We start from the raw sequence: 288358 nt of genomic DNA, 5'->3' as shown, positions 1-288358 counted from the left end.
AGGAGGCTAAGCAGGTAACCCAGGAAAGATTCATCAAAATTATGAATAGAAGGATATCTAGAGTTGATAATCCTGGATAACAAATATACCACTAGAATATTGTATTGTGCATTGAGATCTTTTACTAAATTTTTTAATTAAATCAATTAAAGTCCCTTTTGCTAAAAGCAAAAATAAGGAGACTGGGTTGTTTAATTTCATTTCTTATTACCCACAGGGACAATCCAGAAAGCCAGGAAAAGGAAATAAAAAGGACTCTTCTACATCTTACTTTATTTTTTAAAACTGATGGTTCATGTACCTTTAATTGAGCAGGTAGGGATAAACTGACAAGCTAAGTAACCTTCAATTAATTCTAAAATTAAAAAATAAAGGAGTGTGACTGGGCACAATGGCTCATGCCTGTAATCCTAGCACTTTGGAAGTCCAAGGCAGTGAATTGCTTGAGGCCAGGAGTTTGAGACCAGCCTGAGCAAGAGAGAGATCCCTGTCTCTACAAAAAATAGAAAAATTAGCCGGGCTTGGTGGTGCATGCCTGTAGTCCCAGCTACTTGGGAGGCTGAGGCAGGAGGATCACTTGAGCCCTGGAGTTTGAGGTTGCTGTGAGCTATGATGATGCCACTGCACTCTAGCCAGGGTGCCAGAGACAGACTCTGTCTCAAAAAAATAAAAATAAAAATAAAAATAAAGATAAAGGAGTGATCAAAAAGCATTCTGACTCTGAAGCTTTACATCTACATTTATGCTTGCTCCTTTTACTAGTACTTTCTCCCTCCTAACATGATCGACTTTACTATGTATAAGAGCAGCAAGATTAGGATACTTATGGATTGAAAATTATGTTACTCAAGTTCAATTCTGTATTAGTTTGCAAGAGCTACCATAATATTAATTAATAAGATATAGTTGGCTGGGTGTGGTGGCTCATGCCTGTAATCCTAGCACTCTGGGAGGCCAAGGACGGTGAATCGTTTGAGCTCAGGAGTTCAAGACCAGCCTGAGCAAGAGCGAGACCCCATCTCTACTAAAAATAGAAAGAAATTAGCTGGATAACTAAAAATATATAGAAAAAATTAGCCGGGCATGGTGGCACATGCCTGTAGTCCCAGCTACTCGGGAGGCTGAGGCAGGAAGATTGCTTGAGCCCAGGAGTTTGAGGTTGCTGTGAGCTAGGCTGATGCCATGGCACTCTAGCATGGGTAACAGAGTGAGATTCTGCCTAAAAAAAAAAAAGAAAAAAAATTAATAGTCCCAAATGAAAACTTTCTATCCCAAAATAGTTAATTGCATTTAGGATAAAGATTCATCTCTTGTTCTTGTGTTCCATTTATTTTATTTATTCATTTCAATTAATTCAACTCAGTGTCCTATATGTTCTTTTGCAAATTAATGAAATGTAGCATCTGGTTATTGGAAGTTGATGAAGATGGAAATGATAGAGTGCTAAGACAATGCGTCAGACAACAGTGTCTAGAAGGAAAAAAGTAAGAAAATCATTCATTAAGATTGAAGGGATACCACATAGCTCATTTTTATTTTATTTTTCTTTTAATAAAAACATTTTTGGAGTATCTACTCTGAGTTAAACAGTAGGTAGGCAACTGTGTTATAAAGACTAGTAAAAAAGGGAATCTACACTAAAATGACCCAAAGTCGGGGAAACAGGCAGATGTTTATAAAACAGTGTGGTAAGAGTTTTTATATAGGTGAGCACAGAGCATTCTGGGAACACATAGCCCACTCTGGGGGAAGCATGAAGGTTTCTCAAAGGAGATGACTGGGATGAACCTTACAAGATAATTAAGGGTTAGCTGAATCAAAGTCCTTTTGGTGCAGGGATTTTTTTATTCTAAACAAAAAGTTCACAATGTATATGAACATTTGAATTGAGCATAAGCCAAATAGTTACTATTCCGAACATCAGTATGGCTGGAACATTGTAGGAAAGTGGGAAAAGATAAAGCCAGAGAGGTAAGAAAGATCAGGTAGTAAGGAACATTGAACAGCATGCTAGTGTTTGTTTTTTTCTTTGTTCTGAAGACTATGAAAGCCAATGAAGAATTTTCAGTAGGAGATAAAACATGACTAGATTTACCTTTAGGAAGTATGAATAGCAAAAGAATATTTTGATTTTGAATTGTTTCCAGATATTAAAGAATTTCATTAAAATAGATTAGGCAAACGATGTAATGAATTTTCACTGAGAGTAAATCTCTTTCAAAGTAACATTGTGATTCTGAAATAACCCATCATTGTTATTTTAATTTTGTGCTATATTAATTCCTTTTTGGTATTTTTATTAAAATAGTTGTACAACTGGTTTAAGGAGTTATTTATGAAATTTTTTAAAAATGTAATCACTCCATTAATGGATTCTATATAAAACTTAAGTGCCAATCAATCTATAGCCTCAATTAATAACTGGCATTATCTCAGTGGTATTTGTTGAATAATGTTGTACCTAAAAAAAAAAAAATAGCATTGGAAAAAAATGGCTGCTCTAACACAAATCAGTATTTTCAGAGGAACTTCAGCCTTTATTACTTTGACTGCAACCTGGGATCCCTGGGCTGCAAGATGCTTGATGCCAGCCAGATAAGAGGCAGACATTTGCAAGAAAGAAGTTTACAAATTTACTTGCGTGCAATAAACAAGCTTATATGGGGAATAGTCAAAGAGGATGGAGAGAGATATTTATATCTTGGGCTTGGAATTTGGAGCAACTGTAGGGAATCTTTTCTACTAGATTAATGAATCAAAGAAGATTTCATCTACTTAATTCGAGAAGAAATCTATAACAGAATAATGTCAGAATTCCTGTCTATTTAATATAAATCTCTGTCCGTGGATTTTGGGAAATTTTCAGATGAATCATATATTTGAACAACAAATTTATCATTTTTCTAATGTAGAATACATTGATATACATTTAGGAAAACAAACAAATAAAAAGAGACTTGAGTCTATGCCCCTTAGAAAGTTATAATTTTTAATTTTTGTTTTTGTTTTGGCATGTTATCAAAAGAAATACAGGAATTTTCAGAAATAATTCTTCATTTATCTTCAATCCATTTTGGTTAGTTTAATTCATAGAGAAAATATGTACAATTGATTGAGTTAATTGCTTCCATTCGAAAACCAAGACAGGATGTCTCAACCAGATGCCAAATCAGGTACAGTGTTACTGACGGAAGAGCTAAAAGCTTTACTAGTCTAGTGAAAGAATACCTTTTAAAATGTACAATAGATGACATTTGCTGCAGTTTAACTGATTTCATTATGAACATTTAAATCTGCTTTTAACAGATTCATAGCTCCAAATGGGAATTGATCTGCAAGAGGAGGAGAAAAGCCAGGAAAAAGGAGGAAGTAGGCCAAAATTTTAGAAGGTCCAAAGAAACTGGTTGTTAATATGTGAATAAAGCTCAGTAAATTTAGTACTATTTCCATCGTTTTTGAAGCAATGCATTTCATTATCTCAACATTGACAAGTAGACAAAAAATACATTTCAAGAAATAGGCTTTTTTCTTTCAACGCTTTATCAGGATAATATTATTTTGTAAATAAATAGGGCATTACTGACTTGTGGGCATTAGCTTGGCCAGATGCAAAATAATAATTGAAGAGCTCTTCTAATACCTACATATGAGCATATTTCTTTACTTTAGCTAATTCAAATGTGCAGATCTTGTTTAATTATAAAAAACAAAACATAAAATTTCTTCAGTCTTTTTTAGGCATACATTGCTGTATTCAAACAGACCTCAATATAAAAGAGTTACAACTCAGCCATAAAAAAAAAAAGTGAACTAATACCTCTTGTATTAACCTGGATGGGACAGAGACCATTCTTCTAAGTGAAGTATCACAAGAATGGAAAAATAAACACTACGTGCACTCACCATTAAATTGGAGCTAATCGATCAACACCTATGTGCACATACAGAAATAACATTCAAAATCAAGCAGGTGGAAAGGAGGAGGAAGGGATGGATAATATCACACCTAGTGGGTACAATGCACACTATCTGGGGGATGGGCACAGTACAAGAGCAATCTATATAACCAAATCATTTGGACCCCCTCCCATGATATTCTGAAGGTGATCTGTCCCTAAGGAGAGGATAGTACTCAATTCTAAATTTAGAAGCAATCATGGAAAATAATGAATAAGGAATAATGGACAACATTCAAGAAGGCCCAGCCAGGAACCACAGAATATATGGACAAGAAAGTCTATCCCAGTGAGCAGATTCAGGAATTAATCACAAAAGTTCTCCTGAAGTTAGGAAAGAGAGATCTGGCAATGTACCCCACTAGGATTTCAACATTGCTAGAAATTGGCATTGGCTGTTTGTTTTCTAATTTTCTTTTTTCAAATGGGAGTATTTATTGTGATATTCTACTCCTATATACTGTAGATATGTGCATGAGGTAGAGTGTGGGATAGGGAACAGCAAAAAACTTGTTTTTTAAGTTCATGCGTAACTAGATCAAGTGAAGCCACATCTGCACTTCACACAAGGACAGCACATGACCCAGACATCCCTGCACTTTGAACTTGGAATTTTGTTGACTCCCTTGGGGAGAAGATGTGGTAATTTTGTATTATGGCAGTTTAGCAAACCACAAAATTCTGAGAATTCCTTCCCTGCAAAGTTTTAGGTTAGCTTGTGCCACAAGAGGCATTTAATGTGAGATTTGGAAGGGAACAGGAAGCAATAGCCTTATTCTTTCCGTGCTCGGAAGGTTCACTCAGGGTATCGAGGCACCGCTGCAGCTCACACGCATTCACCTTATAGATGTGGGGCAGCAGCCGACAGCTTCTTCAACTCCCAACAGATCGCGTCCTTCAGCTTCTTCTATTCCTGGGGCAAGTGTGTGTGTAGCTTCATGACAAAGGTCTGCAGCTTCTGCTACACGTCACACACAATATCAAAATTCGTGGTTTGGTGGGCATGAGAGACTGATGCAAGGTCCAGTTTGTCCTGGTGGGTTCGGGTTTGGTCTTGCTCTCCCCACTTTATGTCCACATTTCTTTCTCTGCTGTTTGCCCTGCTGACTTCAGGTCCGGCTTCAGATGCCAAAGTCATAGCTATATATAAGCTATTTAACATATAAAGTGAATTGCCTATAACAAATCCCATATTTTATCACACTCACTGTGGTTCTGCTACTCTGATTAAACCCTGACTAATACAGAAGGTTAGTGTGTTCTGTGCATGAGAACAGTAGGGCATCTTTGGTGACCAAAACAGCAGACTGCCAGATTCCAGATAAATCCCCCTAGAGCTCACAGGGAGGACATGTGGTCTAGCAGGAAAGGAGAAGAACATGGCTTATATGCACATTGAACTGACAGAAGAAAAGTTCTATTTTACCCTTTAGATACCAGACATAATTATTTGCTAAGGTTGGAGGATGGAAGAAGGAAAGTGGGAGTTTTGAGAATAAAGAATATGTAATAGTTACTGCAGATTGATTAGTTGACTATAAAATAATATCAAACATTTACAGGAGAAATATTCCAGGCATTATATAGACACTTTCTACATATTAACACATTCTATCCTCTCAAAACGCTTAAGGGTGTGCTATTGTTATTTTAATTTTATAGATGGAGAAACTGAGGCAGAGAGAGGATAAGTACCTAGCTCCAAGTAATATTTTCAACAAACTAGCCAATATTGCTGAAAATTCCTTATGCTAGAAAACTGTGATTCTTAGTACATAAATTTCCTATGGAATATTCGTTAGATACTATTTTTATTCCCATTTTCTAGATGGGAATAATGAAGCCCAAGGAAGTTAATTAATGTGTCCAGGTTACATACCTAATGAGTACTAAATTATGATTTGGTGTAAATTATAATAACAACAGTTACCAGTAGCCTAAAGATTTATAATTTTAGACTCTACATAATATATAATGAATAATTTATTTATGTATAGTATATGCATATACATACATATGTATATATAAAACCTGACCTGTATTACACATCAGAAATCTGAGGCTAAGAGTGTATAAAGTGACATCTAAAGCAAACTTTTAAGTTGAGGGATGTGATTGTTAATTTTGTGTGTCAACATGACTAGGCTAAGGGGTGACAGGTGGCTGATGAAACATTATTTCTGGATGTGCCTGCAAGGGTGTTTCTGGAAGAGATTGGCATTGAATGTGCAGGCTGGGTAAAGAAGATCACCCTCACCAATTTAGGGCCACCATTCACTCCTTTAAGGGCCAGAAAGGAACAAAAAGTTGAAGGAAGGGTGAATTTGGTGTCCTTGTTTGAACTGGGACATCCATCTCCTCCTGTCCTCAGACACCTGGGCTCCTAGTTCCTAGGCTTTTAGACTCAGACTGGATAATACCACCAGCTTTCCTGGTTCTTCAGCTCACAGACAGCAGATTGTGGGACTTTGCCTCCATAATCATGTGAGCCATTCATATTATAAAGCATCTATGTCGCATAGATGGTTCTATATTCATGATCACATTTAATGTACAACAATGATTTGAGGTGGGTACCGTTATTGTTCCCATTTATAAATGGGGAAAGAAGCATTCACAGTCATACAAGAAGTATGTATTTAATAAAATAGTCAGGAGCTGAAAACAGATAATCCCACTCCAGAACTCAATTCTTTGTCTCTGCAATAGTATGATTGTGCAGCAGCAATTTAGAGTACAAGATCAGGATTGGTGAGCCCAAATTTTTTGTGTTTCAGTTTTAAATAAATAAAATTTTCTCCTACAGTTTTTGGCTGGCTGGGTGTAGACATAGGGAATGAATGCAATTGGATGAATCCAGGATTGGTGTTTTGCCAGGGAAGAACTTTTTTGGATTTATTTTTATTCTGTTTCACTCTCCAGACTGTCAGTTTTCTCACCAGTACTACGCTGTTTTAATAAGTATGGATTTTTAAGGATTTTAAATTTTTTTATTGAAGTTTAATATACATACAAAAAGGTCACATTTCTGGTATAACCAGATGAATCTTTGCAAACTGAACACACCCATGGACTTATACTTATACTAAGAATCAGGTAATCAGCAGCCCTCCTTTTACCCCCTTCCAAACGCAGTTCACCCTCAGAGAAATCACTTTCCTCACATCCAAAACCACTGATTAGTTTTGCCATTAATACAAATTATAGTTATAGTTTATTAAGTATACTTGTATAAATGGAATCATGCAGTATTTAGTATATGTTCTTAATTTACATGGAATCAAAAAGTATGTACACTTATATCTAGCTTCTTTTCTCCAACATTGTGTTTGTGGATTAATTGATAATTTTTGTATCTAATTATTGATTCTAAGTAGTGATTAGTATTTTTTAATCTGAATGTATCACAATTTATTTACTCATTCTACCTCTAGGCAGTTTGCGTTTCAGAATACTATGAATAGAACTGATATGTAGTATATGTATTTGGTAAATGCATGTGCTATTTCTTTTGGGCATGCATTCTGCTATGGTAAATACTACCAAATAATTTTCCAAATAATTGACAAATTTACGCAACCACCAAAGTGTATGAGAGTTTCAATTGCTAAATACTATCATCAGTACCTGGTGTTTTCTATCTCTTTCATTTTAGTCAATCCAGCTGGTATGTAATCGTAATCCATTTTGGTTTCCATTTAGATTTCTCTGATGACTGATAACCTTGAGAACCTTTGGATAGCCTCCATTAGGAAGTATCTTTTTCCCATTCTTCTGTTGGATTGTTAATCTTTTCTTAATGAGTTGTAGAGTCCACTGTCAGAGACATGTTACAAGTATCTTCTACCACTCTGTGCTTTGCCTTTCAACTCACTTAAAGGTATTGTTTAATGATTAGAAGTACTTAAATCCATATGGTTCATGTTTTAAATTTCCTTCCATTATGATCAGTACTTCCTAAGTCCTATTTAAGAAACTTTGCCTGCTCCAAGGACAAGAAAATGGTCTCCTATGTTTTCCTCTAATATATTTTTTGATTTATTCTTGACCTTTTGATCTGAAATCACCTGAAATTTGTTTTTCTGTATGGCTGAGGTAGGTGACAAAATACTTTCTCCCAGCAGAGTAGCCAATTGAGCCAGGATCATTCATTGAAATTGTCATCCTTTGCAACACTGCAGTGTCACCCTTATCGTTCGTGTAGGCTGGGTTCCATTGGCAGAATTTAGCATGCCAAATGTTTATTGGGGAATGCTCCTGGGTTCAACATCTGTGAAAGAGAAGGAAAAGAAGTGGGATTGGGCAGAGGGATAAGTATCATGACGGTATCGGCAACTTCACGGTGAGCTCTGGAGCTGAGATGGCTGCTCAGAGTTGTCTAGACTTAGGATAACTTTGAATTCCTATGTTGATCAGTCATTGGATGCAGGCTGTTCCTAAAAGGTAGCATAACCTGTCCACGGAATTTTTCTTCAGCTGAGGCAACCCCTAAAGAGGAATGACTACTAAGAGCCATTTTCCAAAAATTCTTCCCTCAGATGAGGGAGAACAAGTCCTTTATTTCTGAAGGGTGACATTAACATTAGTACATTTCTTTACCACTCAGATCTACTTCATAAAGGTTCTGGAGGTAGCTCCTCCAGGATTCTAATGAGAAACTTAGAAGAGGAATCCCAATGAGGCAAGCAACAGTCCTAGAACCTGCAGATAGCCTCAGTTCTGCAGCTGATATTTATTGTTGCATTGTTTTCCTCCTCTCGTAACTATTGTACAGTCTGTTCAACCCCAGGGATCCTGTGATCATCAGCCCACAGCCACATCTCCTCTGCTGCAAAGTAGGGTCATTTGGTCTAACATAATGTTATAAAGGATCCCATGCTGGTGGACCAAGTGCTTTGTAAACCCTGGTATTGGCTGAGGTCCTATGTGCAGAAAAAGCAAACACTTATTCAAAATATGTACCTTTCTCTGTCAAGATTAATCACAGCCCTTTCCAGTGTAGAAGGAGCCCTGTGGAACTTTTCATCTTTAAAGAAAGACATAGATCTCTTTAAAGAAAGACATAGAGGGATGAGTGTTGGTTTTTGTTCTAACAGACTGGAAATTTGGTAGTAAAAGTAGACAGTTCAGCCTTGGTAAGTGGGAGCCCATACTCTTGGGCCCCTTCATATTCCCTATCTCGGCCCCCAGGACTATTTCATTCATCCATCCATGTGTCAGCACTGGGTTGGCCGATGACAGGGCTGGCTGAGGTCAGCTGGCTAAGTAATTTTATCTACCTTGATTAGTGACTCTTTCTTGATGGGTGCTCTCTACTGGTCATTAAAGTGTGATACAGAGATTTTCACACATTGTATCCACTCCCACATAACCATCCAAATGCTTCTGTTCAAGAATTCCTTATACCAAGTTTCAAATCTCACCTCTCCCAACTTTCGGGTAGCTAGACAAGCCATTTGCCACTGCCCATGAGCCCATATATTTCCCATTTACAGCCATTTCTCTTTTTACATGAAGTTCATGACCAGGAATACTTACCAAAAGTATACCAGCTCTGCCCATTAGAAAGATTTTCTCTCTCATACTGGGCTGACCCATCCTAGAATGAAGCTTTCCTTTTTCTCCTCTCTTGGTTGGTGATAATGGATCTCCCACTTGGCATCAGTGTGGGCTGAGAGAGAGGCACCATGCAGCCGTGGATCACATAGGGATCTGAGCTGCATGCCCAGTAAATAGATTGTACCTTCAGTCCTGCTCATGCTGGGACCCCATGACACACCATTACCCTCTTACAGTGGATTATTAGTAGTCTCATATGATATCACTACATGGTAGATCTGACAGAATCAGCCTATGATGAGCAGTTCTGGCCACATGGTCACTGCTATGATCATGTGCTCCATTTTTACTAAAGCACAATAACACACCAGAGGCTTATTTTCAAAAGGCATTTAATTATCCACTGAAAATGACACGGCCTTGCTACAAAACCCTAAGGGTCTGTGTGAATGGTTTTTCCCATTGGAACTTTCCATTTAATCCTCACCGCATCTTTTACTACTGATACATTAAACGTCATCAGTTCTGTCAGGATGAATATTACAGAGTTTGCCTGGAGACCACAGGATTTGCTGCAGAGCCCTTTTCTGCTCTGGTTCCCACCCAAATTTGAAAGACTCCTGTGTTACCTGTAAAATCAGAGCAGTATTTCCAGATGTGGTGCATGATGCTTCCTTAACACAAATGGGCCTACCTAGTACGGTCATTCTTTCTTTGTGAGAGGAGATACAGAATGCAATAATGTATCTTTTGTTTTGAAGAATAGAGGACCACTAGATCCTTAAAAATTTCACTGATGTAATGGCTCCCTGAATGTTTGTGGGTTTTATTTCCCTCTATTTGGAACACACAGATCTTGTCAATATCTTCAATTCACTAGCCACTTCTTGCTCATCCAGTTCAATTAAGATAATAGCATCAATATAGGGGACCAGTGTGATCTGTGGGATATCCAGAGGGTATAGACTACCTTAGACTATATCATGACACAGTGCAAGAGAGTTGACATACTCCTGGAACAAAACTGTAAGTGCCCATAAATGTCCTGTCTATTCCAAGTAAATGTAAACTGTTTATGGCCCTCTTTTCTGATAAGAATGGAAAAGAACACATTCATCAATGCAATGGCCATATACCATGCACCTGCTATTCTACTCTAGCAAAGATAATCACGTCTGACCCAGGAGCAGCAACTGACACTACTACCTGGTTGACTTTGTAGAAGTCTGCTGTCATCCTCTCACCAAGCAGCACATGGTCTGGCTCTCAAATCACATTTTAGCATCTGCTTTTTTGAACACTTTTGGCAATAACTGCTGCAATTTGGCTTCCATATGAAGCAGGCTCTGAGAGGAAGATTAGCTTGCCAGACATTTATTAAAGTGTGCTCCTGGGATTCCACAACTATAGAAGAGATAGAAAGGAAACAGGATTGCAGAGAGAGAAGTTGAGCTGGAATGCTGTCCCGATAAAAGCTTCTGTGGACTCGGTGGAGAGATCTTGACCTGAGTTGAGGAGAGGGGACTGTGTCAGATGCAGGCTAACCCTAGCAATAGGTCTGATCCTGAGCAATCCAGTTTTCCTCAGCCAAGACAATCCCCTCAGAGAACTGGCAGTTGAAAACCATCTTCCAGCAGCTGATAGAAGGGAATTATGGACGGCACAGATCTCAGAGAATCAGCCACAATCAGATGACAATATGTGGGGGCTAATTCTAGGCTTTCTGTGCTGTTCCAGTGTTGAACTTGTCTATCCTTGCACAAATATCATATTGTTTTAATTACTGTAACTTTATAATAGGTCTTGATATTTGATAGGGTCTAGCATTGTTTTTCTTCTTCAATATTGCCTTAACAATATTAGTCTTTCTATATACATTTTAGAATAAGCTTATCAATTTTGATTTAAAAAATAAAACATGCTGGAATTTGGTTATGATTGCATTGAATCTACACATACTCTGGAGAAAATGGACACCTTTATAGTACACCTTCCAATAAACATAAATTATCCCTCCATTTCTTGAGTCTTCCTTAACCTTGATAAGAATTTTAGTTTCTAGTGTAAAGGCTTTGAACATTTTAATTTATTCCTAGATTATTTGACATTTGTTGATACTAATGTAATGATAGCTTTTTTTTAAATTTTACTTTTTGCTGTTCTTGTTTTGCTGCTGGAATGTAATTTCCGTAAACTGAACATATGTCTAATAACTTTGCTAAATTACTTATCAATTCTAATTGTAAGATCTTTATATTTTCTAGGCACACAGTGATTATGTCTGTGAATAATGATAGTTTTATTTCTTTCTTTCTAATTATTACATCTTTTCTTCTTGCCTTATTTTACTGGCTAGATTTCCAGTACAATGTCAAATGCAATGTTGATATGAACATCTTAGTCTAATTCTTAATTTCAAGAGAATTTTTTTCAATATTTCACTATTGTGTAAAATTTTTGCTCTAGGTTTTTTATAGATATTTTTATAGATTACTTACAGATTAATGTGTTTTCCTTCTATTCCTTTTTCTTGCAGTTTTTATCATGTGTAAGTACTGAATTTTGTCAAATGATTTTTCTAAATTTATCAAAATAATCATGCAATTTTTCTCCTCTTTTTTCTTCAGTGTGGTAAATTACACGATTTTTCAATGTTAAACTAACTGTGCATATGGGAAAAATCACATCTGGTATTTTGTATATGTATATATAAACATACACTGAATTCAAAATACTAATATTTTATTAAGGATGCTTGCATCTATGTTTGTGATTGGTCTGTAATTTTCTTTTCTTGGATGTTAACCTTATAAACTGAACTAGAAACTATTCCATGTTTTCCTATTTTCTGAAAGAATTTATGTCTGATTGGTTATTTCTTATTTACATTTCTTCTTTAAATGTTTGGAAAGATACATCATTGACACTATCTAGGCCTGTGATTTTTATCATTATGAGATGGTATTTAAATAATGAGTTCAACTTTAACATTTAGACTATTAAAGATTGACATTCAATCCCTAAATATTCATTGAATGTCTATGTACCAAGTGATGTATTGGATGCAGGTTATGTCAAAGATACAAAGGTGAGATGCATGGGCCTGCTCTTGTGGCATGTATATTCCAGAGAGGGAGACAGACCTGTCAACAATACAGCAAGAATTACAAAATTTCAATTTTGACAAATTCTAAGCAGAAGATCGTGGCACCATGAGAGCTGAAAATGGGATTATTTCATCTCATTTACACATATTAGGAATGAGTCTCAGGAGGAAATGATATTTGTAAATAAATAAATGTTTTCAACTTATCTTAACACTTTTAATTATTCTATTCCTTTCATCTTTAAAACGTTATCTTAATATAGCTGTTCCTCTACATAGCTACTCTTCCAACTTGGGATGAAAATGCAATCATATCTCTCTTACAGTCTCAAATATCCATATTGGAAGGAAAGCCCAATTCTTTGTGGGCTTCCACTTGTCCCTCCTCTAGTGGGGAAGCTTGGTTTCTCACCATTCTCTGCTGCCATTGCTTCTCCCTACCACATGGTGTCTCTGTTGACAACTGGTCCTCCAAAGTCAGCTATGTGATTTGAGTCCATGGGTCTCCCAAGAAGAATTCTATTCTCTGAGAATGAATATGGAAGAAGGATATCCCCTGCTCAGATTCACATAATCCAGCCACTTGTGCTTATCTCTCTGAACCATATTCAGCCATCTCTGGGAGTACTCTTTCAGAATTTTAACAATAATTGTCTTTGCTTCTCTGAACCGGTATCTACATGCCTAGAGGTTTAGCTGTCTTCCCTTCATAACTTTCAACACTCGAAGGGCCCTATCTGTCCCTTCTTTGAAATTCACTTACCTACCATCATAAAGGTTGTTTGACTGAATGACCTGGGCCTTCACCATCCCAAACATAGAACATACTTATATATCCCCTTTCCTAGACCAAAGAAGCCACTCTGTGCAGAAAGAGCGAGGGATCTATGTTCAGATCACAAGAGAAATTTATCTTCCTAAGCATTACTGAGGTTGCCTTCTAGCACTTCTGTCACTGGATCAAAGAAAGGGAATAACAAACACAAGCTTAATTTGGGGGATATAGATACAATAAAATGTTCTTTAATTAAACTCCTTTTTGTTCTAGGTAACACTGGCATAGAGAAAAAATATTAGTCATGATTTTATGAAAATACTTCATGTACTTAATAACAGCAATCATATTGTTCTATGGGCTTTTTTTCTCTGTGATAACACAATTTTTTAAACTTTTCCTTGGGTCGCTATTTTCTAATCCTTTATTCATTTGTCTCATTCTTCCCTGATCTTTTCCATTTTGTCTACATCTTTTAAAAAGTGTAGTGACCAAAAGTAGCCACAGTATCCTAATAAATAGCTCATGAATGCATAATATAGTAGAAAGATTACTTCCAAATGCTCCATGAATTATTCCTTTTAATAAATTCCAGAATCACAGTGGCTTGGGGTCAGCATCAAGACTCCAGGTTTTTCTTTTCCATGTTGGTCTAGTAAATCTTTTCTGTTTTTTTATTCTTCTTCTAATTTGTATCCTGTTTCAAAAACCAAGATTTTTTTTAATGTCACTCTGATTCTTATTTTAACATTTCAGAATAATGGCAAGGTTTCCAAATGTTAAATTATTGCACACCTCAACCTTTTTATGTAAGCTAGACTGATTATTCAGTAGTTTTAATTTATCAAGTTTTAAAATAACTATATACTTTCTATTTCCCTTCCATATGATAACATTTATGAAGAAAAGCACAATTAAGACAATAATTCATAATGTCCTTCTGATTCTGGGCAAATTTAATTGCATCTCCTTCCACATTAGCAATAATGCAACAATTTTGTACAAAACAAAACCTGGTTCTATTACAACTGAGCACATTTTTCAACAAAGTGCTATTACGAAAGAGGATCTTTTCTTTTAGTTATATATACCAACGCAGCTATATATGTGGAAGAAAATAGGTTGATCAAATAATTTCTTCATGTGTTTTTGGCACCATTATTTATGTTAAGGTAATGTATATACATTACATAGCATATCACACTGTTCAGAAAATAACAAAATGTATTGGATGGCTCTCTTAAAATTCACTGAATAAAATACCCTCCAATCCATGAATCTTTTGAAATGGCATTAGAAATCATCAAATAAAGCTCCACAATAAAGAATATGAGATTCAGATGATATTTAAAAGTTTTGTCTGAAATCAATTAGTTATCAGAACTGAAAACTAGTTATTCAGGTGCAAAATCTACAATTCTTTCTTTTACACAACACCATCTCCTGAATTTTCCATTTCAAGAAATTTTAATAAAATGTAGAGTTGAATGTATATAATACATAGAAGTTTTAAGTCTATGAGTTTAAGTACCAAAGAGTTGTAGCTTTATAGCAGAAAAATGTTCTGTTAGTATTGAATAGATTGATGTTAATATTATTTGTAATGAGATCTAAATGAACTTTGGTGTGCATATTCAAATAATGGAATAAGGAAGCATTGCCAATGACTGCTTTATAGTTGTGCTGGATTTTTATCCTTGTCCCTCAGGTCCCAATCTATCCTACAGTGTTCTCTGTACAGCTGGAACTGGAACTCTGCAGACTGTATTTCACTGAGTGCTTTACAGCATCTTCGCTTTAGGTTCTGCCCATAGGAGGAACTAAGGGAGAGTAGGAGACAGGAGGAAGGAAGGAGAGACTTCTTCACCCCATTTGCTTGCGGTGCCTGTCACCAGCACCCCAGCAATGGCAGTTGGTTTTAGCATTCAGTCTTTTCCACTTCTCTGCTCCTGCTCAGAGACATCAGCTGCAGTCAGGCAGTGCCCTCTACTCAGAAGTTTGCTCTTGCGTTCCGGTTACCCTAACCCTTCCCCTTCATTCCCCAGAACTAGTGGTGGTAGCTGTTTCTTGCTCTTACTCCATGTGGTTTGCTTTACTGCTTCCCTTTGCTCCTAAACCCTCCAACACCTGGTTAGCAAATTTCGTATATTAAATCCCCCATATTGGAAAGCATTTGCTCCCTGACAGATAGGAGTACCCAAATCAAGAAGAAGACTTGATATTTTCTTTCTCTTTATTATTCACAATGTTGTACTATTAAATTCAGAATTCTCTACTATTTGAGAGAGAGAGACAGAAAATTGGAAGACTTATTTTCTAATTACCTTCCTTGGAATAAAGCTCTCTAAAAATAATCAGACATAAGAAATAACATATCTTACACCAAAAGTAGATTCCAAAGTCACCATGCAAAATAGACATAGGGTCCCATCAAATTATCAAACTATCCCATCAAATTATCACTTACTAGTTCATTCATGTAGTACATGTAGTTTTGAGTAAAATACTGTATTAAAATATTTATACAAAATATATATAAAATGAACAATATATTTTTAATGGTGCCTATGTAGAATATAATTTAAATGATCATATTTAAAAGAGTTCTCCTTTGCCATTTTGGAAAATTTATAGATGATATTTTATAGTTTAAATTTAAAAGTAGATTTATGCAATTCACTAAATTGTGCAACTAAGTCAGATATTTGTAGAGCTGTGTGAGAATATAGAAATTCAAATACTATTTGTTCCTTAGGATATAGTTTTGGAATCCAAGAAACAGAATGTGGGCTAGCCAAATTTTAGTTGTCTAGAAATAGAAGACCTTTAAAAATGCTGATATAAACATATAAGTACTATGCTAATTAGAAATGATTTAATGTACTTCCAGAGTATCTCTATTTTATAAGGATTCCTGGGAGAAGTTAATAACTAGAGTGAATTTGAGAATAAAATAAATGCTCATAATTTTCTATTAATTCCCAAACAATATATTCTATTACTCTGGAAATACTTTAAAATCTTTCTATTTTTAAAGCTGTCTCATTAACTTTTTATGAAAGACAGTTCTCATATTAATATATTATAAAGATACAGAAAAATAGTTGGATTTTTTTAAAATTCAAGATTTTATAGACAGAAGTTTTTCTATATAATCTTAAATTAATTTTTTGCAGTTAATTTTTACCCAGGTGAATCCTTATAATTCCTGCAAATGTCTCCTTACTAGTAATTTATTTTATTGTCAATGTTTTCTTTTCTCCTAGAATTTATAATCACTCTCAGTTCAGCTTTCCATATGTTTATTCAATTATGTTATTCTCTATGCATTTACCCTATCTATGATTTTAGAAATAGAAATAGGGTCCCATCAAATTATCAAATTATCATTTAATAGTTCATTCATATAACACATGTAAAATCTCTAAAATAGATTTTAGAAAATCTATTTTCCTTATCCAGTAGTATAAACAATTATGACAAGCGATTAACTTTTTTAATTATATAAGGTAATTTAGAAAATTATAAATAAGTAAATTATAATCCAACTATTACCTGGGCCATGAGCCGTGTGACAGGGAGGTAGATATTGAGGAAATTATAATATAAACAGATAATTCAGACCAAAAAGTATTTTCTCACAGACATCAAAAACAGAAAAATATGGCATGGTTACTTAAATTATCTTCATTGGTATATGGAAAGTCTTTGTTGCTTTGTGTGCTTTTCTTGGTACAACTTTTGAATTAAAACATCCTCTGCTTGGTTAATAAGCTTAGTCCTTAAAATTCACTAAGCTTTAGACTTTAAATACAGAGTTTATGTTTGAATTGGGAAGCCCTAGTACAACTAATAGTCCTGAGCAAAAGGGGACATAGATGAAATTTGAGTCTGTTCTCTTATTTTCTCTCTCTATTAAATTTTCTCTATTACAGCTAGGGTATCTTGGAGGTCCAGGCAGCTCAGACAGTCCTCTTAGCAGCTGGCCAAGTCTGTTATCCATAGGTAGTGCTCTGGGCTCTCACGTTATCCTCTCCTGTTTATTCCCAGCGACATTCCTCAAAACATATGCAACCTGTCACAGCTGAAGGACAAAGTTCATTATTTTGCAACATCTAAGCTTTGGAGATGTCTTGAAATGACAATGTATGATAAAAAGTAGAACTAGTGAATAGCCATTTTGTGAGTATTTTTGTTATAATTGATTGAAAAGATGCATCTTGGACATGGAATTGTCAGACCACCTCTGAGCAGTGTGTATCAGGACTTGTTCATTAGGTTGGTAGCAGAGGGGCAGAAGGAAGTATGAAAGGAGAGAAGTATGCAGATGTGTTCATCTTTACATTTTGATGATAGCCATTGATGTATGTGCATCCCTTTTGGCTACACTATAAGAATATATTAAGTAATTAAATAGAAACATATCTTCTTGCTAATACTTTAATGGTATAGATCTGATAAGGAACTTGGCTTAGAAACATTACACTTAGTGTGCTCTGTTGCTTTGTGTTTGACTTTAAATTGAGCATTAAGGAAATTCAGTATTTTAATCGAACTCTGCCAGTACTTTTATCTAGAGGCCTGTTGCCATTTTTGTCTTCTATGAAATTTTCGTCCCAAGAAAGGCAGGATTACATTTTTTCCTAACAGATTGAGTTGGTGTAGTGTATTCTTGGTTATCAACATACTCACATAGCTTTGGGATTTTCGATTGGTGTGTGAAAAAGCATGATGCATACTGTTCTATCTCAATCCCATAAAATTGGATGTTGTGTATGTGTCAGGATCTAGAAGGACACATCCAACTGTAAACTGCTTGTGATTGTGGATGACTTTGTTCTTTGCTTCTTGTGTTTTTCAGTTTCCTATATTGCATATACTAACTTTAAAAAAATACAGGTTATTTTAAAAACTTGAAAAAAAAAAAGAATTCATACAGTAGAATGTATATGAAAATCACCCTATGACTTCACACTTAAGAATTGATATTTGTAGATGATATGATTTGTGATATAGTAGTACGTTCCCAGTGGTAAAATGTTAGTGCAGTAGACCTTTGGGAACCAAATGAGGAGTTTGTGTTCTCACCGCATGTGTTTTTTAATATCCTGCCTTTCAGCTTTGAAAAGTAGTATCAAATATAGCAATAGGGTAAAGATCTCTGTGAAGGTGAGTGAGTGAGGGGAAAGATCTTTATGAGGGTCTATGAACTTAGAAGTTTGGAAAAACTTTATTTCATTGTGAACAATTTCTTCAATAATTAGGTTTATAAATTATAATGCTTGAACTGAATGAGCTGAACCAGAGGGAAAATAAAATTAATCTCACTTCAGAGAAAGACACAGACCATAGTCTTTATCATAAAAATAATGTGATTACTTTCGGTTTGGTCACCACAAAGTATATTGTTTTATTTTGTTTTGTTAAATAGCTAAAGATGGAATTTTGGCATGATTTTATAAAACCTGAACCAGATTATCTTATTTTATTTGGATCTCTGGTTTATCTCAAGAGTTAGAATTAAGGGCTAGCCCATTTATGAAACTTTCTAATTATCTTTAGAGCCTGAACTAAGCTCTATACATCTTTATAATAACTGCTTATCTTGGAATCAAAATGAGTATTTATCTTCAAGAAAAAACACATCAAATATGATTATAGTCAAATGATCTACCTAAGAAGACTCAGAGTGTTAATGCTGACATTTGACATGTTAATAATTTTCATTGTCATAAAAGCAATTTACTATTAATGGAATAAGTCATGAGATATCATACAATCTATGAGAAGCAAGATTTTCTTAGTTTCAAAGCTTTTCACAATGAGTGGCTTTCCAACTTTGGGAACTGAATTGTTTTTCATAATTTTATAATAATATTAAATATCTTTAGGTTAGTATACATAATGATGTGGGTACAGATTATTTATTATCTTTGCTTTTAAAATTGGGTTGCCCTGTTACATTTTGTTAGATATATGGATCTCTCATTCAACTCATCCAAAAAACTGCCTCTGTGAGGCGTTGACCTCTTCATGTTGAGCAAAATATTTTCATGATTCAAAAAGGTGGTACCTCATGACAAACAGCATTTTGCTCATGATTTTCTTTGGATACATTCCTTTTTTCTGAGGATCCCAAGGAGATAAGCATGGTTTCAGAGTTTACGAGAGGTCTGCATTCAAACAATAATAGCAAATGATTAACTTGTTTAATTACAGAAGATAACTTGGAAAATTATAAATATAGAGCAATTATTGTTATCATTAAAACGAATTTATAAGGAATTAATTGTTCTTCTGGCATTGAATAAAAAAGAAAAAGTGAGATAAAGTATTGATGTCTAAGAGTTTACATCTCAAAAATTAGACACATTTTAACATTGTGCAACTGCAAGGAAGTTAATACTTAAAGATAGACTCAAAACAATCGCTTCTCGGCCTTTTGGCTAAGATCAAACATAAAGATAGACTCAAAACTGACCTCTTTACGGAGCTGATATATAAAGATCCAGTTATCTTGTGAGAAGTGCAGATCATGATTCAGTAGGTCCGGGATGAAGTCCATGAGTCAATTTCTCTAACAAGCTTCTGTATGATGCTTATACTGCTGGTCTATAGAACACACTTTGAGTAGCAAGGCTTTAGAATAGTACTATACAACAGAACTTTCTGCAATAATGAAAATGTGCAATAGCTGTGTTTTCCAGTAGGATAGACAGACATAGATGGCTGTTGAGCCTAGAAATGTGGCCAGTGGAAATAATTTTTAATTTTAGCTAATTTAAATTAAGTTGAATACAAGTTGCCATATATGTCTAGTGACTATATGAGTGCACACTGCTGCTCAAGACTGCCTGACAGTGAATACAATATGCCCAGACAACTAAATTAAAGTTGGAGGACTAAAAGAAGCTACCTCTACACGTACACACACACACACACACACACACACACACGATGTCTCTGTATAATCAGCTTTTTCTAATAAGAGCCATATCTTCTAAACTAGGGAAACCAATTGATACTTTTAGGTAAACATAAAGAATTTAGTACATATTTAGCCCAAAATAGTGCTTCCAGCGAAAGGCATGCATTCTCAAAAGAGAGTATATTTCTACCAATAAGATAAAAATTAATTCTTGGAGATGGAGGGGAATAATATTTAGATATTACAAGGCTTTGTGGCCTTCCAAAGCCCAACCTTACTTAATATTGAAAAAATATTATTCCCTAGAATTTAGTTTATCTCATTAGGAAGAATTTATATTTAATTTAATTTTTCTCTTTAGATGGGTCATGATGTAAAAAAAAAAAGATTAAAAAACACTGGTCTAAGGATCATGGTAAAGTGTTGCTGAATTTGAATCAATTAATTTATTTGACATTCCCCTGAATCACTCAAAAGAATATAATTTCACTCTTTAACTGTCAGAAAGTATCATAAACGTGACAGTTTTAGGGGGCAACCTTTTCTGACTGAGACTTGATTTCTTTAAGAAATGTTGTAAGGAGTTTCTCACTTGGCCTTTGAGGAAACAAGAAGGTAAGGAGGAAAGGAAAGAGATTCAATTAATGTGGGCTTACAAAAAATGTCACAAGATACATTAGCCATAAAATTAAAAGTCAGTTGTAATTTTCCAACCATTAAATGTACTTGAGAAGCACTCAGATCATTACCAACTCATCAAGATGCTTACCTCCTTGCTTGAGACTTAGACTTCACAAAATTAGCTTAGGAAGTCCATATGTCCTGCCTGTGCAAGCTAAAGCACTCCTAATGATAAGATCCCTATGCAGCAGAAACCTCAAAGTGAAATAACAGTGAACTAGAATTTGAGGTTAGTGCAGCGCTCAGGCAAGGAGCAAAATGTCTCATTCATCATGGAGGGAGATGTTGAAATCTCCATTCCCTCATTGTTATTGGTTTGCTTGTTAAATGATAACATTTTCCTAACTGTGACTTTAAGAAATAATAATTTCTAGTATCAGAGGAGCTGTGATTTATTTTATACAGATGACTGTCATCATATTCTATGCAACATCTGATAGAAACATGACTTACAGTTAGTTGTGTGCTAGTAAATGTTTAACAACCAGCTCTTTGGAGATATAAAATCCATGATTTATAGCATTTGCCAATTTCCATAAAATGCTCCATGTCATGTCTGACATGACATCCCTGAATACAGAATTGGGAAGAGATGGATCACTAAATTCTATAGTATTTCTACTGTGCTGATACCATAGACATAAAGAAATTCAAAACAATAGTAAGAATGGTATCAGGAGGAGGCAGAACAAAATAACCAAATGGAACCCTCCAATGATTCTCCCTCAGCAGGAACACTAAATTGTACAACTTTCCACACAAGAAATCACCTTCACAAGAATTATTAATAAAAAATCAGATAAGTGGTCATATTACCCAGTTTTAACGTCATATCAAGGAAAGAAGCATGAAGAGGATAGAAAAGACCATCTTGCATTGCCTAAGCCAGTGGTCCCCAACGTTTTTGGCACCAGGGACGGGTTTCATAGAAAATAATTTTTCCACAGATGGAGATGGGAGGTCATGGGGGTGGAGTGCAGAGCTCAGGTGGAGATGCACGGCCTGGTCCCTAACAGGTCATGAACCAGTACCGGGCCATGGCCCCAGGGGTTGTGAACCACAGGCCTAAGCCATTCCTCCCCTAACCCCTGGAAGCACCTCACCAACACTGGGTGGAAAAAGAATCTGTGTGCTTGGAGGGGGAAGGCTAAGTGATTGTGAGACTTTGTATTGGAATTCAGGGCCATCTGGTCACAGGGGAACACAACACAGGGCAGATTCTACTGGCACCCACAGAAAAAGCATTTAGACCTGCCACGGCCAGAGAGGAATTCTCCACCCCAGTGGTAGGAACCTGAGTTCCTGCTAGCTCTGACACCAGCTGACTAAGGTGGCCAAGGGCCCAGAATAAATTTGAAAGGCAGTCAGGCCATGAGAACTGAAATCCCAGGGCCAGTCCTGGTGTTGTACTGGGTTTGGAGCTAGTAGATTTGGGGTGCACATGACCCAGTAAGACACTAGATGTGGCAGCCAAGGGAGTGCCTGTGTCACCCCTCCCCCTACTCCAGACAGTGTAGCTCAGGGAGAGGCTCCCTCTGCTTGGGAAAAGGAAAGGAAGAGTACAGAGGACGTTGTCTTGCAAAAAATCCCTCAGTTGTAGGCCTCAGCCCCTGGATGGTATTTCTAGCCACCCTGGGCTGCAAGGAAATCTATTGCCATGAAGGAAAGGACCCTGTCCTAGCAGGGTTCACAACCTGCTGACTAAAGAGCCCTTGGGCCTTGAATAAGCATCAGCCATAGCTAGACAGTAGTTGCCACCAGCTTTGGGCAAGACTGTGCTGGCTTCAGGTGTGACCTAGCGCAGTTCCAGCTATGGTGGCTACAAGGGAGGGCTCACATCACCCCTACCCTAAGCCCAAGCACCCCAAAAATAAGAGAGACCCCTTCTGTTTGGGGGAGAGTGAGGGAAGAGAGTGAGACACTTTACCTGGTCCTCCAGGGATTCTCCCATATTTTACCCAAGCCCACCATGGCTATACCATCAGAAGTTTGCAAGAGTCACAGTCACTGAGCTTGGGGCACTGCCAAGTGCTGGTACAGCTGCAGTGACCAAAGACTTAGATCATAACACTCAATTCCCTTTAAATATTTAGAAAGCCTTCCCAAGAAGGATGGGTACAAACAAGCCGAGATACGAAGATTAGATTAAATACCAAGCTCTTCAATGCTTAGGCATTAACAAACATCCACAAGCATCAGGAACACCCAGGAAAACATGATCTCATCAAACAAACTAGATAGGGCACCAGTCACCAATTCCAGAGTGATAAAGGTGCAGAAGCTTTCAGACAGAGAATTCAAAATAACTGATTTTAGAAACAAAATTTAAGACAACACAAAGAAGGAATTCAGAATCTTATCACAGAAATTTAACAAAGAGATTGAAATTTAAAAAATCAAACAAATTCTGGAGCAGAAAAATTCAATTGACAAATTGAAAAATGCTTCAGAGTCTCTCAAAAACCGAATTGATCAAGCAGAAGAAAGAATTAATGAGCTCGAAGATAGGCTACAGAACAATACATAGTCAGAAGAGAAAACAAAAAAAATAAAATAAAAAGGAATAAAGCATGCCTACAACATCTAAAAAATAGCCTCAGGGGGCAAATCTAAGACTTATTGGCATTTAAGAGGAGGTAGAGAGAAAGACTGGGGTAGTGGGGAGGGAATAAGGTGAGGATAGTTAACGGGGGCAAAAACATAGTTAGAAAGAACAAGATCTAATAGTTGAGAGCACAACAGGGTGACTATAGTCAACAATAAGTTACTGTATACGTTAAAATAACTAAAAGAGTGGAATTGAAATGTTCCTAACACAAAGAAATGATAAATGGCTCAGGTGATAGATACCCCAATTATTCTGATTTTATTATTACACATTATATGCCTATATCAAAACATCACACATACCCCATAAATATATACAACTATTATGTGCCTATAATAATTAAACATAAAAATTTGTTTAAAAAGAATAATGAAATGTAGTAAAATAATTAAAAGTGATAAATTACCTTTAATTTTGATGTAATCTATTTAATTATAAGTTTATATAAGTTAATTTTTGCTAATAGCTCTGTTTAACAAGTGTTTCAAAGAATATCCAACAAGATTTATTTATTTATTGGTTTGTTTGTTTATTTCTTTATTTAGAGACAGGGCCTCACTATGTTGCCCAGGCTGGAGCGCAGTGGCTTCACAGGGGTAATCACAGCACACTACAGCCTTGAACTCCTGGGCTCAGCGATCCCGCTGCCTCAGCTGCCCAGGGTCTTGCCACCGCACCTGGCTAGAATATCTAACAAGATCTAACAATCATCTCTCATGAGCAGGTAGCAGTGGGCTCCCTCACACCACTGCCTGTGACAACAACGAGAGGCAGTGAGTCGAAGATAGATTTACGCTGCGATATCTGTAGGATCTACGTGCCTCTAGGACTTTGTTTTTTCATGTAAAAGACCACTTATGAGACGCATAGATTGGTGGCTTTATTGATGACTAAATTTGTTAGGTTGACTTATAAACATGACCCAGTTCCCTTAATATTTTATTTATTCCAGCAGAAAAAAAATGTGTTGTTAAATTTTGTTTATCATATATTTTAGCTTATTTATATTCTATATGTGTTTCTCTTGGCCTCAAAATTATTTTATAGACAATGGCTCCAAATCTTCTCTGTATAAACGAATCTATTATTAGTGATAATTATATCCAGAGTGAAAGATTTGGTTTGCATGGCACATAGAAAGAAGACATGAAGTCATAGTAATACATGAGGTTTATGTGACATTTACAATTTATAATGTGTCTAACTCACTGATATGTGGTAGAATTTCACTCAGATAAATTTTAATTTAAACACTAATTTTTTATCCAGTCTTTCTGGTTTTGTCTCACAGTGTGAAATTCATTTCAGTGCATATTTATTCAATGTTTACCATGTATAAGAAAATGTGTCATGTTAAATTAAAAATGAGGAACATGAACTGTTTTGTCATTTTAATCATATAGGAAAACAGGGAAATTATTATAATAATTTGATCTACTTTTTAAGAATCTTGAGGGCTAGATATTTTAGGCTAGGAAGTTTTTACTTGTATATAAAGGCAAAAAAGACAATAAGCAGATAGTCTGCCTTTCTGCTCCCCCAGCTCCAACAACTGCTGTTATTGTTATCCAGTAATGAAGATTTTTATTTGTACCTTTGATTGCTGGAGCAAGATGGAGATTGAAAAAAAAAACTATAGAAAGAATTATTTCTATTCACACAAAAAAGAGATTGCTAAGGAATAAAAACAGCATCGAATGGCAAGAGAAAAGTTTAGAATTTGCAGCATTGGAAAGGAGTATTGGAGGGGCAGCCATCACTTTTGAGGACTCTGCCAAGATAGAAAGATAAGAAAGATTGAATAAGTTTAGGAAGTTTCCCTAAATCTTAGGTATTTTTCAATAAAACTCATTGTTGCTTTAATTTTTTTTGGCGGGGAGAACTGAATTTGGTTTTCTTTTGGGTGTGTCACCTCCCACTCATGCTTTGATGGAAAAGCCGGTTAGGCAGATAGCTACAGCACAAGCATATTACCTGGTTCCTCCCCACTTCTCTGTCATTCATATCCATCAAACTTTAGAAGTCTCCATGTGGTTATCTGCAATCTGTGAAAATTTTGGTTTAATAATTATCATTAAAAAGGGTAAGAGCTTTTTTACTTTGAGTTATAAAATACATTAAAATATTTCAACTCTTATGAAACTTGCATTCTTAACATTTTTTTAACCTTCAAATAGCCCAATATTCTGTCTTCCCTCCTTTTATTCCCCATATAGAAATGGATTCAAAGTCGGCTGGGAAAACAGTGGCTAAGCTGCTGACCAAATCACACTACATTTAAAAGCATACTTCAGCAGTTTTATTTTGTCTTTTGACCTAGACATCTCTTTATAGCTTTCTGTCCTGATAATCTATTCCAAATTTCCTGCCTACCTGCAAGAGATTCCTGCAACATATTTTGCAGCCTTTTCCATTCATTTGATGAGCTCACAAAAATCCCTGCTTAAAATATGACATTGGTGAAAGCTATGAAGAAAACAGCTATTGTTCAGACTGGAAATGTCTGTGGCCAAGAATAGCAATGATTTCTCTGGTGCCATTTCTATCATCAGTGTTCTTATTCCTGGCAATTCAACATTAGCATTTGGGGATTGTATTGAACAAAGGAAAATAGAATTAATGAGCCAACAAAAATGATCAACATCAAAGACTGGATGTAGTTGGAAAAAAGCAAAAGAATTAATGTGTTCAATGATGTTAGTGCGTTGCATGACTATTGTGAAGGACGTCACCTATCAACCTCTTGAATAAACAAAACACAGGGTAAGAGTCGGTACTACAATTCTCTCTTCTGAGGATAGATTTGGACGTGATCCCAGTAAATATATCCTTGAGGTATAATGGAGGATGCTGCTCCCTAATCTGCAACACTTTAAACCCAAAGCCATTCAATTGAATTTTCAGAGCCTTCTAATACCTGTTTAATTCATAGTTGTTATGACTATGCATACAAAATGCACAATCGTTCTAACTAGCATCAGCCGAAAGGATGTTGAAAAATATATATTTATAAATTTATGTTAGTCTACATGCTTGGACTATGACTCTCATGCTGATTATGGTCTGTAGTGAGGTAAGGAACTAAAAACATGAGGATTTCCCAAGATTCTAGCAATAAGATAAGTAGGACTCAATACCAGGAAACTAGGATCACCTGCCGGGGCAAACAGTAAAGCCAGAGAGAGACCTGTTAGAAAGTTCTGACTTACTGCAATGCACACTCTACCAAAAATGAGTATATCAAACTACATTCTTGAGTCTTTAGTCTGTCCTGTAGTTGAGTTGAGATACTCCAAAATGTGGTTCTGGGTGGCTATTCATATACTCCTGTAATTTTATAGCTGGGTTAGTCATCATAGCTAAATTAAATAGAGCATTGAGACACTTTGTGGTTATAGCCTAAATGTCTCTGATAAATACTTGGCCCAATTTCTCTATCCCACTGTGTAAGCTTGACATAAAATAATGGTTTTGCAGGAAAGGAAAGCTTTAAAGATCTAAATATCATTAAATTAAATGGTGTACACACTAAAATTTCAGGAGCATTGAATTCTAATCCTAATCTAAGGGCTCCTTTTATTTGAAAGCATATGAAATGATTTACATGCGATGCAGTTTTCTTCACTGTTGCCTGAGGAGAATGTTATCACCCTAAGCTTAGCATATGAAACTATGCATTTAAAATATACAGATAAACCCTGAAATTTTGAATGTATCAAATATGATGCAAAGCACTCAAAGAGATGAATTTCTCTATTTTCATTTTGAGAGTAAAGTTTTCCTTAAGAAGGATGTTTTTACTCTTAAATTTCCACTCCTGTGCCTCAGAATCACCCAGAGAATGAATATTAATAATGAAAATCCCTAGGCTTCACTCTCTGGAGATGGTGACTTAGTAGATCTGTGATGTGTATCCTGGGTGGCTCAGTTGCAAGCGGTCCACAGACCACTCTGCCAAAACATTACACATTGACCTGCCATGTCATAGAATACATGCCACTCATTTTCAGCGTAGCTGTTGCCCTCCCTAATGTCAGGAATCAACCTGTAATGGGTGCATGGGTTAAATGAATCAAATTGGGTATTTAATTTAATCTGATCTCATATTTGATAAGTATATGAAGCATTATAAGAAAAATTTTGTCATACGGGTCTCATCATTGAAGTCATTATTTTTATCCCCGTTATCAAGTACCATCCCTACTGCATGAAAAAAGGAGATAAGTCTAATAGATAGTGAAGTATTTTTCATTTACAATGTTTGTCTGCTCAAAACATTTTCTTTTATGTCTTCCAGATAATTCTAGAAAAACAGATAAAAATTGTATATTTTAATATCAACATCTGATAATGTCTTCCTGTCATGACCAGACGTGTGTGTATGTGTGTGTGCATGTGTGTGTGTGAGAAAGTGTGTGTGTGAGAAATTGTGTGTGTGTTTGTGTGAGAGAGAGAGAGAGAGAGAGAAACAGAGGGGGTTGGGGGAACAGAGTATTCTTGGTGACAATATCTGAAGATACAGGGAATCATGTTGGAAGGCATAGAACTTCTACCGGAGGACCACATCCCAAAATAAAGCCAGATCACCAGCAAATGCTGAATGTCACAAAGTGTGACTAATGTCTATGACACAAGGAAGCTCTAACGATCAGTAATGGTAGTCCACCACCTAAAGTGCACTCGTGAGTTACTCAAGTTGTTCTTCAAAAAGGACACTGATATTATAATACAATGTTATGAGACTTGGTGCTGGAAGATGGTGCCATGGATGTGGAAGAAGAGGTATTAATAAGGTAATTTAGAGGGAGAAGAACCCTATCATTATTAAAAATTTCTATGTCTTTGTATATGGTCAACTTTTTGGCTAGGTGGAATTGTTCCATTCTATTTGTTATTCAACTTTATCTAACTGTATTGAGAATCTGGATTTTTTTCTGGAAATGAAAAAGACAGAAACTGATAACTAGACGATATCCCCATCAGGGGCCATTTCCTAGATCTTGCTTTTAAAAGATAATTGTACAATATTAATTTTATAAAACTTCTATGATGATATAAATAAAAAATGTACATTTTATCTATTTAAAGTTTTGTATATTATGTACTTTTCTGAATTAGTAGGTGTTAAATTTATGATACTTTTCTTTTAGAATTTTAGAATCTAGGAGACATTATGGCACTCTTTCCTAAATCACTGCATTTACCATTTTACTAAGCTTCTATCAGACATATAGAAGAACGTTATCTGCAAAAAGCATTTTAAAAATATGAATGAGCCATACACCAGAAGACCTTGCCTGCAGGCCTTTCTGAAAATACCAGAGACTTATTCTTATTTATTTATTTATTTTTTATTACAGGGGTACAGATGTTTTGGTTACATGGATTGCTTTTGTACTGCTTGAGTTGAAGTTATAAGTGTGCCCATCACCCAGTGTACCCGTTAAGTATGATTTCACCCATCCCCCCCTCAACTGCATGATTTCTGTTGAGTTTTACTTCTATCTGTGCACGTGAGTGCTGATCGATTAGTTCCAATTTAATAGTAAGTACATGTGGTGTTTGTTTTTCCATTCTTTAGATACTTTTCTTAGGAGGATGGCCTCCAGTTCTATCCAGATTGTTGCAAAATGTATTAATTAATTTTTTATGGCTGAGTAGTACTCCATGGTATATACATACTGCATTTTATTAATCCACTCATTAATTGATGGGCACTTGGGTTGATTCCCCATCTTTGCGATTGTGAATTGTGCTAAAATAAACATTCTAGTGCAAGTGTCTTTTTGATAAAATGACTTTTTTTCCTTTGGGTAAATTCCAAGTAGTAGGATTGCTGGATCAAATGGTAGGTCTACTTTTAGTTCTTTGAGGAATCTCTATGCTATTTTCCACAGAGGTTGTACGAATTTGCAGTCCCACCAACAGTGTATGAGTGTTCCTTTCTCTCTGCATCCACACCAGCATCTGTTGTTTTGGGACTTTTTGATAAAAGCCATTCTCACTGGGCTTAGGTGATATTTCATTGTGGTTTTGATTTGCATTTCTCTGATGATTAGTGATGTTGAGCATTTTTCATTTGTTTATTGGCCATTGGTCTATCTTCTTTTGAAATGCTTCTGTTCATATCTTTTGCCCACTTTTTTTAATGGGGTTGTTTGATTATTTTCTTGCTGATTTGCCTGAGTTCTTTGTAGATTCTGGTTATTAGCCCTTTATCAGATGTATAGCGTGTAAATATTTTCTCCCATTTTGTAGGTTGTCTATTTACACTGTTGATTGTTTCCTTGGCTATGCAGAAGCTTTTTAATTTAATCCAGTCCCATTTGTTAATTTTTGTTGCTGCTGTGATTGCCTTTGGGGTCTTCTTCATAAATTCTTTGACTAGGCCTATGTCTATAAGTTTTCCCCAAATTTTCTTTTCTTTTTTTTTCTTTTTCATTTTTTTTTTGAGGCAGAGTCTCGCTCTGTTGCCTGGGCTAGAGTGCTGTGGCATCAGCCTAGCTCACAGCAACCTCAAACTCCCGGGCTTAAGCAATCCTTCTGCCTCAGCCTCCCAAGTATCTGGGACTACAGGTATGTGCCACCATGCTCGGCTAATTTTTTTTTCTATGTATATTTTTAGCTATCCAGATCATTTCTTTCTACTTTTTTTTTTTTTTTTTTTTTTTTTTTTTTTAGTAGAGACTGGGTCTCGCTCTTGCTCAGGCTGGTCTCGAACTCCTGACCTCGAGCGATCCTCCCGCCTCGGCCTCCCAGAGTGCTAGGATTACAGGCGTGAGCCACCTCACCCGGCCTATCCCCACATTTTCTTCTAGAATTCTTATGGTTTCATGTCTTAGATTTAAGTCTGTTATCCATCTTGAATTAATTTTTGTGAATGGTAAGAGATATGGATACTGTTTCAATCTTCTGCAGAGAATTATTCTTGTATATTTCCCTTTTACCATTAGAATTCTTTCACTTACATATGCCCACATGCCACAGAGCATCTTGTGTTAGCTTCACAGACATAACAAATGACAACAAACTTCAAATACCAAATACATTAAGTACATGCTTAGTCTCTCAAGTATTCAAAAGTATTTAAAGGCATTTAAAATTTTAACCAAATATTTTCTTATTACATAACATAGGTTGTCATCTTTCCAGATTCCTGTATATTTTCTTACCATACACCAACCAGCCCCAAGCTAGTACTAGAACATTCCATTTCTTTGTTGTTATTGTGAAAAACACTTTACTTCTAGGTATCAATATCTCTATTTGTCAGATTTAGGTAGATTATTCTCCGTAATAAAAAAAAAATCTCAAAGTCTCAATGGCTTATATTACAAATATTTATACTTACATCTTCTTTGCATTGTTACTGGCTACCATAGCTGTGTGCTGCCACGGTGCTCAGGCCGTGAGCTGGACTCACGTGTGCTCCACAAATCGCTGGGAACTGCTAATGTCTTCTGCCTTTTGAAGTCAAGAATTGTCAAAGAGCCATGTCTATCTACATTCCATTGTCCAAAACAAGTCATATGATGAAGCTCAACATTGATGGGATAGGAAAGAACATTTATTTCAATAGTAGGAGAAGAGAAGATTGAATACTTATTGAAGGAAGGATAATACAATTTGCCACAGTTGCTCAACTTTTATTGGTCTTACTATGATGTGAATCAATGAAAGGAAAGGATGACAGATAAGTATCTACATTATGTCACTAATGATTAGGTGCTAATAAATCTGTTTCTGGTGTTTAAAAAATAGTTATATAATAGCTTCATAAACTAGTATTTAATAGAAATAGTTTTAATAATAGTTTAATAACTAATTATTATTTTGAAATAATGCTGAAACCTATCTACTCCTTGCTTTCTATAAACATATTTATTAAAATACTGTGCTGATTTTCCTACCGTTAGCACATGACCTGAAGTAAAGGAGCATGCAGTAATGACATTTAGGTATGGTACCACACAAGTTATGTGTAACTTATGATTAGAATAGCAGTGAGAAGGGATAATAGTTTCTTTATAATACTAAAACATATAAAAGCAAATTTTTCACCCCTTTGGACAAACTTCAACCTTTTTCAATCACCATAATGCTACACTGTAGTATATTTAGCAAATAAGTTGCCTTTTAGTACTGCCATAATATTGTCAGTCTGTTTGTCAGCCAGGTTTACCTTGGCTTTCCATTTGAAAAATAAGTTTTTCTGGAACATGCTCCAGGTATAAATTAAAACTTCTGCTACAACCCTCCCTACCATCCTCCCAGCATCCTTAGTGGGGAGTTTGAAATTCTTTTGAATTATATAAGCTTTTAGCTTTTATCCTTTAGATAATATTTACATACAACAGTCAGAGTTAGAGCAGTGGTCCTGAAGCCTGCTGCTAAAAGGGAGGTGTGAACAAAGGCAGAATGTGCTTCTCTGATGGGGAATTTAGCTTATCCATTCTCAGCACCTTTAAAGATGTTACTCAGCACCTGATAATCATTTCAGAATGTTAACAGATCTCTGGCACTCTGCAATAAGCAATTATGTCAGTGCCATCAGCTTTGTACACGGGTCCTATCATTCAGCCATTCTGCGACTATTATGTTATCTTTCTGTCAGATTTCATAACTGTCAGGATAAGGGTAAAAAACTCAGTGCTTCTAAAGGAATTTTATACCAGCTGCTCATGTCAGTTTTCCACCTGTTCATTCTATAACAAGCTTAAATTCATAAGCAGGGGTATAACTACTTTCAAGTCAAGACTGGGGCCATCAGTTCCAGGGTTGGGACTGTCTGTCATTTCTTCAGGGGCACAATGTCATTTTACTCACTTATGGGCAGTTCCACCTGCTCTGGGATGTCAGCCAGAAAATGCTGGAGTCAGTGAAGGATGAAGCATATTGCACAAAATTCTGATTCTTAGAGGCACGTTCTTCACCTAAAATCTCCTCTTGATGCATAAATCAAAGTTGAGTCTAAGACCCAAAGATGATCTAAGACTAAAGTACATTAATCCTGGATTCCCAGATGTAAACCCCACTTCTCTATTATTTTCTTCCACTTTTCATATGTAATAAGGAAGACTTTTGCCTGAAAACAAATGATAAAATAAAATGCCATAAAACAATAATTTAAGAAAAACCACTATACACTTTAACACTGGAATGGCTAAAATCCAGGTACCGACAACACCAAAAGCTGGGTAGCATGTGGAGCAACAGGAACTCTCATTCATTGCTGGTGGGAACTTAAAATGGTACAGCCACTTTTGACAACAGTTGGGCAGTTTCTTGTAAAACTAAACATATTCATGCTATATGATCCAACAATTGCACTCCTTGGTATTTACCCAAATGAACTGATAAATATGCAAAATCCATCACATAATATTTATAGAAGTTTTATTCATAACTGATAACACATGGAAGCAACCAAAATGTCCTACACATAGGTGAATGGATAAATAAATGGTGATATATCCATTCAATGGAATATCATTCAAAAATAAAAAGAAATGAGCTATTAAGCCATGAAAAAGACCTGAAAGAACTTTAAATGCATATTTCTAAATGAAAGAAACCAATCTGAAAAGGCTACATACTGTATAATTCCAATTATAGGACATGATGGAGAAGGCGAAACTATGGAGACAGTGGTTGCCAAAGCTGCAGGGAGAGGGAAGGAGGAATAAACAGGCAGAGCAGGGGGGACTTTTAGGGCAGTGATGCTAATCTGTATAATACTGTTATGATGGAAACATATCCTTAGACACTTACAACACAACACACGGTACAACACAAAGAGTAAACCTTAACATACACTATGAACTTTAGCAATAATGTATCCATAATGGTTCACCAGTTATAACAAATATACCAGACTAATGGAAGATATTAATAAGAGAGGAAACTATGGGGAATGGGGATGTACATGTGAATTTTCTGTACTTTCTGTTTAAAAGTAAACTGTTAAGTATACTTTCTATAAATTTAAAATTGCTCAAAAAATTAAAGTATGTTAATGTAAGAACAAGAATTTTTAAAGATAGAGAGCTCTGAAGAGAATTAACTTTAACTTAGTTACAACATACGACATCGTAAGTTAAATTTTTTTTTTTTTTTTTGACAAAGGGTCTTGCTTTGTTGCCCAGGCTGGAGTGCAGTGGTGTAATCATAGCTCACAGCAACCTCAGATTCCTGGGCTCCAAGCGATCCTCTGCCTTAGCCTCTTGAGTAGCTGGAACTACAGGTGTGCACGTCACCATGCCTGGCTAATTTTTCTATTTTTTGTAGAGACAAGGTCTCTCTCTTGCTCAGGCTGGTCTCAAACTTCTGACCTCAAGTGATCTATCTACATTGACCTCCCAGAGTTCTAGGATTACAGGTGTGAGCCACTGTACCCAGCCATAAGTTAAAATTAATTAAACTAAAAAATATATAAAAAATTAAATTAATTAAACTGATTCCACAAGTTATGCATGCAAATAAATTTAATCACATATTACTTTTTATTTCATAAAAATCCCAGATATATTCACTAAAAAGCTAAAAAATTATGTGAATATTGACACAATATCTACTATGTATTTAAAAGCTTTGTATTTTAAAAATATAGTTTGTGCTCAAAAATATTATTTTAAATATTATATTTTAAGTAAATATTTTTAAAAGTATGCTATAATTTTAAATATTTTAAAAAGTAAAATTCTCTTTTAAAATAATTTTAAAATTGAAAACATCTTTAAATAGTTACACTTATACTTCCTTCTGCCATTGCCTAAGTTAAAAGTGCCTATTATCTTGTCCAAAGTACTTATTCATTCATTTGTTCAACAGACATTGAGTACCTAATATATGCTAGGCATTGTCCCAGATAGTACAGTAGGAAAAGAGATAAATAAACAATACTCCTGATCTCAAGGAGCGAGCACTTGGAATCTAGTGAAACAGAGTGATAGACTCTCAACTTTTCCAAATCATTCCTCCTTTTGATAAACATAAAACTTATTTCTAATATACTGACTTGAGAGAGGAATGATATGACTCCTGGTTGATAATCTACATTCTTGCTATACATCCACTGGATGAGAGTATACCCTGATCCCTGGCATTCATTAGGATATGTTTCTTTCCCTTTGCTTTCCTTCCATCCTAACTTCCTTTCCCAACCTCCCCTATTCAAGAGTCTGAGTTATAACATTACCTGATATTTTCTGCAAAAAAACCCACAAACAAAAACCGGGATAAAATCTACACAGTGAAGTTTAGATAGCTCTTCGTCCTTTTATCCATTATTCTGTGATATCCTGTGATAAATGCTAACAAAAGATCAAGTGATTGATTTAAAAGGAAGAATCAATAAATAGTATTTGTTTTTAATTTCAAATATTTTTTAGCAAGGTTCCAGCAACATAAATGAATAAAACCTTTTTTTTTTTTTGGTCCTGAAAAAAAAAAGCGATTTTAAGTCTGTAGCAATGTCAAAATCTCACCAGCTTAACAAAATAAAGGTTAATCTCCAATTTATATCACAGTCTGATGCAGATGGATGTGTATGTGGTAAGGGTGGGAGGTGTTGAGGGGAAGAATGCTCCATGCAGTGACTCAAAAATTCAGGCTCTTTCTATCCAGTGGCTCTAACTTCAACATGTGGTCTTTAAAAAAAAAAAAAAAGGATAAAAAGGAGATAAAATGTGGAACACTGTATACAGGCTTTTACTTGCAGGTACAAACCTAGTAGCTGCGTACATCCCATGTCCCTGACCTAACCATAAAGGTGGGCAGAAGATAGAATCTTTCTGTCTCCAGGAGGAAATGAAATGGGTGAGTAAAGAACACAGTGTTTCTTTGTCACAGAGATATGAGGAAATATTTCCAATATAACGTGATAAATGATAGAACATATTTATGTATAAGCAGTCTTTTTTGTATTCAAGGAGGGACTTTCCAAAGACTTTTATATTAAAATCTACATAATTCAACTAATTTTCCCATAAAGATAAATGTAAGTTATAGGAGGTGTGTTCTTGGATGATACAACTCTCCACCTATTTTAGCACCTTTTTATTTAAACGTTCCTTTTCATTTTCTCAACCTATGTCTAATATTTTAAAGTTTTCTTTTCTAATGAATTATCCAAGTACGTTATGCAGCGTTTGGACTTCTTGGCATTTCCTCACATCTAACTTCCATTTCAAAATCTAAGGTAGATTTTTCAGTAACTGCAGACCTCCAGATGATACTGTTAAAGGATATAAAAATATCCTAAATTATAATAATATTATAGGATGAACTACAGTCTAACATCCCCAAATCACCCATAGACAGTCTGAGACCCATAAACAAATTCATACAATACTGACTCAACATGGATGGAAGCCATGTGTGTTTACTGGCCAAACTGGTGCCACCATGTGACAATAAAGCCAACACAGTTTACAATTTCCTCCTCTTCATAGTTTAAAAAGTATATAATTTTGATGAATATTCTTAAATGTTATCAGATTCTCAATATCATAAAGTGTGATATTAATATTTTAAACTACACTATTTAAAATCACATAATAAACTTTGCATAAAATGTGACCAAATTTATAAACTGCTTTTTCAATAGCCTGATAAGCTACAGACCAATCTGTGACAGCTTTTCAATTCTCAGCCACTTCTACCTCCTTCCCCATGTGATCCACAGAGAATTATAAATGAGAAGCACAAATCTCGTTCCTGTTACTTCTTTAACTAAAAGCCTTCACTACTTCTTCACCTCACTAGCTCCACTACCTATAGGAAAAAGACTCTAAAGATTATAAATGCAATTCCATACAACAAACATTTAATGAAAATCTACTAGATGCCAAGTGTCTGGAAGAAACAGAACTGACAAAGTCTAAAATCTTTCTTTGCAAACCTTACTCTTCCGTTGTATTTTCTACCACTATCCATCTTTGGCTCTAACATACTTAGCAGCTGGTCATTCCCTGACTACAAGATTTTTTTTTTTTTTTTTTTTTTATATCTCCTTGCCCTTGAGCATGCTGTATCAGCCAGAGTTGAGAGTAGGAAACAGGCACTGCAAGCAAAAAGGGATCTATCACAGGAAATGAAATGCTTACAAAATGATTAGAAGGGCTGGAGCAGAGGGGGTCACAGGACTGCTGCTGTACGAATGAGCTCCAAGACACACTTGAGGCTGAAAACTAGACCCAGGGACAATGACTCTGGCTACTGCAATGACGACGACTACCTTGTGACTGGAATATTGTCTATTTGCTACAACTACATTTAAACTCTAACATCTCTGTGGCATTATTTGCCAGTTAAAATAGCAGCAAGAAAAAGACTCCCAACTGCATAGCCACATTCCAAATTTCACACAAATGCATCTCATTAGCATAACCTAATTTGCATCCAGACTTTGGCTGCCAGAAAGTCTAGGAAACATAGTTTTTAGGTTTCTGTCCCCTGTAGTTCTAGAATGCACATAGAAGGAAGTAAGAATGAATGCTGAGTCATACCCAGGACACAGTCTCTTTCTGATGCCTGGATTGCTTTCCTCCCCTGGTCTTTGCCCACAATTCCACTGTCACATCCAGCCCTAGTAGTCACGTCTGTGTGATGATTTCCCTGGCTGTAAGTCAGGATCACAACACTGCTCAATGCCTGGTGATACCTTTCTCATAGAGCGTAATAAATAAAAAGAAGATATAGAAGGTCTTGGGTTCTGAGTGAATGGTGCCCCGTGAAATTGTTCACCATTCTAGACCCTTCATAAGTCTGACTCTTGTCTGCTTCCACAGACGTAATTTCAATGTTTTGCTCCCTGTTGATCCCACTAGACTGTGCACTTTCAGAAAGCAAAACCTATGTCTTATTTGTATATGCCTCTTTTCTTTTTCCCACACCCCAGTGTATAAAAGGCACCTTAAGAAATGTTTGTTGAATGAGTGAGTGAATCAATCAAGCAAGCAAGCAAGCCATGAGAATAACTTTCAATCATAGGTTTTTATGTCATTTTGTTTTGTGTTATCAGATCAAAAAGGAGATTTCTGGAAACTTTTTATGTAAGTGGAGGAAATGTTTTTTGAAATTTTTAAATACATAGGGGATTATTTTTAATCACCTATTTTAAATGTTTACGATCTGGGAAAAATACATAAATACATAATGATTCATATTTGAGAGTTAGCAATTCTAAGTCAGGTATATTATTTTTAGTATACATGTATGATCTTCCATGAACAAGTCAGTTATTTTTTTCCTTTATAGGATTTAGAATTAATTTGAAAACAAAGGGTAGTACCTAATAGGATTGGTATATGTTCTCTTTTTACAAAATACATTCTCCTTTGCTCTGTAACAGAAAACAAATAAAAAATTTCAAATATTGTAACAGCTTAGTGAGTGTTTAATATTATCAGTCAGTATCAATTTTTGTCAAGCTCCCATTTAGATATGTCTCAAATTTTTTTCTATTATATTTGACACAACTCATTTTTTAGAGAGAAAATGAGGAATAGTTGTAACTACCCAGGCCAACTGGACTCTCTACCAGCTGTAATATACTCAAATCACAGTGGCTTGAATAAGATAGATTTTTTTCAAGTGAAACAAATCCAGAGATAAGCAACTCAGGGTTAGTATGAATCCAGAAAGGGAATATATATACACATATGCACACACATACATTTATAAACACACGCACACACACATTTTAAAAGTGTATTTCCTTTAAAGTATTTTTTGAAAGTATATTTCTCAGAAGTAGCACACAACACTTTTGCTACAATTCATTGGCTACAATTTTTTCACTTGGCCTTAACTAGCTACAAAAGAGGGTGGGGAATGTCCTCACTCTTTCCTGGAATGCAATATGTCCACCGAACATTAAGGTTGTTATTAGCAAGAAAGTAAGGGAGAATAGATATTGGGATACTGCTAGCAATCTCTGTCACAGCATATTTACCTTATCTTCTAAGAAGTTACTAAAATTATTACTCTTCATTTCCAAGCCTTTGTTCAGGTCCTCGCCTTCATCTTCTGCTTTTTTTTTTTTTTTTTTCCTGGTTTCTACTCCACTGCCTTAACATGATTTCTTTCTATTTCAGAAAAGAATGCCTGATGATTCTCTTGGACCTCTGCCTGCCTTCTGATTTGGCTTCTTCTCAAGACTGCCGCTCAAATCATAGCTGCAACTTGGCTCCGCCACTGAAGCCCACAGTCACCAGTCACGTGACCCACCCCATCCCCAAGCCCAGCTCTGTTAGTTACTACTGAACCTAACACTCTTCGCTTCATTTTTTTTCCAGAAGGAGAGATTATCCACTAACAGCCTAAGCTTTTACAATGAAGACAGTAACTTTTACCTTTTCTAAATTTTACTAAAAGATAGGTTTTCATTTTCTAAACTAATTGCTCATTGACTACATTATTTCAATCATTCATTCTCTTTTTACCCAAAATTTATTGAGCAGCTACCATGCACTGGGCTTTGAATAGCACAGGATTCTTTTTAATTCATATTGACAGATTTTGACAAAACACACTCTCAAGACCAAGCAGTAAGAGTGGGTTAATCGCAGATAACTTTCTTTTCTCAACAGAACACTTTGCCACATAAAACAAGGGATCACTGTGTACTTTCACAATGCCCTCCCAGTCTAATATTTCAATATTTCAAGACAGTTATAGCACATTTCCTTATTTATCTCCCTAATGCTTTCAACTCTAGGTTTCATTTGTTGGCAGGTATACTTTGGCACTTTCTAGTGGATATTCTTATACACCTTCCAGCAGGAATGGCTTCAAAGAATTAGCCTATTTACTGTTACTGATTATGCAACACATCATTTTTGACAGCCATAACACTACTTCCTGGAATTGTGAGAACACATTGTACTTAACTGGCAATTGATGGAAGAAGTATAAAAACAATTTCCCAAGAAAATTATCTACGATAATTAAAAACAATTTAAAGTATTTCATATAGTAAACATTATCTAAATATATTTCAATAATCTAAAGGATATAGTGACAGAGAATAGTTTTGGAAAGAATAAAATGACTTAACGTAGGCCCCTAGTTTCAATGAGATCAAATTCCTGGCAATAAGGTTAAATTCTTGGCAAATCACCAAATGTGTGAATTCTGATATTATTCCAACCAAATGTGTGAATTCTGGTATGTTTCCAACCATTGTGAGGATCCAAAGGTAAAGAGTGGCATTATCTGATGAAAGGCACTTAATTTTATGCTCTAAAAAATCTATAAAGTTAATTTGGACTCTCTTAAATTAGATAGAACATCAAAAATATACTTTTTCTTTTAGGACCTTGAAAACTTCCCTTCTTTCCCCCTTTCTTTCCTTTATCATTCAAACAATTATCTACACTTTTTCATGCACCTTGTTATCACTTGTTCATTTCCATCGCTCCTACAATTTGGCATAAAGTATTAAATATTACCACAAGTGCTAGCAGGGTAGGATAACCAATGCCACAGGGATAAAATTCCAAACCTTTATTGTATTCACACACACACACATACACACACACAAACACACACATAAAATGAGTGTATTTCTTGCTTAGAGAAAGTTTGCTGCAAGGCCACTGGCCCTCCAGGGCAGCTCCCTTCCAAATATGTCAGGGATCTAGACTGATTCTATCTTGTGGCTCCAGAATCTCCATATATAGCCACCACCGTCAAAGAGGGTGGAAAACAATGAGCTGGAGGATCATGCAACAGATATTCATTGCCTCAGTCCAGAAGTGACACATGGAAGTTATTTCCACTTCCAAGTTATTGTCATAATTAATCACAGGGCTGCCTACTTGCAAGAAGACTGGTAAGTATAGTGTTCTATAAATCCACAAAGAAGAGAATTAGATATCAGGGCATTTTAGTAATGTCTACCATAGCACTGGATGGAAACTACCCTGTTTATTTTTAAATATGGCAATACAGTATTTCCTAAAGCCTCATATTTATTCATTTTATTCTAATTTCCTACTTGGATTTATTATTATTTCCTAAGTTTATATATACTTATACAACTTCTCTTTAACCTTTGGCCAAGGTTACAGACTTCTTTTTAAAAAACAAAAACAGGCCGGGCGCGGTGGCTCACGCCTGTAATCCTAGCACTCTGGGAGGCCGAGGTGGGCGGATCGTTTGAGCTCAGGAGTTCGAGACCAGCCTGAGCAAGAGCGAGACCCCACCTCTACTAAAAATAGAAAGAAATTATATGGACAGCTAAAAATATATATAGAAAAAATTAGCCGGGCATGGTAGCGCATGCCTGTAGTCCCAGCTACTCGGGAGGCTGAGACAGGAGGATCGCTTGAGCTCAGGAGTTTGAGGTTGCTGTGAGCTAGGCTGACGCCACGGCACTCACTCTAGCCTGGGCAACAGAGTGAGACTCTGTCTCAAAAAAAAAAAAAAAAAAAATTTACCTTGGCCTCTGTAGTCTGCATCTAAAGGAATTCATTTAGATTTTTTTTTTTTTTTTGGTTCCTCATTCCAAACCTACTGGCTGTTTCTGTTTCCTGTGGAGAACTGAAGTTATCTACCCTCACAGTCTGAGAACAGAAACCACTCTTTACTGTGTACATTAACAGGAATTTGCTATTACATTGTCTTCATTAGCATTATTTTACTTTCCCTGGGGACTCTAGCACAGTTAAATGATCTGCTTGTTCAGTCCAAGAACTTTCAACTTTTCAATGGAAACATCAATAATTTGAGCCCTAAGATTCTCTAAATTGCTCTCCTCAAAATCTTCATGTTGCTGTTTCCATCAGTCCTGGACTGGCGTATGTGATTATTACCCAATCTAATCCAACTTTCCCATTGAAAGATCATCCTTAAACCAAACTTGTTGTCAATAAATTCTGACCTTGCCGTCTGCTTTGAGGTACTGCCAAAGCTCTCTGGAGGTGGTGTTCTTCTCTACCTGGTAAGCAATAAGCTCAGCTTTGCCTTCCCAACACACAGCACTGATAATTTGGGGGAACCTCAACACTATTTTTCTTACCTGGTTTCTGCCTCTCTCCTTCACTAGCTTAGATCAAAGTTTTGTTTAGAATGCCTTCTTTTTTCATAATTTGCACTTCACTGCTGACTTCATCTCTTAATATTATTATCTTTGGCTCTCCTTTTTGCGGCCAAGAGTTGATCTACTCCAGCCTTTCCTGGTCAAAAATCGGGCTCCTAGAACCGTCACCTGAATCTATTTTACCAAATAACTGCTTGTCCAAGAGGACAGAACAGAATATTTATTTGTAGTAATGACCTCACTTTTCTCGAAGTTACCCATTATGGATTGAATAGTGTCTACGAAAAATGTATGTATACCCAGAAGCACAGAATGTGACCATATTTGGAAATAGGGTCTTTGCAGGTAGTTAAGGATCAAGAGAAACTCAAATTGGGTGGGTCCTCAAATACAATGACTGGAGTCTTCATAAAAAGAGGGCACACAGAAACATGGTAGAGAAACATAAAGAAGGTCGTATAAAGATGGAGGTAGAGACTGGAGTGATGCTGCTACAAGCCAAGGAAGTCAAGGATTGCAGGAGCCACTGAGAACCAGGGAGAAGCTAGTAAAGATTCCTCACCAGAGCCCTCAGAGACAGCATGTCCCTGCTGACACCCTGATTTAGGATTTCTAGTCTTCAGAACAGGAGAGAATAAATTTCTGTTGTTTTAGCTCACCAAGTGGTCATATTTTGTTATAGAAGCCTTAGGAAACTAATAAAGATTTTTACCTAAACTAGAAAAATTGAAATCATTTTTCATTTCTTTCTCTCCCTTGTCTACTCCCATCTCCTCTGGCTCCATGGGGAAAAAAATTCTGCCAAGTTATATAAATTTTACTTCCTGGTGGCCTCCTTACCTCAGTCTCTGCCTTTTCCAATCTAACCTTCACAGCTCTGTCAGATTAAGTCACAATATTGCTCTTATCCTATAAATAAAAATTTTAAAATCTTCTAATAATTGTCCTTTGTTTGTGAATTAAATACAAACTCTTCATCTTGACAACAAAGACCTTTGAATGACCCAGTGATATTTCTGATTATTCTAATCTAGAATTCATTCTTTTTGTTTCCTTTTCCAAAAGTATTCTGTACTGTTATAATTTGTGATAATGCAGTCTTCCCATTGAGTTGTTTCTGATTCCTCTGACCTAATATACTAGCTCATTTTAAAAAATCCAGTAGCTTATCATTTGCTTTTAAATGAGTTATAGTTTGCCTTGTAGTATTTTTATACTTATCCTCCCCTTATTCTGTTCGACTAGAGTATAATTTCTCTGCAAACAAATCTATACTTACTCTTGTTTGTCATACATATAGCAGGCTTGTGAATTATGTTAGCATTTTTTAATTACTTTAATTTGTTAACTAATTTGGAACTGATCAATCTAGAAAATCCAGTGATGATGAAATGTTGGAAACTTGAGAAGAAGGGCACAATTGGCAAACTATTGACATCAACCTTATTTAAGATATGCCGCAGAAGGGCAAACTTTCAATGCTTACTCTTCTTTTCTTAAGTAAGTTAACCCTAAATGGTGTTTGTTGACATATCCTATTAATCCTTGTGATATAAAGAAACTCTTTTTTAAAGCTATATGGCAATTTTATGACTATCACAAGTGCTGGGTTCTATAATATATTTATCATTATTTTGCTGAATTCAAAGAAAAAATAGTCTCCAGAGCAAGGAAAAATATGTGCTTCAGTGAATAACTTTTCATTATCTAGACTGTAGAGACACCCTCCTGGTTATCTGATTTTGATTCTAGGGAAATTATAAAAACTATTTTACAACTCTGAAAATTATAGATGACTGAAAGCAATGCAAAATTCTTCTCATGTACATACATACAAATTCTGTCCTACCTAGCAGAGGTTCAGTTGACAATTCCTCATTATCATGGAAAAATGTTATACCTCCGTTTGAACACTCATTTCAATATTCCTGACCTACAAATGTATCTGTTCTCTAGATTTCTTTTGGGCCGGTTCTAATGTCTGCCTGATTTCTTCAATGATTTTAATTTTAATGACATAAATTCTTGTGATCCATTAACATGAGATGGCTTTCATTTGTTTGTGTCCTCTCCAGTTTCTTTCATTAGTGTTTTGTAGTTCTCCTTGCAGAGGACTTTTACTTCCTTGGTTAAATTTATTCATAGGTATTATATTTTGTATTTTTGTAGCTATTGTAAATGAAATAGTCTTGATTTCTTTCTCAGCTAATTCATTATTGGTATATAGAATGCTATTGGTTTTTGTGTGTTGATTTTGTATCCTGCAACTTTACTGAATTTATTTATCAGACCTAGCATTTTTTTCCTGGAGTCTTTAGGTTTTTGTTGGTATAAGATCATATCTTCTACAAGAAAGGAACAATTTGACTTCCTCTTTTCCAATTTGTATAACTTTCATTTCTTTCTCTTGCCTGATTGCTCTGACTAGGACTTCCAGAGCTATATTGAATAAGAGTGATGAAAGTGGGTATATTTGCCTTGTTGCATTTCTTAGAGAAAAGGTTTTCAACTTTTCCACATTCAGTATGATGTTAGCTATAGATTTGTATGACTACAGTTTTTGCTCTAATTTTCAAGTAACTACAACCTTAGACTTTAACTCTTTGACTCCCAGGAGTCATACTAAGCTTAGGTCAGGTTTTATGAGTTTCAGATGATAAATCTGAAAAGTTGGGTAAAATTTACACATAGGTAAATTTTAATTCAATGTAAATCCAAGCTTTCCAACAATTAGAACTATCCAGAAATGGTTTGGCCGGCTTTGAGGTACAGGGATTTCTTTGTCTCTAGGGGCAGTCAAGTTAAATTTGGACAAAATCTTATTAGGATTCTTTTACTATTGATTAAATTATTAGCTAAAGAATTGGACCAGATGCCCTGTGGAGAATTTCAACTGGGAGTGACTGATTACATGATTAAATTATATCTTGATTTTTTTTTTTTTTTAATGTGGATTGGAGCTCCAGGAGCATGAGCACAATGCAAAATGTGCTCTCCTAACGTTACTGTAACTCGTATATTGTGTAGTAGAATGTTAAGGTGAGACTTTTTTCCTATTGTCTGGGAGTTTTGGCTCAGACTCCAAAGCTGAGGACAAGGCATGTTAACAATCTTTAAAGTGGGTGATGTAAGATAGCTACTCATAGAAGATTGGGTGATTTTCAGCTTGACAGAGTCATAAAAATATATCTCCATAGCCAGCTGGGTGCTTGTTAAGCTTCAGAAACTCGGATCTTCTTTCTGAACTCTTTGACAAAGCACTTGGGAGTTTGTGATCCCCTGGATTTGGAGGGAACTGATTGGTTGAGACACTGGCAATTGATTCTTTCCTAGAAAAGTCAAAGTCTAGGACTGGAGTTGTGAAAAATCAAAGCAAACGTTACAGCTGCCAGGGCTGTGGCCAGTCCTTAAAGAATTTGGTGGGCAAAGGAAGTATAATGTTTCCTAAAGCCAGAAGCAATAGCCTGGAACGTAGCCAGATGTGAATCATCAAAAAAGAACGCTACACCAGCACTGCGCTTCTGTGAATACCGCTGGGGCAAGGGTTGAGTGACAATTATAAGAAAAATGTTAACCAAAAAATCCATTGCTTGAGTTAGGAAACAGTACTGTCCTGGAGAGAAAGCAGGGGCGAAGATAAGAGTGAGAAGCTCCAAAATCCAATATGAGAGAAACGTTATTTGGGCATTTGCCACGACCGAAGGCCCATATATATTGCAAGAGCACTGGTCCCTTAAGAACTTGTCCTTTCCTTCTCATTCCTCCACCCTTTCCTCATTCTAGGGAAGCCAGCAGCAGTCTGGTGAGAAGAGAAAGGGTTGTGCAGGAGCAAAAGAGGGAAATAGCGAGGCAACCAACCAACTCCTAGGCTGAATTGCAGAAATTCATGGGCTGGACCTGAGCTGGTGCAGGGAGAAACTTTTGAGAGATCAGAATCGTGACCTTAGATTGGAGCAATGTTTTAATAACTCAAAATGAGGTTGTGCCAATATCTGAAAGGCACTGGAAGACTGTGGCCTCTGTCCTATATATTAGGCAGATACAGGGGAAAAGAGCCCCAAAGACTGGTTTGTGGAGTTGAGGTGGGGAAAAAGGTTGTATTTAGCTTGTACCCTACCAAATGCAGCCAATTTTATGAACCTGCTTCAGTTGTCACAGCAAACTTTCCTGTCCAAACATAAGCTACCCTTCGCTGGTCACTCTTCATAGTTAGATATGGATCTGGTGATAAAATGTCCCATTTTATGATTTGAATTTCATATCGTTCAGTGAACACAGAGTTCACAGATTTAAATGGTTGAAGAAATTCTTCTTTTCATGGCCTGGTAGGTAAGATATCACAGTTTTCTAATTTTCTCTGTTTGCCTCTGCCTTTGAAATAGAAAATTTAATAAATTTTGGACATTAGTTATTTGAGAATGGGCCAAAGGCTAGGAGTGCTGCTGCTGAAGGGATTCAGAGGGCTCTGGGGATGGTTGGGACAAGAAATTGAAAGGGAGGATGGGGGAAGCAATTGCTACAAGTTACACCTCCGGAACAAAGCCCCCCTATCTGGAAACTCAGCTAGGGACACAATGTGGAAAGAAGCTGGAGAACCCAAAAGTCTCTGGCTCTCTTTGGACTCCGTATGGGACAAAATATCCAACTGCTTCCCTTCTTGACCCATCTCTAATTCAGTCTCCATCCTGCAACTGGAGTGTCTTTCTAAAATATCATTCAAATCAAGCCATTGTTCCTTGACTTCTTGTTCCTTGTTCCTAGGCCAAAGTCCCAACTCTAGACTAGGTTTGCACACCCTGTTTACCCCATCAGCCTTAGGGTTGATTTCTCCCCTTACTTAGTCATCAGAAACCAATAATACTCCATATCTTTGTTTCAATCCCTGCAATAAGCCATGTGCCTTCTTGCCTCTGGGTCTTAACACATGAGATATATATTTTTTGCTTAGAAGTTTCCCTCACTCTATATGTACCTGAATACCTCCCATAAATTCTCAATGTCTCTGCTTAGAAATCCTTCCTTTCAGGAAAGCCATTGCTTCTCTCCAGTCTGGGCTCGGTTTCCTTTCTAATGTTCTAGAGATGTCTGTGCTTTTTCTCTCATAACTCTTGGCACACTGTGCTAGAGTAGTCTGTATACACACCTGCCTCTTCTACCTGAAGGTGGCTCTGTAAACATAGGGAGCATTTTTTCACCCATTGATCCTTTCTACCTAGCACATACCTGGCACCCATTGGACACTCAGTAAACTATATAAATGGTTGACTATTAAGGTTTACTAGAGAACACATTACACTGTTGCAACCAAAATCAAGAATTGAAGTTCTTGCCTTCTGGCAACAAAAACAAAACACGTGTCAATTTTCCAACACCTCTTCTACAATTCTAGAGTCTTATCTCAGTCTTCATTTGGTCAGATTTATACCAGGACCTTTATCTGTGTTCCTGTGGTTGTTTATACTTATCTTTTACAAAACTTCTACATTTTATTACAAAAATTTAGTTATGAATCTGATCCCTCACTAGACTGTCAACACATGAGGTACTAAACATATTTCTTCATTTTGGTATTGGGTTACCCACATAGCAGGCATTCAATAAGTGTTTGCTAATGTTTAAAGAATACACTTGGATTAAAAATACTCCTTTCAGAAAAATGATCCCTCTAGTGGCTAACCTACATCAATACTTATTTTAAATTTTGTTAAAACACTTAAATTGAGAACCTCAGTTCAGTGAAATATATAAAGTGAGAACTTAATTTTGATCTATTAATCTTATTATATGATATTAGCAATAATACATTATGTTTTTTATACCTTTACATTGATGAGGGAGAAATATGTGGAAAAGAATTTACTAATAATACTTTAAAAATACTAATTCACTGTATTCTAACATTTATTAATATCTTATATATGCCTTATGAGCAATAATAATTCTTTACTATACACTTATGAAAGTGTTTCCAGATTTTTGTGGGTACACTGGTATACATAATATTTTAAAGTAAAATATGCTTACCATCAAAAAATTAAATAATATTGTTGTTTTTCTGATAATTACCATGCATTTGGTAATAGGGAACATAATGTCTCAATGACACACATTTCCTATGTGGAATTTATTAGATTCTAGATGAATTCATAGAATTGGGGCATTAACATTTGACTAGATGTCATGAGCTTCCAAGAAAACATATTTCTAATCTTGGCCTGTTCATGTGACTATGGCCTAATAATTGTTGAAAAGTTAATTGTTATTTGATCAAAAACATTCTTAGCAATTTTTGCATGGGCTACATGGGAATGGAAGGAATAATGGAAGATGAGTGACTCCAATTTGCATACTTGTTACATGTCGTACTTTCAAGAATTGCTTGTCTGGTAGTTTCAAAATGTAATAATAATTTACTTTTTAATTTATGCTTCTACCACAACTGTGTCCATAAATTAACATGGCTGATTTTGTTTTTAACAAACATCTATCTCAAAGTACTTTGTTATACTGAACAGGATCTTTGGGATATCAATCACATATGCCAATAGGGCTGACATTGTTCAAAATATATTTTGCGGCTCCTATATTTTAAAGAATATTTTATTTGTGTATTATGATCACATGTATATGCATTTATTCATTTCCCAACTATTTAATGAACATCTGCCAGAGGCTTGACTTTGGGACACAGCTGCTATCTCAAGAGCCTGGGAAGTGGGGTGGATGATAAAGACATACAAACAGATAATTATAGCACAGGGTGCTCAGTGAAATGATGGAGATGTTCACAAACTCTTATGGGATCACAGAGGGGAGTCATATAACTCAACATGGGGGTTCATAGAGAGTTTCCAGAGGGAGATAATGCCTCAGCTATGGTTTAATATGCAAATTACATTAGCCAGGAAGGAGAAAATTATAAGTAAGAGTGTGAAGACAAGAAAGTACATGATATATGGGAGAAAACACATGCAGTTTGATATTACTGAAACCTAAAGACAAAGCAGCAGTGTGCAGAGATGAAGGAAAATAGGCAGCCAATCCAATCATGAAATCATGCCACATATTTTGTAGTGATGGAGAGCAGTAGAAGAATTTTAAGAAGGGGAATGACATAGTCAAATTTGGATAGCAGTGTGAATTTGAGAAAGATAAGACCAGAATCAGCAAGACCAATGAATAGGCAGCTAAAATAACTCAGGCAAAGATAATGAAGGCCTCAAATAGCACAATATTAGTAGGACTAGAAGGGAAAGAGTGAATTGAAGAAACATTTAAAAGATAAAATTGACAGTATCTGTACTATGAGAGAGAGAGAAGGAATTGAGGATGTTGTCTTAGGCTCTAGCTTGGGTGATTAATCAGCTGCAATAATTTATTTTACAAGTGACAGGAAACCAATTTCAAACTGGCTTTTAAAAATTAGACTAAAACTCCAGAAGTATTCTTGCTTCGAGCATAAAGGCACAAATGTCTGTGGTCTCTCTGCCCTCCCATGTTCACCCCCACCCCATGCTCCACTGCTGCCCTGGCCAACCCACTGGATCTCCAGGAGCCCCTGGACTTTTCATGATCCAGGAATAAAGATTTACTTATGCCTCAGCATGGGATCTCCACCAATCTGTCCCAGCTCTATGGTCAATATTTAGGGGCTGTAAATATTCTGAAGAGCCCCCATCCTATATAGGATTCATAGCACATATTCACTTTATATTAGATGAAGATAATAAAGAGAACTTTGTTATATGAAATGATGGGGCTGATTAACCAAATTTGGTGAGCAGGCATTGGCAAGTACTCTGGATGCTGTGGTAAGATACATAAAGCCTAAAGATTCAGAGGCCTGGCGCACTGGTAAACTTTTAGGGATCCAGTGGTCTGATCCCCATAACCCGTATAATGGGTTATAACATTCTTTCCGCTCTGGAGGATATAGTATCATATTAGTTTATGTTCCCCTATAAGCAAACCCTGAGACAAGGCTTAAAGTACAAGTTCATTTAGAAAGTGATACTAAAGAACACCAATAGGGGAATAGGAAGTCAAACCAAATAAGGATATTTTGCAAGCAAATTGCGATTCCGTGTCAGTAGAGCTTTATCCCGTGGGAACTCTAGCAGCCAGAGAGGCTTGAGTCAAGTCTCAAGCCTAAGTGTTGGGCCCCCTGAGGGACAAGGGGACTAGGATGTTTATACATCAACTCCCACTAGTCACGGTTTAAGAACTGCTCCTGGAGGGAGTCAATTTCCTAGCACTTCTGGCCTGCCTGTGGTTCTGACCACCAACAAAGTCACAACGTTGGATATGCTGGCAGTTAGAAGTCAGTTCACTGGGGATGAGGATGGGGGCAGCATGCAGATCCAATTGTGCCCCATTAAGTTCATTCAGTCCTGTCACTGCCTCCTCGAGGTGGTATCCTATCATGATTCATGATGAAAAGAATTACAGCAGCAGGATTTGTGGAACCGGATACAGTCCCTGCTGCAGCTGTTGGGCTCAATGATTGAACTAATACTTTTCAACTACTTCCTTTACTTCCTTCTGTTCTAGGTACTCCTCACCCACAGCATCACTTTTGGTAATCTGGTTTCCTTTTCAGTAGCACAACACAGACATCATTCTTGAGGAGTTGGAGCCTCCGGCTACTGTGCCTTTGTCACACACAAGTTGCTGTAATTGCCTGTTCACTATCATTTGCATGGAAGCACCAAAAGGCACTAGAGTGTGTCTTCAGAGCACAGGATCTAAGCCTTCCTGCTCCATTATGGAGCATCAGTCCCATCTCCTCGTGCTAATTACTGTCAATTACTCCAGTTAGTATAGGAAATTCCTTTCTTTTATTCTTGCTATGTGTGTGTGATAAGGCCAAAATGACCAGGAGGCAGTTATACTTTAGTAGAACTCTTAATATTGCCGCTAGTAGATGATTTCTCCTACCTCATCACCCAGGAACCAGGACCTCTACTAGTGCAGAGCCCTTCCACCCTTGGTTCTGAAACCGTATTTTAGCGTATAACACAGCTCCAAAATATGGCCATAGGTTTAAAGTATATACTGCATTTTGTAGGTCAGAACCTCAACCCTACATGACATTATCATCAAGCTGACCCCTTAGCTACATGTTTATGAGGCTACTCCAACATTCTATCAGATCAACAGCTTCCAGGTCATTTTATATAGGAGAATATCAGTGAATTCCATTATCATATGCCCATTGTCTTACCTCCTTTACCTTGAAAGGGGTCTTGTGGATTGAGGGAATATTTTGTAGGATGTTAGTAAACTAGACGCTGTTTAAGCCTCAACTAAAACAATTAGAAGGAACAATAAGACTATAGAAGATCTGAATGACCCTATCAACCACCTTAACTAATAACTGCAAAATATATAGTCTTATCACAGTTGAATACACCTTGTCAGATTTTGAAACTGGCTCCATGAATAAATTTCAATGACCCCTATATATTTTGTTATAATCCTCTCTCTTAGCTAACTACTTGACCTTTTGAGTTGTCTCCCAGAAATGGTGGGTTTTCTGCAAGATAAAAGAGCTGAGATTCTGAAGGCCCCTGGGCAGACTTCCTGAGCCAAGATTTACCATCCCCCAGAACCTGCCCCAGTGCATGAATCCCCTTGTTAGTTACTCCATGACCTGCCCAAAGGCACATGACTCCTCCTTTAGAAGCTCATGATCTGCATTAATCAGAGAGATGGATTTGAGGCAACTTCTCTTGTTCTCCCAACAAGACGTCTGTCCTCTGTCATATTAAAATGACAATCCTCCTTGTCTCAATAATTGGATCTCTGTGCAACAAGCAATTGGACCTAGACTGAACTCTCCTTGTGGTTTCGACAGCAGTTTGCATCAGTCTAGTTGTGCTAACTCTGAGTGGTGGTGGTGGGGGTGGACAGGAGGTTTCACTGACTCAGTGGTTAATTAAATGCTTGTGAATTCATGGTTTATTGTAAGGCTTTCACACATCAGTAATCATGCAAATATATTGAACACACAGAGACAGTGATAAGGGGGAGACAGAAAGAACAAGCAGGTCAGGTTTTCCTCCAAATGCCACTGTCAGGGGGTCACCACTCTTTTCCCAGCAGCCAAAGGAAGTGTTCTCATGGGCAGAATTCCTGCAGGCCTCTCAGCCATGGCCAGTTTCTCTGCAGTTTGGCTGCCTTCTGGTACTTTGTTAAGGAAGTACCAAAAATACCTTTTGGCATGTGATGTCTTATCACCTGAGTCCACCATACATGTGCTTATCACTCTGAGGGGTCAGCAATTTCTATGTAAGCTGAGTTACTGTCATAAGTGACTCCACTTTGAGACATTTAGGAACACAAAACATTACATATCAAATGTTCACCCAGATAGACCATTTTATGAGGACAATGTTATGAATAAATTAATACTAGATACAGAAAAAGACATTCCAAATAAAGAAACCTATAGACAATAAGCACGAAAAACTTTAATAAATTCAGCATTTTTCCAACTGAATAAAACAATATATAAAAAGAATAATATAGTCTGACAAGTCAGATTTATTCCTGTAATGCATGTTTGGTACAACATACAAAAATACGTCATCTTAAAGGAATAGAAGAGAGAGAAACCATAGTCAGCCCTCTATATCCGTGGATTCTGCATCCATGAATTCAACCAACCACATTTCCAGGGGAAGATCTTGTCTTGTTTCTTCTTAGCTTCTGGTGGTGGCTTTGGCATTTCTTGACTTGCACCTGGAGAACTTCAGTCTTTGTCTTCATCTTTACATGGTGTTCTCTCTTATAAAGGTGCCAGTCATGTTGGATTAAAACCCACCTAATGACTTTATCTTGACTTCATTAAATCTTAAATCTGCAAAGACCTTATTTCCAGATAAGCTCACATTTACAGGTAGAAATGTGTATTAGGACTTCAAATATCTTTTGGGGGTATACATTCAACCTATAACAAGATGACATGAATGTGTACATAAAAATTCATAAGGAATTTACAAAAGAACTGTGAGAATTGGTAAGTGGCTTTGGCTGGGTAAAAAAGGTCAACATATAAAAATTAATATTATTTCAATTTACTAGGTAAACACAATTGAAAAAAGAAGTTAAAAGATACAATGCCATTTATAATAACAATCAAAAACAAGAAATATTTCCGAGCAAATTTCACAAATTTGTATAAAAATCTGCAGACAGAAAAGTATCAAACATTCCTGAGAGTAATTACAGACCAAAATAAATGGAAGGATATAATGAGCTCATGGATCAGAAAACTTAATATTATTATAATGTGAATTCTCCCCAAATTTACCTGTAAAGTAATGCTAATCAAAATTCCAGCTTGCTTTGTTGGATAGAATTTGATAAGCTGATTCAACTTATCTAGGATAGTCAAAGCTTTAAAAGAGAAAAAGAACAAACCTGGAGGACTTACACTGCTTGATTTCAAGGCTCATATTAAAGCTGCAATAGTTAAGGTAGCATGGTATTGGCAAATGGGTAGAAATATAGATGATCCCTGACTCAGTCATTCAACTTCCAGTTTTTCAACATTCCAGTGGAATGAAACCATCCTGATTTCAGCATAATGAACAGTATTCAATAAATTACATGAGATATTCACCACTGTATTATAAAGTAGACTTCGTGTTAGATTATTTTGCCTAATTGTAGACTAATGTAAGTGTTCTGAGCACATTTAAGGTAAACTAGGCTAAGCTATGATGTTTGGTAGGTTAGGTGTATTAAATGCATTTCAACTTACTATATTTTCAGGTATTTCAGGATGTAACCCCATCATAAAGTCAAGAAGCATCTGTATAAATCCAGGAAACTGCACAAAGAATTCAGAAATAGACCCACATATATATATATGTATATATATATATATACATATATATATTCAATCAATTGTGAATAAAGGTGACAAGGCAATTCAATGGGGAAAGCAAAATCTTTTTGTTTTCAAAACAAATGATATTCATATAGGAAAAAATTGATATTTTTAATCTTTCACCATATTTAGATGTTAACCTGAAATGGATCCTAGACGCAAGTATAAAAGCATAATCTATGAAACTTCCAGAAGAAAATATAGGAGAAAATCTGACAACCATGAGTAGATAAAGATTTCTTAGGTAAGACATAATAAAACTCAAAACTGTGAAACTAAAACATGATAAATCAAACTTTATCAAAATTAAAAACTTTTTTATTTTGAAAGATATCATGAAGCAGCTAAAAAGGCTAGCCACAGAAAGGGAGAAAATATTCCCAATTAGCATTTCTGACAAAAGACATACCTAGACTATGAAGAGAATTCTTACAGTTTAACAAGAAGACAGACAGCCCATGGGGGAGGGAGCAAAACCTTGGTGTATTAGTTCCCTGGAGCTGTCATAACAAAACACCACATAATGTGTGGCTTAAACAACAGAGATTTATTTTTTTAGAGTCTGGAAAGCGGAAGTCTGAGATCAACGTATCCGCAGGTCTGATTTCTTTTGAGGCCTCTCTCCTTGGCTTGCAGAGGGCTTCCTTCTTGCCATCTTCCCGTAGTCATCCCTCTATCTGTGCAGCTTTGTAGTGTCTCTCAAAGTGTCCAAATTTCGTCTTTTATGAGGACACCAGTCAGATTGGATTAGGGACTAAATTAAAGAGCTCAATTTAAATGAATCATCTCTTTAAAGACCTTATCTCCAACTATAGTTACATCCTGAGGTACTGCTTGGGGGTTAGGACTTCAACTTATAAATTTTGGGGATATACAATTCAGCCCATAATGCTTGCGCAGACACTTTACAAAAGAAGAATTATACATGGATGATAAGAACATGAAGAGATGATCAACATCATCAGACATTAGAGAAATACAAACTGAAACCACAATAAAATATCACTACACATTCACTAGAATGCCGAAAACTAAAAATATTGACAATACCAATTATGGAGCATTGGAACTTTCATACACTGCTATTGCAATTATAAAATGGTAAACCACTTTGAAAAACTGGCAATTCCTTAAAAAGTTAAAGATACATCTACCCTGCAACCTAGAAATTCCAAAATGAACCTATATGTCCTCATGAAGAGTTTTACATGAATGTTCATAGCAGCTTTATTTATTTAAAAAAACCTGGAAATAACCAAAATGTCATCAAGTTGAATGAATAAATATGATGTAATGTCATAAGAAAATGGAATACCTGTCAGCAATAAGAAGTAATAAATTGCTAAGCACAGAAACATAGATGAACTTCAGAATCATCATGCAAAATGAAGGAAGCCATAAACGACAGTACATACAGTGTAACTCTACTTATGTAAAATTTGAGAAAATGCAGACTAATCTATCATGACAAAAATCAGGTCAGTGGTTGCCTGAGAGGGGTAAGGGAGGTAAGGATTATAAAAAGACATAAAAAAACTTTTGGGATGATAGAAATGTTCTGTATCATTGATGTATACATCTGACAAAGCTCATCAAATTGTACACTTAAAATGCATGCATTTAATTGTATATAAATTATAATTCAATGATTTTTAATTAAAAAATCTGCAATTCCCTCTTCATTCTCATTCTACTCTAGCTTCTGTTATTACCTTACTGCTAAAACCGCTTTTGTCAAGATCACCAATAACTTCTATGTTTCTAAATCCACTGTATTCTTCTCCTATTTTTACCACACTCTATCTATTAGCCACATTCCACACCTCTGGCTACTGAAGATACACTTTTTTCTCACCTTTCCCTCTCCTAATTTTATTATGACTGCACTCTCCTGTTTTCATTATACCTCACAAGATTGGCTTTTCTCAACTGTTGTTTTCTACTCAAGGTCTGCATATTAGAGATTCTCAAGTCTATTCTTGGGACCTTTTCTTTTCTCTATCTACTCTCTCTCCATAGTCTCCTGGGACCTAGCACAGTGCCTGATACTTACAGTTGATATTTGTTGATAAGAGTAAATAAAATAGTAAAAATGTAAGTTCAGAATATATCTGTATCATTCAGTGTTATGATTCACTGAAAAGAAATATCTTTCTAAGATGTTAATAATGACATTTTAAATCAAGTAAATACTACAAAGTGAATTTATTTCTCTGTTCCCCTCATTCTAAAAATGATTGTGGTTAACATACTTAAATCAAATATATCCATTATTTATTCAAATTCCTCTTTATGGTTCCTTGTATGTTACAGATGATAGTAAACATTGACTAACTGGCAGAGATAATGATTTGAGTGAGATTCAGCTGTCTTCAGAGCCTAAGTATTTAATAATTATTTGAGTATTTTTAGAAGAAAACAGAAGTTGTGGTTTACTATCCTTAAAAACTCAGTTTATTTGTCTGTACTGTTGAAATTAGCTGTTTTCTTTGAAAAAAAAATAGGGAGCATATGACTTTAAACAATTTTTAAAATGTGATGTCTAATTCTCAACAATTCTAAAGAAGCTGGATAATAATATTTTAAATTTATGCATACATCACGGTTGCTCTCCTTTAAAAATATGCCTAATAGTCGTCATAGTAACAGATGCAGCGTCTCCTCTATGTGCCTCCTGGTGTTATCAATGTGAATAACAGCACAATATTAGAGTCATAGAAAGGCAAAGAACAAACGCATAGCAGCACATAGTGAGATAAGTTTTAATAACTGCAGTGTTTTAAATGTATATTTAAATCTAGAAAATATCCATATTCATTATTATTATAAAATGATAAAGAACATATTTACTTTTGTATCTAGAAAATATGAATATTAATGTAAATATAATTTGCATATGTATAGAAGAATAGACAGAGCCATCAATCAATATCATTTTACACTACTTGAAGGAGTTCAAAGGGATGGTCATGTACTGCAGGACCACCAGCACAGGCCTAAACAGGAGTGGGCCACTGATATTTTAGAACTCATGTTTATATAAAAAGATAATGACTAAAGACAACATAAAAGTCCTAAATTGTTAAGCCCTTTTAGGACAATAGATTTTTCTTAAAAATGGATATTTTGACTAGAAGATCTTTATCTTCTTCCATTCAGAGCTTCTTTCCATCTTTGTTTCTTGCATTCCACATTCTTTCCACACACTCCTGAATAAGTCTTTGTTTGTTTCTTTGTTTTAAACAATTTAACCTTTTAATGTTATCTATACTCTGCCTCTGGCCAGAAGTCTTTAAGGACCAGGTAGAATGGTATTTAGCAATTCTCTCTCCACAAGAAAGAATATGAGAAAAATATTTTGGTAGAAAAAAAATAATTGGGTATTGAATCAGAAAATGTTGGAAACGGAAGATATATTGAAATCAACCAAAGTAAACTTCATTTTTGCAGTTAGGGAAATGGAAGACCAGAAAAGCGCTTTTTTTTTTCTTTTTATTTCTTTTTTTGTTAAAGTCACATATCTAATTGTGGTAGAACTCAGAATTTTAGATTGTCAGCACTTGCCATGGTATCATGGTCTCCTACAATAATTTAATGTTCTGAACCAACAATTGTGATATTTTAAAACATTTCAAAACTTCAAAATTCAATTACTAATAAAAAATCATTCCCAGTTTCAAAAATACCTGCTACCTTTCTCCTTTGAAGTTTTCTGCCTGATAATTCATAAGAGATATACAAATAGAGTAGTGGTTGAAAAGTTCATACTATGGCAGCTGAAAATATGTCATTTCTGCATATTAAAAGTGTCACATGAGACTTAGGGTTAAGAAAAATATCATCATAAACCACATTTTATATCACACAAAATAGAATAAATGTTTATGAACTTGAAAAGTCATTTAAGTAGTTATATTTTATCTGAGTTCATTAAGGTAGTTTATTGTTATTGTGCTATGAATTAATTAATTTATATCTTAGAATGAAATCTCAGCATATATGATATTTTTAAAGTAACAGCCAGATATTGGTGCCAGATAGGGGGGAAAAAAAAGTGGCATATTTGGTTCATTCCATAGAGGTTTCTTCATTTTTGTAAGATATTAACTCAGAGCTGAAGTCTAAAATGTCATAGTAAAAGTAATTTCACAAAACACATGAAATGCAAAATGAATTATCATTTGATTAATTTACTTTAGATAGTCAGAAAAGGCCAACATTTCATACCCCATTTTAGCTTGGTTGCTTTTAAAATTTCTTCTACCCAGACATAGCAGTGAGTAATTATTATTTTAAAACTACACACATTCATACAGAAATGTATATTTTAAACTATAACATACAAACTTCAAAATCTAAGGAAAAAAAGAATTTAATTTGACATCATATTTTCAAAACATGAAGAAGATACTTTCATAGAAGTTACTTTCCAAAATGATGACATCTTGGATTTAACAGATTGGTCATTAAATAGACAGAGACTTGTGAACCATCTGTTATGTAAGATTTCTCTATCAAAATGAATTAACTTTGTTTAAACCAGTCAGACAATATGAATATGGGCTGTTTGCCAGTCCTTAGAAATAATCTTGTAATATTGGAATGAATATTAACACAGTATTTGTTAAAAGACAAATATAGCACTGCTTCCATTTTGGAAAGTGCCTACCTGGTTTTCTTTCCAGCTCACCAAATAAATAGACTTATATGCATAATTTTCACTTAGGTGTGAGCTTAGAGGTTCAGTACATTGACTGCTGTTTTCCATAATTTAGAGCTTTCTTTTATAAGATTCCTTTGACTGACAGCCAAGCAAGAAAATGAACTCCACATGGCTCCAGTCAACCTAACAGTGTAGCTGCTCTTCTATTTTTCTTCCATGAAGATTTAGCATAGATGTATCTGTATTTGGTGACTTCAGATTTCTGTTAATTTCACTCAATAAATATTAAAGCATGTGTTAAGCATGGAACACCACTCACATACAGTGTTAGATAGTGAAGTGAGAAGACAGAGCAGGATTGGTTAGTAGATTAAAGAAAAAATAGAAAGCAAAATTTCTGTCATCAAAGAGTTTATAATCAATTGAAGGAGGGGTATATCAACAAAACAATAAAATATAACAATGTTGGGCAGTGAGGTTAAGGATTTGTCACACAAAATTTTTGGAAGAATGAGAGTGACTCGTTCTGGTAGTGTAGAAAATGATCACAAAAAAGAGGAGAGAAGATAGGGAAAGTTTTATTTTGTAAAAAAAAAAAAAAACTTATTTAGCATTATCTTGATTTTAAGACACCAATGATTATAAAATTCCCTATTAAATTAATAACCCCTTTTGGAGAGAGAAAAAAGAAACCGTTGATAAGTTTCTTCTGACATTGAATGTAAGGCATCTTTATTTCAGAAATGTTAAAACAGGGGAAAAAAGTTTCTCTCTTAATTAAGATAATACAATTATGCAATAATTACATGTTTTATATGTTTAAACCTGCAGGGCATTGTGCCAAAGGCTTTATAAACTGTCTCATTTAATTCCCACAGACTTCTGAAATAGATTCTATTACTATCTATTTTTAGTGATGGTGAATCTAATTATTAGATTGCTGGTACACATTTCTTCAGCAGCTGAGTGGCTATGATGTTAGCTTGTATCTATGACCTCAGTGCTTGAATCTTGACTGGGTGTCTCCACTGCCTCTAAATATTGGTTGAACACTCTCTATTCGATGAGGCAGTGTGATCTAATGGTCAAGTGTCTAGACTCCAGAGTTGGACTACTCAAGCTGAAAACCCAGCTCTGTCACTTACCACCGACATGGTCTTGGGCAACCTGCTTAGGCCTCAGTATCTTACTTTCCTCCTCGAAGAATTCTTTTATGATTTTGTAATATCTATCTAATACCTTTGCTGTGGGAGTGAATACACATGATGTCCTTAGAACGATGCCTAGCACATAGGAAGACTTACTATTATTATACAATAAGTGCAATATTGTTCTAAGTACTGGCTGGGAAAAAGAAAATGAAAAGAAAAGCAAAATAGAACAGAATAAATTCTATATTGGCTTCTATATAATTGTGGAGAGAGCATAAGAAAAGAAACAAAAACCTTTAAGAATGAGTACATACGTTGTAATGTGTCAGGAAACTCCAAGACATTTGCTTGGAGGATGTGAGACTTGGGCATATAAGGAACATTGCTAGCAGTATAAGTTTTATCCAGCAGAGAAAGGCAAAGGAAGGCTAAATAAGGGATCTTGATCTGATTTGTGTTTTGAGTAGATCAAGTCGATAATCTGAGGACAGTTTAGAAGAATATAAGAGTAGACTAGGCAGAGAGCAATTGCGAGGTCTTTGTGCAGGGAGTAGGGAGTAGGAGAAGGCAGGGGTTAGATTTGATGGAGAAACAAAAGCAAAAGAAGTTTGACTGGATGTGAAAAATAAAGGGGAACTCCTTGAAGGCAGCAATAATGTATTTTTACTTCCTTTGTAATTTCTTGGTCCCAACATCTTGCACTAATGTTCCTGACATATAGCTATTTTAATAAAGTCCATGATACTCTCAAGGTTAGTTGAAACAGAACTGTCTCCAACTTATAATTCTCACCTTCACCAAGAAAATAGTCATCACAATAACATTGCTTTTTCCTACTCTTGTCCTTCAGAAATGTATTTGAATACACCTTATGTGTTTCCTTCATCATAAGTTGTCAGAACCAGCAACACTATAATGGTGATTTTATGACAAGGTTTTATTGCTAGGGAAAGGGCACAAGATCCTTTTTCCTTCATATGGTTTCAGAAGATTAATTTTTCATTTCCGGAGCCACTAAAAAGAGTGCTCAATCAAGGTACAGTACTGTGACGTTTTCATTGACTAAATGCCTGGTCCTTGTAGGCTTGGGCATCGTTCTTTTGATAGACAAAATCAGGATGATTTACTTTTTGTTGTTGGCAATAGAATTTTAAGTTGCATATTTATGACGACAATTGTGTGGAGTTATGAAATAAACCCGAAATGCTTAATATAAATGTAGGCTTAAAAAGTTTGAAATGTAGTTTTTGAGGTACTATATATTTATTTATCGCTGTGGTAGATGATAACAGGGCAATGAAAACATAATGCTTAAAAGTGCCAGCTTTGGAACCAGTTCCCTGAATTCCAACTCTGGCTTCAGTACTTATAAACTGTGTGACCTCGGGCAAGTTAAAAAACCTCACTGTGGCTTAATTTGTCATCATAAAAATGGGGGATTCTATTAATATCTACCCATAGAGTTTACATAGTTAATTTATTGAGTTTTTGATAAGCAGTACAGGATCCCTTTCTAGAATACTTTATTGTGACTATTCCAATGAAAAGGTCACAAATGTGTTATCAATTCCACAAGATGTAAAATGAAAGTAGGCCGGCTGCTATAGCCCTAGATCAGGCAATAGTTAATTTGTATACCAGACTAAATAGATTCTGAGGAATGAAAAATTTCTTTCCATTAACAGAATGATGAATTTGGGTGTACACAGTGATAATAATCTTCAAATAGAAATCTAGATAGGCAGAAAGAAAAAATATAGATAGGTAGAAAGAAAGAATATTATGAAATGCTTTGACTTCCTAAAATACTATCTTTTAGAGATGCACAGTATATAATCATTTGCCTCAATAAATATGAATAATAGTAGCTATAGTACTTAGCTGTTCTCAGATTTTTCTATTTAGTTTTCTGTGTGTTTTAAAAGCCATTTATGAAGGAAAGAAGAGTAGAGATTTTTTTTCCCACTTGTCCTGTGGGACAAAAATGGCACCACTAGGGTCTTTTCATATGGTATACCCCTTCAGATACAAATGGAATTTATCTGTGGAATTAGAATTTCAATTGAAGACTTGCTTGCCTGAGGGCTTAACAAGTCACTAGTCAGTTCATGCAGCAGTCTTTGTGCTTTGAATAACTCCAACTAATCTAAAAATACCTTTGTAAAATTATCAATGGAGATGCAAATTCGCCTCACCATACAGCTTAAAAAACTCTTGGGCCAAGAATTTTAAATTAGAAACATGTGGAAGGATGCCTATAGGAATTGTATAAATAAGAGAGACCTAGACTCTGACATCTATAGTTAATCATAAATTGATTCTTCAAAGGGAGTAACTGGGAAAACAGTGTATTTATTCCTAGCCATGATGCTTCAATTCAGTAGCAATCATGAGTAGGAAAAGAGGAATGATAATTCATTCCCTTTGTCCTCAAAGACAAGAAGATAGATTCTTTGAAATAACTGCCCACAGATGTCTAGGCTAAGGCATTAGCTGGATGACTAACATTGGCCAGGATAAACAGGATACTCCGTACTAGCCCACGCTTTGGGTGGGCTTCAACCCCAAGGCCAGCTGCCAGAGGCCTTAGTCACCACCACTGCCTCAAGTAACCATATTCATTCTGGCTCAAACATTTTATTCAGGCTGTCCCGGAAAGATAGCTGTCTAGTGTCGTATTAGTGTTCTTGAACATGTGGGAATGTTCATCTACACAGCCCATAGACCACCTCAAATTAAACATAGGTGAAGACATTTAGTCATTGTGAAGAAAACCCAGAAGAGAAACATAAGAAAGCTTCAAGTAAAAATGTTTTTGTCTGAAGTCCAGGACCTAAAGGCGTCAAATTAAGAGCACAGGGATAGAAGGGAAAGACCTGGAGTTGAACATTCACTCTACCTGTCATCAATAGTATTACTGTAAGAAATTAATGCCATCTTTGAGCTTCAATTTCTCTGCAGTAAGATGGGGAAGCTATGACCTTCCTCAAAGGATTGCTGGGAAGATTAAATGAGAAAATACATGTTAGTAAATCTATAGTTCCTGAGACATAATACGTGCTCCAAAAAATAAATTTAAATGTACATAATTCTCCACTCCTTTTATGTTCCTTGCTTTGCTTTGGTGTAGCTGTCTATCTTTTTGAGCAACTCGCAAGAGGAAAACATGATTTTTTTCCCCCATCTAATTCCAGGAAGGACAATTGAAAGAAACTTCAGATGATGAGAAAGAACATAGGGTGTTATAGAAAGATGAAGGAAACATAAATGCAAACTGTGCTGATAAAAATTAATTTGGGGTAAAGAAAATTATGTCTTAAAAAATGTTACGAATCTGTTTTAAGATAGAAGAGAACAAACACTTTTATTACAATAAAGATGATAAAGAAAGCAAATTGTAATAATCATAATAGAAACAGGGGTCTTGATCTAACTTGAACTTCAAAAGCAATTGAGGATACTTTTAATATTAGATTAGTTAAGCCGTATTTTCCTTTCTGCTAGCCAACAATACTTTTTTAATGTTTACTACTAAGTAGTGGACTGAGACTATCCACCTCTTTCACAAAGGCTAGTAGCCAAGGAAAGGACTGCTTCTGAAACAATGATCACAAAGTGAAAGGGTCCTTCTCCCATGACCTTTGAAATAAGAGGGTCACTATCTGAGAAAGGAGGATCTGTAGCTGTGTCTTGACCTCTTTACTATGATTTGTCACAATGCAGACAACAGCCTTCATATCCTACAAATGATTTCAAGGGAGAGAAAAATGACATCTTATTGACGCTAGGATATGGCCAAACATAGTGTTTCATTGCTGTCCACATTTTTAGGGGATGCCCCTTGCTCTCCAAATTGTTTCACATTCCACCCTTGTGACTCAATAGAACACTATGAGACTGGCCATCTGTTTTTGGCCAACAACAATATTATTTCCTTATTATCTACAACTCATACATAGTTATGTACGATAGCTATTTCTCTTTACCTTGACACTCCACTTGGGACCACACTTTGCCTCTTTTGAGGTTGTTACCATGCTACCAACCAAATATTAAAAACTAAAATGTGGATACCTGCACATAGTTTATTAGTTTTCTTGAATTCAATAAAATCCCTGATATTTGCCCTAGCTAGAGATTTCCAGACTTCTTTTTCCCCTTTCATTTTGGTTATCAGTAGAACTTGTTTTGCCAAACTACATGATAACAGATAAAATAGAACGACCTTGGTTGGGCAAGGTTAGGAGGTCAGGGAGAAGCCACCTGTTCAGCATCTCTCCTGCCATCTACCATAACACCTTTGATTTGAGGCTAGGAAACTGTTATTCTTGTCATTTATTATCACAAAAGTACACTGAAGTTGGAAAAATCTTGCCATCATTATCTATAATAGCTCAAAGAATTCAAAAGCAGTAAGGGGATTAAAACAGAATCCAGTGCAAATTTCCCATGTAAGGAAAAGGCAACTGAGGGGCGGAGGAGATTTCTAGATCAAGGTTGTGCTGTTTGCTAGTGGTAAGGCTAGATTAAATCCTTGGTCTCTTCTCGCCCAGTGAAATGATCTTTTGTTGTGGTGGTTCAAAGGTTACCAGGGCTCCTCTTTCTTTAGGGCTGTTTCTGGCTAGTTATTCCCTCTGAGTTCTGAGTCAGAGAAGCACTTCTGAGATTTTGGAAAAATCTGTGCACACTCAGCCGTGATTTCAAAAAGGAAACAGCAGCCGTATTTCAATTGGAAAGGCCACGGAGGATGGCCTAAAGACCAGTCTTTGTCACCCATTTCTCTGGCCATACATCTCTAACTCCTCATCTCCCAACTCTCTTCCCCCCAAAAGTCAAAATTTAAAAGTACATCTCCTTTGAGAGCTGGGCCTTAGCACAACTCCCTAGCTCTTTTAGCATATTAGCAGCTGTTTCCCTGGGAGGCAAAGGGTACCTGGGTACCTGATCCTAGAGGAATATAATGTAAGAAAAAGTGTGTCTTATTATTTCTTGGTTGGAGAAACAGGATATTGCTATATCCTAGATACCTAGAGATGACAAGGTCATGTTTTTCAAGACAGGATAGTTGGAGTAAACAGAGAGAGAAATGAATGACTCTAAGACCACTTAACTTCATTCATTTATTTTTTTTCTTTTTTTCCTAGTACAGTCTTTATTCCTGCTGTGATCTATAGGCATTTATTTTGCTTACTAATGATATCCCCAGCCCTGGCCTTTTATATTTGTATATATAATTGTTGCTTGTTAGCCATTCTGGAAACACAATGGGCTTTTAGGTAGAGCAAAGCTTTCTGAACTCCAGGAACTCATGTTCAATTATCTGCCACTAAAATACTGAAAAGTTCTGAGAAAAGTCTTAAAATAACTTTGCATGTGTGGCTCTGTGCATGTATGCACACGTGTCTTAGCATCGACACAGAAGAAAGAGTAAGAAAACTTGTATTATATAATTTTCTGAGACAAAAATATGTCCCCATGTTTCTGTTAAATGACTAGCTAAAGGAGTAGTTTGCTTTAAAACCTTATTTCACTTAAAAAAATTTAGTGGCGACACTTCCCCAAATTATCATTGTTAACAACCAAGTAAGATCTTTGACTGGAGTTTGTAGGTAGCACTCTTCATGCAATCAGCAGAAATGGGCACTCCTTCTTAAGGTTTAAGAAAACAGAAAAACCACAAAGAATGTTTGAAATTATTTTCTCCTGGTTGGTAGAACAGATGCCTTTCCTTAAGGAAAATGCATTGGGCTAAAACAAAGCCATATTCTTTTAAAATACATTGTTTAGTAATTGTGTTATCTCTGGATTATATAAAATTTACTTTCAGTGCAAAGATTTCACTTTTCTAGGAAAGGTTTATCAGCAAAATAGAGCCTGACAACAGGCAGAGGATAAACGGTTAAAAGAATCAACTATGTTAAGGGCAAGAGCAATTCAAGAAATGACAATGTAAGTACACTGAAAGGAAATCAGCCAATGTGGATGTGATTTTGTCTAGGGGTCATTCAGGAACACCTGGCTGGCTTTATTTCTAAGGCGATTGTCAAATCAATCTATAGAATATGGATGAGGTGGAACGCAGAGGCAGAGTATCATCTGTAACTTTTCAAATACAACCTTCCTGCTGAAATTCCAGGGAGAATGTAAGTGACTCCAATAAAGAAACCCTTCAGTCAGTCAGGAGTGTTTATTTATTATCCCCCTGTGCCAGGCACTGTTCTAGCCAATATGAAATGATACAAAATAAAGAGTAGTCATCACCCTTACAATCTCCTGAGAGTAAATGGATTAAATTTGCAGACACACACACACACACACACACTCGCGCGGGTGCACACACCCCTATGTGGGTGGTCAGGAAACTCAACTATATGAACATATATAACAGCCTCACTTAGAAAAATCTTGATTAGAAAACTTAAAAAATTAGAAAAACTTGGGAGTAGTGAATTTTATTGCAAATAGATTAAAATGGATTCATAAGGCATGTCTTTTATATGTCTCATTATGCTATTAAAATTCAAAACTTCTCCCCAAATTTATAGTACACTTTTAGAACATATTTGTCACACAAATATGAATTCACACTGGTGTTGAGAAGCTGCTGACATGAATAAAATAACAAGGCTTGTGTCCACTGGGCTGTAAATCCCTTAAAGTGGGCCTTATTTGCCTTTAATGTACATTCAGCACTCTGAAGATACAAGTAGTAAAGGAAGAAGAATGAGTGAATGAATGCGTCAGGTGGGTAAAGTTTTCAAAGATGAGTTGAGCCCAGAATTTTAAAAGGGAAAAAAGAAGAGGAGTAGGATATTCCAAGCAGGGAGATCTTGTTTGTTGGCCCAAGTTGGTGTCCAAGTATTAGTATAGGGCTTGGCATTTTCAGCATGACCTCAGGAAGGTGTGGTCCACTAGGACTGTGTCCCTACCCAAATGCCACTTCTTAGTTTTAGGAACATTGTTACCTTGATTATATATCCCAGTTCAAGTGTCCCTGGTGGCTGAATTGTTTGCACTGAACTTGTTTAACAAGAGGTTGGGTGATATTTCTGATTTGCCTGCCGTGGCATTTGCTTGATACTATTATTTTTTTCATTTTGATTAGTTTTATTACTCAAAAAAGCTTTATTTCTAAATTTAGCCTTCTGACTCTGCTTGTACCCTCAACACTTTCACAATGACTTTCTGCTCCTCCATAAGGAAAGCACGCTTCGTTCTGTCATGGACACATTTAGCACACATGGAACCACCCCAGGCCCTGCTGACATGTTTTTTCATTTTATATAACCTCGTAAGAACGTTAAGTCTCATAGCACAAACCTCTTGAAGTCGGCCTGGGCACATGCCACAGATATATTTAGGTGCTTTCCCAACCTTCTTGGTGTAAAGGCAAACAATTCTATTACCAAGGTCTTGGGACAACGTGGTTTTGTTAGAGATTGTATTCTAGGAAAGCCTAAGACGGTATGTCAAATGCTGGACCGTGCTGAGTACCACTAGACACCATCCTCAGAGAGCGTGATGTGAACTTAGAGTCGCCCAATTAGTATGTATGCTTCACGAGGGCAGGGACTTTTGTCTGTGTTCACTGGTACAGCCCCCAGAGCCTGGAACACTGATTTAGTAGGCATTCCATAAATACAGTGTTTGTTCAGTGAATCAGTGGTGTTACTATTTTGGCTGTTTGTTTTTACTTTTGCTTTATCCATTCTGCTTTAGAGAGCTGTAAATTGGAGGGAAATCTTTGAATTCATTTCCCTTCTTCCTTCAGTCCAGAAAGTCTGGCCAAGGGTCCTGGCAAAGCCCTTAAGGAGTGGGGATCCCCGCAGAAATTAATGACGAGTCAGGCTACAGGGCGCAGGAGGAGGAGAGTTACAGGAAATTCTTTCCCACTTCTTTTTGCTTTTGCAGCACCCTTCACCACCCACCGCACTCTTTATCTGGGGTGAGGGGTGTCCTGTGGACAGGAATGCAGGGGCTGCCCCGGCGGCGTCCCTCGCCTGGGCCATCTGGGTCCTGCCCGCAGCGAGCCTTGCAGCAGCCCCTGTCTGTGCCAGCACCTGTTGGCCAGCCAAGTGGCGGCCCAAGCCCGCGCGACTCGGACCGGGGTCGCCTGTCCCGGAGGCGCCGACCCCCGCCCGCCCCCTCGGCTGCCCGCCTGAGAGCGGCTCAGCCTCCCCCTCTCGCCCGCCCGCACTCCGCCCGGGCTCGGCCCACGGCCCCCACCTCCCGACTGCCGCCGGGCTTGGCGGGGTGGGGTGGGGGGAAGGTAGAGAAGGGGAGGGGACAAGCCGGATCCTCCGGCCGCCCGGGCCTTCCCTCTCCACCCCGTGCGGAGACGCCGCACGGAGCCCCGAGGTTAGCGCGGAGCCCGAGGCGTGGGGGAGGGGACGGGGACCGACCGGAGCCCCGTGGTGACCCCAAGCTGCTGAATTTCCCTCGGCTTCGTGGAGTGGGGGACGCGCCCGAACAAGGTGAACTTTGGTCGCGGAAAACTCAAGCCAGGTGCCGGGATCCGTGCTGCGGCGGTCAGGACCCGGCGCAGACTGCGCGCCGGGCTGGGGAGCGGGAGCCCCGCGGCCTCCCTCCGCCCGCGCCCGGGCCGGCCTCGGCCCGGAGCCCCCCGGCCCCGCTCCGGCGCAGCGGCCCAGGGGACCCGCCGCGGCGCCCTCGCCTTGTTTCTTCCCCCTCCCCCTTCGGGGGTGGGGGGTGGGGAGTGGGGGTGGGGCGGGGGAGAGGGGCGCCCGGAGAGCCGCATCTATTGGCAGCTTTGTTATTGATCAGAAACTGCTCGCCGCCTATTTGGCTTCGAGACTGGCTTCGCGCGACCCTTGAGTTTCCGCCTCCGTCCTGTCCCCAAAACTGACAGGTGCTCCCAGCAACTTGCTGGTGACTTCTCGCAGCTCCCCCGGCTCCCCCGCGTCCCCACCCCCTCTTTCCTCTTTCGCCTTCACCCCCACCCCCACCACTTCGGCACAGCTCAGGATTTGTTTAAACCTTGGGAAACTGGTTCAGGTCCAGGTTTTGCTTTGATCCTTTTCAAAAACTGGAGACACAGAAGAGGGCTCTAGGAAAAAGTTTTGGATGGGATTATGTGGAAACTACCCTGCGATTCTCTGCTGCCAGAGCAGGCTCGGCGCTTCCACCCCAGTGCAGCTTTCCCCTGGCGGTGGTGAAAGAGACTCCGGAGTCGCTGCTTCCGAAGTGCCCGCCGTGAGTGAGCTCTCGCCCCAGTCAGCCAAATGCTCCTCTTCGGGCTTCTCCTGCTGACATCTGCCCTGGCCGGCCAGAGACAGGGGACTCAGGCTGAGTCCAACCTGAGTAGTAAATTCCAGTTCTCCAGCAACAAGGAACAGAACGGTGAGTCTTTCCCTCACTCTCCCCGTTCTTGTTTCTCGCTGTGTGTGTTAACGTTGGCATTGTGCGTTGGCGTGTGATGTTCGCCAGCGTGCAAAGGTATCATCGTCTCTCTTTCCATGCAAATGCGCGCTCGGGTCATTGGCATGGACTGTGGGTAGTTTGCAACTTCGGGAGCTGCCACAAAGCTCTAACAGGGCAACGTGCGTGCCGCTGCAGCCTCTGCTAGAGTGAGGATATTCTGGGAGAGATTGTGAACGTCAGTTCAAACTCACATTGCAGGATCGCTCATTGCCAGAGTTAGAAGTTCAAGAACTGCCTCTAAAAAACGAATCCAAAATGAATGAGTCTTGGGATGTTTGACTTTACTCAGATTTTGGGGGGGAGGGGGTGTTCAGGAAATGTGTCAGCCGCATAAATTGAAGCACTCTGGGTGGAAGGTATCAATTAATCAATAAGTATATAGGAAATATAGAGGTCAAGAGGCCGTGTGGGCACTTTTAGGGGAATTAAAAAATGTATTTCTCTTGCGCTCTATTTTTTTTTTTTTTTTTAACGTGCCTTTGTACTCTGAAGTCCTTACCTTTCTGGTGGTGTGTTTTTGTATGTGTTGGTGAATGACTGCTATTTTGTGTGTGCTGGAAACGACTTAATCCTGCATAGGAAATGAGAATTACTTTTAGCTTTCAAGTGTACCTGAAATGTTTAGAAAACTCTCAGATGCAAGTTCCCTTGGGCTGGGATTGCACAGAGCTGGAGAAAGGCTCCTTTCATAAAGCCAGGGCAGCTTCAGGGTGTGTAATTTGCTTAGCCTCTGAACCCATATGATTTACATCATTCCATTTCAAAACTCTTTTTCTCTTGATCTACCATTATGAAGTCATTTTTGAGAATACTTTGTAAATAGAAATTTTATACTGCACATGAAACCACAATGCTAATGTAGGCTGTCTAAAATTGGAATATTTAACACCCTGTTTACAAGTGGCAACTCTTACCATATTTGAAACCAAATGTACATGTTTTTACTGCTTTGTATGTCAACTACTCAGAATGCAAGCATGCTGTCACTTCATTACCCAGGCGATATGCACACAAGCAGCATAGCTAGAAAATCAGAATCTGGTGTTCTGTATTTTGAAGTCACAGTGACTTTTTCTGTACGTATTGGGGTGTTTGCAAAGTTTCAAGTTTGAATTTAAACTCTATTAGGTGTTCATCTTTAAGAAAGCACAGAAAGTTCTAGAGAGTAAAAATAGATAAAATAAGGATTCCTGGTACTTTTGTAAACATTGTTTGTCTTTATTGGTTGTGCAGCAAGACATTGTATCACATTTATCAGCCAATACCAGTGTGGTTGCTTCTTGCTACTTGTTAATGTGATGGCACATGGCACCTGCAGGCTCCTTGAGCTGCTGATCAAAGGGCAGCCTAGGGATCTATCTCTAATCACAGGAGCTGCAGAGGACTGGGGAAAAGTGATCAAAGGAGCCACAGCACCAGCTGTACCCGGGCAGGAAACAGATCAGAACAACCTTTGTTCTTTCTCATGTAAAATAAATGTCCAGTTCAAAATATTGCTTCTTACAAACTTCTCCATAATGACAACAATGTGCAATATTCCTGGTGTCTGTCTTCTATTTTTTATTGTTTCTGTCCCATATCATTTCTCCTATTGCCTTGTCTTGTCAAACCTGTCTTGGCATCTCCCTGTTTCCCTTTGCAAATCTGTGTCTCTTCTTGTCTTTTCCTTGTAGTTCTCTCTTGTGTTCCCCATGCTATCATAACTTTGTAATGGGCCCCAGAGCTTTCATGAAGCATGTGGTCGTTGGCCACTTTACCCAAGTAGGTTCACACTCTCAGGAGAGATGAGTTCATTAAGTCAGGCCACACATTCTGTTGCCATCTGAGGCTGGGCCATTTCCATTCCTAAGATGCATGATGCTAAAAATAGCCTGGTTATTTCCTAATCTGTGGGCAGAGGATTGGGCTATGTTTGGGGGTTGGTCTATGTTAGGCTTGGCAGCAGGAAGGAAGGAGAAGTAGAGGAACTAGTCATCTTGGAGTTTTTAGCCTAAGGATCAGTGGGACTGGCCAGCACTAGGGGGCAATATAGAGCTATTTTCCTGCACATGCTCAGCTTGATTTTTATACATCGAAGTTCCCAGAGTTGAGGATAACAGGTGGGTACTGAAGAAGGGCCCCTGGGAATGTGACCAGATATGTTGGAACTACTACTATTACCACCACCACCACCACTACCACCACTACTACTACTAGTACTACTACTTCTTCTTTTTGACTTTCAAATTTTTCATTCCCTTCTATGGGTATTTTTTGTCCTCGTGTTGAATTATGATTGCTTTTTGATTACCCTACTCCTGTCTCAATTTTGACAATTGTCCAATTGTGTACATACAAACTCTCCCTGACGATACCACACAGAGAATGCCATTGTCACAAGTCAGGCATTGCATCATTTTGTGAGAGGTCTTCTAAGTGCTAAATATGAAATGTCCAAATTGATCTACTGTGACTATGAGAGCTAATTCCCACCTTCAGGACCCCCTCCCAATGATACTCTCTTTTCATGAGTATTCCAAAGTCTCAAATGGTGTTTATTCAATCAGTTCCCCAGGGCTGCTCGGTTTCAATGTTAAGGTGGTATCTCAAGAGGTGTTAGAAATGGAAATTGATTGCTGTAGCCAATACTGAATGCATCAATTTAGACTGGAACAGGTAGGCATGATTTTAATTAGTTCTGAGCGGTCAGTGTCATTTACTGTATTATTAGTTACATGTTTTTTAACCTACGATTGCATTGTAATTCTTGCCACTTTATTGTAAAAATGGCTTTATCCTCCAATATTTTAAGTTGCCTTCATGTATTATATTTCATTCTTAACCTTACTTCTAACCCTGACGTCTCACATATAAAACAAGGATCTCCAGATTTACCTTAAGGAAAGAGAGAAAAGATAACACTTAGTGGCCTGGAGGGTGTCTGGCCTGTTTACCTTCTGTGTGGCCATGGGAAAAATATACTAATATCTGTGCACAGTGATTTTAGATAAGAATGCCTACTACAAAATGATTAAGTTCTGGGATGGTGCTTCTGAGTTGTAGCAGAGGGAGTCATACACCTTCAGAAACAAAACAAAACAAAACTTACTTTGTCTACTGCAAGTAGCCTAAATAGATGGCCAAATCACAAAGTTGTTGGTAGAGTACTGCCTCTTCCACCTAGTTTCATTGATGAGGTTTACTCATAGACCTGAAACATACTTCTTAACTTTTCTCATTTTCTTTAACCATACTGAATTTAGATTTGGAATATGCCAACATTAGTGAGGGTTAATCTTCTGAACATCAGTTATTTTATATGCTCTTTTCCTAAACTGCTTTTGTGGCACATGGGACAATTTACTTTGGGAACAAAAGGTCTGCTAATAATGTTTTTTTGCCTTTATCTTGTGTTTATGGATTTTCTGTCTCTTTTTGTCAGTGTCAGCCTTCTCTTCCTACTACTGCCAATGTGCCTGTATCTAACAAAACAGTACTCAACCCCTCCCTGTTCCGTCCTTTTTAGGTGGCAGCTTCAAAGCTCTGTTTTCCTAAAAAACAAATAATCACAATATTTAGAATCATGTCCAATGGTTATTAGGCTCTAACTGAGGACTAAAGGGACTTTCCTGCAAGTCTCTATAAGTTTTAGTGCCTGACCTTTGTGACATATATTTTTGTTGTTTAGAGGCTTTTTTTTTAAAAAAAACTTCCTCCTGGTTCTCTGCTGTGTTTGAGATAGTTGAGGAAGTTGAATAAGTAAAGTGCCATTATGTAATGATGAATTTTGTTTTTCACAATAGGTGTTAAAAAAGGCCCATTCTATTATACGGTGACTTTTTCTTCCCTACTAACTGTTATCTTTGACATTGGGTGGATGATATGCTTTGCATTTACCTCCAAAAGATGTTCAGAAAGCACAAAGTTCTGTAGGAAGCTTCTGAGATTATTATATCATTTGTCAAATAGTTGTAAATAGGTGGTAGAATCCAACTCTAAACTTTCCCCAGTGGGGCCATCTTACAGAGTTCTGTCTAAGGCACTGAAATCTTAGTTTATGTATTCTTATTTCATCCTTCCTAAAACTTATTTCTTACATATCTACTTTAATATTTGTCTCCACTCCATGTTTTTTCAACCTTTACAGTGCTAAGATTCTAAGTTTTATCTATAAACTTTCACACTTTTTGCAGAAACAAAATTATAATTATAACATGATGTGTTAAATAAGTAATAATGAATCAAGACATTCCTAATGTCTGTACCAAAAAAATAAATGCTGCCAAGACTGCTAAAATTTTCTCCATACATTTCTATTTGTATCAACCAAAATGGTAGAGGTCATCATCAAAGCCCTTCATTCACTTACTGTAATTTTAATGTTTCCAGTTGTTTATTTGGAAGCATCATACATAGCTAGAATATCTCTATATAAATCTATGTAATATCTATATAACTCATTTATTAAGCAGTCACTATTGCTTCTTAGTCATGTGACTCAGATCAAATGGAAATAATCTCTGGATTGTATTATTTTTCTCTAGCACTGCCTCCAACTGTGATTTTTTTTTTTTTTTTTTTCAAATCTCCCTTTCTTGTCTCCTAAGGACACATCTAGTGGTTGATTCTCAGTTGATATGCACCATTACTAACTACTATATGGATTGTTAAAATATTGAAATATTTCTAATGTGTTGGGAAGGAGCTAGTGCTATTCCTCTGAGACAAATGGACCGTCCATCTGATGAACCAGCAACTTCAATGCCAGGCACAGCTCAAGGTCTCTGGGGTACTCCTGCAACCCTGCTGGCTCTGTCCTGATTGATCAGTGTTCCCGCCATATTGATTGTCCAGCATTTTGGCACTTTTAGCTGTGGATAGTTTAGTTTATGTTGGTGTTAAAACTTCTACCCCTTTCCTCCCTGCTTGGCAGCATAGGACTGACCTGTGACTTGAAGAACCTGGAGTAAGGAAAGGATATGGCTTATTTTAAGCCCCCTTCCTTCAGCTCTTTTGGTTTTAGCTCCTCCAGGGTTAGGGTCTGGGGAGAGATGGGAAGGTGGACATGGCATGCTGGGCATGAGATTGCGACCCTCAGTTGTGCACTGACCAGCTGCTTTTGCACAGGTGGCACCTTCCTGTCATCTAGATTAAGTAGCTCACTTCCTCAGAGAAGTCTTGTTTCTGACCACTTAATCTAAATTAGCCACCCCTCACTATCTCATCAATGTTAATTAACCACATAGCACTATCACTCTTTGATATTCTTCTTGTTGTTTACTGATAAATTATTGTGTACCTATACCCTCAAACTCCACCGTAGAGTCTAATTTCTTGAGAGCATGAGCCTTGTCTGACTTGCTCTCTGTAGGAGCTCCAGCACCTGGAACAGGGTATGGCATACAGAACGTGCCTAATAAATCGTTGATGGTTCTGGTTGTAGTGCTTTATTAGAGTAAGACTATAATGTTAACTGTAACAACAGGTCACCTTTTAAGATGTCTTTTTGGCCTTGGAACTTCTACACTGTTTGACTTTTTTCACAGAAAGATATACTTGTGTTGGTAGTGATGGGATGTGCCAATCAGAGTACTGCATTGTAATCTCATAGATAAACATGCTCCCAAGTGAGCATGTACCAAGCCAGTGGGTGGGTTTCCTAGAACTTGTGCTAGTTACTCTTAGAAGTGCCATTGCTGTGCATACCCTTCTATTTTTTGAAGATGTGTTTTATGATACAGACCAGCGACTCTTGAGAATGGTAAAGGGATGACAGGCCTCCAAAATCCGTGTGCTTTCCATGTTTTGCTTGTGGCTCATGGATAACTTGCACAGGCTAGAACTCAGGAACAAGTACAGTGCCAGGAATGTTAGAGATGGAAGGATCCCAAGAGTTTATCCTCACTGATGTGCAATTTGAGGCCTACAAAGTGAAAGTGACTTGACTTTGTCAGGGTTACTCTTGAGTACTGCAGTACTAAAACGGCTAATGTGGTGACATATTTTTCCTTATGTAAGAACCATTTAGGCAAATGGAATTCTCGTTTCAAAATTCAGACATTTTTTATAGAAACATTTCTTTATTATGTTAAGGTGTTGTATGCTTTGCAGGTTGTAAGGTGAGGTGGGACTCTTTTGCTTCTGAAACATTATTTACAGGAACACTAAGGAAAACAATCTCATAATAATCATTAATTAAATGGAACAGATAATCTGGTGGCATATACTGTAATACTTTTGTTGGTGTAGAAATCTGACAATTTCGTAAATGACTGGAAATACTACTGTTAGAATAGATACCATTATATGTTAGAACCTTATTTTAAGCAGATATACCAGGCCCATAGATGAATGATGTTTATCTTAATATTTTGGTTTGTGAATTGATAAAGATCAAGAGGATGGTTGACATTGGCATATTGGCATGCTTGGTTCCACAAGGGAGCTTTTTTGTTGGTAATATTTTCAACATTTTACTTAGTGGGGTTTCTCAGCAATAAAATTGCCATGAAAGTGAATGTGATTTTTTTTTTTTTTTTTTGTTGTTTTTGCTTTCGAATAGGAGTTAAGTCATTTCTTAGTCCGACGAGGTATGTGTTGGGTTGTCGCTGGGGTTTGAGGGGCAGAAGCAAAGTGGAAGTCTGTTTCCTTGAGGGAAATCCTCAACTAGCACAAGGCCCATTAATGATACTAAGGATGTTAGATTTTGCTTTGCTACTGTGTACACCATGTCCTGATAAACCCGTAAGAGCTACCAGGATGGGCCCAGGGGCAGCAGTATTTAGATGCATTATTTGAGGGTAGCTGGATGGGTCTAAAGGGCTCTGAGTGAGCTTCTAGTTTTGTAACGCTTAATAATGACTCCCCAGGAGTGCCTGTTAGGTGCCACATTTGTGCTCAGTGTTTGCAGACAGTATTCAGTTTATAAACTCCCCATGAGGTATTAGAAAAAACACCCAGGCTTCACTGGCTAAGTAGCTCAGCTAAGGTCCCACAGCTGGTAAATGTTTGGACCTTGGTCTGACTCCAAGCCAGGACTCAGAGCCACGTGCCTCTTCCTTCGCAAGTTAAATGGTCTAATGTTTTATTAGAACATTGTTTTCATTCAGCAAATATTTATGAGCATCTGCTCTTTGCTAAGCTTTGCCCTAGGTGCTGGGTACACAAAGAAGAAGATGCAGTTCCTGCCCTTGAGAAACCGTCAGAGGAGAATGGAAGATCCTTGCTTTATCTCATGGTTTATGAGTTTCGTGCTCAAAAGTGCTATTGCAACACAGATTGCTTTATTTCACTTCAAAAATCCTCTATTGATTTACTAAATGGTTGATTTTTGACTGGAAAGGAAGTTCAAGGAGAAGAATTCCCACAGAGGAAGGTGACCTGTTTTGAAGTGGGTCTGAGAGGGAAAAGAGGAAGGCATTGTAGGCAGAGGGACCGGCCTGAACAAAAGAAGAGGCAACGGGAGTCTACAGTATTGAGAATGAGTAGAGGCAGAAAAAAGTGGGTACGTGTTCTGGACTGACTCAGTCCAGGGCCCTGATGCTGTGTGCTCCCTGCAGGGTTGGCAGTTAACAAACAGAACAAAAGAAAAACGCTTGATATTTAAGATTCAGTCAAAACCCTTTATTTTCCGTTATTTTCTGGGAAGGCATGCAGGAGCAGAGTTCTGCTCCGGTGTGCGTAGTTAACGGCGTATATTGCTGGAATGTTTTTTAGTCATTAAGTACATTTGGAAGTTCTGAACTGGTTAGAAGGGCAGGCTGGACAGCCTCATTTCCACGGCTGTAAGCTAAGCCTGGGTCCACACTACTCTAGATTGCCTTCTTTATGTAAACAAAGAGCTATTTTCACACTTCATTCACAAAATGGAAGGCATGTAGAATGAGGCTGGGTGAGGAATGGGGGGAGTGTGATAAAAGGGAGGCAGCTTCCAGGACACTGAATTAGTTTAATGAAGCTGTTACATCACAAGCAAAGAAAACAGCCTTAACGCTTTTAAGGGAAAGGATTTCAAGTTTTGTGGAAAATCAATTCCTATAAGGTTACTGTCCATTGAATAACTGTATCATTTCTCCAGTGAAGGCATTCTGGTCCCTTGTGTACAATGCTAGAAATGTTGTAAAGTATTTAAGGATTTGAAATGAGTGAATTCTCTTTGTGGCTGTGCTATCTCGATGCTGTGCCATTTTTTTGAAGCTATGCTATTTGTGTTCTAGGAAATCCTTGTTCATGAGTGGATACTATTTTAAGCATTTCAATGTTTGCATAATAGAGATATGTTTCTGTGCTTAAATATGTACAATTGGCCATTGTACCTGCCTTTTGAGTCACTACAAAGATCAGAAACCATTAACAACAGAAGAGAAGCTGGACTTACGTGGTACTTATCTCATGTTGTTTTTGGCACTTATTTTTGCTAGGTATGTATAAGGACATCTGTCTTTTTTAAACAATCATTTTATTTATCTTTTTTTCCTACTGAGGAATAAATCACAGCTTGTTTCCCTTTCTGCTACATATATTCATAGTCTAGGGTGATTAGAAATGCAAATTGGGAGTCATTAAAGCTTTATAATTTATTTTTATGGCACCAGGAGATATTTAGAATCAGTATACTAAGAAGGAACATTTGCTTAAAATGTAAGATGTATGCAGGTTAGAAGAAAGAAGTATGCATTTTCCTTACCAGAAATTTCCTAGTGGGTTTTGGGAAAAAGGGGAACATACAAGTGTTCATTTCTGATTTATTATACTTTAAACCTGAGACATGATGATAAGTAGAGTGCAGATTGTTTAAGAACATAGAAAAAACCCTCCTAGTAACTAGTAACACACTAGTAACTCCGAGTGTTTTCAAACTGCTCTGTGGAAACATACTAAAGATTTTTTCTTACTAGAGTGTGGTTTACTATTGGATTACACATCCAAAGGCCAGATAAAATTCAGAGGAACTTCTTGTTTAGAAAACAAGGAAAAAATTGGATAATGCTAGTATGAAAAGAATACTTATGTACATCCATAGCCAGAGGTGGCATATCCTAGAGGCAGATCTCTGCTGGAAATATGTTGATGTTGTAGGTAATAAAAGTTATTAGGGAATACTTCCTCTTCAATAAGCAGCAATGTCTCTGTAACTATGCGTTTTGTTCCTGACTTACTTTTTTGTAAACAAAAAGTACACTATTTCTGGAACTTTAAATGAAAATGAATCGTCTCTTCCATATAAGAGACTAGACTTTATAGCATATTACTGTTTTTATAGCTTCAGATGCAGTTGTATATATATTGCAGATATATATGATGGGTTTAATTGTATCTTTGCTTTGTGTTAGTCACTGTAGTCAAAACTGTCTGACTGTTTCTACAAAATGCAGCCATCGAAAAATAGTGGTGTTTCCCAGGTCAGAATCTGGCCAGGATATTGAGAGAGGCTGAGTGTAGGTATCCAATTGATAAATGCTAACCCTTTAAAAAGTGGTTTTTGTTGGTGTTTTCTTGAGAATATTAGCAGTCTTGAGGTTTAAAGCCAGGGTAAAGAATGTAAAATTAGGAGTTAAATCATCACTATGCTTATTTATAAAACAATTTTTTCTACATGGTAGAAAATTTAGCTTTAATCTGTACTGATAACTTTTAATAGCCATCACTTGGCCACCCCATTAAACTAACTGCTTTAAAATGGTTTCCTTTTAGAACTAACATTTACATCCTAGGAAATCAATTAGAGTGTCTGGATTTTACATTTCCCTTGCAATCTTTGTTTGCAGTCATTTTCTGAATGGCCAACCTACCATAGCAAAACACTTAGAGGTGCAAATCTTCTGGAAGAAGTGCAAATGCCACAAGTTTACTTGGAAAAATGGAAAAATAGGACTTTATTTAATATATCTGCCGAACATTTAAAACTGCATAAAGCACAGGAAATACTTTTGGTGTGTGGGAATGTGTGGTGTTTCAAAACTACAAACATTGTTCTGAAAATTTCCCCGGTAGTGGTGAATTATATGAGACCACGTCCATCTAAGGAAGGCTTGTTTAACTAGCTTGTGGTTCTGGGGCTCATTCAAACACTCTTAAACAAAATAAAGGGAATGGATGTAATAACTTCTTTATGGAAAGGCCATAAAAAACTACAGGGCCATGTAAACAAATTGGGTCATTTACTAGATGTGTAAGTGATAGATTTGCAGTCCAAATTTAGGGATGTGTATTATGTTTCAGGGTGGTGACCATGTCTACCTTGAGAATGGGATTACAAGCTTATTTGTTTGTTTGTTTTTGTCTAGTGCTTGGAAACCCACTACTGCAATTTTGTACTGCAGCTTGAAAACATACCTAAACTTTGGAGCATTTACATTTATAACCCTGTTCAACTTTGGAAAATGGCTAGAAACAAATGTGTAAAAAGTTGAATTGACCTGATTTTTGGTAGCACTAGATTCTTTTCAAGGAAAATAAGATGATGGAAATTGAAATTTTCCTTCTGGGCTCAGACATGTCTAAACTAATTGTAAAATAATTGTTCTGGCTCACAAGAGTAGACTCCTAACTACAACTATGTAAAGTAAAAAATCTAACAACAGTTTTGATTTACAGTTACTGTAACTCTGCCAGTCTTGTAATAAAACCACTGTTATAACCAACCTAGTGTGACATTCATTTGTCTTACTGGAGAAGTAGGTAATAAGTCCTATCCCAAGTTGTCTTGCTTTTTGGAGAGCCACTTTATTGCATTAGGAAATTAATTTACCTTCTCTGAAATTGGGTATGAAGGTTGTGCCAGAATGGTTTAATAAAAGGGAGTTGGGTGGGTGGAAATGTGAAAATGTTGTGCTGCACCTTGGTGGCGATGACTAGTGGCAATGGAAACCAGAAATAAATCTGGAAATTAAAGTAAGCAAAGAAAACTAAATAATTTTTATGTTGATACCATAACATTTATTCATTCTTTAACTTCTCTCAATCATGGTTGGCTCATTTGCCCTTAAAGGAAGTGATTGTGGAAGAAACCCTTAGTAAAAATCAATGAGCCTTTCTAAGTTTTAAAAACTGATGGCATCATACCACACTGGCAACTTTTAAGTGTTACTGCTGGAAGTTTGGCAGCGGAAATAACTGCTCCAGCTCAGCTCCACAGCCTTAAAAAACAACGGACAATGGTGGACATTATAGTTTCTGTGTAATGTGTGACTTGCTATTTCCTTTTTTTTTTTTTTTTTTAAATGAGTAACTTAGGGCTACATGGCCTGAAGTCTATGAAGAAACCTAAGACCTGCGTTTAGATTGGATTCTCTGTGATCTTGCAAACAACGATTCAGATCTCTGTGCCTTAGGTACTCATTGAACTCTTGTATATAGTTTTATACTATCTCAATAAAAACTCTAAGCACTGAGGTGTTTGAAGTGACTGTAGTACCTGCCTGAAACCATGAGGCGCTGTGGAAGACACAAAGACAAATTAGATTTAGTCTAGACCTTCCAGTCGTTTATAGTCAAAGGGGGAGATAAACACGCAGCCAGCTATGGTGGAGACCAAAAAGTGATAGTCTGGTGTTTGTGGGGATTCAAAGAAAGGCAAAGTTATTTACATCTGAGCCGTTAGCAAAGGCTGAGAAAAGTTGTTAGGGGAGAGATATGTTTTGAGGGAAGGAGGGTAGGATTTTAGGAATTGGGAACCTGGTGGGTGAATATGCAGAATAAGGAAGGATGGGAAATTCATGAAGTCTAAAGTGCAGTTTGTTCTGACGGAGACCTCAGAGACAGGTTCAGAGGGAAGCTCACTGGAAAGAAGGAGGCACAAAAGGACAAAAACTGATGTATTACTTAGGCTTCAGTAAATAGGAGAGTGATTCTTCATGCCTCATTGTAAACTCCTTTATCGGTCCTCCCATCCCAGCTATTCATTCAGGCAGCCACGTTATGAATTAAATCTGATTTTTGATGGCATCTAGTAGATACAGAATGAAGGCTGCTGAACAATGAAGAATAAAGGTAGAAGGAAAAGGAAATTGCACATGAAGAAATCCCCATGAAGAGGAGGCAGCAAAGGAAAAAAAAAAATGCATTTTTAAGGTAGGTAATGGAGGATGCCAAGGAACAAGAGAAAAGTCACAGAAATTGGCCCACAGTATAAAATAGAACAGAGATTCAAGAAAATGAAGATCCAACGAACAGCCTAGGATTTTTCAAAGTTGACAAAAACAAAAATGAAGATGTCAGTGTAATGAGCAGTGTAGAAGAAGAGTTATGGAATAAAGCAAGACATCAGGGTTTTATGAGGGAAGAAGATAGTAAAGTGCTTCTAGGATGGATGTAAGGGAGAAAACATGTTTTCTTTCTTTCTTTGCTTGTTTTTGAGGTTTGGGAGAGAGCAACAGGAGAGGAAAAGATTAAATATGTAGCAGGAGATAGGACTTCTGGCCTAGAAAGTTCTTGTAAAGTTGCTATTGGAACACAGGTCAAATCACTGTAGAGCGTTAAGCAACATAGCAAATTAATACAGTAAGAATTGAGCCTACCTGGTAGAGAAGTAGGAATTCAGTTTTGGAGGAAGTGAGCCTTGACCAATTTTTGACCAAGTGAGGGAATAAGAGGAGATGCAAGGGCAGTGGAGTCGAGATAAGCCCTGTAGTGACATTTTAGTCTAGCTTAATGACGAAAGGAAGCTATAACTACTGAGAAGAAAGAGAAGAAAAATAGGTGTTTTTGCTTGGCTAGTCCATTGAGAAGGATAATGAGATGGTAAGTTAGGTATATGGAGATGAAGAACTTTAAGAGTGGGGTTGATAGGCAAAGAAGATTCATAAATGGAGTGGCAGAAGTTGAAATCACATGTAATAATAATAGTTATCTGGAGGGGAGTGACGTGGAAAAATCCTTCTTAAAAAGATACATCTAAACCCAAATTACCAAGGACTTTTAACCAATAGAAAGTTTCAGAGATTAAAAAGAGAACCATGGAAATTCAAATTAAATGACCCCTTTAACGACCCTTACTTCATCTTTCTGGCTTTGATACCCTTATGAGTGTGCCCTCAGAAACCATAAAGGGCGGGGGGAAACCTGCCACAGGCCGCTTGGGGCCCTGCTATGGAAGCTCTAGTGTCTATTGCAAGCACGACATAGGTTTGTTGTTGTTTTAACAGCTATTAAAGCCACATAGAAATTTGTAGGTGTGGGTCTGAGTTATAGCAGTTGTTTGCTAGAGAGAATATACCACACTCTCCAAAGAGGGCTATTTGATGTGTACATTTGTGGAATAGGGATTACCTGTGCTCCTGTCATGGGGAAGCCTACTTTATGTTCTTAGAATCACTGGCAACATGTACATGGAACTGGTCTGTTGAATAACCATGACCCTTGGGTCATGATTAAAACACAAGTTTATTCCTATTGCTCTTAATTATTGACTGGAGGAAATCTTCTCCTACGTCAGGATGAACATTCCTGGAAGATTATGGCTTTTCAGCTCATTCTTAAGTGATACAGAGTTCTAGAGAACTAATATAAACACCCTTAAACCCCAAAGTGTGATAGCCTTGGATCTCTTTACTCCCTACCCATTCCTGCTTCCAACTGGAGCCTGGAGTGGGAGAAGGGCTGGGGATGCAAGGAGTAGCATCCTTGGTGTGTCCAATGGATTCAGCATTCATAGAACAGCTTCTGGCCATTTTCCTTGAAAATCTGCCTATGGAAGACAGCTGTCTTACTGTCACTTTGATGTCCTGGTACCTGTCTTGTTGGCATCTCAGTTTCATTGGAACATCCAGTTACACATATGCTTAGAGGACTTACTATTTCTCATGGTTTTATTTACTCTTAGCACTCCAGTTCTGAGAATGTAAATTAAAACTAATAGTTTATTCTGCTCAACTATCATTCCGTCACAACAATTCAAAATGAATAACATAGTATGGGACAGGCACAGATTTTTTTTCCTTTTTTATTTTAATAGATTTTTATTTAATAGATTTTCCTTTTTTATTTTAATAGATTTTGAGGGTACAAGTTGAATTCCGTTGTATGTATATATTGTATAGTGGTGAAGTCTGGGTTTTAGTGTATCCATCATCCAAATAGTGTATATTGTACCCCATGGCTAATTTTTCATTCCCTCTCCCCTTTTGAGTATCCAGAGTCCATTATACCACTCTGTGTGTCCTTGTAGCCATAGTTTAGTTCCCACCTAGAACTGAGAGCATGCAGCATGGCATTTATTTTTCTGTTCCTGCTCACTTACAATAATGGCCTCCAGTTTCATCCAGTAACAAGCACAGAATTATGTCAAGCTAAAGAGTAAATAACATTTCTATTTTAAGGTAGAATAATTATGTTTATATTTGTAATTTCTGCATTCGCACTGTCATTATCCCAGGTCAGGTGCTGGTTACCTACACTGTGGCAAAAGTGTTCTTATTCCTCCTTCTAGGATCCAGGCTTTTCCCATGCCCTCTCACCCCTAGTAGCTCATTTATAGGAGGTTAATGTCAGACTGTCTTCCTGCAATGGAATTCTGGTGTGTCTGCTCCAGTCATGCTTGGATTGGTGCTTCTCAAACTGTAATGTATGCATACTAATCACCTTACTAAAATTCAGATTCTATTCTGATTTAGTAGATCTGGGGTGGGGCCCAAGAATTTGCAGTTTAACAGACTCCCAGGTGATGGTGATGCCACTGGACTGAGGGTCAAACTTTTAGTGAGGAGAGTCTACTTTGGTGTTCTCAAGATCTCTTTCCTGATTCCATGCCATTGCTCTTGCAACTCTTTTAACCAAGAAATCAATCCACTCCCATAAACAACAAGTGCCTTTTGTTCAAATTACTGTGTCATATCCTGAAAACAGGTAAAGAAAATGTGTGTACTTGATGTTCATAATCAGTGTGGTTTGTGATGTACTAGACATATACTTAAATGCTAAAGGAATCCAAGAATGTTCTACTTCTGGGTCAAGAAAAGTTTATCATGAGGCCATCATTTAAGTTGAGTCTTGCAGGACAAAGAATTCACCAGAAAAGGAAAACAAAGTTGTAAGCAGAAGGCATAGACAGCATAAAGTCTATTAAACAATCAACTGTTTTGGTGGGAAATAAGGTTAAAAAAATTATTAATTGTGAAGGGCTCTGGCTGACATAAGAAGAAGCATGCTTAGATGTTAACTCATAAGATCGTAGGCAGCACTGAAGGATTTTGGCTGATGGATAAGGTATACAGCCTTCTGCATTAGTTACTAATGATAAGGGCCATGTTTTCCTCTATTTTCAAATTCTTACAACTATAGCAGATCAGTAAATAGTCATAGAATAATCAGGTTTGTTTTTCTTTTTAATATATTTTATATTTTTCATATTATTATTTTATCAGCCAGTAGTATTTTTTCCAAGCTCTATTGAGTATAACTAACAAATAAAAACTGAATATATTTACTGGATTCAATGGAATGTTTTGATATGTGTATACATTGTGAAATGATCACCCCAAACCAGCTAACTCACCTATCCATCACCTCATGATTATTTTTATTTTATTTTTTTTTTTAGTAGTGAAAACATTTAAGACCTAGCCTCTGAACAAGAAATATACACTTGTCTCTTCATTTTCTTCATTCCAAAAAAAAAAAAAAAAAAAAAAAGATAGAGGCCAGAGAGCCTGGGACAGCCATTTAAAGGCATTTACAAGAATTCAGATGTCATACGATGGGAAAACGGCCAGTTAGTGCATGTGCATGTTCAAAGTCCACGTGGATTTAAGGCCCTGACTGGTGTCCCCTCTGTAAAGCCTTTCCTATTCCTTTCAGCCTGCCGTGTCCGTCTGCTTCAAACTCCTGGAATAGTGCAGAGTTTACCACTTTCTACCTTGGATTCTAATTACATATGTGTCTTATCTCTCAAAATTTTCAAAGGTCAGAGAATAAAACGTTGAATAATCTTTAGTGGAGTGCCCCGTTGGATCGTAGGTCTTTTAAGTGAAGTGAAAGCAGCCCACTTGGACCCAACACAGCCTGTTCTGCTGTAGTGGCATCTGGTGTCATAAGTCATCATTGATGGGCTCTAAGTGAGTCATATGCCTGATTTCACAGCTGAGGGATGCAGCTAATGTCTGGCTTCATTTTGAGGAACTAAAAGGGGATGCGCTGGACAGCCTCAGTGTTTTTGCTTAGACTCAGTAAAATGAATTTGCAAAGAACCTGATTGGCAAAATTATAATGATGACTGCTTAGAATGTTATTTCCTCAATAAGAAAAAGAAATGTATCATTTCCAGGAAAATTATTTTTAAAGAAGGAACCTTATGATAAAGTTTTCTTGCAATCACTTTATAGGGAAAGCATGACTATCAAAAGTTTATTTTCAATAATTTTAACTTATTTTTATTTTGAATTATTTCTCCCTTCTGTTCTTCCTTGGTAATATAAGATATAACTCATGAGCTTTCTTATTTTTAGTTTGTTTTTCTTTTATGCTTTGGGGTTTTCAGATTGACAACTGTGATTTATCCCCTGGAAGGCAAAAATCTTGAAAAAGTTATTTTTTAAAAAAATCATTCAAACGATATATTTTTTTTTCTTGGAACTAAAGTTGATTTTCTCAGCTCTGATCATATGAGATTATGGGCAAGTAGTCCTTAGTTCTGGCATGTGGACAAAACAGAAGCAGACCCTGGAGAGAGAGTTCAAAATTCATGGCAGTAAGCACATGTTCAGTATGCCAATATTTATGGTGTCACAACCAAATTAAAACCATAACCGTCTGCTATTTACATAAGTATGGTGCCCAGACTGTACGTTTATGCCCATGTTTCCCAGTAAGTTTAAGGCAGTACAAATGTTGAGTAACCCTAGAGACCAAAGTGATTATTTTCACATTCATTTTATTTCTCTCTATGAGGGAGAGTGAATTGTCTTCACTTATAGCCATTTTTGAAGTCAGCCAGAATTAGAAGGAATGGCATTTCGCAGGGATGAAGACTGGCTTTGTGCTTTCATATATAATGCAGGCAATTGCATCTTGGTATTCTTAGTTCCTGAGCTGAGGCGAGTTAAATGTATAGAATATTGATAGTGAATGTGGACTGCTTCTTAGACAGATGGCTAAATCTCAGCCTTTCATCTCTTGTGTCTTATGCATGCTCTTAGAGAACCTGGGTTTTCACCACTTTGGAAAAAAACAGACGTACATACTTTTGGTAAGAAGACATATTTTATGTCTTTTTATGGCAACTTTTAAAGTATTACCATCTGGTAAATTTTTAAGAACAGTAAAATTTCAGAAGCATTGTTAGGAGTACATCTTTTTTTCTCTGCTTTTCAAGACCAAGAAATCCAGTAATTTAGTTAGAATAACACTATTATATACTTGTACACAGTATCAGTGACAAAGATAATGCAGAAACCACAGTGGTATATTGGAAATAGGTTTTGTTTAAAATAGCATATCTCATTTGCTGATGGATATAACATTTGAATGTGAATGCATTCTTAATGATCATTTTTAAGGGCCTAAATTCTTCCCAGATTCCTTCTGATGCTACCATTAGTTGACTCTCATCTAGAAAACAATTTGGACAGTAACCAGATTGCTAGGTGTCTTCAGTGGCTTGGGTATTTGATTTGGCTCTTTGAGAGAGGGTCCTATAATTCAGTGTCAAGTGAAAGTTTTTCAAAACAATAGATGACTGAAAGTGAGGATCTTTTGTGCCAGGAGGGAGGCTTTCTCATTTACAGGATAAAAGAAATTTTTGAAGAGTAATTCCTCTGTGAACAAATGAAGCTTGACTATGTAAATCCTTTTACTGAGGAATAGAATCCAAGGTATTTAAGAAGTCATTCTATTTTTTGAGTTCAGTAATTTAAACATTGTGCTTAGGCTTTTTGTTGGTACTCCAAACATTATATTATTAAGATTTCCCTTGGCTTTTCATAAAAAGACAAAATTTATTATGTTTTCTTTGTAAATAATTGTCTTAAACATAGACAAAAAAAACAACAAAACAAAACAAAACCTTTCCGGTACCTTTTTTTCCCCAGACTAATCATTCAGTGGTTTTTATGTTCAAGAATTTGAAAATGATCATAGATTTTTCACTTGTCTTTTTATGTCTAATTCTGGTGCTGAAAATGAAAACAACACTATACAGATCACTCAGGGTGGTTAAATCCTGCAAAGATTAATAAACAATACCAAGAAATTTCCTTGGTCATTATTAGAAGGTTGAGGAGGATTACTGGCTATTGCAGTCCATTAATAGATCAGATTGTTGAGTATTTAGTGCGAGGCATCTCATTTATCAGGAAATGTCTTAGGCATGGGGAGAATAGGCCTGTGCTATTTACATTCTAGTCTAATTGCTAAAATTGATTTTCACATTTTATATATGACTTAGGTCTTTGTACTGAAATTGATACCAGATTAAAGAGTAATTCATATCTTAAAACATTAATAGATTTAGTTTTAATACTGTCAATTTCTGTGAGAAAAAATACACTTTCGTTAAAATATTCTGAAAGATTTCTGTTTGATTTCCTATCTAGTGATAAATATTGATATCTGCCTCAGTGACTTAATGACAACAAATAAATATTACATTTCCTGAGAAACTTGGTGGTATCGTTGTATGTCTTTGTATAATACCTAACCTATAATTTAGGCTAACTCCATTATTATTTTGTGACTTGAAATTCTTTATTTCTGACTCTTTGATGACTCCTCTGTGTAAGTGGAAAGAGTAAGTACATAGTATCAGATATTTAGCAAAAACTCCAGAAAAAAATATTTGCTTATTTGAAACACCCAGTATTTTTAAATCCAGCAGATTCATCCCTTTGCCTAAATATATTGTGTCTTATGCTATAAACAGGACATATTTTGTTTCATTTCAGTGTACTTATTAAAACAGGTTATACCCCAAATAAGATAATATGACTAACAGTTGTAACTGTACTAATTTTTAGGAAGGAAGCCTGAAGCAGAAGAATATTCCTGGGGGAAGATTTTTTTATCCCTGTCTGTTTAGGCATTCACTGTCAGTTTCTTTGCCCCTAAAATTTATGCTTGAAATGGCCTAGAGTTTTTAATGGGAAGCATATTGGGGGCTGAGTGTATCTGTGGATTTAGAAGAGACTTAATTTGACCACTTGTGCAATGAGTCTTCAATAGAAAGCGAGGATTTTAACCTTTCCAACCAGATAGATTGGATCTCCAAGGCTCAGATTTTGGCTAAATTAAGAAGGACCTTTCTCTGGCTAGAATAGTATCACAAAACTAAGACTGGCTCTGGAATAGAGGCATGGGGTGGCTTTATTTCACTGTCACATATCATTTGAATTATATTTGATAGATTAGTATCATGACTTTGAACGTGAAACCAGTCAGGAGTCCTGGTTAGTTTTTGCCCTGTATGTGGCAGTCTCATAGGGGAAAACTGCTCTGTCAACAGATTGTTTTAGTAAGAAGCAAAACTATTAAGAACCCCATGGTCTGTTAATTACAACTTGCAGGGTTAACAGTAATTTCAAAATTAAAAAAAATATCGGGTGCTGGCATATTCACAAACAACCATGTATAAATATACAAACATGTCTTTTGTGCATTCCCTTTAAGCTATTTGCCTATATTGATTATAAATGGGAATGAAACCTCACAATGAAATCTAATTTAATAAATGTAGCAATAAGCTATGTTGCTTTATACTTTTATGGAAGAAAACATTGTTGTATAAAGTCACTGGAATGTAAGATCTATGAAACCTAAGATTTTTATTGCTATTGTTATTGGAGGTTTATTTATTTTTCCATTTTCACTGTTTTATCTTTGGTACCTAGAACCTTGCCTGTCAGGCAGTAAGTACTCAAACATTATTTGTTTAATGAAAAAATAGTGTTAAAAGCTTCTCCTCCTAGAGATGAAATACAGTGAGATGAAAGAAGAGAAGTATATACTTTCCTTCCTCCCTGTTTAAAATATAAACCATTTGTATCCATAGTGCATAGATCAGGGCATCACAGACACTCAGAAATTGAAAGAATAAGTGAATTTTTACAGCTATAAAAATGTGAGCTGCTGATTTTATTTGTTGTAACATATCAATTGCCATTTTTATTTTAATATTTTTGCCAATTTCTGTCATTTTTCATTATTTATTTCAAAAATTTATAGTTATCTAGCCATTCAACAATTATAAACATTCTTTCAAATTGCTTATCAAACCATAGGGGAGGGAAAAAAAAAACTCGTTCCTCCATCTTTTAGATTTAGTAGTTGGGGCCTGCAAATTAAAGTGGCAAAAAACAGAATAACAGGAGAAAAGGCATGAGAATTTTATTAATATTTGAAATTTTACGTGATAGAGGCCACACAGAAAGGAAGTGAAAACTGAAAAAAAAGCAGTTAGACCTGGGGTTTTATATACCATTTTAACACAGGACAATAAATTGTAGAGAAGAGACTAGACAAAGGAAAGGGGGTTTAGGTTTCTAGGGCTGATAAATTTTGGGAAAGTGACTAGGACAAATAAGGGGGAAACTGATGTTAGATAAGGGTTATTTTAGTAAAGTCTATACAGACTCATCTCAGTGCCCGCTCTTTGTCTCTGGTGATGAGGATGCTTTCCTCATGCCAGCATAAAAAAGGAGAATTTATGTCTCCTCCACAAAAGGAAATTTATGCCCCACCATTAGGCAGATAAACGGAGAACAGAGAACTTTTCCTATATCTGTTGATTATCAGTTGTCTTCAGCTCAAAATAATCATTATGCTAAAGTGGCATATTTTAGGGTATCACATTCTAGACCCTTTCATAACCATTGGTTAAAACTTTTCACTTTTTCTAACAGTGTATGTGACCTAGAAAAAAGGTCATAGGTGGTACTGGTGGTGGTTGGGCATGCTCGTGCTTGTGTACCTCTGAGTAAAGCTACTTTTATTTCTTTTATGCTTTTTACTTCTCTTCCTGAAGGTAAAGCTAAAAGTTATAAATATCATGTCATCCTTTTTTTAACAGCTTCTGCCAGTACTGACCCTACCTCATTTCAGATGTGTCCGCAAACATACGGGTGTAGATGGGAAGAGGCAAAGAGAAGCAGTTCTATTTTCCCATTTGTGCAGTCCTTGATTTCCATAGAAAGCCAAAGGTCATTCTAGTAATACACAGTTAGGAAATGTGAAGTGTTATGACTCATTTTATCTTGGCTTTGCACAGTATAGAAAATTTCTTGGCTAGGAGGGAATTCCTTTTCAAACTGCCAATCCTCCCCAAACAATTCTCCACCCTCTGAATAGGTAGTTCTGTCTTTGCACAGACATTCTTCAGGGCTTAGCTGCTGTGTAACCTCCTAACCCCTCATTAATAATTTCCTGAAGCCAGTTTGTTATAAAGAAACATTGCAGCACCGACATTGTGTGTATGTGAGAGAGCGCGAGCGTGTGCACGTGCGTGTGTGTGTGTGTGTGTGTGTGTGTGTGTTTGAGATTATTTTCAATGACCAGCTGGAATGGTATTGATGCTCTGAACGGAAAAAACAAGTGAGCATTAGATTCTTTCCCCCTTAGTTTGCATGTTAATCAAGGAGATGTCCCCCTTAGGCAGAAGGTACTATAATAAATGCTTTTTAACTTTTGTCCATTATTCAAATTAAATGGCTCATTTTCTGTATTGTACACACATTTAAATGGTTTGAGTCTTTAAAGGAATAGTCATGACTCTTTCAAAGGCTTCTTAATATTAGAAGACCAATGAGTAAATTTATCTCTTTCTTGGTTCTTAACAAAAGAGGTTCTCTGTCTTTTCTTGAAGAAATTGCCAAGGAACTGGATGTGTTCAGAGATGGACGTTTGGGCTTCCGCTCTTCTACATTGTAATCCTTTCTCACCTTTCTCACATTTCAGCTATACATGCCATCAGTGAGTGTGACACTGGGCTCTTGGCTGGCTAGTAGAGCCATAAACCTCCCATGGGAAATGCTGTGAATTATGCAGAGCTGTCATTACTCACGGGATATGGGGCAGTGATCAAAATGCTGCCTCTCTGTGGGAAAATACTCACACTAATGTTACGTGAAAAAGCAGGGTGGAAATAGGATTTTAAATATTTTTATGTATGTCTCCGTAAATATTTCTATGCACGTAGAAGGATTAGAATAAAATATTCTAAAATATTGTTAGTATTTCTTCTACAAGGGCTATAGGGAAGCAGTGGAGGTGTTGATATTTTCCTTCCTAAAAGACATTTAGTATTTCCTACATTTTCTATAGTGAGCTTATATCACTACTGAATTAGAAACAATGCTCTGCTAATTTCTTAAGCCTAATTTAAACAAGAGGGTTGGGGAGAGCAAATACAAATAGCATTTTCTTTTATTCTCAAAAAAGCTCCCAAAATACAAAGACCTGTTTTTAGAAGCCTAGGAGATGGCATTCGTGAAGGTGGTCCAGGGTTAAGATTTAAAGTTGGCTCTTAATTTTATCCCAGAGGCTAGATGTGGATACAGTCAAAGCAACCGGGTGGTTGCAGCAGTCGGGGCAGGAGAACCATCACAACAATTATCTATATTGTTTTTGGCACTTTACAAATGTTTTCACAAGACCTCAGAGTTTTGTCTGGGAAGAAAGAGGATAGCTGCCAACATTTGGCACCATATGGGGTTTTCTCCTTTTTCTCTCTCTTTTTTAAAGCTTAGTATGTAGTTTGTACATTCGCTCTTAAGTCTTAAAGATCAAGAAAATATTGTGGGTTTTTTTCAGGGTGGGTATACTTGTTGGAAATATCTGGAACATACCATTGGGTTGCACACCATGGGCTTCGTTTATAGAAAAGTGTGTGAGATAAAAACCATGAAAAAAAATACCCTGCCTTTGCAGCTACATGTTATATAGCACACCATCCAAGGTCTGTATTGGCTGTATCTATTCCCACTAGTCACATTTATTGAGACTAGCAGATTGAGAAGCCATAAATTAATTTGCCTTTTTAAATACAATATATCCATCACATGCACCCAGCACCTGTCCCTTACTGAAATCGGGCAGTTTCTGATTTCATTGCTACTTTGCTTTGACCCTGAGGCTGCGTGCTCACACACTCTGCAGTATCTGCCCGTTGTGCACATCTATATTGTGACTGCCTTTTAGGAGATCAAGAATCAAAGTTGCTTTAAACTCTAGATGTAATATATGTAGAAAATTTTGCCTGAAGGAATACCGTTCATCTTTAGAAGAAACACTACAATTGGTGTGTATGACACTAAAGTGAACTAAAGGTTGAGTTTAAGGATTGGAAAAAGAGGCTGATAGTGCTGATCTCATTTCTTACGCCTGTGACTGCAATTATACCTCAACTAAGGCAGTTATTTTGGGATGTCACCTCTCATTAATTTGTCTATGCATAAGTTAAGAAACAAGCAACAAATAAATAAACAAGGGGGCAAAAACTACACAAATATTTTATTTCGTGCATCTAATTTTTTCATGTTGGCCCTTATCTTTCAGTGCCATGCCTTCATTTTGGTGTTTATATATTATAATTCCATGTTTCAAGTGAAAACTGCTGTCTGCGGAGTCTAGAGCCCCTCCAAGTGTATTGACTAAGCCATATCAGGAGAGAACTTTAAATTAAAAGAGAGTTTTGTGGAGGGAAATAAATTTGAAGTTTTGGGTAGGGAAATGAGTGCCCAAGCAAGGCTCTGTGTAACCTGTCAGGGGTACATCCATGGCCGGGGTTGTGGAGCCGCAGCTGTGCATATAGACAGATCCTTAATGAAGGATCTCCAGTCAGGGGCTTGTGTGTTGTCCTGCTGTTTCTTTTCCGTCTTTGGTCTTTTATCCTGTTTACTTCCTAGGGCTAGGGTCCCAGGAGATCAGAGGGCGATCTCTTTGGTCCATTCTGGTGACCTCCTTTCCTTATGTCATCTAAGATTTGTAATGTTGAGTCATTAGCCCTCCGCCACTAGGGTGTCTGAGTGGAGAGATACCCACTGCTGCTTCCAGCCCTCTCATCACTGAAGCTGAGATGATTCTCCTCTTTTATCTTCTTCACTGGAGTAACACTAAAAATTATTTCAAGTGTTCTAAAATAAACTCAAAGCTGTCTTTTTGTTGCTCTTGTTCTGGAAATTTTCAGGGTTAAGAAAGTCTTTCAAAGTACTGAAAACATGCAGTGGGAGTGATTTAGATATGGTCTTGCCTTAGCCCTCCCCTTCTTGAATAAATGAGGTCATTTTCTACAAGGTGAAGTCATTTTCTTAGTCATGTATTTTGTTGGCAGCAGGATTAGAACAGGGTTCTGACTCTTAGTCCTGGTCTCTGTCTGCCTCATCATGACATGCCTTTCAGTTCCTGTGGTCTTGATGGTAAATATTAAGTGGTGAACTCTTGAGAACAGACAGTAGCTCCTTCAATGACCCTGGCAAATTTGAGCTCACTGTTGCCTCAGAAAAGGGAACTGTTGTTTAAAAAATATATATATAATTTCTAATGCCATGCTCATTAAATAAATAATACCAAGGCCACTTTCATCACAGAGGTAAAAAACCTTGCTCTAACGGACTTGGTAATAATTTTCATTGATAAATAAATGAAATCATCTTGGGTGAAATATTGTATAGTATACGTTAAAATGGGTTGTTCTCTCTTGCCTGCTCTATACATGTTGTATTTCTGGGTAGTTTGTTTACCATATGCTGTGAAACTAGAGCTGTTATTTTTGCATCAATCTGATCACATATTCCATATTCTTAGGTGGTAGATAAGAAAATATTTTAGCATTTTACCATAAATTTCTTGATTTTTAAAATTGTTTCCTCTATATAATTTGTGCCAGTTGTGAATAATATTAGTAAGTAGTACTTCTGCAGGACTCACAGTACCCCTTTTGCATATTTCTCGGTTGTTTTTAATAATTAAGACATAACCTACTTTCATTCATTTTTTTCATAAATATAATAAATGTTATGTAGTTTACAAGAAGAAATATCAAGGCTAAAGTATCCTGTTGTTGGAATGATAACTACTGCCAAACTGACTATGGGAAGAGAATGGAAAAAGAATTTTAATTTCTTAGTTTTCAGTAGTTGATTTGGATAAGATGTGATCAGTTCCTGGCAGCAAAAGGCTGAAGTCCTCTGACAATGAGCCCAGTGATTCAGGAGTCATATTGAGCTCATGAGTGAATATTGTAATAGAGAAAGTGAGTGGTACAATATTGGATATTTTTCAGAGAGAATTGAAACTTAACTGCTGAGTGTGTATGGTCATTAAATTTCCCAAGGTGCTTTTTGCAAGATTATGAGTTTTTAGCCAGCATCCTGACTACATGAGTAATTGCTCTGCCAATCGCTCCCGCAATTTCATTTGTACAAGGTCATTGCATCCACTTCCCGAGATAAACTGTCACATTAATGCAGAGTGGCCTCTTTGACTGAGAGAGAGTGATCTCTTTAATTAACAAACTCATTTGCCCACCCCTGCTTTGGGAAAAGAGACAGTAGTTGTTTAGCATCTATAAATTGGAGCTATTTCTTTTTCTTATAAATCTTTGATTTCTAATTTAGATTTTGGTCCAGAAGAAAGCATATTACTGTTGTAAAGTTTTCTGTACTGGTTTTATACACACACACACACATACACACACAGATATATTTCTTAATTTGAAATATTAATAGATGTCTATAAAACTTGCCATTAATTATTCTTTAGACAACTGTTTATTGAGCATTTATGACATGCACAGAAAGATACTAGGCATAGATGATAGAGCAATGAACAGAATGTACAAAGCCTCTGGTCTCCTGGAGTTCACATTTTAGTGAAGGGAGAAAAATGACGAACAACATAGATAAATAAACTATTAGTATGGTAGAAAACAATCAGTGCTTTGTATTGAGGGTTAGGGAATGTGGGGTAGGGGACATTATTACACTTTGAAATAGGTCACAAAGGGCTTCCTCAGAAGGTGACTTTGGGCATAGGTCTGTGGAGATGGCTGAGAAGGCCTTTACAGGCAGGGCCATCGGGAGAGGCACAGGCCTGGGATAGGAGTGCCTGGCCCGGCAGAATTGAGGAACAGCAGGGAGGTAGCGGCCTCGGGAGGGTGGGCAGATGAAGGATGAATTTTATATAGGGATTATTATTTCTGCTGGTTGAGAATACACTGTATTGGGAGCAAGTTAGTGCATCCCATAATGGTGACTTACCCCAGATAGAAAGAAGTAGGTAAGTGGCCAGGTTTGGGATATATTCTGAAATGGGAGCTGTTGGCATTTGCTGACAGACTAGAACTTAGGAGTTGAGAATGGATGGTAAAGGGCAAGCCTGAAGCTGCCAGCTATGGGTTTTGACAGGCCTCTCTGTGTTTGCTATGCTGTTTTTTGTTTTAAAAGTCTTCAGGCTACTTGTTAATTGCCCTAACTTGGTAATAGTGGACGCGTGAATTGATCGTGACAGTGGAAGAGTGTAAGAGATACAAGTTGGTGATGGATTTTATTTTTCATTCTTAATCATGATAAGCAATCAGTGCATGTGAGTAGAAGATCAGTTGATGAGTAGGAAGCAAATGTTGTATTGATTTGGAAGAATATTTCCAACTGCCTGGCCAAGTGGAAGACTGGCTTTTTTTTTTTTTTTTTTTTTTTAAATAGAGGCAACTTGTACCAGAATGAAGAATTCCATTTAACAATAAACATAGTTAACACTTATCAAGTACTTACTATCTACTAGACATGCATTTAAGCATTTTACATATATTAATCCTTTTAATGCTCACAAAAAAACCTTTGAAGAAAATTACTAGTATTATCCCCAATCTAAGGAGAACGTAAGCTACTTGGCCAAGGTCAAGTGCCTGAGCAGGGGTTTCAACAAAGGCAGTCTGGGTCCAGGGCTCATGCCCTTAATCATTACAGTATAGTGCCTCTAATAGCCACTTTAATTTGTTAGACCTAAAGCTCTAATTTGGTTAGGTGCTAAGCAGACATGCTTGGTTTACAGTTTCATTTCTTAAATGCGGACAAGTCAGTGAAGGTTCTTAAATACCCTGAAGTTTATTCTTACCAACACTACATATTTGTTTTAAAGAAAAGCCTGGGCATTTAGGATAAGAATACAGAATGAAAGAAAAGGCAGAGTGTGAAACTATGGCTTAGTGAATCCTGGACCTGGGTTTAAATCCTGGTTTACCCACTTCTTAGTTACATGATCTTGACTCCATTACTTAACCGTTCTGAATGCTTAATTCCCTAATTTGTAAAATTTAAAAGTTAAAAATTGCCTCACTGGGACTCCTAGCAAAATGCCTGGCCTGCATAATAGATTTTAGTTTCTCTGCCCATCTTCCTGATTAGACAGACTGAAAATGAATATGCAGGTTTGTAAAAACAAATGGGATAGAATGAAATATAAATTCTGATGCTGAGAGGCCAACAAAACACTCCCATGGAGCTCCCTAGGAGAACACGAAAGAGATAATTTGTGTGCATTTCCTTAGGTTTGTGCTTGTCAGATTTGATTGTTCGTTTGAATCCTCCTGGATCTTGTTAAAATGCAGAGTCTATGTTAGTCGGCTTGGGCTGGGGCCTGAGACTCTGCATTTCTAGCAAGAAGCTGATGTGATGGTGCCACTGCTGTTCTGTGGACCACACTTTGGCTAGCAAGGACTTACCAAAATGGATTTATGAAGCTGTACCATGAGAAGTTAGTGTGAATAATACTGAGGTCAATATCAGTAAAACATTCTAAAAGAGCTTCTCAGAGATGAAATGAGCTCCATTATACGTATCAATTCCCTGCCCAAAGCTATGTATGAGCCATTTCTGACCTGTGCTATTGATATGTCAGATACACTGGGGACTGAGCCAGGCTTTTAGTTCTCTTACTCATTGGTAGGCGTTAACCTTAAATAGAAGTGAATAGAGCATCTAAGCATTATTGGTTATATAGGTTCCTGGACTGTGAGACCACCACGCACAGACGTTTGGGAAGAAATTCACTCACTGAAAAGATAATCAGATTAGATGACTGCTAATGTTCATTTTAACCTTGTGGTAGGACTTTAAGTCAAGCACTCTCTAGCCAAGAGCGATAATCTGAGATCTGTTTGGTGTCTCTCTAATGCATATTACTAAGCAGAAATCTCAGAATCCCCTAAGAGTTTTAAATAGAAGTTAGTCATTGTATTCATAGTCTCTCATATGCATTTGATTGCTCTCTGATCACAGTATTTTCATATCATAATTATACACACACGTCCAGTAATGTATACCTCCCTTATGCAGTTCCTTTAATTTATTGTTAGCAGTATATATATATATATATATATATCAATCACAAGGATTTGTGCACTTATTGTTTCTTAGAAGTTTTAAAAATTTAGTCTTGTAAGTTACTAAGAAATGTAAATGGATAAGGCATTGTTATTCACTACAAATACATTCTTCTTTTTTCCTCAATTTTCACACAGTTGTAATGTTACTAGAAAAAAGATGTCTATTTATGGGAAATGTGTTTTCCCTCCTGTTGAACCTTAAAGGCTTATTTTCAAATATTTCTAGGGCTGCCACCTGTTAAATTCTGTGCTTTGTAGATTTTTTTTTTTTTTATCATGAAAGAAGATAAGTTAGAAAAATAAAGTGCATTAGATGTTGGGAAAATGTCATAGACTTTTTGAATCTTGTTTGCATTGCGCTCTTGGGCCCTCCTGTTCTGGCCAGCCTTCAGGAGTGCCTGTGAGCACAAAGGAATGGCATGTATTTATACTTGTGTAAATAAGAGCCTGTATACTTTCCACTGAGAACATGCAGGCGGCCCTTTTATGGTCAACAAGGGGTTTTCCCTTTGGCCGTTAGGCAGACGGCAGAGCTACGAGCTCAAGAGTATATTTTTGATACCATCCATAGGAATGGTTTCACAGTCTGGCCCCCTTTTATAAAATCTTAGAAATGGTTTTGTTATACTTGCCTTTATTCACAAATAGATCATCCAGGAACTTATGGAGGATTTTATGTAAAAAGTCAAAAGTTCTTTTTTTTTTTTAAGGCTACCTCTGTTCCTGTTCAATTTTTAGTGTATTAATAAGCTCCTCTTGCAAAATAATTTGTTATTTTGATCACAGATTTCAGTGTGTTCAGAATCATCAGTGTTCTTTCAAAAAATGTATGGTATCTTATTTTATCAATTAAGTGACTTTAAATTTTGTCTTTGATGAAGAGCCTTCTGCATTCATACACCCAAAGAAATTATTCCCCAGCTTCAAAGGTATAGGAAGAGTATTGGGTTGGTACTTTTAGGAAAAAGCATTGAGCAAACACATTATTTGGTGTTTGCTTTTGCTTTGACATTATTTTTTAAACAGCAAATAATATTAACATTGTCTATAACAACATTCTTTTAAAACCGATACATTCTAGAAAATGATTAAGATTCCTGATAAACCAATTTCTTTCTCTCAGTGCAATGGTTGGATATCCAGCTCAAAATTCAAGTTTCTAGAACTACAGAACAGAGTCTACTGAGAGGCATTAACTTTTCATGGCTCTTGTCCCCTCATTCTGTGCATTTTCTCATTCGTAAGGGAATGCTTCTTTTTTAATCTTTTTCTACAAGTTGTTCAACTGCTTGGAAAAGATTTTAAATATCATTACTTATAAACTGTAGACATTATTAAAGAAAAGCCTCTCCCATTATCTTTCACTGACCACATTGATCTCTACCCATCCCTTCAGATCTCAGCTCAATAATTGCTGCATCAGTGTGGCCTTCATTATTAATTTGCAGTCAGTCTACAAATACTTTCTGAGCATCAACTATGCGTTAAGCCACTGGTCCTCAATCTTTTTGGTTACAAGACCCCCTTACACTTGTGAAGACTATTGAAGATGCCACGGAGCTTTTGTTGGCATGGATTATATTTATGGATAGTTACCATATTAGAAATTAAAACTAAGGAAGTATAAACATAATTTTTATTAATTCATTTAGAAATGGCCATGATAAACATTTACATATTTTATGAACAAATAGTTATATTTTCCAGAGCAAAAACAATTAGTGAGTATAGAGGGACTGTTTTATAGTTTTTGAAAATCTCTTTAGTGTGTGGGTGACTAGAAAACTGAATTCTCACGTAGGCTTCTGCATTCAGTGATATCACTCATTAGGTAACCTCCGGAAAACTTGACTGTACACTTACAAGGAAAATGGGAGTGTACAAGGCAAAAAAAAAAAAAAACCAAACAAAAACAAAAAAAAAACAAGAGAACAAAAACAACACCCTTAATATTATTACAAAAATACTGTTGATCTCACAGACCCCCACAAAGGTAGTCTAGACAGACAGCAGAGGTTCCTTGACTGCACTTTGAGAACCTTAGGCCGTGGGTATAGGTCAGTGCACAGAGAGAAACAGATCCCTTCCTTTGCAGACAAGTGTTTATTCTAATAATACTAAGAAATTCTCCTTTTTAACATTTTAATTCTCTCATTGCAAAGTAGTCTCCAAAAAAGCAGGGAGTTATTTTTGAAGCTCATTGTTTTATTTTCCTGATTACATTATTAAACATTTATTGAGTAGATGGATAAAAATCAACTGTTCAGAGTGCTGAATATATATATTTTCTAATCTTATATATATAGGGTATTTACTAGCATAGACAAGATTTTAAAATTTTACGGAAGATTGGCATAAGTCTCTCTGGATTAAGTGCTATAATTTTTGAATGTTTTCAGGATACTTAGAATATATACTAAAGTACTTAGGAAGGAAAAGCTATCCTGAAATGGGAAAACAATTGATTTGATGTAATAATTAGGTGATTTCCTTTATAGTTCCCTGACTGTAAATGAGTAGTTTGATTCTTTAAATATGTATTTTTAGTAATTCACATTATTCAGCAATAGAAAGGCCTCTCATGTGAATAATCTATTCACATTATTGCTAATTGCTTCAGATATGGAGAGGAAATAAGAAAACCAGTTAGTTCTTTTTTCTTTGCATGTAATTGTAGGTAGGGGACAGTGTTTTTAGAAAGTAGCATTGCATAGCAACTGCAGTTGTTTACCAGTTTCTGTGACTTCCTTTCCAGTAAGTCCTCATTAACTTTATATGCTAGAGACCCAAGTAGTTTTACTTCCATCTTTTTTCTCCTTTCTGTCAACATGAAGTTGGTATCAGTGTTAACAGTTTTGTATTATGTGGGTTATATTTTAGGAGTAAAGCTTGTAAGGAAGGATCAGAGTTAGGAATCATTGAATACTTCTTTAAAGGATGCGTTACTTTTATTTCTTCTCAGGACACATTGATGTCTTAACATGTTTTTAAAAGGCATTTTATTGAAAGAAGCCGCAATTTAAATATATGATGATAAAACATTTTCTGTATATATTCCACTTGGCTCATAGTACAAGTCTGACATGAACTCCCTATTGCCATTTAAATGAAACATATGTGTTTTCTTAGATATAAGATTTGTGTAGACTCATCACTTCAAGCCCTCTTTTATGAGCTTAATTTTACTTCTTAGATTTATGGGAGAAAATCCAGTAAGGGAGAACAAGGCCTTGCTGATTACAGGATTTTCTTTCACATAGGGTTCAACTTGCTTGTTGTTTCTTGTTTCTGTGTCTGACTCACTGTGTTATTTTTCTAGTGAATTCACATTGTTCATGATGTCAGTATTAGAAGTTTATGCACATAGTATTGTAGAATGCAATTTAATATAATATTGGGAACCAGAAAAAAACAACATTAAGGTGGTGCTGTAGTAAATATAGTATGTCTTTGGGTAGGGCAAGGGTGTGGCTTGGCATACCTTTAATCCTAAAAAATAATTTTATGTAAATTAAAGATCCAAAGATCTTTAGCGAATTAATAATGTAGGCCTAGACCTTATTCATCCAAGGCTGAGAGAGAAGCCATTATATTGTTAGGGTAAGTTAACGGGCAGCACTGAATCACAAATCCCAGATCCCAAGACAGGTTGGATTCTGTATTGGTTTTGACATCTATTTAATAGGAATTCTTATTTGATAGGAATGCAGTTTTTACTTCCAAATAAATTTGATTTAAAAATTTAAAATTATTGTACCTATACTAGAATCTAGATTATTTTCTTAAATATTGAAAAATGTCAGATAATCTATTCTGGCATTGTTAATAGTTTATTTATATTATAATTTTGTTATGCCATTATATAAGTAGTATATTCATTAAGAAAGTATTAAATATATAGATAATAATTTTTAGATTTTTTTTCTTTTGAATAAAAATGCCTAAAATTCACTGCAAATAACCATTTTACCTTATAAGGTATAATTCTAATTTTTGCAAACCTGATATTAGGCAAATTTTATATATTAAAAAAGTATATTAATGTTAAGTTTATTATTAAGAGTTTTCACTTCCTGGTTTTGTATCTCTTTCATTTCTTCATTATTCTCTAAAGAACTTTATCTTAAAGCAATTTTTTTTTCTCCTCCAGGAGTAAAATTGCTAGTGAAAGAAATTTGCCTTTCAACAAAATATTAGCAATTGTTTGGTACTGGTAAACTCAGGAAATTATTCAGAGATTTTCAGACACTTTAAAAGTATTTTTTCCACCATGCTCAGATGGGTGAATATGCCTTTCTTATTTTTTATTATTTAAATAATTTTTTGGATTCTTCACTTTAGATTTCATTGTGGTGGTATGCAGAAGAAATACTTCATATTAAGTTTGTAATGGAAAGGCAATAGCGTTTTATAAAGCTTATCATAGAACTTATGGACTCTAGTTCTTGAAAAGTAAGATTCACATGCTTTAAATGATGATGTTTCTAAGATCGTGTCCTTGACCCTGTTCTCTTATGATAACCTTTTCTTTGGAAATGCTTCTATGACAACGACTTCAATAACCATTTGGAAATAATTTCCAAATCTTTAGTTTTAGTACATACTTTTCTTTTGTTATTCAGACTCATATATCCATGTGCCTGCTGGTCATATCTATGTGAATTTTCCCTTATTACCTCAATTTTGACATGCTCAAAACTAATCTCATTTTTCAGCGCCCAAATGTAATACCTTTCATGAATTCCATTGCACAGGGCATAATATTTTTCCCCAAATTGTTCATTCAGAAATCTGCATCTCTCTTTCTTCTTCTCCATTCCTGTTTGCAAATGTTTTCTTTCCAAGGTCTGTTGTTTCTGCTTCCTCGATGTGTCTTAAACATTCTTTCAGTCTCCTCTGCTGCTTAGTTTTAAGACAATATTATAGTATTTGCAGATTACTGCAGTAACCTCTAATTTAATTGTCACTCTTCTTCTGTTCATATAGTCCATCCCATACATCAACACTGCTGCCAGAAATGCCAGTCTCTTAAAATTCCTTCACAGCTCAGCTTTGCCTTTTGGATAAATCCAAGTTCCTTAGCATGGCCTTCAAATCTTTCAGTTTTTCCCAATTGCCTTTTTCCAGAATCTTCTCACCCTCCACCTCTTATTTATCTCATGATCTAAGATACTACATGGAAAGGAGCAAAAAGCTGAGGGCTGGCATTGACAGGTCAAAGAGAAAGAGTGGAAACTGTTAATGTATGTTTTTAAAAGACAAAACAAATCATTCATTAGACCAATTAATTGTATTAGTTCCTTCCCTCCCTTAGGTAGGAATGAATTGATGGATGGAGGTTGTGGGGAAGAGAGAGACCTGAAGTGCGGAAATTCTCTTCTGAGGGTTCCTATTTCCTAAAATTCTGAATCATTCTTTAGATGCAGTCAAGGCTTGAGGTTAAATACTCTCAAGGGAAATAATTTCCACCCCAGACAACCTAAAGACGGATACATTTTGAAACTCAGCCTACGGAGATGTTAGGCATATATAGGTTTCACTAAAAGACATATCAGACTGTGATAGGAAGTCATACAGCTAGCGAGTAGCAGGACATTTTTATTTTTAATATTATCTGACACCAACCAAAGAGAGCGGTAATTTACATTTTAATATTGATATCCAATGACCGTAATAGGAAAAGGAAAGATACTGATTTGTAATTATACCTTTGATGTATTTCCATTCCAGCAATTATCAGTTTCTATTTTAATGTTTTATAATGTGTGTACTTGACATTTCAGTTTCCTTGAGACAGTGACCTTTTAAAATTTTATATTCACATTCTTTAACATAAGATCTACCATATACAGTCTATTCTTGTTTCACGGTAACTATGGTCTATGAAGTCGTCACAAACACTGAATTACTGAGCATGAACTATTGCTCCTGTGGCTCTTATGGGATTGTGTCTCTATGAGCCCCTGGTCACAATATTTTTGTCAATTGATCAATACATAACCTTGTTTTATGTGTATTTCTGCTTAAGGACACCATTTAATGCAATCATCTGCTGCACAGTGATGGTTTTGGCCAATGACAGACTGCATATACAATGATGGTCCTATACCATCATAATGGAGTTGAAAAATTCCTATTGCCTAGTGATGTAGCCTTTACAGCGAAGCATAAAGCATTACTTACGTGTTTGTGGTGATGCTGGTGTAAACGATTCTACTGCACTGCCAATCCCGCCAGTCCTATAAAAGTGTAGCCTGTGCAATTATGTATATACTTGATAATAAATGACTATGATACTGGCTTATGTGTTTACTATATTATACTTTTGATAGTTATTGTAGAGTTTATTCCTTCTACTTATATTGAAAAAAAAAGTTAACTGTGAAACAGCCTCAGGCAGGTCCTGCAGGAGGTATTCCGCAAGAAGGCATTGTTATCATAGGAGATGACAGCTCCATGCCTGTCATTGCCCCTGAACACTTTCCAGTGGGACAAGATGTGGAGGTGGAAGACAGTGATACTGACAATCCTGACCCTGTGCAGGCCTAGGCTTGTGTGTGTGTTTGTGTCTCAGTTTTTAACAACAACAACAACAAAAATTTTAAAAGTTAAAAAAAGCCCAATTTTAAAAATAGAAAAAAAGCTTATAGAATATGTGTATAAAAATACAATGTTTTTGTACAGCTGTAAAATGTATTTGTGTTTTAAGTATTATTACCAAAGAGTCACATAGTTAAAAAAAATTTAAAAAGTTTATGTGGTAAAAAAGTTACAGTAAATTAAGGCTAATTTATTACAGAAGAAAGAAAAATATTTTTAAAAACAGTTCAGTCTAGCCTAAGTGTACAGTGTTTGTAGACTTTCCTATTCAGTCACCACTCACTGACTCACATAGAATAACTTTCAATCCTATAAGCTCCATTCATGGTAAGTGCCCTGTACAGTTGTACTGGTTTTTTTTTTTTTTTTTTTTTTTTTATCTTTTATACTTTTACTGTCCCTGTTCTGTATTTGAATACACAGTACTTTCCATTGTGTTACAGTTGCCTCAGTATTCAGGACGGTAACATGCTGTACAGGTTGGTAGTCCAGGAGCAGTAGGCTATACCACACAGCCTAGGTGTGTGGTGGGCTGTACCATCTAGGTTTGTGTAAGTGCACTCTATGATGTTTACACAATGAAGCTGCCTAACAATGTATTTCTCAGGATGTATCCCTGCCATTAAGTGATACGTGACTGTATACTGTTGATTCATTCACATTGAACTTACGGCCAACAGCACTATAACTCATGCCTGAAGGAAGCTTATCTAACACATGTATTTTCTCTGTAAGACATGTCATAGCCTTCTTGTGCTTAGGAACATACATCAGACAGTACTTCAGTGCTATGCTCTGGGCAATTTTAAATAGTGAAATTACCAAGAAAAAGCACAAAAATGGGGAAAACCTAGCATTAAATATACCGCAAAAAAGATACTTGTTTATAGTGTGGGAGTTGAAACCAGAAGGCAGAGCCTGTCTTTGTTCTACATCAGCTGTGAATGACATCGCCTTGGGTGACTCAGAGTTTTTTGCTGCTCTGTGTATGTGCACTTTGGCCAGTGACCACAAAGGTGCTGCGTTTTTATTTTCGCGTTAGAAATAAATTGTAGCCAGTAGGTGAATTTGCAAATATGGAATCCACAAATAATGAGGATCTACTCTATTAGGTTTGGATATTTTATTAAATACACAAGCAGCATTTCACTGCATTTTATTTTATGATAGGAATATATGGCTAATATTTAGATATCTACTGTGGGGCAGTATTTCATTACCTTTCTTTCATTTAAGTCTTTAAAAAACCCTGTGGATTAGCTGACTTCCCTGTACAGGTTAGGCAGCTGAGACTCAGAAAAGGAATGGAACTTGCCCAAAGTCTTGTAGTCAGGTACAAAGTGGCAGAGGTTAGATTCTCAGCAGGCCAATCTGATTCCACCACGTAATGGTTATTAATTCTCATCCCATACTTTTTTCTTCACTCTATGAGCACAAATGTAGTGTGGTGTTCCTGGATTTACTTCCTTTAACTAGATAAAGTAAATGTTATGCCTGCTTTGATTTCTGAAAGGTAAACTCAAGTTTACCTTAAATACGTAATCCCTTGAAAATCTAAATTGTAGGAAATGTGAAGATGAATTTAAGTTAGAATCCTGATCAAAACAGAGCATATTAAATTTTCCTAATAGATTTAATTAGCATTACCTTAGTAAATAAATATCCCTCTCTTACCCTTTTTATTTATATATCTTCTAAAATATTGAGCTATTTTTAAACCAAATAACATACTATGAATATTATGGTCAGATATTGTAGATGCTTTTTAAATGTTGCTATAATATGTTTTCTTATGAAGAATGTTTGGAACAATTTTCAAGAGAAAGAAGATTCTAAAATAAAAATAGTAAAGCACACTTCACTACCTGAGTTTTCTGTTCAACACATGTAGTTAAAAAAGAAAAAAAACCTCCTTTAAATATCATGTTTAAAATCCATACAAAGATAGGTTCCACTGTAAGTATAAACCATAATTCTGAATAAATATCTCCACTTTAGTGCAAGAGGATGGTTAGCATAGCGAATGTCTGGGTGGTCCAAGGTTTCGTGGAACTTGAGCATTCTAAGGAGTAAGGGCCAGTGAGCTTGGTTTCTAATATTAACAGCCTTGCATTTGTCTATTGTTTTAGCCTCAGATGTCCCCGCTCTAATAAACAGTTAAGGTGTGATGCACTTCAAGATTATTGTGGGTCGTTTTTCTTGGATAGTTATGAAAGAGAATCACTACTGACTCACCTCCCCCATGGCAGGCCGGCTCTGAGATTGTGAGTGTCCTGCAGCACATGCAGTAACCGAAGAGGTGAATGCAGTCCTGGGCAACTTAAGCCTTCATGGATCTTTGCCTATAATTTAAATTTCCTTCCCGGTAGAAATATAATACTCTTTGTCCCGTACCTTAGAGGTACTCTTAACAATCTTTTTATTGTCACTGCTCCGTTATCTTTTCAGAAGCTCTACATTAGTCCTGGGAAGGTAAGCCAAAAAAGTTTTAATAACAGGAAATACTTGCCATTTCACCCATAATACAAAAGAATTCATGTTTATTGGTTTCGAGTTCTAAAGGTCAGAATTCTGAGTTGGTCACGTCCTTTGCTTTCATAATTTTTGTCAATTTTATCTTTTCAGAGCAACTTTGCTGCATTCCACACTTTGCTGGCTGACTCCCCTCCACCCCTTCACCCCCAGCAATAGATAGCAGGAAAAAGAAGTTGAAATGCAGTTACGGGATCGCTGAGCAGGGAAATTAAAGCAATAATAAGATGATAAAGGATACCAAGTGAGGCTGAATTTCATCTATAATAAAATTATAAACCTGGGTTCTTAATAATAGTCTTTCTTATAAGGAGTGTCAGCTATATAATGCGATTTCATTTTTGTTTACACTTATATAGGTATTGTGGCAATGGCTTATTTAATAAAATGTCTTTTAAGATAGTGTAAACAATTCATTCTTTTCATTACTTTCCATCCCAGATATGAGACTTTGCTGTCCAACTGATTCTCATTGATCAAACTCAAAAGTCTTATTGCTTCATCCATCCACCTCTGATGTTTTAAGCTGGTGTTCTGGAATCCTTCAGTTCCCCAGATTCGATGATTTTTGCAGGGTTTTGTACATGTTCTCCCAGTGCCTGAAATTCTTTCTCCACCAGACTGTCTGGAATAACCATACAGCAATAAAGGTGAACTGTATAATAATGGACTTTTTAGAATTAAATCTATTTTTGAACAAGATTATTTCTTAAAATGTAAAGAAATCTTTGCATATAATGTATGTAGAAGTTAACCAGTGTTCACACAATAGCATATAGGTGAGGTGAAAAAATTAAAGTATGCATTTATTTTAGAAACATGTGAGTCTAATGATAAATTAATCCAGTTAGTAAACCAGTTAATTTAGTTTAAATATGAAATTAAATGTCAACCCATTTGGTGTTCTAACATCTGGCATATCACCATGTGTGACCCGAGGATTTTTTTCAACGTTTCTACTTGTGTGGGCCTTCGAGCAGGGCTGGGCACTTCTCAGGACACGGCAGGTTCTGGCCTGTCAACACGTAGGTCTTGAAAGGACCATTTGAAAGTCGGAGAGGTAACGTGTGAAATCAAATATTTAAAAATGTTATCAACTATTCCTAGTATCCGTAAGTCACTAAAGGATAAATAACCAGGGAATATTTTTCGTTCTCCTCTGCGTGAAGGTTGAGCACTGTCTCTCTTTTCTTACTAGCTGACCTGGGTTAACCCTTATTGAACAGTAAATCATTCACTGAAGGAGGAAGAGGGGGAAGAGGAAAGATTTTGTCTCTTTGGATAATTCTTTTGTGTTTTGATGCATTCCAGAAGGCTGGAAGAATAGATAGAGGTTTCATGTGCAGATGCCATGGAGCAAAATCAGCCTTGTTTTTCTGAAGGGAAAGTAGTTATGTTATTTTATTGACTTTTTTGTTCTATGAAAGTTGATTTTTGGGAACTATAAAATCAGTTATTATAAGATATACTGCTTATTTTGTCTCCCCTTTATTTCCTTTCCCTTTCCTTTTCCCCTCAACTGGTATCTCACATAGATAGTTGGGGCAGAGAATGTATTTTTTTCATAATTTCTAAGTTTTGAATAGATGCTTATAAATTTTCTTTACAAGTACACAGATACTTTAATATTGGTCTAACACGTTGTTTAGGTAGTATTTTTATTATTATTCAGTCACTTTCTAAAGAGTTGACTGATTTGTATATCTTGTTACCATTTTACACAATTTTTTTTTAAGCAAAGGCTTCTAAATTAAGGGTCTATAACACTCAGTCTATTTCAGGGTATTTAAATAGCAGAGATGTTACTGCTTCCTTGTCTGCTGTTCCCAGCTGACCTCCCTAAATTGCCCTTCATGGATTCATGTATAGCAAGTGTTTCTACACATTCCTTCCTTTTGTAGGAGTTCAGGCACATTCTTTGAATTTATAATTTGTTTGCCAATTGTGTTTCTTTTTATTATTTTGCTTGGCTGTCTTGTACATGTAATCATGTATAGTTAGCATGCCAGTCCTCTTAAGAACCACCGTGGAGATAAACACTTAGTCCTTTAGTCACTATAAACTTTATTCTTAGGATAACCAATATGAGAAAAAGTGGAATCTCTTGTAAGCAATGTTTTTTTCAGAAAGTCTATGATGGCTAAATTCTGTTCTTTAGGGATTGTGTACTAAAACTTCTTTAAAGGCTACCATAAAAGGATGTGTCCTTATAGTCTCTTAAAGAATGGTAAAAAGAAACTGAAGCAATGGATTGAAATTGAAGGATATCTAAAGAGACAAGTGTAGAGCGTGGTTGGGGGTGTAATACCCCTTTGTGGTCTGTGCGTCTGCTGACCCCCTACATTTGTCATTTGGGCCTGAGCCATTCTTCCCACCAGCATGTCCCCTGGTACTGTACTGTTCAGCCAGCTCATCTGAGCCTGTGTTTCATCTTCTCCTTAACCCACATCAGTTCTTTTCCTTTCCTTTTATCCTGATCCAGTTATTTGTAATCCCACATTACAGATCCAAGTGTAATACATGAGTTTTCAATATTTAAGATTTAAATCAGATAAGTAGATAGATGAAAGGGTTCCATTAATGACCTACATTTAAGATCTAGGCAACATATAATCAAAATGGACAATATAAGTGAGAAGTGAATTTCTAGGTGCATAGTGATTGTTCATATTACATTACTACAGTAGAAGATAATATGCTATACAACAGATGTGAAATGGAATTACACTTTTAAATTTTTTTCTTAAGCCCTTTAGAGATGCATTTAATGGTTGCAGTATTCTAGAAATATTTACCACCAGTCCCATTTATATATTTTATCATCAAGCAGGTTGAACTATCTAATAAACTCCAGAATCATCCTCCCATCAATGTGCCACCTCTGTGGTTTTGTTCTTAAGTCTCTTACTCTTGAAATGTACCCACTCGTAAGGCTGTAAAGATCAAGTCTTACAAATTTTAAAAGGCTTCGATCCGTAGCTTAAAGGTTATTTTTCTTTCAAAACATTTTACCGGGCAAATAATCTCTTTTTCTTGAGTTCTTAATAGTCCTTTATGTGTATTTCTCTTAGGACAATTATCATGGTCAATCTTTAATTTTTAAGGGTCTTTATGATTCTAGGCATTGAAAAATGAGAATGAGGGTTCATATATGATATATTAATTTCCCACAGTTTTCAGCATAATGTCATAAATTGACTTGATATTCAGTGAATATCTATTTCATGAATGAATGAAAGAATGAATTGGCTGTAGTGATTACTGTAATCCAGTAAAAGATTATTGATGTACATTTATTCGTTGGATCCCCTCTCTTCTTAATATATAATACTGCCCCAGGGCACTTCATCTAATCTCTTGCCTTCAAATGCTGTATGTGTGTAGGTGACTCCTTATATCAATGCCTAGTTCTGATGTTTCTCTCTGATTCCAGACGTCACTGTATGGGGACAACTGCTAGCACTTTGCCTCCTTGCTGACTCTTTTCCTCTTGAGCCTCCCTTTGCTTTCCAGCAGACCAGAAATACTGGGGCATTCCCTGTCCCCCATCAGCTGTCAAGCAATGGTCAGTAGAATTTGATATATAAATGCCCCAAAGCTCCCCTACCCCTTAGGTGCATAACTCAGAAGCATGTCCCAGCGTTTCCCCAGTGGATTAACTGAACTTGCTCACAGTGGTAGTTGTCCTGATAAGAAACCCTTCATTGAATTGTCTTGGTTCCCCTGAATGATGTTTCTTCTATCTCCCTAATAAACATTTTGTGCTTGATTCTTGTCCCAAGGTCTACTTCTGGGGGCATCAAAATTAAGACACTTTCTGTGACCGCCAAAGGAGCTATGTTTTCTCTTTCACATCACACCACTGTAGTTCCCTGTGTAGCTTTTGCCACTATCTGACTTTTTCTTTGTCACTTTGGATACCATTTATTTAAAACCTTTTTTCTTCCCACTGGATTTTAAGAACTAGGAAAGCAAGGGTATTTTTCTCATTTTAGTATGCCCAGCGACTAAAAGAGTTCCTTATATATTACAGATACTCAATAAATGATTGATGAATAAGTGGGTAAATGATTTTACACAGAAAAAAAGGACCCAATTTCAAGAATGCAAATTGTAGGTTGAAACTGTTCGGCTGCTCATGCATAAACACCTGACTGTGTGCTAATGAAGTTTGGAACTTTTATAGGGACCAGCTTTGCAGAGAACAAAAAGTTTTACTTATTCATTTGGCCAACATTTATTGAGTGGTTCTTCTGTGCATTGTCGGCGGCTGCTTGGCTGGGGTGGCATATTAAGCAGGCCTTTGAAAGAATAATATTTGAACTGATGTAGCTAGTCATAGGGGTGGCATTTCTTGTTAGGACTAGGCATCAGCAGTTCCCGACTGCACAGTCTTCTTTCTGTTTCCTTCCCCTATCATGCAGCTGTCTGTCTTCCCATTGGCACCTCTGACCCTGTCCACACCATATCCCTGTTTACTGAGTTTCCGTCCTGTATCTTTCTCAGGACTATGAGTTGCATAAGTGAATGAACTGATTTTTTTTCCATCCCCCCCACCCAGTCCCTCACATCCATTAGTAAATGATAAATAAATATTTGCTGGCTGATGTGATGATATGTCTCTTGGAGTGTGGGTTTATGTGCTGCACAATCCAATTTTGGGAATTTTATAGGTTGTTTTACAAGCAAATAGTAGCAAATGTTGATCATTCTAAGGACACTGCGTGGAATTTAGGGAAAGAATCTTTGCTTTTGTATTTCATTTAAAAAGATGGCTTAAAGAAAATGGCTTTTGAGTTTTCTTTAAAACTACTTCTTTGTTTATTTACAAATTAATTGCCTTCTGCAGCATTTCCCTTTATCTGCTAGTAATTAAAAGTATTTTAAAATAATTAGTAACCACATCCAGTCCTGGTTTTCTATATCTATTCATGGAACAAAATTGAATAGTGTGGTTATTTCTCTCTATTGATTTTGAACTAGTCCTTTTAGCTATTTTTTTTAAGCCTCAAAGAACATTGAGTTTGATTCAGAGATTTAAAATGATCTTCATTTAGGTCTAGCTGGGATATAGCCAAGTCTAGTCTTTTTAATAGTATACTATTATTGTGAGTGATGTGAGATCTAGATACATGAATTAATAATAATAATTATATTTGTTTATGAATCTATGTTAATTTCCCCCATGAATTTGAAATTTTACATGCAGAAGAACTTAATTACTCTGTAATTCTTTTGATCACATCAATGATTTCTAAAGACAAGGAAAATAATCATATTTTAGGGCACTTTCAAACAGGTTTTACAAAGTCAAAACAGGCATCAATGGCTGCTGGAATTTCATTCCTAATGTACAGTATTACCACAATCTGTAAGCCACTCTTAGGGCATTTATAGGTGAAAATCTAGGAAATTCAAAGCTGAGTTTGATACTTCATCATTACAAATGTCATTCTTCAGGTCCTACTTTAACCTAAGCCATTATGAAGAAAAATGGACAGGTCTTGCTGTAGGAAACATTATCCATTACCTTTTTATACATTTATTTATACATTATTTGTTACTTTTATGAGACATTATTGGAATGAGGTTAATATGGTATTTCTGTACTTTGTTTAAATTATAAGAGTAAATCACATCTGAATAAGTCAATAAAAATAAAACTATACTTGATGATATTATAATAATTTATTACACTTCTATTAAACATTTGTATTTCCTTGACTCTATGATGCCCATTTAAAAAATTCTATTGCAGAAATAATATACCTTATAGTTGGAATATATTTAATGTATTCTTTTTCTTTCAAAGGCTGTTATTAAATTTATGATGTATCAATGCCATTTTAGGCATATTTATTATATATGAAAGGTAATCTTTTTGGAATGTGAAGTATAATTATTTAAATCATATTTATTAGAACTGGACAAGACCCCAAAACACTCAGTGGTTCACTTGTGCACTACTATTTATCTTACTGATAAGGCAGCTGAGGTCCCGAGAAATTAAAAGAATTATTGTAAGTCCCATAGCTAATATATTCATGAGTGGAATAAGGGAACTTCAGAATAAGACAGCAAGGAGGCAAAGTGCTGATTCTTTAGAAGTAATATGCTATTTTAACTGTCATTCTGGGTTGGAGGAAATTCTAATTTCTGCTTTGGTGGGAGAGAGAGGCAATATCAATATCATTTCTAATGTACCAGCTTCTATTAGTGAGTCCTTTTTAGGGTCAGAGATGGGGCCTCTTTGCACTGCCCCACATGGTAGCCACGAGCCACAGGTGGCTATGTAAATTTAAATGAATTAAAGTTAAATTAAAATTTTATTTTCTTATTTGCTCTTGTCACTTTCAAGTGTTCAATGGTCATATACTGCTAATGGCTGTGGTATTGGAGAGTGCAGATGGAGAATTATTTCCATCATCCCCAAAAGTTCTGTGGCCAATGTTAGCTAACTGAAGACAAAGCCACTCTGGGGTGGCAACTTTATAGGCTAGCACCTTTGAAGCCATGAAAGAAGGGTAAGTTTTTATTAAGACATAATGTGAAAGAATCTCTATCCAGACCCTGGAAAAACCTGTCTCTGCTTCTTTATTAATTTTAACTTTGGTAGCAACTTCTTTTTAACATCTAGCAAGGTCATTAAAATGTACTCTTCAACTGTGGTATATTGTTTCTCTTATTAACCATTTTTATTCTTTTATATACATTTTTAGTTTCAGAAGATTTGTGCTTGTGTACATGGGATGGCTGGGGAAACCTGCAAGCCCCTATTTGCTCTAGAATCTCCTTTCCCAGGCTTGGTCTGCTCTTGCCTCCCCCTCCTGAAGGGCCTGAAATTTCTAAGACCTGTGGTAGTCAAAGGGCACTGTTTCCAGAGGGTTGGTATTAACATTTGTTCCAAGAGTGGAAAGAAGAGCTAGCAGTCTATAGCAATTACTCAAGGAAAACAAAGTATGATGATAGTATTAACTATATTTTGTGTTTTGCTCAGCATATAGTAGGTGATCATTAAATATTTGAAAAAAAGATAAAGGAAAGAATGATCAGAGGGAAAGAGTGATTAGATGACCTATGAAGATTCTTTCAGTGTTGGTGTTATATGATTTTATAACCGAGCCATGTCTATTGTGATGACAAATTAGTTTGTTAGTCCATTTAATAGCAATTTATCAAACTCCTACTATATGTTGGATGCTGTCTTTGGCATGAAGGAGTTAGAATTTTCAGCTACCCGGTTGATGATCTGGACATGACTGGGACCGAATGCACTGTCCTTTCTTTCACAGTCTCAGGGGTACCTAGTAATCAGGGCTTCCTTCCTAATTTGCTTGAGAGTCTCATTACTGTATATGTTTTCTCCTGGGCTTTCATTTTGAGCAGAGGCTATTCCAAAATTTTGCAATTGTATTCTAATTGGAATAGAATTCCATTTACCCTTTGAACTTTTATTCAAAATATTATCTCATATTTGTCTTTTAGGTTTTGTCTTAATGTGTCACCATTTTAGCAAGCCTTTCTGACTTGCCCGTACCATTTTAGATTGCTTTCTCCTGGGCTTACACTTCCGTATCTTCTCTCTTATCTAATCTTTAATGCATTTCATCCTTCAACAAATATTTTTTAAGTGTCTACTATGTGCCATTTGCTCTCAGTCCTGGAAATAGAAAGGTGAATGATATAAGCAAAATGCTTTCTAGAGCTTACACTCCAGTGTGGAGAAAGATAATAAACAAAAGACCCTCTCCCTCCAAAAGAAAAATACACCTGTTGATAATGGTAGCTGCCATGAATAAAATGAAACAAGATAAAGAGAAGGGAGAAGAGAGGTGAGGAGCAGGGGAGGAGGATACACTTAGATACAATGGACAGGGAGGCCTCTGTAAAGAAGGTCACATTTGGTTGGAGATTTGAATGACAAAAAGTAAGCAGCCATACCAAGACCGAAGACAAGAACACTTTTGCATAGAGACTAGATAATATGTGGGCAAGAGTAAAAATCTAGAGTAAAGGGATAAGTTTGGAATTTACTAAGTCATTTAGGAAAGAGAAGGTGGCGACTTGTACCAGGGCAGTAGTATTCAGGGCGAATGGAATTGTTTGCCACTTTTCTCACTGTTGGAATAACTGTGATGTGTCCTCCTTCACAATCTCCTCCATTCTTTCTTCTCTTCTATTTTGACCTAACTTCCCATTGCCTGTCTACTTCCTAACTCCTTTCGCTGGGCCATGTGGAATACCCCCTCACCCCTGGCCAACCCAACACCATTATACCAGGATGTAAGTCAGCTCCTTATGCCATCATCTTCTTCTGAGAATATTCCCTCCACCTTCCTGTATTCATTGGCTCACTTCTGTTGCAGCCCGTCTCCCACGTCTCTGCATGTAGACACAGACTCATAGTCATCAATGCCCAAGGACACTGCCCACCTTCTTGAAAACCACCAGTCTTTTGAAGTCCGTGCCATTTTGTCATACTAGCCTCTACTCGACCCTTCCTCTTGCTGCCACTGTAACACTTATCACACCCACACTTTCTTATATTTCTATAATAGTATGTTGAAATTTCTAGGATGGAGCTGGATACATTTTATTCAGTATTGTATTTTCAATGCCTACCATTTTACTTAGCACAGGTTAAGCATTGAAAGAATAAATGAATGAATTTTCCAGATTTGGGAGGAGGAGGTTGTGAAACAAAAGATTCTGCTCTTCAAAATTCAGTAGAGATGAAAAGTATTTAACTGAATACATACTTAGTGGAGGAACTGAACTGGGAACCAGAAACACATGCACAAAGTATGAATCTCGGTGAGACAGCTACAATACAATGAATAGCCTGCCCTCTGGGCCCCTTACAATATATTTTTAAATTTCATCCCATTAATTTTCATTTTTCGGTTTCCCACTAGGGTGAAGCTCCCTGAGGGATGGGGCTGAGCCATGTTCTATTTAGTATTAGTATAAGTAAGTAAGCAGCTTATTGCATCCATAGTCACTGTGCTGGGAGCATAAAGAAATACGTGTGTGGGTGCATGCTCACACATGAATGAGTAGTGGGTCGTTGCTGGGGAGGGAAGAATGTTAAGGAGGCAGTTTACGCATTGGGGAAAAATTAGAATTATAAACTAAGAAAACACAAATCAGTAGAAATAGTTATCTGTGTTTCTTTAGACATTACTTTTCTCTTTTATGCGATGGAGAGGATTGAACTAGGTGAACTCTAAAGACTCTTCCAGTTCTAATGTACCATGATCTTTGCTCACAGTGGTAATAATACTCAGCTAAGGTCTTCATTGTAAATTTAAAAATTCAGGTATCACAGTTGAAACATCTTTCTGTCTCCTGGCTAGATCGCCAAGGGCGGGGCGGGAAACCTGTTCAGTATTTGTTTTTCCCTTTTCCACCTTCTCCTTTTCCTTCTCTTTTTAGTAAATTCATACTCAACAAATTCTCTGGACTTCTGGGATTAATTCTTTTAATAACTAAATACAGTTGACCCTTGAACAATGTGGGTTTGAACTGCCCAGGTTCACTTATATGCAGATTTTTTTCAACCAAACACGGATCAAAAATAAAGTGTTTTCAAGATGCAGAACATTCTCAGAATGCATACACAGAGGGCCAACTTTCATATGTGCACGTCCCAGAGGGCCTACTGTGGGTCTTGAGTGTGTGTGGACTTTGCAGTGGTCCTGGAACCAATCCCCCTCTTAATACCAAGGGATGACTGTATAGCCCATCTCATATTTTTATGAGAAGTTCAGGATCATTCTCAGTATTTTTGAGGCTTGGATGTGGGTACTTTTTGTCTGATTATCTTTTGTTCTAAATACCTGGTTATAGATTGATTGGATTCTGATCACTATTCCTTCTTTCCCTGGCATCCTGACTTCTGTAGCTTTGTTCCCCACGTGGACAGTTAATTGCAGACTTGGGGATAAATAAAGAAGAGGACTCAGCATAGCATGGGGAAAAACAACTTAAGATTGCTTAGGAATTAATTTTAAAATTTCTTGACTGCTCTTCTTATAGAGCCTATGTTATTGATTGTCTTCTCTGTAGGCCCAGGTTCTAGTCTTGTTCTGAGTGTTTGAAGGGTCCATTCTCATTTGCAACTCATTTTCTATTACCACTTCTAGCTATCTCCTCAAAGTTACATTTTTTTTTTGTTACTTTATCAAGCAGAGAAATTTAACTTTAAATCTGTAACAACTAGGCTCCATCCAACCTTGGCATATACAAAAGGGTTCATTATATTTTCCCAAACAAAAGAACCGTCTACCAAGCCGTGCACTTTTAGAACCAGAAAAAAGAAAAAGGTTGGCAATTACAGTTTTCATTTGGGTTGGGTCAGAATACATTCTTAGGCAGAACTGTTCTCTACCCACAGCACAGGACAAACTGCAGGGGTGTGTGTGTGTGTGTGTGTGTATGTGTGTGTGTGTGTCTTCCTGTTAAGCTTTTCTAAAACAGAATTTGTATATTCTCAAAATACACTTTCCCAGATCGTTTGACTTTTCTTTTAATTGGGGATGTCTGTTGATTTAAGTTGTTTTAAGAATTACCTTGAAACTAAAGACATTCTTGTTGGGTTAATGCAGAAGTTTGGAGAGAGTATGGCCTTGGAGCCGCACTCTGTGTTCAAACCACCATTTCCCATTTGTAGTATTTGGTCTATAGCCTCAACGGTTTCTAGCTATAGAAACTGTGGTAATAATAGCTACTTCACAGAGTTGTTAGGAGAGCCGCAGTGCCTATTTTTCTATGTAATGCTTTTCTTAGACGTATTAACAATTCAAAGGAGGGAAGTTGATGATAGGCTTGTATGTTAATAAGGATAGTTCTGTTTTTAGAAAGCTAAAATATTTTGAAATTACATTTCATACACGGAACTCTGAATTAATGCTGTCTTATCACTACTCAAATGACTGCAGGGAGTCATAGCAGACTGTAACCTCCTTCAGGTGCAGGCAGCTTCTCTGTGTACAGATCCACAGAGAAGCTAATTGCATTTATGCCTTCTCTCTGGTCCTGGGCTTCTCTTCTCATCCTCTGTGCTTCTTCCTAGAGGACAAAGTCCAATTAGGCAGTTGCTTGAAGTGGATATAAAGTCTGATAAAAAGGGTCTTGGGGAAGGGGGAAGAGGAAGAGGCAGAGGAATGGAATAAAATGCATGTGAGGAAATTGAACTGGATGGTCACCTGGGGTCTCTGGTTTCTTTCTCAGCAGTAACTCTCCCTCTTCAGTTGGGAACATCCATGGGAAGACTTTTAAATTAGACTTTTAAATAAGTTTTTTGGACTGCTTCCTTTACTGTGCCAACAATTCTCTACTCAGATTAAGATTATGGAATTTGGGGGTCATTTAGGAAAGTTGGGGATCACTTGTGTTTAACAGTGATTGAATTGGTAGCTTTTCTTTTTTAATTTGTAATGAGATCCTTGAGAAAATACTACTCGTAAAGCTAGCCTGCGTTAGAAGATAACACTTCGCTTCACTTTTTTCAGGTATCCTGGTATAAACAACTTTTAAACTCTGTATATTATATTCTTCATTTATAAACTTGTATTGCCTATATCAGATGGAATATGTGTTTGGAAACAAATGACCTAATGGCTTAAAACATTGTTATAGCTCTGAAAAGAAGGCATTGAATAAATAGTGTTGGAAATGTATTCATACTTCGTTAGTCATGTTGTAAAATCACTTGCTTTTTGGTCTTAACTTTATTACCATATGACTTAATAGAACACCAGAAACTATTGTAATCTTTACTTTCAAAACAAGTTCTTATAGGAAATTTGGTAATATGTTTTTTCTAACTTCATGAATTTTACCTTTTAAGGGTGTTCAGTCTAACAATTTCATGTAAAAATCCTCATTAACCATTTAAGGGACATGGTCTATAGATACAATCTTTCTAATGACTTTTTTATTTCTTGTAAGTTGGTTGTATAAACTCTTTAACTTCCTATTTGTTTCATATCTTTACTGTTTAATTAATGATTTCTTAGAGTCAATCTCACAAGAATAGGTATTTTTAAAGAGATATATAAGTTCAAGAACAACCAAATCTTAAAAAGTGCCCTCTCAATAATGAAATGTATTTAATTATGATTTATAGATGATGTGGTAGAAATGTTTGATTTGAGCAATGTCAAATTTGTAAAGTAGGTCAAGATCTAAAGCAAATGCACTTAATTGTGCCTCTAAAATTTAGAAAGCATTGTTTTTCTCACTAATGAAATTTAATTTGATCTGAAACAAATTAAAACTCTTCTGAATGTTGGAACAGCCAAGTGGTTTGGAGTATGTATCTTCTTGAATAACTAATGAAAACAAAAATTTATTATTTATAGTTTGTACAGAAGTGTCTTAACATTCTGGGAGTCTGAAAGTTAAAAGCTGCATATAAGCAAATTGTCCAATTGAATGTAAATTAGGTGGGTTAAAGGTGTATTAAGTTAATTTGTTCAATTTTGCAAAATAAACATTTTGAAGCTCCTATTTTACAACCCCATTAGAAGGTTCTTTTATTCTATTTTTAAATATGTAAGTGAAAGATCAGACTCAAGACCTCAAAATAATTTTTTTTTACTTTATCTTTCAATGTTAGCATAGTTTTTATACTATTATGACAGCACTGGGATGATTTAAAAGTGGTTTTCAAATTGTACTTATTGGGATCTCTTTTACAGTGCATATTTTAGCTTGGGTTTAGAGAATGAATTTGACAGTTTTCTTTTGTGTTTATCACTGTTGTACCATGTAGTAAGTATGAAGGTTTTTGTATGCCTGGAAGCCCAGAGTAGGTACAGGAGAGCAGACTCCCCTGAGCTTCTCCAGTTTTTAGCCCAGTTCATCCTTGATGAAGTTCCTATGTTCAGATTAAATGAAAAAAAAAAAAATTAGGAGAGGTAGTTTTATATGTTGATGTGTATAGACATTGGCTAATTTTTAAGTACCTTTTTGGGAAGGACAATATTCTAAGAATTTATTGATTCAATGTTTTCTAAAGTGATGGTAAGAATAAATGCTAATTTTTAGACAGGGCTCGGTGGCTCACGCCTGTAATCCCGGCACTTTGGGAGGCTGAGGAGGGAGGGTCGCTTGAGCCCAGGACTTTGAGACCAGCCTGAGTAACACAGTGAGACTCTGTCTCTACAAAATTAGAAAAATTAGTGGAGTGTGATGACATATGCCCGTAGTCCCAGCTACTTGGAAGACAGAGGAAGGATTGCTTGAGCCCAGGAGTTTGAGGTGGCAGTGAGCTATGATCACACCCTCTAGGCTGGGTGACAGAGTGAGACTCTATTTAAAAAAAAAAAAAAAAAAAAAGAATAAATGGTAGTTTTTAAAAGATAAACTAAAACGATAATCTCATATTAAGACTAAATTATATACTAAAATCATTGAATTATAGCTTTAAATGGGTGAATTGGATGGTTGTGAATTATATCTCAATAAAGCTGTTACCAGAAAAAAAAAAGATTGATTCATGAGATTGTTAACTAAAAAGAGGAGATAGACCAGACTGCAAAGCAGTAAGACAAAGTGTTCATTGAGGTCTTAGGAATGACAATTTGGGAGACACAGATTTGGCTAGAAGCCGATTATGTTCTGAGGAGGGGGAGGAAAGTAAGGGAGTGTTTCTTAGAATGGCTTCTTGACTCTACACTAGAGACTGATGCCATTTTGTGTATCACATTTCACGTTTCCCCCTTTCGATCACATCTGACATGGGAAGCATTGTTGATCAGTCATCATTGGTGGTTAGCCAAAAATTTGTTACCTGTGTCCCTGGGAGCTAGAAACACCTGTTTCTAGAGTGTCATGTCCCCCAGAGGTGAGTTGTGGAAAGTCATTGTGCATCTAGGGCTTCAGAGATTAGCCAGTTTTGAATAACAAGGGAGCCATTCTAACAAGGATGCGCATGTCAATCCATGGTGGTTGATGGTATATCAGGAAAGACTACATTTGATTAATCATATCTAAATGTTGTTACATCATGATACTAACATCTTGGGTAGTCTGCCAGCAAGGAAAAATACAGACACTACAAGTCTTAAAAAGAATGAAAATAAGAATAAGCAGAGAGATAATACTACACAATGGTTGTATTCTGGTCCTGAGGATGTTGCCCACATCTTTCGGGAAGCCAACTAAAAAGATCATAAAAATCCAGATTAAACCATGAGGAAAGTCCCTGTGAAGGTATTCTTTTTGAAGATTTGGCTAATTTTAGTGTTTCACAAATTTCTAATTCCACCTGATGGGAATTGTTTAACCATGTATAGCAAGAGGTATTTGCAAGTACGCAGACTCTTTCTTGGGCATCCAGTAAATAATCTAAATCAATGCAGTTTCTGGACACAGAACCACATGGGCAAAAGAGTCTAGAGATTACGAGTATTGGACTATGGCATTATTTTATAGCATATATTGAGGGAAAAGCAATACATGAGGTGATTAGACTTATTTGTAGTTAAGGGTCAGGACGATGCCATATATCTTCAGAGATATCCACAAAAGAGTGTCCTGATTGATAGAGGAATTCTGAAAGGTCAGGGTGTTTAATAACCATTTCTGTAGTAATGAGGATTAGCAACAGAGCCAAAAAAGGATGCATAATGATTTCAAAGTAGTTAAGAATGGGACCTAAATCAATTTTACTTGATGTAAAGGATTAATAGCATTAAAAAGGCAGTAATCAAAAAGAGTAGGCCAAATACCTTGGCAATAGAATATGTTCTAGTTGTTATTTTAAAATCTTGATTCTAAATTTGCCTTTAGAAAATCAATTGTTTTTGGCAAAGGTACAAGAATTAAGATGGCTAGCAGTATAGTGGTCCTTGTAGATTTTCAATGAAAAATAAAGTAGTTCAATGATTAGTATAAAGATTAGATAAGGATAGTAAAGAATGAGCAATAATCCAGAGTTGTATAAAGCTGGGTCCAGAGTCTTAGAACAGTGGTCAACTTTTGATGTTGTCTGTTTTTTTCCCAAGATTGAGCAGAGTGTCTCTTGTCAGTTTTAGTTTTAGATCACCATCAGATTGAGGTGTTCATTCAAGAGATTTAGGCTTTTTAAAATGGGAAACATATCCATGAGTTAATGCTTTTAAGCTTAATGGCATGAAATTGGTTAACAGAACATGATAGGGTTCTTTTCATCGAGAATGTAAGGCATTTTTATGTAGGTGCTGTTTCCAACCTACAAAGTCTCCAGGTAGTAGTAGATTCTGTTGGTGTTGGTCTTCCTCTCCAAGCAATGCACTGTAGAAAGATGGCTGTGCCAATATTTTTTAGTGTTGCAATACTTAGATCGGTTACTTGCAATATGTGAGCATGTCACCTTTGATTAGCTTTGATTCATAAAGTCCTTGGTCTAATCAGATGGATCTTCTAGTAATTATTTCAAATGGGGACAGCCTGTGTTTTCCAAAGTGGGTATATCTATGATTAAGGAGCACCGGAGGCAGAGGTTTTGGCCAAGGCAGACTGAGGGATTCGGCTAATTTTACCAGTTGGGTCTTAATTGTTCCATTAGTGTATTTCACTAACCCATAAGACTGTGGATGGTAGGCACAGTGACAATGTTGTAGAATAGACCAAATCTTACATAATAATGTATAATCTGTCTGATAAAATGAGTGCCTCTGTCACTTTGCAGTTCTGAGGGTAAGCCCCATGTGGAGATTATTTTTTCTAATAAGACTTTCCTTTCTGCTGAAGCCGTTGCTCAGTGACAGGGAAAGGCTTTAACACAGTGGGAAAACATACAAATCAAAACCAAGACAAATTTATATCCTTAAGGTGATTGAAGTTGGATAAAATCCATCTGCCATGTCTCAAAAGGTCCTGAAGGCAAAGGAAAATGTCCCATAGAACTATGAATAGGATTTCCAGGGTTGTGTTTGGGACAGACTTGGCATCTCTGATAAATGTGAGAAGCAACCTTTGGGAAGGTTTCCAGTAATATTTTCCCCAAAGAATCATTTTATCAGTTCCGCAATGAGTAAAGTGATGAGTATAATCTAAAATTTGATCTTGGAGACCATCTGTCAAGACTTGTCTCTTATTGGGTCATATCATAGGTTGGTTTTAGGGCCATGAAAACATCGTTAAGTTTTCCTTTTTCTTTTTTTTTTTTTTTTAATTTGAGGTTCTATCTGTTGTGCATCAAGGATGCAGTTTTTTTGGGTCAAATTGGCCATTAGAAGGTTTAAGAAATATTGAGCAGTTGTTTCCTAGAAGCTGTGGCTTTTGCAGCTGTGTCAGCCAAATAATTTCTTTTTTTTTTAAATATCAGTGTTTTAGTGTCTCGGAATTTTAATTATGGCTAAACACTTAGGTTTTTGGATAGCTTCTAGTAATTCCAGGACATAGTTGCTGGGTTTTGTTTTGTTTTGTTTTGTTCTTTTCTTTTGGCCAGTAGAAATTAGAAAACCTCTTTGTTTCCAAAGCATACCAAAATCATGTGCCACCCTAAAAGCTTGGTAGCTGTAAGTATAGGTTATTTGCAGTCCTATTAATTGCCAGAATACATGTTCAGAGAGATCAGAAAGTTTTGCCTGTCGAGCAGAAGTGGCTTTGGGTAGGGGACCACTTTTAGTTGTTTCAGACAACAGCATTGCCAGGTTGACATTTACCTGAGTTATTTCAAAGGCCGGGTCCCTGAGTAAACCAGACAAGTTCAGCTTTTAGAATAGGGGTTTCCTGTAGGTTTGTGTAGGGGTTTAAGGTATCTGTCAGGGTTATAGAACCATGTGATGTCTCATCAGAAGGAAGAGGAGGTAAGGTGGCAGGATTTAAAGAGTTGCAGCCAGTGATAGAGAGTGATAATAATAGGATCTTTTAAGAAGTGAGTCTGCTGGCAGAGGATACTGGGTATGAAGAGCGTTGAGTAAGGCCTCAATAGAGTGAGAGACATAAACAATTAATGGGGAGACCATTATTAACTCTTCAATTTCCTCTAATAAATTTACAGTGGCTGCAATTGCTCACATACAGGTTGGAAGTCTTATTGCTACAGGATCTAAGTTTTAGCTGTATTATTAATATCTGAGGAGTCTCTGATGGTCCACATGCCTTTGGGTAAGAACCCCAAAGGCATTTTCATTTTTTGATGAGCAAAAAGGAGAAGGGAAAGTTGTAATTAGGATGTCATAATGCAGAAGACTCAAGAATTCTTGACTCTCTTTATTCTCAAAAGATGGGGAGGCTTCTTCTGTAGAGGTTCTGGGTGGTCAGCTTTTTAGGAGGGAATATAGAGGCTGAGCCACTGCAAAGAAATTTGGGATTCATTATCTACAGTGTCCTACTAATCCAAGAAACCATAGAGGTTTTTGTTGTTACTGTTATTTTCTCTGTCCTGGGGACAGAAAAAGCCAAGATTGCTTTTTTTATTTGAGGATTAAGAGAATGACCTTGATCTGAAATTAGATGTCTTAAATATTTTACTTGTGGGAGACAGAGATGTAGCTTTTCTTTTGAAACTTTATGGCCTTTGGTGGCTAATTTCTTTAATAGAGAGGCTGTCCTCTATGGAGGCCTCCAAGGTAGAGGAACAAAGTAATAAGTCATCCACATATTGAATGAGAACAGAATGTGAAGGAAATTCCAGGTCTGCTGTGTTTGCTTTTAAGACTTGGGAGAAATACGTGGATCTTTTCATATACCTGTGACATGCTGCTCTCCAGGTATTGTTTTCCTTCCCACATGAAGGCAAAAAGATAATGGCTATCTGGATCAACCAAGATTCTAATGAAAGTACTGCAGACGTCCGTCACGGTGAAACCTGATCATGTGGTGTGGCTGATAGTAACGAATGTGGGTGAGGTTCAGCAGGATGATGGGATATTACAATGTTATTGATAGCTTTTATGTATTGGACAAATCTCCATTCCAGATTATTAGGTTTTTGTACTAGTAGGATGGGGCCATTACATGGGTTAGCTACTACATGGGATAATTAGCCTCTGTTTGAAATAATTCTCAATAATTGGTTTGATTCCTTGAATGGTTTCCTGGGATAAAGGGTATTGTTTAATATTTGGAAGTCTTTTTTTTTTCATCTATTTGTACTTTAATTGATGGAACTGAATGAATTCAGCCAATGTTAGTGGTGCATTTGGACTGTAAGTTTTCAGGAATAGAGGTTACTAGATCCTGAAATGTTTCATTAGGAGATATTTTCTCCTTGTTTGCAAGAAGTGAAAATATAGGGACTGAGAGTTCAGTGGGTTCCTCCAGGGTTCCCTCTTTAGTAGATTTTTCCAATGTTAATTATATTTCCCCCTTTTGAGAGAAAGAAATATGAACTTTGTGGGCTTCAAGAAAATCTCAGCCAATTAAGTGAATGGGAGCTGAAGGAACTAATAGGAACTGAGGAGAGTCCTGGAGTTCCCCCAGTTAAATGAATAGAGATTAGTAAACCGCTATCAGTTAATTTAAAACTCCAGCCACTTATATTTTGTTGTTACTCCGAGGAAGTGGAACAGAAAGTGTGGTTGGATAAGAAGAGTTTGGGGATTTGTTTAATCCTAGTTGCTGCATTCCGTTGTTCGTAACTTTAGCAGTCTGGATTTGAAAATCTAGGACTTTAGCAGCTTTTTGTTTGGATATTTTGTTTTCCTTTTTTATGATTTTGGAGAGTTGTTCAGCCAAATTAAGTAGGTTGAGGGTTTTCATAGTGGCCCAATTTAATTGCTTATGTTTTATTATGGTGCCAAGTTCTTCCTCTAACTCATTAACAAAGGTGGGAGTAAACAGAGAGGGCTACGAGGGGAAGGTGACACACGATAAGGACAAACAGAGGCACCTTCGATTCTGGATTTTTTCATTTTTAGAAGCTTCTGAGTATGTTTTTGTTGTTATAAATTTAGAGAGTCTTTGAGCTAATTTGGCATTGTTCTCTCTCTGGGATGCTAATTTAGATTTCTGGAGTGTCTACTTGGGCTATTAATCTTTCCTTTTAGCCCTTCTAATTGTCCACAGAGGAAAACTAGTTTTGAGAGATCAGATCTCCAGTTTGGCCATTGTAATTCCACATCATTTTTAGGATGTTGGTCCATTGAGAAAGAAATTTACAAGACAATCGACAGTAATTTTTGTGTATAAAACTAGCAGAGGTTCAAGAGGATGATGACTCATCACTTAATTCCTTTAGAAGTAGAAATCCCCATGAGTACTCAGTGAAAATTTGTTTGTTGACCACCAGCAACAAAGGAAATCTGAGGAAAGCCTGAACCTCAATCAAGGCAGGAGTTTTGGGGAATGAGAGGACTCACCAGCAGGGTCCAGGGCCACTGGGGAGGTGATGGAACACAAGGTGTTCCTCCTGCAGGCACTATATTCAAATTCAAGGTGGCACTGGAACATAGAGGAGGAGAGTCTCTTCATCTCCCAGTTCTGACACCATTTAATGTTGGCTAAGAATTCTTAAAAGACCACATTTCAAAGCAGTGAGACAGGATGTTTATTGGGGTCATAGGAACTACAATTTGGGATGCATAGATTCAATTAGAAGCCAAGTTGTCTTCTGAAGAGAGACAGGGGAGTAGAGGCTTTTAAAAGGAAGCTACAGGTGATGACATAAATTGTTTTGAAAGAATTATCACTGGTAAAGGTGGCTGGTGTAGTACATTCATTTGTAGTTCATTGGCTGTCACCATTTAGGCGTTGTAGCACTGACAAAATTCAGCTATCTTCCAAGATGTTGTGGTCATTACAGTTTGGCCCAGTTCAAAGGTTCAAGGCAAGGACCTGCTTGTTTGTTTGTTTGGTTGGTTGGTTCTTCTTAATTTGTTTTTTGTAAGCATGCAGGTTCGGCAGGCAGTCCTTCTTAGAATGACTTTCCAACTTTATTTTAGAGCTGTGAACCACAGTGATGTCATTTTGTGTATTACATTTCACAAGATCTACAAATTTCTGTTAGAAATGGCCTGCTACCTAGCTGAATAATGAAGATAGGAACTGGAACTGAGGAGCGTTTTGACATATAAGCGGTAGTTGATGCCCAGGTTATACATGAAATCTTTAGGGGTCTCAGTTACTCTTTGAAGAAGAAGAGGGCATAAAGGAGACCAACTTTCAAGAGGCAGGTATTTTTAACCTAAACACTACATCTGGGTTTTTCTGTTAGAAGGTCATGGGAGACAGCCTCCCAACTGGAAGCCTGTGTCCAAAATGTAAGAAGGGATGTGGGTTATGTCTCAAAAGACTATAATCATAAAAATGAAGGGAAAGAAGCCTCTTAAAATTTTTTTTTTACCCCTCCAGCTCTTTTAGTAGCATTCCTTTTATTTTATAGTCTATAATTAAAAAAAAAAAATTCTATGTAGACTATGTTGCATCCTACGGTGCAGTGCATCCAAAATCTGACTACTTCTGATGTAGAGAAAAATTTAAATATTTATATCATATTGAAAACATACTTACATATTTCTTGAGTTTGCCTTCCCCCACCCTTAAGATTATGATTGATTCATTTTATTAAAATTGTATAATCTCAAATAGACATATATTCGTGGCGGGCTTTTAGAATGCTGTCCATTATCAGATCTGAGGGATATTTATTTTGTGGCTTTTCCCTAGACGCATATTTCTCCGTACTATTTCCTCACCTATCAGAAAGAATGTAAGGAAGGAAGGAAAGAAAGGAGGGAGATAGTGAGAGAGAGAGAGGCAAGCAGTCAGGGATGTTTTCTAAGGACATTTGCCTCAAGTACCCTATAACCACTTCTAAATAGTCACAGGCTAAGATTAACAAATGTGAGCTTTTGAGCATGTACTATGTACAAGGAACTGAGTTCTTAGATATAGTAGATTCAGTGTGGAAAAAGTTAGGATTCCCGGCCTCCAGTGTACCAGCTTATTTCTAGCTGGTGATCTCAGCTAAATGAAATATATGAAGAGTCCAGCTACTTTCAATTGTGAATGTAGTTTTTAGGGTTGCCCTTGTTTGATCATGATTTTCTGCCCAGCCTACTAAGAACTGGATGCTCTTTTCTTGGACTAGGATCCCTTTTTCCTGGTCTCCCCCAAAAATGAGTTTGTACCTTCTAAACTAAATTCTCTCTCGGTTTCTTTTCTTCTTGTCTAGATCCTAACAAAACTCTCCTAGTCCCTCATATTCAGACCCTAGTCCCTCTTTTTCTTTGTATTGAAATGTAGACCAAAGCCATATAATTTCTACCAAAGAATGTAGATATTTATTGCTTAACAATAATTAGTCAATTCTCCACTCATTATACTATCACCTATAAATCACAAACATATCTCCCCACAAGAAATATAACTTTTACTTACCAATACATGGTACATTGACTATGTAGACTTATTTTTGAGTATTTGATCTGCCTTACCACTCCACTATTTAGATGTCTTTTTAGGATATTTATTGTTGTTATGCTTAAGGGATTAATTCTAGAAATCAGATAGAAATGGATTCATGTCTCATCTCTACCACTTACTAGCTCTGTGATTTGATGAAGTTATTTAACTTCTCTATCCCTCAAAATTCTCATCTCTAAAATAAGAATAATAATAGAACACTTAGAAGTTTTTACTCCCTTTAGATTTCATGAACTAATACAGGTGATGTATAGAGAATAAAATATGGTATATATTAATATAATACATAGCTCTTAATAAACTTTATTACTCTTATTAATACTAATATTGTTATCTATAGCACTCATCATAATGCTTCAAAATAAATTATTAGTTTTATGATCATATTTCTTCTGGAAAGGGAAAAGAAATAGTTCAATATATTCAAGGAATAAGGGAAATTTGTCCCTGTTTTACAGTGAAAGACCAAATCCCTAAGTATATGATATCCTCTATATGAGATATTTATGCACATAATACATATGCATGGTTAAATGAATGTAAGAGGTTTATAAACAAGGCAAAAGTATTTAAGTGGCATATAATAAATACAGGCTACTTTAAAAATGCAGTTTTTCCTAGAATGTCACTCATTTACATGTGAGTTCAATGGAACTTTATGTAAGTGACCCAAATAATCTATTTTTTCTCATAAAACTTTAGAAAATACCTAAGGTTATGAAAATGTTACCAAAAGTTCAGTACTTGTGCCCAAGGCTGAATCAGTGAGAATGAAGAACAAGGACAAGTGGTTTGAGGAAAAGGAAAGAGAAGTTTATTAATTTGCAGGCAAATGAGGAGGGCAGTAAACTAATGCCTCAAAAAACCACCATCCTGCTTTTAAGCAGAAATACAGGGCTTTAAAGGGGGGTTTTCAGAGGTTGGGCTCAGTCTGTGTGACCAGTGTCACATGTCGTGGCTTTGGGTTACTGTTGTTTAACTGCAGTTTGTGGTTTTGGTCCACCTTATCTCCGATGAAGACAAATCTCATGACCTCCAGACAATTCTGTTGAGCCATCTCCTGTGGTTTAAGATAGTAGAAAACAAAGCACAACTAACATTTTTCTGCCCCTTTGATTACTGTCCTTGGGCAGGAATGCAGGTTTTAATTCCCCAAAAGTGTTGGGGGTTTTAAAAAGACAACTCATCATACATTTTGCCCTTGTTCAGACCTTTACCTCTGTTACATATTCCCCACTGTTGATTTCGTCCTTCCATATCTATGGGAGAAGGGGTGATGTAGTTATCGAGCTACTTCCTGCTGAATTGAGGTGATGTTTTATATGGAAGGTTTGTGCTTACTTATGCCATTGTGCTTTCTGGTTTGTCAAAGCTTTGGCAGTAGATTTATAAAAATAAAAAATGCAACATATTACCAGGCAAAAAATGGCATCAGCAAAAACTACAACCATGAGAATTGACAAGGTGAAATTGAGAATACCTGATAAGACAGCTTTTACCCCGCTTGGTATCTAAGACACCAGTAGGACTGTGAGTCCTTACTGTTGCCTAGTACACAGCGTCTGATATGGGGCTAGGTAAGAAAGAAACATGGGACCTCTGAGTACGGAGCTGTTAGTCACAATAACAAACCCAGCAGCAAGACAGATCAGCAGAAGAGGCGATAGTTTGGGAAATCCTCACTAAGGAGTTGACTCTCCATTCTGTAGACAGAACAAATAACCAAAGAAAGGTTGGCAACAATATCAACATTTTCATTTTTCCTTCTTCTTAAACAGATACTTTAGATCACCTAAAGGTTGACCCATCCACTGGGGGCTTATGTCCTCTTCTTCCACGGGACACCTCTTTACTCTGGTATAATGGACCCAAGGTTTTACTCCTGACAATTTCAATGAGATGTAAGTTGCTAGAAGCACTTCACAGTATCCCTTCCATTTCTCTGCCAGCTGTTGTTTGGGTTCTTGTTCTTTCCAGACTTTAAGCAACACTCCGTCTCCTGGTTTAAAGGGGTGGAGGGGTGTCTCCAACTGGGGTGGGGTCCTGAAAGAGGCAAACTCATGTATAGTGGTTAGTATTTGATTTATTTATTTGACATACTGCTTTACTATGTTTTCTCCAATTACGGTTATGTTACCATGCTTACCTCAGGGTGCTAGAAGAGTCTCCCATGAACTATTTCATAGGGACTACCCTTATCCAGAGGAGGGCAAGCCGCAACATCTTATCCCACTTTAGATGGGTTTTAGTTTTCTTAAAGTGTGATTCATTTTCTCCATTTTTCCCGTAGATTGAAGTCTCTAGGATGCATGCAATTTCCACTCCAGATGCAGGGCTTTACTTACTTGTAGAGTTGCCTCTGATAAAGGAGGGTCCATTATCACTCTGTATGAAGGAAGGGAGTCCTTACCTTGGAATGAGTTCCTTCAGAAGGATTCAGGTAACTTCAGATGTTCTTTCCATTTGGGTAGGGTAAGCCTTCTACCCGGCCTGAAAATACAAGCAAATGTTGAAGTTTCCAGTCATTTTAGGCATCTGAGTGAAATCAATTTGCCAATCGTGGAAAGATTGGGCCCCCGCATGTTGGGTTCCCTGTGCAGCAGGTTGCTTTTCTGTTTTTGGATTGTTTCAATCACATAAAAGGCAGCTTCGAGTTATTTGTCGGAGAGTTTGTTGCAAAGGGGGTCCTCTTGTATGAGGTCTCACCAAATCCATTAAGGCATCACACCCATAATATGTGCATTCATGTAGGTGCCTCATAGGGGGCCGAACCAAGGCTTCAGGTAGAAGAATATGTCCATGAGAATTCTTTCTCCACTTAGCCGTGTCATCCCAAGTATCAAAGCCCCAGTCTTTAGCTCTCTTTTCTTCCTCAGCAATGTAGTGCGGTTTATTTATATTGATCTAAATTCAGCTGACCTATCAAGGCTCTGAGGAACAGATCACCATTAGCGGCCTTCTTAGCAGCCTGTCAGTGGCCTGATTTCTTTTTGCAACCTAAGTGTCTCCTTTTTGGGGACCAGGACAGTGCCTGATGGCCACCTGCTTGGGCTCACCCATGGCCTGTATCGGGGCCATTATTTCAGTCACATATTTCATATCCTTATTTTCTGCTGTGAGGAGCCCCCTTTCCTTCCAAATGGCACCATGAGCATGCATGGCCATGGAAGCACGTTTATATAAATGTTTACCTTTTTCCCTCTGGATAACTGAAGAGCCCTGGTTAAAGCAATCAGCTCAGTTTTCTGGGCGGAAGTCCCAGGCAGCAGTGCCATTGCTTCCAGTACCCGTCATTCTGTGACCACCTCATATCCAGCCCATTGTCCATAAAGCTGCTCCCATCAGTGAAAAGGTCCCAGTCTGGCCCTGGCATTGGCTGATCTGATAGGTCCATCCTGCTAGAATAGACAGCATCCAGAATCTCTAAACAGTCACGCGGCTGAAGCTCATTCTTTTCAGCTGGTAAACAAGGTGGCAGGATTGAGAGTAGAAACAGTCTTTAATTCAATGTTTGGATTATCCAAAAGAAAGGCCTGGTATTTTCCTAGCTTTCTTGTGGTCAGCTAATAACCCCCCTTCTGTTCTAATAAAGTCACAACGTAGTGGGGGGCATATACTACAACTGGTTGTCTTAAGGTGAATTTTTTGGCCTCTTGTAACAAGTCACAAGTAACTGTTACTGCCCAGAGGCAAGGAGGCCACCCTCTCACAGTATTGTCTAGTCACTTTGACAAGTATGCCACTGGCTGTGGGATGCCTCCCAGCATCTGTAATGAGACTCCAAGGCTCATTCCTTGTTTTTCATGAATATATAATTTAAATTCTTCCTGCAAGCCAGGCAACCCCAAAGTGGGGGCAGTCATAAGAATCTGCTTTAGTTTTTCAAAGGCATTTTGGCAGTCTGCGGTCCAGATCAGAGGCTCCACATCTGTCACTTTAAGGGCTGTGTACAGGGTTTTGCTGCTAGTCCAAAGTTTGGGATCCTGATGCAGCAGAACCCTGCCATTCCTAGGAACCCACTCAGTTCTCTTTCATTTTGGGGTACCTTAAGATTCAAGATGACTTGCTTTTGGTCTGACATCAGGCTGTGGTTTCCCTTGCTAATTTGGAGTCCCAAATAAGTAACCTGCTGTTTGCAAATCTGTGCCTTTTTGGGTGATAATTTATAACCACATGAAGCCAGATGATTTAGCACAGCCACTGTATTTGCAAGACAGTGATCATAATCGGGGCTGGCTATAAGTTAATCATTCGCATATTGTAACAGAGTCCCTTGGTCCAATTGTAGGTTCTGCAAGTCTTTTGCCAAGCTCTTGCTAAACAGGGTAGAGGAGTTTTTAAACCTCTCAGGCAACTCAGTCCAGCAGTACTGTGAGGTCATCCTAGTCTCAGGACCCTGCCATTCAAAACAAAAAGGAGTTGGGTCTCTTTTTCCAGAGGAATATAAAAGAAAGCATCTTTTAAGTCCGGCACTGAGTACCATTCATAGTCACCTGGTACTGCTGTCAAAGACTATATGGATTGGGCACCATAGGGTGTGTGTCTTGTACCATATCATTAATGGCACGTAGATTCTGTACAAATCTATACTCATTAGTATGGGGCTTCTTGACCGGTAAAATTGGCGTATTATAAGGGGACCAACAGGGATGAATTAGTCCATGCTCTAGAAGTCTGTTCGGCATCTGTTGAATTTCTTCCAACGCTTTCTTTTTAAGGGGTTATTTTTTTCTTATGAGGGTGTGAGGCCCCTTCTTTTAACAGAACGGTAATTGGTGTGACTGTATGGCATGTCCTGGGGTCCTGTTGGCCCATACGGCCTTACTCACGTTTTGGTAGACCTCGGGAGGAATAGAATTTGTTTCTTCTTCTTTGTCAGGGAGTAGACATTGAAACTGGAGAGCTTTTTTGGGCAGGACCTTGCAGGGTGGAGTTGTTGCTTCTCTGGAGAAAAAGTCTTTTGGGCATTCAAGTTGTATAACAAATCATGGCCTAGCAGAGGTACTGGACAGTCTGGCATGTATAAGAAACTGTGTCTCAACTTTTGTTCTCCCAGTTGGCAATGAAGAGGCTGGGGCATAGGTCATTGTTGGGCCTGACTAGTTACCCCAACCACTGCCACCATGTCCTCACTAAGGGAAGTTAGAGTTTAAAACAGAAAAGGTAGCTCCTATGTCATTTAAAAAGCTACTAATCGAGTCCCCACTGTCAGTTGTACCTGGGTCTCCTGTGAGGATATCTGGATTGGAGCCACTAGTGAGGCATGGATTCCCAAGCCCCCTCATTCATCATGTGAGTCCTGGACTCCAGAAAGCATTTCTTGTTATCTGGAGCCCTTTGCTGTTTTGGGCAGTGTTCTTTCTAATGTCCTTTCTCTTTACAAAAAGCACATTGATTGTACTTCAACCTAGGGTGGATTTTTCTACCCTTTCCTTTGGCTGTCTCAAAGGACCCTTGGTTGTTGCAGCTACCAGAACACGCATAGGGTTTAGTTACTGTTCTTCTCTGGCATTATGTACTTTAAAGGCAATATCAACAACCTGTGAGGGATTCATGCCAATTGCCACTTCTACCCACTGTAGTTTCTTCCTTATATCTGGAGCACCCTGCACTGTAAAAGTCGTATTAACCATGTGCATATTTTCAGGGGCCTCTGGATCCACATCTGTATATTTCTGATATGCCTGATACCTGCATTCCAAAATTCAGCGGGATCTTCATTAGCTTTTTGTTGTAATTCTTGGTCCTCGTTTAAACTCTTCTAGGCACTTCCTCCAGAGGCCTGCCAGAATACACTTTCAGTAATGACTTAGTCTCACACTGTCTGCATCTGCATTAGGATCCCAAACTGGTTCTGCCATCAGAATGGCAGTATTGGGATCTGGGGTCTGATTAGGATCCTCACCGTGGAGAAGCTGTGCCTCCTCCTTGGCCTTGTTCACCACCAGTCTGTGCTCATCTGCAATAAGTAATATATTCAGTAGGGTCAGTACATCTGCCCAAGTGGGGCTGTCCATTGCAAAGATGGTTGTGAATAATTCTGTCATTCTCTGAGGGTCCTCTTTATAGGTTGGGTTTGAGTTTTTCCAGTTCAATAAGTTAGAGGTGGAAAATGGAATGTAAGTCCAGTAATACCCTGCCAGCTATCCTTGTGGACTCAAGCCTCTATCAGATATTGCCATAATGGAAATTACCCTGCCCTGGCTGTGGGTGTCCTCTGGCCAAATTGAGTTCCCTGCTGGGTCTTGAAAGGAGAGACCATTCCCACTCCCGAGTCATGACCTGGTGGGCATGGGACCGAAAAATCAGTTCTAGTCGCATCTGCCCCAACTGGATGCAGAAGGTGACCATAACACAGTTGCCTGAGGGAATTCCTTTGTGAAGATGGAACCACCTGACTGTGGTGATGGGTGCGAGAATCTGTCTATACTTGGGATCATATTGCACAGAAGCGCACACACACACACACACACACACACACACACAACTGAAGGCATGCAGAACACTGAATGATGGCTGTAGTCTAACAATGTTGTTCCCATGTCAATATCCTGGTGTCGATATTATACTATGTCACATAACATGTCACCATTAAGGGAAGCTGAGTGAAGAATTTAAGGGACACTTTGCACTATTTTTGCAACTTTATGAGTCAATAATCATGGCAAAATTTTAAAAAATTAAAAATTATAAGGTATAACTATTCATTAACTAGGCTATGGTAATAAATTGCCACAAACTGGGAAACTTAAAACAACAAAATTTGTTCTCTCAGTTCAGAAGGCCAGAAATCTGAAGTCAGGGTGTCTGTCGGGTTGGTTCCTTCTGTAAGTTTTGAGGAATAATTTGTTCCGTGACCGTATCCCAGCTTCCGGAGGGCCTGGCAATCCTTGACATGTCTTGACTGGCAGATTCCTCACCCCAGCCTCTGCCTTTGTCTTCACGTGGCTTCCCCCCGTGTCGTACATGTCAGACCTCCCTCTCCTTTCTCTTATAAGGACCCTAGTTATCAGATTTAGGACCCAGCTTAAATCCAAGATGCTCTCATTCAGAGATTCTTAAGAATCTGAAAAGATATTATTTCTAAATAAATTCATATTTACAGGTTTAGGGGGTTAGGACTTGGATGTACATCATTGAGGGCATACTATTCAACCCACTACAATAACCAAGAAAAAAGAAAAAGAAAATCAGCCATAATTCTAGTATCCAAAGATAAACATTGTTTTAATATGGCAATATATTTGTATGTGGATATTTATGGTAAATACATATGTGTGTATAAATGAGATGTGATATCTAATGTTTTGTATCTTTCTTATTTTTGTATCACAAATAGTTTTCCAGGAAAATATAAAAGTCCACTGAGTGATATGTAATTATATTTATACAAATAATTATAAATTATACAGTGCAAAGATGTTTGTACTTTGGCTCACTTGTATGATTTTTTTCTTCTGAATTTTCTTTTCTAGAAATAATGTAATATTTGCAGTGCTAAGAGAGAGTTCTGTCTGTCCTAACTTTGGAGAAGTTTAGGTAGATGAACTTGCTGATTGTTTAAAAAAGGAAATTTCACTTCATTTTAGGAATATTCTTTTTTAAATAGCAGCTTTATTGAAATATAATTCATATACCATACAAATTACCAATTTAAAGTGTACAATTAAATGGTTTTTAAAATATTCATGGTTATGCAACCATTATCCCAGTCAACGATAGAATATTTTCATCACTTCACGCTAAGAATATTTTTATCACTTCCAAAAGTAACTGATACTCTTTGGTTGTCATCCTTATTCCTTCAAATATCGATACTCCTTCCCTCAAATACTGTATTCTCTAAGGAAATGTTGATGTACTTTCTGTCTCTAGAGAGTTGCCTCTCCTGGACATTTTGTGGAAATGAAATCACCTATATGTGGTCTTTTGTGACTGACTCCCTTCCCTTAGTATAATGTTTTTGAAGGTCATGATTTGTATTAATAGCATGTGCCTGTTCTTCTTTTTAATGGCCTAATAATATACTATTGTATACATGCACCATGTTTAACCATTCATCAGTTGATGGACATTTGGATTATTTCCAAATTTTGGATTATTATGAATGATGCAGTTGTACTTATCCAATGGTTGCATAAGGCTATTGGGACTACAATTTCAAGCCCAGGTCCTTTTCAGAGATAACTGGCTTGGATGGGAGTAATTGAATGTATGGTAGGTTTAGGTAGCCAGACATCAATTGAAAATTACCAGATGGGAAAGAGGTTATTCAAAGGATTTGTGTTTGCAGAAAGAGAGGTAGGACATCATCACAGTCCTACTAAAATTTTGCCAAATTTGTTATTTTGTCTGATGTTCTTGTGCTGGCAATTTCCCAGTGCCAATCAATTCTGTGCTTTGTATTACTTACAATAAGAAAACATGCCGTCCTTCTTGTGCTTCAGTCTTGAAGTTTTTCTCTTTTGTTGTTTGGCAGCTAGCATCATTTGTGTAAATATTCTCATTCTAAATTGGCATTCCTAGATTGAAATAAAAATAATTATGTTTACCCGAATGAAGATAATTAAGGGAGTTAAATTATTTAGTAAATCGCCTTTGATGAAGTATTATGTATTGGCACCAACTACTCTAGGTGATTAGAATAATGTTGTGATGACAATGCAGCATAAATCTCTTAATATTTTATTATTGATCTATTAATATTTTATTATTGCCTTAAAGCTCAGCTTGTTTTGGTAAGTGAGATATATGGGAAAGCTGCTGCTTCCATCCACACTTGGAGGAGCAGGTCAGAAGGAATGGAAATATTTGGGGACCTGGAGTGCAGGACCATCTGTGTCAGGGCACAGAGGACCCAGCCAGCATGGAGTCTCACTCCAAGGGGTAGGGCCATTGAGCTCAGTTTGGAGAGCTCCAGTCACAACCAGGTACTCCAAGCACATGCCTGCCCACAAGTAACCAACACATCCATCCTGACATGTCCATACCCAAAGGGGCCTGGCAGAGCCCTACCCACTGCCTGAGATTTCACACCCAAGTCTGAAAGTCCCAGCTCCCTTCAAGTTTTCTTTCCACCAATGGGACTAGTGAGTGGGGGCCCTCCATGTCTCTAGAAGTTGGGCTGAACTAAAAGACGCAAAGGAAGAAGAAAAAGTAACTTCATTTCAGAAATCCTTCCTTTATGTGCCATTTCTGTGGGTGCAGATTTTTAAAGTACACCTTAAGCATACTCGGATTTTCTTTTGTTTGCATTTTTTGTATGCATTTCATACTATGTAATTTTACTTATATATTAGTAAATAAAATATACTAGTTTATGATTAGAAGTAATAGCTAATTTAAGCAAATCTGGTGAAAAAATAGAAGTGTGTAAAAAAGTGGTTTTATTTTTCACATTACAAAAATATTAAAGACAGATGTTACCTAACAAGACATGGACCTTTTAAATCTCTTTAAACGTCTATTATTATGAATCTTTTTGGTCCATTTTTAATTTTGTCTTTGTGGTGATAAATGCTCATATTGTAGGATACTTGGCTCCACATATTAATATGTGCATTTTTCTGAGAAAAATAAATATAGCTAATAAACAGTATGATTGTTGCTTATTAGACGAAAGTGCACTTTTTCCTGTAGTAAAGACTTAATTTTTATTAATTATTATGGAACATGTTTTGGCTACATCCTCATTAGTTTATGAGTTTAGCAATGCACGGTGCAATACAGGAAACAGAATTGAGACCCCAGTATAAGCCAAGCTTACTATTACCAGTCAGGTTCTCTTTGGAAGTGAACATAAAATTAAAGCACATCTGAAATTATCCTACAAATTAAGGAAAAAATACATTTAACTTTTAAAAGTTAAGTGTGCCTTCAACTTTTTAGTAATGTACCTGCTACCTAAAATAAATATCAAACTGCAGCACCCACACACACACACACACACACACACACACAGACATGAGCATGCACGTGGGAATTGGCTCTTGTGATCATGCAGACCTAGAAGTCTCACGACTCTGCCATCTGCAAACTGGAGAACCTGGAAAGCCAGTGGTGAATTCAGTCTGAATCCAAAGGCTGGAGAACCAGCAATGTCTTTGTCCTAGGGCAGGAGAAGATGGATGCTCCAGCTCAAACAGAAAGCGTGAATTCACCCTTTCTCTGCCTTTTTGTTCTATTCTAGCCCTTCAGGGATTGGATGATGCCTTCCCACATCGGGGAGAGTGATTGTCTTTGCTCAGTCTACTAATGCAAATGCTAAACTCTTGAGGAAAAACCTCACAGACACACCCATAAATAATGTTTTAGCAGCTATGTGAACATCCCTTAGCCCAGTCACGTTGCCACATAAAATTAACCATCACAACATATATGCAATAATAGGTGAAAATGTGTAATCTTAAGTCCACAGCTTGGTGAATTTTTACGTATATACACCCAGTCAATATTTATCCCTATTGTAACTATGTTTTTGACTTCTGTCATTATTGATTACTTTTGCTTTTTCTTGAACTCCATACAAGTGGAAACACAATATTAATCCACTCTTAAAGTATCCTTTAATAAGCTTCAGCTTTGCAATTATTGAATCAGACTTAATTGCTAATATCTTCAAATGTCTCCCTAAATAAAGTGGACATATATGTGTACATGCAAAAGTAATCATGGAGGATTTATATAAATATAATTGCCAATAAATTTTCCATTTTGTTACTCATTTCAGGAGGTTCGATGGTTTTTATTGTTCTAATTGCTACTATAGTAACCATTTTCTTATTTTTTTCTTTTTTCTGTATTACATTTGATAAGAATTTTGAAATTACAGATTTTCAGTGTTTTTATGGAAATGTACTTGTATCTGCTTTACTATTTGATTTTTAATTTGATAAATGTCAACTTCAATTAAAGTCTTTGATGCTAGAAATTTGAACAAATTTCTAAACAGTTATAGGTTATTATTCTCTTTATGGAATAATTAGGAAGGAATTTATTTGAATTACATGAGATTGACCATCTTTTTTAAAAAGAAGTTTCTAATGCAAGTGTTTTTTCTTTTAGGATGAAACTTTCTACCATGTTTTCTGATATAGATTAAATAGTGGACAATATTGAAAGGCTTTGGTATCCATTGTATTTTTGATTGGAAAATGGCAGTCTCATAGGTTAAAATCATCTGAGGTAAAAGTGACTTTACAAAGTACATATTAAACCCAACATTCAAACTAATGTACATACTGATATAAATAAATGATTGAAGAAATAAATGGGGGAGAAGAGACAAATTTCTTGTGTAGCAGAAATCTGAATAATTTTAGATACTCCACCCTCAAAGAGGTGGAGCATAACTCCCCATTCCTTAAAAGTGTGAGCGGTACATTGTAACTTCCAATGAAGGTAGAGTAGAAAAGCAGGAAGAGTAATTTGACAAGGGAAAAACCTGACAACTACAACCTCAGCCAGATGATGAAGGTTAACATCAACAGTGATAAGTCATGTTGATAATATATACCTTTGATGTGATGTGAGGAGAATGGCATATTCTTCTGTGGTCTTGTTCCTAAAAATCCATAACCCAAGTCATAATCATGAGAAAAACACCAGGCAAATCTCCATCGCGGGACATTCTACACAAGTACTTCACCAATATGCTTTAAAACTGTGAAGATCATAAAAAAAAAAGGAATTTCTGAGAAATTGTCAGTCAAGAGAAGCCTAAGGTAACATAATGACTAATGTTAATGTGGTATCCTGGAACACAAAAAGGACTCTAGGCAAAAACTAAGGAAATCTGAATAAAATGTTGATGTTAGTAATAACGTCTTGATATTGGTTCATTAATCAGGACAGAGTTACCACAGGAATGTTAAGATACCAGTGATAGGAGAAACTAGGTGCAGGGTATATGGATATTTGTTACTATTTTCACATTTTTCTGTAAATTTAAAACTTTTCTAAAATGAAACGGTTTTGTAAAAGTACATATAATTGCATGTAATTGAGGAAAAAAATTCCAAATGCCAAATATAATTGAGCTATGAGTGGAGTCCATTGTGCATTTTCCTTCTCCCGCCTTCAGACTCCCTCAGAACAATGCCAGAGAATAGCTATTACAGAAACCTGTCTGCAAAGAGGAAATGTTCTTATAAGAGCATTATGAATCAGAAGTCTATTTACACTCTAATTATATACCAAAACTTCAAAGATAAACCTTTGTCCATGCTCAGGATTTTTTAAAAGTACATTATAAATCTTTTTATAAAAAAACTGTCCCCCTAAGCTACCTTCCAAGAATTCTTAATTACAACATGGTGAAAAACCAGGAAGTCAACTCTCATTACTCATCTGACTACTCTTAAAATTATAGTTTTACATTCCATTGTATCGAATGTTTTACAAGTGATTATAAAAATACAGTAAATCAAAGGGAGAAAGTGATTATTCCTACTTTATAATACATAAAAGGGTAAGCCAAGCCAGCCCTGACTATGAGCCATAAACATTCTAGAATTTTAAGCAATGCAATAGAAATTAAATTTACTATCTTTAACAATGGGTATAATGTTAATGAAAAGAAGAGCAAAGAAAGCTTAAATTTGTCATTTTTTTGGTCACTGACACTTTACATAATAGGTTTGTAAGCAGAGGCTTAGATGTATGCTTGAGGTAATATATTTGCAATACATTAAATATGGTGTAATATATAGCAATTGTGTTCCTTTATTCTGTTTCAGATGTACAATGTGGACCTTGAATGCCCCTTGGATAATACAGAATGGCCATTCTAATGTAATTAAAACAAAGCTGAACTCTTCAAACTCTAGATAGATTTACTTTGGTATCTGGACAAATAATAGTTCCTTGGGAATGAAGCAGAGATTGGATGCAGATATTCTAAAGTGTTGACATAGGAGAGAACTAGATACATATTTTTTACCCTATGTTGAACCACTTGATAGGTTAGAAAATCTTGGATCAGAATTGTATTTTAGATAGAACATGAAGTTTTGAAGTCACAGGCTTCAAAATAAATGTAGTATGAATCTAGTATTTAAATCTGTGTGTTATTTGAGTAAATTTTATTAATCTCTTTAAGTCACAATTTCAGTTTGCATATTGCATATGGTGGGTAACAATCTCATCTTTGAGAAAAAAATATTCATAAATGATTATTTGAAATCCCTTAGCTTCCTTTTGTTGTAAAGATGATTTTCTTTTTAAGAGTTGGTCTCTGGGCAATTTTGTTTTTAACTCATGTTTTTATTCAGTAGATATTTACTGGGCAAATATTATATGCCAGCTGTTCAGCAGTAAACAACACATACATTCTCTGTTCTCACTGAGTTTACATTCCAGTGGGGGTAGGCAACCAGTAAGCATTTAAGTGTAGACTTGTCAGTTGGTGATGAATGCCAAGAAGAAAAATAAATCAAGAGTAAAGGGTTAGAGAATCATGACAGGTACTATATTACCAGCCAGGAAAGACTTCACTGAGGAGGTATATTTGAGTTTCAGATGAGAGTAGTTCGTTGGAGTAAGTTTAAAACACATGCACACACAGGTGAAGTTTTCTTTAAATTTGTTCATATCCACTAAGGTTTATGCTACACAGAAATCTTAAGAGATCATTAATTCTTACTTAGATCTTATAAATGAGGGAACTAGTGTTTTGAGCAATGGTAGCTATTTTTACTAAGTAAATGATGGGTTTTTATAGGCAAGGGAAACAAGTGCAGGACACTTCCATATATTATTTTATTTAATGTTCACAATGGTTTAAGAAGGTATAATTAGCCCTGTTTTAGAGGTGTTATGAGGTCAGTAAAATGAAGCCATTTGCCTGAAGTCACTATTCATTACTGATGGAAAAATGATCCCAGTCATGATCTTTTTTCTTTAGAGCAGCTTTTATCCATGACTTTGCATGATAAATTAGAGCACCAAAGGGATGAAAATCCAAGTCATTTGATAAGGAGCTCAGTTTTCTGTCCAACTAAAGACTCATGATCCTCTCCTAGTCTCCGCTAGGCCATTTTAATCCCAATTTAACACAATTTACCTATAAATTGTATGCTGTAATCTCATTGCAATAGTATGACAATTAAGTCCACTTTCATTTACAAAATCAATTATTACATTTTTTTGTGGTTGTTTTAAATTAGATTACTAATGTAGCATTATTGAGTCAGCATTCTTAAAGGCAGGTATAACTTTGAACATTAAATCACATTAGTGAGATTAAAATAGGCTTCTAAAACCATTCTCTCATGATCTCTGTGTCTACAGTCTTGCTTCCTTTCCTCTTCCTAACCTATGTAATTGTTTCTCTACCTATACTTTGGTATATTTTAAAATTAATCTTGAAGTTATGTCAAGAAATGCTCCTGAATTGTTTGTTTTACAAAAATGCATTGTGTAGTCTGTTGGCTGGTATTTAGTAAGGCATGCTGTTTGCATCTGTAGATTTATTTCTGTTTATAATTATTGGCAAGTGTATTGTCTTGAATTGCCATGTTTATTTCATTAATGTCATCAGTCAAAATTAATTCTTTAATTATTGGGTCATTTTTATTATTAATATTTGTTTCTTTATAATACGTCATTTTTTAGTTTAAAATTTTAAGTGTATTTTTTCTACTTTTTATAGGGGAAAAGATCTGCTATGTTATATTCTAGCATGTATTATTTATAATAAATCTAGGTGTAAAAGTACTTAATTTTATCATCTGGAACATTATAAATCTTTGTGGCTAGCTCTTTTATCACCTTTGGATCGATGGTTTGGTGTGGTCTTCTAATTATTTTCATTAAGTGCATGTTTGCCCGTTAAGACTTAAATGTATACATACACATATATAATGTAGCTAATTAATGTATCATTTTATTATAAAAAGGTAATTCTTAATTTGTTCTATAAATGAATTTATTTCATTATCATATACCCTGAATTGGTATGCAGGTTTAATATTTCACCTCTCTACAGAATTAAGGTTTCTTTAAGTAACTGCCCTTTGCACACTGTGTCTATCTATCTATCTATCTATCTATATATATATATGATGCAGTGTATACAGACACACACAAATACTCTTTTTTGTCTTTGTTGTTTTTGTTGTGGTTGTCTTTCTTCATTATTGTCATGAAGATAGGAACCATTTGAAACTATGTTACTCTAACCACTGATACATAATAGTTGCTCTCTAAATTGTTTTCAGGAACCAAATATTTTATTCGTCCAACAAACAATTATCAAGTGACTATTTTTTGCTCTGCATAAAATAAAGAATTTTACAGGGTCTCAAAAATGGAAAAAATATTGAGTGCTAATGTGCCAATGCTAGGAACTATATTGCAGGCAAAGAGATCAAATAAACCAAGGCTAGACATCTGTAGCTCATGAATATTCAGGTCCCATAAGTGCTTGTTTTGGCTGGGCTACAGAATGCAATGGGTTGTTAACTACCAGTCCATCAATAGGAAATTGTATGAATAAACTATGGTAAATTTATACAGTATGCTATACAGCAATTAAAATATTTTAACTACTTTTTACATCGATAAACCTCCAAAACATAATATTAAATTTAAAACCAGTAAATTGTACATAATCCTTATAGTTTGATAGAATTTATGTAAAGTATGGAAACATGAAGAGCAATAGGATATATTGTTTGTGAATAGACACATATTAGGGTTAATATAAAAACATACAAGAAATGATTAAAAGCAAATTCAAGGTAAAAGTTACCTTTGAGGAGGCAAGGAGGGATATATAGAGGATTGTGAAACGGAACACAGGGTCTTCAACTGTGCCTTCAATGATTAGTTTCTTATAAAAATTCTGAAGCCAATTTGACAGAATATTAAGATTTGTTAAAGCTAGGTAGTTGATACTAAGTGTTTGTTGTAATCTTTTCTGAACTTCTCTTCTTGTTTGAAATATTTTATGACAAAAATCACAAATATATTCTATAACAAGATATCCAGTAGAAGTTAAAAATAAGTTCAAGCATTAGTCAGGGGCCAGGCGTGGTGGCTCACACCTGTAATCCTAGCACTCTGGGAGGCCCAGGTGGCAGGGGATCATTTGAGCTCAGGAGTTCGAGACCAGCCTGAGGAAGAGCCCAGCCTGAGCAAGAGCGAGACCCCATCTCTACTAAAAATAAAAAGAAATTAGCTGGACAATTAAAAATATGTAGAAAAAATTAACCAGGCATGGTGGTGCATGCCTGTAGTCCCAGCTACTCAGGAGGCTGAGGCAGGAGGATTGCTTGAGCCCAGGAGTTTGACATTGCTCTGAGCTAGGCTGATGCCACGACACTCTAGCTAGGGCAACAGAGTGAGACTCTGTCTCAAAAAAAAAAAAAAAAGTAGTCAAGAGTCAGATTATAAAGTGTGCTATGCCATATAGCATGCTAAGTTTGAGGATTTCCCATATGAGCATATCCACTATTATGGTCTTTGTTATTCATCTTTATGTTGAGGACTCCAAAATCATTCAGTTCAACCCAACCCATCCTGTTTCTCTTCTTTTTTTTTTTTTTTTTCAGTAGAAACAGCCTTTATTCGTTGCAACGCGAAGTGTAAGAGGAGGGGATAAGACAGCTTCCGCTCCTGGGGTCCGTGATCTCTGCTTCCACCCTTGGTCATCCTGCTCCTCTTAATGACAGATTTCTAGGTCCTACTTCCCTTATCCTGGCATCCCTGTGATGTAGCATGTACAGAACTAGACATCTTTTACTTTAACCCAGATGCCTGGCCATCACTTTTGTCTCTCTCACCACCAGTACATTAATATGATGAAACAGGTAGGAGTTATTCTCCTATCTCATTTCCATGGATTTACATAATGTGCTTTCCATCCTTGCCATCATTACCTGAGTCAGGACCCTCAGTCCTGCTTTCCTGGTTTGCCTCAGTGTCCTTGCTGGCAAATCTCTGGGCCTACCCTCTTCATATAAACCCTTCACTTGGTTTCTAGCGAGATCTGTCAAAAGCAGATCTGACCTTTTCTCATGCTCGATGCTTGTCAAGAACCTTTTCGTGACTCCCTGCTATCTCTAGGAGCATTTCGTAGAATCAATATTTTTAAGAAAACCCCAAATGATTTGTGTGCATAATATAATTTGAGACTGTAGCTGGGTAGGGAAAGCCTATTCTTCACTCCTCAGTCTCATCTTTTGCATTCTTTGCTGTCTACACTCACCTCCCTGCGTTCTTCTTTAACTGGTCCATTCTTGCTCGTGTTTTAACACAACATACAGCAGCACCTCATCTCAAAGACTCCCTCTTACTTCTTCAGCTCCCCTTGTTTATCTCTCTTACCTATTTGTCCTAGTTTCGCTGTCCATCCCTTCTTTTTTAAATTATGATGGTCTGGGGGCTAGGAGATTCTTGTTTACATAACATGTAGCCAGGTAACTCGCATAAGTTGGGCTTTTTGTTATATAAAGCTCCTACCAACATTAATTACTTATGGTCTTCATCACAATGAAGGGTTAAAGGGAATCTCTTCAGAATTTAACTTTATATGTGTTTTATTCATTAGATGATCTCTTCTGTTTAGTGATTGACTTGCTCCTAGGTATCTCAAAAAAATGGAAATAACTTCAATTATCAATATAGTGTATCTACAAAAATGCTATCTATTAATGCTAATAATCATTGTGAGCTTTTGGAAATCTGTGTAGGTGATTTTTAGTTGATGCATATTTTCTCACATTTCAGCTCATTTTTGATGTTAGATGAAAGATATGTAATTTTGCACTCTGGCTAGCCTCTCTTTTGATAGGTAAGCTGGGCTGATTCAGTCATTTTAATATAAGCCAAGAATCACATAATTTTAAGGCCAGAAAGTGTGTTTATGTGCAGGGGGAGAGAAGACAGAATGAAAATTTAAGGAAGGCTAACCTAAAGTGTGTTGAGTTTGAAAGAATCTCTCTGTCTCTCTCTCTCTCTCTCCCCCCCATATATATATATATATATGTGTGTGTGTGTGTGTGTACTTCCTTGGGGGAATTATTAAAGAAAACATAGCTTTAAAATGATTTAAAAGCGAGACTTGTTTAACACTTTATTTTTGAGTCAAATGCCTTTCTGTTTACCTCAATAAAACCTAAAAAATTAATATCACTACATCTCAATCCCCAAATAACTTTTTTCTCCTACTTCCTATTTTATATAGAGGTCTGTACATTTTAAGATTTCTTTATTAACACAATGGGATATTGACTGGGCTTCTTTTTACTCTTCTCTTAAAGTGAGCGATATCATTTCTGCCCCAAATGATGCCATTATTTTAGCAGATAATGGAAAGACAGACACATTGTTAGTTTCTTCTTTGGTCAATTTAAAATCTTGATAGAATACTTTCTTCTGAAAAAAAAAAAAAAAAAAAACTACTTCCAGATGTGCTGCTTGGTGATATTTAGCTTGTAGTTTTCTCATGAAGTGTCTTTCAGTGGCCGTCTGTTTTTATGAGTTTCAACTGCCTGAATGGCTGAATAACTTTCTCCCTTCTATCTGCTTTAGTTACTGTAGTTACTTGATGTTCAGATAGCACAGTGGTATCTGGCAAGTTTATTTCTGTATTTTTACTTCTTAAAGCACATTTAATGTGTTACGCATGACTTTTTCCAAATACATAAATGAAATTTTGAGTGTTCATATTAAGTATTGTATCATTCTATTAATTAAAATTTGACAGATTTACATTGTGATAAAAGTTTGGTCTGACTGTGTTGAAGCTAATAGCTATGACACAGGGTTGGAGGAATCCTTGCTCTTTGAAGTCTGACCTATAGAGCTGTGTGTGGCCAGGAGCATGTAAGACTCCTTGATCCCTAGGGTTTTTCACCTATAAAATGAAGATATCACGGACCTCTAAGGGTTATTTTGGAAAATAAATGAGAAAGTATTTAGGGCAGCATCTTGTGCCCTTCTAGTGATAGATTAGATTCATTAACATTGGTGGAGATTTGTTGACCCTCAAAAATTTCCTGAAGACAATGATTTTTATATCTGACCTCTAGATATTATAGATTATGTTATTTTGAATTATCGTAATAAAGATTAGATTATCCCCTATATATTTCTGAATTATGTGTTTGGTAAAGAGGTCCATTGTGTTTGGTGTTTTAAATTGCTTTAATTAATATTTAATTAACCAGAATTCCTTAATCCTGATATTGTTTTCATTATTATTCATTTTCTTTGTAGTCTGTAGTTAAAATGCTGTAACAATTTCTAATTACTTAATTTTGTGGAGATTTGACTAAATTACCTTCTTTTGATTCACTGAAGTGAAATGGATTAATTATTATTGTAACAACATTAATGTTTAATACATTAGTCATGTTTGCTTTTCTCACTCTCAGCTCTTTTGGTCCTTCATTAACTTTTCCATTTCAATATTTCATTCTTTCCTGTTCACTTACTCTCTTTTGCTTTTCTGTGTGACCTGTTTCAGTCTCATGTTCTTGTTTAAAGCCACTTAAGCATTTTATGTATATATTACACTATATACACAAAGACATGCACACATATACGTCCATTTTTTAAATCTCTGTGAGGAATAAGGGTATAATTTATTCCATTCTAAAGCTCCAGATGACACCTATGATTTTTCTTGTTGATTTTTGCTCTCCCAAGTTACATTATAAAAGCATTTAAACTTTTGTGTGGTTTATAGTATTTGTGTGTTAACTCTATTTAGAAATAGAAGATTTTGAGAACTAAGTAAACAGTCCATGCTGGTTTGGTTGGTCATCTCTCCTTATTAATAGTAGAGCCCCCATTTATGATCAGAAGGATCTCTGGACAATAACTTAGCCGGTCACCCAGTGAAGTGTCCCCTACAGGATGCATACAGTAGTAGGTTCTGTGAGAGGTCCAGCAAAAATGAAACGGTATCTGAATCCAGAGAACTTTTACTTTACTCACAGACATGAGAGTCACAAATATAAAATAGACATTTCATGATTGGATATATTTGTATGTTGTATGCTAGTTTGCATGCAGAATTATTAAAATGCATTTCTAAGTTGCTGTGAAAATCCTGCGGGAAGTAATAAATAGAGAAGATTCTTTGAAGACTATGGGATTGGATCCAAATCTATAAAAATGAATAGAATCTAAATATGAATTAAAGGGACTAAGATAAGTAAAGAACCTATTGTTTGGTTTCTGTTCATTTTCCTGTTAACTTTTCAGAGAAAAAGCTGTCCTCTGACTTACTAACCACGGAGTTTTCTTTAACTTCCTATATGGTAGAATCCCAATTATTCTTCAACCTCGTGCTATCAATTTTATCTTCTATTTAACAAATTTCCTGTTGTACAATCTGCCTGTGAACTAGGAGATTAGTTCATTTTGCATACATGATTTTAGAGATCGAAATATTGTTATATATTTTGTTCAGATTAAGTGATAAATTGCTGAGTTTAGAAAAAGGTATTATAAACACCTATTCCATCCATTACAGTAGTGATGGGACCAGCCCTCCTGTAGTGGATTATTCATAAGGAATAGTACTGTGATATAATCCTGAAATGGTGTATGTCCTGCTTGTGGAGAGACTTAAATGCTAGCCTTTAGTGTGGAAGTGGGGGAGAACTAGATAATTAAGTTGTCTAGTTAGGAAGTTAGATTGATAATATAGATTAGAAAATCCTACATTATGTGTTAGACTATGATTAAGCTATTTATTGCTCAAGAGATTTTTTAAAAGTCCAATAAAAAAGTTAAGATTATTAAAACAAAATTTAGTTGAGCAATATTATAAGGGGAAGGAGTTAATATACCAAAATTGGTACCAATACACTTATGGTGATGAAGTAATAAATTTAGGCATGGATTTCTTTTTAGTCATGGAATTATTAATACGAATATATGATAAATTAGTTCAACAATTGTTTTTTGAGCACCTGCCACATATCAGGCGCCTTGGAAGATACCAGGAATAAAAGATGAATGATATACATGGTTGTGAATTACAGGGAATATACTATCTAAGGAGAAGCCTCAAAATCTGGTTGTGTGAGAGAAAAAACTTACGTAACCACTGGCATGTTTTTTATGGATGACTTCAACATGTAATGTGTATATGCGTTACTTACCTTTTCTGTCTAAGACATCAAAACATTTTGAGTTTCTTAATTACATTTGTTTTGATTTCCCCTTGAATTTCTCAGTTAGCTCCTTGGTCAGCCAAGCATGGAAACTGACAGACCGGTGAGAGCAGTAATTTTCCCCACTATTGGTTCAGCAAGAGTTTTTTTAATGGTGGTGAATGATTTCAAAAGTAGATCTAACAGAGTTCTTTTTATTTGTTGTATCTGTACGGTCCCTCGTACCATAAATCACAGGACTGACATTGAAAACATGTATTATTACTGCTTTATGTAATGAACAGAATAGCTCTTCTCACATTAAGAAAACTAGATTCTCTTAATATAGTAACCTTCCCCCCCCACCCACCCACCACACGCACACTAAAATTCTTTTGGTGACTCACAAAATATTTAAAAAGAATCATGGCAAATACTGTTATTCTGTTTCTAAATAGAAGAGTATTGCAATGCAAAATATGAAGAGTAGATCATTGAGAAAGGGTGCTTGCTACAAGGTTTCATATATGACTTGTCTGATGTTACCTGGTAAATCTGTGTGGTAGGGTTGAGTAGTGAGGACCTGGTCAAGCATATTCCAACTATCTATATAGTTTCTCTCCAAGGCAGTTAGTGGGAAGGTGAAGTCCTCTAAAATGCCAGAAAGTACCTAGATGTGAGAACCCAGAGCCTTGCCTTGAAGGTCTGACACAGTAAGTAAATAGCTGTAGTGATAGCTATTGAGTACTTCAACTGTAGAGAATGATACTGTGGTCCAGCATGCGTATGCAGTTCATCTGTAGGGAGATTATAAATTCAGACAGAAGTCCTTTGGCTGAATACCTCATTTGTGGAATTCCTTCAATAAAAAGCATCTTTAAGTTTCTGTTTATTTTTAAATTTGTTAAATGTTTATAGTTTTCTCTAGCTTCCCCCATCATACTAGTCCCTTGGTATGTGTGTGTGTGTGTGTGTGTCTGTGTGTATATATATATATATATATGTATATATATATTTTTTGGATTTCCATTTCACCATTCATCAAAGATTGTGACAGCATTCTGTTATAAATGATGTCACATTTTTATTTGAGAGTTGTGGTAAGAGAAATGGTGGTGTCATCAGAGAAAATTTTTAAAAAATTACAACACCACAAATAAAAAATAAACCTTGTCTGAGAACTGTTTCTGGGGAAGAGATCATTAATTCTGTCTTAGATATGTTGAGTTTTAGTTGTTAACAAGACTTCAAAGCTGAGTTGAAAAACATATATCACTTTTGTTAATTATGCCTCTACTAGTACTTAAGGAAAGTGACTCTCATTATTATAACAATATCTGCCACTATTGGTTTCCAGCCTTTATTGGTGCTTTACATATACTTTTTCTTTTGCCTTATGAGGTAGTTATTCTTTTTCCTCTTTTTATAGGTGAAGGACTCCAAGGTCAGGTATTTTAAATGCTCCAAATTTTATAGCTGGTAGAGCTAGCATTTGAGCCTGGCCATGACTGTTCAGAGCTTGCACAAGACGTCTCCTAAACCCACACCGTAGGACTCAGTAAATGCTGGTTTGACACACAGCTAGCACGTACTTCATGTCTAAGTAAACTAGAATACTCTACTTGTCACCATAGTGGTGTTTAGAATAAGAGTAATAGTTTGTGTTTCTGTTCAAGTTATTCGGTTATAAAACTAATATTCATTGACATCAATGGAAAGTTTATTTTTAGTGGGAAATAGTCTTTTCTTCCTCCATCACCTCAAGCACTTATCATTTCTTTGTGTTAGGAACATTCTAATTCCACTGTTTTAGTTATTTGAAAGTATAGAATAACTTATTGTTGACTAAGTCATCTTATGCTAAGTCATCTTGTGCTATCAAATATTAGATCTTGTTCATTCTAACTGTATTTTTGTACCCATTGTTAGAAATTATCACTTTAAATCCAAACTTTCCCTTTGGTATTAATGAATCGTGAATTATTCAGCCATAAAGCAAGCTATCTTTAATCACCACTGTGTCTTAGGACTCATATTAAAGAGAGGGGAAAGGTTTATATTGTTAAGCTGATTCTGCACTTACATTATTAATCTTCACATTATAAAAGTTTGCTCAAAGGTTCATCTGTGGTCATTTCCATTTGTCTTTTGTTACTGGCAGGATGGAAATCACTGTTACTCAAAGCACTTCATAAGACTCTTGAGGATAATGTCCTCAGCTTTGCTAATCCTCGTTGAAAATGATTTGAATGTAAACTTGAGGGCATACTTATACTATGTTTTAAAAACGTTTACCCAGTTTTTATAATCTCCTAAAACACTTTATAAATTATATGTAGCACATATTTTTGCCAAAAAACTTGTGCAGGTAGAGTTATATGCTGGATAACAAAGTTTCAGTCAACAATGGACTGCATGCCCAAGGGTGGTCCCATAGGATTATAATACTGTATTTTTTTTTTACTGTACTTCTTCTACGTTTAGGTACACAAATACTTACTACTGTGTTACAGTTGCCTATAGTATTCAGTAAAATAACATGCTGTACATGTTTTTAGCCTAAGAGCACTAAGCTATACTACACTGAGTAGGTATGTAGTTGGCTGTACCATCTAGATTTGTGTACGTACTCTATGTTTGCACAATGATGAAATTGCCCAGGGAGGCATTTATTAGATCATAATCTCTGTTGCATGGGACGCATGACTGTATACACACACACACACACACACACACATTACCAAATGAATACATGTGGGGATATATACAGAAAAATTTAAACATCGAATAATACACTTAGGCAATATTAGATTTGTAAAAGGTATTATTTAAATTTATATTTGTCATTGTGTTGCTTTAGCAATATTTATGTGCAACATTGTAAAAGTTGTATTAAGGGATTTTTGAACATTAGCATTATAGACAGCATATTTTTTGAGCATCTATTTACTCTTTGCAAGCTAGGTCAAGGGAGCTGAAAGATCTTGCCCCTGCTTCAAAGGAATCTCAGCTTAGTAACAGACAAGTAAACCATCCAAAGGGAATGCATGTGCCAGGGTAGCATGGGAAGGAAGAAACCTTAACTCTCTAGTAAGTTAAGGTGGTGATGGGACAGGAGATGATTGTTCAGGGAAGACTTGTCAGAAAAACTCAAACTCTTCCAGATCTGGAAGGATGAGAGGAATTAGGTGGAAGAGTGCGTTCCAAACAGAGCAGCAGCATCGTAGCCCGAGATTAGGAGATCCATCAGAATGGGGCTCAGTTGGAATGATGAGTGCAAGGGGCAGATCATCACTTTCAGACTAGCAGATCTGCAAAGCTCAAGGAGGAACTAGCTTTTTCTTGTGGTGGTCAAACCCCTGCCATCCTGGTTTCTCCACTCTCTGGATGAATGTTCAGGCATCTCTCTTCCTTTGCACTCCTGTCCCCAGCTGCTTGTCTGTGCCACTCCATGGATCACTACTTCTAATTGACACTGCTCTTCCCATATGATTCAGTCACCTCACTTGACACATGTAGGTTCCGGACCAGTGCCCACCCTTCCTGTAACCCCATGAGCTAACAGAGTGTGGAGATTCAGCATGTATTAACTCAGATTACAGCATGTATTAACTCAGAGGAGCTGTTTAGGCAAAAATAAGTGAATGAGAAAAAAGAAAAAAAAGAAATTAATGAATCAATCAAATAATCAAGGAAACCCACACACCTACTTCTAGGCACTGCATACCTTTTCCCATGATAAATCAACACTTTGGCCATTCAACATTTAAAAACTAGCTATATGCACACAGCTTCATTTATTATTAAACCTTTGTAGATAAAACTTGCAAGGTTACCATTTAGATGTACACATGCACTAGATTCCATTCATAGAGAACGCCAGTTGGCTGTTGCTGAAAATTGGGCAACATCCAAGGTTAGAAAAAACCAAAACAATATCTGTAAGCTTCAGGGCTCCTTTCAGTTTTAGAATTTGCTGAATTTAGCTGGGTCATTGTGCTCTGTGGAGTTGTGTGGAATAGAGAGCTCTGTGGGCCTGAGAGCTTAATGCCTGTGAACAAAAGGCTCAAGTTTTATATGTGAACACCTAGTTGCAGTATTGTCATCACAGACATGAGGAATATTAAGAGACAGTATAGCAATTTTGTGCATTGGCCTTGAAGGTAACTCAAAATGTAATCCCAGTTTTAACACTTGGGCAATAAGCCTAAGTTTTCTTGCATATATCATGGCAATAATACCTGTTCTTTCTCAATAACCTTGTAACATTGTGAGGATCAGAGGACATCCTATATATGTATGCATCTTGGAAAGTATAAAATGAAATACCAATTAAGTTGGGATTAATATGGAGGTATAATATTTGGGGAAAGTACTAGACCTGTATGTGAGATTTTGTAGTCACACATGGGTATTTGAGTAGATGAAAAGATGAGAAAAAAAATGACAAATGTAAATAGTGTTAAGAAATCATGGCCTATGTCTGGGCAAGAAAACTGGATTTCTGAAGATAATAGCTTTGAGCAAAAAATGAAAGGTTTGTAATCATCCAGAATAATGGTGTCTGAATTCTTCATCACACTATAGTAGACACACAACACGATTGTTGTCTCAAAATTCTGAGAGCAGTTTATAAAGGAATCATTACACACCAGGAATCATTATGTTAATATAACATTAGAATACCTCAAATGAGTGAGTGACTGAAAACATTGAACAGACTTTGAAAAAATTGTATTTTTGCTTTCTCAAGCATGCAGTTCTTGGGTGAACAATCCCCCTCTTTAATTTTGTGAGAGTTATATGTGCCCTCCCCTGCCCCATATTACAATGCTTAATGTAGGTATTTACTGAAAGCTCACATGCAAAAAAGGTAAAGAATTTGGTAAATAATGCAAATAGGACCAGAAATAAATATACAATATTGTGATATTGTGTGTCTAGGAGTAGGGGTGTTGGATGGAAAATGAATGAAAGACTAAGAAAAAATGATGTGAATTGCAAAAAAAAAAAAAAAAAAAAAAAAAAAAAGCTCCAGAGATTAAGCAAGATTCATTGTGTAAGAATGTAAAAGAAATGAACATGTGAAAGAACATGTAAAAGAAATCAGTAAAAACAGTTAGGTACTTTTCAAAGTAAGAAACTTCTGCAGATAGATTTCTGAGTGATGGAACAAGAAGAAAAAAACGTGATGGGGATGTTCTTTAGAGAGTATTTTTATCTCAAATTTAATTATACTTCTGAATTTATAATCAGAACAGATCTTGTGTACTTAAAGGTTCTACCAAACTAAATTAAATTATAATTATTTAGATGGTATAAATATGTGCACAAAATTGAATTCTAAAACAAGGTTGGTATAGTGGCCAATTATATCTCTAAATGACTTATTGCAATATAAATTTTCTTTTTCTTTACTTTATTCTCTAACTACTAGAATGAATGATGTTTCTGGTAAGTACATAAAGAAGACAAGAATATACAACTGGGGCTCTAGGGTGCGGCTGCATTTTTATTACTTAACTCCCCAGTGGTAAAAGCAGGTACTATCGTGGACTTAGGAACTCCTCCATGGGGTCTGACATAATTTGACATAAATATAAACTATTATAACTATTTAGATTTGTTTGTACACATACTCATAACCATGTTTGAATTTCTTGTTGATATTTATCAAGAAAAGACTTTTAAAAAATGAATTATTTATAAGGGAGATTTATATTAGAAAGCTTTTTGAACTATTATGGGAATAAGTTGTCAGTTTGCTAATTTTCCTCTACTAGATTAATCTGGAATTTGTCTATTCTTCTCCTGGTATCAGTCAACATGGATTCCTAAATTTTCTTGAGCAGTGATTGATTTCTTTTTTGAAAGATGTTATCACTTCTGTGACATCGTCAGCTAACTCAGCGGCCCCCAGTGTTTTTGACACCAGGGACCGGTTTCGTGGAAGACAGTTTTTTCATGGACGGGGTGGTGGGTGGGGGTGCGTCACTGCCTTGGCTGCACCTCAGATCGTCGGGCTTTGGATCGTCATGGGGGACGCGCAACCTGCCCCCTGGCGTGTGAAGATAGCAGTGGGGTTCGCGCTCCTGCACTGGTCTGATGCTGCGGCTGATCTGACCGTGGCTGGACTCGGGCTGTGATGCGAGCGATGGGGAGCGGCTGCGGGTGCGGGTGGGGCTTCGCTGGCCCGGGGCTGGCCTCCTGCTGTGCGGCCCGGTGCTGGTATCCAGCCCAGAGCACGAACTCCACGAAACCGGTCCCTGGTGTCAAAAGAGTAGTCTATGAATTTTTAATGTAAGAGAAAGTATTTTAACATCCCAGAACAAAAGACAATCGAAACATGTTCCGAGTTTGTGATAAATGTGCATGATATCTAATTGGTTTGGGTGAAATGTCAAGTAATTTTAATAGCTGGCAGGGACTTAACAAGTCAGTATGATATTTTCTCTCAAGTAAATATTTTTATATATAACATCATCAAAGATTCTGGAAAATATAAGAGGTTTGAGATTCTATATCATGAAATCATATACATATATTTGATATATAAATCAAAAGAGAGATGGCAATATATTAGGAAATAAGAAAGACAGAGGAATAAAATAAATATCTATATAAATAAACAATGAGACAAGTCCAGAAAATGGTAATTATAAAATATAACTGGACCAATAGCAATGTCATTAAAAATAATGTAAGGAAATTGTTATATATTAAAAAGACATAAATACATTTATTAGATAAACTTTGATTAGATCCTAATTTTTAAAAAGCTATAAAAGTTTTTTGAATAATTGGAGAATATGATTATGAGTGGGGCATTAAATTATATTAGGAAATCTATGCCCTTTTGTTATGACAGAGGGCCATCTGTTCATCATCTGTGGCGAACGTATCTTGCTCTTGCTCTGTAAACCTATCTTGCCCTTCCTCAATAAACTTCCTTTCACGCTTGAAAAAAAAAATGAAATATGTGATATCAGGGAGAATATTACTGTTCATATTTAATGATAACATAAATAACCTATTCTTATTCCTGAAAAAGAAATGTTGAATGAAGAATGGCAAGGTATTGAGATGAGCAGCTATGTATGTTTTTCTTCCTTGGCACTAAATAGCATAGCTAGAGGAAGTCTCCTTCCTACCAAATTAACAGACTTTTAAATAAATAGGCTTTATAAATAATCATCATAAATGATTTATAAATCTAAATGAGATTTTTACACCTACACTGAACTGTGATGTTCTGTAACATGAATGAGGATCTTCTTTCTCACATCCTAATGAAGTATGGTGTTCATTAGAATATTTGAAAACAGAAATGTTTCATTTTTTATTTTTAGAAATAAGTTTTTTAATAGATCATATGGCTTTGTTTTAGGATGTGTATTATGTGTAGATACATATAAAAATTTGAATATAGTATCATCAGTTAGGATACTTCCATACACAGGTAATAAAAACTCTATAGTAAAATGTGGTATATGTATACCATGGAGTACTACTCAGCCATAAAAAAAAAATGGTGAACTGATACTTCTTGTATTAACCTGGATGGAACTGGAGACCATTCTTCTAAGTGAAGTATCATAAGAATGGAAAAAAAACACCATACATACTCGCCATTAAACTGGAACGAATCGATCAACACTTATGTGCACATATGGAAATAATATTCATTGGAATTTAAGCAGATGGGAGGGAGGAGGGAGGGAATGGGTAAATTCACACCTAACAGGTATGATGCACATGATCTGGGGAACAGGGACACTTATAACTTTGACTCAAATGGTACAAAAGCAATTTATGTCACCAAAACGTTTGTACCTCTGTAATATTCCGAAATTAAAAAAATGAAAAAAGAAAACCCCCAAATTATTCGTTATTTATTGTCTTATATAATAAGTCTATATTTAGTGCAGTTTCAGGGTTAATTCAGGGGCTCAGTGACATCATCAGCAGATTCTTTAGGTTCTTTTCAGATTTTCTTTTTTTCTATCATCCTCAGCATGTGGACTTGGCTTGCCCCGGGATCACCTCCTCACATAATTGTGTCCAGACATAGAAGACAGCTTCTCCACAAACATCTCTTTTAAAGAACTACTTCCCCATTCTTTGTCAGAGTAAGGTCGCACAATCCTGCCTAAGATAGTCACTAGCCAAGGGACAAGGAGACCACTGTTGATTGAATTAGTTCAATTGTGATTCATAGCTTGGGAGATATTCATCCTCTCAAGAAAGGACACGGTCACTTTGATGAGTGAGATTAAAATCAAGATTCTGCTAACAGAGTTCTGTGACTGTAGCATGACAGTTTGGTTGGTAACAAAATTGTATCTGCCAAATTTCAATTCATAATATATTTTAGAATTGCTAAACAATGAGAACTACTTTATTTGGCTTTAAACATATAGTTTAAAAATATAATTCTCAACTAGAAATACAAGTCTTATGGGAATGATCTTTTAGGATGAAGCAACAATATTATCATTGCCTATGAATACTCCATTCATTGCAAGACATTTTGTAGTGACTGACAGACAAGTGACATCTCTAAAACCTTGCCACCACCCACAATGTTATTACTTAAATAATAATGATATTATGTAAAACTGCGGTCACCAACCTCTGGGACCATGGCCCAGTCAGTACTGGTCCGTGGCCTGTTAGGAACCGGGCTGTGCATCACCACCTGAACCCCACCCTTGCCCTGTCCATGGAAAAATTGTCTTCCATGAAACCAGTCCCTGCTGCCAAAAAGGTTGGCAACTGCTGACATAAAAGACTTTGCTGTACGTTTTTCTTGTTTTATCTTACACAACCTCCCTATTTTATTAATCCCTGGTGCTATTCTATTTCCACCTACCCTCAAGTCTCATTTCCTGCTAAACGTTTTATATTTTGGCTTTTTAACGCAAGATTTTAATAATTTAACAAATGTTTTATGTGATACTTATCAACATGGAAATTTTGAAATGTAACATGAGATTAAATACTAGGTGCTAGGATACTTAAGAATTGCTGTAATCATTTCATTATATTGGAAGTTGAAAATAGGGAGTTTAGAGGCCTAAATATTATTATAAAAAATGAAATGACAGCAATTCGATAGTAGTAAGGATACCTTCAATTATCAGTTGAAATTTATATTTCTATGTGACATTCACGTTTAAATTGTTAGAAAGTTAAAGTCATAAAGCCACACATGCTGCTTTTAAAAAGGGTGCAGAAATATTCTAAGCCTCATTTTAAATAATTATTATAGGCTAAAAAATTTCAAAACTTTCATTTTCATTGATTTGTATGTTCAACGTAATACCAGTCATTTGTTTTAGGCCGTTTAAGTAATGCAAGATTTCACTGGATCCTAGTAAAATGGAAAAGACAAGATAAAATAAGCACATATACTCGTATATTTTCTATTGTAGAGCAGAACTCATGCTAAACATTTAAGGTTTAGATATTATTAAACATAAGGTACGTGTTTGTGTGTGTGCATTTTTCTCCTCATATTCTATTTCTCCTTAGGTTAGGACATTTAGTCTGAAACATCTAACATAGAAATGTTATTATTATAGTCTCTCCAAATAGGCAACACCTGAAGCAACAGTGCCAGTAATATCATGAAAATGTCTTTCATCTAAAGGTTTATAATACATATATCTAGACTGGAAAGATTCTTTTTATGATTCTTTTTGCCTAAGCCAGAGCTGAACTCCCAGCAAGTTGAGGCCTACAGAGCCCGTTATTCTTTTCTAAGAAGACATTGTTAAGACTCTATGTTTGTAGAATCCATTAGGTGATTTAGTGTGCTTTATGATATCAGGGTAATAATATTGCACAAGTACATATGTAAAATCACTTTCACATAAAACGTTTGCTTCAGAGAATTTAGGGTCCATGTTTTGTGAGCCTTGGCATGCCTGTATTTGAGATTTGGATCAGATAAGCATCTCTTTAGCCACTAAAGGCTACATGAAAGTGCTTGTCAAACTCAGCATGATTTTTTCAGAGTAAAATCGGTGATTTCTTTCTCTTGTTTTTGAGAGATTTGAAACAATTAAATTAACTGGAGGTAGCTGTTACTTAGTTTACACAGCTGTACTCACAGAACAAAGTCATCTGCGGTAGTTGTTTTCTAAATATAAACACAAACTTACTTTCTGTAGGTGACAGACATCTGACATTAAAAATTACACATATGTATCTATCTACGTATGTAACAGCTATAGGAACAAATACAGAAGCCCAATGAAATATAGTATATTGTATTCATATATTCTTAAATGTGTCTTTTGTTTCATAAACTACTTTTATGACAAAGACAAACAGGAAAATAAGAATGAAGAATTCTTCAAATTTTACAAAAAAATGCATACACACTATTTCAGCTGATTTTATTCCTAGTTAATATAAAGCAAGTAAGTGTGAATTGTTGTGGAATCTAAATATATTTGAATGTAAAAAATATAGGAGAACTAGGGAGCATTCACCAAACTCTAAAATTAGTTCATTTGCAGCTCTTTATATAAGTAAAGAGTTTTGAGTTTTGATCTGTATTTCTTTATGGATGCCAAGATTGAATTTTGACTTTAGCTGAGAACTTAAAAGTTGAAAAGATGGTACTAAAAATTGGAAAAAAAAAAGAAAAACAGTTAAAATCAGGCCATGCAAGTAATAACTATTATATTTATTATGTGACATTTTATAAAATAAAAAGTAAAAAAACTAAAAAGTGAGGAATTTACAAGTGTAATAATGGAGCTTATCAGTTAGTTTATTTTATGGTGTTAGAGATGAAGTGTATAATAGACTGGATGCCATGTTATATATTTATCATTGTTGACACCTGTTTGTAAAGAGGGTTAAAAATTTTGATCCATCATGAGATAATCACATATTCATGAAAGTGTTTGTAGATTCAATAAAATGCTTTCTACTGAACTAGTTTCCTAATGTGTGTATGGATATATATGGTATGGATGTATTGGGATGTTAACAACTTGAATTTCACAATGTTTTAAATTAAATATTCAAATTCCTCTTTTTACTTTTAAAAATAATGAGCAAATCAGTACAGAAACATTTAGAGTAAAATGTGCTAGAAGATACTTAACGTGGACAAATAAGAATACAAAAATATTGAAATTTCTCATACTTTTACTTATGCATCTTTTGCGTAGGAAGTATGAAGAGGCAGTGTCTAGTGGTTATTCTACTTCTTTGAATCTAGGTACTCAACTGTTTAAAGTATTAAGGATCAGAAAGAGAAATGGCTGGAAACTCTTATCAGTGAGTCAGATTTTCCTCTAGTCTGGTAAAATGTAACTGCCTCCCAGGCTAGGTTCAGAGTGATTTGTTAGCAGCAAGACACTCCAGGAAAAAGGCACGTTCTTTATTGCCAGTCCACTGAATTTCTGAATGATGACCTTGGAAACCATAGAAAACCTTTCCCACAAGCCTAGACGGGTGTCTGGATACGGGGTCTGTTTCTTGTCTCTTTTACCTTGGAATCAGGCCTGGGCTTAGCCTTACAAATCTTTATCATTCTAGCTGAGAAAGAAGGAAGTCAGGTAAGAGGATAGAAAGTGCCTTTCCAAATAAACAAAGTAAGTGCAAGCAAGCTGTCCTTGCTGTGTTTGCATTCCCCTAGGTTTCCTCCTGATCTTGTTCTGCTTTCCTCCTTGGAGGCATTCTTTCAGCAGGACATGAATTTAAGGAAGGAGAAGGATCCTTGGGGATGCACAAGAGAATACTTGCTTTTAATTCTGCTAAAAATCAGAATGGATTAATTCTAAATGGCCCATAGAGATGGAGATTCTTAATTTCCTTCTCAAGATTGGTGTGAGCATTATTTGCTAACAGAGACGCTAACCTTGAGGATTCAGGACAGATACTTTTAGCGAACGTGAAAGCTGGCTGAGAAGTAGCACAAAATCCCTGAAGGACCTTCTTCAGGTAGGATGATGTTGTTAATTAAATTTTCAATCAATTAACATAACAGTTCAGAATATAATGGTTTAGATAAACACCTACATGGGTTTTCTTTAAGATACTTAGAGAAAAAGAAGTCCCAGATTATCAAATATGTCCTTAGTTTACACCAAGGGCATCTTCATCAAGAAGAAAGTTAAGAAACACACTGAGACTGCTGTAATTCAATGATATATATATAGTAGTAAATGTTCACTGGAAATATTCTGGCTAATTTGTTTTCTTCTGTGTATTGTACTTGGGTGGCATAATCAATCAAGGCAATGAATCAATGCTAAAATAATTTGTATTTTTTTAGGTACTTCCAAAAATATCTAACATAAACCTTGCCTCAAATTTATCATTCTTGGAGTAGACCAAAGTAAGTCAGAAAGAGACTGTAATGTTACAGGCTGGGATTAGTTGTAGACTATATTAGTCTAAAGATTGCCTGGGTGCATTTTCATTTTAAGTACCCCAAAACCCAAATGACTTTCATCCAATGACTTTGATCCAGTCCTTACATTGAGCATAGTCAAATATTCTTCACGTGTACATTAACAGAGTTGGATCTGATGATTTCTAAAGTTTTCTTCAACTATACAATGTTATGAAATAATATACAAATATACAAAACCTGTAGTATAATAGATTGATATAGACAAAGACAGATACAGAAAAGTGCCTAAAAATGATATTGGGATAAAACAGTGTTGACTTCAAGCCAGGGTTATTGAGTGACATTTTCTAAGTTACATTGTGGAATTTGAAAGGTGTGGATATCTAATCTACAGGAAAAATTCATTTAAACATGTGCTTAAAAGGGTTTTGGAGAAATCTGTTTCAGTGTTGCTTACATTTAGTAAAAAGATTGACATTGAATATAATGTAAACATTTTTAAGCAAGGAGAGAAATCCTTATCAACATGCAGTTTTCTATAATTACTTTATAAGGGCTATGGGTGGCACATATTAACCTTCTGTACCCTGTATGTTTATATATTGAAGATAGTAATTGTAACAATTTTACAATGTGTTTTTGAAGTCTTTCTTAGGTCATCTTATATTTATGGCATTAGATACAATTTTTAGGATGATTACTTCAATATTATTGTACTTTTTTCACATTAAGTGGATTATGTAATTAGCTATATTTTATATTATTTTGATGTCTTGATGATAAGAAGAAAATTATGTTAAGGTTAAGGCTTTTAAATCTTGACGAAATTTGTTTTTCTTAAAATATTTTGGTCAGAAAATTCTTTGATTAGAATTAAATAAAAAGAAATTAAAAGGTAGATGATGAATGCCAAGCTTAGAAGACTCAACTTTCAAATTAATGGATTTTCTTAATGTCTTGTTTCAGCTGTGGCCTAATGAAACAGCAGGATACGTAAGACTTGGGAGACTTACTACTTTAGATACAGGCATACCCCAGATATATTGCATGTTTGGTTCCAGATACTGCAGTAAAGCAAATATTGCAATAAAGCAAGTTACACAATTTTTTTCATTTCCTAGTGCATGTGAAAGTTACGTTTACACTATACTGTAGTCTGTTAAGTGTGCAATAGCATTATATATAAATAACAATGTACATACTTTAAGTAAAAAATACTCTCTTGCAAAAAAATGCTAACAATCGTCAGAGCCTTCAGGGAGTGGTAATCTTTTTGCTGGTAGAGGGTCTTGCCTCCTTGCTGATGGCTGCTGACTGGCTAGGGGTATGGTTGCTAAAGGTTGAGGTGTCTGTGGCAATATCTTAAAATAATTTAACAACGAAGATTGCTGCATTAATTGACTTTTCCTTTTATGAAAGATTTCTCTGTAGTATGCAATGCTGTTCGATAACATTTTACCCCCAGTAGAACTTCTTTTAAAATTGGAATCAAGATTGGTGTGAACATCTGACCCTGCTGCTGCTTTATCAACTAAGTTTATGTGATACTGTAAATCCTCCATTGTCATTTCAACAGTGTTCACAGCATCTTCATCAGAAGTAGATTCCATCTCACAAAACTACTTTCTTTGCTCTTTCATAAGAAGCAACTCCTCATTCATTCAAGTTATATCGTAAGGCTGCAGCAATTCAGTCACACCTTCAGGCCCCACTTCTAATTCTAGTTCTCTTGCTATCTCCACCACATCAGCAGTTACTTCTTCCTTCGAGGTCTTGAATCCCTCAAAATCAACCCCGAGGGTAGAAATCAACTTCTTTCAAACTGCCGTTAATGTTGATATTTTGACCTCCTTCCACGAATACTTGATGTCTTCTAGAATGGTGATTTTTTTCTGGAAGGTTTTCAACTTACTTTGCCAAGATCCATCAGAGGAATCGGTATCTATGATAGCTATAGCCTATTAAAATGTATTTCTTAAGTAATAAGACTTGAAAGTTGAAATGACTCTTTGACGCATGGGCTGCAGAATGGATGTTGTATTAGCAGGCATGAAAACATTAATTAATCTCCTTTGTACATATGTCTCCATCAGAGCTCTTAGGTGACCTGGTGCATTGCCAACAAGTGATAATATTTTGAAAGGAATTGTTTTTTTCTGAATAGTAGGTCTCAACAGTGGACTTAAACCAGGCATTTTTGTTCCATTTATAGAGCACAGGAAGAACATATTTAGAGTAATTCTTTAGGGCCTTAGGATTTTCAGAATGGTAATGAGCATTGGCTTCAACCTAAAGTCACCAGCTACATTAGCCCCTAACAAGAGCATCAGCCTGTCCTTTGAAGCTTTGAAGCCAGTTATGCACTTGTCTACAGCTATGAAAGTCCTAGATGGTGTCTTCTTCCAGTAGAAGGCTGTTTCATCTACATTGAAAATCTGTTGTTTAGTGTAGCCACCTTCATCAACTGTCTTAACTAGAGCTTCTGCATCTGCACTTGGGCTTCACCTTGTACTTCTTTTGTTATGGAGATGACTTCCTTCCTTAAGCCTCATGAACCAAGCTCTGCTAGCTTCCAAGTTTTCTTGTGCACCTTCCTCATCTCTCTCAGCCTTCATAGCAATGAACAGAATTAAAACATTGCTCTGGATTAGCTTATAGCTTAAAGAAATGCTGTGGTGGGTCTCATTTTCTACTAAGACCACTAAAACTTTCTTCAACTCAGCAATGGAAAGTTGGAGCCTTGAAAGTCTGCCTGGTAATTTATGCTCACAAAAGTAATTGATAATTATACTCTGTAGATTACTGGAGGCTTTGAAAGAGCTATGCTTATTTCAGGAATGGAACAATAGTGTGTTATTACTTAAAAACCAAAACAGTGAAAATCTGCACATTTTATTCACTGGCTAGAAGATGACCATAAGTTATGTTTTAGAACTCTGGGTTTTGGAGTAAATGCCCCTTTGTTTGTATAAAGGGTAGACTCTGAGCAGCAGCTTTATTCTTTATTATTAATGTCCAGTACTTGTTAGGGAAACCCAATTGTTTGGGGCTTTTTGCGCCCTTGGAGAATTTATTTTATCTTTTTCACTGTTAGGCTTCTTACTAAAGAGAGAGATTCAAGTAAGCAATTTAAGAGAAGCAAGAAGGAATTAAAATCTATAATGCTTCGCTTTCTCAACTTGGCTCTGCTGCTCCTGTCTTTGCTTTGTGGGACTGGATGATTGATTTCATATCTTGGTAGCTCATTTTCGTTATCTATAAATGTACAAGTAAGTCATTCAAAATACCCTTTGAGAAGACAACATAAATTAATTAGTTACTCTCATCAACCAACAAGGAAAAACCTTTCCTTTTTGTGATTTCTAAAGATTGATTAAGGGTCAAATTTTGTTGTGTTTTTCAAAGAGCAGTGAAGACCTCCAGGAAAAAGAATGGTAAAAAAGAAGGAACTCATTTTTGAGCATATGCTATACGTAAAATACCCTATAAGACAACTGATATTGTCTGTATTTACAGATGAATTATCTGAGTCAAAGAGATGTTATATAAATTAGTCATGATCACATAACAAGCAAATGGTTGGGAAGGTTTAAAATAAGACAGTTTCAATTATTTAGGATCTATAAGGTGTCAGCACCATGCTAGTCTTTGGTTTATGGAGCTAAATTAGACACAGGGCTGCTTTGTCCTAGGAGTTCCTTCTAGGTGAAAGTCGTTGTTTTCTAATTCTAAAACTCCAGCTCTGATAGTGTATTGTAGAATGATATTAGAGATGGAATTTATAGACTGATTAAAGGACCTAAAATAGAGGAAATGGAAGGAGGAAAGTTTTTTGAATGCTAGACCAATGATTTTATATTGCAGATCGAGTTTCCCTGATTCAAAAATCGGAAATCCAAAATTTGAAACTTTTGGAGTGGCAACATGAAACTCAAAGGAAATGTTCACTGGAGCATTTTGGATTTCAGATTTTCTGACTAGGGATGCTCAACCAGTGAGTATATGTAAAGCAACTATTCCAAAAATGTGAAAAAAAATTCAAAATTCAAAATATTTCTGATCCCAAGCATTTTAGATAAGGGATACTCAGTCTGTACTTTATTCTGCCCTGGGAAGCCATACATGTTTTTGAACAAAAGAATGATGTTATTTAAACTGATTTGTTAATTATAATTTTTAATCATAAAATTTCATAATTTTCTGGTGAATTTTATCCCTCGTAAAATTTAGTCTTCCATATTTTGGTTGCATCCTACTTTGCTAAACCATTTCATTATCCCTGAGCACAAAATGATTGGATCAGACTGGACTTCACTCCTCCTTGCTTGTACTCTCTCACCAAATCTCAGTTTTACCTCTTCTTCTCTCATAATTCTAAATCCTAGATCTAAATTACAGATCGTCATCTATCTTGTCACTCGTGCACTTATTTACTAATTTCACAAATATTTGTTAAGTCCTTCCCATGTACAAGGCCCTGAGGTAAGCCCTGGGGTATGTTGGTAAGTAAGGCAAACCTAGTCCTATGCCTATACCTTCTAATTAAGTAGACAAACAACAAACAAGTGATTAGTCTAATTTCATTTATCATGTGTGCTATGGAAGACAAGTATAGCATGCTAGGGGAGCGTAGTACAGGAGTTGGGGGTTGGGAATGTCTTAGTGTGGTAGATGAGGGAGATGGCATTTGTGCTGAGATCTAAAGTGTACATAGAGTTAACCAAGCCAAAAAATGTGGGCTGGGGTGTGAGTTGGGGATTGGTTGGGGATTACCAAAGGGATGATCTCAGAAGAGGAAGCATATTCCATTTTATTCTCCTTCTGAATTTCCTAGCACTTTAGTGCCGGTACAAGTCATTTGGTTTTTATTAAATAAAAATATGAAGTAGTATATTATGCTTTGCCTCACTTCCTGATTGTACATTCCTAGAATATTGGAATTTATGTTTTAACTACCAGGGTGCCTCAAACAAATGCTTTGCATACAGTATTTGCTCAACTGATACATGATGATGTAATGCACTAATAGTTTTTCACATATTTGGAATGGTGTCAAGAAGGAAGAAAGAATTTTTATAAAAATAACTTACACAGACATTACTTATCCTATTATAATTTCACAATTAACTTACAATTTTATAGTTATGGTCTTTTGAATGTGCTACTTAAAATTTGTCATGAGTAATTTTTAGATCGAACAAGAACAATATTGCAAACAAAATTATTTCTTGTATACTTAGGTATATAGAAGCTATATCATTAAATGATGTTGAAATTTTTAATTTGAGATGTTTAGATAAATGGACCACTCTTTTTAAGATTATGTATTGGTTTTGACTGTTGAAAAGCAGAATGCAGATAGATTTGGCTTGCTAATTGAAAATAGAGTTCTTAGTTTATATTCTTGAAAGAGGCCAGGGTTTGGAACTTATTGGCATTTTTTTTGTTCTGTTTTGTTTTGATGGTGTTTCAACAAATAAAAATAATCTAGTAACAACACAAAGTTTCATAACTTTAGTAACTATAACTCTTATCCCACTAGGTAATATGAAAAATAACATACAGGGTTTTTTTTTTTTTTATATTTCAAGCATTTGATAGTCCAGAGTTCTCATCAGAAGTTCTGTATTATGAAGAAAGGACTGATGTTAAAATCTTTTATTTAAGGAAGAGTTAAGCAGGGAAATTAAGGAGAAATCCCAGTGACCAAGACCCTTAGCGATGTACACAATGACATTCATACGTTTTCTCAATCGTTCTTATTTTAATGCAGTATATAAACCCTAACTCCATGGTCATGTGCATTTCTCTATGATTCTATTTTCTGATCTGTAAAATGGGGAATTAATAGTACCTGTTTCATAGGTGTATTGGAAAGATCATACAGATTAAGTATTCTCAAGTTTAGAACCTGTCTAATACTTAATGACCATTTAATAAATATTAGCTAATTTTGCTAGAGATAATATTTCTTCTTGTTCACTAGAGCAAATAATCAGGTAACTTTTTCCAAGAAGGAAAACCCTTTCTGAATGCTTTCATTAAAAAGAATGTTCTTCAGTTGTTTTTACAGGATTCAAAAAAAAAACCTCACAAATTCTTATTGGGGTTAGTTTTGTTTCTTTAAGTAGTACCTTGGAGGATTTTCCCCCTTTTATTTTTATAATTTAAAATATTGTAAGTAAGTGACTGGGAATAGATCTTTCATTAAGTTTGTAAAGGATGTAGGGAAACTTTATCTGCATACTCAGCTTGTTGTTTTGTTTTGTTTGTGTTTTTTTCATTACAAGACAGTATTTGTCTTTGATTGTTTATTTCAGCTCATGTGTTCTTCCTCCAGAGCAGCTATGCTTCCAAGGTTGAATCTCCTTTCCTTGTGTTCCCTATCTATTAACTTCTCTCCCATCCCCAGGTAATTGGTTCCTCAGCATTTTATTGATGATATAAAACCGCTTTAAAAATTATTCCTTTGGTGAAGTGTCTGTGCTAAATCACTTTTGAGATAGATTCTTTTCCTTCTGATTTGTCAGGATCAAAATGACCTTTTGCTTGTGTTGCAGTATTTTTTTTTTTTTTTTTTTTTTTTTTTTTTACCTATTCTCCATATATTTACTTTACCCTGTTTGAATAAAGAGACATCTGGTGAGACTTGCTTTTTACTGGCAGATAGGATGTGTGAACTTTCTTCTAATGGCTCAACATCAACTTGAATGATAAACATATTCCCTTTTTATCTCTGTAACTGGAGGGGAAGGTTGATAGGCATAGATTCAGCCCAATTCCCGGTGGCTGGCATCCTATGAAATTAAGGTAGGGTATCTTAAATCTCTGTTGCCTCTGATTCTCTGTTACTCTGATCCAATGGAGGACACCATAGACATCTGCAAATCCCACCATGTATAATTACTGGGGGGATTCTTGCCTGCACCATTTTCCTAACAGTTAGCTTGTGGGTACACCTGCGCTGAACTTTTATCACCTGCCATCTCCCCGTCTTTCTTCTTGCACTCATAAATTGTGTTGGCTTCATTTTCTGATAATTATACCATCTGAATGGTCATATGCATAAGAGATTGTGAATAGTACTCTAGACATTTAAAAGTAACTCATAAAATAGAAAAATATTTATTTAGTCTGGTATAAATCCAGTGTTGCTGATTAAGAGGCAGTTGAAGGGAAGATGTTAAATATCTTCCTTCCCTTTTTTCAGGTGTACTGGCTTTTTTGTTTCTTGAACTAAGTCATAAGTAGGATACTGATTTTTTTTTTTTTATTTCAACTGCATTGACTCTGTCATTTGTAGAAATTCTTGCCAGAATGTGTAACAATTGTTTTGCTAGTAATAGGATTCAATTATATTTGAATTTTCATCATGTTACATGGTCTGTCTTAGAATCTTCTTTAAATTAAAGCATCCTATATTTGAGTCCTCAAAACTAGGTATTTAATAAATGATTAAATATTCAAATAAATGTCGATGCCAACCTGATGATCTATATTTTTCTTGACTCTTTGAAAAAGGCAATCTTTATGGTGTTTATTAATTTTCCTTCGTTGTTTATTATAGTTAAGACAACTTATTAACTATATTATACACAGCTATACTTTGTTGTCAAGTGTCACATTTTGTGAATGTCTCATAATTCAGTGTCACATAGCAGACCTAATGGTCATTGGGCTATTCAGCTGTTGATTTTTATTTTAACATAGAGGGTATTTCATGTCTAGTATTTGGCCATGCCACACCGTCGTCTGTTTTATAAGATCCTAGGAACTGTTACTGCAAATGATATATGCATATGTCACAATTTATTATATAGTTGTAATTCATGGATGAGCTTGGTGGGGCCTTCAGTTGTTTTGACCAGGAATGACTTCATAGTTTCAGACAATTTAGTGAGTAAGAGGAAAATCTTCTGGAGCACTGGAATGTTGGTATTTTTGAATTACTTTGCATAGATGACTGTCTTTTTCTCAAAGCTGGTATTTTTCATTTCTTTTAAGTGACAGGACCTATCAGTTATTTTCTTTCAGCAAATATTATGAAGAGTATAATAAGTCCAAAGACTGTGCTAGGCCCTTGAGATTAAAACAGTGAACACATTAGCCTTGGTTCCGTACTCACAGATTTTGGGGCCAGTATCCTAAAACTTGAGACATTACATCACACACTTTCACAACTTTTACCAAATGATATCCACTTGTGCTGTTATTTGCTAAATATTTTTCCTTCCTTACGTTGAGGAAGTTTTTTTCCCTAAATAAGTAGATTTGAGAAGAAAGCTGTAGGAGATGTCCACAGGAAAAAAAATATGATTTATATGTTTAATATCTGTTAAAGTAAATTATCAGCTGTTAAAATAAAGAGCACATCTTTTTATGTACTACCTGAAATTATATTAAGAAACATCTGTGATATAATTACCAAATCTGCAGAAACTGGTCCAGAACAATTCTGAACCAAATGGCCTGGAAGGAAGTGACTGTCATCACCACTTTAGGAATTTGGGGGGTGAGGGACAGGCAGTGTTGTCCCACTTTCTTCCTAATCCTGCCCCTAATAAGCTCCTAATGTTGACGAGTAAAAGCAGTTGAAAAACATTAGTCTTGGGAGTGGGGTTTGTAATAAATAGTAAATGTTTTGTGTATTTTATGGTCTCATGCGTTTAGTATTATATAAACATATTTTTTTTCAATGTAAGAACTTTTAAGAAAAGACTAAGGGTACAAATGAATTTTTTATTTCCTAGCAATCCTAAAATGGATATGTATTTACATGCTTAGTTTGTGAAGAAGCATTTTTTTATCAAAGATCAAGTCATTTGAGAATTCTGTATTCAGTAGCATTAACATGGAATGTTGAAAAGAAATATATAATAAGACATATTTTGTGGCCTTAAGTAATTTCCAGTCTAGTTAAGGAGATAATCTTAAAGAACAGGGAAGACCTATAAAGCTTAAGTTGCAAATTGTGCGAGGCTAAACAGTGTTCCCCAGTTGTTCTTATGAAATGACATCAATGTGTGCTGTGGTCTCAGGGGTTTTGTGTAAGGAGTCAGACTCTGGCTGGCCCTTTAAAGCCTTGAGTCGATAGGGTATTCCAATCAGAGTGCATCAAAGCGATACCACCAATAATGTTTACTAATGTAAGTGCTAGAAAAAAACAAATACTTAATCACTATTTTGGATTTGAAGATCTAGTCTTATGTGCATTTCCTCTGTGCCACAAACTCATTGCTTTAATTCCTTAGAAAACCACATCTTTTCCATATTGTTTGAAATCTGGACTTATTGATATGTGTGTACATATATGTATATGTGTATATGTGTGTATGTGTATATGTATACATATGCACATATGCATTTCACTATATTATATGATCATATATAAAATGACAAGCACAGTAAATGACAGCAGCTGGGAGTGACTGTTGTTTAATCAGAGTGGGCAAAGATATTATTTTTAATCCATAGCGATAAATTAGAGTTTATGGCATTTTTAAAAAATGACATTGAATTATTTGGAACTAAGAAAAAAGTGTAGATTTATTAGAAAAGCCATTTGAGAAGTACCCTTCAGAGTTATATTAATATAATAGACGGTAGTTCAAAATTATAAGCATGACACCAATACATCCTCGGGTTATAATTTTTTCTTTCCGTATCAAAACATAACTGGGATTCTGGATTCTAGTGCTTGTTTACAAGAATACTGAACTATAACAGTCTGCCCTATCATTCCTATAAATCATCCATAGACTCAATTTAATCTGGTATAATATTATAAAGTAATTTTTTATTGATGCTCAAGCCTAAAATCCTTAAGTAATATATTCTAAACAATATAGTCTCTTAAATTAAATTATTTTTTTCTTGAGTGCCTCTTAGCAAATTTGCATTTCAATTAAAATATTTTAAGCACACTCTATATTTACTCCATATATAAAAAAATACATAGGTACATAATGAGCAAAAATGATTGAAAGGAAAAATTATTTAAAATAGCTGAGAGTAGTCACAGATGAAGTCTCTTAAGCATGGCCCATTTACACATGGCGAATTTCTTCCTTCATTTGAACTTTTAGATTAAACCTGCACCATTTCTTCAGTCAAATTTATAAATCAAAAACTCAGAATAACACATTAATATTTTGGCTAGATTTACTGCGTCCTTGTGATGAATTGTTTGTTTTCTTGGTCTGCAGTATTTTCCAGAAAAAAAAAAAAAATTTAAATCTGATCCTTTTTAGGCCTGTTCATCTATAAATTTCCTAGATTCGTTCCAGTTTCTGCCATTCATTTCTGTTTTAGTGCTAATATTTGCAAGGAGTTTCTTGTGCACTTCCCATCATAAGCAGATTAAAACCCGTGTGTTGGCATCTACTTAGAAGTTGCAGCTGCTACTACAGACTGGAGCAGTTAATAGGAAGGAATACTAAGGATTATGGCCTTTCCCTTCCCACATTATTTTTTTTTTGCACCATACTCTATACACAAAAAAGCTCCCACTTGTGTACATTTTGTTTACTTCTAGGATTTTCCCTCCACATTAACTTTTAGTATTTTGAACCACTTGGCATTCATTGTTTTCTACTATTTTTTAACCTTAACTTTTCCTTTGTACAACATCTTTAATGAAACTTTCCATTCATTTTCCAATAGCTTTTTTTTTTTTGTCATATAACTATAGTAAGGCATGATATACAAATACATTACATTATAATTTGGTTAAACTTTGGAAAACTGTGTGAACATGTACTGGTGAGAAAGTCACTTCGTTTCCCTTAGGAAATAGCTTTGTGTTGAAAGGGTTCTTAATCTTCATGGTGTTTATGTATCAACTGCTTAGGGGTGAGCATTCTTTTGAAGCACTCACCCTACATTTTATTTTTTAAAAATATGGGGTTAGATTAATGAGCCTGTGGAAGCAACTTTGTAATATCATTTTATTTGTAGATGAAGGGGATGAAAGTGATTTAAATACGGCAGGGATAACACCTTGTTCAAGATTATAGAGAAGAGTTAATTTCATAGAAACAGCATACCTGAAAGGAAACTTTCTTAAAAGTAGAAGATGATAATATGCCATGTGCTCATCTTTTCATTCAAGATTTAAGACAAAAATATTTCCTTAAGTTCAGTTCAGCCTTGTGATTTTATAACATTGAAATATTGTCTGTTTTGAAACACTTTAATGTTTATTTCTAAAGAAATTCCTTTGGGTGAGATACATGGGTAAGAGGTGGGAGGAGAGGAAAAAGAAAATCCTATGGTAAAATAAGAGAAAAAAAAGACTTGTTAAAAGGTAATAAGTATGTAGAAAGAAGTGAAGGGAAGAAGAAGTAAATAGAGGCATGAAATGGGGAAGTAAGTGGATTATTTTTGTTAAGTCAACTCTCCTAATTTATTACTGGCTCCTGGCTATGATCTCAGTTTTCTTAGGTATCCTCTTAATGGATAAGAGGATCACAAAAATCACAGAGTAGTTAAGACAAAGTCTGAATATTTGTGTAGTTATATTTAAGATTAACAATAAATAACAGATATTAAGCATGAGCCATGTGCTAGATGAGTTTTCATTTAAAACCTAATCATATTAAATTGAAGATACTTTCATAAAGAGAAGTTCAAGTGAAAAATGATGAGATTTTGGGGGCTAACTGGCTAAATGGTAATTCCATTAATACAAATTAGAAACTAAAGTAGTAAAGGAACTGATCATGAGTTTGGAATAGGATATGTTAAATTGGGGACACTTTGGAACGTGATTTTGTGACTTGGAAACAAGTTCTGCACTATTGCTACAGATTTAAAGAGCACATGCTTATGAAAGATATTTATTCAAATCCAAAAAGTACTTGAGATCACCAAGGATTTGTGATTAAAGGAAGTAGACTGAGGATAGAATCTCGGAGAAGAACCAATTCCAGGTATAAAAGGGTACAGTTGTATAGAGTATGTCATGTAAGAAAGGAAGTAGAAAGCAGTGTCATATAAAATAATAAAGTAGAGCCAAAAACAATAAATAATTAAGATATCAACTAGGAACTGGTTGTATTTTCCCATTGGTGAGTGGTGGTTCGTTGACAGAAAACAGTTATAAAATCAGACTCTGAAAATGTGTGTTGCTTACTCTTTAAGTTATACTAAGAAAATATTATGCTTTGAATTTTAGGAGAGTTGCTTTTACATATCCTCTTGTTTTTCCTTGGGTGTTTTTGTTCATAGTAAAACATAATGAGGTTGATCTTCTACCAGATGTACTGACTATCCCTTTGCTGTTTCCAATGCTGGTGACCGATAATCTTTAAACAGCAATGTTTGCACAGGACTTGCTTTCAGAATAATTTATTTTCTCAGCACTAAAATTTTATTTGACTTTAAAGTGATCTGTGAAAAGATTTAGTTTCAACTCAACATTAGTTTTACGTCAGATAATTACTTCATTTGAAGTCCCAAAATGCTTCCATTTCTTTATAGTGGCCAGTATGATTGTCATGAAAACTTTTAGATATGTGACATTCCTGATATTTATTAATAATATGACTGCCTTTTAATATTTATTCATTTAATCTCCTAACATGACATTACTTTTGTCAGTGAATCAAATGATTTGCTCTTCTTTACTTGAATCTAACTTTCACATTTTTCTTTTACACTTATATAGATTCTTTACACTCCCATCAATTCCTTTGTATTTTGGCTTTAGTTTTATGAATTCTGCTTAATGTAGAAAAATATTAAAACTAGCTATTTTTATCACAAGTTTGTGAACAGCAAGAGATAAATCTCTTAAAGTATGGCCTCATGAGTTTATGTTGACTATTTTTCAATGCTCTAATCTTTCTCTAATGTCTTGCTGTTCTTCTTAAGATAACAGCAGGGTGTGGAAGAATTGATAGACAAATACTCTGGAATTGACAGATGAGTACACTTGGCCTTGGCCGTGGTGTTAACACAGTAGCTCTGTGTGCACCCCTTTCACCACCAAGATCATCACCAATCACTGCCCTCTCCTGAAGCAAAAATAAATCTTAAAGATTGTGAAGGTGGAGACATTATATGCTTTTAAAATCACTTAGTTAAAGAGGAAGATGGGTCACTTAGCGCTGTCGCTTAGAACTCTGCAGTTCAAGAAGATAGCACTGGTGGGTATGGAACAAGGGTCCGGTGCTGGACGGCAGCAGCCTCGTGCCAGGTTGTGTGCCCTGCATCATTTACACACGACTCTGAAGCCTATCTCCACCTAGAGCATTTTCCATAGGTGATTTACTAAAAATTTCAGCTTAATATCTATGTTAATCATATCTTCAGCTTAATATCTATGTTAGTCATATTTGACTAAAAGGTCAAATATGAAATATTTTTTGAAATTATAATTTAACCCCTTTATAAGGTTTTTTTTATTATACTGAACTTTTTATACGGTATTCCATTGTTTTATTATACTTTTATGGAGGGGTTTACATGAAAAATAACGAAGTGACCCCAGTTATTGACTGCCTTCTCCATCCCTCTTGTACCCTTCAATAACAGGTGGAGAAGTGATGATGATTCCAAAGCATTATGTAGCCTGAATTCAAGGAAGATTAAAACGTACTCACTGTATACCATTTAACTATAAATTTACTGTACTATGCTCACTAATGGACTAATGGAGAGAACCTACTTACTATGCAATTGTCCAGAAAAAAAACGTTTTAGTTAATATTAAGTGAAATATTTGATTACCTGTGTAATACTTACATATATATAGTATTGTTACTTTTTAAAACTTTCTTTAATCTCCTTTATGAAATAGAAAGTCTGGTGATGTTGGTTAAAGGGTACAAAGTTTCAATTATGCAAGATGAATAAGTAAGTTCTGGAAATCTAATGTACCACAGGGGGCAGTATATAAAAGAATGTATTTTACTTGAAATAATGCACTTAAAATTTGTCAAGAGGGTAGGTCTTAAATCTTCTCAACACACACATACAGACACACACATACCCCACAATTGGAAACTATGTAGAGGTGAGATATATGTGTAAATATATTTGAAAATAAATACTCATATAAATTTGATATATATAAATTTAAAAAAGAATGCCTAATGAAAGGTTTTAATTGTATTATGAAAATTGTGGGTGTTTTTTTTTTTGAGACAAGATCTTGCCCTGTCACCTGGGCTAGAGTGTGATGATATCATCGCAGATCACAACAACCTCAAACTCCTGGGCTCAAGGGATCCTCTTGCCTCAGCCTGCAGAGTAGCTGAGACTACAGGCAGTGCCACCACACCTAGCTAATTTTTCTATTTTTTGTGGAGACTGGGTATCGTTCTTGCTCAGGCTGCTCTCTAACTCCTGACCTCAAGCAATCCTTCCGCCTGAGCCTCCCAAAGTGCTAAGATTATAAGCGTGAGCCACCACACCCTGTCGAAAATTGTTTAAGAACCAAAAGTAACAACATATGCAATCCTTACGTTTGCTACTTTTCAGCCTGACCAAATGGACTTTATTTGCTGGAAAAAAAAAAAAAAAAAAAAAAAAGACTAGACGAAAACTTCTAATGTTTTAAGTATGTTTTATAAATGAAGCACTATTAGTTCAGAGAAAAACTTCAAAACAGAAGTTAAATCTATTTTATGTTATATGACCCACCTACATGGCTCAGGAGAGAACTACTGTTCATTTACAAATATTAGTATATGAACTGCTACAACTCACCCTAAGGGTACCATTTATAGTTGTCAGAGAAGGAGGCAGTTTTGTCATGGATCCATGCCTGCAATTTGGAGCATGTTCTCTGGTGGGGCTCGTGATTGTTACTACTCTTCTGTTCTCTCTGTTCATGATGTCTTACTCAAATTAGAAGTTTTCTCATTGAAAAAAGTGGTGATGGTAAAGTCTTCTTCACGGGGTCTCTGTAAGATAGCTCATGTGGGAACCTAACAATTTCTGGCTTACTGTAGGTAGTCAACAATGTGTCACTGCTGTTGTCATTTGCACTTAAAAACTGTTAGAGTAAATAAATCCTTTTCATTAAAACATAGGAGTACAATTGAATTATATGCTATATTCTCTTAAATATGTATACATTTCATGATAACAAATCTTTAAATTTTCTCCAGAAAAGTTAATATTTTCGTAAGTTAATGAATATAAAGAATTCTTAGATTGTTCTAAATATTACCCATTGGAGATACATTTTTCTGGACAGTATATCAAATACTTTTATAGAATTACATTGGAAGTGTGTGAAATGTTGTCACCATTTTTATGTAAAAAACATGCTGAACCTACTTTGTGTGTGTGTGCATGTATTTTTTCAAATGCCACTCAGCGCTTCTGATCTTGAAGTGAAAAACTCATCATTTGTTTTGCTTTATAATGGAAAAGTTATTTTGGGGGCAAGTGTTCTTAACCTTGATTTTATACATAAAATTTCATAGTTGTCTCCTGGGGCCCGGGTGGATATTGTGAAATTGTATGTTATTGTGTAAAAACTATGAGATTCTGTATTTAGATATATAATTTTCTGGTTTGAGCATCTATACCTTTCATCTGATTCTCAAAACTTTCTCAAGCCGTTGAGTTAAAAGGATCAAAAATAGCTTTTGTTTTTAAACAGTTGGTTTGTAAGTTTAACATACTTCAGGAATTTTGAAGGCTGATTTTATAATTGGAACGATTGTAAAGGAAGAGGATTATAGACATTGTTTAGCACATCACGTTAAGGTTTATTTTTGTCTCAAAAAGTTCTTTCATCATCATATTCTTATGTCTAGGTCATCGCACTGGCCTGCTCCTCACCATAATGGTGCTACTTTATCATACCACTATAGTAGAGTACTTACAATCGGTTCTAAACATTACCTTTTGTACCTCATATCTGGCACAGAAAATCAGGGCTATCTAGTAAAAGTTCTGATCTTGAAATTGCGGTACGGAAGAGAATTGTGGAGTGGAAATCTCAAATTTGTCATTGTATAGTGGATATATGTTTCACAAATCTGGCCAAGAGAATGGGATTTTATTGTTAAAACAAATCCTTGACTTTTGATTTCAGAAAGGAAAAAATAATTTCTTCTATGAAGATGTTGCTCTTTTGACGAATTTTTAAAGTTGTTGGAAGTTTTATTTTAGCGATCTCAAAGATCATGATGAAGTCACTCCAAACATGAATTTAATATAAGTTTATTCCATGGAAACAGATTTTACGATGTAGCAATTGGTTGCTGGTGTCTTTTCATACAATGTGAGGGATCTCAGTCAGTTCTTCAGCCAGTGACCTTCGGAAAGCAATGGTAGTCCAGGAACCAACCCATGTCATCCTTTTTTATCTACTGAATTTTCTTTCTAGATATGTTTGTAAGTGTGCTAAGGACTTTTTTCTCAGTTCAGCCGCTCAACAAATAGTTGTGCCTATTATCTGTGAGGTAGTGTGCCAAGCTTTGGGGGATACAGTAGTGAAAACAAACAAACAAGAAACAGTGGAAATGAAACAAAACAAAAACCTAGGTAAAATTCATGATCTATCTTACTTTGTTCATTAAATTACACACAGATACTCTAAAAACTAAACAGAGAAGTAAACGAATATTTACATACATACATATGTGACTTACATTCATTGTGAGGGATATGAAGTTTTACTTTTAGTATAGTTTCATTTTGTTGTATGTTTAACCCCAATCATTAAATACATTTTCAATGGTCTCTAAATTAATATGGAATTTACTACCATTTAAAGAGTGTCAAATTCTGGGAGTGTGTTTGTAATCAGCAGTAGAAATAATGTCAGCTCTGTTGATCCAAGTAGTGGAATGGAGCCAGAATCCAGCAAATCAGTAATAATCGGTAAAATTGTCTCCTAAGTAATGGATAGTACTAGAAACACCTTACAAATAGCCTATTAGAAACAGTTAAACAGTTATTAGGATCCTATTAGTTATTAAAGTTAATAGGATCATTGTTGTTTTATTGTTGTTTTAACCTCTCTTAAAATAAAGTACTGTAAATATAATGCATATTACCAAGTTTATGAAAACAAAACCTTATACTCAGTGGGCTAAGTTGGACAAGGATTCAAATAGTTAAACACACACTTATGAATTAACCACACAGATGTCCAGGTTGAAAGATGTCTTGGAGTAGTGTGTTATATTGGAAAGAGAATAATATTTAAATTCAAAAGATCTGTATTGAAGGTTAATGCTGGCACCTGTCATTAGGGGTTAACCATGTGTCCAAGTTTTCTGGGGATGGTGACAATTTATGTCTATTGCCTTTACACAATTAATAATATCACCCTTCTTTTCATTCCTAAAAATGTATTGGTTTAGACAGGAAATTGTATGGTCACCCTTTTTTATTGTGACAACTGTTTTCGCAGCAATGAAGTATGCATGATACATTGAGCTTTTAAGGTTGTTGTGATAGCTGGAAAAAAACTCATGTATAAGAAAATATTTTGTAATCTGAATATCATAAGAACTATAAAAAGACATATAAATATTTGTGTATTCATTGGGCAAAGTGATTAAGGTGAGAGTAGTTTTATTTTAATCATGTCATTCTTGAATAATTTGGTGTTACTCTTATTTGATTAGTTGTATAATGCTCCTTTTTTCAAAGTGCATTATGTTGCTATCAAGTCACAGACCTTGACTACAAGGAATATTGAAACCTTTTCTTTGCTTGTGTTAAGGATAATGAATATATTCCATTTAATTAAAAATTCAGTGGGTTTTCTAAACTGTTTGAAAAAATGGAACCAACTATTGTATAATTTCATAATGTTCAATTTAGTTTTGACTGTTTGCTTCTTTATTATCTTTAGGAGGTAGATACATATCCTATCAGCTTTTGAAAATGATAATAATTTTGTTATGTCTGTAAGTCCTTATCAGCGCTTACAGACTTTAATGCTTTCCCCTATGAATTTGATCTTACGTGTGAAATTCTCAAACAAAAACACTTTCATGTGGCTCTGTTCCTGAATCCTATTTTATTTTAGGTGATCCATTTAATCTCTGTAAGATGACTGCACCTTAGCTTTTTGAATTACTTTCTGGAAAACTGTTGGAGGACTTGTATTAATTTGGAACAAAAGAAAAGGCAACTGATTTTTACCACTAGCAAATGACTTTTCAACTTCAAGGTCCCTTTATCATTAGGAAGAAGAAAGTAATTCAGCCTAAATCTGAAAAGTGTTTAACTGACCGTCAGGAAGACTACAGAAACTTGGCAAGCAGGAGTCAGCTTACCATATGGAACTTTTAAAAATGTAGTTTCTGGGACAAGATGTTGAGGGATAATAATTGCTACCTTGCAGGGTTATTAAAAGCATTAACTAGATGATGCATATGAAAACATCTGGCCAGCATCTGGCCAGTCACCTGCAATTCTGCGTAGGTACTCAATAGATATTAGTTGAGTAAAGGAGCAAGATATGGGATGAATGAAGAGTCCAGGGGATGTAGCCTACCAAATAATGCTCTTTCTTTTATTTTTTTCTATGCCAGCCAAGACCCTCTCCCTTAAAGATTAGTGCAAATGACCATGAATAAAAGTTCATTTGACCAACTCAGATAATCATTTTTACAAGCTTGATGTGTCTTTTCAATCACTCAAATTTTTTTCTACTCCCAAAATCTGAAATTGAAGATTCTGAACCACCTAGATTAGGATTTGAGGTCACCAAAAGACTCAATTTTACTATCTCCATCTACTGGCAGGGAGGAACTATACCCAAGCATCTGGACTGGCATAGAAAAGAGGAGAAAGAACATTTAAAAGGTAAGCAAAACATATATTTTTATTTACTCTGAATTTTTAAACTTTTCTTATCATACAGTCTATTGTACTGTCACACAATTAAGGTTGATATAATGAACCATCTTAAAGTGAGAGAATCTGTTTACATGGCATAATACTCTTATCTGATTCTTCGACTTGAGCACGTTTGGACTTGAATGCCTTCCTTTCATAAAGGGAGTCTTTTGTGTCTTTGCACTTCTAAATTTCTATCCAGTCATTCCAATGCTCTCGTGCTGTTTTTATATTCTTTATAACCTTTAAACTGCAGCGTGCTTACTGAAATGTCTGTGTTCTTATTTCTGTATATTCTCTACATATTTAAGGTAATTTTGCCCCGCAAATTATTTTGACTATTATGATTTAGAGAGAGTAGAAATATGTTTCTCAAGGTGTCATTTATTATTCCGGTGTTTCTTAGATTCTGTTTTTCATCCTTCATTTATAAATATTTTAGTTTGGCCAAGTGCTGAATTAAAATTTCTTGTTAATTCATGAGTAAAAGTCATAGTACGTATCAGCTATGTTTTAATTTGGTATTTAGTTTTCACATCGCAAATCTTGAAACTGTATTGGTTTACTTTTAACAAAATTATAACATGGTGATTAAACTTTGTAGTGTGATAACTGCTGTAAAATAAATACCCTGGTGGTTTGTGTGATAATATATCTCAGGAAGTTTAAATCAGGTATTTTACATGATGCCTATGGTGGTTCTTAAGTCTTATGCTATGCAGATCTTTCTTTAAAAAAACACTATCTCAACATGAGAATAGAAATAATAGATCTTTGTCAAGATAATTAGTATTATTACAGTTGCTGCAATTAAATTAAGTATAATTTGTACTTTATTTCCAGTTAGTTTTCTCCTCCTCCACCATTTGTCCTTATCTTTGTTTCATTTCTTTGGACAATGTTACATTTCTTTTAGAAGAGGAATAGATGGATTTATAAGGAACACAAGTGAAGAGTTTTCAACTTCAAAATTAGGTTTCATGGGCAAGAATTTTGAAGGAGAAATACTGTGTTCAGACAGGTCTGTTCACTTGCTGGGAGGTCATGAATGCAGCTGGTCCGTCTGCCGGCTGGGGGATTACACTCATATAAACAGTACGAATGCCATAAAAAGGGATTTTCAGATCTTCCTGTGGCATCTGACAATGTCCAGGCTGACAAATATATCCTCAAAGTTTGTCCTGAAATCAGAAGACAAGGAAGTAGTTATTTTTGAATACTGAAGGAACTAGTGATAACAGGGTATAAGTGAGTAGTCTCATCTTACAAAGGGAACTTCTGAGGGACGTCATAAAGTCAACTCAGTCCGTATTTTGAATGAAAATATAGATCTTCTTGAATCTATTGCATCCTCTCTTTCAGCTCCTCTTTTGAGCCCCATTGTCCTTTGATCTTTGGATTGATTTTAAGACTATTGTCCTAAAGCTACATTCAAGCGATTTCTAGAATGGAGGATACCTAAAATCTTCATGGTTATTCTTATTCACTTTTTTATTATAGACCAGCTAGATGATAAAAATAATGTAAGCTCAGATGGAAACACTTGGCACAATTGGGCATTCTCATTGCTATTAAAAATGTCATTGCTTTGAGAAAATTTAAGTAACCTATCTCCCATAAAACTATGAGTTCTATTATTAAATTAGGGTTTCTATTTCTTTAAACACCTAACATTTATATTTTTCATATTTTCATATCACTTTTAGATTGACAAGAATTGTTAAGGGTAGAGTGTGGGGTAAGGAGGTAATGTTTTTCAGCAGGGCAGAATGGTTAGGGCATTCATGAGCATATTAGTTTAAATTCAGCCTATGAGAGGCAGTCATGTTCCAGGATAATTGCTCTTTATTTATTCCTGATATAGTTATGGAAAATTACTGCTGAAACCAAAGATCTTGCTACAAATGTAACTTATCAATCTCAAGTATTGCTTATGGGAATGCAAACACTTCATCATTTATTGACATAATTTAATAACATAAAACAGATAAGAGGAAATGATTTGTATAGAAGTGACTGAATTTGTTATTTTTGTCTTTGGACAACATTCATAAGAGAGTCATAGGATCATTGCATATGCATTGTATGCATTCATTCGCCTTTGAACATAAAATGCTAAATATATCAGGAAACAGTAAAGTCTCACTTTTCAGCATTAATATATTAAGCAGAATATATTAAGACTGAAATAAATATATTTCTATTTTATTGTTTCTTAGAATTCATTTATTTGCCTGATTCAGAGCTTAACTTAAAAGAGAATTCTTAAGCATCTTTTACATATTTATCAAAGGCATAAACTGATGGACTTATTTGCATTTTTTTCTATGAAAGAGTAAATTTGTATTGCTTTCCTTTTCACTGTTATTTTCATTGATAAATTTTAAGCATTTTACTGTCAAAATGTTGGTATTTTATCTAGGTATCTTAGGCTCACAAAGTAATCAGTAACTATCTTCTGTATTTTAAATGCTAGCAAATTTTAATCTGAATGTTGTAAATTATATGTCCAATGCAGATAGAAATTGATAGATGCTGAGTCTCTAAACAAATGAAGTTCTTTATTGAAAATATTTTCTCTTAAATTTTGTTTGTTTCAAGAGTATATAATGTGCATTTTGTGCTTAGTCACAGCCAGTTTTTGCTATAACAATATAATTTGGCATAAACGTTATTTTGCTGCTTAAAACATTTTAGAACTCCTAATATTTTGTGTAACCTTTCTACATTGAATAATGGTTTTAATTCAGTAAGAGAGTTGATTATACATTGAAAAAAGTCAATCGTGAATCTTTAAGGTGAATTTTTCTTTTGTAATGTGATTTCCTCCAAATTTTTCTCTCTTCTACATTCTGGTTTTGACTTTGTGGTGTCTAAACTAAGGTACAACTTAACAGAATAAAAAATAATAGCATTGCCTAAACATGTTTCACTATAGTGGAGTGTGTAATTGTGTGTGCATGCAATTGTATTCATTACCAATTGGTGTGTGATAAAGGCTTTGAGGAGATTCTATGTTTACATACTTGGCTATTTATCCTGTGCCATATTAGGTAAGAAGAATATGGCTAGTTTGTCTTCCATAATTGGGCCTTCATTTTCAAAAGTTATATCCCATTGTGTAAAATTAAAATAGATTGTTTTTACCGTTACCTTAAGGCTAAAATACTATGATGTCAAATCTTTGCCACTTCCATATCACATTCCACAGTACTGGAAGAATGTTATAGAGCCTCCTTGCTGAGTCTTTTGTGATGCAAATTGGGTGTTTTCAAAGGCCAAGGAGGTGGCACTAATAATAATAATCACACCAGGATAACAGACTGAAACCAAGGCCATCTTAGGTAAACCCAAACATATGTTCACTATATAATGGTTTTAGCTGCAAGTATAAAATTTTCTAACTCTAGTTGGCTTAAACAGTAAAAATGATTCACTTAATTGAGAAGCCCAGAGTTGAGGTGAATGTGATTGGAACTGGGATCTAGCTCCGTTTTTCTATACTACCGTGTATCTGCCCACATTTGTGCATTGACTTTTTCATTAGACTGGGTTCCATTATGATAGCTAAAGGACTACAGTATTTCTGGATCTCATATCCATATCCAAAATTGTCTTTTTCCCAACTATTGAAAAAAAGCCATTGTATTTATTCTGATTGGCCCATTAGAGTAATCCATGCACTGAGGGAAATTGGCTCTTACTAATTTCCCAGGCTTACTTCTGGGTTGGGTCAGTGCATAGCTTATCCAGTGGCTGCTACATAGTGGTGATGGGCGAGGCTGAGCAGATAGGTGCTCACTATGTTAACTTTCCCCCATTGCATGTGGAGGTTATCCAAGGGACTTTCTTGATTACAGGCTCCATTTCTTACCATTGCCCATAGACAGAGAAGAGGCTAATGGCCAGAATCTTGTACTTCTTTTTAGACTGATGAGAATTTCAGACTTTTTTAAGAAATAGTGTGAAGTCAAAGAAATGGTAAAATTTCTACAAAGTTACTCCTTTTCCTCCCTTTTTAATCAACCTGTACAAGGAAATCAGAAATTTGAAATTACTGCCTAAAAATCACTGCTTCATACTTTAATCAATTTGATCTTTGTGAAATCAGAATCCCTATACTATGACCCCCTGTGTATTGTCTTACATAATGTCTCCCATTTGATGACATAGAGAAACTTGATACTTGCTAGTAAATTTTCTCTATTTGAATTAAACAGAAGATGATGGAAAATGTTTTTCTTTCACTTATTTACTGATGTCTATTTTATTTTACACAAATATTATTCCATTTGAACTTTAAAACAACCTTGTATTATGTCTCAGAATTATTATGTTATATATCAAGATTATTTCCTCTGTAAAAAGTATGTTCATCTAATTTTATAAATTAAGATGTAACACTTACTGACTTCTTTGAAAATGGGTAATTGTGGTCCTTAATGACATTCTACTTCAGTTTTGTGGAACGATTTTGTCTTGTTTTTCATGCCACCAAGTTTGCATGTCAGTTGCATTATTCTTGTTATGAACTTTCATTAGACCTTTCACATCGGAAAATTCTCAGCAATAAATTAACCATGACTATTTAAAAATAAATAAATAAATAAAAATAAAACAACCTGTGATTTATAAAAATTAAACAGATATCAGGTGGCTTGCTGAAAATAACAGATTTTATTATTAATTGAATCATATTTCACAGTTTAGATAAATCATGACTATATTGAGGTATTCTCAAAGTGTGCTAAAATTATAGAACATGTTTTATTTTTTAAATAAGTAGGCATATTAAGAAAAAGGTAAATCTCAATAATGAATACTGTAAGCACTATCAGTTTCAGTTGAAGTATATATGTAGGTGATGATAGATGGACTCTCTAAGATATCAAATGTGAATTTAGGGACCTTATATGGGGTGTTATAAGTTGTAAAATCTTATTATCCTTATCATGTACAGTTTCTTGAAACTTAGGAGTGAAGGCTGAAATATGAAAGTAATATGTAAAACTGTTTTCCACCATGTTCTGGGATAAAGTATCAAGTTTCTTTGTAGTATCAATATGTGTTAGGTGGTGCCAGGTGCCAGGCACAGAGCTAGATACAGGCTATGGACATCAGTAATAACAATTTTACCTTCTAGGAATCATAGTGTAGTAGAAAAGAAAAAAAGAGTGAACCCATACATTATTACTAAAATATGCAATCCTACAGGAATGTATAACAGGAACCGATTGTTGCATTCTAAAAGAGGTAACATCTGAAAGTGGTTATTTTACTAGTATACCTGGTATATAGGAAAGATACTAAATTACAATTCTAGAAATTGTCACATTAAGAGGAGAGGGCTTTGTTTTGTTTCTGACCTCCCAAGCACCTGGAACAGTGCCTGAAACATAATAGGTTCTCAATATATAATTTTTGGCTATTCCTTCCCTTGGGGAATAAAATGGTTAATTATCTTCTGGGTTAAGTTCAAGAATCGCAATTGGGCATATTTTAAATAATTATAGTTGGTTTTGTGGTTTACTGAATTTAGCAATCCCTTCCTTTATTTTTCCTTAGTGAACATTTATTCTCATAATCTATAAATAGTTTGAGGTAGACATTAGCCTTGATTGTTAATTTTGCTGTTGTTTTGGGGCATTGTAAATTGAACTGATGATAAAACAAAAGCTAGAGTTTTGGTTTTGTGTCTAGTACATTATCATACTTGTATTAATAGCCAAATTTAAAATATTAGGCATGCAAATGGAGTAATTCTATATAGTTTGGAATTAATAGAGAGGTATTTGTCCTGTGGACCTTAAATATATCTTCTCTCTACAGAATCAAATAAGATTAGGATGAAATTACTCTAGATTTTCTAGGCAAAAAGATACCAGTTCATAGAGGCAGTGAAACTGTACATATGTGTCATGTGATTTTAACTAACAATTGATAAAAGCCAAATTCATTAATTGAGAGTTAATGAGAGTGAAAGCAGAAGCAGAAACAGCTGTATTAACAAACTGGCGAGATTAGAATAAAGGTTTTCGCAGGTTGGAAAACAGAGCATCAAGCACAAATAAGACCAATGAATATGTGTATTTATGCAGTAAGGATGACAAATAGATTCAACTCACTTGTAAAGAAATGCTTTCTTACATAGTTAGAAAATAACACATTTGTAAATAAATACATCAAAAATCTCACAGGACATGTGAAGCCTGTCAGTTTACTGGTGACATATAGATACAGTCTGGTCTGCGTGAAACGAGAGAGAGAATTCAGAACTCCCAAACTAAATCAAGATCGGACCTATTTCTCTTTACCTAATTCTCATTTCTGTATTTCTTTTATGCTAAAGTCAACTTAAAACATTAGTGTGGAGAAGGAAATGGATGATTTATCTTTCTTCATGAGTTACATATTATCCAGAAATTCCTTTTTATCTTTATTAGTAATATAGCATTTTGAAGTATTATAATTTGAGTTACTTTTTATGATTCTCTTACTACTATTACCTTCTTTCATTCATAGTAAGTATTTCTTTGAAAGCACCAAAAAGTATGTAATGCATGGTAACCTTATGGAATTGCTTTGATTTTTATGCTAAACTGATTAAATACAGATATATAGTGAGTCTATATAATTGAACTATGTATACATACGTAGTCAACAATATTACAGTACTTACATTATTAATCTCTCTTCTTTTCCTTTTTTTTTCTACTTTTGCTTCATTTTAGTTTTCAATACTTCTCTACCTTAAGAGGGGTTGGGCAGGGTAATATGAATTTGTGATAATTATAATTTTAAACATTTAGTGTTTACATGTATTTTCATTTTTCATGCTAAACTCATTGTGTAAGATGTACAAGATTTGTTCTTGTTTCAGCATACATGGCAAGGACAATGAGATAAATATTTTAGTGACTTGACTACAAACATTTGTTTTATTTCATTGGTACTTTGAGTATACTGTCGTTTGGATACAGAAAAAACAAATGCTCAATAAAATAGCCACGAATGTGTACTTGTCTCATCCCTAAAATACTGGTAAATTTATATGTTTTACAAAATGACTGTTAAAACAACAGAACCATAAATACAGAGTCTTAATTTGGTAGAACTTAATGTTTGTTGCTTTTTTTTTTTTTCTTTTTGATTATAGGCCTAGTTGCTTGAGATTTACATAAAACTTTGAAAGTCATGTGCAAATCATATATGTTTGGTGGCAAACCTCATTGTATTTCGAGATAAATTTTTGGGGAGCAGCAATTTAACTTAAAAGAAAATTTGCAATTTTTTTTACCACAAATAAGGCCCAGATTTTCAGTCTTTAAATTATGTTTAATTATAGTCTATTGGAATTGTGAATTATAAAGAAAAAAAAGACATAAACACAAAGTTAAGTATATATATTTTAGCCATGTGCTTTTTTGACTGAAGATGTAAAAATAGAATTCAGATCTTTTAATAGCCATATGGTTTTCTAGATTATATATGAAAGAGTAAATGCTGCTATATTTGTAAAGACTCTGTACCTTGAATATAAAACATTTGTTTTGAGACAGACCGGGGTAAATATTACATTTTAATAAATCTGATTGGAAAAATTAATTCACTAAAAATATTTATTGCCAAAATGAGAAAGACTGTTGATATAAACTATTACTATAAATACCTCTGAAATATGTAGATTATTGAAAGAAAATTTAGAGAGTAAGAAGATACTCATTTTTAGAAGAAATATTTGAAAACAGTATATGAATTTAATTTTTATAGTTAGTGATCATTATTTTCTTAATAAAATTTGTCTATAGGATGAATTCATCTAACTTGATAGATCCTTCTGTATTCTTAGGAGCTCTGCTGGTACCACATTCTGTGAATAGGAAAAGTAGTGATTATTTCATTTATGTATTATAACAGCCAACAGCAGTGTCAAATACTAGTATCCAGAGGGACATGTTTCTGTATAGAAAGCTTACTACTGAGGAAAAGTTAAGGCACTGAGAAGAATGGAGGCATTGAATTATTTAACTTAAAAATCATAAGTAAAACTTGTTCAAATTATTTTGGGTAGTTTAAGATAAAACAGATTGTTCTTTAACCTTAGTAGTATTCTAACTAATATGTGACTGACATAAATACTAAATGAAAAGTTGATGTAATTAGTGCTCAAGATTGAGGGGCAAAAAGAAATACCTATAATCCAAACAACTTTGTGCACAATAGAAGGTGTATTAGTTTTCTAATAATATGTAAGAAATTGCCACAAATTTAGCAGCTTTAAACACCTTTTATTAACTCTCAGCTCTGTAGATCAGAAGTCCAGACACTGTGACTAGCTTCTTGCTCAGTCTTGTTGGGCTAAACTCAAGATATCAACTAGGCTAGATTTCTTTCTGGAGCCTGTGGAGAAGAATCTTCTCGCAGGCTCATTCAGGTTCCTTGGTGTTTTAGAACTGAGGTCCCCATTTCCTTGCTGGCTGTCAGCCATAGACTGCTCTTAGCTTCTAGAAGCTCCCTACATTCATTGGCACATAGCCTCCTCCCCTTTCAAAGCCAGCAACAAAGACCCTCCCTCCTGTTAAATGCCTCTCACACTTTGAATTTCTCAAATTTAAGAAGGATTCAGTTTTTTTTATGGGCTCCTTTAATTAAGTTAGGCCCATGCAAATAATTTGCCTTTTGGTTAACTCAAAGTGAACTAACCTAATCACTGGAGTTATATCCCATCAGGTTCCATACACTCAAGGGAGAGATTGTACAAGGGTGAGGAACATCGGGGATCATTTTACAATTCAGTCTACCACAGTGGAAGTGACATCATTGGTGTACAATCCATAAGGGAACAGACAGAGTTTAGGGAATTCATTGATTATGAGGGACTTAGATTATGGGAAGTGAAAGACATGGAAAAGAGGAAAAGGCAGAAAACTATAACTGAAAGAGAAAGGAAGAGAGAAAAAAAAAGTGTAGAGTTTAGTCTAAACTGTCATGATTTCATAGGCCCAAGTAAACTCTATATTGCACAGTCTGATGGAATATAACAAAGGAATAGAATAAATGAGATTTGTCCTATTTGGGAAAGTAAGTACGCATATATAAGAAACTGGATGTTGGACAGGACAAATGGATGAATGGTGGTGCTTACAAAGTAATGATATTCTTAATTTCTCCATGGTCTTATTGCAGATATGAAGCTCAGTGTTGTGTAGCGTATCTCCTAAATTATGAAAATTAACGAGACATTGCTATAGTTAAAACTGCTGTCCTGATATTAAGAGTATACAAAAGTTGCACCATAAAATTGTCAGATATCCTGCTATGCACATCACCTCATGTGTTCAGAGTCCAGTTTAGGGCTTTTAAAATATTTTTAATAAAGTTATGTTGGAAATTGAATAAGGGATATTTTCAAAGTTTTTTTTTTCTTTATTAGAATTTGACATACCTAAACAGATTTTCATGGCCTGAAGCCATGAAATTAGCCCATAATTACCCAATTCTTAGATTTTTTTGAGTGGTTGAATGACTACTCATTTTATTAATATCAATTGTGGGTTTCAACTCTCAACTGGATGAGTATAAGAACACTTTTTCTCCGCAATGCCAGTTTGCCCTTCCCCTTGGTTCTCTCTCCGACATTCTAATAAAAAGAAAGAGAGATAGTATTAACAACATATTTTAGCGTTTCATAAATGTGAAAAGATTCCATGCCTAAAATACTTAGAAGCCATTTTGTACTGTACTTTCCTTTACAAATTTAAAATTCATGTTGGCGTATTCAGTTACTGCGAAGTTCTACAACATTTTTTTGTATTTTAAATAATATTTTCATTAGTGCTAATAGTTCCCTTATTGTGAAGAACTGAGACCGTTATTTTGACCTCATTTTACTTTTCAGGGTCATTTAAGAGTTGAGATCATTTCATAATTCCAGTTCATGTGAAACTTGGAGCTTGTGTTGGATGCCTTTTCTTCAGAAGTTACAGGCCCAAATAATAAGCAGTTACTAAGATTTTGTCAGCTTGGTTTCTAAAGCATTAGGAATAAAAGAGCAGCTAAAAAGCTATAAATGGTGTGTGGTGTGGTCTGCTAATTGACATTTCAAAGATGAATGAGAAAAGCTGATAACTTTATATTAATCCACTTCTACATCTTTTAGCCTCACATTTCTTTTTCCTCAGCTGTCTTAATACCCTCTCATATTTTCTGTATATAAAATTAATGGAAATTCTTAAATAATTAGCTGAATGTGGCTCTGTAGTTCTTATTTTAAAATTAGGGGAATTTTAATCATTATTTGTGTTTTTAAAAATAGAATTATATTTTTTATTTTTATTATAACATGACTTATATTTGATAGCTTCTCAGAACTTAGAATCATAACTCAGGTTTATTGTGATTTGAGGAATCCAAAAGAGTTGGTAGTTGACATTTCAGTCATTAAATTTAAAAAGACTAATTTTCTATATTCTTTAAAATATGTATATACACAGATTTTTATTCAGTAATGTTAAAATAATCCCTTTTTTCTGGATAAATTCTGGACAGAGTGGTATTTGGCTTGTATCATATAGGACATACTTAACACTGGTCAGAGGTAAAATGTGAATAGCAATAATGCATTTATTTTGGAGCATGTAATTTTTGAAATGTTTGTTCTAAGTGTATGTCTGTGTCTGTGTTTTTGCTTTAGGAGTACAAGATCCCCAGCATGAGAGAATTATCACTGTGTCTACTAATGGAAGTATTCACAGCCCAAGGTTTCCTCATACTTATCCAAGAAATATGGTCTTGGTGTGGAGATTAGTAGCAGTAGAGGAAAATGTATGGATACAGCTTACATTTGATGAAAGATTTGGGCTTGAAGACCCAGAAGACGACATATGCAAGTAAGTTTCCATGCATGAAATTCCAACAGAGTATAACAGCTGTTAAAATCTTGCTTAATTTTGATGATCTGATTTTAAATGGCATCTATTTTGTTTTATTTTTCTGATGATCTAAGAAATTTACAACCTTATTTGATCTATGTTTCACTTAAAGTCTTCACTGAAAATCAGAAGATACATATATGTACATACATGGTCATTACTTTCTACCTTCTTCTAAAATGATTTGACATAATTTATAGTAAAAAGCATATATAGAGTAAAACCATTTACAATATGGAATAGAGAATAAAAAGCTACATAAAAGACTGTAGTTATGCCAGAAAACCTAATTTGCCTTTAGTGCTAAAAATCTTATATTTGAGCTTCCTGATAGCCAAATCAATAATATAAACAATCAGCTATTAAAAGAACAAGCTGTATCCATGGGTACATATTACCTAGATACATATGGATACATATACACACACAGGACTGAGAAGTTTGAAAGTTCTTCACAAAGAAAAATATAGTTTTGAAAGCAGAATTAGAAATTTAGGCTAACAGTATGCCTTGCCAGGTAGGAATTCATCATAATTCTCCTAGAAGCATTCATGAACCAAAGTCAGCTGGAGTATTTCACCCACGTGAAAGACCACCTACTGTATGTCAGACAAATATTACTCTTTAAATCCCATATGAATACACTTGTCAAGGTTGGGTGGTCTTACTGAAGATTTTTCACTTCAATGGCATTTGTATAACATGAAAATATTTTACTTGAACTTCTTTCCTGGGTTTTTTATTTTCTCTTTGATATACAAGTTAAAAGAGAATTTTCATTTCATGGTATATTACAGATAAATATTTCAGCGCAGATGAAATAAACTTTGTACTTGCTGTCATCACAATTTTTATCTTTAGCATTTACATAGTTACATTTTTTTCACATTTGTTCTTTCTGTGACTGTGCATTTCGTGTTGTTTTTTTCCTTATATCTATAATTTTAGACTTTGAGAACCAGAAGCTATCCCATCTTTAGAAGGCCGTGTAGTTTAATCCTTCATTTTACAGATAAAGAAACAGAGACCAGAGTATGGTAGTTGCCCTAGATCTTATTCATGTTTTGTACCTAAACAAATGCTAAAACCCATTTTCCTAAGACCTATTTAAGGTAGTTTTTCACCAAGCTCTACTGCACCTATTGACTTCTTTTTGTAAGTAAGATTTCATAATCTTTTCAAAAATTGCGGAGTCTAAGACTTTATTTTCAAAATAGTAAGTTAGCTTATGACAGTTTCATGGATGCTAATAGAAGATAAAAGACTCCTGGGTCAGAGGCAAAGGACTTTCTTACAACAGTAGCAGCAGCTAGAATATTAGCGCTTTCTTGTGCCTTCTCCCCAAGTTCCATTTTCCACAGATCAACACCAAGAGGGCTATGTGATACCTGAATATCCAGTGGGTTGGGTTACAGAAGAGGACGTGTTATATGTATGCATATATATGTACATATTTATGTGTGTATATAATATATTAGTTAAATTGTCTACATGTCTCATCCAGCATGTGACATAGCTTCAACCAGCATGCAACTCAACTTAGGAAAAGTGATACTTCTTTTAGTTCTGAAGTCCCCTACCAATATTGCTCCCTGATTAAACCTTTTACTTGTTCCTGCAAATGTAATCATTGTCCTAAATCTTGATTTTCTTTATAATTTTACAACCTGTATGTACTTCCCTATGAACTATCTTATAAAAAGTTTATTTTTGCCTGTTTTGAAATATGTATCAATGGAATAATACTGTGTATTTTGTGAATTGATATACATTTCAAAACAAGCAAAACTAAAAAATACTGTTTTTAAAATTAGTTCATGTTGAGGCAGATAGCTTATTAATTAGGTCATTTGTTTTCCTTGATGTATAGTATTTCATTTTATAAATAATCAACTTTTTTTGTGTCTCCTACTTTTATGAGGACTTGGCTCATTTCCAAATGTTTGATGAACAATTTGGCTTGTTCCCAGTTCTCCTTGCACTTGTGCAAAAGTGCAAGAAAACTTTGCGTCTGTATCTAAGAATGGTTTTGCTGTCTTAAAATATTTATATTTTCAACTTTACTGGGGTGAGTTAAATTGTTTTTAAAAGAGATCAGTTTACACTTCTCCCAACAATGTATAAAAATTTCTGTTGCACAGAATTCTCACTAACTTCTGATTTGTCCTTTTTTAGAAAAAAAATTTTGGTACCATGGTACATTTGAAATTATATCTAATTATTAGTTCTAACTTGTTTTTCTCATTACTAATGAAGTTGAGTTTCATATTTATTATTGGCCATTGATAATTTCCTTTTCTATGAAATGATTGCTCATATCTTTTGCCTAATTTTTTTTTTTTTTTTTTTTTTTTTGAGAGTCTTGCTCTGTGGCCCTGGCTACAGTGCAGTGACGTCATCATTTTTGCCTAGTTTTTATTAGACTATTTGGCTATTTAAATTTTGCCTTTCATTTTCCTAAATTCTTCTGGCGTTTATTTTTGTCTATGGTGTGAGATTTTTCGGTGGGTTATGCAGTAGTGTCCCAACATCATTTATTGAATAGTCATTCTCTTTTCCAAAGAAGTGCAATGCCAGCTAACTTGCAGATCAGGTTTCTTTATATGGTCGGCTCTGTTTCTGGATCTTGTTCCGTTACTTCGGTCAGTTTTGTCTGTCTTAATTGAAGGACAGTGTCTTAATTGCTGTAACATTATAGAACTTTGTGATAAGGAAGTCTCACCTTATTTTCTTCTCCTTTGGGAGCATCCTGGCTATTTTACTTTTTAATATATTCTTTAGAAAAAGTTGTACAGTTCCATGAAAACTTTACCTTTATTTATTAGGGTTTTCTTTAACGTCTACACAGTTTTAAAATTTCTTCGTAAATATGTTGCACATCCATTGTTTGGATTTATTTCTATATTTCATATAGACTGCTGTTAAAAATCTCTATTGGACACTACATTTTCTAATTTTATATTGCTGGTATGTAGAAATACAATCAATTTTTTGGTATTGATCTTATATCTAGAAAACTTAAGCTCTTTTTTATTTTAATAGTTGTTCTGGAAATTATTTTGGATTTATGCAAAAAATCATATGATTTGTAAAAAAAGACGTTTCTTTCAATTCTTTTACTGTTCCTTTTGTATCTCTTATTATGTTATTGATTGTATTAGTATATACCTTTGTTTTCCTTATTTTAGAGAGTTTGCTTTTTAGTCAATAAACTTTAAGATTTATAATAACTTTGGATTTACAGTATGTTACAAAGGTAGTATACAGAATTTCTGTATACTCTTAACCAAGGTTCCTCCAATGTTAACATTCTATATAACCATTTGCATAACTAGGAAATTAATATTCATACAATATTATTAAATTACCTACAGATGCTATTTGGATGTGAGCAGTTTTCCATGCTATGACCTTTTTGTTTCAAGATCCTTCCCAGTATAAACTCATTACATTTAGTTGTCATATACTTTAAAAGCATGTGAATTTTGATTTGTGACAGCCTACCACCCAGTTGGTTTAGTATCCATTTATGAGTCCTGCTTTTAAAGTCAGTTATGCATTTTATATTTTCTAGGCATTTTTTCATTTCATTTCAGTTTTCAGATTTATTGACATTAGGGTTTTCACAATATGTCCTTATTAGTTTCTGCGACATTTCTAATTATGTCCCTTGTTTCATTCCTACTGTTGCTTTTGTGCTCCCTCTTTGTTTTGTTTTGTTTTTGTTTTCCTGCTTAGTCTTGCCTATGATTTGGTTTATTCATTGTTCTTTGAAAGAAACAAATCTTGGCTCTATTTATGACTGTTGAAGAATAATATTTTTAAAAGGTAAAATCATGACTTGCATGCAGATACTAAATGAACATGTACTAAAGATTCTATTTAACGGATTAAAAAGGGAGCCAGTCTGATTTTATAATCAGTTCAATAACAATCCAGATAAAAGACACATTTATAGATCAGGAAATTGAAATAAATGTGCAGGTGAAGGCAAAACTGGCTGCTTCTGCCGTGGGGGAGGGAAGTCAATTGAACCTCCCCTGGACATAGTTTATTTATATGTCTATTTATTTTGAACATTTCATTTATATTTATTTTCCTGTTTCTTCAGTTTCCTTTCTTGCATTAAATTTATCATCTTCTCATTCCATTTTTCTTTTCTACTAGTTTAAAAAGTAAACTTCTATTTGTGTGTTCAGTGACCACCTTAGAAAGGCATATTTAACTTAACAGTGTCTAAAGCGAATCAGCATTTGCCATCTCCTCAAATGTAAAGTTACCGGAGAACATTTTAACTTCTGCCAAGGCTTGCTTCCCACATATCACCACACTATGTCCATAAAACAGAGCTGAGTTTTTTGCTTACTGTGGGTTTGGAGAACTCCACTTTGAGAACTTTAGTACTGTATCAGAGGAGGAAAAGCAAAACCAGATTTTGTTAATTTGAATTTGGTTTAACATGGATTTTTCCATGTATTTGATTGGGATTGGGTAAGAATTAGGATATAATAGCTTAGATTTGGTAGAAACAGCAAAGCAAGGATTTTGAGGATAGGAGTTCAGCAGCTTTAGCTAATAAACTGTTCATACTTCTAGTTGAAAGAGTTCTTTTAGGAAGTTCCTGTAATGAACTGTGAAGTTATTTTCCTTGGCAAGAGTCTCCGAGACTCTCCTGAAGACAGTAAGATAGTATTATGTTGTTAAGTATGAAATGTCCGATTTCCTTACTTAAGGGAATGGGACTGTCAGCTATGTTTGACAGTTGATATCTCTGAAATTTCATTTTGACATTTCTTGTTTTATTTTTCTTGTGAAGGTACATCCTTAGTCTTGCGAATGCACTGTTCGGCTTGTGATTGTCAATTTTTTTTTTTTTTTTTTTGAGCAATCTTTGTCAAACCATGGATAAGTTAAAAATTTGTGTTATTTTCGAATATGAGTTCCATCATGGAACCAATGCAGCTCAGACAGCTCAAAATATCAACGATGTGTTTGGGAAGGATGTGGCTAATGAACATGTAGTACCTCGGTGGGTTGAGAAGTTCTGTTCTGGTGATTTTAATCTTGAAAATGAGCCATGTGGGTGACCTGAGACCAAGGTAGATCATGATGAGCTGAAAACTGCAGTGGAAGCGAATCCATCTCAACCTACATGTGCTTTAGCAGCAAGGTTTGACGTTACTATTCCAACAGTATTGGACCATTTGAAAAAAATGGGCAAGGTAAAGAAGGTGGATAGATGGGTTCGGCATGAATTAAGCACAGAAGAGAAATTGTCTCAAAGCTTGCCTTTCTTTGCTGTCATGACATAAAGGCGAACCATTTCTATACCGTATTGTTACATGTGATGAAAAATGGATTGTTTTTGACAATGGCAATCATCTGGCACAATGGTTGAATGAAGATGAAGTGTGGAAACACAGCCCAAAACTGAATATTCATAAGAAAAAGCTAATGGTGTCTGTTTGGTGGTCTAGCACAGGCATTATCCACTACAGCTTCATGAAACCTGATCAATCGACTACAGCAGATGTCTACTGCAACCAGCCGGACGAAATCATGAGGATACTTGTGATTAAGCAGCCGAGATTGGTCAACAGAGACAGGCCAATCCTCTTGCAAGAAAATGCTCAACCACTTGTTGCACAAACAACACTGCTCAAACTACAGAGGCTGGACTTGGAAACACTTTCATCCACTGTATTCACCAGACCTTGCACCAACTGACGACCACTTCTTCCAGGCTTTGGACCACTTCTTGCGAGGAAAAATACTCAATTCTCAACAAGCTGTGGAAAACGCCTTTCATGATTTCCTCACCCCTTGCTCTCCAGGCTTCTTCCCTGCTGGCATAAGCTACGATTAAGACGGCAAAACTCTGTCTATAGTTTAAGCACATACTTTGATTAATTGTACTGCTTCTTGTTTGAGATACAATAAATGACACTTTTGATTGGAGATTGAACATTTCATATTTAATGACCTAAATGGTAAAGTCCTGTTATTGTAAACAGTGAACTGGGTAGGGTGGGTGGTTTTAGTCCTTATTGTCCAAGCTGGTTTTGGTGCTGGTGACCACTACCCCTACTTCTGATTCATATGGTCATTAAGGATTTTAATTTTGTAATTTCTTAACTCCACAAATTAGACATTGTTTTCATTATTTTGTGTAGTCAATTTTGTTCATCTTTATTGACGTGTCTACTTTTTGGTGCCAATTATTTCTTGTTGCCTTTTAGAACTGTTTTATAAGGTTATTCTACTTCTTTCAATACAGTCTTTGAAAGTTTATTGAGTGAAAGCCTGTTGGTTGTAAATATTCTGTTATTGTTTATTTTTAAATTTCTTTATTTTACCTTCATTCTTAGAAGTTAGTTAGACTGGATATAACATTTTAGGGTGTATGTTTATTTATTTTTCTCAGTATCTTGAAGACACCATTTCCACTGTCTTATGGCTACTGAGAAGTTAATCATGAGATTAATTCCTGACATATCCCTGTAGTCTCCCTCTGAGTAGTACATTTTGCAGAGGGCGATGTGTAGGGGCAGGGGTGAAAGGGAAGAGACAGGGTTCTAGCCAACCCAGGCTATCACCTGTGGTCCATCAAACTCTGTCTCTTGTGCACTAGGGTTCAGTAGATACCCCTGGTGTCCCAGAGCATATTTTCCTCACTGAAATCTTGATTTCTTGTGCTTATTTGTCCTCTCAAAAATTCTATAATTTCCTAACAGTCCAATATTGCATTAAAACCAATGATTTTCTTTCAATCATCAATCTAGCCATTTTAGTTGTAATGTACCAAGAAGTTTTTCCACTTAACTTTGTCCACCATGTGGCTGGAATGTAAACTATTGTCAAGCAAAATAACGTTTTTCCTGACAGGGCCTGATATAATTAAGTTCAAGTTTAAATTTGGTTTTAAAAAAATGATAACATCAACCCTTTTCCATGGCAGTGTTTGGGGCTAAAATATAAATGTGTTCCCATAAAATGCATTGTAAGAATTTAAACTGCCGTATTCTCTCAAGTCCTAAACATACAAGAGTCTAAAAAAATCTGAATCCGTATTTTAGCTTTATCTTTAAAATAGGATAGAGTCAGGTGAGATGTTTTGACCTACTTCCCCATCGCCCTACTGTCCTTCTCAAATAGTCTTCTGTAAAGAAAAAAAATGTGTTGTGTGTTATGCTATTAAGAATTTATATTATACAAAATACAAAACAAGTAAAATGCAAATTAGGTTTTATTATTTTTATAGCCTGACCAGGGTATACAAGCAATGTGGATGCGGGTACTTAGGTAGGACAGGCAGGAAGGGGGAAGGTGAACGTTACATATACTTATATGTATACATATATTACCAGCACCATTTGGTGTAGAAAATACCAAAATAAGTCTTGCTTTCCAATGTTGTCTGTGTGTGTGTGTGTGTGTGTGTGTAAACAGGTGGACAGATATAGAAAGTAGGCACGAATGAGTTATCAGTGGGTTTCTAGTCTTCTGCTTTACACAGTCACCTCTTATTATTTATCGATTGTGTCTCCTCCAAGTCTTCTGATGTTAGTGACATATGGTGTCCCTAGAAGGACACATGCTTTAGTAGAAAGCTTCTTTTTTATTTTTTCCTGTTTTTCCCTCTTCTGAAGTAAACAATCTGCACATTTATGTAATATTTTAAAGAGAAAAAGATGATGAGAGAGCATTTTAAAAAGAATCAGTTACTCAATCTGTCCAATTTAAAATGGTGCCTCATCTTCACCAAAACACCCGAGTTTCTTTTGGAGGAAATACTGTAACTGGTCCAATGAAGAAAAATTTAATGGGACATAGAAATACTAAATCTGCTAAATGAAATAAACGGATTGTTTCACTATTTAGCGTTTAAGGTGATCAAAAATTTTTGATTTTTCTTTAAAAACTTTTAGACCTTTTTCTCTCTTCCTCCTGTTTATAATAGAAATAATGTGGACTTATTATTTGCTCATTTATTTAATCTTACATTCAAACACTTATTGAGCACTGTGGTAGGTAATAAAAAGACGTCAGTGAATAGGAGATGGCTCATGCCCTCAAGTGCCTCATACTCTGGGTCAAGAGGCAGACAAATAAATAGACAATTAAGATAAAATGCCACCAACCCAGTATATTGTAAATAGAGTACAGTTATTACTATAACTGGTTATGATGAGATTGCTTTGTTGTCCAATTTCTAATTTATATCATAACTGTGTATTTTTACCATCAACAGTCTCTAAATAATTGTTATTAATTAATTACAGAGAAGAGGGGTGGATAGATTAACCCTGCCATGCAGACCTCAAAAACTCAAGCAGTCATTTTCTGTGTTTTGCGCTAGGAGATAGAGCTTTCACGGATAGTATAGGTTTCGCACATGAACTTTACAATGCCGGTGAAAGCTGTGGCTGATAAATTTTAAGAAGACATTGTTTTATGTTCCTTAGTTGTATGGCCATACAGCTGAAATAAAGGTAATACTGTTTATTTAGCTGATAATGACCTTAGAAACTCATGAGTACATCATAAGAATTTATTTCCTGAGCAAAATGTTTTCATGGGTTCCTTAAAAAGGATTGAGGGGAAAAAGAGTCACCACTAGTCCATATTTGGCATAAGTGATCTTAAATTTTAACCATAAGAGATCCAAAGACATCTCCCGAAGCCCTTTGCCTACATAATTCCCAGCCTCTCTCCCCATCCTGAATCTGCAAAACTGGATCTGAAAGTAAATAACTGAGTTTTGGACTATAATTCTGAATTTTAGTCTTGTTCGTGATGGCAAGAAAAAGGTTAAACAAACAAACAAAAATCAATACCCCTTTAGGGTATACTGTGGGAACCCTGTTGTAAGACCAGAGAAGAATGTTGTAGATGATGGTGTGGTTACTTCTGTGGTGTGCCTACCTCAAACACCAGCAAGGTGAAGGGGAACCAGATTGGCTTAAACCATTCATTATATATTCCCAAAATTTGCTTTAGGATCCCATCTGTGCTAAAGCCCATGCATGGTGGTTACTGTCTTGGTCTTTCCAGACTCCCATGACAAAATGCCATAAACCAGGTGGCTTATGAACAACAGAATTTTGTATCTCACAGTTCTGGAGGTTGGGAAGTACAAGATCAAGGTGCCGCCAGATTTGTCTGTCTGGTGAAGAGGGTGGCTTCCTGATTTGTAGATAGCTATCTCCTAGCTACGTCTACAGTTGTTGAAAGGACCAGAGATCTCTCTTGGGCCTCTTTTATAAGGGCATTAATCCTATTCATGACCCAATCACTTCCCAGAGGCCCTACTTCTAAATATCATCACCTCGGGGTTAGGATTTAGCATATGAATTTGGGAGGATACAAATATTCATACCATAGCTGACACCTAAACAAGTCACTAGTGTTTTAAGGAAGAAGGGGAGGGTGCACTGTAGTCATGGAGGCAAACAGTAGTGTCTGCTACAGTGCTGTGGCATAAATAAGAAGTGATGTAAGTACTGAAGCATAGACAGAGTAGGCATAACGGAGAGAGGTATGGGGGTGCCATGTGTACTGGGCCTCGAAGAATAAGGTAAGACTTCCATAGCTGACTAGCACCTAATAGATACTCAACAGAGGTTAGTTAAAATAAAATAGTAGGTGGAATATAGAGAAATGAGAACTCTAGACAGAGTTAGACTGGGGATAGAGAAGGTGGGGACTAATTTGAGAATGAATTTCTCTGGTGCAGGAGATGCCTGTAGGTGTGGCAAGTGGTGAGTCTGAGTCTGTAATGGTGGATAGGATCAAATTATGAAGAACTTTGAATACTAGGCCGACAGATTTGAACTTACTTTCTTATGCTATGAGAAGCTAAAAGTTCTGTTGCAGCATAGGGTCACGCACCAGTCTATACTGCAGGGAGAGAATGCTGACAGAACCAAACAGAATAGATTGGAGGAGACATTGAAGACAATTGGAATTGTTGAAGGAATTTTGTTATTTCGGAAACACACAACTTTACAGGTGGATGTTCCCTCAGACTTTCATACTTAAACATTGTTTAATTCTTTTCTGACTGATGGAGCAACAGAAAGCATATTGCTGTCTTATCACTACTCCCTTCTTTGTTAGTGCCCTGGGGCAAGGGGGAGACTGAGATGGGGGTGAGGCTGGGGCAATGGGGGGGGGGGGATGCCCATGCACTTGTGTGCCAGGAAAACCTTCAAATAGTCCTAATGCTTTTTATTTCAAAGCTAAATTCTCTTTTGTCCCAGGGTGCAAGTTTTGGCAGGAACCAAATGACCAATGTAAACATTGCTTACATTAGAAACATCTATATTGAAGAAAAACCAAGGAATAACTTAGAGTGTTTTTTTTTCTAAAACTGTTTAAGTTTTGTTGTTGTTTTAATTTTTTTAACGGCTGTCTCACTATAGAAGGTATTTAAAAATTAGGCAGGAGGATGTGGCTGGGTAGTAAGAGGTTGCATCAATTCTTTTCTAGAGTGTTAAATGGCCATTCTATTATCATGGAGAAGAGATGGCCTTCCTCTTTCTTCCTAGAGATAGGTAAGGAAATTTTACTTAGTCCCTGAGAAGAGACGAGAAAGATAACTGCATTGTGTCTAATAATAATCTTACAACTCTGCTAGCGATGTGCCATAACAAAGTTGCTCTGGTAGGTAGAGGTTTTCAACATAAGCTAGAAGGATTCATAAAAATGAGTGTTAATTTAAGACTCTTTTAGTATTAAATGACTACAGATAGTTAGCTGTTGACTCTAACTAGTTTAAAAAAGGAAATGTTTGCATTCTGAGACTTAAAATTTCATGAGTAGACTTTATCCAGGTTCTCAAATGATGCCATTAAGTCTGTTGCTTTTTATCTGCCTCTATAGGTTTGCTTCCTGCTAGGTGACATCATTCTCCATCAGGCTGGCCTCATAAGGTGTCAGAGAAAGCCAAGGAAGAGAAAGCCAGGATTTTAACACTTGCAACCTTTGAAGGAGGCAGGAACTTTTCTGGCAAAAGTCCCGGGAAGAATTTTGATTGGCCTGGTTTGAACCAAGTACTCATAACCTGATAGCAGTTGCTAGAGCAGGAACTAGGAACTGTGTCACTGTGATTGGCAAGATTAGGGTTACCTGACCATCTGGAGACCCAAGTGATGTCCTGTGATTAGTGGGAAAATAGCCCCTGAAAGGAAAACTGTTTTGTTTTCCATCAGAAGGAGAAGGAGGTGCTGGTGGTTCAAAAATAACCATCTCTGCTGTTGGTGTTTAGGACAGATAGGTGTTGAAGGGCAGCTTTCAAATTCACAGTTACTGTTTTTCCTACCTGCACTTCTGGCCAGAGAATAAAGTTCTCTTTAGAGTCCAGATTTTGCCACTGCCCTTTCCAGCAACTCTTTTGAGTGTAGTTAACTCAATGGCATAATTTATAGTTTTGTTATCCTTTGCCTTCTGTAGCAATTACTTTTTTAACTTTAAAAAAAAAAATCATTCCCAAGAGGGCTTAAAATGAAGGGTGGGGATCTGACGAAGTCTGAGATCAAGGGACTTTGCTCTTGGCTAATGAGATGTTTTGGTCTTATGTTTTGAAATGTTCAAAATCAACATTCCAACCAGAGAAAAAATATATCCCGTGACTCCCCAAACTCCTGTCTGGCTCGCCAGTGCTTGTCTCTCAGCAGCCTCTACCTTTTCTCCTGCATCTGATCCTCCCCTCTTCTGCTCCCAACACCTCCCTCTCCTCTTTGCCTTTCTTTTTCCACCTTCTCTGTTGGATTAATCCACAGAGATCACTTCCCTGCATCAGTTGGTTTGGGTTTTACAGTTTGCACTTTATGAGGATTTGGGGGATATTGGAATGTCAGTCTTTGTGCCATGCCCCTACTTTTCATAGTTGCCTACTGTCACTGGGGTAATGATGAGATCTCTTGTTCGGGGTGTCCAATTGGCACAAAGGCTTAAATATGTATAATTTTTAGGACCAAAGAAATACCCATATTACTATCTTTCTGGCCAGCTAACTATTAGTAGTTATCTGTTTACACCATTTACCATACACACACACAAAGAAACAAGCAATGGCAATAGAACACTAATCAGTAATAATAGACAGCTTCTAAATGTATACATTTTAAAACATACTGTAATAATTCTGTTGCCCTTTCTGTCTCAACTTCATCAATGTCTTGTGTAGTTATATTTCCAGTATTAAAATATTAATATAATTTTTCTATATGATCTTTCAAATAATACACTTTCTTAAATTCACCTGACCCTGTTAATTCCTGATTCTTGATGTGCTAGATTCTGTTCAGGTCCCAGTTCTCTTTATGGAACAGCCTATCTCAAAAGAAGCCAATCTTTAAAGAGGCTGCCTATTCTGGCTTTTATAATACAGGCAAATGCTGACTTAGGATTTATTTCTAATGGATTGATGGATTTGTTTCTAATTGTTACTTGATTTCCTCTTTAAGGTTTTTGCCAGAATGACTAAAGACAAATCTGACTTTTACAAAAGGATTATTGTCTACTATATAATTAACAAGGGTTAAATGAACATTTAACAGAGCCCTTCCAAGTGAAGCTTAAAGTGATTTCACTGGATTTGATTTACCTGTGAAGGAAGAGAACAGAAGTGATGATCACCTTCCCAACTTTGTTAACAGTGTAGGTCATACTTATGCTTCCATTTCCAGAATCTAGCACACCAAGAGTCAGGAACTAACAGGGTCAGGTGAATTTAATTTTCAAAAGGAGAAATGATACAAATATGGTCTCCTAGTCAGTGTTTTCTGCAGGTAAGGCAGCATGGCTGTGAGTCCCAGTAGACTGATCCTGAGAAGCTGAGGCAATTAGTACCCTTCACAGAAACTTGTAGAGAAAAACAAAGAAAAAAGGTTTTCCATTGGTATCTAGACTATATCGTAGAACTCAAGGAGAAAGTTCTTCATCAGATTTAGAGATGTAAAGAAAAATATCGTGGAAAGAACCTCATTTAAATTTAACATTTCTTTAAGTCAAATCAAGGGGAAAACCTTACCTTAAAGTATTTCTCTAAAACAAAGGTCTGTGGTAGTTATGACTTGCCTACAAATTCATTGAAATTGAATGTGGATCATGGTGGATGCTTATATAAGCCATACTCTTGCTTAAGAAAAATTGGCAAGACTTCTGTGTAGTCACCGATATTCACTCAAAGATGGGCAGTGGAGAAGGAAGAGGCCAGGGAGATTCCTGCCCTCATGGAGTAAACTCATCCTTTGTGAACTCCAATTCAGAGCATTAAGATAGTAGGTAATCTTCTTTTTATGCTTCCTTTTATGTAGATATTAAGACATACTCTTGCCCAGAATACTGTATACTTTCTTTAATTTTTATCAATAGCTTGCTTAAGTTACCCATACACACACCTTTACATTCCTGCTCCCAGCTATTAAAATCTCAGAGGAGATCATGAGGAGAGGGGATTCTTCCTCATCCATCAAGATAAAATCCTGAATGCATTTTTCAGTGCACACAGTATTGGGATTACTAGTTTGGAAAATAAAGAGGTTTGCTTCAGGTATCATACTGATCACTTAGATTTGTTGGTAAGATGACTTGGCAACTTATTTACATGCTGGTTTAACTTACTAGCAAAAACACTGACTTGTGACATTTTTCGGGTTCAGTTCTATCGCTTACTACGAGCAATATGGCCTTGGTTAAATTACTTTGCCTGTTTTATCATTATATTCTTAAATCAGAATAAAATTAGGGGATTGGGTTCCAGATGAAGGTTCAAGCCCCTTCCAACACTAAAAGTTCTGGACTTCTCTGGAATATCCACAGATATGCCCAGACATTAACATCGTTTTTGCTTTCCTCCAAGCAGATAATATTTTAGAAAAGTTCTTTGGAAATATTAAAGTTTAAGGTAATATTACTCAGATTTCTTAAACTGTTGACTTATGTATGATCTCTTGGATCCATTTTCAATTTACCATTAAATGTTAAATGCTTATCATGCTGATGAACTCCATGTTGTAATCAGTGCAATAAAAGCAATTTTCTGGAAGTACCACTTCTGTTAACATTCCTGTCCCACCCATTCTTTCATCATCTCACAACTCTTCTAAGTGAGGGATGTAACATTTTACCTAGTCCCATTCCTTTTTGACTATTTTTGAGCTTTGAGAATCTTCTTCCTTTAAATTAAGTTTAATATGACAAAAATTTCACGGCTTACAAAATCTCTCAAGGTGCTTAGTTGTTTCTTTTGTCATTTTCAAACTCTTAACCATATGACTCGAGATGATGAAAAATTCCTAATTGCAATGGAACCAAGAATTCTATCCATTCAACATGCTGCTGATAGTTATGAAGTAATAAAGGACTTATCTGTTACCCATAATACATATTGAAGCTTCAGTGCCCGCAAATTTTTCCCCCCCAAAATTATTCCTCTTAGCTGTTTCAAGCACTTGGAAAATGTTTGCATACATTTTCAAATCTCAAGTAAGCTTTACTCCCTGTCTGCTGAGAGACGCAGATCGTTTTCCCATATGGCAGCTGATTTAACCCCCTACTCCTTTCTCACCAGAAACCCTACACACTAACTTCAAAAACACCATCTACTTCTTGACCTTTCTATCTGCAGCTCTCCATCTCAGTCTGTCAGTTTGAATAAGCAAGCTAGTTCATGATATCAAAATATTTGTGTAAATGGAACCAGTCATAATTTATTGCTTCTAAAATTATTTCATGGGATTGTGGTAGGCACTGTTTTTCCTGAGGCATTGAGGTTAATCTCAGTGGAAATGAGGCCTGTACTGTATGTTATCTTAGCGTATTTTGAGGAAAAAAACTCTCTAATCGCAGTTTACCTACTATTTATCTGAATTAAGAACATTCAAAAAGATGATGATAATAGCTTGACATCATCCTGCAAATTCTGACACTCCTCTTTTAAGCTTAGTGAAATTCAGATACTTGTTTATGTATCTCAAGATCTGTAACATGAGGAATTTCCCAAGAGATAAAAAGGAAGGTCCAAAAATGTATTCCAAGTTTTTTGTGTAGCATAGAAAGAAAGTGAGCAAAAAAAGAAAAAGAGAGGGTTAGAAAGGAAGAAGGGAAGGAGTGAGGCAGGAAGAAAGAAAAGAGGGAAGAATATGACCTCTGAATGTCGCAGGCGATTTGCAGACAGCATTCGTTTAGGGATGCTGTCAACTTACTATGAACCTGGGTAGACACCCAAGCAAATAGATGCCACGTAATAAACACTACCATTTACCAAGCTCCTACTATTTGCTAAGCCGTGAACTCTGTTGGCTGCCCATGGCAACTCTAATATTTCAGGAGTCCTTCAAGGTGGTAGGTATTATTATTCCCCATTTTGCAAGAACGCATGTTGGCTGAAAGAGGATATAAAAATTGTCCAAGTTTAAAGACCTAGTAAATGGTAGAGATGGTATTCATACCTTTGCTCTAAGGTATAGTATTGTATAAGAATAGAATTACCACTGTTTCTCTTAGCTGGTATGTTATTTGCTAGGTAAAACAAAACAGAACAAAAAAAAATTAGTCTTTCCTGTTCATCATGAACCTAAATAAAAATAACACCTTGTCAAAGAATGTAAATCATTAAGTAATGTAATCACATGAACAGTTTACTCCTTATTTGATGATTTTGACAGTAAATTAGTCACTGCTTTACAGCACACACCTTCATCCCAAAACTGTTTGCTAACAGGGACTTGTGATCCTCAAATCTTTTTAAATGGATGCAAAGAAGGTTTAATTATGCTCTGGTTCAGTGTGCTGTGGTTAGGTTATGTGAGAGTTCACTCTCCCATAATCAGAGACTTACTATGTGCTTATTGAACATCCACTAGGAATAAAGAAGCTTGAGTTGCTGAGTAGAAGTATTAACATCATCCTTGCCTCAGGGAACATTTTAACTAGCCGGAGATACCTATGCTTGTGAAACAAGAAAAGAAACAAAATCCTGTGGATTGAAATGCCATGTTGTGAAGAATAGAATATACTTACCAAAGTTTAGAAGTCTGAACAGAAATACACAGCCTTGCAGGAGGCTGGCTGCCCAGAAATTTCAAAAGTTGGTATTTACCTTCATGTATTCACCACTAGAATGTGGCCTTTACCTGAGATGACTCAAAATCACATTTGCACAGCACATTGGACAGTGATCAGTTTCTCAGTTAAAGGTTCATCGTAACCACACTCTCAAAGTACCAACCTATAAACCAGAATTAAATTTAAATGAAACATGTAGTCCCTCAGTATACTCCGGGAATTTGTTGCATGACCACCTGCTCATGGCCAAGTCCCACAATGGGCCCTGCCGATGCTGCTTATAAGAGAAGTGTGCCCTCTTTATAGGCAGGTTTTGTATCCTGGAATACTACGTTTTCTATTTTTGTTTGCAAAAGAAGAAAAAAAAAAACTATAAGTGGACCATGGCAGTTCAAACGCGTTGTTCAACTGTATACTATTAAAAGTCCTGATTTAATAGAGAAGAAAATAAATACCTGTTGATGATTTTGTAGATGGTATATGTGGCTCGTATACCAGTCTGTGTTTTAAGAAAGTGGCGTAATAAAGTAAGGCTTGTTTTCAAGGGACCTAAGCTTTGAAGTGGTGTGGAGAAGTGGTGTGTGGCGGGAGGAGGAGGAAGAGTGGGGTATAGATGCCTTACGGGAGGCAATCGGAATAATCCGTAGTATTAAGTTAATGAGAGCTAAGCATAATGGAATTTCAGTATACAGAGATTAAATAAACAAAAAATATTTCTAAATGAACGAAAATATTTGAAGTAACAATTTATAGGATGGGCTATAAGTGATAAAAGAGAAGGATTAGTTACATACCACTTGAGAATTCATTAATCTCCTGTTAAGAAGGCAGGTGAGAAGAGTCAGAAAAACTCCTCTTCCGTTCCTGTTATTACTTCCTTGAAAAGGTAAAATATTTAGTGAAAAAGAATGATTCGTAATAAATATAAGGTTTGAGTTTACTTGAGAATATGTAATTAATACTGATTTTCCATTCCTTTATTCATTACAGTAACCACTACTGAGGATGAGATATGTGTGTGTCCTCAGTCAGCTGAGTTTCCGGTGGAATCTGATAACGTCTGTAGTTGGAGATAGGTTTGAAAAGAAGCAGTATGATACCTAGACTATAGAATTAAAGCACAGCAAGTTACATAAGCAGTATTAAGCTAGTATGTGAAATGTATACAGCAAATTAAAGTGCTCTCCATGGGAATGGTAAGCATGTGAGAGAATGAAGGATAATTAACATTATAATGAATTTCTAAAAAGTATGTCTAGTTTATTACTCTGAATAAATTGTAGTGTCCTTGTTTTTAAAAAGCCACTTGTAATTATTTTTGAGAAATTTAGTCATGCTTGTATTTAATATGAACAGCCGGAATTAGAGAAAAAAGGAAAAGAGTATAAATATTGGTTATATAGGGATATTTCAACACCACATGTGTAATCATGACTAGCGGTTGTCTATTCTAATAGTCTACATATATTTGTGTATAAATATGTGTGTCACTATTTTATGTATGTGTGAATTCATTCATCCACCCATCACTCAACATTTGTTTAGTTCCTGCTATGTATGGACCGAATACTATGCCAAATATTGAGGATACAGGGATTATTAGATGGGACCTTGGCCTCCAGAAAGCATTGAATAGTAAGGGGACCGGTATGCAAAATATATAACTCAAAATAGTAATAGATGTGGTAGGGACCAAGCTGCAAAGACTTTGCAACCTCTGCCTGTGGGACACACAGATGACGTCTCTAAGGAAGTCATATTTAGCTGAAATCTGAAGGAGAAGTGAAAGTGTGTCAGATGAAGTGATGAAGATAATTTTATTGGTAATAGATTTAATCGATCAACCTTTTAAACATTGAGCATGAAATCCTTTATTTTAAAGAATCATATGCTCAATGTTTTAAAAGTTACCATTAGGCAGTTTCTAAGTATATCCAATGAAATGTATCACTGTATGTGCTTGGAACCCATTAGTCATAACTTGGTGATATAAAGTACGTTCTTGACTTATGACAGGACTGTTATTGCTGGAGTTGCTGTACCAAAAATGTGATCATATTTGCCATCTGGTGAAATTTGCTGTCTCGCCCAGGTTGAGGTTCACAAATGACTAAAGCCCTGAGTAGCCCACAATTACTCAGTTGCCCAAAGGCCCACAAGTAGAATGGAAAGTTTGTGTTTCATCAGATCCCGGAACTGACATTTATGATTAGGGCAGAGAGAGGATGCACATTGCTCTATCTTTTATTCTCCTTTGTAGTTTGAAGTAGTTCAGTTCTCATATCTACCAAATGGAATGGTTCATGTTCATGCCAGAGGGTCACATGGTTGATAGGGTCTGGAGACATGGAGATAAAAAAAAAATGCATTTCTTGCCTTCAAGGAGCTTATGTTCTAAGTTCATTTTCAGAACTGTCTTTGCTGTATATTTTTCATATTTAACCTCTAGTTTAAATGAAAATAGAGCTTAGTGATTGAAATCAGAGTATGTAAATTGGTACATACAGCCAATTGTTGTTGGATCTCAATTTTGCCCATCCCTGTGATAATTACCAGAGCTTTTCAGATTAGCTGCTGAACTAATGAGGCCTAATTTCTATTAAATATTTGGTTTTATTAAATTGCTGAAGGTAATATGAATGAGAGGGTTCTCACACTGCCAAATGTTTGGAGACTTGTGCTTAATTTTTATTATTTTTTATCTATAAGATTAATAAATTCATAAGTGAAATGCATGATTGATTCTTTTTTTTTTTTTTTTTTGAGACAGAGTCTCACTCTGTTGCCCAGGCTAGAGTGAGTGCCGTGGCATCAGCCTAGCTCACAGCAACCTCAAACTCCTGAGCTCAAGCGATCCTCCTGTCTCAGCCTCCCGAGTAGCTGGGACTACAGGCATGCACCACCATGCCCGGCTAATTTTTTCTATATATATTTTTAGCTGTCCATATAATTTCTTTCTATTTTTAGTAGAGATGGGGTCTCGCTCTTGCTCAGGCTGGTCTCGAACTCCTGAGCTCAAACGATCCGCCCACCTCGGCCTCCCAGAGTGCTAGGATTACAGGCGTGAGCCACCGCGCCCGGCCATGATTGATTCTTAGTATTTGCAGAGAGGGAAGTTGAGCCTCAGTGGAATATGTGGGTAGATAAAAACTTCTGAATACACGAATAGAAGTCATGAGATGATAATAGCTTTTATTTAAAACCTACCTATACCTCTTCTGTCAAGGGGTGAGAAATCTAAGAGAAAACATCTGGAGCAAAAGAGGAAATGAAGTGAGTGATATATTTGAAACTGTTAAAAACTGTCAAATTGTCTGGTAACACAGGAACCTATTAAAGGATATGGTGGGAACCCTGGATATTAAAGCACCTTGAAGGGGTAATTTGAACAGGATAAGGAAAGAAAGAAATGGAGAACAAGAGGAAAATTTTTAAAGTGAGAAGAGGAAAATAAAATAAACCCACGGCCAAAAAATCTCTGCCTAGGGATATTGCCCAGGAAGATGGATTTAGCCAAGTGGGCACTAGGCCTAGTATTTCTTATTTCCCTTTCCATGCCGCGAAATATGAAGTAATCGCCTTAGCAGGACTTATGACAGTGATCGAATCCCCTAACAATCTGAAATGTTTCCCTTTAAATGAAAATTTTTGCTTTGTTTTGTTTTTTGAGAAATGACGGTCTTTTTTTAAAAAAATTACTACTTCAATAATCAGTTTCTGTGGAAAATATAATTCCATATATCCTATAAATCCTTTGTCATTGGAAATAAAAGTAAATAATGATCCAAAAAAAAAAAAAAAAAAAAAAGTATGAGTCAGAATGGTTTTGGGTTTTTTTTTTTTTTTCGTATTTTAACATGCGGTGTGAGTAGGATGAGTTGTTTCTCTAATTTCTCAAATTCTGAATTTCCCACTAAGGAGGCTAAATTATTTTTCTTTTGTCAAGATTTGAAGTCTCAGAAAATGTTATGAATGTCTATGCTTCACCAAATTTCCATTAACTAGTTTATTTTAGTCTCCACAGAATCTCATTCTCCAGTGAAGATTGATTATCTTAAAATTGCTAAGTAAACTTTATTTTAAAAAAATTTTTATAACCAACTTTACCTAATTCTGCCTCTAGTAGAGTCTGCAAATTTTGTGTGCTGTTTAAAGTATTCTGAGAGTTTAATTCCATAGATTGATGATGAACATTCTTAAAACAGATACTGGCTTACTTACTGGGAGATAATATAAAAGTGAAAGTGATGGAAGTAGAATTTTACCTATTCTACCTGTATACTAAGTATCTATGCCTTAATACATACACATATATGTGTACGTATGTGTGTATATATGTATCCATGTATATACACAGACTTCCATACATTTTTATAATGATCACTAAAGAAAAGGTAGGAAAAAGTGAAAATCCTGTTAACTGTTTGAACATTCTTATTTAAATTATGCAGCAGAGGTGAATTTTTTTTTTAGAAAGTCTATAAAACTAATAGAGTTTTCATTGGATAATAAAAACTTCTTCCATTTATTAAGCATGATCTTTATGCCAGATCCCATTCTACCATTACTTCTTAGAACTGCTCTGATTTACATTATATCTGCTAAGGGGTAAGGGTTATATTTCTTATCAGATGGTACATATATATTCCAAAGTAAGTGTTCTTTTATGTTTTAAAGGATGACCTTTGAAAGTGTGATTGGTGCTGCACAATATATAAGAAAAAGAATTTTGTCCTGTTAGAGGGCAGTTGTGGTCTGTGGTAACCAGAGATCTCCTCCCTTTACCAGTCAGCGCTTTGGAAGAGTTTTATGCAAGTGACAGAGTAAGGAAGAGGTATTGTATTGTAACATTTCAGTGGAAGCAGCTCCACTTGGTGCTTCTCCTGACTGTGGGCCTGCATGTGCAGAGGGCAGACCTTGCAAACTATGGGACTCCCTGTGTAGTCCATTTGCTCTGCACCCCAACACTTCCATAAGTATGTGTTTGCTCTCTCACTTTCTAACAACAAATCTTTAAGGACCTCATAATACACTAGCATTTATAAAGTTGGTTTCCATGGGTATTACATGTAGAAAATTATGGTATTTGGTGATAACAGTGCTATATAGACCTTGGAAAATAATGAAATTTTCTGAAAAATGTAGTAGTTGGTATGTGTATATGTGGGTATGTATGGATGTATGTGGGTCTTATGTAAGTATGTAGTCTAAGTTGCATTTTTGTTTCCCCGAGACAGGGTCTTGCTCTGCCTCCCAGGCTGGCTAGAGTGCAATGGTGTCATCATCTCTAACTCCTGTGCTCAAACAATCCTCCTACCTCAGCCTCCCAAGTAGCTTGGACTACAGGCATGCATCACCACACCCAGCTAATTTTTCTACTTTTTATAGAGACGGGGTCTCACTCTTGCTCAGGCTGGTCTCAAACACCTGACCTTAGACAATCCTCCCACCTCAGCCTCCCAAAGCTCTAGGATTACAGGCATGAGCCACCATGCCCAGCCTAGTTGCATATCTTTTTTACATAACTACACACATCAAAGGAAGTGGGACTTGGTTCTTAAATCAGAAAAAAAAAAAAAAGCTAAGATTTTAAAAAATGATCTTCTATACCATTGAATTCAATTTTTTATTTCACCAAAGAGGAACCTGAAGCCTAGAGCCATTTTATATTGAAAAGCTATTTCTTTAAATAATCAGTCATCAATCAGGATTCAAATACTCATGTTTGCATATGTCAAGGTACAAATCTATGGATCTGTTCTTACTAAAGTCATATTTCAACTAATGAATTATGCTGGAAGACCTGTAATTTTTTTCAAACCTCACAGGGTATTTTTTCAGATGCATTTATGAGAAATCATTTCATTATGAAATAGATATTGAATAAGTGTAAATGCTCTAAATATATAATGAGAGGTTTTTTATTTTTTTTTAATGCTCATATTCAGGAACCATTCCTGAAATTCTCTACTATCCTAAAAAGATATTTTCATGTCACTTTGGTGTCTAAAACAAACTCATTTAATGATTTTCACCAACATCACCAAATAGTAAATTTGTGTATCTTGAGCCTTTCAAAATACTTTATGCTACTGATCAGCTAGCTATTTAAATGTTTTCTTTTGAAATCAGGCCTGAAGTCACAATAAAGCTTTGATAAGCATTACATGAATGCTGCCCAAATTTTATTATTATTTTACTTAAATATTTCTCTCAGCTTTATATAAATTCATGTCTAAAATACCTTGCCTTTTGCAAATACAGCAACCTTTATGGTGTAGATGAAAAATGAAAGAACCTAACCAATAGAAAATCCTTTAAAGATTTCTTGTTTAATGATGAAAATTTGATTCCTCTTCATCTTAAACAGAAAATAATTTCCTTTACAGTCACTGAAAATTGCTTGATGAGCTGAAAGAATCATACTCACATGACCCTGGCCTTTTATAGTAATGTTTAGACATGGAATTCAGCTATTCAAAGAACATAGTTTGGTTAGTAGGAAGACAATGTACAGAAGGAGCAGCCTGTAAGGTGTTTTCCAGTAGGTGGTAAAGTATGGGTTTTCTATGGTTGGAACGGTCTTGATGTTGGGCAGGTGAGCGAGGATATTCAGAGACCTTCCTCCTTATCTTAAATGTTTATGCCCTTTAAGCTTTGATGTGTACATCCCATCTTAATATTCCCAGACATCTAAACTCAGTAATTGGCATGCACTTGAGGGAGGGCCTACCCTTTCCCTGTATCTGCCTACCTCTACTAGAGCACTGTCCTTTCATTCATACCCTGTGTGTTGAAAGTAGAAAGGGGAACAAGGAGATGATAATCCATGAGAGAAAACTTTTGCTTTAATCTTGATAGAATGTTAATTTTTATTTCATAAATTTAGTTTCTCAGATTCTCAATAATGCAGTGACTCCATTATTGGCACGTGGAATAAAGGTATTTTGTCTATCATTTATAGGAACTGTTATTTAATTATGGCTCTTTTAATAGAGACTCACTCTATGCATTTTATAAACAGCTGCGCACCACAAAGTATCATACCAGGCAGACCTAAATGTTAATGAGATTTTTTTTTAAATAAAACTAAATTATAAGATAGACTTCAATGAAGAGTACAGCAAGTGACCCTTAGAATAGAGAGCAATGTGAATACTATGCCTTGTCATGGGAACAGTCTTTCAGTTGACAGTGATATTGCCTGCCTAAACCTTGGCATTATTTCAGTAATAGTACAATTATATGAGGTGATGTTTCTGTAAATGTGCATGCCTACACCCAGATAGTAGCTCACTGAGGGTAGATTATCATAGATTCCAGGAACTGATGAGGCATAGGAAAGAAATGCTGAATAGGTAAATGAGTATTTTTCATACGTTAACACATTTAATCCCTGTTACACTGATATTGTGCCTATTTTATATATTACAAAATGCAGACACAAAAATTAAGTACTCAATATTTTTGGAATCTATGAATCTACTTCAATGAAAGGTGCAAGTGTTAATAACAAACACACACATATATATGTGTGTGTATAACAGAAACACACACACACTTACATTGTTCTAGGCAGGTTAGATTCAGGAGAGCTGACAGCTATTCCCACAAGTAGTAAGGCCAAAAGGGCTTGTTCTCATGTCTGCCTTCAGTCAAAAGTAATGATCTTTGCTCACGATGCAACTATAGATCACGAAAACTTATTCCTCCAGTCTAACTGAAACTTTGTACTTTTGATCCACATCTTCCCTTTTCCTACCCACCCCTCCCCCAGCCTCTGGTATCTCCTTTGTTTTTTTAAAATTTCAGGATATTACGGGGGTACGAACGTTTTGGTTACATGAATTGTTTTTGTACAGATTGAGTCAAAGTTATAAGTGTGCCCATCACCCAGATAGTGTGCATTGTACCCATTAGGTGTGAATTCACCCATTTCCTCCTCCCCCCCCACCTGCTTGATTTCTGTTGAATTTTACTAGCATATGTACACAGGAGTGTCGATCTATTAGTTCCAATTTAGTAGTGAGTACATGTGGTTCTTATTTTTCCATTCATGGAATATTTCACTTAAAAGGATGGTCTCCAGTTCCATCCAGATAGTTTTTAAAAGCTAGAAGCTTTGGAATCATTTTTGACTCCTGTCTTTCTCTTCATATTCCACACCAATTCCTCTCAGATCTACCTTAAAAATATATACAGCACGTAACCATTCCTTAGGGTACGCCCCACCTGGGCCAAGCCCAGGGCCAAGCCATCTCATGCTGCACATGAATTATTGCCAAGCCCTTCTAGCCTCTTTGCTCACCCAACCACATCTGTTCTCCAGGGAGTCTATTACCAACTAAGAATCATTTGTCTCCTCTATTTCTATTACAACTTTTTTCTTTCTTCTATTACTAAATCAGCTACAGTCTCCCCCCAGAATGTTGAAACATAGCGGTGAGAATAGCCATCCATAGTTTTGTTCTAAGTTTAATGAGAATGACTTTAATTCTATTTAATATAACATAATGCTTGCAGTTAGTTTTTGTTAAAAAAGTTTTGACTTTGATTTGAAAGTTTTATGCTGTTCACAGTTTTTATCTAAGTAGTTGCATTTATTATATTTTTCAGCATTTATTAGTATGATCATATAGTTTCTCTCCTTTTAATATTCTTAAGAGTCATTCTTATACTCTTCCTCATATTCATGAACTAAACCCATACTTGGTCATAAAGTATTACAAGCATACCTCAAAGATATTTCTGGTTAGGTTCCAGACCACTACAGAAAGAGTCACATGAATTTTTTGGTTTCCCAGTACACATAAAATTTATGTTTACACTATACTGTGGTCTCTATTAAGTGTGCAATAGCATTATATCTAAAAATGTACATACCTTAATTAAAAATACGTTATTGCTAAAAAATGCTAGTGATTATCACAAGCCTTCACTGAGTCATAATTTTTTTGCTGGTGGAAAGTCTTGCCTCGATGTTGGTGGTTGCTGACTGATCAAGGTGGTGGTTGCTAAAGATTGAGGTGGCTGTGGCAATTTCTTAAAATAAGACAACAGTGAAGTCTGCTGCATTGGTTAACTCTTCCTTTCACAAGAGATTTCTCTGTAGCATGCAATATTGTTTGATAGCATTTTATTCATAGCACAACTACTTTCAAAATTGGAATTACTAATCTCAGACTCTACTGATGCTTTATTAACTAAGGTTTTATGTGATATTCTAAATCCCCTGCTGTCATTTCAACAGTGTTCACAGCATCTTCACCAGGAGTAGATTCCATCTCAAGAAACTACTTTCTTTGCTCTTCCATAAGGAGCAACTCCTTATCCATTCAAGTTATATTGTGAGTTTGCGGCAATCAGTCACATCTTCAGGCTCCACTTCTGATTCTAGTTCTCTTGCTATTTCTACCACATCTGTCATTACTTCCTCCACTGAAGTTTTGAACCCCTCAAATTTATCCATGAGGGTGGAATCAGATTCTTCTAAATTCTTATTTATGTTGGTATGTTGACCTCCAATGAATCATGAATGTATTTAATGACGTAGATCAAAGTGAATCCTTTCCAGAAGGTTTTCATTTTACTTGGCCCGGATCCATCAGAGGACTTACTATCTATACCAGCTATTGCCTTCTCAAATTATTTCTTAAATAATTAAGACTTGAAAGTCTAAATCAAGGAGATCCATGGGCTGCAGAATGGATGCTGTGTTTCAGGCATGAACACAACATTAACCTCTTTGTACATAAATCTTCATTAGACCTCTTGAATGACCAGGTACATAGTCAATGAGCAGTAATATTTTGAAACGAATCTTTTTTTCTGAGCAGTAGGTCTCAACAGTGGGCTTAAAATACTCACTAAAACATAATGTAAACAGATGTGTTGTGGGCTTTGCTGTTCTACTTATGGGGTGTAGGCAGAATAGATTTAGCATAACTTTTAAAAGCACTAGAATTTTTGGAATGGTAAATGAGCATTGGTTTCAACTTAAAGGCACCAGTTCCATTAGCCTTAACAAGAGACTCAGACTATCCTTTGAAGCTTTAAAGCCAGGCAGTGGCCTCCACTCTTTAGCTATGAACATCTTTCAGCCTGCCTTCCTCACCAAACTTAATCATTTCTTGCTTTTGATTTAAAGTGAGAGACATGCAACTCTTCCTTTCACTTGAACACTTAGAGGCCATTGTAGGGTTATTAACTGGCCTAATTTCAATATTCAGGGAATAAGGAGGCTCAAGAAGAAGAAGAGAAACAGAAGAGCTCCAGGTCTGTGAAGCAGTCAGAACAGGCCCTATATTTATTGATTAAGTTTGCCATCTTATTTGGGTGCCATTTGTGGTGCCCAAAATAATTACCGTAGTAACATCAAACATCATTGATCACAGGTCACCATAACAGATATAATAATATATATATTACATTATATAGAATATATAATATTATCTAATAATATAATAACAGATATAATAATTTCAAAAATTTGAAATACTGCAAGAATTATCAGAACGTGACTGACATACAAATGCATGTGGTTAGAAAATGGCCCCGATAAACTTACTGGGCTTCAATATGTAAAAAAATGCAATATCTGTAAAGCTCAGTAGAATGCAATAAAACAAGGTATGCCTGTATATCTTTTAGTCTACAGATGAATGATATTTGATTAAATTTTACTTGGGAATTTTGCATTTCCTTCTGTTTATTCGTGAAATTATTCTTCATTTTAATATTTAGCATTGCCATTTCAGGGACCTTTGATACAAGATTTAGGCTAGCTTTTTTTAATTGGGAGGATATCTGTCATCTTCAATTATTTTTCCAATTTAATATTTATATAAAATTCTTCTAGAGTTAGGTAGAACTCTCCTATAAAACCCCATGCCATTGCATCATTTTTACTGATAAATGTTTGACAGTCTCTTCTGTTGCTTTTAGTTATTAGTCTTTTAACTGTTTTCTACTTTTTCAGTAAATATTGATAGTTTACATTTTTCTCGTTATCTGTTTTGTTTAGTTTCTCAGGTTTAATTAGCATAAAGTTACATAAAACCTACTTGTAAATTTTAAATATATTCTTATCTGTGATTATATCTTCTTCCTCATTGGCAACTTTGAAAATTCTTGATTCATTTCGCTCATGCTCTCTTTCTCCCCCTCCTCCCGTTCACCCCTCCCTCTGCTTTTCTCCCCCTCTCTCCTTGTTGTGAACCAGCTTTGGGTTTTAATTTTGAATTTTAATTTAGTTTTGATTGTATCTCTTATACCTCTTATCATCATTAGTTTTCACTTTATGTTTTCTTTTGATTTGGTTTATTTTTCTAGCTTTGTAAGTTGAACTCATGGCTTATATATTTGGAGTGTTTTTATTTAGTAATAAGGTAATTTTAAACTGTTAGTTTCCCACCATGTACAATTTTAACAGTTTCTCACTGGTAGAACTCTCACGTTGATATGAGAACGGCTGCATCACGTGTTGTTAGTCCCGTGAAGCACGCTGATTGGTTTGACTTACACATTTCCCACATAGGTTTTAAACTCTCCGTAAAGAATTTAGAGTGCCTGTTAATAAATATTACCAAATTAATTAGAATAAATATCTGTAAAATACAATATGCCCAAATTACCAAGCTGACTGATCAGTTTTATTTGTAATGGCCATAGTATTTCTCTAGCCATTGACCAAGTCCTTTTGGCCAAATTTGAATAAAGAGACACAAATTCTCTGCAGTTAGGCTCAGAATGAAGCAAATGTAGTTATATAGGCATTTTTAAAATAGAGTAAACAGTATGGCCTCTGGAATTTGCTATAATTGAAGCCTTTGCTTTATATTTAGTCACTATGTGACCCTAGCCAAATTACTTAGCTTTTCTATATTTTGTAACCTATAAAATGGGCACAGTAAATAACAGTGTTAACTTTTTATGATTGTTCTGAGGATTAAATGAGTTAATGTATAAAAAGCACCTAAAACAAAAAACAGTGCCTGCCACATAGGAATCACTAAACAAATGTAATTTTTATTATTTTAAAATTATATTCAATATAAGTTAAAACATAGATAAATGTTTTGGTATCCAAATAGTAGTCTAAAACTTTTATTTCTGTGTATGAATTGCATTTTGCTCAAAGTATAAGCCAATAAGCACTGTAGAATAATTGTCATATTTTAATTTCATTACCTTTCCCAACAAGCTCAGACTCCAGTTGACACTTGCAGAGCTGGGCCTTTTTAAAATCCACATTCATTTGTTGGCAGGGTTTCACACTACCGTCAAGTTCCAGAATTCATGGGGTAGATTTAATTGACAGGGTTTTAGTCGGTATGAACTAGAAACAGCCTGTTTTGCAGGGTTGGTTTATTTTTGTTGAAAGAAGCTGGGTGTCTGACAATTATGTTTACCAGTGAATTTATTTCTTCGGCATACTCCTTACAATTCTTAGGAGTAGGAAAGAAGTCCTCCTGTCCTCACAGTTTTTAAATTCTCACGTGAGAATGAAAATTTTGTCTACAACACCAGACTTGTTTGTTAAACATAAAGGAACATAAATCCTCCATGGGTCCCCAGGGGTATGTTGGAGAAAGGGAGTGATCATTATAAACCACTTAGTGCTGTGTGCTCTGTATCGTGTTGCCATGAGAAAGTGATGTTCGATTGCCTCGTAAAATAGGCTTAGTAAATCCTTTAAATACTGATGTGGGCAATTGTGCATGTTGGAAATTAATACGCAGGAGCATATAGTAAGGATTACTGTGTCTCCAGAATCGTCACCTGGGCATGTGTAGATTTTTGAATTTAAGGATAATTGTGTTTTGTAATTTCACTTTTTTTTATGTGTCAAGATTGCTTAGTTTTATTATCTCCCTTTCATTGGGCTATGGCCTACAGATATGTTTTTCATCATTGTTTTCTCTCTTCTTTTCCTCTTGATGTTTGAGCTATGTTAAAGTATATCAACCCACCAGCTTCTGCTATGAATCCCATGTTCTGCAAATGGCATTCTGTCAGGAAAAAGAAGAATCTCAAATTATTAGGGAAGATGACTGAATTGAATGTGTTATTATTTTTCCAGCCTGACTTTACATTCTCAAACAAGTTGAAAGGAAATATGGAATCAAGTGACTATACATGTATATTTATACACACACATATATGTATAAATAAAGTGACACTAATACATATTTTTTTTTTTTGGTATTTGAAGATGAGATATTAACATGATATCTCATCTTCAAATACCAAAAAGTATATATATATATATATATATATATGTATTAGTGTCACTTTATTTATACATATATGTGTGTGTATAAATATACATGTATAGTCACTTGATTCCATATTTCATGTATAAAGCATATCCTTTAGCTAATGGGATTTACTATTTTTTTTTTTTTTTTTTTGTTGAGACAGAGTCTCACTTTGTTGCCCAGGCTAGAGTGAGTGCCGTGGCGTCAGCTTAGCTCACAGCAACCTCAGACTCCTCGGCTTAAGCGATCCTACTGCCTCAGCCTCCCGAGTAGCTGGGACTACAGGCATGCGCCACTATGCCCGGCTAATTTTTTCTATATAGATTTTTAGTTGTCCATATAATGTCTTTCTATTTTTAGTAGAGACGGGGTCTCGCTCAGGCTGGTCTCGAACTCCTGACCTTGAGCAATCCACCCGCCTCGGCCTCCCAGAGTGCTAGGATTACAGGCGTGAGCCAGGGATTTACTATTTTAATTAAGAAGAAAAACTAAGCTTTAGTAAATAATGATCTCAATGCTTTTAAATTCCATAGATATCTTAACAATTATTGAGTATGACCATAAAAATTAATGGTAAATAATTGGATGGATTTTAGAATTATATTTTTTATGACACCAGTTCTGAAGAACATCTTGAAATGACTAATTTAGTGTGAAAAAATTAGTAGTATATGCTAAGTTCTACTGTTTTATAGGCAAACGGCGTGACTTTTTTAGATGTTCATTTTATTTAACCTTCATGGAATGCAAAACTATAGATTTTTTAAGCATTGTGATAAATGTATGCACCAGACTTGCATGAGCATGTAAGAATGAATTGCCAGCTCTCTAGCTGCAAAGTAAGAAAAATTTATAAAGATTAAGTTTACTTTAAAAATGGTATAAAATTCAATCGGAAATCTTCATGAAATAAGTAATAATGCACTCATCACTCTTCTCCTATTTACAGGACGGTGATTTTTGTATCAAGATGAAAATTAGATAAGTCCAAAGTTAAGACTTATTTGTTCTTTAATGAACTTAACATTTATAATCCACTTATTTCTGTGTGTGGTTAAAAATCCTTTTTAAATACCTTTAAAGAAATTGCAGATCAGATAAACACATAATGGAATTTCTTTTTCAACAGAAATTAAAAAATTATGTATAGTAAAATAGCTATGTGAGTTGTTAATTTTAGCCTTCCTGAATAGAATATTCTTTTCTCTTAGGATGCTGTTATATTAGAAATATGTTGTAGAGTTATCTTGAAAATAGTTTCAAGAAAATTTTTAGCTGCCCAAGCAGTTTATTGAAAATGACTTCATAATGGCCACATCCAATGGACACTTTTTGGATCCTTCTTTGGCACTTGGCACTATTGACCTCTTCTGCTTCTGGTGGAAATTCTTCCTTCCCTCTTACCTTAGCTTCTGTACCATGACCCACGATGGCTTTCCTGTTGTTTCTCTGACTGCCACTTCTCAGTGTGCTTTTATAAAGGGTCTTTTCTTTTGACCCATGCTTGAAGTGTTATTGTTTCCTGGCATTCCTCAAATATGGGATGATTCTATGTCTATGTTACTCCCCTTGATAAAACCTCCAAGAGCTCTGCTTCCTAAGCACAAGGGTGGCAAACTCAGATGCCTTCAGGAGCAGAAAATGTAAATAAATGAAGAGATCTGGGTATTTTAAAAAAGCATAGAGCGTAGACAGGGATTTTTTTTAAAAACAAGAAAGAACATACCTCATCTAAAGCTAATTCCACTTTGCCCCAGCCTCAGTTGGTGTGAAGACCAAGTGTTCATTCCTTCACTCACCAAATACTGATACAGGATTTACTATGTGCCTGGGATGTTCGTGCTAAGCATCAGACAATAAATTAAACAAACATGACTTCTCTCCTGGAGCTGCCACCAATTCTGGAGATGAGCCCTCATGAAGTCACACGAAAGCTACTGATGTTTAGTATTTACAGATCTTCCAATTTATTTTAAGCCATAAACTCAGGTTTTCTGTGAAATGTCATTTTTTAAAATGTTGACTTCAATTTTTTCAAGACACCTAGGGTCCATTAAAAATGTTTCTACGTGTTTGCAACGTTGGCCTACAAAATAATATTCTAATGTCTTACTCTGAAATACCAAGACCACCTCACCTACATCTGTTTTTCCCACCTTGATCTCCATCTACTTTTTTGTTTTCCATCCTTTATTCACAATCGACCATGCCTAGCCCCTTTGTCATTCTGTTACATCGTACAGATTGTACTTCTGGCCAGAATGCGATTCCATTTCCCTCTCCTTTCACCCTTGGTCAGTCAGTACTCAGACAGCCCTAATGTCAAGTCCTCTGTAAGCCAACCTTTATCTCACTGTGTAGAATTACTTTCTTTTCCAGTATTCCACAGTATTTCTTAAAGACTCTCGTTAGAGCACTTACCAGAGTGTTTTGTGGACCCAGAACCCAAAGAAGCTGTAGTTTCATATTTGTATGGTGAGACTCTAGCCCAGCAGTTTGCTCCAAGTCAGTGCTTCATAAATACTTGTAGAGGGAGTGGCGGGTGGCAACCCACATCAGATAGGCTTACCTCCCAAGCACAGAACAAACAGATACTCTGTGAATAGGAGCTTTGTTTCACATGTAGACAGTATTGATGTAAAAATTACCATCTGATAAAAATGATAATTATCAACTTTTGTACCACATATTGCTGAAATACCTACTTTGGTCTACTCTACTCCTCCCTCCCTCCCCCCACCTTTTCCCCATCCCCTCCCCCCACCCCACACATCAAAACTCCTGGCCCAGTTAGACTGGCTGGCTTAGGCACTGGTAATTTATAACCCTGAACTTGTCATATGATATAGCAAAAATACCTCCTCTTTATATTTGGGTTTTCTTACTTACTGCTTTCAGACTCCCAAGGTTATGTTAAAAGGTAGGTGTGTCGGGGTGGGAGGGACGCAGGGCAGAGATGGGGACAAACTTTCTTGAGTGGCAGCTCTGTGCCAGCAGTGTTTCAGCCACTGCGCATGATGTCCTGTCCTGTTTTGCTTAAAATATCCCTGTGAGTTAGGTAGCATTATCTTCAATTTACCAACGAGGAAAATGAGGCTAAAACAGCTTAAGTTACGTGCTGTAAGAGAGTTTTGGACACTAACTGAGGAGGACGATTTCTAAGTATAATTTTTTCATCATATACTTTGGCCTTTTTCAACAAATTTTTGTCTTCTGTAGATTTAATACTACATAAAATATATTATATTTGGTTGTCTGGTAGCCACTGAATTTAGACTGTATTTTTTTAATCTATTAGTGGTTTTCAACTGTGTCAGACTTCCCTTTTAACAGAAGTTATGCCATGCCCTGTTTGGTATTCTGAAATGCATCTCATAGAAGGAATCATGTATTTATATGTGAAATTGTTTAGAAAATAAATATAATGGCCTGCATGTCATTTAAAGCTGAAATAAGAGCAAAGTAATTTACATGAAAATAATGTATTTCAATATATAAATAAATAATAAATACACTAGAAAAATAAAAGGAAGTAATCAGATGTTTGCATCTCTTAGGTAGATTGATCATGAATGTGACAGCTATAAATATAGACTAATATGAATATGTTTAATTGTCTTAATTGTGCTGTAAATAATATAACTAGTAGTTTTGTCTTGGTGACATGTTTCTCCAAAAGAGTGAGTAACTCTTGGCAAAGTTCTAAACAAAATATAGAAACTTACCTCTATTTTATAGTTGAATTTCTTGAAAATTTGTCTTAAACTAAAACAGTGTAAAACATACATGTTTCTACATGAGATAATGTTAGGTTCTAGACTCTGACAAATGGTAACAGAAATTCCACCTACATGAAATGTCCAGTGAAATATTTGAAAGGTGTGGGAGACATGGGGCAGATACTCATTTTCGGGACTTTCCACTGTTAAGTATTCCTGGACATTTCAGTGGTACCCTCCCATCTCAGTCATTGAGACAACCTAAAAATGTTTCTAGATTTTTCTGAAACACTCTCTCCTGGGGCAGTACTGCTCTCGATGAGTATCTCAAAAAAAAAACGTTTCTATCTTCAAAGATCCACCTAAGAAGATGGGTCACTTGCATATATATGGCTAATGTTAAAAATATGTATGTATGTATCCAAAAGAGAAAGATGACAGTGAGCTGAGAACACCCAGGAAGGTCTCGCAGAGGCAGCAGAGTAGGACTTGGGGCATAAAGCAAGTGCACATAATGAGTGGCTCCAGGAAAGCTGGCCTCACAGGTGAGGAGAGGGAGCCAAGGAGCCGGACCAGGATGAGAGCATCACTCTCAGAAAGTAAGGGGCCATAACAATAAGAGTTAAGAGGGGAACAAGACTGTCACGTCCAAGTGGAAATTAAATTGAATAATTCATGAGTTGAATGTCAAATATGGTTGTTCCTTACAAAATATTTAAGATGGCTATTTACTGAGTTTAGAATTTGTGAACAGCAAAACTGGAGAGCTTCAAATAGAAGACTCCTGTTTCTTCAATTGGGAGCTCATTTTCAGTTTTGTCTCTTCTCTGGAATATTTAATTCCATGTACCCAGGTAAATTTAGGATTAACTCATTGCTGTGGTCCACAGATTCATAACATACACAGACATGGGATTTGGAATTGTCAAAATAACAGATGATGACCTCATGTCTCTTTTCCCTTTGTCTGTCCACAGGTATGATTTTGTAGAAGTTGAGGAGCCCAGTGATGGAACTATACTAGGGCGCTGGTGTGGTTCTGGTGCTGTTCCAGGAAGACAGATTTCCAAAGGAAATCAAATCAGGATAAGATTTGTATCTGATGAATATTTCCCTTCGGAACCGGGGTTCTGCATCCACTACAACATTGTCGTGCCAGTAAGTATCTCTTTGAGATCCCCTTATTTAGTTGGATCAGCTATTTCCCCCCCTTTAAAACATGAGAATCAAAAAACAAAAAACAAAAACATTTCCCTAGCTTGAATATTTTTTCCCCATAAATGTCACTGCATTTATCACAAATAACTTGTGCCCTCATTGTAGATCATTAGCAATGTTAAATACCTTATCCATGTAATGGAATAAATTTGTTACAACATTTATAAGATTATAGTATATTTCCCACACCCCAACTCACTGACTTGTATTTCAGTGTTGATGGGAAGTGACACAGGGGTTTAAGAAAAATAGGAAAATTTGCGTTATTTATGACTCTTTTATCATTTAGGATCACCACCAAAATTTGGATTCTATAATGTTTTTCTGAATTAATGTATAGTTTGAACCATATTAAATAAAATATAATTTTATTTTTCAAGCATTTTTGGTGACCCATTCTTACACTGTTTTTCACTTTGCTAAATGTTACTCTTACTTTAAAGATGTAAATTTTGAAGGTTACAGAGTACTTTGGTATTCTTATTTTCAAATTCATGTATAGATTTTGTAATGAATACACTGCAGACCTAGAAAGCCAGCACTATTTGAGATTAATACCAGTTGAACTAAATTCATCTTTGTATTGCATTACAAGTCCATGTTCTTATGTCCCCATGTTCTTATCTTTTATTACTTTTTCCCATTAATGTGGCATCATTCCTTTCTGTAACCACCCACGAATAATTTTTTTGGGATATGTTTATAAATATATACTAACATTTTTCTTTTTATCTTTTCTTGGAGAAAATAAAATTTACTAATTATTCTTTTTAAATCAATATATTAGTAAATTTAGTTATCTCTATTTTCCTACTTATCTTAATATTTCTCCTGCTTGAATATGGATGGCCCTCTGTGCCCCCAAAAAGGAGAATTTTTGAAATTCTCTCTGGAATTTAAGAAATCTATTTTGTCTGATTATAATTGTTAGTTGTATTTTAATTATATTGTTCTTATATTATGTGTATTACTACATGTGTATCTGTTTGTTGCATTACAACAAAAATATTGAAAACCCTTTTGCTATTTTTATCATATTCTGCTTATAACAGTAATTCAGAAGTTTTTACGTAAATACGATGTCATCTAGTACAGCTTTTAAATATGATCAATAATATTACAATTTTCAAAGCTATAAAAAGTGGATATTTTAAATGATTTTGACAGAAGATTTAGTAAATTAGTAGGCACACTGAGAACACAATGCAGGTGTGGGATGCATGCATTATAATGTATGCTTTTATTGGGTATAAAAATGCTGCACACAAGCCAACAATTCATGATGCAAATTACAGAACATGGAATCAATATTTAACATTGTATATTATATTCATATCATATTGTTAAGCAAACATTTCGCTTTTTGATTGCTCGCAAGTCTGTGGAACACTATATAGGCAACTGATTGAATGATAGAATTTTAAATGTTGATTAGAAATGTAGCTAAAAAGAAACAATAAAATACAGACAAAAGTTTGAAAGGGATTATTTAGTAGTAGTGGAAACATTTATTGTGTATGATTAAGTTACAGGATATCCCTAAAATATGTTATAAATTTATATTGTGAATCTTGATTAATTTTCTTATATATTAGTAGATCATTTAAGATATCCCTGTCTCTGTTCCATTCTGAGGCACTTTTTGCCAGTGTAGATTCTCTTATTATTTTTTACTTTCCAAACCTTTCCTTAATTTAATAATATAATATTTTTAAGACATCAATTCAATTTAATAATTTTACATAGCAATGAAAAACATTAATAATAGACTAGGCTGTACATTTTTAAAAACAAAACCCCACTAATAGGTAAGACTTTGATATTGTCATTATTTTCTTGATTAAAACCACTCAGAATCTATTTAACAAACTTTCACAGTCTCTTGCTTCACAGAACTTGTGAGTTTACTTTTTTTTTCCAAGCTAAGGTGGTCCTAGGAGCCCTGGCTTCACTTTCACAGAGAGACATATAGTCCATACTTTTAGTTTGGGCTTTAGTGCATCTTAGGTTCCTAAATATTTAAATATGGAATAATTAAATTTTAGAATAAAACATACTAGTAGGTCTTTATGAGAATAAAAGTTTTATTCATCCCAAACCTGTGTCAAAAATAAACTTTGAACTAAGGGGATTATTTGTATTTTAAATGAACTACTCTCTTCATATCATATTAATTTAAATATGTATAAGTAGCAATCTACTATCTGGCTGCAGAATAAAACATGACAGCTAAAATGTGTATATGACACCACTAAAGGTTGTCACTTTATGATTTTATGACCCCGTGAGTTATCTGGTTGCCTAACCCAAGGAGTTGTGTGGATTAAATGAAATATGTAAAGGTAGAAACACAGTATATGTGTTTGCTATACATGCACATACTATATGTACAGTATTTAGAGCACCTAACTTAGTTCTGAACACATAACAGTTTCTCAATAATTACTTGAGTGCCAAGTTGATCACACAGCTCATTCACAGCTTAACTCAGCAGAGGAGTCACTGACGCTTGTATTATATACCTGTAGTTGTATGTCAGATTCATGAGTCTTGTGATGAGATGAAGAACCACAGGATTTATTGAAAGTGACACCCATCCTCTTGGCTGAGAAGGCCCTGCCACCTGGGTTTGACCTATGATCAGAGATTTACTGTGACTGAGTGGTTCCATCATTAAAATTAAATTCAGTACATTTTCAAGTGGTTATTGAAATAGTTTGATAAATTGAAAATATGGACGTTAGTGGCTGTTGTCAACTCTCCTGGCTTTTGCTGAGCCGTGCTTTGTGTGGCTACTAAGATTGACCTGTCCCAGGCTGTGGATAAAGGTAGTATGTGAAGAAAAGGCAGAGGAGATGGCTATACTTAGGAAAGCAATAGTCCTTGGACTGGAAGAAACAAGAGACCATGAAGGTAGGATCATACATTGCCTAGTAAGTGTAACTTGGTTTTAATTTTTAATATTGCTTTCTGGAGAAATTACAGATACATGAATTTTATAAATCACACACTTTGGTTCTTCTGTGTTTAAATTTACTATGACAATTTACCTGTCATTTCTTCACCCATCTTTTGTCTTGGTTCCATATATCCATTTCTCCTTACTTACAGCCGCATTCATTCTACCCTTAATGAGAGCCTGCTGAAAGGCGAGATTTGATGAGTGAAAATTTGACAAGTGATTATGCTTTTAAGCTTTGCAGAATGTTTTGAATTATTAATATCATTGTATACTGCCAAATGACATCCCTTTCTTTATGTACCCCTCTCCCTTCCAACGCTTACTAGCAGGGCAGCAATCGATCAATCTTATCTGTGTATCAGATGAATGAAACCCTAAAGGAAGAAAGTGTGCTTTTGGACAGCAGACTTAAAAGTTCTCCTGGCATTTGGTCAAGCGCAAGTGCCCCTCCAAGCCCTTGGATCATCTTTGATCCTTTTTTTTTTTTTTTGCCCTTGATAAACTTCATATTAGCACACCCAGTTCCCCAAAGGCAGTGGTATCACTGATTGCAAACCTACTGCTGCAAAATGGGACCTTAGGGGCCCCTGGTCACAATGATTTCTTAACTTTGTAATGATAAAAATAATATTAACCACTGGTCCTTAGTAGACTGTTAACTTCCTGCATTGAGATTTGTTGGGAATGCCCAGCACAATACCAGACACATTGCAGAGGCTCATTAAGAGTTCATAGAAATTCAGCCACTTCCTCTTAGAGTACTCTAAAACCCACGTGGAGCTATACTAAGTTCTCATTTACGATGCATTACCTTTGTTGCTGTCACACAATAGAGATGATTCATAACCTAGAAAACTGTAGAATCACAGTAATGGCACTAGGTATTCTCCTAGCCCTGATACTATTTTACCAAGGATACAATCTTGCCTTACTTAAAAAGTTGCACTGGTTTCCCTTTTATTTGGGGTGTGCGCTGGGGGGGATTAGCAGAATATCCACTGAAATTAAAGAAATTAGTGCATAATAATGATTTTATAACCATCTGCATATAATCAGCCTTACCTGCTCTTTACAATCAACCCAATGAATATTTTCATGTATTCATACGCAGGAAAAAAAATTTAAGTGAGTTATGTCACATTTTTTCTAGGACAAGTTATAGAGAAAATATATTTAAATTCTTCTTATTTTACAAGTAAAGAGATAACACTGCAGCCTTCTTGCGAAGTATGAATGGATATTGGATTCTGGTCAACCTTTAATACTCCTTGGTTCTGATTACCATGTGCCTTAGCGGAAGAGTTTTAATACATTAGTTAATCTTCTCATAAAGTTTTTGCCACATAGGTTGCCATTGAAAATTATGTTCACTTTTATAAGATGATTTACCTCCTCTCTTTTTTCTTTAATTTATCAGTAATAGAGCATATAGTTAAATAAAAGATGACTTATTATTTTGAATAAAGTGATGCTGATCTAATATTTAAAGATTTTGTATACATTTTATAAATGTATCTTTTCCTTTGTTATGATTTTAGTATCATTTTCCTGATTCCCATGTTCCTTACAATAAGACATAAATAAAATTTATCTCTCCATTTGACTATTTTAAGTTGGTGTTACAGGCTGAGTTTAAAAAATAACTTTAGCATAAGATGTTTACTTGGAGTTATAGCTAGTTGTAGCTTTAAAAAAAATAGTACTAGATTTGCCACATAAATTTAAAATTTTAGCATTTTAATGATATTGCAGAGAATTATTTATGGAAATATTATTTCCCAGTCACGCCCCATTAATAATGAAAAATAAATTTCATGCAGATTGATGCCAAATGATATATTCAGCTTTTATGATTGTGCCTAAGGAGTTAATAATGTCTTTGATTTTTTTTTTTCTTCTTGCTAAAAGAGAAAAAAAAAGGCCTGGTAGATTAGCAGTGAGAGATTGTTTGGGAAGAAATGAAGCAAAACTGAAATAAAACAGTGCAAGCTTGTTTCACTTGGAGGCCACACACAGTGAGAGCCCAGAACACATTTCAGCTCTCTTAGAAAGGAAAATTTCTTGTTTAATTTTGGAGTAATTTATAATAGATTATATATGTTTTTCTCTGTGTACTGTAGCATAAGCACCATTATTGAAAACATTGAGAAAACTACCAAGGCTGAAAATGATATTGTTTCCTTCAGTATCAAAAGACCTTATTAAAAGTTTTAATTCTCTGTTTTAAATGTAAAAAATATTGTATGTTTTTGTCAGAAAATTGCTTTGAAAACCATACTTTTAAAATAACATATATAACTCAAAATCTGAATCTTTTTAGTTCTTTTAGTCTTACTATGTAGACCTATTTTTCTTGAGTATAATGTTATTTGTAAATTATTTTTTAAAATTATTATGAGATCTGAGGATTTTCTTTTCTCCTTCCAGTCTGATTAACATTATGAAAAATGTGTAAACAACCACTGATTTTTCTTAGTTTTATTGAATTTTTAGAGTGTTTTAATCTAAGATTTCTGACCAAAAGGAATAAGATGATATTTACAATAATTTATTTACTCTCTTTTCCCATTTAATGAATCTATCAGTTCAGTTTAAGAGAAATAGATATTGTAGCTACCGTAACAATCGACTTCATGCTTTTTTTTTTCCTCTTTTCTTTGTTGCCTGAAAAAATGGGCAGGTGAGGGGGTGATGGATGAACTGAAGAACGCTTTAACTCACAACAATCCTTGAAACTGATAGATTCTTTTAAGTTGCTTCCAATTTGTTCTATTGTTTTTATGATTTAAAAAATGTAATCCATGACACTTGTTTGGATATTGAATATGTTTTTATTTTGGTCAGTAATATTACATCCAGAGATTAAATAATAACGTAGAAGAGTGTGTAACTATTGTAGCCATATTGTCCCCCCAACTCTGTTTTCCTTAGTAGTGATTTTGTAAATGACTTATCCAGAGTTCAGTCAGTGCACCGGCCAGTATGCCCTGTAGAAGGGTGTTGGGTTTCTCAAGGGAAGGCTTAGAAGGACACTTGATGCCTGAGGTGCTATTAAGGAAAGCATGACTGATTGCCAAAGTAGTTATTAATTATGCAGGATATGGAGAACAAAGCCGTGCCGTGAATATTGGAGTGAGAAGGAGAGGGCAGGAGAGAGGATATAATTTTTTTATCCCTTCTGACTTATGCCAGTAGGTTATTTCACTGTTCATATCGTGTGAAGAAAAGTCTTAACTGAAGGCCAAATTTGCTTTTATGTTCAGGTTAAGAAAAATTCCGACCAACTTTCAAACAAGGCTTCAAATTCATTGGTTCACTTTCTTACTTAGAGAAAAAGCAGCATGCCTGGAATAAAAATACTCAGAGCAATATCATAACACCGGTCCTACAGCAAAACACATTAATGGCAGAAAGTACTCAAGATTTTTTAAAATGTTATTTAATAAATCTTCCTAACGTATTGCACTGTATTCCCCTAGTATTCTATGAAACTAGTTTTAATAAGTGAACACAATCATTTGAAACCTTATTTCAAAATAAATTTTTGTTTGCATCAAGAAAGAATTAAGAGAAAATTTTGTTCTTAGAATTTTTTTATTTAGGTACTGTGTATCTCTACTGTAGTCTGAAGTACTTGTTGAATGATTAGATTTTTATTCAATTATACTAGGTACTTGTATATTTATGCAAGGAGTCTTGAGATGACAGTATTTTATTGCATCAAGGAAATTATACAGTTGCTGCAGAGACTAAACTCTTACTTGGCTAACAGCTGTTTAATAGATTTTTCACTTCAACTTCAAGCCCATGGGCATAGTGTTCTCTTTCATAGGAAGATCAATGTCCCTGTTCCATTTCTACTGATTCCTTTTGTTTCAATTAATTCCTTGGTATCTAAGAAAGAATTTCACAGCTGATATGATTTGTAGTTGGAAAGAAAAAGGCAAACAGCACTATTATAGGAATGGTAAAAGGCAGACAGGCCATTGTAAGTTGTTTTATAAAGGGGTTATATTAATAAATAAAAGTTTAGATTAATTTAAAGCTTGAGATTTGATTGATTCATATTTATAGCCAAAGCCATAAACATTTAGAAGCTTTCAGTTAATATGGCAGCCTAAACCTGATGGAGAAAATTGTTACCTAGAAGTAAGTTTGGTACAAGTTAAAGTTACAAATTCAATTGTTTTTCTTCAGTATCCCCATCCATTTTCCCTGTAAGTCTTTCAACAAACTTTATTGAGGGATGTCTGATGAGATATTTTGTTGAGAAAATTTAAAAATGTATGTAATATTGTCCTTAGTCTCTGATAATGTATCTCCTTTTGGAGAAAAAAATATATATACCTAGATAAATACAGTATGTAAATAAATATCATAAGTAGTTTGGAAAGATTTTGAGAAGGAAGATGGGATAATTGAAGGCAGAGGGATGTCATAACTCTTGGATTAAAGAAAAAACTAAAGCAACAAACAAATGAAAATTCTAGGAGTTATCCAGTATAAATTTGATCTCAAATATATTATGAAAATATTCCAAGAGCTTATTAAAAATGCCTGTTATTACATGTCAGACATCCTGATTCTCTTGGTCTGATGTGATTGCTCAGTTATCTGCATTTTCATCACACAAGCTTGGAGATTCTAATACAAGAAATTTGCTACCTTGAATTTTGAGGTGGAAATTGTTCAATACTATAATTTGATGAGAATGCAGTGAATTTTGCTACATGATTTTGGGAAAATATTTTTTATATGCAAACATGAATATTTTATGAAACAAATTGGAAACTCTGGATATATATTTAATAACTAGCATACCCATGTGTTCTCTATTTTTCTGGGTTGCAAGGAGTGGGACTTTCCCAGAGAATAAGATGGCTATATTTCAGTTTTTAGGACATGCATCTATTGTACCAACTTTTCTAAGCAATATATTAAAAACTATCAATTCTGTCAGCTGTCAGTATCTGTTACCCAAGGAATTGTGATAGATTTTTCTCTGCCTTCTTCTCTGTTCTACACTAAACTTACCTAGTTTAGTGGCCTCTTTCCAACATGGAGGCACAATTCTGGAATAGATATTCATTCATTCCTCAATGCGATAAGACATTGTTAGTAAAAGAGGACACTTCCAGCCTTCAAGAAATATTATTTCATTTTCTTCATACATTTTTTACATTTAATTTTAATTTTTGTCAGAGTTAATCATGTACATGCAAAGATTTCTCTTATACTTATTACAAAAATAGCAGTTCACACCACTTTCCCTACCTAAACTCTTCTCCTGCCCCCTGTTGTCAAGCACTTCCACGTCTTAACTAATCCTTTAGAATTTACCTCCACAACTTTATGTAACATGCTTTTGTTGCTACTTCTTGATTCTTTGGTTTCACGAATTACCAACTGATGACAAATTATCTGCTGTGGAAGATGAAGCTGTCACTGCCTGTCACCCTCCTGCCTTTACCACACACACAGGCACTTCCCATCACCCCATCCTCTATCATATCCTAACTGTATCAGATCCGAATGCCTGGTGTACAGGGTGGTGGCCATGCAGTCATTTCTCACACCTTGGCCAGAAGTACACCATTACTACATTTCCCTTCCTGCCCTTTGTTGTTTTCCCTAGAGTTGTATTATTATTATTTTGTTTTGCTTAGCTTTTATACTCATCACTGACTCATCCCAGTATCATCCCTCAGATTGTGCAAATCTCCTCTCAATACAGTCAGACACATGAAGTTTTCTAACAATCATCTTCTTGAAGAACCTTGGCTGGAACAATCTGGCCTGGTCCAGTTGGGACTGGTTGCCCTTTGGAACAGCTGCACAATTGTCATCCTTGCCATCTCCCTCTGCATTTATCCTGAGTATTCCTTTGGCCATTTTCTGGCATTAGATCCTCATTGCTGCATCTTTTGTCTTCCTCTCTCTTAGTTCACTTCTTTGTTTGGGAAGCGAATAAAGCCTCCATGAATATGCCGAGACAACGGAGCATCAGAGATAAAATGTTTGCAACCTTGCATAACTGGAAATGCATCTACTTAAACCTCGAATTTAAATGAATACTTGACTAAGTCCAGAATCCAAGTTGGCCACTTAAAAGTCGATTGGACATCCCGTGCAGTGGATGGGCTCGCCGACAGTGGTCTTTACTGTATTGTGAGCTCGTTTAGTAAGCTCCTGGAAAACACCCCAATTTCCCTAGTCTCTTTTCTGGGAGTATAAATCCTGGTTGCCAGTTCTCTGAAGGGGAAGCTGAGTGGATTAACACTGAGAATCTCATCATTAAATATAAAATTTCTACTCTACCTTCTCCATTCCCCCAACTCTGCATGGGTTTCCCAGTCCACAAATCCTCAGTTTTCTTCTGTTAAGAGAACAAATCTGGACAGGGAATAAGTCAGTCTTATGCAAAGAGAGGAAACAGATTTGGGGTGTCTCACAGATTTGCTAACAAGTTTTCAGCCAGTCCTCATGTTTTTAGCTCCACTGTCTTTCTCATTTCCATAGATACCTAGGGATGCCACCGAATCCCAGAGCTTTTTGATTGTCATTTCATATGTATCAGATTGGTGCTTCTGTACCCACTGCCAAACTTTGTAAAGACCACCAATCCAATGACCACACACCCACCTGCTTTTCAATTTCCAAAATTTTATTGCTCTTGGCTCTTTTCTGATTTTCTTTGGCCTTGGGGGATTATACATTTTTAAAATACCTTTAGAATCAATAATTTCAGGAGAGAACAGGGACAAAATCACCATCGTTAAATTCTTTTTTCCTTATTCATGGAATTCATATATTGATGTTCTTATTATAGATTAACTTTATATTTGATTAACAAAATATTTAGAACTCTGCACAAGTATATTGAAGACATAGTATGCACCAGGTGCTGTGCTGATATATGGCTCTCAAGGAACAATTCTTCATTATCCTCCCAAGCCTGATAAAATAAATCTCCAATAGAAGATACTTTGCATGATTATGCTAACATTATGTTTACTTTTTTAATGTTAGAAAGGCATAGATAAGGATTGATACTGATTAGCTATTTAACATATCTTGAACTTTGTTTTAACATTACTGTAAAGTCTAGTGGATACCAGCCATGCTTCAGTCATGATACTTTGTAAGTGTCACCAAAGGACTCATCATATGATCTGTACATTTGAGAAAATGCTATCCTCATAGTCAACAATTATTTGTTTATTAGAATAATGCTATTAATGTATTTGAATGCTTTGAACATTAAAACTGTAGCTTTCAAAATTTTACCTATCTCTTTAATTAAGATGTCATACTTGTTATTTATTTAAGATTGCTTTGAAATCATATGACTATGATCTTATATTTTTACATCTTCTGTCCATTTTTACATCTTCTGATAGTCCTGGAACAAAACTAAAAGATAAGTGTGATTAGGGTTATATGCTTCTGAAGGGGTTAATTTTGAAAGGCATGTATATTCTAAGCTCTTGAAAAGGAAGTGCTTAATGGTATCAATTTGAAAATAGTTGAGTCATGCAGAAGAGAATGAACATAGATTGAAATAAGTGCTGGGCCTTATAATGGGTGCTTTTATATCATTTAATCCTCATAATGCAATATTATTACCATTTTGCAGATTAATATTCAGAACAGTCAATATATATATATACATATGTCAGGTTTCAGTCTGAAATGTTGGTTTTTGGTGCATCCATGCCCAAAGAATGACCAGACTCATCAAAGTAAGGCAAGCGTGAAAATGAGGTTTGTTGAGGAGGGAAAGACAGGATTATAGGGCAAGAGCAAGACATAGGTTTACAAAGTGCATGCACCACAAATGATGACTGGACCCATTGTTGCAGTAAAGGGAGAGCAAAAGGAAGAGCACAAAAAGGATTTGGTTATGGTCTCAGTTTTGTTTAATGGTGCCCAGATTGGGACTTCCCTGTGGCTCAGATGTCACCATGGAAACACTTTAATGGACAGTTGGGAGTTGCATGATCTGAGTCTTACTACACATGTGAGTTGTTCTAGGTCAATTTCTGGACTCTGTGTTCCCTATGCTACTTAGGCTGTGGGCTAGAGAGTCCTCTGCATTCTTTTGAAGTTGGCACACTAAGTTCTGATTGGCAGATTCCTAGGGTATTCCCTCCTCCCTCAAGTATGGCAGTAGCTCATGGCAGGACTTGGGTGGGGCAGAACAAAGAAGAGGGCCTGGGGCCCACCCTTGTCCTTCTTTCCAGGTGGAGCAATTGCAGTAAGGCAAAGAGCCCACTTTCATCCGTAGGAGACCTGGAATCCCTTGCTAACTACCTAACATAGAGAGTGAGGATATGAATTAGGATTTCCCAATTTTCTTTAAAGCCAGGCTGCCTCTAGACTGGTTTGGGAAATATGAGAAAGATCATTGAGAGAGGAACAGCAAACTTAAGATCCCCCTCACCATTTTTGTTTTCCTGTTAAAATACTGACCTACTATTTCTATTGGTTATTATGCCATGGGTACTGTGAAAATTTTAAGAAAATGGTGAACTAAATTTGAATTTACCTATTGGTTTGTTGTTGTTGTTATTGTGTTTTAGTAAATGACAATGGTGGTAAATATTGAGGGTTAAATTGTACTGTCTCCACACAGTTACCTTTAAAATGTTTTAAAATCTCTTTTAGTGTAAAAAAAAAATGTGCAGATTCAGTCAATATTTTCTTTATCAGTCAAATTTTATCACTATTAAAAGAAAAAATTACCCAGTTCCTTGATGTGAATATCCTAGAATCTTATTAGTGCCATATTTTTCAGAATTGTGTTATCAAGGAAACTTCAAAAGTTAAAATTTATACCAAGAAATAGGAAAGTAAAATTGGAAAGCCAAGTATATCTAGTGAACAGGAAGTCTCCTATTAAACACCTACTGAATATGCCTGTCACTCTGGAATGCAAAAGACTAAGCATTTTTACTTTGAAATTATGCAATCTGTGCACAATCAGTTTGAAATAGAGTAGGCACTCAATAAATATTTAGAACAAATGGGAGAGAAAACACAACTCTAAAGACCAAAGTATGTGTGGAAATCTCATTTTGCAGCTGTTTGCAGGGTGGCTACCTGTAGGAAACCAAAAGCCTCAGAAAACTGAGGGAGGAAATTCCAGGCTGTCTTTGTGTCATGGCCCCAGGGCAAAGGTCCTGTCTCTGCATAGGTGTTACCACTCTAGTTAAGTCAGGTTTTGTTCAAGTGTGAATAAAAGCCATTATGGAAATACCTGGCTTGTACCGTTCTCTGTGTTTCTTCACTACAAGTAATTATTCAAGGGAGATCAAGGCTGTCATCTGTTGCCTTAAATGACTATATGAATTATCTTAAGTACTTCCAAAGCAGGTTGCTTAAGAAAGCAAAGGTTTATACAAACAACATTTTTCTTAAATGGAGGAATAGTAGAAAAGATATGGAAGTGGCCATTTAAGACTCCAAAATAAAATCTGAGATAGGAATTAAAAATAAATGTGGAAATTGTGCTTTTAAATGTTTATATCATTTCTAAAGAGGAAATGCCTTTTTCCAGTGGAATAACATTCTGATAGAGTTATATTCAATAACGGAACTTTTCTGCTGGGTGTAAGTTAATGAAATAGCATTAAGTGTAATGCGTTGTTTTAGAGCAAGAAATATACAAGATTCTGAAGTGTTACAGAGACACAGAGACACTGCATGCCAAAACTTGACTTCCAATACCTGAGTGAGGAGGTATTAAAATATATGACACATCCTTTGGATGAGATTCTTTAGAAGTCATCTCAAACATCTGACACAAATATTTTCCTTTCCTTTTGGAATTATGATGAGTGATGTTTTGTGGTATCCTAATCCCATTACTGATAAAAGTAATTCAGAGAACTCCCAAGTCTATCCAGGCATACAGTGTTTTGTTTTGTTTTGAAGTCAGGGGGATCCCTTTTAGACTTGGTCTTCTGCAGATTACTGGCATATCTCTGAACTTAATGTTTACATGCCCCTTAGTCACCTTTTGGAACTCCAAAAAAAAGTTTAGTATTTTATGACTAAATGTCAAGAGGGATACGTTCGACTTAAGTTTGTAGTTGTAACAATACTGTTGGGGAAGATGTACATTATAAATGCATATTTAAGTTGATTTCCATTCCCAGGTTATGTTTTCTCTTCCAATAGAATTCTGATTATGTAACAAGTTCACTTGCCATTCAGTGTTTTCTCTGGCTTGCCACAGTCTCTATTTGGCATTAAGATCATGCCACAATTTCATGTTACTGAACAATTTAAGGAACTTCACTCTTTAACACATCATGTGGTCTTTGGTGTGATCTTAGACCTTTCTGTTGTGGTGCCCTTTGCATCTGATTGTTACTTCTGTTAAATTAAGGGTAGTGTAAAGCTGCCTCCTTAAATATTTTAAGTTTTGGCCTAAGGTTTTCTGCTTACAGAGTGAGTTGTAACCTAACTGGATATAGAAACAAACTGTAACCTACTTTAATAACAAGTAGCTGAGTCTCAGCCAATCACAACAACCATACTTCGACCACTCACAGGCGGCAAACTGTTTAAATTGTGTTCAAATGAGGCAGACGTGTAACTGTAACCAATCCGGCTGTTTCTATACCTCACTTCCTTTTTCTGTATGTCGCTTTCTTTTTTCTGTCCTTAAGTCCCCTCTGACCACACGACAGCACTGGCGCTGCTCTGGACCCCTTCCTGTTTGGGGGGCTGCCCAATTCACGCATGCTTCTTTGCTCCATTAAACTCATTTAAATTTAGTTTATCGAAAGTTTTTATTTTAATAATTCCTTATTTATCTTGTGAGGTTGTGGTAAGATATGATTTTGCTTAAGGTAAGTAAGCATTCATTTGACTTAGAGATGTATATAATTTTATATTTTAACTATAAGTTTGTATGAAGACGATTAAAAAAAAAGCCTACCCATATAAATAATGATAGTATATCCCATTTCTTAAAGACTTACTATTGTATTGTGTTCTTGCTGTAAGTCATGTCATTTAGTCTTTATAATAACTGCATGAAAAATCATGCCCATTTGACCTAGGAGGAAGTATGCTCAGAGAGAGAATGCTGCTTGGCTAAGGACCAGAGCACATCAATGGGAAAAATTATAGTAAAACCCAGCATTTCAACCATAATACAATATCTCCCAATATCTTTGCTCAATAAGAAAGAACTTTTTAAATATTTTATTTTGAGATAATTGTATATTGACATATTCATAAGAAATAATAATAGGAGAGATCCTGTATACCCTTTACCTAACTTTCCCCATTGGTAACATTTTGAATAAGTGTAATATTACCACCTGGAAACTGATATTGATAAAATCCACCCATCTCAATAAGAAATTTTGAGTAAATAAAAATATAAAACACCACAGGAAGTATTAAGTAAAAGTATTATATGAAAAGACTTTCCTAAATAAGAGTTTAAAAGATGTTTGATTAGTGCATAGTTTTAAAAAAGGTTAAATAACAAGTGAGAGCATATATTTTTGTATCACAAAGTGTCTATAGAATACTAACCTAGGTCAGGAGGGAAACTTTTGTTCTGAACTAGGTGATTTCATAATCTTCCTCATCTAAAATTCTGTAGTGTGGTGCAGAATCATTATTGCAGCTTAGAGTAGAACATCTATCACAGATTAAAGATTACAAAATCAAAAATAATACCACAAATCACCCCTTTTGATGTGGGATTCAAAGTAAATGTGTGAAACATAAATAGTCGCTATAAATAAATCCATGAATAAGGCTTTGCTGCTTCCAAGACAAAGATTAATGAAGTTTCAGGATGCTAAGAGCTAAAGATATAATCTATAGCTTTAAACTGATGTCAGGATTCAGAACTGATAGCTTAAAAAGTCCTTCATATCTCTAGGATAGGTTGATGTTTTTAGTGCTACTAAATCTCTTCTCATGCAAAATTTATATAATTCAGTTCCAACAGGTATCTTATGTGGTAGTATTTACATATTACATTTAACTGTGTAATATGTAAAAGTTAAACCATTTTCAAAACAAAGGACAGTAATGTGTGATATTTGCAAATTATTTCTTAATTTTAGAATTCAGTGGAAGCCTGCTCATGAACACTTCTGGGGTTGATAGCTGCCCTGTTACTTAACTTGAGTAGCTCAGGTGAAGAAGCATAAAAATGATACGCATATTTGTAAACATTTAAGTTTGATTTTAGCATTCTTTGCTTAGGGCCAGGACCTTTTTTTCTTTTTTTTTTTAAGTAGGGATTTGCTGATTGAGGTTTTGTTGTATTTCTTCCAAAAATCACAGCCATAATGCCTCTATTATAACTTTCAGTTTGGGTTTCTTTAAGTAAAAATGAGAACACAAAGATACCTTTGAAGGCAATATAAATGCAGAATTCAGCTGAAATTTTGTGAGGTTTTTCCCTTCTATAATTTACAATTATCTCTCTTATACCTGATTTAACAGTAATTTTTTATAACAACTCATTTTATATGGACTCTTTCCCAAGCATTCATCTTAAGTATTCCAAGAGGCAACAACTCTTATTTGATTAGGTTACATAATATTTAAATAACAATTACAAGAACAGGTACTACTGGTATAAATACTTTAGATAACAAATACAACTGTCTCTTGGTGAGCATAACATTCAACTGGAAGAAGCAGAAGGGATGTTGACAGCTGGTAGCGCTCAGTGAGTTATGGGTATCATCCATCAATATGCTTTGAAAGCACAGGGAAGGTGGTAAAGCCAGGTCAATTAAAATAACGACTGTGCCTCTTGTGTTTAGTTTGGTTTCCATCCTGATAACTGCATGATGTATCCTTGGAAAAGTGTAAAGTAAATGCATGCTGTCAATAGAAAGATAATTGGTGACTGTGTCCTTGTATGTATATCAAAGTAGGTAATAATTTGCCTGGCAAATATAGACATTTAATACATATTTGCTCTCTTCCATAATGTTTCCTGTGATTAAGCTTCATTATTTTTCAAGCTGCAGATAACATGGATACCTGGAGGCTACTTAGAGTTGGAAGAATGAGTTTTCTACTAATATGATATCCTTTATATAGAACTCCAGATAAGAATGTATAAATAGATATTTTTATCTTATTAATAAAAAGAAAAGAGCTTATGAAAAACATTAGATATTCAACAAAGTAAAGAAAGAGCAGTTTCCATTCCTCCCTCCCTCCCTTTCCCCTTCTCTTTTATTCCCTTCCTTCCTTCCTTTCTTTCTTTTTTCTTTCCTTCCTTCCTTCCTTCCTTCATCCCTTTCCTTTCTTTTTTATTTCTTTCTTTCCTTTCCCTAAATGCTCCCTTATCTCAGGCTACTTCTTGCCTTGTGTTATTTTGAAAATTAAAATTTCAAAATTTTGTCTATACTTCACCAATATGTCTAAGCCTTCTTTAGGAAAATGCCAAGCTTTCTTTTTTTTTTTTTTTTTTTTAACTCTTCCCTAAGTTAAAACAACTCCTTAGTTCAACTCATATATTCTGCTTTCTAACATATACCATGCTCTTCTAAGGTAGGGTACGCTGTGGTTTAAGGAAGAAGGACAGTTGAATGTGTAAGCTGTAGGCAGCTAAGCTGCTTCCGCCTTCCCACTGTGTTAGCAACCCCAGGGCTATGAACAGATCAAGCTGAAGAAACACAATTTAAAGTAAGCTCAGCTTTATTTTCTTTACAAGCTACCATAATCCGCACATAAAGCACAGTTATGGATGCTTGGATATAAGAGTTGTACATACAAATTACATCATCCATATTAACAACAGTACTTATTTCTCTGAGCCCCTGGGTGCTGGTTACTAAGGTGTCGGTAGCTCCTCTGTTACTGACCTTGACTAAGATTCTTTACTGGGTCCTCCCTGCAAAGGCGTTCTGTTCTTGTGGCCTTGAGTGCTTCAAGATCTGGCTTGAATTCCCATCCTACCACAAATCTACCTATATAACCCTGGGCGAGTTTTCCCACCCACAAAATATGAAGAACAAAAATATTTGTCATATATTGTTGTTGTGAGGATTAAATATCAAACGCTTAGCTCAGTGTTTGCCATTCAGTAGTCAACAAGTATGTGTTACCTTTATTTTAAGGTCAGGTTTGCTGACATGTTCTGTTTCCAACCCTCTGTACCTCCTATTGGTATTAAATTTTTTTTTTTTTTTTTTGCCAAGACCCTACCATAAGGAAATATTTTAAAGTGGGATCATGTTTACACACACACATATGATAGCATTTTAAAATGTTATAGATACATATATGTACACGTGTGCATTTTGAAATAATACTTAATATATGAAATCATTGTTTTCTTTTACCTTTTAATTTTTAAAGAATGCTGGTCACAAGGCATTAAATTGATTTCACAACCCCACTTAATATGTCACAACTTGAGTTTGAAAAGTCTAACTTAGGTTGTAAACGAAATATCATTTGTACATGAAAGAGTGTGCTCTTTGGCTGCTTTATTTGCCTTTCTGGAAAACTATCATATTACACAAAAATATGTAAAAATTTATTCTTACAATCCTCAAAATTTCTATTAAAAAATACTTTCTATTATATCCCACTAAACCTAAAATGGATTTTAGAAAATCTAGATTCAATACAAAACTTATATTCCTTTTAGGACTTATCCTTAATGATTGCTTTTCAGAATTTTACTATTACTTTAATGATGATAGGTGCTATTTATTAAATGTCTACTTGTACTCTATGATATTAAAATAGCTTGTTACAGTGATACACTGTTGGTTTAGTTTGCTTCCCCACTTAGCATTTGAAGAACTCATCAATCTTTTAGTACAAGAATTTAGGGTTCAATTAGTGGTTTCTGAGTCAACAATCCTGAGTCCATCTGTCCCCTATAACTGTTTGGTGCCAGTGGCGATAGCAGAGATGAAAGAGAGGATTTCTCACATGCCTACCAGCTATCTTTAAGTTTTCAGGGAAACCAAAAAGGTGAGAGCTATGACTTATGGATAGCCATCACATGGTAGTGCTTATAAAATGCGGGGATATGAAATTTGTTCCCTGTGCTTTCACCTGGTATAATTTGAAACACAGATTAAAGGTTTTGGAAACCACAGTTATTCATTGTTTAGAAAAGTCTGTAGACTTCCTGAACTATGTACACTACATGGATTTGCCCTTTGGTGGTATTTACTCTTTGTATATTAATAGAATTTCTGCCGGAAGATAATGCATTTTTGGTAGAAGTAACTTGTAGTTCAGTTGAGACATTTTGCTGGGGCGATGCTGGAGTTTCAAAATGTTTGTCTGCTCTTTTGTTTTCTGATCGTGACATGTTTTTGTTTTTAAAAACATGCTCTCTGATTTTTCATGGAATGTGACTTTTAGATTTTTAACTCAATTCCAGATTGGCTCCGATGTCCCACTAATACACTGCTGGTTTGATTCATGTTATGAATAAGTTATATTGATGCAATTGTATTATTATTTTCCTTCATATATGCTAGCTTCAGTGACATCTGCCTTTTTAATCTTTTATTCAAATCGTAAATCACATAGATATTAGTATTTGTTTAATCACTTGCCTAGCCATCTACCCATCCTCAATGCTGTACTTTGGAGAACATTAAGAATTTCAGTTTCTTGATCATATTTGTGTTAAGTATAGTCAAAGATGTGAGGCCTTTTCCTTGGACCCTTGAGACTGGAGAGAGAATTTTTACAGATGTTAACCATGGTGAAACTGCTTTTCAAATGTCTCTTTTGATCTCTATGAATAATAAACGGGAGGATTTCATTAGGTATATCAAAGTTTCCAGGCTTTCCCCAGATATATTTGAAAGTTCATGGCCAAGTGGAGATTAGGCTTCCAGGCCTATCCTAGGCAGGGTGTTAACACTGTTGCTACCACACCCTTATGTATTACTCAACAAGGATGTGCTTTTAATATGCTATAAGACTTAGCTAGTATTGCATCTGTGTAAGGTTACCACTAGTAAGATGATATTTTATTCCCTTTAGAGCAATTTGACTGGGGAATATGTAATGCTAACTAATTAAAGCTAGATAATTAACATATAGAAAGTGAAATAAATATACAGAATTTTAAGACGTGCACCTTGTATAACATCTGTGTTTGCTCTGCTTTGCATTTCCAGATTTTCCTCCAGTTGACATGTGAATCAATTCATTGGAATTCAAGCATTATTTTAAATAACCATTCATTATTAGGTCATTTTGAAACATTCTTTACATTATTTCCTCTGTTTTGCCTCTTAATTTTCTAAAGCTGTTGTTACTATATGCTTGATTAAAACATAATTTATTTTTGAGGCCTCTTAGCCTGAATGTTTTGAGGCATGTATACCTCAACCCAGTCATTTTTGAATTTCCAACTTACTAATAAATGCATGATAAATTGACCATAAACAATAATAATTATACTCTTGCAGGAATGATGGCAATTCATCTAAATGTCTTGAGATTAGAGACTATTTTACTCACTATTGTATTTTCTTTTTTTTATTTCAAAGTATTATGGGGGTACAAATGTTTTCAGTTACATGGAGGGCTTTTGTAATGCTTGAGTCAGAGTTAAAAGCGTGCCACCCAGATAGTGTTCATTGTTACCCATTAAGTAGGTTTTCATCCATCCCCTCCTCCCCGCTCCCTCCTGCTTGATTTCCATTTAGGTTTACATCCCTCTGTGCATACGTGTGCTCATCGGTTAGTTCCAATTTAATAGTGAGTACATGTGGTGTTTGTTTTTCCATTCTTTAGATACTTCACTTAGGATAATGGTCTCCAGTTTCGTGCAAATTGTTGCAACTGTTGTATTTTTATTTCGTTTCATTTCATAGTTCTGTATTTTCATTTTATTTCATTACATAGAGTACCTAGTCTGTAGTAAGTACTCCAGAATTTTAAGTGAATGAATGAATGATAGATACATCTTTATGGTACTCTGGTGGCAAAGAGAAATGTTCCCGTGACAGCCAACAGCATAAGGTCCTTAAGTAGCACTGGCTGGGAAAATGCCAGCCTTTGCATTATGCTGTGGTAAACCAAATTCCTAAAGCCCAAAGCCTGAGAGAAGCAGCCCTGAGCTCAATAAGAGTGTTGATCCTAGGAAAAACGGTTGGTTGTTTGCCTGAGAAGTCATTGGCACCTTCAAGATGCACAACTGATGCTTATGTAGGATGTAAAATTTAAAAGTGAGACAGCAAAAAGATTCAGGTCATATGAAAAAATAAAAAAATGTCCAAGTTTCCACCCTGTGCCTCAAGAGGAAGTTAATTTATTGGATTACCCAGTTCTCAGCGTGGCATCATAATAGCTATACCCAAGTTTACACCATGCCTTTCAAATTACAGAATACTTTCACATGCATTAACTTGTTTAATGGGTACTTACGATGAAAACAATTTTGATAAATAATTGGTATAAATTGATATTTACATCTTGAAGTTAGTATTTTTATTTAGAAAATCTAGGGTGGTTAGAATTTGCAATAGACATAGCAATGGATCTTGGTGGCTAATTTGGGGAGAGATTGTCTTTGGATCTTTAATATTGAAATATTATTCTATCCAAATTCATACAGTTTCAAAGTAGAATGAAACCCTGAAATTATTTTTGCATATCATTGTCTGATTCATAATCCCTTTACCTCTCAAACAAAATGACTTTGTCACGAACGCACAAAATTTGTGAATTCATTATCTTTTAGTTCCTGAGGCCAGTCCATTTTGAATCAGTATTGCTTTTTAGAAATTTCTTTCCTGTATTAAGCAAAAATCTTTATTTTAACTCCTTCTTACTGGTCCTAATCTTTCATTTGATAGTATATGAGTAATATTACAACCTTTCCCATTATGAATAATGTATAATTGCTTATTACCTCGTAAAATGTATTTATGCACATTATTTTGTTTGAGCTTCAAAACAGCCCATAAATTAAATAGCTTATGCATTATTATTTTTGTCTTACAGGTTAATACTCTAAAACACAGAGAAAATATGTAATTTGCCAGTGATCACACCCACAAATAATAAATAGTGAATCCAGGGCCCGTGCCCAGGTCTTCTGATTCTTAATTCCATGTTCTTTCCGTGATACTGTGTTGCCTCAAAGTATCCTTTCTGATTTTCAGTGACGTCCCATAAATTCTTCACTTCCTCAAACTATGTACCCTCAGCTCCTTCTGTTTCTCGGTTCTGCCAGCCATTCCTCAAGTGAGCTAATTTTCAGCTTTTGTGGTGCTGGGATGGTTTGTGTGTGTGTGCATGATCATGTATTCATACATACATACACATGCAGATCTTGGGAAAAGTTTATAGCTTTCTGACCCGATATTCATAAAATATTTTGTACTTATACCCAGTCTTTGAACAACACACTCCCCCCAACATAGATATTTTTGGTTTACCTGAGTCTTGTCTTATGTAAAATTTTATGTAAATATTTTCAAAAACAAATATGTACATCATTTACCATTTCAGAGTAGAGTGTTTTCAAGTGGAGAATTATAGGCCTTACCCTTGTTTTGTACATTACTGTTTGGTGAAATCAGAAAAATTTATTTTCTCTGGACAGCTGTTTAGGAACCATAAATTTTCCTGTCTGCACTCTGTATTTGGTTAAAAGGAAAACCTCACATCTTACCAACTTCATTCAGTCTGGCTGGCTTGAGAAATAAATGCTTTCAGGTTGTAAAAGTGAACTCAATAAAACTAAAATATTTCCAAAGTTTGCTTGGAAACTGCTTTGCCTAGTGGATACAACATTATGCCATGCCCTGAATATCAAAGAAAGAGGTTAACCCAGTGTCAACAATTATATAATTCTATACCCTAAACCCAACAACAAAACTAACCACTTCCTAAATTGTGAATAGCAGTAGCACAAGCTGAAACCACAGTTGATCAGTGCATGTAAAACCACAGTTTTCCTGGTACTAGTATAATTATTTTCATAATATTCCGCATAAAATCATCAGAAGCCAGAAAGTATTTTTGCATCAGTGAATAAGGAAGACATTCAGAAAGATAAATTATTTTAAAGTAACCACTTCTAGAAAGTGGTTTAAAAAATGGCATCATATTCATTGCATGAACATTCATATTATTAAACTTAAATGGTCTTCTTTAAGATTGTGATTTCTCTGAAACTACACTGTTTACACTGAAAGTTTCACGTCCCTCATGAAGCTAATATTTTTAACCGAAAACTCTTTTTCAGGCAAGTTGGTTAGGAAATTATTAAATCTAGGATTTTAATTTCAGCAGTTTTTCACATTGAATAAGAAAGAAGCAACATTGAATATACCGTGAAGGCATTTAGTAAAGTGATAAATTCAAGTAAGGACTTTTAGTCCTGCTGAGTTTCTGAGATTGAAATTTAACTATTGAATTATAACAAACTTTTCGTATCAACTTCAAAATTCTTCAAAAATCTCTAAAATCAATAATTACAGACTATTATTTAAATCTCTCATTGTCAGGTTCATCAAGGGCTCCAGCAACAACATTCTGAAAGTTACCGTTGATCTCTGAGTACTTTGGAGGTTCTGGAGATTCTCTGTGGACCTGCAGACATTCCTCCCCGACTGTCCCATGTATTTGTCATCCTTTGCTCTCAGTCTGTGCTCCGTGCTGTGCTTTTTCCTTTGCTCCCATCACTAAAGCATTTGCCTAGTTTGACTCCTTATCTGTGAGACCCCTTGTCTGAGATTATTGGCTAGCATACCTGATTTAAGAAAGTTCTGGAAATATCCAACCACAAAATTATGCCCCCATGCCATGAATAGTGTCTATGAATGAAATCCTGTTTTCATTCTAACTGCAATTAGATTTACTTTAGATTAAAATGCTCCGCAGTGCTGCTGGGCAGGCATTCTACAGTATCTTTGTGTCTCCTCTCTCCTCCTCAAGGAGACAGTTATTTTACGTTTTCCTCTCTTTCTTCCAAACCTCTGGCATCATTTCTCCCCTCCTCACTCTCAAATGATAATTTTGGTTTCTGTGTCACAAGGAAAACACAAGCAGTCAGGAAGAGACTTCCGCACCGCAAGCTCTTGGCGTGCTGTCCACCCCTCTCTCGTGGGTGCCTCAGCAAGTGACTCTCCCCGCCATAGCCCTGGGTAAACTTTGGCTGCCTTCCTTCCTGATTCCATCTCTTCCAGCTCTTGTCTACTCAGGGATAGTCCCACACTCCTCTCTGTCCTGCATCATCTTCTTCTTCTTTTTTATTCTTGGCTATTCTATTGGTTCATTCCCCTCAACATACACATAATGCTATTATTTCTCCCAGCTAGAGAATAATATTGCTTCTTCTGATCCTACATCCTCGCCCAGCTTGGCAGCACCTGCTCAGGAGAACTTATAACACTCGTGTTTGCTAGTTCTAATTGCCTTCCTCTTACTCGCTCCTAAACTCACGCTGGTCTCGCTTCCCCCTCACCTCCTCCACCTCCACAGTCACACTTGCTAAGGTCCCCCATGACCACATATTGCTACATCCAGTGGAAAACTCTCAGTTCTCCTCTTATCAGGCCTATCAGCAGCAGCACCCTGCCGATCCTTCATTTCCTCCCACGGAACACTTTCTCACTTGGTTTCCAGGTCTTCACGCTCTCCCTGTTTTCCACCCACCTCTCTGGCTGCTCCTCCTAATAAAAACTCATTTTTGCAATCTCATCCAATCCCATGGCTTTTAGTACTATTCGCAAGCCGTGGGCTCCCAAATTTATGCAGCCAGCCATACATCTAACCTAAAATCCTCTCTTGACTACCCACCCACCTCTTCAGTTTTTCCATTTGGATTATTGGAACCACTTCCTAAGTGGCCTCCCTGTGTCCACCTTTGCCTTCCGGCGGTCTGTTTTCACCACAGCAGTGAGTGAGATCCTCTTCAGACACAGGGCAGATGGTACCACGCCTTTGCATGGACATCTCCAATGGCCCCCAGCTGGGGTTGCCAGAATGAGCAGATGAAATGGAAACTTATCTGTGGGGAAACATTTACAAGGTGCCCAGTTTTCCATGGGAATTTCAGTTACACAATGACTGATTTTGTAAGTTTTGGGCCATACTTACACTAAAAGATCATTCCTATTTATGTGAAATTCAAAGATAGCTGGGCATCCTGTATTATATATGGGAACTCTTACACCCAAGTCACCCAAAGTTCTAAATCCTTACAGTGGCCTCCACTGCCCCCACGTAATCTGGGCTGTCTCCAATCTGCAATCCAGCTGTGATGTCCCATTTTTGCTCTACCTTGAATTGAATTCACCAAACTACTTCCTGCCTCAGATTATTTGCCCTGCTATCCCGTATACCTGGGAATTCTTCCTCAGATAGCCATATGACATATACCCTCAACTCCTTTACGTTTTGCTTGAATGTTGCTTCCCAAAGAGGCCGTCCCTGTCTTTCTTTTCCTCACCCTGCTTTACATTTTTTTTTTTATTATACATCTCACCATCTAACATTCTGTATGTTTTATTTATTTTGTTTGTGGTCTATTTCTCCTCATTAGACTATGTATTCCATAAAGGCAGAGGTATCTATTTCTTTTGTTTGCTGCTCCATCCTTAGCATCTAGAACAGTGTCTGGCTCATATTAAATGCTCAGGATGTATTTGTTGAATAATCAAATGAATAATATGTCATGTTAATGACCCCTGGATAATCAAGAGCCTATTAGTGTGGTTATGAATGTACCTACTTATCTGTAGGGAAGCATTTATTAGTTTTACAGTACGCTATCTGAAATCAGCTTAAGCAATGAAGATTTTTTAGAAAGCAAAGTAGCGGGTAGGGAAATAAAGGTGATCCCAGAGCACTGGACACTTAGGGCAAAGCATGACAGAACAGATGGGCAGGGTAAAGAGCAAGGCAAAGAAAGGAATTTGGGAAGACATTTATCAATTGGCCTTGAACTTTATTGAATTTTACAATGACTTTGCATCTCCTGAGTATTCTAGCCCTGCTCAATCTAGGTGTTAGATTCTACATTCAGAAAATACTCGTTATTTTAATAATCCAGCTAGTTGATTCTGGTGGATAGAATTTTACCTTATGTAATATGTGAATGTTACGCTGTATAGCCCCTCCCCTGCTCACAGCGCCCCTCCCTTGTGCTGACAAAGCTGTTCAGTCTCTTTTACCTGATGCCAGCTGCTCCCTTTCAAGACTACTGTGCATCCAGTAGGTGCCCTACATACTGGATTGAGGACCAATGGGTCTATTTTTAGAAATCTGTTAAACTTAAATTAGAACAACAAGATCTCAGTATGGTTATTTTTCAGTCTCTGCCTATGTAGGATGTAAATCATCTGGTTTGCTGTATAGTTCAGTTCACAGTGGCAATCATATCCCTAAGCTGTTGGGGCTCATTTCTGCATTGTTCTCATGTACACTAAAAATTACTGAGAGTATAATGGACCATTGTACATGCATACAGTATGATCATTTATTTAACAGTCTTCCAATAATGAACATTTAAGTTTTTTATTTTTATTCTCTTCTATTAATAATGCTACAATGCATATCCTCAGATTATATCTCTGATTATTTCCTTAGGACAAAAATTCTGAATACAGAATTATACGATCTGAAAACATGGATATTTTTAAGGCTTGTAGAAAATATTGTTGAATTGTCCTGTAGAAATACTGTGACGTGTTACCCTTCTTTACAGATTATGAGAAAGATATTCTTGCCCTGTCTTTACCTACAGTGCATATTAACTCTCCTCTGTCTTCAAATCCTTTTCTTCATTTGGCCCCCTTCTTTTCTGATTGCAAATATGCATAGATTACTTTTTTATATTAAGCCTTTTTCTAATCTTCTCATACATCCATTATTCTTTCTTCTTTTTAATTATTGCCAATCTCAATGAAAAAGTTTTACTTGCCTTCTCCATTTATACTCTTTTTTCTTACGAGCCCTCTTTCTTCCTTTCTTGCTTTAATGACACATCTCTATTCCTAAAGTCACAGAAGATCACCTGTTGAATAGACACAGTGGCCTGTTTTTACTCCTCTTCCTTCTTGATCTTTCCATCTCTTTGATATGTTCTCTGTCTCCACTCCTTAAAACTCTCTTCTCCTTTGTCTACAGAATCACTAACTCCCCATTCTCTTCCAGCCCATTAGATTGATCTCTTCCAGACACCAGTGCTGGTGGCTCCTCTGCTGTGGCCTATAATCTAACTGGGAAATCCCAGTTGCCTGTCCTTGATCATCCTCTTTTCTCATTTCATTCGTGCTGTTATCCCGTGGCTTTAACATTTAACATTTGTATATGCTAATGAGTATCAATCTCTATCCCGAGCCGGTCCTCTATATTTAATGCCACGGAAATGTTTGCAGTTGTCCACCGGCTGTATCCCTGTCAATACACCTCTACTTAAAATGAACCAACCTGAAATTTATCCTTATTTCCTACCAATTTTGTCTCTGCTAGATAACTATGTCACTGTCAACCCATTCTCTCAAACTAGAATCATTTAATATCAAGCACGTCTCTTCTCTCCCTTGCTCCCCATCCCGTCAGCTACCAATTCCTGTTGGTTCTGCCACGGTCATGTACTTTGACACCTTTTTTTTAATTTGTTTTCCTCAATGATGGCAGTCACTCAGTTCTTAAAACATACATTTCTTTTTTTAGCATTTCATTAATATTTTTCTGCCAGATCCCCAAAATTATTAGGGATCAAAAATTATCCAGAAGACATAGGTTTGGCCCCTGCCCTGAAAGAACTTGCAAGCAAATAGGAGAGAGATGTGTAATGATTTCAATTCAGTGCAGTGCCAGAGATACAAACAGAATGATACAGGCTCCGAAAGAGCAACTAGCTTAAAAGTAGTGGTATATCGAGAGAAAGGGAGGTCTCACTGGTAGTGAAAGCCTCCTGGAGAAGTGGAGTCTCTATTGGTGAGCAGTAATTGGCCATATGACAAGAAAAGAAAGGAGGCTGGGTGTGGTGGCTCATGCCTGTAATCCTAACACTCGGGGAGGCTGAGGCGAGCGGATCTTTTGAGTTCAGGAGTTCGAGACCAGCTTGAGCAAGAGTGAGACCCCGTCTCTCCAAAAAAAAAAAAAAAAAGAAAGAAAGAAATTAGCTGGACAACTAATATATATATATATATATATATATGTATATATATATGTGTGTGTGTGTGTGTGTGTGTATATATATATATATATATAAAAACTAGCCGGGCATGGTGGTGCATGCCTGTAGTCCCAGCTATTTGGGAGGCTGAGGCAGAAGGATTGCTTGAGCCCAGGAGTTTGAGGTTGCTGTAAGCTAGACTAACGCCACGGCACTCTAGCCCTGGCAACAGAGTAAAACTCTGTCTCAATTAAAAAAAAAAAGAAGAAGAAGAAGAAGAAAAAGGCAATTACGGACCATGGCAACAGCAGGAGGAAAGGTTCAAATTCACAAACCTTGTTTATGGGTTCCCACCAGAGTCTACACACCTGCTTCTCCCAACCTTAGAACACCTCCTCACATAGTATAGAAGTGGAAAGCCAAAAAATGAACTTGCATGTGTCTTACCTTTCTTAAAATATCTTTTGGCTCTCCCACTTTTTTGTGATTAAGTCCGAATACCATAGTTTGGCACACACAAAGACTTACACACAAAGCCTTCCCAGTCAAACCCCAATTCATTCCTGCAGCCGCACCTGCCACTATCTGTTCTCCCCGAAATAGCGATGCTTTTGCCACACTCTTCTTCCTACTCTTCCCCCAGCACCATTTTTCCTCCCATCTCAGATTCATTGTAAATATCTGAAGTGCTTCGCCCTTCTAATCTATTAATATATAAGTACTTTGTTATTCTCTGAGCTCTAGATTAGCTTTCATCTCTTCTTTGTAGCCTCTCCTTAATTCTCCAGATAGAATTAATTGTTCTCATAGTACTTAGGTTTTTCACCTCTGTCGTAGTCATGACCTAAGGCTGGGGTCCTCAACCTCTGGGCCGTGGACTAGTACCATCCGTGGTCTGTTAGGAACCTGGCCACACAGCAGGAGATGAGTGGTGAGAGTGAGTGAAGCTTCATCTCTATTTATAACCACTCCCCATCACTTGCATCTCTGCCTGAGCTCTGCCTCCTGTCAGATCAGCGGCAGAATTAGATTCTCATAGCAGCGCAAACCCTACTGTAAATTGAACATGGAAGGGATCTAGGTTGTTCTCCTTATGAGAATCGAATGCCTGCTTATCTGAGCTTTGGTGGCGATGCTAGCACTGGGGAACAGCTGCAAATGCAGATTATCATTAGCAGAGAGGTTAACAATGTAATAATAATAGAAATAAAGTGCACAATAAATGTAATGTGCTTGAATCATCCCAAAACCATCCTCCCCCCACCCAAGTCCATGGAAACATTGTCTTCCATGAAGCCGTCTCTGGTGCCAGAAACGTTGGGGACTGCTGTCTTAAGGGATACAAGTTTGTCCATCAAGAGATAAGAACATCACAATGGCTGTATTATTCATCTTCATCACCTCAGTGTGAGCACATATTAGGAGTATAATACAGCTTCTTGAATAATTTAACATTTTATCTGATTCTGTTTTCAAAGCCATATCTTGCTTATACTAATAGAAGATTTTTTAGGTGTTCTTGGGGTGATGGCAGCAACTTTTCACAAAGTATTGTATGTTCTTTCTTGCCTTCAGTGATCTTTTTGACCTGTTCAGAATTCTGATCATGTGATTATTTCATTTTAGTGTAATGAGCAACATGAAAGAACATGTTTATTTTTTGGAGGTGTTCATATCTGTGGATCAACATTAAAAACTTTATAGCGTAATAGATATGTCACAGAATGATTTAAAAATGTGAAAAGAAATGACCTAGCATTTAATGAAATAATTGTCACACCTATTTTTCTCCATTCTTGAAATGAAAATGGCATGTTGACTAGTTACTTTATGGAAGTTAGTTTTAATACAATACTATACACTGTAAGATAATAGAGTGGGCAGGAACAGTGAAATCCTGCATTTTGGGTGGAGTTTTTGCTCGTTTCATTTCATATAAAGACTTTATATGCAAGGAATATGATTTCAGAAAATTGATATAAGAGATATGAACTAAGAATATTATTATACTTACATTTTTAAAGTTCCTCCGCATAGAGTTATTCATAGCCATAAACGTACTTAGACTTGCATTTAGTGAACTTGTTGTTGTGAAATGCCCATTTCTCCCTCCAGAATAGCTACTGAATATAAATATGTTTTAGTGGGGAAAGAAGTTTGTTCAAGGATTATCCCTGTGGGGCAGAACAAGCTCTGATTTGCCATGTCAGTGTAGTAAGAATGTGGGGTGGAGATATCATTGAACACTGACTAAGGAGGTAACGCCACTCTATGTAGCACAAACGAACATCGGTCTTGAACTAAACTTTTGAAAGTAATTGTTTATCTTGGCTAAAATTGGTACAACTTGGATAATTAAATGTACAATAAAAATAATGTGTATGATAATTCTGCAGTATATATAATGGTTAATTGTTTATTAAATTTTTCAATTATGCTCTCTTACTTAATCCTTGCATTTTTCCTAAGTAGATGTTATCTTCTCTGCTTTGAACATTTATCTTTACAGACACACACATAAATGAGGTATTCACCATGTAATGTAGAGAGACATCCCATTTTCTATGGCTGGTAGGTGTGGCTCACCTACCTTGAAGAAAACAGCCTTGTTTGCATCACCAGCCTCCGTAGGAGGCATAGTGAGCATGTTCTGACCACATGAAATATACTCCAGGGGACAGCGAATGGCAAGTGTCAGAAGGCATACTGGGTTAACTGAGGTTTATGAAATGTGTACAAACCCCTTCCATTGAGGTCCACTGTGAAGAATCAATAGAATCTTTAAAATAAAGGCCATTTTTTAAAAAGCTTAATGTTTAAAAGCAGATATATATTTCTAGAAAAATAAAAATAATTAATATTTTTATGAGTATGCTACTACAATTTGTGGTAGAATATGTAAAGTTCTGTTATTTAATTCAGGCAATAATGGCAAAGGCAAAAACAGGGAGACCAGTTAGACATTTCAGATAATGGCTTGGATTATAAAGCGCTAGCAATGGATGTGGCGGGAAGTGGTCAGATTCCAGATGTGCCCTGAAGGTAGCGCCAGGGTACTTTGATGTGGGATGTTGTGTATAAGCAAAGGAGAGGAGCAAAGGATGACTCCAAACTCCAGAGTTGCCGTTGACTGAGACAGTGAAAAAGTGCAGGTTAGAAAAAGGAATTTGTTGGTGATCAGCATATAAATCACATACAGTGCTTTGAAAGTATAGAAATCACCAAAGGAAAGAACACAGAAAATAGAAAAGGTCCAAACAGGAAGTCTTGGGACACTCCAGCATGCAGAAGGAAGGTGATCAGGAGGAACCAGCAAACAGAGCTAAGGAGAAGCATTTAGCTGGGGAGGAAGAAAACACACAGAACTTAGTACAAAGCCACTTGCTGCTGAGAGATCAACTAGGATGGAGACTACAACAGTGGACCATTGGATTCAGCCGTGTGGTGGTCATTGGTGACCTTCACATATACTCTAACTATTTCCATTATATTATCTCCTTTTCCCCTCACAGCAATTCCCTGAGGAATTTTTCATGACCATCTCTGTTTCAGCTACTTACACTCTTTTTATACTGTCAGGACATTTTAAATAAATACCTCTGTACTTTTGTTTTTTTTACCCAAAATAAGGTCTTCCACAGAAGCCCCATACAAACTTAGATTGAGATTTAATGTCTTATCTGACTGTTAAACTTACTGAACATATAATTGAAAATGCCTACCCGTATGGCTACCATTTTTGAGGTAGAGTCCCACAAAATATTCCACAGATTTCCCTCTATGGCTGTTGAGTGATAAGTATTGTACTACAGGAGAAATTTCTGTAAGACAGTATCTTCAGGGATTTGGGTGTGAAATACACATTTCACGTTTTACAGTGAAGGTGTGTTTTTCTTCTATCAGTTCTCGGTTTACATTCTTTTTCATCTGAAGTTGCTTACTGTCGGTCATTTCTTGAGTACTATATATAACAAAGCAAATCCACAAGCATTCACTATAATAAAATTAGGAAAAAAGTCATGTGATACTTTGTTGTCAAACACTTGCAGCTGCTAGTTGTTATTTCAGCTTTTTATGGCCTGTCACATTTTTCGATTCAGAGGAATAATTTTTAAAAACTTAGTAGAAAGAAAACCCCTTAATTTTGGCTTCCCACAAATGCCATTGTGGAAAATATCCTTGGGACTATCTTATTTAGTCATCCGATGGAATTCTAGTTTTCGATATATATTATTACTTATAATGACCCTGACTCACCAGCCAAGAATGAGCCGGCTCCATGGTCAAGAGTTGACTGGTATGGAGACTATCAAACCTAAGGTGCTGGCACTAGGCTGAAATTCTTTCTTTAGCTTGTAGACCACTAATGTTTTAGGTGAGGAGGATTTGAGGGTAACAATGTCTTACTTTGTAAATCTAGTTAGGTTGTGGTAGTTCTCAAGTTTTCACGCTGACAGGAAAATGGAGCCTCTAACAGTTGTTTCATCTATCAAGTTGGTAAGAAGCTGTACTTAGGTACATAAACATTACTTTTCTTTAAGACAACATTTTCAGCAAAACTAGTCATCTCTTTTTCCATATTCCTTTCTGCCCAGGCAGAATATTACTGCTCTTCAGGATTTTTCTGAAACCATGAAACTCATGGCCTTCAATGGTGAGTTTCATGTTTGAGCCTTGAAATGACTGCTTTTAAGTGCTGGATGATACACTGTGTTCTCATTTCATACTGGACTGTCACTGTGATCTGTTATACAGATACGTCAAGTTTTACTCCATTGCCATACTCTTTTACTAAGAACCTCTCAATATTAAGACTTGGTGTGAACACAGTTGGCCACCTTCCCTAGGATTTCTCACATAAATATATAATCTGCATTACCCACACAGTATTAAAACATCTGTTCTTGAGCAGGAATGCAAGCATTTGCTTTTCTTTGCCGGCTTAAAAATAATTTAAAAACATAACCCAGATAACTTTTTGGATGAATTCAGATAAGAACAGAGGGAAAAACAAAGAAGCATGTTTAAATAAATTGTTCCAGGGCATTCTTGTGTCTTTACAGAAACTCCCGTCAGTTGTTCCTGGCAGGCATTTTCGTCTGCATGCTCCGTCTGCTTCTTAAGCTCTTTAAAAGCCAGACCTATGTACAATATATCAGTTTGACATTATAGGAATGAGATTGGAGACACCTTTAAGAAGTGATGTCACACAAGATAGGACATTTTTTTTCCTTCTCCTACAACACCTGATTATTTCATCCTCGTTTTGTTTTTAACTACAACAATAAAACCTAATTTTCATTCCTAACCCTCTGTTAGGTATGAATGAAGTGAAAGCCTTCTTATCAGTTTGAAATGTACTGTGTGCGGTTAACTAAGAAAGCTGCAATGTAAATCTTTGTAGTCTGTAATAGTTTTGCATCAGTTGCTATGCTACTAAAGGTAAACATTTGTATGTGTGTATTTGTCCAAGGTCCATTCATTGTAAATGTTGTACTTTTAAAATCTCACTGGCCACAAAAATCCTAATAAAATGAAAAGCTATGGTTTTTTTAGAGCTAAGTAACTATCTATTATGAAATTATAAGCAGTTCAGAGAGTACTATTCCAAACAGGAAGTCAGCTTTTCTTTTTCTAAAAAAAAGGAGATGGTAATAAATGCACAAAATATTTAAGGCCACCATAATAAAATAAAAAAAAACATTAAAATATTGATTTTTGAAAAGTAACACTGGAGAAGTCAATAAGAAAATAACTTTTGCAGCCAAACTTGCTATCTTAAGCTTGTAAGTCTGATTCATATGACTATTATTTGATTGAACTCAAGGGCTGTCAGTTATTTTTGAATAATAATAACAGGACTGTATTTATTTTTCAGTTATTTTTCATGCTAAATTCACTTTTATGGTCTGCATTGACCAGGATTTGTGCAATACTTACTTGGTTATCTATGTGGTTCATAATAGCAAATTCTCAGTTTAGCTTTGTTTTGGCCAAAGAAGAATCTCTCCTATGATGCAGTATCCTCGGCTTATAAAGTTATAAGCTTCACAGGGGCAAGAATTTTGGCCTGTTTTGTTCACTGTGCCCACCTCACAGGTTTTTAAATAAATGTTTATTAAATGATTTAATGGACATAATATAATATTATCCTTTGCTTGCTCCTACAATAGATAATAAGTTGAGAAGTTAATGACAGTATGTATTAGTCTTATAAGGCTGCCTTAACAAAATACCACAGACTGGGTGGCTTAAACTACAGAAACTTATTTTCTCACAGTTCGGGAGAGTAGAAGTCTGAGGTCAAGGTGTCAGCAGGGATGGTTTCTTCTGAGACCTCTCTCCTTGGCTTATAGATGGCCGTCTTCTTCCTGTGTGTTCACATGGTCTTCCCTCTGTACATATCTGTGTCCAGATTTCTTCTTATATGGACCAGTCATATTGGATTAGCGTGTACCTTAATGGCGTTATTTTAATTTAATTATCTCTTCAAAGACCGTATCTCCAAATACAGGAACATTATGAGGTGCTGGGGGGTAGGACTTAAACATAGGAATTTAGGGTGGACACAATTCAGCCCATAGCACAGCATGTATCTGTATTTATTTGAACATTTTTGATATCACTTTTCTAAGCAAGGACCTATTTCCTTCTGATTTTTAGGACCATACAGCTTCTACTCATATACTAGATATGCCTTTCTAGGATATTTGAATTCTTAAAGGGCAGAGTAAACTTTATGAACTCTCAGAACAACAACAACAAAAAAATCAATGTAGAATTATGTTGGTTGTATCATAGGACAGCATTTCCCAAAACTCACTGATAATCTAAAACAGCAAGGCAGATCTAAAAGAAAAAAGAAAAAGACTCAGCCCCATCATAGCCTTACTAAGTGGTATATTATATTTTTTAAGCTCTGAAGGTGATTTTGTGGAAGCTGTATTGGACTCCCTTGTGTCTGACAATTACATAGAATTTTTAAATTTAAAAGCTGGAATGAAACTTAAAGGTCACTGAGTTTAGCTGCCATGTTTTATAGTGGAGGAAACTGAGGCACAGAGGGGTTTCAGTATTTGCCCCAATTCTCTTCCCTAAGTGTGAGCAGCTCCAGGATCAGAGCCCAGAGTCCTTGACTCCTCATCATGGTTCTTCTCTCATCTCTTGTCATTCAGAGTGACCTTCAACCTGGGATTTAAAAGACCTCATTTTGATTGGATGCTTAGCACGTGCAACTCACATTTTAGAAATGTATTGTTTGACAGGACACTTCGTTGCACAGATTTCAGATTCCTTTTCTGCTCTTTCACAATCTGTCCTTACAGGTAAAATACCTGAAAGGGTCTAGGCTGGAGCTGGACCATCACCCGGGCTGTCATTACTGCCAGAGGGTGATTAGCAGAAGAGCTTTTCTCTGACTTACTGAAGTAAGGATTTTGATTTAGTTGTTTCCATTACAGAACACTAAGAAATTCTGCTTTCCATTGCTGTCCATTGTCATCCACTAAATTGTAGCACACATGGCAGGGGTGGAATTTTTAAAAAAGCACATCCGTATATATATTTATGAAGAATAAAAGCAATAGAAAGTAGGGAATAGGAAAATCCAGTTCAAGTCAAGGCACTTTTTGCATATTCTACATAGCATAACAGCCCAATCATAAGTATTTTTAAATATCAAAGATATTGTTAGAATTTTTTAGATACCATGCTATTCGTCTGTACTGAACAGCAGTGTTTTGTTAGAGCAAAAATTAAAACTGAAAAATTAGAGAACAATTTTTTCCCTCTAACTTCTTTTTTCCATTGCTCCCCCTTTCTTTCTGAGAATCCCTTTAACCAACTTAGAAAAGCAGAACTTTGAAAGTGAACAACTTGGTTGTTCCTTGAACCAGTGGGTGGGGTGACAGTCATGAGAAGGCCCTTAAATAGAAGCACCACTTCCTCTGTTCTGTCCAGGGATTGATTCTTTGAATCCAGGGAACAGAAAGTGTGTTGATTTTCCCTTCCTGTTTTCTGGGTGGGGACTGGTGTATGTGTGGGGCGGGGGAGAGGATTGGTTATCTTTTTTTTTTTTTTAAATGTATCTTATTTTAATTTAAATGCTTAAAAGTTTAGAGATTTATAACACCTACCAGTCTATACATGCAGTAACAAGATGCTTTTCTTCCAACCTTGTAATTTGAGAGGATTGATATGCGAATATTTCACTGGACCCAAAGCATACATATTTTGTTTGTCCAATATTACAGGCTTAACTTGTTTTGCTTTCTTTTGTATTAATATTTTGAACTTTATCTAAGCAACGTTAATTTCATTTGGAACTTTTTATGGCTTTAAAGGAATGCTCTATGCAGGGAGTCTCCAACAGACTTGGAAGCAGAATAAGCCACCTCATTCTTGGATTAGGTCTAATTGAAAATAGCCTAAATAATAATTTTATATCATGCCTAAAATATACATCTGTACTCCAGCACTTTAATAAATAATACATACTTTTTGTATTAACTTTCTAGCAATCATTTATTTTCTGTACGTAGATTTTGAAACTTTCAATTTGTTTTATCTCATCATATTCATTAGTAATACCCGTTAATCTTTACTTTATACTATATAGAGAGAGATATAGATATAGATATAGGCTTATATTTTTAAAATTTGCAAAAAATCACATTAACCTTTTCACATTACAAATTTAATCAATATTAACCAAATAGGTTAAATTAAAAATGAAAACTGTTAATTAGATCAGTGTTTATTTATATCTATAATGGAGTTAGCAATCATTATATTCTCTATTAAAGCAATTTTGTTTTTCTTGGACAATTATGAAAAACACTGAGTAAATAAAAACATAGTAGATTTATTAATAGTTTCTACTCTCAAGTTTTAACAATCTAATTGGTAGAGCAAAAACATCATAAATAATTGGAAAACATCTTAGTCCTAATATTTTAGCCAGATCTTTGATATTCTTGAAATTAGGTCTTTAAGAGTAACCATTGTACTATCTATATATATTATATCTAAGTATCCCAAAACATTATGTTGTAAGCCTCAAACATACGCAATAAAATTTACTTTAAAAATAAAAAGATGAAAGGGATAACAGCTGAGTGGAGACTTGGAAAGTGCACATAAGTAATCTGGAGGCCAGACCTTGTCATTCTCCTTAGCTTCTCTCATAATGCCAGCACAGGCCCTGGACACTGTAATAAATTTTTGTTAAATTAATTTCTGTTAAGTTAAAAAAAAAAAAAGTGAAATTATTGTTGGCTCATGACTGCTGCCACATTCATTTCTGCTGGTTACGCTCTGTAACAATGTCCCCGCATAGGCAAGGGGGCTCTGCACCCACAAAGCACTGAGCCCCAGAAAAGGCTGTGCCTGCCCACAGAAAGAGCAGCTTCTGCTCCTCAAGCCAGATGCCCACAGAGGGAGTCTTTTTCAGATTGACGCAATTGAGATACATGAGACAGGGACGACTCTGTTACTGTGCAAGTTCTGGTAGATGAATTGGGTTTTTTAAAATGTCATTATAAATGGTGAAGATTTATTAGGTGGATCAACAGGAGGAGGTTTTTGCATGTGGGGGGTGGAGGCAGCATTTACCATGGGTAAAGGCACGACGTCTGAGATGAGGATGACATGTGCTGTGGTTAGTGAAGAGCCTAGATTGATTGGAACAAAATGTGCATGTCTTTGATGAGTAGGGGATTAGATGGGAAGGTGAGCAGGGGTCAGATTGCGAGGGCCCTGAATACTGGGTAAGGAATTTGGATTTATCCTCCAGATGAGAAATCACATAGGCATTTGTCCAAATTCATCACAGGATCAGTGATATCTTATTTTAGGTAGATTAACCCAGGGCTATGCAGCACAGAAAAAAGAGAAAGGAATGATTGAAGGCAAGGAGATGAGGTTAGAAGCTGCTATATATAGTGCATGGTTTTAGTATCCAGCCCAGGATCCAGGCAGTGAGAATGAAAAGGAAGAGCTGATGTGACAGTGTTTTCATTATAATATAAATGTTTTTGTTTTTATCTGATTTCCAAAGGGAATCCAAATTATTATAGAAAATGTTGAAAATATGGATATGTAAGGAAAAACTTAAAATCACGCATTTTCATTTAAACCATAGATTAGCAACTCTTGACATTTTCAGCACTTTTGAATTTTTTGCTTTGTTTCAATTTATGCATATTGAAATCATGTTACATTGAAGCTATATTTATATAGCCTGTTTTCTGTCATTTCTCTTGTTAAGTTCCTGGAGGACCTCATTTTTAATGGCTACACCTTACTCCATTTTTTGAGTACAGTATAGTTAACTATTTCACCATTGTAAATTTAGATTTTTTCCCAACTTTTTGTTGTAAAAAACATTGCTGTAATGAACATCAAATAACATAAATGTTTTATTCTGTATTCTTCTTCATTTATTTGTTTGAATAAATGTTTTTATTCAAATGCAGGTATCTGTTTGTGTATTTATTTTGCCCATGTCAATTTCAACTCTGATCTGCCATTTCCTACCCTGAGTCCATATTACAAATTATGGAAGGGGGGGGTTTCTTACCAAGTTTTTAAATCTCCAATTATATAGAGTATTAACACTTTCATTTTCATTGAAATCACTGCCTTATTTTGTTGCTTGCCATTTAAGTTTATGATGTGTTTTAATCCATTCCCCTGTATGTGGGCATTTAAGTTGCTTCCAGTCTTTCTCTATTTAAAACAATGCTACAATTAATATCATTGTATTAATACATATTTCCGTGTACACAATGAAAGCATATAAACGTCAAAGGTGACTACAAGGACATAAAACATTTAAATCTCTAGTGTCCTATACACTTCAGTTACATCAGTTCAAGTTGCTTTGCACACGGGCACTCACTCCTGCAAGGAGAGCAGAGGAGTTCCACTTTACTCACATCCCCTGTAATCCTTTTGTAAATTCTTGCCAATCTCAGCTATAGGAAATAGTATCACCTTTTCTGTATGTCAAATAATGTATCTAATTTTCTTTTACATTTCTCTGATAATGAATGAATTCTACCTTATTTTCATATGTTTATTAACCATTCAAACTTCTTATCTGGAATTTGCCCACTTTTTCTACTGTGTTGTCTTTTTTTTTTTTTTTTTTTTTTGGTATATTCTAGATACTAATCTTGTGATAGTTATGTAGCTTGCCAAAATGCTCTCCCTATGTCTCTCTTAATCTTGTTTAATAGATATTTTATACTAAATATATATTGTAGACAAATTGATCAATCTGATCTTTTATGGTTTAGGCCAATGGCCCCCAACCTTTTTGGTACCAGGGACCAATGATTTTATGGAAGACAATTTTTCCACTGAAGTGGGGTGGGGAGTGTAAGATTAGATGGGAAGATGAGCAGAGATCAGATTTCAAGGCCTTGAATACTGAGTGTATCATGGAAGTGGGGTACAGACCTCAGGTGATGATGCATGGCCCATTTCCTAACAGGCCATAGACCCAGACCGGTACTGGGCTGTGGCCTGGGGGCCGGGGACCGCAGGTTTAGTCATCTTCTATCATGATTGACAAGTTCTTCAACATCAAAGGATTTTCACCTATGTTTTGTTCTAGATCTTATTTCTTATATTTTTAATTCATCTCACATTAATTTGCATAACTCCAGTGATTTTTCAGAGTGAAGAAAATGAAAAATGTAAAACAAAAGAAAAATGTGGTAGATTGTATTATAGTTCTGTTGCAAGTCCATAATTGAAGATATTTTCAACTTTTTATATGAGCAAAAAAAGATATCCACATTCACCATGGTTGTGGCGATGAAAATTAATGTCTTTGTCATTGATTTCAGAGAAAATCTATCAGAGTTCATCCATTAATACATGAAGCCTTTGCAAAGTAATTACTTCCAATTGGGTTAAATACAATTTCACTTCCTACGTATTTTAGCCCTTGTCTTTGTAACTTCCCTAAGTCCAGAAGGAATACATTGTCATTTTTAAAACAGTTAACATGGGATTCATTTTACTTTCAGCAATTCACAGAAGCTGTAAGTCCGTCAGTGTTACCCCCGTCAGCTTTGCCACTGGACCTGCTTAATAATGCCGTGGCTGCCTTTAGTACCTTGGAAGATCTTATCCGGTATCTCGAACCAGATAGATGGCAGTTGGACTTAGAAGATCTGTATAGGCCAACTTGGCAACTTCTTGGCAAGGCTTTTGTTTTTGGAAGAAAATCCAGAGGTAAGCTCCCTCTTCAGATTAGAACCTCATTTAATTTTCTTTGCAGCTAATGTTTCAGATTCTTCTGCCATAGTTTCTAAAGGGTAGAGTTTAAAATTCTTCAGTGATATATTCAAATAATCCATTTTCTTATCATTTGAGCATATTCCTATATTGAATAAGAATATATACAAAAGCAGGCACCTAATTATAACTCAGGGAGTTTGGAAAATTAAAAGGGATACATCTGAAATTCCTGTCATTTCTTATCTTCAAAGATATCATTTTGATGAAGTCCTCCATTGCGTTTCATAAGAACATTTGCTTACTCAACCCTACTATTTGGAGTATGTTGATTTGAGATTCAAGAGAAAGCATCATAGCTGCAAAACCAGATTTAGGCTAGAAAAGGGGGACAGGCTATATAAATCCTTATCTATGATGTCTCCCATGAATTAGGGATATATTAGTTTCTGTTTTCTAAGCTTCTAAATAATATGAAAAATAGCAATCACCCAACATAATATAGAATTAATAGTTTCCAAGGTAGGATTCATAGCAAAAGAACAATGACCTGAAGGAACTCACACCGTGATAAGTTTTCTCTGCATAGATTTGCTTTTGAAATGATCACTTTTGACCCTATGGAGGTATCTCCCTTCAAGAGTGAAAGTGCTGATAATTAAACCCAATTCCCCATGGTCAAGAAATTGAAAATGATATAAACAGAATTTTCTATAAGGTTAGCTAATCACTTTTAGTAACATGAAAATTGTAAAGTGTCTATATCAGACACAAATATAAATGTAATAGAAATAATTGAATAATTATAATGCATAAAAAAATTTTTTTTCAGTTTGTCAGAAACATTGAAATCTACCCAGGGTCACTTTAAAGAACAGAATGACAGTCTGGAGAATTAATGTGGAAGGAACAATGTTTGGTTAATTTGAGCCATTCACAAGGGCAGATTGCACCCGACTTGTTCTTCTAAATCTTGTCAGAAAGAAACCTGATTCCTGCCCTTTCCCCGGGGTGAGTTGCAGCCCTTTTGGATCTTGAGCTTTAGTCTCAGCAGGTCATGTTCGGACTTGCCCAACCCTAGTATTTTGCTATGCCAACAGACGTGGTTTCCTTTTGGCAATGTTTGAAATCGGTGTTCAAGTGCATGGGCAGCCAAATCCTGTCCAGATGCTGAAAGCTGTTATATATTTATAAGATTTGAACTTGATGAATAACTTACAAACAACACTTCCCTTCCCTCCCACTTAGGAACAGGAAGATGCAGATCTGAAAGACTAGCTGAAACACCCATGAATAGAGCCCTTGTTAGCAAAGTTGAAGTAGATTATCATGTTGATCTGTAAGAAGCAGGAGGAGTGAAACAGGTTCTAAGCTCAGATCTAGTTTTTTGGCAGCTGGTTTCTGGATGTGAGCCTAAAAACCCCCCTTACAGCCATACATTTATTCCTGAATCTCTGTGCCTGGTGCTCAAAGATTTGGCCAGGGGCTAGCATATATTTAAAAGCATCCAACACTGAACAAGATCTTTCAAATATTCATTTAACACTTTCAAAATTGAAGCCCTTTGCAGTTTGCCAAAACTATTAACTTTTAAAGCATACAGTAAGTGTGAGAAAAGCAGTGTATATTTTTGGAACTTTACATAAACTAAAATGCAGGTGTGGGATAACATCTATATAGACAAAACCAACTTCCCTCCTCTGAGTCTCTCTACAAAGGAACAAGGAGTGAAACTTTTAAAAGCTTCTAATTAGACACTGAAATAGATTTTCCACAGAATAAACATATCACAGTGTTACCACATTCATCTTAGAAAGACCACCCGCAGATTGCCTTACAGTAATAGAATATCTGTGGACTGAATATCTTAAAAGAATGAAAACTAACAAAGTAAAATATGACTGTAATTTTTTGGTCAATATTATCCTTTTTAGTAAAACTTAAAATATTGATAAAATTTGCATTTAGAAATAATGATTTTGATGTGCTCAAAATCTCCATTCTTTAGAAGAACAAAATAGTGAATGTATTATCTTAGGAGGTAATTATGAAAAGGAAAAAATCTGAAGGCTAAGTTTTACTTTATGGTTATTTTGCAGAGGGAAACGTCATTAATACTATAGTTAAGCTATAAAAAGTATGCCTTGGGGCATTCCTTTCTTTCTTTCTCTCTCTCTTTCTTTTTTTTTTTTTCTTTACTTTTTATTTTCTTTGCTTTTTTTCTCCCATTAAAAGTTCTGCACTGTGTTTGAAGAATTTATGAAGAATGTATGAAGAATTTATGACACAGGTTATATAGTCACATGACTTATTTTAATGAAGCTTATATGAGTTTGAAGACTTAGGATTAGGAAGCATAAGTTTCAAATATGATATGCCAAATTTAAAATTCTTAATTATATTTTTCACCCACTGTACACTGCATTATTATGTTTTTCTGTTTATTTTCTTTTCCTTTCTTCCTTTAGTTCAGGATTTTCATTCATTCATATTGCCAAAAAAAAAAAATGCCTATATTTTTTAAGTCAACTTAACTAGTACTTATAAAAGACTTTTGCCTTTTGTGTCAAACATGATAAATGAGTGGAAGCTAAGTTGAAAGGGTGTTTAAATTTTCACATTGTAGCAGGTATCATAATTTAGTTCACTTGGAAAATCTATCTAACCTTTTATTGTGGTTAAGTAAACATTTTAAGGGGAACATATACAGTCTCATTTTCTAGTATCATAAAATAGTGTGTTTAAAACTATTTGAGGTAGGTGAATATGCTTTGACAGCTAAGAGCATCTTCACGTTCTAATGTGTAGTATAAATCTTAAATAAGCATTGAAAATTTTGGCAACCAGCTTTTGTGTTTGTGCATGTTTTTAAGTTTTCTCCCTCCTTGCCCAGATATTAACTTCTAAAGAAAGGATCCAAATAAACTCATATATAGCTTTAATAACACAAGAGCAATGTGTACCTATACTATTGGATCAGCAAAATGAAATCAGGTAAAATATGTGACATCCTTTAACCCAAAGATCTCATTAATTTTATTAGTGATAAGTTGATCTTTTCAAGGCACTTAAAAGAATGAACATATTTGCTCATAAATATTAGAAGTTTTGCTTTCACAGGATCATTTTCAGATGAAAAATAAATCTTTAAATACTCAAATGAAACAATAATTTTCTATTGATTTGGAAAAATAATTTTTTATCCAAATAAGGTGTTGAAATGAACCTATAGCATTAGCATTTCTTTGGTGCTTTCTTATACTTGAGGTTTTAGTTGATCATATAGTTTATATATGTTTATAAGTTAAAATTACATATTCATAATTTTATGTTGCTTAAAATAAGCTCCCTTTGACGTTTTAGAAAAACTTGAACACATATATAAGTATAATAAATCCAAGAAAATAAGCATTTGACTCTTAATTACCTTGTCATTTTAAAATTATTAAAATAATAGCACTTCACTTTAAAAATTGAATTATATAAAGTGATTATTACTATTTGAAGCCATCTTTAACCAGAAAATATTTTTTCTTTTCTTTCAATTCCTGGTTATAATGTTTTCAATGTTAGTGAAAAGGTATTTAACTAGACTTATCATATTTTTGATAATATTCCTAAATTTTAAAAAATCTTTTTACTATTGGAAAAAAACCCTAAAGGAATATACATTATCTGAAACTATTCAATTATACTAGAATTGCTTTATTTGCATATTTCTAGGGGAAAAAATAGATAGAGCTTATAATCATAAATTAAAATCATATTAGAAGTGTTTGTCCTAATAATTAACTACTTTTCATGTGTTATATATAAATTCACATAGAACATGACATGTTATTTTGATATGATTTTCCTGAAGCAGTATCATTTTGTAGTTAAAAACAATGGTTCTTTGAGGATTTACAGCAACAATCTGATGAAAGGATATTTTGTTTGGTCTTCACAAGTACATATTCTTTCAAAGAATAAAGCAACATAGTTAAACAACTTGCTAAAAGAATAGAGACAATGGTTAGAAAGTAGACATTTCTTCTATCCTTTCGCAGAGGAAGGGTAGAAATCTGAAGGAGTCTAGTTGGTCCAAACTTCCAAGATGAAAAATTATTCAATATATTCGAAGCAGTTCTTTCCAACAACTTCTGCTCTTAAAAAATATCTCAGTTTTTTCACTCATGGTCAATCAAGCTGTTTTCAGAAATATATTATCTTCTTTCTCCTTTTATATTTTGTGATTCTTATCGCCATAAAGATTATGGAAAGTTCTATCAATAAGTTTCAATAAGTTGTTCTTCCTTAATTGTATGAGCCTGTAATCCTTTTAAGAATTGCATTTGTTTTTTAATCAAAGCATTAATCATTTTACATTCTATTCTTCCCCCCAGTGTCTTTCTTGTCTACTTTCTTACTAAGGTTAAAAAGTGTAGACCTTTTTTTCTCTATAAAGTTTCCTATTTATAACTTTCAACTGTTTTGTTGGCTGTGTTCTTATATTGCACAATGGCAGCTCTTTATTGGACACCAAGTCATAATGAAGCTTTGTTTATTATGAAACAGAAAGTCCAATTTGTGAGCTGTATAGCCCTAAAACCTAGTTAAAATTAGAAGGGATATTGTTAGAGGTATTGTTCATGAAATAACGTTAAGATTTCTTTATTAAAAGAGCTTAATGAAACATTCAGGCTCAAAGCATGAACATTTATTTTTCTTTGCTTTCTTTTATACCATGTAGTGGTGGATCTGAACCTTCTAAAAGAGGAGGTAAGATTATACAGCTGCACACCTCGTAACTTCTCGGTGTCCATAAGGGAAGAACTAAAGAGAACCGATACCATTTTCTGGCCAGGTTGTCTCCTGGTTAAACGCTGTGGTGGAAACTGTGCCTGTTGTCTCCACAATTGCAATGAATGTCAATGTGTCCCAAGCAAAGTCACTAAAAAATATCATGAGGTAGGTATACCATTTTATTTTCAAGTTCCTTTCAGTATTTTGTGTCTCATGACAAAAACAGTGAATCTGAAATGGATTTATGTTTGGAAAGGAGATGCCATGTTAATGAAAAAAAAATAAGTTTTACAAATAGTTTATGTTTTCATTTTTTAAAATTATGACCTTTAATTTAAAAACCAGACATTAGGGATTTAGACAGCTTATTCTCTGATAGTACATCATGGGTGGTCAGTGAAGTTTTTACCACTTAGACAAAAAAGAAAATGTGTTCTCTGTGGAAAAAAAAATGGGCAAAGATTTTCAACTTTTCAAAATATGAAGGGAAAATATTTTAAAGACAAGCTTGGAGATAAATCATTGTCTACTTTGGAAAAAGGAGATCTTTGATATTTATTTTTCTATTTGGGGCAATATGGGCACATAACTCCCAAGAGGACTTATTCATAATTATGCTAATCTTTCTATTATTCAAGTCACCCCAAATAACATGTTTAACTTTGTTTGCATTTTTTAACCATACAAAGGCATGAAGGAAAATATAATATGAAATGTTTGTAGTAACCATCTTTTTAGAGCCCTGGGAACCTTAGAACTTGAACTTAACGTTTTCATTAGTGCTGGAATATCCTCAGTTGTGTCCCACCTTCTCCTCTAGCAGCGTTATGTAGCAGACGTACATCAGAAGGAATCTCTTCTTGATGAGTCAACTTTAATTGTTACCAAAATCTGCATTAGACTGAGCCAAAATCTGCCCTTCTGACTTCATTTCAATATTACTCCCTTTCATTACTTTTAATTTTTTCTGCTAAATTTAATAATAATACAGAATAAATATCTACTTAGGTAAGTAAAATGGTTTTTCATAAGCATAAGGACTTCAGTGAAACTCTCACTGAAGTGAAAGCACAGATCTAGAATGGAAATAGAGTTTCTTGTCTTCTGGAATCCAGTGCTTTTTTTTCCCCACTTTAATCAGCTGCCAACACAATATTGGCGAAAGGCAGGAAAATCAAGTCATGTGAAGTACAGTTTATGAAACCAGGCAGGTTTAGATTACCTAAACAGATGAGGGTTTCACTGAAGTCTTTTTGCATGTGAAAGATCATTTTATTTATTAAGTAGATATTTGATCTGTATTATTATTCTAGTTATTTATTTATTTATTTCCAAATATTACAGGAGTACAAATGTTCTGGTTACATAAATTGCTTTTGTATTGTTTGATGGGTGTAAGTGTGCCCATCCCTCAGATAGTGTGCATTGTACCTGTTAGATGTGAATTTACCTATTCCCTACTCCCACCTGCTTGATTTCCATGAATGTTATTTCCGTATTTTCACCTAAGTGTTGATCGATTAGTTCCAATTTAGCGGTGAGTACATGCGGTGTTTGTTTTTCCATTCTTGTGATACTTCGCTTACAAGAATGGTCTCCAGCTTCATCCAGGAAAATACAAGAGGTATTAATTAGTTCACTATTTTTTATGGCTGAGTAGTACTCCATGGTATACGTATACCACATTTTATTAATCCACTCATGTATTGATGGGCACTTGGGTTGTTTCCACATCTTTGCAACTGTGAATTGTGCTGCTATTGAAATGAAGTCAGAAGGCCAGATTTTGACTTGGTCTAATGTAAAGGTTTTGTAAAAATTAAAATTGGTTCATCAAGGATTGCTTCCTGATACCAAATGATGCTGGAAGAGAAGGTGGGATATAATTGAGGATATTCCATAACTAATGAAAATGTTGAGTGTACAACTTAACTTGTGACAGTCACCAGGATATTTAACCTCTGTAAAACAAGTGTAAAATATGATTAATCACTCAGGTTTTTCCTAGCTGTGTTATTCCATAACAATTACAGATAGTAGTCTTTTGGAAGGTAATATCTCAAATTGGCAGTCATTAAAAATAGGACTATTTACTATCATTACTCATGTTCTACTTTCATTTCCACACCACATGCTTCCAAAGATCTCTGTACTGGGAATGAAGTCTCTTCTCCGGTTTCAAGAAGTACATAGTCATGACCAAGGTGGCTCACAGAGCTCTAGGCAGGCCTTACTGTTACTCCATCAACTGGGAAGCTAGTTAAGAACAACCACATTAAAATTAAAATGCCTTAAAGGCTAGGCAGGTATTAGAGTTGCCCAGCATTACATAAAAGGACGTGATAAGAATGTAGATTAAATTGAAGTGATCGTTTTGTATCTAAAACTACTCAATTTTGAAGGCTCTAAAGCTGTGGTGCCAGACTGGTGCCAGCCAGTGGCCTGTTGGGGCCCCGAGGCAGGCCCAGGGCGGTAGGTGGGTGGTGGGCGGGTGGACGAGGCTTCATCAGTGTTTACAGCTGCTCTTCATCGCTGGCATCGTGGCGTGGGCTCCACCTCCTGTCAGATCCGCGGGGGCATTGGATTCTCATAGGAGCGCGAGCCTTCCTGTGGACTGTGCATGCGAGGGATCTAGGTTGCAGGATCCTTGTGGGATTCTGATGTCTGGAGATCTGGGGTGCAGCTGGAGCGGTGGTGCTGGCCCTGGGAAGCGGCTACAAGTGCAGATTATGATTGACAGAGAGGTTTGAGTGCACAATGAATGTGGTGCGCTGGGGTCTTCCCGGGACCCACAGCCGTCTGTGGAAGGATTGTCTTCCATGTACCGGTTCCTGGTGCCAGAAAAGTTGGGGACCACTGCTCTAAAGCATGTACTCAGTAAACGAAATGTATTTGGGGACCTGATTTAACCAACAAACCTTGAATTTGAAACTACTATAAAGCGCTGTAAAACCCAGGCTTGTCATGTTAGCTTTTTAAAAGAAGCTTATCAGATGCTGAGTTCATATCATGCAGTGTCTGCTAAAGCAGTCCTCAGGTCGAGCATATCTCCCTCCATCTTACACCTGTAAATTTCTTTTCAAATAGTATTAGTTTTAGGGTAATCCAGAAAGTTGCCTCAGAGTATGCAATATGTATTTAAGCTTCAGATAAAATCCATGTTTGGGGCCAGGCTATGTGCAATACCTGTAGCCTCGGTCGCCTTCTCCAGAATGACATTAGTCCATTATTTCCCTATTTTGGGTGGGCTTAAATATATACACATTACACATATACACATACAATTATGGATGACTGTCTAATTATATGATAATTACATGACCATCCATTTGTTTGTCCCAAATATCTCTAAGGTATAAGTATGTAGAAATATAATTGTGCAGTTACCTAGTCTACATTTTTCACAAATATTTCTAGTAACAATAATGACCCAATTTTGTAAATGCCTTGTGGGAATCATTAGTATTTGTGTGGTAATATTTTTGTTAAATTACTCCATGGAAATAGGACTATTTGGCATAATTCATAATTTCTGAGAATAGAGTTCATAATTTCTGAAAATAAATTTTTCTCATTCTTATATTTTGGAAATCAGTTGTGAGTCTATTACTACTCTTAAAAATGTGAAATTGTTTTCTCAACATAATTTAAGACTGTTCCAAAATCATTAAATAATTGAATTCTATTAGTCTGGACATAAAGACTTAACTCATTTAAAGAGAAGCGTGTCTTGGACTTTAATTCTTCTGGATGATGATGGTCCAGTTTTCAATTTGAGGATGATTCCAACTGATAAAGAAGGCAGAAGCAAAGGTGGAGAGCTTAGAAATTATCACTTTTCTCTCCTTCATCTATTTCTATCATACCAGTGTCCATAAATATTAGGCTTAAATCATATTCATTGTGTTACTATAAATATAACTGAATTATCTTCTCTTGGTTTCCTGTAGCATTTGTATTGGGTTTTGTTCATCCATTGTGAGTATCAAAAGTAAGATTAGAAAACTAAAAGATATTATAACATAATAATGTTATTAGTAAGATTCTTACAGCTTTTGCATCAATCACCAGATCTCTTACTTAGGAAGACATTTTAGCCAAAGAAATATTTTTTCTTAATGATTTCTCTATGCCCGAAATAGGAATTTTCAGAAAAGCAAGTCAGGAACTTTATATATGTATAAACTTAGATGTCACCTCTTCCTTGAAACACTTGATAGTGTCCTACCAGTCTTAGCATAACTAATTAGTACATTCTGGATACTTGTGTGGACTTTAAAGATATCCCTATTAGAGAACTTTTACTATTTCTAAATTATTGATTATTTTTCTTCGTTTCTACCAAATTGAGAGCTAAGGGACAACAAACATCACATTACAGTTTAGTGCTTGAGAATACAAACTTCAAAGTCAGACCATGTCAAGTTTGAATCTAACATTTGTTAGCTGTGTTACTTTGAGCAAACTAATTAGCCCCTGTGCTTCAGTTTCCTGATCTGTATGGTGAGTCTCCAAACATCATACCTTGTTGTGGGTATTCAGTGAGTTGATATTTACAAAACACCTTGAACAAGGTCTGGCGCACACTTCAAGCCCTTAATATATCTTAGGTATTCTATAACTCATCTTTATTTTATGCCCCTGTGCCTAGCCTTATTCTTCAATTATGGTAAATGGTAATAAAGATTTAGTGAACTTTGCCCAGAGGAAGGGAGGGTGTTCTTCTAGCCAAAAGATCTATGTGGATTACTCTGACAATAGTAACATATTTTTTCTTTTTTCTCTATTCTTAATCAGCCTAATGATTTTCATCTTGTTTATATCTTCCTGTATTTAATTTATTTTTTCTTAACATACAGTCTTAATTTTCTTACATTAGATCTGTTTGCTTTGGGAAAAAAATTATACCATTCAATTGCCTTACTGTAGTAATGAATCCCTTTTCCCAGCATTCTATGGTTCTCAAATGGTTAGCTCATTTTCTTTGCCTGGGTTGAATAGTGGTACGTGAGCTTCTGTTTCTTGGTGATTTGTTCTGAGTCTAATCTGTTCTCTTCCACAGTCTTTGGCTTACCTTCTCCCTGGACATTCTTTTTCATGGACTTGTAATTTTAGTTTCAACATCTTTCTCTGAATGTTCTGAGATGCACTTCTGCCCTGTTTCTTTTCTGGTGTCAGAATCTGTGTCCTGAAAGCCACATTTTGTTTAATATCATCTGGGACCCGCTGACCATTTTCTATGTCTGCTTAAGTCTACTTTCTCTTCCAAAGTCAAAACTTTCAAAAGAAACTAAAAAGGAAAACATTAATTCTTTCTCATCATGTATTAGGATTTCTTATCCAAGACTTTAAAATTACTGAGACATTATGAGATTCTTCTGCTATTTGTGAATCTCTGTGAGCATCAACAGACAAAGACACAGGGTTTTACTCGGCACATGCATCTTGGCATGAGCCTGCTAGAGGAAGCAAGGATTGCAGCCTGGCCTGGCTGACTGTTAGGATTGTATGTGTAGCCTCTCTAACCTTTACTTTTCATAGTAATTTTTTTCCATGCTGAATGGGAAAATGTGTACAGGTGAAGATAAACATTGAAGACCTCAGCCATGCCAGTATTGCAGTTTATGTTACCCATCCATCCTCATTCCAGAATCAGTTTGTAGCAAGAGTATGATAAGGAATAGTGCCAGTATCTTAAATGTAGTTTCTGTTGATGCCATTCAAAATCTAAATTGTTCAAAAACAGTCAGTACTGACATAAAATAATATTCAGCTGCCATTGGGTTAATTTTCACATTACGTATTACTAATTACACATTGCAAATTACTAAGACTATATTACTTAAAGTGATACAGTCTGAGTAATTTTTGTTTTAGAATGGAGAAATGTAATAGATGGGAAAATAGACTTTAAAAGTTTACTATTTCTGATACTTGTTACAAGACTTTGAAGTTTATCTCTCTAAGAAGAAAGTTACTTAATAAATAGAATGTATGAGAAGTAATATTCTGAATCTTTATAAAATTATTATTTATCACTCTAACTTTATTAATTCATCTTTGGTCTAGGTACAGATAAAGGCTATGTCACTTACTCTTTCTAAGCCTCTGTTCGCTCATGTGTAAAATAAGGGCAATAATTGTAAATTACTTCATAGAATTCTTGTGAGTTAAAGTATGTAAAAACATTATTATTGTGCCTGGCACGCAGTAAGCATTCAAAAAATGTTAGCTAATTAACCTCTGATATAACCACATACTCCAATGAGGTATGCATTCTCTATTTTTCTTTTTAAGTCTTCAAACACAGCAGTCATAAGACTTGACTTGTGCCTTTTTGGATTAATGAAAATTTCCAAGAATGGTAGCTTTTCGAAGTTGCTCTGTGAAGTTATCTGTGTCCTACCCATAAAGCAGAGAAGCTAGACAACCTCGTATTATTTTTGTGCTCTGGTTTTTGTTCATAATCCAAACAAAACACAACTTCTGAAACTTTATCACTTGTATTATAGGAAATAAAATGTAATATGGTTGAATAGGTAGCTACTATTGAATAGTTCAGATCATCTTTTATAGAATACGAAGCTATATCTCTTTGTCACAATGTTAAGAGGAAATATGTTCAGTATCTGCATCTATTTTGCTGTATTTTTAATTAAAATCCCAACAACCCAAACTGCAAATAACTTTATTTAATAGAGGCATCATTGTTATTATTGCCAAACCTCCTTACACTGCACAGTAGGATCCAGCTGCAGAAAGTTAGCTGTGACTTAGGCTGATGTCTATGAAGTACATCTAATCCATCTCATCAAGTTTATAGAGGACTTGAAGTGTAGCCAAGAAAATTAATGAGTGGCATAATTGAGCAGACTCAGCTGTGGAGTGATCATGTTTCTTTCCGCAGTATTCCTGCGCTTGAGTGTATTGCTTCAAGTGTAAATATTTGTGAAATATGTGAATAAATGAATGAGTGAAAGAAACCAACAAACAGAAAAACGAATTGTGTCTTAGCGGTTCCAAAATACTTAAGGTGAAACTTTCTTTGCTATACTTAGATAAGTAAAATGAAGAGTGCATGGTGAGTCTTTCAATTTGAGGACTGTTTTTTTATTCTGAGGCAGAGTGCTTCTACAGTGTTGGCATTTGAAGTGTCCTGTCTTTCGTGAAATGATGATAGCTCATGCATATTTTTTGGTGGGGGGATGTTTTCATAATGCCGTCTCTAGGAGAAATTAAAATTTGTAAATCTTTCTTGAGCCTCAAGATTCTTTTCTGAAATGTTACTTGCCCATGAAATCAAAAGTTATAGACATTGGTCGAGTTTTAAAGGTGCCTTCCATTGTTCCCTTTCAGGTCCTTCAGTTGAGACCAAAGATCGGTGTCCGGGGATTGCACAAATCGCTCACGGACGTGGCCCTGGAGCACCACGAGGAGTGTGACTGTGTGTGCAGAGGGAGCACAGGAGGATAATCACCACCAGCAGCCCCAGAGCAGAGCTGTGCAGTGCAGCAGCTGATTCTGTTAGAGAACTTATGCGTTATCTCCATCCTTAATCTCGGTTGTTTGCTTCGAGGAACTTTTGCCTTCAAGATTTACAGTGCGTTCTAAAAGAGGAGACACCGAACGGAATGAGGAGTTGTGCAACAGCTCTTTTGAGAGAAGGCCCAAAGGACAGGAGAAAAAGGTCTTCAATCGTGGAAAAAAAATTAAATGTTGTAGATCACTAGCTAGTACAAAGTTACTGTTACCATGTACCTGTTCCACTAGCTGCGTTCTATATTTCAGTTGTCTTAATATGGCTTAGGTTAATGTAAGTACAGGAAAAAAAAAAAAACTGTGTGCAAGTGAGCACCTAATTCTGTTGCTTTGCTTAACTCAAAAAAGCTCCATGTTCTGGGCCTAAAAATCACAGAAAATCTGGAATTTTTTCGTTATATTCACATATACAAGCCAGAATGTTCTGTGTTCTACAAACTTGGTTTCTAAAAAGAAACTATGTTGCTATGAATTAAACTTGTGTCATACTGATAGAAAAGACTGGATTTTCCATATTTCTTGTTAAAATTTCTACCATTTAGAAGAAGAGAACTACATTCGTGTTTTGGAAGAGACCTGAACAGAAGAGTGGCCTTATCTTCACTTTACCTATAAGTTGGTTTATTTGTTTTATTGTGTACATTTTTATATTCTCCTTTTGACATTATAACTATTGGCTTTTCTAATCTTGTTAAATATATCTATTTTTACCAAAGGTATTTAATATTCTTTTTTATGACAACCTAGATCAACTATTTTTAGCTCGGTAAATTTTTCTAAACAGAATTCTTATAAGCCAGAGGAACAAAGATGATATAAAATATTGTTGCTCTGACAAAAATACATGTATTTTATTGTCGTATGGTGCTAGAGCTTAGACTAATCTGCATTTTAAAATACTGAAGTGGGAAATCAATAAAAATTGGTAAATTGCAAAGACTTTTTGAAAATAATTAAATTATCACGTCTTCCACCTCTGTCATTGGAGATGCAAATAAAAAGCAACATATGAAAATAGACATTCAGATCAGTCATTACTAACCTAATCCTTTTTGGGGGAAATATGAGCCTAGCTCAGAAGAACCTAAAGCACCTTGAAAAAAGAGACTTGGCAGCTTCCTGACAAAGCGTGCTGCGCTGTGCTGTAGGAACACATCCTATTTATTGTGATGTCATGGTTTTATTATCTTTAAACTCTGTTCCATACGCTTGTATAAATACATGGATATTTTTATGTACAGAAGTATATCCTTTAACCAGTTCATTTATTGTACTCTTTGGCAATTGAAAAGAAAATCAGTAAAATATTTTGCTTGTAAAATGCTTAATATTGTACGTAGGTGATGTGGTGACTATTTGAATTAAAAATGTAATGAATCATCAAATAAAAGAATGCAGCTATTTTGGGGAGAAACTAAGAGTGTGCGTGTATGCGTGTGCATGTAAGATTTCTCTCCTGGACTCGGAGAAAATGAAAATGATAAGATTTGTTGTTACCATGATTTTCATTATGCAAAAGCATATGTCGGTTCAAAAGACAGGTCAAAAAGGGAACAATTCTGTTGAGGTTTCCCTGCCTCTTATTTCCAAAGCCTTTGAGCAGTGGTTTTCTTTTTCTCACTAGTCCTAATCCTGGTTTCTGGTAAATTAAGTTGCACCTGACTTAAAAGTTGTTAGGTGATTTATGAAATGCTTACTGATAGATTATACGGTAGTGTGAAATTGGAAAAAAAAAAAAAACCTCAGAATTTTCCACCCATGTCTTTATTTACAATGGGAACTACTAAATGAGGTGAGCATAAATTGATTTTGTGTGTGGATTCTAGTATTTTACATAGCACACTTGAAGTTGTGCGTCCTCAATTCCAGACATAGATTTCTAATCAGGACTGGGATCTTCAGCACCCTGTCCTTTCCTAAGCCTTTTAACCTGTTGGAAGACAACTAGTACCCAAAGCCATGTGTCTTCAGACTACTCTTCCAGGCGACTCCATTTACCGTGCTTTTATATTTTGCAGTTTACCTACTTTGTCCCCAACCACATGAAAAACAAACAAAATGAGCGTATGTGTTGTTTCATAATATTTCCTTACCTTTTCCTAATTTTGTCCCAGCCATATAGAGGCCTACTAGATAAAACTCTATGGAAAATGCACGGCAGTTGGTAATTTACAACTTTCATGAGCATAGGAAAGACTCTATTAAACCTTACAGTAACTGACCTGTTTAACCATGTTTAATTCAGCATTTCCAACTTCTGAATGGAATACTTTCTTTCCCTTTTATTTTTTTTAATATTTATTTTTTGTTTACTTATAAAATGTTGACAGTCAGGAGAAATTACTCTGTAAAGGTAGCAATCCCCACCCTGCTGCCAGTCCATTCTTGGGAACGCTATGAGAACTAACCTCTTTATAACCACTCACTCATAGATTGTACTATGTAATATACTAAAAAAAAAATCATGCATTAAAAATACGTAACCCTAATTTCTCAAAAGTCTAGGAAGTATTGACTGTTGACCACACCCTGTTTTGTATGTGATGTCTGTGTTTCATGCCTCTGTCCCTGAGCAATGGACTGTTTTGCCCAGTGATATGTATTAAAATAAAAGAATAAGCCTTGTCATGAGGCAGGTGTTCATGTCTACATTTTTCATTTCTACATCTCATTTCCACATTCCCTCCTTCATCTAGCAATCCTTATGTGCACTTGGAAAAGATACAAAGAACAAAGAGAATCTCCACGGCGAGAAACCTCCCGGAACAAATTGGTCAGCCTCAGTGTGTCACTCCCTGCAGGTGCATTGACTTCTGCTCATGATGTGGTTTAAGGAAAAGCAGAAAATACAAGTTTTACACTTAATGTAATGTCCTTATTTGCAAAAGGATAATATAATATTCATATTCCTTCTGATATTTTAGACTATTTGATTATGTATTATGAACATGGTTAAAAATTATAAATATCATCATCCTTTACATTCATAAGAAAGAGTAGGAAAATTGAAAATATAGTAGAGGTCTGAGTCAGTTCAGACTGCTCTAACAAAATACTATAGAGTGAGAAGCTTATAAACAAAATTTATTTTTCACTGTTCCAGAGACTGGAAGTCTAAGATCAGGGTGCCAGCAAGGTCTGGCTCTGGTGAGGGACCTCTTCTGGGTTGCTGACTGCCAACTTCTCTTTGTAGCCTCACACGGTAGAAAAGCCGGATGGGGGTGGGGGGGCGCTGGTGGTGAGAGAATTCTCAGGGGACTCTTTTATAAAGGCACAATCTCATCATGAGGGCTCTATCCTCATGCCCTTTCCCAAAGGTTCCTCCTCCTAATATCACACGGGCTAGGAGGTTTCAACATGGCTTTTAGGGGGACACAAATATTCAGTCCATTGCAATAGAGTAATTGCTTTACATCCTGTTTTCTCTTCATACTGAAAGACTCATTGCCTTCAGTCCCTCTCATAGCTGTGTCTACCTTTCCATTCCTGTAGCTGCTGCTCCAGTTTAGCCCCTCATTTTGTCTCCCCACCCATTGTGTTGCAACAGCCTCCATTTTTCCAGTCTTCCTGCCTCTGGTCATACTCCCCTCCTATCCATCCTCCACACCACTAACAGAAGGATCTTTCAAACAAATTGGATTGTCACATGGGCAGGAATTTTATAATGGGACTCCTCAAGATTACTTTTTTTTTTTTTTCTTTTGAGGCAGAGTCCCGCTCTGTTACCCTGGCTAGAGTGCCGTGGCATCAGCCTAGCTCACAGCAACCTCAAGCTCCTGGGCTCAAGCAATCCTTCTGCCTCAGCCTCCCAAGTAGTTGGCACTACAGGCATGCACCACCATGCTCGGCTAATTTTTTCTATATATATATTTTTTAGTTGTCCAGCTAATTTCTTTTTATTTTTTAGTAGAGACGGGGTCTCGCTCTTGCTCAGGCTGGTTTCGAACTCCTGAGCTCAAGCGATCCACCCGCCTCAGCCTCCCAGAGTGCTAGGATTACAGGCGTGAGCCACCGTGCCCGGCCAAGGATTACATTTTAATCTTTGTATAGCAGACAAAATTTTTCATAATGTCGTTGTTTACCACTCTCTGCTCATTTGGCACCATCAAATCTACATACAGCTCTAGTGAGTACCTGTGGTTTCCTGAAAATACCAAAATGCCCTCAAATCTCTGTGCTGGCACATGCTGTATTCATTTGGAGCACTGGTCCTGCACAGGCCTACCTCAGTAACTTCCCCTAAAGTCTCAGCACAAATGTCACTTCACAGTGAAGTGAAGCTTGCTTTCCTTCCTTCTCACTGGCACCATTTCTCTTACGCTCCTAGAAATGTTTAAATTATAAACATTGTCATACAGTGTTATAATTACCTGCCTTAATTTTGATTTCTCATTTGACTCCCAGTCTAATGGGACTCCTAGCAGGAATTATCTCACTATCCTTTCCTCAATGCCTAGTTAGAGGGTTAGTAACAATTTGCATCAATGAATAAGTGAAGGGAATATACAAATGAATAAATTTTTAAAAAATGGTGCTGAACATTATAGGAACCCTGAAGTTCCTAAGTATCTCTGAACTTGAGCTACCTAGCCTATAAGATGAAGGAGGTAGTAGACAAAAGCAGAGTACTTTTTAGTTCTAGACAGTCTAGTCTACTAGTCCAGTTCTACTGGGCCACCTGCCAAAACAGCTAAAGCATGTGGACAAAAATTTCTGTTCCTTATGGTACAAGGTGATAAAATTATTTTCTTCCTTAACAGTGCTTTAAGTGTATAGATTTGGTTTTCCAGTCAATGATTTTCCTACCAACCCTATCTCAGATATCTCTTCTTTTCAAAATTAAGATTTACTAATATCTTTATGTGTTATTCATTTCTTAGATACTTGTCCTATAGTGTGATGAATTTTTGTCAGGATTTTAACAGGTCTTTAAAATGTGAACATTAAACATATCCATGGCTGATTATCCATAATCTCCTTGCTTAACCTCTTTGACTAATTTTGCATCATTCATCCTAACATATAGTTCCAGTGAATACTCATAGTTTCTTGAAAACACCAATATCCCCTCACATGTCTGTGCTAGAACATACTGTTCTCTTTTTGTAGCACTGTTCCTGCACCTACCTATCTCAATGACTTCCTCCTGAGTCTACTAAAATGTTAATTATATCTTTTTGTACTATGCCTCAGGAAGTATTTGCAAACCACCTACACCAGATCCAATTTCTTTCATAACTGCTAAGCCATTACAGTAAAGCTTATCCAGTATAAATATTTATAAAATTTAAAGAAGAGACTTAACATTTTTGTAGAAAGTATATATTTTAAGATTAACAACTATCATTTAGAAAATTACATATGCAATCCCAGCAGGCTTTATTACAGAAACTGATAAGCTGATCCTAATATTCATATGGAAATTCAAGAGACTCAAAATAGAAAATTTTGAAGTACAAATTTAGAGAACTCACATTTCTCAATTTCAAAACTTACTACAAAGCTACAGTAGTAGTGTGGTAAGGTTAGTAATGTTAGACATACAGATCAAGAGGATAGAATTGAGAGTCCAAAAATAAATCTTTATATTTACAGTTAATTGATTTTTGACAAGAGTTCCAAGAAAATCCATTGGTGAAGTGACAAATGGCACTACAACAACTGGATATCCACATGCAGAAGAATGAGTTTGGATTCCTTCCTCACGCCATATACAAAAAATTAACCTAAAATGAATCAAAGGCCTAAATGTAAGAGATAAAACAATAAAATTCTAAACATTACATATAGAAGAATATTTTCATAACTTTGGATTAGGCAGTGGTTCTTAGATATGACACCAAATACATAAGCTACAAAAGAAAAAATAAACAATATATCATCAAAATTAAAAAAATTGTGCTTCAAAGGACACCATAATAAAAGCAAAATGATAATCCACACCATGAGAGAAAGTATTTGCAAATCATATATCAGATTAGGATCTTGTATCAGAATGTATAAAAAACTCAACAATAAAAAGGACAACTATTGAAAAATGAGCAAAGGGGTGAATAGACATTTCTCAGGAAATGTATACAATGGTCAATAATCACATAAAAAGATAGTCAACATCATTAGTCATTAGTGAAAAACAAATCAAAATTTACAATGAGATACACACTAAAATGGGTAGAATTAAAAAGACAGACAATAAAACATATTGGTGAGGATGTAGAGAAATTGGAACCCTTACAGATGGCTAGTGTGGTTGTAAAACATTGTAACCACTTTTGAAAACAGTTATTCAAAAAGTTAAACATAGAGTTAAACATGACTCAATGATTTCACTCCTAGGTATGCCCAAGAGAATTGAAAATCCTTCACACAAGTGTTCATAACAACATTTTTCACAATAACAATAAAAGGAAAATCACTCAAATATCCATTAACCGATAAATGGGTAAACAAACGTGGCATATCTGTACAATGGAATATTATTAGGCAATAAAAGACAAAGAATGTTGTTTATTCATTCATCAGCTGGTGGAAAAAAGAGAGAAAGAAGTATTGATACATGCTACAGCATGGAGAAACCAAGAAAACATTATGCTGGGTGAAAGAAGACTTTCAAAAAGACCGCATATGGTCCAGGCATGGTGGTGCACACCTATAATCCCAGCACTTTGCAAGACCGAGGCAAGAGGATTACTTGAGGGCAGGAGTTCAAGAACAGCCTGGGCAACATAACGAGACCTCTTCTCTACAAAAAAATAGCCAGGCATGGTGGTGTGCACCTGTAGCCCCAGCTGCTTGTGAGGCTGCAGCAGGAGGATTGCTTAAGCGCAGCAGTTCTAGGTTGCAATGAGCTATGACTTGGCCACTGCACTACATTTAAGTGACAGAGTGAGACCTTGTCTCAAAAAAAAAAAAAAAGCCACATATTGTATGATTTCATTTATATGAAATATTCAGGATAGACAAGTCAATAGACACAGAAACTAAATTAGTGTTTGCCACGGGCTTGGGGAAAGGAATAGATGGGTAATTACTGCTAATGCTAATAGTTTTCTTTTTGGAGTAATGAAAATATTGTGAAATTAAATAGTGGTGATGTTTGCAAAACTGTGTGATTATACTAAAGAACAATGAATTGTCCACATTGAAAGGGTGAACTTTTTGGTATGTGAATTATATCTCAATAAAGCTTTTTTAAAAAATCATAATTGGGCCGGGCGCGGTGGCTCACGCCTGTAATCCTAGCACTCTGGGAGGCCGAGGTGGGTGGATCGCTCAAGGTCAGGAGTTCAAGACCAACCTGAGCAAGAGCGAGACCCCGTCTCTACTAAAAATAGAAAGAAATTATCTGGCCAACTAAAATATATATAGAAAAATTAGCCGGGCATGGTGGCACATGCCTGTTGTCTCAGCTACTTGGGAGGCTGAGGTGGTAGGATCGCTTAAGCCCAGGAGCTTGAGGTTGCTGTGAGGTAGGCTGATGCCACGGCACTCACTCTAGCCCGGGCAACAAAGCGAGACTCTGTCTCAAAAAAAAAAAAAAAAAATCATAATTGTATATGATGCAGTGTTTAAGAAATAAAGCCTCTCCTCCACCCCCTCAAAACAAGGAATAAAGTAAAAGAAAATCATCTAAAATTCTGTCACCCTAGTGTAGATCATTCCTCTCTCCTCTCTGTACATGTAAGTAAATAAATGGATGACGTGATAGAATTATCAGTCTCAATTCTGCCCCCTATAGTATTATTCGACATCTACACTTTTGCCATGGCCTAATGGTGATGGGAGTCTATTCCTTACTTCTCAAATTTGGTCTTTGCCATATGTCTTGCTTTAACCAAAGGGGGAAAAGTGCTGTGTGCTAAGTGACATGTCTGTCCCTCTGTGATGTGTCCTAAAGTCTTCAAATGTGCTTGCACAGATGGGTTTGTTCTCTTTGACCCTGTCATCACCATGAAAAGAATTAGCTGCCAAGAGTTTGCTGGTCCCAGAAGTCACCGGGGCAGATTTGAATCCAATCCGTGCCATGGAGTCAAGTCCAACTGAATTCAGGCAACTCACAGATTCTTGGGTAAGAAATTCATTCTTTTTGTTGGAAGCCACTAAATGTTGAGGGTGTTATGCAGCATTATTTGGCAATGATTGACTAATAGATAGATATCATTTCATTTAAAATGGGGTCATATCTTATATACTATTTTTAATGAAGCTATTATATATATAGTTTGTGTGTGACACACACACACACACACACACACATATACCTTCACCTGACACTTACAAACAAAAAATTGAAATGGAGCAGGAAAAATATGTATTTTGTAAAATATTTTACCAACACAAGATATAACTTTCTAAATAATCTCATTAAAGCTGAGAAAAAAATGTCATTGAATACACTAATACACTAAAAACATGGAATGATTCGTTAAGCACTGGCTTTTATTTCAGACAATATCTGTTCATTCACCGTCAAGAAAGATGAGGAGATAGGCCCCCCGTCAACTGACCCATCTCTTCAACAACCATCCTCATTTTTGTTAATTATATTGTTTATTTTATGATTTATTGGTAATAAACATTAAATAACAGTTAATACACATTTAATTTATATAAAAACAGCAAAAACATTTAGTAAACATTTAATAAAAATGTTTTGTGTTTATGTTTTCATAAACAATTTTATAATTTGAAGCTCTTCAGGAAAATCTCCTTTGTGCTTTAGGTTATATTTCTTTCCAAACTAATTGGTTATTGCCCCTCTCCGTCTGTGTGTGTGTGTGTGTGTGTGTGTGTGTATCTTTGTCTCTCTCTTTCTCCTCCTCCTCCTTCCTTTTCTTCCCTTCTTTCTCCCTTCCACCTTTTTTGAAACATGATTGCATAATTCATATGCCTTTAAAAATTTTTTTCTGATCATGTACATAGTGCATAGTTTATGTCCAGACTGCCATTTACTCTGATGGGGGAAAGGTAAATGCTTGATTTTATTTTTATTTTTCCAAAACATATTTGCCAAACTGAGCTATAGTTTAATGATTAAATATATTCTAGTGAATGTTCTACTTCTTTTGGAAAAAGGAGGTTGAGAGCTATTGGAGGAACGTACAAGCCTTCATGAAGGAATTCTGCTCAGCTCTCTCTCCCAGTAATTTTCCTGGGATTAACTTTAGTAGAGTCATGCATCCATTCTTTGTGGAGTAGACTAAGGGGACAGATAAAATAAGTTTCAGATCTTATTCAGAACTCAGTGTGAAGACCTTGAGGCAGTACCTTCATGTGAGGGCATAAGTCCTAACTTTTCAATTTCCATGTTTCATTTAAATCTCCTCAGAAATCATTCTCCTTTTCCTTCTACTCACAATAGAGAAAAGATACTGCTACCTCCTTGGGCTGCTTCTCTTCAATGTTAGTTTTATTAGTGAGTATGCTTAGAATTTTATTTCAGTACCATTTTTGGGAAGAGATTAGAATGAGAGTTATCTGAAGCCTCACCGTGAGCTACTCTTTTATTCCTAAACTCTCATGCTCTGAAGTTGATAGCATGAAGTATGTCTCTTTCATTGGATGCTATTAGTAAATTAACTTTTTGTTGGAATTTTGTTTCTGTAACTCAGCTCCTCTTCCTTATTATTATTCTGATTTTATAAAATATTTTAATATCATAAATCATGATAATTCTTAAAATAATTGAAATTTTGTTTATTTTTTGCTACTAAAATTAGCTATTTCCATTTTATACTTATAAACTAAATACTATATGGCACTATAAAACCATATGTATTCTCTATTTCAATCTTATTACAGATTTAATTAACAATGTTATTAATGTTATTTCATACTTGGAGGGCTGTGAGTATTTTGCTCACTTGTAGAGAACACTGGCAGCCCACCCTACTCTCATTTGTGAGAAAAGGTTTTCCAACAGAACTTAGATAGAAAGTACAATAATTTCCTAGCCTAAATTTAAAACAATTCTCTACGAGTGTTTTACATCTGGTAAGAAAAAAATAATTAATGTAAATTTTGTAATGATCTTAAATCCAATTTATTAGTAAATATTTTAGAGAAGTTCACATTTTAACTCTGTTTAAAGAGCTTAGTATCACCCCCAGTGACATCTTTGAAATAAGTCAAATTCATGACAACCCACTAAATACTATTTGAGTTCCTGATAGCCAAGAGATCCTAGGGAGAAAAAGAATCAGTTCTATACAGTTATTCAAAGAAGTATCTTGCTGATTTACTGATAGACAACCAGCTCCCATGATATCCCCAGAAGGAGATATTTATATGAAAATTACCTAATTTCTAACATGACTAAAATGTCTATATATTTAATAATAGTAAAAAATAGACAAATTTTGAGAAGGAATCCCCATTAAAATCTGGAAAATAAGATGTGTTCCTATTTTCTCATGTTTAACTTATCAAGGAATAAAATTAATATATCCTAATCTAGATATTAACTTTTTTGACAGATAATACGTATGGTAGTAGTTATCTTCCAGATTTCTAGACTGACAACCTTAATTTCAAATGTGTTCACAGATCAGCAATCATATGTCATATATATTGAGAAAAAATTATTAGAAGGAGAGTAGAAATTACATGAATAATTCATTCATGTTCGATTTGCTTTGGTTTCAGTCCTAAAGGTATGATCCGAAAACTTGATTTTGCCAGCAGAACAGAAGTATAAGAGAGGGAACTGAATGTGCTTCTTTGACCTTAGCTCCTCAAAGCCCTAGAGCTCAAAGGGCTACTGTATATTACCACTGTGATAAGTAAAGAACTGATCTTAAACAAAAAGTATAAAATGAAAAGATTTAAATTGACCAGTTTTATGTAGAGTATCTTTAGAAGTTTTCTGGAAGACACAATAATTCAACCAATGACTTTTGATTATCATATATTTTGATGGCTTAATGTGAATGATTTGCTAAATCAAAAGCTTACTGTATTACATAAGGCTTATCTGTCGTGACAATATATTTTATCACCATTGTGAACAACGGCATACAAATTATTGTTAACGAGACATAAGTCCTGCTGCCATCTTAACTAGCATGGTCATAAATCATTGTGATTTGTTTTTAAACTGCCTTTTATCCAAAGATAATTAAATATTTCATAATGATTACTTTTGTGGAAAGTTTTTCATCTTAATTTTTGTAGCTGGAGACTGAATCAGGAAGTGAGAATGTGACATGACTGAATAATTTGCTCAATAGCACATAGACATGTAAAAACATTTGAAGAAAATTATGAGGTTCATATTTGGATTCTATTCATGGGAAAAGGCAAGCTATTTTGCATGTACATGCAGCTGCTTTTAAATTTAGCTATAAAATATCCTGAGTAAAAAAAGCCTATGTCCTCCTGTCTATAAAGCAAGCTTTATTCTTAGTTTTGACCTTCATCAAAGGTATTTGCCAATATCCATTTAGGAAAACCTGTACCCTAGGTGCTCAGTCAAATCCCAAGATCAAAACAGGCCATGAAACCCTCCACTCTCTATCCACACCCTATTGCTATTTCCAGCAGGCATGAAGTTACTAATGTGCTACCTCATAACCCTGCAGTTATAGCCAATCAACTGTTGGTTC

The 288358-nt window shown here is 35.7% G+C and overlaps 1 protein-coding gene and 1 pseudogene across 4 annotated transcripts; one reads left to right on the top strand and one right to left on the bottom strand.

The window, feature by feature from the left end:
• Nucleotides 1-66506: 66506 nt before the first annotated feature.
• Nucleotides 66507-67078, bottom strand: LOC138398786 (large ribosomal subunit protein eL34-like; annotated as a pseudogene).
• A 616-nt stretch (nucleotides 67079-67694) lies between these two features.
• PDGFC (platelet derived growth factor C) lies at nucleotides 67695-279379 on the top strand. Of its 4 annotated transcripts, none has more exons than XM_069493004.1 (7): nucleotides 67695-68729; nucleotides 179805-179865; nucleotides 190592-190787; nucleotides 224859-225039; nucleotides 264221-264428; nucleotides 269164-269381; nucleotides 276573-279379. In XM_069493004.1, the coding sequence occupies exons 3-7, from the start codon at nucleotides 190684-190686 to the stop codon at nucleotides 276687-276689; spliced, it is 828 nt and encodes a 275-aa protein (XP_069349105.1). In that variant the 5' UTR covers nucleotides 67695-68729; nucleotides 179805-179865; nucleotides 190592-190683; the 3' UTR covers nucleotides 276690-279379. The 4 variants fall into 4 exon arrangements, with proteins under 4 accessions (XP_069349105.1, XP_069349102.1, XP_069349103.1 ...); XM_069493002.1 differs by lacking the exon at nucleotides 179805-179865 and having other exon boundaries at nucleotides 67754-67843; nucleotides 68496-68729; nucleotides 276573-277232; XM_069493001.1 differs by lacking the exon at nucleotides 179805-179865.
• Nucleotides 279380-288358: the final 8979 nt, after the last annotated feature.

The sequence above is a fragment of the Eulemur rufifrons genome, chromosome 18 (genome assembly GCF_041146395.1).
Source record: "Eulemur rufifrons isolate Redbay chromosome 18, OSU_ERuf_1, whole genome shotgun sequence".
NCBI classification, from domain to species: domain Eukaryota; kingdom Metazoa; phylum Chordata; class Mammalia; order Primates; family Lemuridae; genus Eulemur; species Eulemur rufifrons.
This window is presented reverse-complemented; position numbering and strand designations above follow the sequence as displayed.

Coding starts and splice junctions, on each gene's coding strand:
- PDGFC (XM_069493001.1), top strand. CDS start 68,612: ATGCTCCTCTTCGGGCTTCTCCTGCTGACATCTGCCCTGGCCGGCCAG. Junction 68,730..190,591: donor CAGCAACAAGGAACAGAACG/GTGAGTCTTTCC, acceptor TTTTTGCTTTAG/GAGTACAAGATCCCCAGCAT. Junction 225,040..264,220: donor ACTACAACATTGTCGTGCCA/GTAAGTATCTCT, acceptor TTTTACTTTCAG/CAATTCACAGAAGCTGTAAG.